The following is a 266,139-nucleotide window of genomic DNA, read 5'->3' as shown; positions in this document are numbered from 1 at the left end:
CCACATAGATAGACCTTCTCTGGGATGATCTGCACACAACCTGGCCCTTCAGATCTTCTAACAGTGGACCAATTACTGATATCTTCTATCCACTTTGCTGCTGGTCACCCTCTTTTTCTCTTTCCTTCCACCTTTCCCAGCATTATGGACCTTTCAAGGGAGCTAGGTCTTTGCATAATGTGTCCAAAATATGATAATTTGAGCCTGGTCATCTGTCTCTTGAACGAAAACTCTGGATTGATGTTCAGTGATCCATAACTGTATACCTCTGTCACTGTAGTATCTGTTAGGATCTTGGGGTTTGTTGAACTTGGTTTTCTTCTTGCACTGATGTGCAGAAGAAAGGAAATCAAGCTCAACAAACCCCAAGATCCCAACTATTCAACCCTGAGCTACATGTATTTTCCACTATTGCCACTATAATATTTGTGTATTTCTAAGCAGTCTGAAAAAGAAGGTGATGTTGGCTGGTCTCTTTGTTTCCCCAAGAAGGTGCAGGGCCTCCAAATTGTTCCAGACATGGGTCCTTTCCAGATGTGCTGAGGTTATCATGGCTGCATTTGCACAACCCGCAGAAGCCTGACCTGGCCAAGCACCTTGGAGCCCAACCCAACTGAGTTAATTGAGTCAAAGGAAGGTAAAGTCTACCTTAAGTTGAGCCCAGCTTCTGAAGTACATGTATGGATTTAATCAATATATATGGCCATCCAGTTCACAACAGCCACTCTTAATGGCATACTTCATAATGCAAAGTAAACAATAGAATACAAAACATTTACTGGCTACTGAAGACAACACCAGTCTTCAATAAATTAACATCAGCCTCACTAGCTAGGCCTGACTCTATTTAGTTTTTTCCAGATCAGCCAAGGCCAGTCAAGTGTCGACATCTCCTTTGGCAGAACTATGGTATGGTTGGTGAAATCTTCTACACTAAGGAGTCCCTCAACACAGGCTCAGCTTAGGTGATGCGGTAGCCATAGCTGTGTTATTTTATTGGCAACCAGGCAGACGGTGCCCCATTCTCAAATATTTTTCCCCTTCCTAGTCTACCCACCAGTTCTGGGATTCGTTGGTGGTCTCCCATCCATGTCCACCAGACCTGACTTTGCTTAGCTTCTCAAGCAAGCAAAGTTGGTAGGTCCTCCTTAACCATGACTAAATACATTCTACAGCCACAACTTCTATTCCTTCCTCAGATTCCTTTTACCTTATCTTCTCTTAGCTCTACTCTTCCCTTGCTTTACCCAGTTTGCAAGTCTTCCTTCCCCAAAATAAAATCTTAAACTTAACTCCCACCCTCATGTTATCTATGTACCACTTTTTCCCAAACTCATCCTCCTGGTTCTCCTGTTTCTTAATTCTCCACGGCATGGGCTGAAAGCCAGTGGCAGATCTTGATCCAGCTACAGAAAGGTGAGGTCTCCCTCTGATATTTAAATTTTTCACCATCCAGCTCCCCTTGCTGGTGGGAAATATTAAATGCAAGGGAAGGAGCAGAAACATGATGCCGGACTTTTTTGAAATGGTTTTGAGATTGTTATTAAGAGTTTATAATTATAATGAGCTGGCTTTTTGGAGGTCACTGGACACGCCCAATGAATGCTTTGGATTAACTCTCGTAAGTGAAGGACAGTTGATTTGCTTTTTTACAAAGAAAACCCATTCAATTACTGCCTGCCAACTGATCTAGGATAAGATCCTGGCTCCATTTGTCTTCTGTCCTACTTGGTATGAGGAGAGAGGCAGTTAGGAAAACATTCACATTGTTTTCCTTGCAATTATGAATAACGTTAGCAAGTAAATATCGTGTTTAATTTTAAAACTATCGTCCCTAATTGACTGCTTTCTGCATTCCACTTCTTGTGCATCTTCTAGCAGGGCAGCATTTTAGCAGTTTTAAATACTTTCAGGAGCCAGATTCTGATTTCTATTCTTCCCTGCCGTTGTCAAGATCTGCACAACCTTGCATATAACTTTCAATATTTCTTGCATCGTTTCGGCACAATTCTCAGTATCAGATATGATTTTAGGGATGACTCCTGAAAGGCACTGTGCCGGTTTTCAACCTGGTGCCTTCCAGATATTGCAGACTACAAACCCCATCAAGCACAGTAAGATCGGCTTTGACCTTTGAGAGAACTAGGCTTGCCAGCATGCGCTGTGCGCTAAAGACAAATTGCACAGTTTCAGTTTTGTATCCTGATTTCTCTTTCTGTAATTCGCCAGAAAAGAAATTGCCTTGATTTTCTGCTCTACCTAAATCAGGAAGGACAGTGATTCAGTTCCAATGTCAGTTTTATGGGTAAAATCACTTATAAAAATCAGCAATGATGAAATCACGTGAAGAGGCTGGTGGATTTTAAAGCACTCGCTGCATCGTGCTACGACCAGACGCTCGAGTGGTTTTAAAACGGAACTAACCCATTTGGCAGGAAGGAAAGCGAATTACGTGGTTTGGAGTTGGGTTGGCTCCGAATTTCAGTAAAATCTCCTGACCCTAAAATCTCCTGCTCCTCATATCTCAGAAGTGGTCTGTCTGCAAAGGGACCTCCTGGAAAACAGAGTTCAGAATGGTCCATTCTGAGGTTCAACTCATCCCTTTTAGGAATTGTCATCTCAGCTTTGCTTGTAGGTACACCTGTGTTTCTCAGCCTTGGCAACTTGAAGATGGGTGGACTTCAACTCCCAGAATTCCCCAGCCAGCATGCGCTGGCTGGGGAATTCTGGGAGTTGAAGTCCACCCATCTTCAAGTTGTCAAGGTTGAGAAACACTGCTCTAGACTTTCAACCACGTTTATCAAGGATTGAACCAGGCGCACCACCAGGGTACCCCAACTTTCCTTTCTCCATCCCTGTTCTGGCTTGATCGTTCTGGTAGGAAAATTGCACCGTGACGAGAGCTGTTTCTGATGCCTCCACGGAAGGTTTCAGCCCCAGGCATTTGGGGGAAAAGGACTTTAGTTATAACCAGCCCCAGTTTTTCCCTTCCCTCTGCAATTTCGGCTATCTGTGTTGGCTTGTGTGTGTGTGTTGCACCACCCAAGGCTCTGCCAACCAGCTGGAGATTGTACACAAATATTCCTTAATTGCACAAGAGAGCAAAAGTTGACTAGAGTCATTGTTCAGTAGTTCCACAATATAAACCGTTTTTTAAGCCTGTTGAAGAGAGATGTCTTTTAAAGAAACAACAGCCGGGTTGTCAATGGAAAGTCTTGAGTATCTCACTTGAACCCCACTGCCTTGTTATGGGTACTGTATGTGGTTTGGTGGGGCATAATGTTAAGCAGCCCTTATCTTCACCATGATTAAGCTGTCGGTCTTCTGCAGACATAACCTGGTTAGCCTGGCTGTGAACCACGATTTTGCACGTGGCAAGGGTCAATAAGTCATGGGAAATACTAAGAAATGTTTGCATTCATCTGCTCTGTGTAGCCATTCCTTCTTGCTTAATCATGGCTTATGGAATAAACCACCACTGGCTGGTATGTGCAGAACACCAAATCATGAACCGGTGCTTGAGTGACTGGGGACAGTATTTGGAGTCTTAACTTGGTCAGAACAAGGAAATCATTTTTCTTAGTTAAGCCTAGTGGTCCTGTGACAGGTACGGAGGGGGAAAATCCATCTAAAATCAAAAAGGGGAGCAGAATGACTGAGAAGGAAAAACGGTTGAGCTTGCAAACGAAGGTTTGCTATTCCCAACCTGAGCAAAAAAGGTGTATTTTTATAGAGCTGCTTATATTTGAAAGACACCTGAAATGTACCGGCCGTGTTGGAATGGAAATCTTGTAGGAAAGGTTTCACAAGAGGGCGGGGGGAGAGGTATCCTGTCCACCCTGTGCAGTCAGTCCTGCCTCTCTCTCTCTCTCTTCTTCTCACCTGCGAGAAAATCCTTGCTTTTGCATGGCTTAAGCAAAAGAAAATGTAAAAATGCAGGGCTTGAGCAAAAGAATTCATCTTTGAATGACCCCCCCCCCCCCGAGGCTGCCTTGAGAAGACATGCATGGAGGAGTGGGGGGCGGTTAATGTACCTCAGACCAGGAAGAGTAACTTGGAAATGCAAATAACAACAGGTTGGATCAGTGAGCAAATAAAAGCGCTCTAGGCCGGAAGGACTGTTACGCTGGCCCTATTATATAATGAAGCTATTTCACAATCAGCTGAAAGCGCAGCCCGAGACTTCCAGTTGCTCAATGCAGTGACTCGACAGGCTTTATCTTCAGACCTGGCTCTCCACTTGTTTATTCCCCCTTCTTGCTCGGTGACATCTCCCCGGATCAGAGTTCTGTAGAACTCGAAAACTTGCCCGTTCTTTTGTGCTCTTTACTCGTAAAAGTGATTACTTCTGATTTATGGCGTGGATTATTTTCCCCTTCAACTTCCCCTACGACCTTTTGGAGGCGTAATGATTTAACCCAACTTTCCCTAACCCGGTGGTGTGTTGGAAGGCAGCTCCTGAGTAGGGTTCGTGCCCTATGATAAACCATGGCATGTGTGACCACGGTTGATTGAATAAACCAGGGTTATCTGGGATGGGAGAACACTGAATTATACATCCAGCATGGTGTGCTGGTGAAGAAGCTGGGCCAGGAGGTGGGAGACCTAGCATCCTCGGCTGTGGGTGCTCTCTGGGTGCCTTAGGGCCAGTCGCTATCTCTCAGCCCAACCTACCTCACAGGGTTGTTGTTGAGGGGGAAAAATAGGAGGGATTGCTAGGAAGGCCAGCAACAAAAAAAATCTAAGAGACACACAAGCAATTAACACAACATGCTTTGCAAGCCAAACAAACTGGATCAGTGTTTCTCAACCTTGGCTGCTTTCAGAGGTGTGGACTTCAATTCCCAGAATTCCCCAGCCAGCCATGCTGGCTGGGGAATTCTGGGAGTTGAAGTCCACACCTCTGAAAGCGGCCAAGGTTGAGAAACACTGGACTGGATTCACACATGTGTGCCAAATCAAACCTAGACAACTTATATCGGTGTTTCTCAAACTTGGCAACTTGATTAAAAAAATAATAAACTGGATTCTATTTGTAGACTTTTGCGGCTGCCCGACTTATTTCAGTCCCGCCGAGCAAGTCCAATTTAGCAGCACCATTTCCTGCCACGTTGGGGCAAAGCAAGAACAAGAACAACCCAAAGGTACAAACGGAAGAACGAGGACAGTCTTAACCTCAAAGTGTAAAAAAATTAAAAATGCAACTCCTTTCCATTCCACTCCCCACCCCTCCCAAATACCCAGTTTTGCCCCCCTGTGCAACACAGTTTGGGCAATTTTGCATCCCTGCCCAGCAAGACGGCATCATGCCCACGGTGGAAAAGCAGAAACTGTCTAACCTTGGCAGGGTGCAAACCATGATTACATGGCCTTGTCCCCGATGTCTTTCCTTAACAGTGAAAAAAACAGCAACCCGTACTATTATTCAGTGTTAAGAGCTCTGTTGATGGAACAGTGCCTATGATTATCGCTGTTTTATTTTTTTCTCAGAGAAAAGCAAATAAACAAGCCCTTGCAGTTTTCTTGGCCAGGTTTTTAGAAATGGCCTTGCCTTCTTCGTCCTAGGGCTGAGCAAGAGGGACTGGTCCAAAGTCACCCAGTTGGATTTGTACCTAAGGCAGGACTAGAACTCATGTCTCCAAGCTTTAATCTAACCGTTTTTTTAATAGTAATTTTATTGAGCATTATAATTAGATAAGAACTAATACAAACTCAAAAAAAGAATACAAAGAAAAAATAGAAAATGGAGAAAAGGAAGGAAGGAAGGAAGGAAGGAAGGAAGGAAGGAAGGAAGGAAGGAAGGAAGGAAGGAAGGAAGGAAGGAAGGAAGGAAGGAAGGAAGGAAGGAAGGAAGGAAGGAAGGAAGGAAGGAAGGAAGGAAGGAAGGAAGGAAAAATATATAAAGAACTGACTTCCCCCTTCCTCACAAGTATGAACAATTTTAGTAACTTATCACCTTCTCTTAAAATAAACAAATGATCTCTTCTTCCCATATCCCATCTCTTATCTATAAAAAAATCCTTAAAGCCTCATCATTTCAGTCTTCATGTCAGCAAAAGTCCATTAAGGGTTCCCAGAGATAATAACATATCTATTTTAACCTTGACCAAATAAACCAACTTTATATTCCTTCTTTTTACTTTTAACAATCTTGATCTTTTTATATTCCTTCCCTTTACTTTTAACAATCTTGATCCTTAATCTCTTCAAATAGTCCTGGAACTTGATTTCTTCTCATTTTTTCTTTGTTCCTTCTCACAAAATTCTTCAAGACTTTAACAGGTCTCTTTTGTAAATCCAGTATAAGAAAGTTATCCAGGTCACTCTTTTGATTTGATAAAACATCAACCAGTTTCATTTGTCTACCCAGTGTAGCATCTCCTTCCACATCGTTCCCTTAGTCCGACATTTTTAGATCCATTTTCAAATCAGACTTACTCTTGTCCAGTAAAGCTTGCTCTTTTCCATATCATCTTCCAAACACAGTCTGTCTATGATGGCAGATACTTTTGAAATTAACTTCTGGGCCTAGAAGACATATCATTCAATATGTCCAATGTTTAAATATTTTGCTCCATTCTGTATTAGTAAGTCAAACTTAGGTGTTCTTCTCCTTTAATTGTAATCTTTAATTCCTTCTGGTTCCCTCTAGTGTCCAACCTTCAAAATCCCACCTTATCATTTTTTAAAAAAGAATTTAAAACAACATTTTCCCACAGGCAGGATTCTTATAATTAGTTTCAAAATCTTATTTCTAGTCTATCTGGACCCTTAGTCCATTTATAACTTCCCAAAATCAACACTCTAATCACCCTTTTGCTGTTTATTAAAACAAAAAAAAATTTTTTTAAACTTGTATACAACTTCTTTCTCTAAGGATTGAAGGAAACTCACCCTCTGTCAGACTTGTTGATCCAAAGGTTCTTAATAGCTGAAAAGCAGTTAACAAGCAATTTTTGAACGTGATTAGAAAAAGGAAGTATGCGAACTTAGTGTCCTTTCAAAGGTGCTGACCATGGTTTGAGCAAGATGGCTCTTCCTTCATCTCCCGGAGCTCTAAACCCACCAGAGACCACTGTCTTGCAGTCTCCTTGTGAGGAGCAGCTGTCTGGAGCACTTGTGGGTGATCTCAAGTCCTCTCCTTGTCCAGAGAGGAATTATCAAAGAGCTGGTCTACTCACTGGCTCTTCATTCCTCTGCAGAGCGGAGCCATCTTCAGTTCACCATTTCTTCCCCGGAAACTAAACCAGCAGCTTTCAACCATACACCAAACTGGGTATACTTGTTAAAAAGAATGGATCCTTTTTTTCCAGCAACAAAATCCATCTCATCAACTGACAGTTCCTAAAAAGAGCCCTGAGATCAGTGTTTCTCGACCTCAGCAACTTTAAGATATGCAGACTTCAACTCCCAGAATCCTCCAGCCAGCCTTGCTGGCTTGGGAATTCTGGGAGTTGAAGTCTGCACATCTTAAAGTTGCCGAGGTCAAGAAACACTGTCTTAGACTAACCATGTAGCTTACAGCAAGCCAAGGAGCAATTAACCTATAATGAAATGGATAAAACAGGAACAATTAGCAATAAAGGAAGTTGCTTTAATATAAAAAGAGAACAGAAGCTCAGCCAGATTTCCAAATAAAAATCCTTGTTTTGACTTTTTTTTTTTTAATCTATAGATAAATATCTCATTGCTACTGGTCTCTCTATCTCTCTGCCTATTCATCCCATCCCTGGTGGAACTCATGATGGGAATATAGTCTAAGTATTATATAATTAGAACAGATTACATAATATACATAATATAATTTATTTGAAAGAAACAAACTGAACAGCAGGGGAGGGGCAGTCACACATTCCATAAAGAATGAGAACACCTATATGGAAATTCCTGCACTAGGGATGTAAATCCTGCCAAAAACATCTGGATGATTATTACAGGAATAAGAAACAACAATGACACTCTTGTGGATGTATACTAGAGGCCACCCAAATAAGCAGAAGATACAGATGAAAGTTTTGCAGATCAGTTGGCTAAGGGACCCAGGAAACATACCCCTGTGATAATGGGGGACTTCAACTACCCAGCATCAACTGGGAATCAAACTCTACAGCAAGTGGGAGATCCAACAGGTTCTTGACATGACAAGCAGACAACTTCATGGTCCAAAAAGTGGAGGAGGGAACCAGGAGATCGACACTACTGGACTTAACGGTTACTACCAGGGAAGACATGGTTGAGGAAGTGGAAGTTGTAGGAGCCACGAGAGAGAGTGACTGTGTGAATCTAGAACTCATCATACTGTGGGCAGGGAAAACTGAAGGTAGCCAGACTAGTGTTCTAGATTTCTAGAGAACTGACTTCAACAAGTTAAGAGAAAAAGTAGAAAGGATTCCTGGAAATCCCAAAGGGAAAAACAGTTGAGGAGACTTGGAGATTTTGAAAAATTGAAATAGTTAAGGCCCCAACACAATCAATACCAAAGAGGGGAAAAAATGGGAGACACCTGATGCAACTGGCCTGGTTGCACCAGGATCTCTCCAATAAACCATGAAATGAAAAGGACAAGTTTAAAAAATGGAAAGGGGGCATATGACTAAAGCAGAATATCAAGAAATAACCTGAACCTGCAAGGATAGAGTCAGGAAGGCTAAGGCTTGGCATGAGATAAGACTTGCAATGAATGCCAAAAATATCAAAAAAGAGTTATTTGGGTATGTCTGGTACAAGGGAGAAGCCAAGTAAATGGTTAGTTTGCTGATTGGAGAAGATGAGAGGATGGTGATGTGTGTCAGAAGGCTGATCTGCTTAATTCCTACCTTGCATCTGTCTTTTTGCAAAAGGAAAAAGTAGTCCAACCTGTCAGAAGATGCATCATGGGGGGCAGGAGGGGGACAGAAGAGAAATGCCAGTCAAAATAGGTAAGGAAGTGGAGAGAGGACACCTAGTTGCTTTGCATGAATTCAAGTCTCCTGAACTGGATGGATTCCATCCCAGGATCTTAAAGGAACTGGCAGATGTGACCTCAAAACAACTGCTGCAATTTTCGAGGACCCCTGGAATCCAAAGAAAGTGCCAGAAGACTGGAGAAGAGTCAACATCCCATTCTTTAAAAAAAAGATAGAAGTGATTTTTGCTTTGGGCCCCCTATTCTTCAGCGTTTCATAAATGAGGAGATAGAAGAGATGCTCCCTGAATTTGAACACAAATCTGGTGAGGATTGGTAACCCCTCAGAAGACAGGCTCACGGTTCAAAAGGCTCTTGATGGAGTTGAACGTTGGGCCCCATCCAATGAAATGTAGTTCAGTGGCAAGCAATGTAGAATTCTGTCCTTAGGTAGGATAAAAGAGATGGACAGGTGCAAGATAGGTGGTACCTGGCTTAGCAGATGTACATAGATGAGAGAAGGATCTGGGTGTCCTGGTAGAGCACAGATGAAGCTTGAGCAAGCAGCATGCCACAGCTGCCAAAAGAGTCAGTGCAATCTTGAGCTGCATCAACAGAGCTACTGTATAATGTGGAGATCACAGGAAGTGATAGTTCTCCTCTACTCTGCCCTGGACAGACCCTAGAGCAGTGTTTCTCAACCTTGGCAACTTGAAGAGGAGTGGACTTCAACTCCCAGAATTTCCCAGCCAGTCCACTCCTCTTCAAGTTGCCAAGGTTGAGAAACACTGCCCTAGAGTTTCTTTGAGAATTATGACCATCACAGTACTGCATTTCATGTTGTGGGGACCAACCAAAACACATTTCTGTCCATTTCTACAGTGAGTTGAGTTGATTTGTCTACTGTGCGTATTTTATGGAAATTTCCTGTTCCTTTGTGAATCCTGTCTACGTCGGCAGTTTCCAAAGATTTAATTAACCACATCAATGGGGACTGACCATTTCCCCAGTTTCTAGCCTATGCTATTTTTAGGTGCTAAAGTTCCTAATCAGCAATTTGGCCATCTTTAAGATAATTGTAGATGCCAGTTTCAACTACATGAAAAGAAGAAACCTCAGCAACCTTTTGCTCCCACGTGCTGCGATCTTAGACCCACAAGGTAGCTGCCAATAATTGTGATGTAAGTGGGATGTCTGATATTGGCTCACTTGGAGTGTAATGAAGTGGGAATGTGGCATTATATTGTTGTTGTTGTTAATTTACTGGTATTTATTGCCTGCCAGATCTCCAGGAATTCAAGGAGACTTACAAGGGTTCTCTTCTCATTTTACTTCCCCAATACCAACCCTGTAGGGCAGGCTGGGCTGAGAGAGAATGGCCCGGCCCCAAGGCTTTGTGACTGAGGTTGACTTGAGTCCTAATTTTCCCAGCCCTCCTCGAACATCGTAACCACTCTGCCACATTGTCTCTGTGCCAGCCTACCCCTCCCCTGGCATCAGTTGCAAGGGGGGGGGGGTTCCACATCTTGATTGCGAGCACAACTGCCTCTTGCAACAAGTGTGGTTGTGAGACAGATCTCTAAAGGGCCCTTGCCAATCTCTCCATACTGTTTCTGCTTTGCATCAGAAATGGATGAAATCTGTGATTTAGCTGAACCTATCCTTGTGAGCCTCAGCTTACCTACTGGAAGGACTGTTTGCCACATCAATTACCTCCTGTTTCTATTTAGCTTTTTAATTAGCCTCCCTTCAGGCAATTGCTGATGTTACTATCCAACCTTTGCTACTGCTGAAATGTTCTCACATGCAACTTTTCTAGCTTGCTTTCCTAGAAAGTTGCCAGAAGTCTGGGAGGTCACCTTCATTTGGTGCCATGGAAAAGAGAAGGCTTTTGAGACTTCTCAGTGTATTTGCCAACAGTTTTAAAAACTGATAGTCCTTTACAAAATGGTCCTCCTAGAAAATTTTAGGAGGAATGCTTCAAACTGTTGAACAAGTGCACTCAAATGCATGTGGAGAAATGCATGCTTGCACAAGATGCTTAACCAGGTTGTTAAAAACCCAACAGCCGCATTCCCACATTTGAAAGTTTTAATTTGAACTTCAGCATTTGTGTGTGTGTTTGTGTGTGGCATAATGTGCTATGTGAATTCCATCTGGCTCTTTATAATTCACTGTCTTGTGCAGATCCAGAAAATGGGTTAGTTGTGATGGAGGACTTGGATGGGGTAGTTAAAGGTCATGGGAAGAAGCACCTCCTCAGCCCACAGCCTGAGCGTGTGAAAGCAAAGAGGATGAGGCTGGCACCACCCTAAGGAATTCGTAGTGTTTAGTGGCAGACTTTGGGAGTTAGAGTTAGTCTGGCGAGATTCTGTCTAGCAGGTGCAAGCTAATAAAGCAACTGAGCAATTCCAGAACCGTCCCGTGGAGATTCTTGGGCTGAACCTGACATCAGTACAGCAATCAAATCAAGGGCCTTGTGCAAATGAAGCCTGTGTAGATGTCTGCATGGATATGTAGACACTTCTTTTGCAAAGCGGGGAAAAAAGAGATGCTCGTTCATCTGTGCTGGATATTCTATGGCAGTGTTTCTCAACCTGAACAACGTTAAGATGTGTGGACTTCAACTCCCAGAATTCCCCAGCCAGCATGTAAGCTAGACACATAAAGAATAAACACTGATTTGGTGGGTGCTTCTGTGTTTACCTGTCTGGCTAAGCCAGGCTGAAAATGGGCAAGCAATGATTCTCTGCCGCTTACAAGGGTATAGAAAATATCAGGCTGAAGGTGGTTAATAAATGGAGATGGTGATAACTGTATGGAAAACACATGCATTGATTTTAAACTACTTTGGGAATATCAGACAAATGGAAAGGCTGGTGTTGTAGCACATTCTGGCTCATCAGAAGAGAAAGGTCTCCCTTGAGTAACTTCGTACATACCTCCATGCTGTTTTCTTAGCAGCAGTGCAGAATTGCCTTGACGCTACCTTCTTTTGGATTTTTTTAAAACTTCCCTGTCTGGTCAACAGGTGTGGGATTTTCTTGTGGTCTCCCTTCCATGCACCGATCAAACCAGACCTAGCTTAATGTTTTATGCTGAATCAGGATCAGCAAAGGGCACGTGTAAAAAAGCTGGAGAATGTTGCTTCCCAATACGCACACTGATTCGGAGGATTTTAAAGATTAATATACAATTGAAGCCAGAGACTTTTCTTTTGGGATTAATGGACAGACAGCTAGAAAAAAAAACATGGAAGTTTGTTCTTATATATGACCACTGCAGTGAGATTACTATATGCTGAAAAGCGGAAAAGTTAACATTAGCCACAATGGAGGAATGGGTGGGGAAGATGATGGAACTTGCAGAGATGGCCAAATTGACTCCTTTGATCAGAGAAAAGACAATATCTCTGTTTATTACTAACTGGCAACCCCTTATACACTTTTTGTGTAGAACAGAAAAAAATGGACTTATGATTTACGGTTTTGATGATTAGACAGGGCAGATTATGGAAAGAAGAAAGTTATGTTGTAACATAGAATAAGAAGTAAATTTATAATTGTACTTATAAGTGCCGTACAGAAGATCGGACGCTACTTCTTTGTATCTTTGTTCTTTCTTTTCTATTTTTCTTTTCCTTTCTTTTTTACTTTTTTGCACTTTTAGCTTCCTCTCTGATTTCTTTCTTTTTCTTACTTTATATTAGCTTTTATTAGATTTTATCTTCCATTTTAAAAATCTTTAATAAAAACATATATATATATATATATGTATACATATACACGCACACACACACAAAAATGATAAATGATTGGCAAAGCGCTGAGGTGTAGCTCCGTGGGCTGGAAATAGATGCCAAGCTGTAACCACCCCAGCTGGTCCTCGACGTATCAAGCTGTAACCCCTGGGTTTGCAAATCATAATTCTAGGTTTGGGCAACAGGCTGAGCTCAAGCCAACCTCAGGATCTACCAACCCCACCAAAGGCTTAAGAAATTATGTCTTAACAAATGTATTAGGCAGCTTTAATACCACAAGCGGGGAGAACACCCATCCTAATGGCCTGTATTGGAGAGTCATGTTTTAATTAGTAACTTTCGGCCCCGCCTGTCTTCACCTGCCCATTTCCAAAACTTAAAAAGAAAGCCCTGTTTCGTCGTGCTCTGCTGCATTTTAATGTTTTTCTCTAGTTAAACCATCATTGTGAACCTCTAGGATGGAGACACTTTGGGGAAACCATAGATACCGGGGCCTCGAAGCTGAAAACGAACATTTGCATTTGAAGGAGCTGATATGGCCTGTGTGTATTTCATTTCCAATGGCTCTGCAATTTTCTTTTTTATCTGCACTAAACTTTTCGCTCCAGCGGGGATATAGCCATCCTGATGTTGCACTCCAAATCCCATGAGCCTCGGGCAGCAGGGCCACTGCTGAAAGGAAGATGGAGCGTGTAGTCCAACCACTTCTGGAGGAACCATGCTTTTCCTGATCATTTCAGAACCCCAACTCTTTTTTTTTTCTACTCCCTTTCTACCAAAATAACTGGGGCCTGATGCTTTTTTAAAAAATCCCCAACCTTTACAAGAGAGAGGCCGAACTACTGCTTGAAAGGAACACAAAAGCAGGCTGTTCATCTGGGCATCTTTTCCTTCTGTGGTTCTAAGCGTATTTGTTGACTTTACAGATGCTGTCCAAGTAGATAATCGTTATTGCTTAGCAACCCTTTTCCAAACTTTTGCAGAGAACTATTCTCATTTTAAAAGTAATTTCCACCCATTTGCTTCCCGCGAAGGCATTTCATCCGCCGCGTGTCAGAAATGGGTCGGTTTCATCAGTGCAACTTTGCTGCGGCGAAAGAAATTGGCGGTGTTGTTTTAGGGTGTTTCGGTACTCATCCTGGGCAGATCGATACAAATCCAATCCAAGCTTGTGTTACAGGATTTGGGATATTAATTTATTCTGTTCTTTCTTTGTTCTTTCTACAGAATTAAAAAAAAATCAGCCCTCTGCCCAGTCTGTAATTTTCCTTGATACATAGAGCTTTAATGTACATGTTCTTGATATACTTTTTAAATGTAGCTTTCCCTGATATACTGGCTTTTAAAACATTGCTTTTTTCTTTTCTAAAGTCAGTTTCTCAGCAAATACAAGCAAAAAGTGTGATGATCTCAAGGTCCACTGACTTTGGTATGCAATTTTCCCCACTTGGGATCCTCTCCCCCCCCCCCCCGCCCAGTTGTTATTTCCCACAAATAGATGTGTGTGCATGTGTGTATGTAAATGTTTGACCTGAGAACCCCTAGGAGTGAAACTCACTCCCTGCTTTTTTTCACCATAGCAGAGTTTGTTTTAGCCACTGATGGGCAAGCAGCCACATGTGCCTTGCCAGTGCGCTCCCACAATTCAGCCTCAGGCAGCCTCCATCTTTTTTGAGGTCAGAAACACCTCAAAACTGCATTGCAAACTCTAAAATAGGCTTAGTGCATTTAGAACCGTGTTGTCCAAACTTGGCCACTTTAAGATGAGTGGACTTCAACTCCCAGAATTCCCCAGCCAGCCATGCTGGCTGGGGAATTCTGGGAGTTGAAGTCCACTCATCTTAAAGTGGCCAAGTTTGGACAACACTGATTTAGAACAACAGCTGGTCCAGCTGCAGTCTTTGTTTCCAATCTTTTTTCTTACCATCTAGCGAGTTTATAGAATTGCATCTGTTAGTACACATATCCCTGTACAAAGTAACATATCTGACTCTTGTTAAGCTCCCACTTTCAAGCCACTGATTGATGATGTGCCATCAAATCATTTTTGACTCCAAGCGACCACATAGATTTTCTCCATGATGATCTATCCCTAACCTGGTCTTTCAAGTCTCCCAACAGTGCCCCCCATCGCTGCTGCAACTGAGTCCCTCCACCTTGCTGCTGCTCGTCCTCTTCTTCTCTTTCCTTCCACCTCTCCCAGCATCGGAGCCTTCTCCAGAGAACTGGGTCTTCGCATCAGGTGTCCAAAGAAGGATACTCTGAGCCTGGTCATTGGTGCCTTGAGTGAGAACCAATTTGAGTGGATTTGTTCAATGACCATTTGGTTTGTTTTCTTGGCAGCCCATGACATTTTCAGGTGTCTTCTCCAACAGCAAAGTTCAAAGGCGTCAATGCTTTTCCTCTCCTGCTTCTTCAAAATCCAACTTTTGCCTCCATAGAGTGTCACAGGGAACACCATGGCATGCGTGATTCTGATCTGGGTAGGTATGGACACATCACGGCATTTGAGTATCTTTTCCAAGGCCGTCATGGCTGCTCCACCAAGTGCTATTCTGCAGCGTATTTCTTGGCTGCTAGTTCCTCTGCTGTTGATGGTTGATCCTAAAAGGCAGAAGCCATCCATCACTTGGGTATCTTCATGGTCACTTCCAAGGCTGGTGCTTCTACTGAAGGGAATCTTCTCCTTCACGACCCGTTGTCAACATTTTGGTCTTCTTTATGTTTAATTTTAGTCCCATTTTTTCACTTTCCTCCTTGACTTTATATGCTAGACCTCACAGATCCTTTGCATTTTTGGCAATCAGGGTAGTGTCATCAGTGTAGCACAGATTATTGATGCTTCTTCCTCCAGTCTTAAAACCACGCTCGTTTTTATGAGCATTTCCCACAGCTTGACGTGATTGACACAATCAAAGGCTTTCCTATAAACAATGAAGCACAGAGGGACTTCTCTGTGGTATTTGGCTTCTCCAGCGTGCATCAACAATAATGTCCTCAGCCTTTTTTAAAGCCACCTTGAACATCTGGCACCTCTTTTTCCATGTAGGGCTCTAATCTGCTTCGGATGATCCTAATTTGCATTCTATTCATAATTCACACCCTTTGTACAATGATGTCATGCTTATGATGTCACACACACACACTGCTGGGCTACAAGGTTCTTTGGGAAGGAAGAGATTTGGGAAGAAGAGCTAAACTTCACTCTACCTTTCTACTCCTGCAAATGTGTCATTTTACATATCACTATAAAAGTGAAACATCTCTAATTTCTGAAACAGGAAGAGAGAGAGAGAGAGAGAGAGGTAGGCTGGAGATCAGGGAGGTCAGCTGATGCTTTGAAAGATTTGGGGAGTGTTTCTTAAGGGGTTAAGATGTAATTCCCCTCTTCACCATCAAGGAGATATTTTTAAAGGAATAGAAAGATTCCAAGCCTCATTGGAAAATGAACCCAATCTTGGACAAGCCAAGATTTGATGCTGTGGGAATAATTCTGCATTATTAATTGCAGAGTTGGAGTGCAGCAAACCCATTTTACTTCAACTGCATGCATCTCTCCCTCCCCCCCCCCACTTTTAAATCTCTACTTCAAAACTTCTGATGGGGGAGATTTATATCAACAGCCCTAATGCTGGGTGTTAGCCATTGGTTGAGTTGTTCCTGATCATCCTGGGAACTTGTTATCGTTGAAATCAGTAAGGCTACAGTTCTTCATACGCCCATTTTAATGAATGGGGACAAGGTGTTTTTAATTGCAGTTTAGGGTGTGCTGTTGATGTCGACCACGCCTCGTTTCGGTCGTCTTTCAGCAGGGAATTGCCTTCAGGCCTCCTATTTTGACAAGTGGAGATTGTGTTTGGCTCAGCGGGTGCATTGTTTTGGTCTCAGGCGCGCAGAGTTCAGCCGTGCGCTTTGGTCTCAGCCGTGCACCGGCGTGCAGGAGATCCGAAGCAGCAGAGTTGGTCTCCTGGTCTGCTTCGTGAACGATTGTCTCTTCAAGCTGGGGATTTCTGACCAGCAGCTGGAGAATCCTGGATTGGGCTTGTGGACTTCTGCAGAGAAAGCCGCTCTTTCGTGGACCTTTGTTTAAAAACAGACAAACAAACTTTGGGTTTGACGTTTCATAGCATCTGAGAAGGGGCTTTGGAGGCCATGAAGTCCACCCTCTTCTCAGGGCAGAAATCCCAATTAACCCATCTAGAATGGCTGCTTCCAGACTGATAGATTCAGGAGACCATTATGTAAAAAGTCAGTGGCAAGCATCCTGGGATCAGCGAAGAGACCCACCTCCTTGCAGGAAGGTTGTTCGAAAAGAAATCAGAAAGTCTCCACCCTAACGTACCTAAACAGGAAGCAGTTCAGCTGCTGGAATTCTGGTAACGCCTCTCAGTCTTTGCAATAAATCTCGCTAAAGGCAACTCTGTAGAATCGTGTTGGGAAAGAATAATCTTTTGTGCTAGGCAGGTGCCAGAGATCTTGACAGCATCCTTGACCGATGGCTCTCCAGCCTACATTTGAACGCCACCAATGGTCCCCCCTCCCAATTATCTCTGGGTCATCGATACCACCGTCAGCCGGTTCTTCTTATTTGGAGGGGTTTTTGTGTGTGTGTGTAACATTCAATTGGACTGCATCTTCCTGGAATGTAAATCCATTAATCTGAGTCCTGCATTCAGAAATAAAGGAGAACAGGTTTGGACCTCCTTCTATGCGAGGTCTCTTTAGTTATTTGAAGCGTGCTTTCACGGCCATGCCCAATCATTTTTTCTCAAGGCTAAACAGGCCCAGTAGCTTCAGTCTCTTTTCACAGGGCTTAATTGCTGGTCCCTGATCATCTTTGTTTTCCTTCTCTGAACCCGTTTCAACTTCTCTAAGGCTGGGCACAGTACCTGAGGAAGGTTCTGAACAAAGCAGAAGAAAGTGGAAGAATTACATCATTCGGAAATTGTTTTTTCTGTAGATTCAGCCTATAACTGCATTTGCTTTTTTTGCAGCCGCATCACACGGCTGGCTCATGCACAATGTGCGGACAGTTCCAATATCTTTTTAACAAGGCCCGCTCTTCTTGGAAGCGGCAGCTGATGCAAAGTCTGTCTGTTTGCCGTTTCTGCCCCATTCAAAGTATGGGGCTTGATGTTTAAAGTTTTTGGTATGTGAATCTTTCCTGTGGATACCTATTTATGCTCAAGACCATCAGTCCAGTTCCCTTGCCAAGTGGGGCGGAAGGAGACCTAGGAGAGGAAGGGCTTGGTGGGTGAATATCCTCCCCATAGAGATGTTCCTGGGCCACTTTTAATTTCTTCTGGCAAGACCCATTTTATTTTTGCAGGCCTTTAGGACTTTGCTGTGATTTTAGAGTCGTCGTTTTAGCTCTGGGAATGTTTTTCTTTTGACTTTGTTCTGACTGATCATTCTGTTTCTTGATCTCTCTTTTAAAGCAATTTGCTTTCCTTTTCTAGTTACTGCAATTGAGATGTTTAATTTGTTTTAACTTTGAATATTGCCCAGAGAGCTCTTGTCAGATACTTGATAAATTAGAGAAACAAATTAGAAGGAGAGTGATTTTTGCAGCTCAGTTCCTACACTTCTCTTCTATTTTTTCATTTGGAGAGAAGAGAGTATAATGTGGCATCAGCAGAGCAGGGAAAGGCAGTATTTTAATCACATTTTCCCCTCCACCTCTTTTTCGCTTGATTAAAAACTAAACAGATTCATGAAACTTATTGGAGGATTATCCTGTCCTGTCCTGTCCTGTCCTATCCATCCATCCATTCATCTGGGTTATCTATGGAGAGGGGGGGGTCAAAAAAGTCAAAATGGCGGACACACTCCTTTGCTTTTTTTAACCCTCTCCTGTGGATATCCTTTATTTTAAAAAAAATTGTTTTCTTCAGTTTGGCATTGAAGTTTAGTAGCATGAACGTGGAATATTTAATGACTGTGTACAATCTGCAAGTCATAGGTTGGCCACCCCGAAAATTAATAATAACAATTATTATAGCTGTTGTTGTATCTTAATATGTTCTCATTGGACAACCCAAACTTATTTGATTATTCCTTTCTATTACCTTGCTCTGATAATTTGGAGGGTTTCTTTCGACCTGGGAAGTTTTCAGCCGCCTGTACCCAACATCCCATGGTATGCGTGTGTCTTAATTAAAACAGATCCAAAAAGTGGAAATTTGTGATGGGCAGATCGAGTCAACGTTATAAATTCTGATGAAAATTCTCTTGCTGCCAGAATTCAGTTTAACTCCAGATGTTTCTACTTACAGGTTGGCATCTCCGGGAACGTTTGTGCTGTTTACAACCCTTGAGCAAAGATGGTAGAAATTTACATGCTTCTCCATGTAAACGTGTCCAACACGCATGCAGAACGTGTTGCTCAGACTTCCCCTGTTTGGAGAGCGCTGTGCTGGGAAAAAGCTTAACCTGGTTACTGAATTAACCCAGTTTCTGAATTTGCACATTGGACTGAACCATACGCTTGGCAAACAGAGTAGCTGACCCATACTGTAAGCCGCAGCCCCTCCCCAAATAACTACAGTGAATGCTAGTATTGTATGAATGCATCTTCCAGGTTTTAACTGATCTGATTCAATGTTTTGTGTGAATTCAGCTGATGGATCACTCAGAACTGGAGCCAGCCTTCCTGGCCAAGGCAGAGGCAAACAGAATCGTTACTTCTCTAATTTGGAAAGCATCAGGAGGTCTCTGGGGGTCAAAAAAGTGAGAATGGTGGCCACAACCATGTGACTGAAGCCCCGCCCTTTTTTAACATATAAAAGCATATTAAAAAGGACTTTGGTCACATGCTTGTGGCTGCCATCTTGACTTTTTTGACACACACACAGAGATAGCCCTGAAAAATACACTAATTCTAAAAGCTTAAACATGCACTTCCTTATATTTTCTCCCCTATCCCTCTTGTAAAAGATGTTTTCCATTTCATCCCGTGCCGAGATTTATGTACAGTTGTCTTCCCTCCTTCAAAGTAGGATTCCCAAAATGCCTAATAAATCAAGCCTCTCCCAGCTGGAGGCCACCATACAGTGGTCTCCGCAACAATGAGAAAGTGGCTTGCCATGGCCTTCTTCCAAGATTTTTTTCCTTCCACCTCCAGCCCTGGGCTCGCTTGGTGGTCTCCCATCCGAACGTTAGCCAATACTAAGATCAAGTCCTGCTTACTTTTTGGAGTTCAGCCAAGGGCAGCTTGGAGCCAGGCTTCAAAATAAAGCCCAGGTAAAGCCACCCTGCAACTGAGCTTAACTCCTGAGAAATTGAGGAATTTCCTTGGCAACAATGCCAAAGGGGTTTGCTGTGGCCCTCTGAGATATTATTTAGACTTCCCAGTCTCCCATCCAGGGTTAGAGCCAGGTTTGACCCTGCTTAGCTTCTGAGCGCAGCCAAGGGGGACCAAAGGCTGTTCTCTGTGCTAGAGTGCGATTTTACTCAGCCCGAAGGGTGCATATTAATAAAACTTATTTTTCTGGTTATTTTTCCTTCTGAAGCTTTCTCCTACTGGCCTCCCTCCTTTGAGGGGGGGCTGTCAGGCCAAGTCTGTATTTTACAGCTATAAAAAGGGGCAGGATATTGCGACCCCTTGCATGGAAGAATGACTCCCCCCAAAGAACACTTCTGATTAACTCTTTTATTTAGTTTTCCTTAGTTCCTCTGTGGGTAGGCTTCTTAATCTCAAAGTTCTGGCCACGTCCTCAGCTTTCCTTTTTAAATGCCCTTTCCTTTTACTTCATAGGGTTATCTGTAATTCTGCCTTCATTTGGGATAAACCTGGTCCCTTTCCCGGCCATAGTTAGTTTGCCACTGGCTTGCTTGCGAAAAGGAACGTTCAACAAAACGAACATTTAGCCTCTGGGGAATTCTGGGAGTTGAAGTCCACCCATACTGGCTGGGGAATTCTGGGAGTTGAAGGCCACGCATTTTAAAATTGCCAAGGTTGAGAAACGCTGATCTAGGACATCCTGCCCCAATCTTTGGGAGCTGTTTGCGTATGCCGTATTTGGGAGTTTGGAAGTCTCCGGGTGGGTGCTTTCACAGCATGATGGCTGTGATTGGCATGGGATGCACATTTTTTAAAAAATAGGTCAGTTGCATTTCTGTGCCTCCTGTAACAGGTCCTTCCCAGCAGTTTGCAAACAGATCAGCTTGCAGGGAAAGGAATGAAACCGAACCAGTTTGGCATAGTGGTTAAGATGCTGGACTAGGAACTGGGAGATTGCGAGTTCCAGTTCTCCTCTGGGCATAAAAGCTGTCTGGGGACCTCGGGCCAGTCCTTCTCTCTCAGGCCAGCCCACCTCACAGGGTTGTTGTTGCAGGAAAAAAAGGAGGAGGGAGCGTCAGTATGCCACCTTGAGTTGCAGAAAATAGAGGCAGGATGTAAATCAAATAAATAAACAATTGCAAGAATCTGAGACTGTTAAAACCCTGAAAAGCAGCTTCCCCACAGTCAAAACATCATCCAAAGGAGCTTTTTTCCCCCTTGTTCTGAGTCAGGAACAGTCTGTTGAACCAGCAACCAGCATCCTCTTTCCTACTGACATTTTCTCCGAGGCCGAGCAAGGCACCTTCTTGTATTAGTTTAGAGGGGCGGACTTTTAACGTCCAGAATGCCCCCCTCCCCAGCACAAGCATCGCTGAGAATTTAGGGAATTGGAAGTCCGTGTGTCTGGAGAGCGCCCAGAATGAGAAAGGCTGGATTTGTTTCTCGATGAATTTTTCCTGGTTTGCAATAAAAGAGGCTCTTGGCAGACAGTTCCCCTTAAGACAGGGACTGTGGTCACACAGAATGGTGGTTAATCTTCTCAAACCCTCAAGGGCTGGCCTGCCTCTTCCTTCCTTCCTTCCTTCCTTCCTTCCTTCCTTCCTTCCTTCCTTCCTTCCTTCCTTCCTTCCTTCCATCCATCCATCCATCCATCCATCCATCCCTGAGGCAGCTGGAACCATGCAATCCTATTATGGCTTGAATGCTTGCAAGCCATGGAAGTTGATTTGCAGGGAGGTTCAAGTTGACAAACAGCTTTCCCAGACATTACATCTTTAGGTTTTGCTCCTGAGATGTTCTGGAGAGAGAGGAGCCCTCTGACGTTGCTATAGGAGGTCCTGAGGCTGGGCTCTGGGCTCAAGATCTGGAGATGATCAGAATTACAGCAGCCGTCCTCGGCTGGGCAGCGCAGATCCTCTCCCCTGAATTGTCACAGGGCAGGAGAATCATCGTGAGGTGAGTCCTTCCTTGGGGCATGAAAGCTGGCTGATGACTTGGGGCTGGCCCTTCTCTTTCAACCCAACCTCACAGGGTTGTTGTGGTGGGGAAAATAAGAGGCGGGAGCATTAGGTATGCATGCCACTTTGATTGCAGCAAAACCTGTTTCATTTTTCTTTTAATAAATTGGGTTTTAGTTGTAAGCTGCCCAGAGTTGTTTGGGAGTTTTGTGGTCTCAAAACAAGAGATAAAAATCTAATAATAAATAAATGCATAACAAATGCACTTTCTTCTCCAACTGGGTGCCTTTCGGATGTGATATTTTCCAACTCCCCACTTCTTCTCGGCTACGGGCAGTTGGAAGCTAAGAAACTGAGTGGAGTTAACATCAGCCTTCAGAGTGCAGACACCCCAAATTTACTCTGGTTTATCTATCTGCCGGATTGCTATTCCTTCCATTTTATCTTGCACCAACAGCCTTGTAAGGTAGCTTGGACTGAAAGAATGGGACGGGCCCACAATTATGCTGCAGATTTCCATTTCAGGGTGGACTGGGACTCAGCTCTTCTTGCAGTCTTAGTCCAAACTGGAATCACTCCAGCAGATGTCTCCCAGTGTAAGATTCCCAGTCAACAGACCAGGAATGATAAGAACATTCCCCCCCCCACCTTTTATTTTATTTTATTTTTTAATATTCAGTAAGGCAAGAAGAAACAAGAATACAAGATAACAGCCCAGAACAATATATCTCAACATTCAGCCACAGGTTATATATAACAATTTATCAATTGAAGAGGTGTAATTATTAGCATAACTTATATACCCTTGCCAGATCCAATAAAAAAACCCTGAAAAGTCAGCATTCGAATTTCATAGTAACCTTTTCCATCATAGGGACTGACTATACTTTTGCACGCCAATTATTCAACGGTAGGTTATCTAGAAATGTCCAGTTTTGAGCAATTCTTAATTTTGCAGCCGGGAATAAGAATATCATACGCCCCTTTTTGTTAAGTTTAGAATTATCTCCTTCAAAAATATGTTATCATCTCAACCCTGGAAGACATTTGGGAATGATGTGGGGTTGAAGTCCCAAGGTGATCTCTTTGCGACATCAGAGCGGTGATCAGAAGCAAAACTTTCAGCAGGGTGGGAAGACACAGACCTAGTGAAAATTGTATTGGGCTTTATATCAAGGGATAGAATCATAGGTGCTTCTTATCTTTTAGAAGGCTGTGTCAGAATATTTTGCCTTGAAATGCCTACTCATTTCTGAGTGGCAGCAAAGATTTCTGTAGCTTTTTATTGGGGAAAGGAAAGGAAAGGAAGAGGAAAGGAAGAGAAAAGGAAGAGAAAAGGAGGGAAGGGGGAGGAAAGGAAAGAGAGAGAGAGAAGAAGAGAAAGGGTAGGGGAAAGGGGAAGGGAAGGGAAGGGAAGGGAAGGGAAGGGAGAAGGAGGGAAGGGGGAGGAAAGGAGGGAAGGGGGAGGAAAGGAAACGGAAAGAGAGAGAAGAAGAGAAAGGGAAGGGAAGGGAAGAGAGAGAGAGAGAGAGATGATCTGTTGTGTTTTTAAAGGATTTGAGACATTTATTTATTTATTTATTTATTTATTTATTTATTTATTTATTTATTTATACATCACATTCATATAGCTGCCCATCTCACACAAAGCGACTCTGGGCGGCGTACAACAATTAAAATAAAATAACAAGTGTATAAAAACAACCGTTATAAAAAGACAAAAAGTTATTAGAATAAAAACATTATCACACATTTAAATAGATTTTAAAATATCCCAGTCCCACAGAGAGAGCAGAACATCAATCACAGTGGAGCCATCTAAGAAGGTCTCCGGTTCCCAAAGCCCCCCCGGCCTGATGGCACAACCAGGTCTTGAGGGACTTCCTAAAGGACAGCAGGGAAGGGGCGAGCCTCACTTCAGGGGCGAGAAGGTCCCACAAGGAGGGAGCCACGGCAGGGAAGGCCCGCTGCCTGGGACCCACCAAATGCAAGTCCCTGGTTAGCGTAGTGGACCTTCCTTGCCGGATCTAATGGGACGAGCTGATGTAATTGGGGAGAAGGGGTCCCTGGAATGACCCGGCCCCATGCCATGAAGGGCTTTAGAGGTCAAAACCAGCACCTGGAATTGGACCCGGATGCAAACTAGCCCCCAATGCAGCTCATGGAGCAGAGGTGTAACATGCGCTGTTCTCAGAGCGTACATGACTGCCCACACCGTGCATTCTGCACCAGTTGAAGCTTCTGGATACTCTTCAAGGGCAGCCCCGTGTAGAGTGCATTGCAGTAGTCCAGTCTGGAGGTGAGCAGGGCCTGAATGATTGTGAGCAGGGCCTCCCGATCCTGGAAGGGGCACAATTGGCGCACAACACGGAGTTGTGCAAAGGCCCTCCTAGCCACGGCTGCCACCTGCTCATCGAGCAGGAGTCGTGAGTCCAGGAGGACCCCCAAATTTGCTTTTATGCTAAAAGTGCTGTCTTGTATAAAGGCTGTAGAAAACTAGAGTTTGAACACAGATATATTAAGATGGATTTTCTTTCTTCCCTTTTGAAACGATTAAGTTTGGGGTAAGCACCATCCTTCCCTCCCTCTTTGTTCCCTTTCTTTTGAAAGGTATTTAAGACAAACTGTTGATTGACTCTCCTGACCCTCATGGGGAGGAACTTACTTTTGTATTCCTGTGATTTCCACATTTTCATGTTAAGAAGAGGGAAAGTTAGAAAGCAAGTGGTTCTGACCACATAAAACATCACCCAAGGCTGTTCTCCTTTGTAATTTTTTTTTTTTGAGGGCGGTTGTGTAGACGTCAGCTACTTGAGAATTTTGCAGTATGTTGGCGCACAATTGCATTTTATGTATAGGGGAAGAGAATCTTGTCTGATGTGTTTTTGGGTTGCCATTTGGGGCCATGCATTTTGGCCCAGACATCAGTAAAGCAGCGTTCGATGTGGTTTGGCTGCTAGTTTTCCTTGGTTAATTTGCAGAGGCCTTGTTGGGGGTGGGGGGTCGGGGGGTGGGGGGAGATAAGTTTATATCTTCTCCTTATGCAGCAAGATCCTGTTTGCCGTTGAAACCAGGGCCAATTCAGTGCCAGTTGCAAAAAGGCGACCTTCCAGATGGACAACTCGCCTTGCTCTTCTTCCAAGTGGCATTAATAAATCAGATGCCCCCCTCGCCCCAAATAGTGCTTCCTGTGGTGCTCCTTGAACTTAATCCATACCAAGCGTTAATTTTGCTTGATGCTCCTTCCAACGTGTCAGCAGCTGGAAGGGCTGCAATGGCAAGATGGAAAGAGCAGCGTTTTGAAAGATGAAGCTTTCTCAAACCACATCCTGGCCTTATCACTCTTACCAACGTTAGAAGCAAACGCGGCCGATTGGGTGAGTTTCTTTCTGCGCTCGCTGTCTCTCGGTGTGGAAAATGGTTTGGAGGATTCAGCGCATTGGTCCCGTTTGGGCCCCGTTGCTTATCGCAGCCAGTTAACACGAGAGTCAACGATGCTCTGTGATGCACGGGGGTCAACGATGCTCTGGGGTGCATGCCGTAACAGGTAAAGTTAAGCCTTTCCTGTTTTCTCGGCATTTCGGAAATGTTTTGTGCGAGCGTGTTTGTGTGTGTGTGTGCGCTGTAGGTAATGAAAGCAAGGGGGTAACAAGGTCTTGGCATTCCCTCCTTTTTCTGAGCATTAAGCAGAAACCTCCTTGTGCTGTTTCCATTTATAATCAAGGCTCTTTGGGCTTTGGGGGGGCATTGTGTAGAGAGGTGAAGCTACCACCCAACTTTAACAAAATTTGCACTTGTCAGTGTCGGACGCATCCCAGTTGCATGGATGTTTTAATAGCAGGGAACCACGGAAAAGGAGCCTCTGTGGCCTTTTTAATATTCCTTGCATCCTCTCTCCCATCTGAACTTTTAAAAATAGCTCCCCTCCTTATCTGAAGCAGGGTGCCTCCGGCAACAGCAGCACACACACATAAACATTCCTGAAGTCTGAGTCATTGCAAAAGACCATGGAAGGAGGAGGAATGGTCTGTTGACAAGAGAGAGCCTTTAACTTCAGCTGGCACAGAAGAAATGGCTGTTTGGATTCAGATTAAGGTTTTTTTTCTTCCTCCTCCAGCAAGAATTGGATGCTGAAACCTCTGTAGGCTTTGCCGCAAATGTTTTTCTCTCATTTGAAACAGGCGTTCTATTTCTCTGTTTCCCCAACCCTATGCATTGATGTGTTCAACTCTCATCCTCCCCAGCTTTGGAGGAGTTGGATGGGAGATGTTGTCCAGAGTATCCGAAAGACTCCAGGGGGGAAGGTGATGACTTTTATTTGGGACGGCAGAGACCTGAAATGTCTACTGTACATTGGGTCCGGTCCTCACTGAGGAAAAAAACAGCTAGATGATCATGTCAGCCTTGCAAGGTAGTCCAGATTAGAAGCCTACCCAGAAGTCCTAGCTCTACCTTTATTGTGAGGTTACATTGACCGAATCTTGCAAGTCTGCAAGTGCATATTTCCCCCCTCACTTTTATGGTCCAAGAAACTAGGGAGGGTCCCTTCTGAGACATTTGCCTCGCCCCATTCCTTCTGCGGGCTCAGCCAACGGTGCCTAGTCTGTGGCTCTTCCTCCTGTCTCCCAAGGTCATTCTCGCAGACCATTACATATAAAGAGGAAATATTCCTGGGCATTGGGGCAGTTAAAAAGACGAAACTATGCCCTCTCTGTCCCAAGCATAGAAAGTAGAAATCTAAACCGCCTGAACGAAAAGCTACTTTGAAAGATCTGTAAACATTTGTTGTTGTTATTCTTACTGGATGTATTATAGCCACCCACAACAAAGGCTTTTGTTGTGGTTTCAGAGAGTTGCACATTCTGGATTTAAACTTGGACTGCTGGGTTGAAAATGCAAAACCTGGTTCCTCTTTCTCTTCCCTTCTCTGGCTGATTAGCAATGGAAACCAAACCAGATGCCCTTGCAGCTGTCTTAACCAATTCCTGCACAATTGCTCCTCTTCATCTCAATCAGAGTGTTTTTCCCTGCATCTCTTCAGACCAACTTTTCAATATCTTGTACTGAACATTTGTGAGGATTAAGCCCTTGGATGTGGACCAACTCTCACTGCTAAGGCCTTGCAAGATTTTGCTCCTTGAATGCAAAACTTTAACGGAGACAGTTACATAAATATCTACTGCTCGTTTCAGTTTCATGTTTAGCAAGATCTTGCTGGCTGAGGAAGCCAAACTTCAGAACCGTGCCGCATTTTTCATTTTATGCATGATAATGTAAGGGCAAATTTATCCATTTCATTGCAGAGGAAAACTGAGATTAATACTAAAAAGTGAAGCGGGACCTTAACGCGGAACAAAAATATTACAGTTATTTGACTAGCCTCATCTTTCGATGAAAATCTTTCATCAAAGATTTTGAGAGTTTGCACATAACACTGTGCCAGGGCTGTCTGCAGGAAGGGGTCACAATAGTCAACATGGCGGCCACAACGATGCGATCAAAGCCCACCCTTTTTTGCACACGTGACTAGAACTGCATCTCTTTGGATGATAAGAGAAAGCATTGCATATTTATGGCCTGTAGCTCTTACTGAGACATGAGGCTTGCCATTTTCTGGTGAGACCCTCTTTGTTCAGTGTCCAGTTCAAAAAATGACAGTGACAAATTGGGGCAAGTTCAGAGGATGGTTACCAAGATAGTGAAGGTTCTGGAAACCCAGCCCTGACGAGGAATGATTGAAGGATCTGAGTATGGTTGGCCTACAGAAGAGATGATTGAGGGAAGGTACTGTAGCAGGCTTCAAATATTTGAAAGGTGGTCACACAGAAGCGAGAGCGGACTTATTCTCTGATGCCCTAGAAGATAGAACCAGAACCAAGGGGTAAAACTGCAAGAAAGGAGGTTCAGCCTAGACATCAAGAAGAACTTCCTGGCTGTTCAAGCTGTCAGCCAGTGGAACAGGCTGCCACTTGAAATGGCGAGTGCTCCTTCATTGGAGGTCTTCAAGTGGAGGCTGGATGGTCAGAGAAGTTCTAATGGATCTTGCCCTGTGCATTTGGACTTGATGACCCAAGGTTCCTCCCCACTCACTGATGCTATGTATTCTGCCGGAAACATGATGGGCTACTGAGGTCATGGCCTGTGAAAACATACATAGGGATCAAAGAGTCCCCCCTCCCTTCATAAAAAAAATTGCATTGATAGAAGTGCCAGATGAATCTGATCGGCTCCCTGCTTTCTCTGGACGGCATTCATTCGTTCCAAGGCTGGGTCACTCAGCCTTCTCCCCAGATTTTAGTCTGAACTGAGATGGGAGGGCTGCTTCAGTAATGGGTCAGACCTAAAGCTCCCTCAGCCTTGGGGGAAATAAGGATGAGGGATCCTCCCTGGAGAATGTTGTACATTCTGGACTGTCAGAAGAACAAGCGTGCAGGGCAATCCATTCTTGCTCTACTCAAGGAGAACTGTGTAAAAGATGCTGTTCCCACATCCCTGAAAAAAAGGTGCAGTGTGAAATGGACAGATTCTCTACTTCTGGATACGAGGAAATAACAGTTCCACGGTCCAGTCACTGTGAGTTCCTGAATCGCCTACAGCTTCGTATTTTATTCCATGTCCAAGAAATGCATTGATAAACCCTGTGGGCTCTGAGGCCCTTGGGAGGTGATCCACTGAGCAAGATGATGTTCCTCCATGCAGAGACCCTCTGTCCAGTGAATGCATCAAGGCAATAAGGAACGTCTTGTTCTGAAGGATGAAAGAAGCATTTCCTTGTATCTGGTGAACATCCAGATGTTCTGAATCATCCTGCTTCCTACCCCAGCCTGCTGTCCTCCAGCAACTCTGCAAAGTTATCTGTGCCCACCTGAGTTCAAGCTAACATTGGAAGGCTTCCTGCACTGGATAGAGACTAGGTTAGGTGATCTTAAGTCACTTTCCATTTCTAGATTCTCTGCTTCATCGAATGACAGCTTGCAAGAAACTTAACAGGGATCCTGAAAAAGACTGGCTAACACTCTCCACATGCCTTTAAACACCCTGAGTTAGGGACCTGTTCTTGGGCGAATTTTGCCCAGAAGGCATGCCACAAAACAGCTGGCATTTGCGTCAGCCAGTGCTGCATAGTTTGGGTGCCTGGTAGACATTCCCGTAACGGCTTAGCAGAAGGGATCTCAGAGGCAATTGGTATAATGCAATTGTTCTGACTGCTGTGTGTAAATGTCCTAGGCGGCTGCGTAAGCTGGAAAAGTGATTCATGTTGAGTTTGTTTTGAAAAATCAATGCCCCTTCCAGGCCCATCTTGGAGATCAAGTGGGAGATGCATAAGGGAGAGCCAGCATCCAGACTCATCCATTTCTTTTAGACCGGCCATATCTTAAATTAGATTGGGCATCACCATTTGTTCTCCACCAAATAAAGGCTACACTTTCAAAGCTCTCTGCCCCTGCCACATTGCAAAGATCCCCCAAAGGACAAGTTGAAGTCCTTCTGCTGCAGGTTGCTGAATCCTGGCCTATTCCTGTGCAAATTGGGAAGTGCCCGGGCACAGAGGGGGGTCTTGCTGTAGATTCCTGAGTCACTGTTTTCAGGGTGGGTGTTTCACTCTGTGGCTTGGAAAACCGTGGCTGAATTAAAATTGCCACTTGCCCAGCATCCTGTTTCTGAGAGTGGACAGTTTTTGGAAGTTCACAGCAGGACACGGACATGGTGGATTTTGCCCCTCACTGTCTGGACTCTGGTGCTCAGTCCTTGATCTGCAACTCAGCACAAATCCTAATTCCATCGTAACCTTCCAGGGATATGAAGTGGTTCTAGGAGGACAAGCTACCTTTATGGTTGCGGTTATTATTGGCAGCAGTCCCTCTTGCTGTAAAAATGGAGACCACCAGCTTTCCACATATGGAGTCTCTTAGAAAAGGAGCCTGCAGCCAACCCCGCTCTCAGCCTAACCCCGCCTGGCACAAAAATGCCACTTAAGAACATTTGCTTGGCATTGTTCTCTTCCCCGGCTCAAAATGTGCAGACTCTGTTCTCTTTCTGGACGGATCAAACCAGCCTGTTTCAGAATTGCAGAACTCGTTTCCCTTGAAAGCTTGGCACGAGGCTGCAAGAGGGAGATCTTTTCACCGGCCCCGATAGCAGGGGATACCAAAGATCCATGGACTGAGCCACTGGGTGGAGGATCAACAGGGTCTTCATCACATCTTCAGTGTGCAGGGATGGATTCTGTAAATGCTGGCTGGCCCCATTGTGGAAAAGAAGGCCTGGCTGGGATGGGCCATGTGGAGGCCATGTATCTTGCGATGGCCTCTGGGCAGAAGACAAATGGGCCCCCCTCTGCGTCGCTGGTGGATATCTGACTGGCTCCCGTTGGAGTGGATTTTGAGCCATGCGGATTTGAGTTCTTCTGCAGCAAAGCAATTGTTCCTTTCGATTCTTTGCGAGATGTCGTAGGAGAGCCATATTAATCGATGGTACCCAAAAAATCAGGAACGTGGTAGCATCTTTTCCGACGAACCAATTTTACGAAAAGGCAGATGCTTTTGTGAGCTGCAGCTGCAGCTCACGAAAGCATCTGCCTTTTCGTAAAATTGGTCCGTCGGAAAAGGTGCTATCAAATTCTTATTTCTTTTGGCCACCAGGCTACCCAATGCAATCGACACAATCTCATGTTTTGGGTTTTTTTGTTATTTTCTGTGCAAAACTCAGCCCTGGAGCAGCTCTAACTCCCCTCTCCGGCTGAGGTTCTTCTCCTTCTCTCTTTGTTCTGCTCACACTTCTTCTCACTCCCTTTGAAGGCTGCACACCCGTTGATTGTGCAAGGAGTAGGAGCTGTCCACACCAGCACTTCTGCTCAGAAAAGAGAAAGGCAGGAGGGAGGGGGGCTGGAAGAGAGAAAAGCTGCTGCCAAAGTTAACTGAATACCGTAGGGCACTTTGATCAGCTCTTCCAGCCCATCTGGGAAGCAGAATTTTTTCTTCTGGGTTGAGCTGTTAGCAAATCAGCTGTGCCCCTCCTGGAAAGAGAGATGGCCGCCAAGCGCTCCATCCCTGGGATACCAAGAACTGAGGGGTGGAAATGGCGCAGAGCCTTTGGGCACACACTGCAGCCCCTGCGTAGCAAAGTCGTGTTTCTGACTATTTGTGAAAGGGTGTATTTTGGGAGGCACAGGACAACTTTTAAGCATGGCGATCCATGAAGGGTATTTGTTGGAGAACAAAACGTAGATAAACTCTCGAAGCTTGTCTGCCTACCTTCCTTCCCTCCCTGCCTCCCTCCTTTCCTTTCTTCTTCCTTTTTTCTCTTGCTCTCCTTCCTTCCTTCCTTCCTTCCTTCCTTCCTTCCTTCCTTCCTTTCCTTCCTTCCTTCCTTCTTTTTTCTTTCTTCTCTCACTTCTTCTTTCTTCCTTTCTTCCTTTCTTTCTTTCTTTCTTTCTTTCTTTCTTTCTTTCTTTCTTTCTTTCTTTCTTTCTTTCTTTCTTTCTTTCCTCTCTCTCTTTCTTTCTCTGTCTCCTTCCTTCCTTCCTTTCTTCCTTCCCTGCTTTCTTCTCTCCTCCCTCTGTTTGTGTTCCCTACACAAACATACATGGGCTAAGCACATTGTCCCCCCCCCCGAAGCTAAGGAAAACCAAGGCACCATTCCTCCAGGACTCAGTGCTATGCAGAGGCCAACTGGATGCCTTGGAAGAGGCAAAGAAGGCGACCCACCCATTGTTGCTCCTGCCCTTCAGACCCCCACCAGGAGAAAGCTGCCCAGCGGCCTCCATGCCATCAGTTGAGATCACTGCAGATGCAATGAGATGCTGGAGAATTTGTCTTTTGCTGCCAGCCTTTATGTCCCTGTCCTAATTCAATTCCGTGGGATCTGGATTGAGTTTCCTCTGGTCTGTTTACCCTGCAGCTTTGAGAAGTGGGGGGTGGGGGTGGGGGTGAGGTGGAGCCTGGCGATTCTTCCCCTCCAGTTTCCAGTTCTGGTAGCCAATTGTCTCAGGTGTATTTTTTGTCAAATGGTATGTTTTGGGTGGCAAACTAGCAACGGTCAAGCAACTCTCACTGCAACCCAAGAAGGGTGTGTTTGAGAACAAAATAAACTCTCAAATCAATCTTTCTTTCTTTCTTTCTTTCTTTCTTTCTTTCTTTCTTTCTTTCTTTCTTTCTTTCTTTCTTTCTTTCTTTCTTTCTTTCTTTCTTTCTTTCCTTCCCTCCCTCCCTCCCTCCCTCCCGTTCTGTAGCTTAAAAGGCACAGCCTTTTAATATCTATCTACCTGTCCGTCTGTCTATCATCTTTTATCTATACTCAGACAAACTACAGTACATCCTTTTATTTAGATTCAGACAAACTGCACCAGGTCAGAGAAGGCAGTGAGAACGATCAGTGGCTGAGGAAAATGGGGACATTTAGATTTGAGAAGACTCAGGGAGACACAATAGCACTCTTCCAAAACCCCAAAGGATGTCACATGCAGAGAAGATGATCAGTGATCTCTCATTCCAGAGTGCAGCTATGGAAGAATTTAAATTATCAGTTGAGTGTCACTAGGAGCAAGCATAGTTTGATGCAAAACAAACTACGACAGCCTCATTTAGCAACCGTTTGCAGTTATGACGGTGATGAAAACATAACTTTGCAACCAGTCCTCACTTTTACAACCTTTGCAGGTCTGTAAAGCAAAGGAAAGCTGAAATCAGATCAGAAGCACAGTCATGGTTTCACTTAGCTTCCTTAATGACTGAGTTGCCGGTCCCAATTGTGGTCACAAAATGAGGACCCCCTGTATTGAGATGGATGCTTGAATTTGGATTGCTGCCCTGAAAAGGGTTGGACTGAATGACCTCAAGGGTACCTTCCACTTTTATAATTCTGGAAGCAATTCCTTGATGTTTTGTCAAGGAACCCCGCAGCATTCAGAAGAAGTTCTGAAAAAGTCCTGGCATTTTTAAGTTCCTTTTCTTCCAAGGCATTCGAAGCCACGGAGAATTTTAAATCAGTATCGCAGGCCAGTAACCAAAACGAAGTGCCTTCCAAGAGTTTCTGAAAAACTTCCGTGTTTGCATGGGGGCGATTCTTTGAAACTCGGTCTTAATCCTTTACGGTATTGAATACACAGCTGACGGGAATTCATTCCACACATGTTGGCTTTCAGCCTAAGCCGTAGATAATTTGTTTGCATTAAGGCAGGCCATCGGTTTTGGCCTGGTAAGCACATTTGGAACGTTGTGAGCACGCCGTGGGCACGCTCACAAAATGGCTTCCACCAAGAACCTACCCTGTCACAAAGATCATATTTGTGAGATTTCTCCCTCTGTATCGCTAGCTGACCAAGATGCTTTGTACTATCCCGGTTTATTTTGAGGTTTTGGGGGGCAGCTGGACACACTTCTAAACACGTGCTTGCTTGGAAGTGGTCCATCTGTTTTATTTTCTAAAAGGCTGCACTGGGTCTTCTTAAAAATAAAGTTGCTAGTGGGTGCTTGGGGGCCTGGCAGTTCTCTACTTATTTTGCTGCAAATTAAAATAATTTGTAAAATGTCAGAAGCCTCCGGGGCATGCCGAGGGACTGGCTGGGGTCCAAGGGAGGGGTCCACAGGTGGGTTGGCTGACGTGGCTATTTATTAATATACATAAATGGTGCCCATAGCGGAGAAAAGTTAAATACAATACAGGGTGACAGTTCTAAGACCTCATAAAAATTATACCGCATATCTGCTGCAATGAAGCATGGAATGTCTGTCCAAACGCATGCAAAGTTAAAAAAGTAATCTATTGAGTAATTTTTTAACTTTGAATGTGTTTGGACAGACATTATAATAATATATTAAGAGTAGATCAGGTGTATTATTTTATCTTTTGTCATTGGTCTAATTTGGATTTAGTTTCTTTTTTCTCCCTTTCAGTCTAGAGTGGTGTTTTTCAACCTTGGCAACTTGAAGCTGGGTGGACGTCAACTCCCAGAATTCTGGGAGTTGAAGTCCACCCAGCTTCAAGTTGCCAAGGTTGAAAAACACTGCTCTACAATGTCTCAGGTATAAAGGGAGTTTGGTAAATGGGATTTTTTTCCCCAGTGTACCATTAACTTCAGAGTTTTTCTAGCCAACCCAGGCCACACGGAACTGTGGTTTGTTTTAACCGTGCTGCAGCGAATAAACCACAATTGGATGCGTCCAGACAACACCACCTGCGATTAAGCACGTTTTACAAGCCGCAGAGGCTGGTTTCATCCAGTGCCAAGACTAACCCTGTTAAGCACAACCTCCAGGAAGAACCAGGTTTTGCTTTTGAAAGCTGGCTTCTCAGTTTCGTAAAAGCATCCGCTTGGCCATGGAGGGTTGTTTTTTTTTAAGGTCATGCTGGGGCTGTGCTTTTCCAACCCGATTCATCAGCTCAGCAAAAGACCCAACAGCTGCCTTCGTTTGTACCTTTCTTCATTTTTTCACTTTGGCTGGCATAGCACCTGGTGCCAACCCAACCTGTTAGATTGGTTTAGGGTCTGATGTCTCACCCAACCCTCCCTTAACCCTCTTGCTTGCACCCCCTTCTCTGTTTGCAGAAATCCATGCCTAATTGATCTGAGCCATGTTTCTAGCCTGCAGGTAGTCCGGAGGGCAACTCACTCATGGCATTTGGAGAGGCTCTCAGACGTTCAGTTTGGCTGAATATATTCTCAAGCTGAGCTTCTGAAGAACGACCCAACGTTTTGCAAATACGAGATTCTTCCCTTTGTCAAGCTGTAGCTTTAGCTGGGCAGGCTCTTCAATCAAGGGTGTTGGGACGCCTCTTAAATTTAAAAGAGACGGATCGGTGGGCATCAATGGGCTCTTTTATAATTCTGGTCTGGGAGCGAGTGTGGGGCTGTTGAAGAATCTTTTTTCGGCCAGAGGGCACAACTGAAAATTTGGGAATGCCAAGTAGAGGCTGGGGATATGTGAGGGTCAGTCACTTACTCACCGTGCAGCTGCCCCCTGCGGAGTCGCAAAACACACTCGGCTCCTTAGCACTCCTCAGCCTTGTCTGGGCTACGTTCAGCAGGGCTGGGCCTAGGATCGGAGACCACTAGGTAATCCCAAAGCCGAAAGCCAGGCTGCATAGTTAAAACAAAATCCTAGAAAACACCAGTATTTTGCAAGCCACCTCTAAGCTGCTGCCAAAAACAGGGATGCTGCCAAAAACAGTGTCTGTTAAGTCCCCAGGAATTGCGCCCAAATCCAAGGAGAGCTGACATTTTGCTGTCCCTCACCCCCCACTTCAGGAAGCTTAGTAAGCAGTGAGAGACATTACTAGCCAACAGTTCAGCAAGAAAAACGTGCATGTTTGAAACCTGGGTTCCTGCTTGCAACTCTTGACATATATTTCATTGGTAGCATTTTGCAATTTTCACTCCTGTCTTGCAAAACCCAGGATGAGGGGCTGCCTTTTGCGTTTTATAGATGAGGGAGCTGCGGGGGGCAGTAACTGCCCCCCAGCAACTGTTGACCCTTTGATCGGTGGTTAAGCCCTCATCTGCCTCCCAACTGGCAATGAATTTCTGCTCATGGATTTTTTCCCTGCTTGGTTGAGGCCACGGTACTTACTGAAATCTGAGAGGCCAATACTAATGTTGCAAGGAGAGCCGAATTTCTTGATGGCCGTAAGCATATTTGCTTTGGAGAGATTTATTTTGAGATTTGCCATTTGTTAACCTGGATTTAGGGCTTAGTGGATTTTAATCCAGTTAGGTTTGCCATGCCATCCACATCGGAAATAGTTTCCATTTGGAAGACATCATTCAGAACCTACGGGTCGTCTTCATTTTAAATTCTCTTTTACCCCAGACCAACATGGTGGCTGCTGGGGCTTCAGACAGCACCCCAAGTCCAAAGGGTCAGGACCAGCAGCAACTGGGGTCAGTACCCCAAGTCCAAGGGGTCAGGGAAGACAGCAACTGTGCACTCGCAAACTGGACTTTTGGGCTTCCGTTGTGTTTCTCAAACTGTGCAGCTCCCCTCATAAAATAATGAATTTGTATTTTGTTTTAGATATTTTTATCCTGCCTTTATTATTTTTATAAATAACTCACCGTCTCCTTCTTTCTAGCCTGGAGCCTTCACCACTAGACCAAATTGGCTTATTTTTTTACCCCATGAATGAAACTAATAATAGACAGAGTTGGGTAGGAGATAAACACACCACTTTTAATGACAAGGTTTAAGCCTCCAACATTGCAATGCCAGAAGTAGCCACTGCACACCTACCAAGCAAAATGAAATGCTCACAAAAGCCTTTGAATAGAATTTGTTAGGCTGAAAAGGTGCTTCCAGACGCCTTCTGACTTCTGCTACCACACACTCACGTGGCTCTCCTCCCGCAGCATCGAAAATCAAAAGTGATTCTTTCCCAATTCGATTTCACAGAGTTGTCTTTAGCGAGATTTATTGCAAAGGCTGGGAGGAGTTATCAGAACTACAGCAGCTGAACTGCTTCCCATTTAGATCCAATATGTATGTTAGGGTGCAGGTAGTCCTTGCTTAACAACCATTTAATGATGGTTCAGTTACAATGACCTCAGAAAAAGTGCTTTACAACCTGTACTTGCACTTATGACGTCAGAAACCGCAGCTATTCATCTTACGACTTTGCACCACCCCGTCACGTGATTGCAATTTTTATGAGAGTCGCAAAGTGAATCACTGCAGTTGTTGTGAATCATGTGGTCATTACGTGAATACCAGCAAAAAAGCCCATTGGGGAAGCTGTATTTGCTTAATGACCATGTGATTCACTTAACGACCATGGTGGTTCGCTTTATAACCATTGTAAAAATTGAGTAGTCACAATGGTGACTCACTTAATGACCACCCTGCTTAATGACCAATCTTCTGGTCCCCGATGTGGTCATTAAGCAAGGACTACCTGTAGAGATGTTCGGATTTCCTTTTGAACAGCCTTCCAGTGATCTGGCAAGAAGGTGGATCCCTTCACCGATCACAGGGAGGTTGCAGTTAGCCGTTTACACAGCAGCATCCTCAATCCTGACCACAGTGGGAACCAATTTTTACCCAACTCCTCTCTCAGGCCATCCCCCCTCTCAGAGGCTGGAGGGTCTCTTGCCCCCTTTGGAAGAACCTCCAGCTGAAGCAGACCCTCGGCTGGAAACCCTGCTCTGCTGCACCGCGAGCCGCGCCTCCCTAGCAGAGCCAGAGCCGGACCCGGGGGCCCCCGCCCGCTTTCACCCCACCCGGCCAGACCCGACCTGGCCAGGCGCCCCGGCTTTCGCGGCCGGCGAAGCCCCCTTCGGCCCTCCCGCCCGGGGCAGCGCGATGCCCTCGCCGAGGCGCCCGCGGCGACTCCCGCCTCGCGGGGGCAGGCCGGCCGGCCGCCCCTTCCCGCGCCCCGGGGCCGCCCGGCGCCGCGAGGAGCGCGCTAGGACCGGCGCGGGCGGCCCGCGAGGAGGTGTGTCGCTCGGGCGGCCGCCGCCGCCAGCCGCGTCTCTCCCTTCCCCGCTCGGCTCCTCACTCCGAGCTGCTCCGCGGCTTCCGACGGAGGCGCGAGCCGCTGCCCGGGCGGAGGGCGCAGCCCGGCGATGGCAGCGGCCAGGCGCGTCTTCCACCTCCAGCCATGCGGTGAGCGGGGCGGGCCGGGGCGGGAGGGCAGCTGGGCGGGACGGTGCCCGGCGGCGGGGTGGCCCCGGCTCGCGGCTCCGGGGCTGCGCGCCCTCCCCTCCCCTCCCCTCCCCTCCCCTCGCCCACGCCGCGCGCCCCTCGCCGGCTGGCGCGCCTCCTCTCCACCCTCCTCCGCGGCGCTCTCCAAGTTCGCCGGCCGGCCGGGCGCGCGCCTGGCCGGGCCGGGCCGGGCTGGAGCGGGGCTGCCCAGCCTCGCCGGAGGGGGAGCGCCGAGGGGGGCGGCGGGCCCTTCCTCCGGGCGGGAGCAGGCGAGGATGCCGCTTCCTCCAGGGCCCCGTCCGCGCGGAGCCCCTCTCGCGCCGCCGCGCGCCCCTTCCGAAGACCGGCCGGATGCGTTAAACGCCGTTCTCGGTCTGTTTTGAATCTGTCTCCGGGGCTCGAGGATGCCTGATGCTCTGGCCACATCCTGCCTCCTTCGCGCGGCTTGGCTGGTTTTGTTTTGCTCGGTTCAGGGCTTCGACTGCTCGGAAGCGCTCCTTTGGAGGCGCGCTGCCTGCACGCTGCGAGTGCGTTTGCGGCGGCGTTGCGCAACTGCTGGCGGTTTGGTCTTTTCCAGGCGGTTTATCAGCACTTCCTCAACGTGCTTGTCAGTGGCTTGTTTTGGTGGAGGCTGCTGGGTCGGGGTTGCCCCCCCTCCCCCCTCCCCCCTCTCCCCTCTCCCCCCCCTTTCCTTTCCACTTTCTTAGAAGCAGAAAAACACTGGTACGATCCGGAGGGGAAACGCCGTGCTGAGCCACTGACATGAGTAAGCGGCACTCATTCAGCCTCCTTCTGCTTCCCCTGGTCTTTTATTGGGATCTTCCTCCTTTTACGCTCCCACGAGACCCCCTGAACCTCCGAGGCGACGCACCTCGGCCGGGGGCAGAGCGCTGCTGGCAAACAGATGGGTCTGCTCCCTTTTATTCCTCGGCTTTATCCGGCTTAATAGGATTAGCCCAACTGGCCGAAGCACAGCGTTGCTGCCCTCGTGGGATAAACAGACTTCAGGCGTTATCCAGAGCAGGGTTTCTCAGCCTCAGCAACTTTAAGAGGTGTGGACTCCAACTCCCAGAATTCCCCAGCCAGCATGGGAATTCTGGGAATTGACATCCACACCTCTTAAAGTTGCAGATCCAGAGGATTGGAAGCTCTGTGGACCGCTTTGGGAATGGCGGTCTCTGACCACCAACATTTCCCTCTCGGTGATCTCCAGGTGCCTAGTGGCTGGTCAGATAAGTGGCTAATCTTGGGCTGATCCCACAAACGCCAAGCAGGTCAGACGTGGTTAGAACCTGAGTGGGAGCCACCAAGAGACGCTCGTGCTGGGGGCTAGGCTGGGAAGTTGGGGAAACGTACCCTGGAAGATGGGATATAGAAGCGGCGTCCATACAGTGCCAAGAAAACTTCACGGGTGCAATTGTTGACTTGGCTTGAGGAACATCCAGACTGGAAGTGGCAATGGGAGTGCAATGCAGTGGAAAAATATCTGCCTTGTAGCAGAAGGTCTTAATTCAGTCTGTTGAAAAGGATCTGGTAGCTGAGTTAGGCCCACTCTCCAGGAGCTCAGAAGGTGGTTCCACACTGAGCAGGCAAAACTGGATAATCCACCTGGGGAAAGAGTGTGTGTTTGAGCACCCTGGTGTGTGGGGTTGTTTGCAGAATCAGGCTCTCTTTCTGCCCGTCGTAGGGTGCCTTGCTCCTGTGTAAAAACAGCTTGGTAGCAACTGATCCTTTAGGGAATCCTGCAAAAGGGAAGTGCCCTAGAAGTAAGAGATCCACCGTCAAGGTATCCATGCCTGCTGGAAGTTCCATCATCCACAACCCATAACCAGAAATCAGGCGGGGTCTGGTAGCCCTTTTTGAAAAGCTGATGCCTTTTACAGGTGGTCCTCACTTAACAACCATTTGTTTAGTGACCATTCAAAGTTGCAGTGGTGCTAAACAAAGGGACTTATAACAGGTCCTTGGGCTTACAACTGTTGCAGCACCCCCGCGTGATCTGGGTGGTTGGCAACCAGCTCACAGTTATGACGGTTGGAGCGTCCCAGGGTCACATGATCGCCATTTGTGACCTTCCCAGCCAGCTTCCAGCAAGCAAAATCAATGGGGAATGACATGATTTGCTTAATGACTGCATGTTTCGCTTAACGGCTGTGGTGATTCACTTAATGACTGCTGCAAAAAAGGTCGTAAAATCGGGCGCAACTTGCTTAACAATGAATTTTCTGGTCCCTATTGTGGTTGTTAAGCAAGGACTACCTGTAATAAAATGTGTAGCCTGGCCAGGGGCTACCAGATTCCTTTTGATTTCTGGCTGCTGTAGACTCACATAGCTCTCTTGGGACTCATGAGGAGGGAAGAATTCTGGCAGGAAAGAAGAAGGTGGCAAAGTTTAAGCAAGGTCATTTTCTTGGGCAATGATCCATCTTGCAAGTCTGCAGTTTGCCTGTTTTTTTTGCAAGATATGAGCATCGCGTCTCCCACAACATAGCCTGTGCTTCCTGGCTGGTGGGAGAAATCCAGCAGGGTCTCTAAAGCGTGGCACTCTTCAGCAACTCTCTGGATTTCTTGGAGACTTTGGGGGAGATTTGCAGAGTTTGGCTTTTAAGAAGAGGGGAGCGTTTTTTTGCGCTGAGGGCCTTGAAAACTGCCCTGGTTTTGGGGACAACAGAAGATGAGAACTAGAGAGCAAGATTCAGCTAACAGATTAATTTGCTTGGAAGAAGAAGGGGAGTTAATGCAGTCACCTCTCCCTAGCCTGGTGCCATCTGAAGATGCTGAGATGACAGCTCCCAGAATTCTCAGCTCCTGGCTAGGAATTCTGGGAGCTGTGTCCTGACCAGTGTCCACTGGAACAGCCTGCAGATATGTGGACTTCAGTTCCCAGAAACCTTGCCAATCGGTCTTGCTAGCAGGGGAATTCTGGAACGTACCTAGGTTGGAGACCTTTTCTAGCAACCAAGGCTGGTTGAGAGAACAGGACAGAGTTCCTTGAAGTTGATACAGTTCATCAGCTTTGTATATCGCTGGAGGCAATGGCCTGTGCAAAGCTTGGGTGAAATGTCCCTCAGGAGCCACGAGAGGTTTTCCTGACTCAGGGCAGGGTTGTCAGAAACTGTTAGCGGTTGGTGTTAGAATCACTTTCCATAGATAGGAGAAAGTCATGGGCAATGAATCGCAGATGCTCAGAAGACCTCTAAAATGTGCTGTTCTGTTGGTCTTCAGACAGGCTTGGAGTCAGTATGGCTGGATGCTGCGATTGTGATCTGTGTTATGTTGGGTAAATGATATCCCAGCATATAAAGCCCAAATTGAATTTGGAACGTGAGTTAGAGGCTCGCTGTGGATGCTGAGAACTGATCTTCCTAAGCAAGTAAATGCCCTGATGTTTGTGACTGATCACAATTAGGAGTGTAGACTTTACAAGGGATTCTGTAATTGATTTAATCTAAAATAGGAGGACTATCTTTTATTTGCACGTTGCGCAGGATGATCCTTCAGTGTCTGGTTTTCATTTACTGCATTGTAGGAGGACAGCCACTCTGGTCTGTATACCATAGTTTATGGCTTAGTTTGTTGAGCAGACTTGGATAATCATGGCTTATTCAACAAACCGTGGTTGAGCTATGCCTCAAAGGGATGTATAAACCCAGCTGGGGTCCTGGACTTTACTGGGTTTTCCAGTGAAATGGGGTGTTGGTTCATGAGCAGTACAAGCTTTCATTCAGTTAGTTTCAGCTTTATTTCTGATATCATGAGAAATGCCTGTTTTTCTTCACCTGGTGTTCTCCAGATGGGTTGGACTACAGCTCCCAGAATCCTTAGCCAGCATAGCAGTTGTCCCGTAGATGTGGAGAGTGTCAGATCACAGAAGGCTGACACAGGTTCACCAACATGGCCCCATAACTGAAGGGGGCATTGTTTTTCCATTCTCCTTCAGTTCGTGCAACCTTCCTTTTTTAACTATTGCACCCATGTGTTTTCCTGGCCATATTTGGTGTATAGCTGTGTTGTGTTTTGAAGTGAAGTTTACTGAGTTCTTGTAATCATAAGGAGTCTAGTAGCAACTTTTCGGACTAACGAATTGGAATAAAAGGCATGAGTTTTTGTGAGCTCGTTTCATCCAGTGAATGGAGTGACTGGATTTCCATGCACCGAAATGCAGCTGACAAAAGCTTCTGCCTTTTAATCAAATTTGTTAGCACTTTTTCAGACGACCAGAGGGCTCCTGATTTTTGGCTAACGTAGACTAACACTGTTCTTCTCCTACAAAGCTCTTGGAGGAAAATAGAACAAGAGCTTGTAGGTGAACAATGCTTTTTTAAGGCCATGAGAAAACCAGCGGATCATTTATGCAAAGAAATTTTGGGTTGTATCATCCATTTTGCTCCTGAGAAGTTTTAGTTACTGGAGAATTGCCCAGGATGGCTAATCACACAGTAGCATCCCAGTTCTGCCAAATGGCTTAGGTCAGTAGTACAATTTTTTCTTTAAAAAGTGTTAGTTGTACGGACAGTGCGAGGCAAGGCGTTTCTGACATGTTCCTCTCCTAACAGAAGAACTGTATATAGTCAGTTTTATATAGTTTTCAGCCTTTAAACTGATGGTGCATTTTCTATCTTTTGCAAGGAAATCTTTCCCAGTCTAATGCCACCTTGTTCTGTTGGACTCCGGTTTCTATCTGGGTGGACCAGGTTGGCACTAGATTGGGGAAGGGGGCCTCAAATCGTTGTGGTGGAAGGACAGTCCCCACCTCCTATAATTACCTGTGAATTGTGTGTGTGGGTCTCTTATTACATTTGATGATCAAAAGGGAAGTTATTGAAAAGAAAGGGACAGGCAGAAGTTTCGTATGGCTGCAGATATTTCAGTTTAAAGCAGTGTTGTCCAAACTTGGCCACTTTAAGATGGGTGGACTTCAACTCCCAGAATTCCCCAGCCAGCATGTGCTGGCTGGGGAATTCTGGGAGTTGAAGTCCACTCATCTTAAAGTGGCCAAGTTTGGACAACACTGCTTTAAAGAGCATGCAAGTCTGTGAAGATTAGCTGGTACTTGGGAGCCCAAAATCAGGAGGAGTCTGGTAGCACCTTTTTCAACTAACACATTTGACTTAAAGGTATAAGCATTATTTTTGCTGGCTTTTTCTGAAAAGTTGTGTGTGTGTATGTGTGTTTCTGTAATTCTGTGCCTGGGAATGGTTTGTATGTAAAGAAGAAATCAGATGCTATACGCTGCTGGGGTTATTTGATTTTTATAAATGGGATATCTTGCAGTTGATTTTAATGGAGGTTTTAATTTTTTCTTCCTTTCTTTTTTGGTCCTGTTTTGGCTCCTTCTGGAAGGCAGCTTTTACACGTGTGTACACACATGCACACACATACGTGCTTACTGGAAGTGAGAATTTGCCAAGACTGGTCTCAGCAAGGACAAGGTCCATGTGCTTTATTAATACTGTGTGTGTGTGTGTGTGTATTTTTTTATTTACGTCTTCCTTTTGCAGGGAGGAATTCTCTTAAATTCAGGGTTGTCTTCCTTTAGGCTAAATATGGTATAAATTACAATAAATAACAATATCAGTCATTATGTCCGTTATATTGTTTGCAGTGAATGGAGATCATTAGTGGAGTTGTAATGGATAAATGTTTTCCTGTAATTATGCACAAGGAACAATGAATTCAACTTCTTTCTTTTCTCTGCCCCCCTTTTTTTTGCAAAAAAAAAAAAAGTTTTGTCTTACCTTCAAAATGAAATTGTTAGACCATGATACTGACGAAGGTTGTGATTTTCACATTGTCGCTGATAGTTCAATAACACTTTTGTCCACGCACCAGCTTATTGGCAGTTCACAGATTAAAAACACAGAGAACAATCAAATAATACAATGATAAAAAACAAACTGGGCAAACCCAGCCAAACCCACATTTTCCAGAAGGGGCTTTCAGTCACATTCGCCAAAGGTTGGTATTGTTCTGCCGTGCCCATATACAGTCCCGAAATTGCAGAAGTAGTTGCTAAATTTCTTCTCCGGAAGTCTTTTAAGAAGCCAGCCTCCAGCCTCTGGGGCAGCTAGATAAGATGCAAATCTCTTGTTAAAACCAAATCAGTTTCAACCTAAAGATGTACAAAAGATAAAGGTGCCTAGTTAAGGGAAGGATCAGAATAATCAGAATTGAGCCCAAACAAACCATCTGATATCTGGAACAAAATGTCAGATTGCTACAACTTTCGGGGATGATGAATAACAGATCTCAGAACAGGTGTCATCCAAAGTAGTTATGATTTCTTTTTCGGTACAGTATGAGAGCAATATTTTAAAAAAAACCTTGCATATCTTTGCATCTGGGAAAATGCCTCATTGCTGTCACTTGCAAGCAAAAGCCGTGCGTGAGGCCGTTCCTTCGATCTGCAGGCCTGGGGCAAAAAATTGGGGAGGAGATGCAGCATTCCAGTGAAAATCTTCTGTGACATGAAGACATATCTATACTTGTTCAGCTTCTTTTCCGTTTTTTTTCTTTCTTTCTTTTCAGAATTGCAAAATAAAGGTTGCAAATATTTGAAATCTCTCAGCAGTCAAGCAAAGCTGCTGGCGCTTATGCTGTTGTGCGAATGACCATTTTAGAACAAGCTCCTTTCTCATGCGGGGACCCCTCTGGGGTGCGGGAGAGAGAGAAGGGCTGGTCTGCTTGCAAAGAGTCCGGCTGCAAGAGGGTAAAACGGCAGTCCTCTTGCTGTTGTTTACCTTCTAATTATAGACATCGTCAAGGTGTGGCTCTAACATAGTTGAATTGGTTGCACCCGTTAAGACGCTTGTTTGCAAACACAACTTTTCTAAGGGCTTCGGTTTCCAGGCTGGGAAATGGGGCTAAGGCACGCCCGTGCACATTGTGCCAGAAAGGAAAGCTTCTTGGGCTCTACCAGACATGTGGGATGAAGGGAATTGGCTGCTGGGCGATGTCAGAGGTTAGCTCTTGGCCTGATCTTGCCTCTTCGTAGCTTTTGATGTCAACCAAGGAGATGGATGGGTGCTCAAGCTGCTCTGAGTTTAAAAAAAGTAATTTGAGACTTGGCCCACTTCTAGCTCAGCAAACGCAGGAGGCCTCCTTCCCGATGCCAGTAGGAGATGCTTGATGCAAGGGTGATGCAATTTTTGTCATGCTTGCAGAAAGTGCGTGAAGTCTTCCTGGGGATGATGGAGGATGTTTCGATGAACAGGCATAGGCAAGCTTGTGTTCTGGAAGGAGGGAATATTTTCTGCAGGAATGAAATTGGATGTTGCCCAATATAGTTGTTGGACTGCTAGGGAACCTCCTTGGAAACTGAGACGTTCATTTGGGAAATTGCCAAAGTCACTTCTGTTTGTTGGAGGGTGGCTTGTTTGTACAGGTGGCCCTTGCTTAAGGACCCTAATCAGGATCAGCAATTCTGCTGCTAAGCAAAGCGGTCGCTAAGTGGAAAATCAGGGGATCATAACTGTGCTTTCTGGCTGGAAAGAGACAACGCTACTCAGTTTCACACCGTGGGCTTTTGTTTGCCTCCTAACTACCCCCACCCACCCTTTGCAGTGCTGAAGTGCTTGCTTACTGTCTTCTACACATCCAAAGCAATGCGATTGTGCAGGCAACCCTGGGCTGGGAGCCTCAGGTACGCTGTGCAAACAGCTTACTCTCTTGAAATCCCTTTCTCTCCAACCTCTGCTGGGGGTGGGGAGAAAAAAGCAAGCAGTTTCTGTAGGCAGTCTTTCCTTTGCCTGACCCTTCCCTCCCTTGCAGAGCAGAGAGGTTGGAGAGGAGGGGATTGCAAGAGAGTAAGCTGTTTGCTGTTCTACACATCAAAAGCAGCGTGATCGTGCTGGGAGCCACAGTCACACTATGCAAACAGCTTACTCTCTTGCAATCCCTTCCTCTCCAACTTCTCTGCTCTGCAGGGGCGGAGGGGGGAGAAAAAAACACAGATTAGGCACAGGACAATGCGTACTGACTGTAATGGCAATCGTGTGACTGAAGGATGCTGCAAAGGTTGCAAATGGTTGTAAATGGGCCATAAAGTTATTTTTTCAGCACCCTTGTAACTGTGAACCGTCATTGAACAAATGGTCAGTAAGTGAAGACTACCTTTGCGACTGCCTTGTTTAGTGACTACAGTTACAACGGTGATGAAAAAGTGACTTTGCAACCAATCCTTGCATTAACAACCTTCACAGGTCTGTAAAGCAAAGGAAAGCTGAAGCCAGATCAGAAGCACAGTTGCGGTTCCACTTAGCGACCTCTTTGCTTAACGACCGAGTTATTGGTCCCGATTGTGGTTGCTCAATGAGACCTACTGTAACTTGGGTTCCCCAGATGGAACCTGATAGCCAGAATGTGCTAAGGAGCAGATCCAGGAAAGATGCTTTGCAAAAACTGGCATTGATTAATTTGCCTTATATCCCACCTTTCCTTCAAGAGATCAATATGGCATACCTAGCACTCCCTCCTCCAGTTTTTCCCCACAACAACCCTGCAAGGTAGGTTGGGCCAGAGGGAATGACCCATTCCAAGCCACTGCATGAGTGTCCAGGAGGCAAAGTGGACTTAAATCCGGGTCTCTCCGCTCCTAGTTCAGCACCATAACCACACCACCAGACAGGTTTTTCAGGGAATTTAGCCTGCCTGCCCATTTATCTAGATCAGTGTTTCTCAACCTCAGCAACATTAAGATGTGTGGGACTCCAACTCCCAGAATTCTCTAGCCAGAAAGCTGGCTGAGGAATTCTGGGAGTTGGAGTCCCACAATCTTAATGTTGCTAAGGTTGAGAAACACTGATTCTGGATATATATATTGCTTTTAGCTCAGTTTTTTCCCACAACAACCACCCTGTGATGTTGACTGGGCCGAGAGGACATCTGCCCAATGGGTCACCCTGGCCGAGGGTGGATTTGAACCTGGGTCTTCTTCTCCAACAAGTTTAGCCTGCAAGACCAACAGGCTTTCCGAGGTATTACCAAACTTTTTGCAGTTTAGATAAGCTGCATCTTTCAAGGCGAACACGGCCAAAGTCTGGATTAGATTTGACTGAAGTAACTGAATGCGGTGAATGGGATACCTCCTATGCATTTAATAATTTATTCCCTTTTTCACCTGAAACATTCTGATTCAGTAGCAAGTTTTGGAAAGATTCTGGCAAGAAAAGGAGCGGGGCAAGTTGAGGTCATGTTGTGGGGCTTTTAGGAGGGTTTAAGTAGGATCTTTGAAATGAGTAGCCAAGAGCCCCCCTTTTTTTAAAAAAAAAGTCTAAGCGGCCTATCGGCTTAATTAAAGGAAGCTAATGGGATTTAAATGGGGAAAGATCAAAGCATCTTCTTTATGGCTCTTGCTCTTTTCCCCGTAAGGGGCTGAGATTTGCTTCTCTCCTGCCGAAATCTCAGCTCGTATGCTGTAAATGACATTAGTAAGGAAACTGAGAAGATAACTTAAGCCCTAGGAGGATATTTTTAAATGTTGCAAGCTTCCCAAATTTGCAAATTACTTCGGCAGCGGGCGGTGCAGATGGAATGTTAAACTCGGATTTGTAGAACTATTGGAAATAAGCAAGCAAGCTTTCTTGGGGAATACTTTCAAAATGTGAGTGTGTGTGGTGGTGGGGGGATAAATTCCCCTTTTCTAGAAGCCAGCGTCTGCAGAAGGATTCCCGAGAAATTACCACATCGATCTGTTGCAACAGGAACAACATCTGGGGGCATCTTCAAGGAACTGCTTTGAGTCAAGCTCAACTCTTGGTGACCTCATGTATGGGACCGCATTTTTTTCTTGGCAACAGTACAGAAATATTTGGCATTTTCTTTTTCTGGATGTTGTTTTTGTCTTCCTGGCGTGGCCTAAAGTCTTGGGGTTTCCTGGTGGTGCCCTGTCCACAGTCTAACTTTGCTTAGCTGTAGTCATCTAGCTGAATGGCATCATGAGGGCCAATATGTTTGATAGAATACGGATTTCCCTGAATCCTATAATGTCTGATTTGGGTTCTTATTGGAAGAACTCGAGCATTGTGGCTTGTAAACAATGATTTATGTTAGGCGAGGTGCAGACGCAGTAATTTTGGCTTATTCCATAAACTTTGGTTGAACAAACAAGGCACTTAACCTGATGTGAGTGCAGCTGTTACTAAGCAGAGAGAAAGGAAGAGCCATTGTTTTAGCTTGCTTGAGCAAACGGAAGTCCCAGATTTTCTATCAGATAGTGGGAATGTTTCCTGGGTGGCAAATGCAGGTTGTCCTTGTTGAGTGATCACAATTGGGACCGGCAACTTGGTCGTTAAGCAAAGCGGTTGCTAAGTGGAACCACAACTGTGCTTCTGATCTGATTTCAGCTTTCCTTTGCTTTACAGACCTGCAAAGGTCATCAGTGCGAGGATTGGTTGCAAAGTTAACTTTTCATCACTGTTGTAACTGCAAATGGATGCTAAATGAGGACTACCTGTATTTTACACACAGTCAGAAGCAAAATTCAGGAGGTATAAACAGGCGTTATTGAAAGTGGTCATTCACCCTGGCATCCATTACATCTACTAACATATCACACTGATCCAGGTTTATTTTGACCCCACCCCGGTGCTGAATGCATCTCAGTTGGCTGGGGTCCTCTATGGTGCAAAGCCCAAATGGTGGAGCAAGCCACAAACCAGGTCCAGCTGGAAGCAAGGCAGATGATGGCTTGGACTGTTGTGAGAACCCACCTGTGCAAGATGAGGCCGAACGACGAGGCCGCCTTTACTCTGCTGGCTTTTAAGGTGCCGGAAGTCTTTTGGTGGCCTTTGCGGCCAGAGATAAAACAGCTGGCTTTCTGGAAGCTGAGATTAAAGAGGAATCGGTTTATCTCAGTTCAAGCCACGGAGTGGTAGAAACCCCTCTGGATGTGCTGGGTCTCATATTCCTGCCTCTCTCTGCAGGTTCTTTCTTAGAATCATAGATGGTCAGAGGTTCAGCTAGTCCACCCCCTTCCCATTGCAGGAATCCCCTTGTTCCTGGCAGATGGTCCTCCAGCCTCTGCTTAAAGGGCAGAGAGACCCTTAACCTGGAAACTGGCTAAAGTAGCTTTCAAGTCTTTGAGAGTATCTTGGGTTCTCCAGATGGAGCTCGGCAGCCCGGATGTGCTAAGGAGCAACTCTGGTAAAGTTGCTTCAAAATGGCACTGATTGATTTGTTGTTCAACTTACACCCCACTTTTCCCTCAGTTTGAAGGCTTTGTCCCCGGGGGTAAGAAGAAGGCGTTGGTTGTGCCAAGAAACATACAGTACTTTGCAGAGTGCTTTAACCCCTGGAATCGTGCAGCTATTAAAGGAAATAGAACCCTTTAATGCAAGCAAGCATTGAATTTTTGCATTTCAAGATGAGCAATGTGTGGCTTTTTGTGGGAGGAGAGACGGAGGCTGAGGTGGGACTGGGCTTCATTAAAGAACTCTGGCAGATGTCCCTTTGAAGGCTGCACCCCCCCCCCCCAATTCAATGCATATGTTTGGCTCTCCGGCCCAGTGCAAAATTTGTTGCAAGCGGTAATCTAGGATCCATTCGGGCATGTTCGGTAGCTTGTAGCCACCAGCCATCAAAACTGTCAAGTCTCTTGTTGTGTGTAGCATGGATGGAAACCCCCCCCCCCACTTGATTGTGCTTTTGCATAGCCCTTTTTTATTGCATCAGTTTCTTTACAGGAAAAAGCTGTTTTTCCCCCCCAGGCATTGGGATGGTAAGATGGGAGCCCCCGGGATGGCGTGTAAAATGGATTAAGCATCTGGATTTTCTTGCTTGTTTTGTTTTCTTGTTCCTGTTGTTTGTGATGTTATCATTGCTGTTAGCCGCCCAGAGTTGGGTGTCCCAAGATGGGCGGCAATAGAAATCTTTTAAATGAATAAATAAGACGAGAGCGTGCTTTGTGGTGTGGTGAGCACCGGCTTTCTTTTTCAGTCCACTTCAACCAAGCTGCTTCCTTGCCCTTACAGATCCTCTCCTTTTGCATCCTCTTCCTCAACCCCCCCCCCCCGCACATAAGGTTTTGTTAGGAAGCACATGCACATAGATGCGGTTAGCCTCCAGGAGCCGCAGAGGGATGGGGTGGGTCTGGCAATGTCTGAGCGGCCTTCTGCAACCTTGTGCCCTCGGGAAAGGTTGGGATTGCGAGGGCGCAAGGTTGCCGAAGGCTGCCTTGAGGGTCAGGGTTAGGAAATAGCCATTCTGGACGACCAGGTGGCAGCACAGAGCTGCAAAAATGAACAGCGGAGCAATTTAGGGCACTTGCAGTTTTCAGAAGTGGAGGCAAAGCTAATGGCCCTGGTTAGCTGCGTGCCACACCTTGTGAGAAGTGCATCTCGGCGTCTGCATGTGTCTGTATTTTTAAAAAAGCCCTCCTGAGCATGTCGCTGCCAAAAGGTAATTGCTTTCTTTTCTGGATCATTGAGGTGTAGACAGGGTTCTGAAGCTGTTGTTATGTTCTTAATCTCCCATAACAGTGTAAGACTGGATGTGACCCAGCATCCTTTCCTCACGGGGACCGACTGAAAAGCCTTAAAGCTGGTTAGGATCTGCTCCTTTTCATTTCTTGTAGTCCCCAAGGACCTGTTTTCCACAGCAGACAACTGCCCCTGATCTGGGAGCCAAGGTAGAACCATGAGGACTAGCGACCTGGCTATGGATTTAACCCTCTCCTTTAAAGCTGTCCAGGTTGGTGGTAACAAATACCTTGTTGCTCCTTTTCAGCTTTGTTATCACCTTACAATATCCCAGGTTATGTCGTGCTATTTGTTTGTAATGCGCAGTTTTATTTTCACTGCTGAACGAACCTTGATGGGAATTTTCCTTTCCTTTTCATGGCAGCTGATAGTATGACTGAGGAATTTCAGGGCCTGGTATGGATTGCTGTTGTGAAAAAACTGGGGTTCCCCACCTGGTTCCCCCCCTTTTTATTTTTGCAATTTAGTTTCCTTTTGATTTGGGGATCCCTCCTACTGCCTTTGTGCACGTCGCTGCACCAAGGTGTCTTTATCTGTGGTTTGTTTCAATAATGGTTTGATGAAAAATCATGGTTTATTGAATTAACCCAGTTGCCTAGATTCATGCAACACAGAGCCACAAACTAGCCAACCCTGTTTTATTCCAGGGTATAGTGTGAACCGTCTAAGCTGTAAACTGTGTTTATAACTCTGGTGGCTAGCTTCAAGCCTTTTAAGTACCCCCAGACTATGGTTGCAGCAAATCCTTGCTTAGCAGAATAAATGACCCAGCTGTGGAAAAGGGGGTTGTTTTGGGAATATTGCAAAAATCTTCTTTTGAACGCTGCTCATTTTCACCTGGGAAAGGATCTGCCCTTTATCACATCCTGGAAAAATCTTCCTGGTTGTGGTACATCCTTTCAGACATAAATGAGGGTCAAAAAAATGATCAGCAATTAAGGGTTCTTTTCTTCAAGGTTTGATCCGTAGTGAGCTGGGGGGAGTTTAAACATTGCCAGCTCCAGGGAATTGTCAGGGAACTGGCATCTATCCTTGAAGGGGGGGGGGTGCTTCATAGACTCCTGGTTGGGTTCCCATTTTGATATAACCCAGAGTCATTTGGGTTGGGCTTAGCATGTCTTGTGAATGCACCATTCTATTTGGGAAACTTTGGATTATCCACTTGTGCAGGGGTGCGTCTGCCTTAGCACCCCTTTGTACCCTCGACTTTTTCCCCAGAAGACCCCCCCCAAAGGCTGACTTTTTTGCCCCTGCCCTGCCAGTGATGTTGCTGAGTAGATGGCCACGCTCCTGGTCATCCCTTGGGAGGGGGGAAAGCTTTGTTAAAAAACGAATCCCTCGGTCGCAAAAACACTTGCCCATCCTTGCGTTGGTGCTGTAACATGGTTAGGTTGGGGTTTGGCTTAGGTTGATGGGGGAATTCAACCCATTGTGGCTTGTAAACTGTCACTTACGCAACTTATGGACTTGGAGCATGGCATTGATTTAAGCCAGTCTTTTCAAACTCGGCAACTTCAAGATGTGTGGACTTCAGCTCCCAGAATTCCCCAGCCAAGTCCACACATCTTAAAGTTGCCGAGTTTGAAAAACACTGGTTTAGCCAAATCAAAGCCTAGCCCTTGTATCGTCAACCCCATAATGCACGAAAAGACCAGTAGTAGAGGCAGTTTCTTGTGAGTTCTTCATAAGAACCAGCCTCTTACACCTTGTGTAAGCCAAAAGCACCAAGCAAACAACTAGCTAAACCTGTGACAACAGCTTCCAACTTTGAAGTGACCCCGGTTGCTGGACCACCATCCTCATCGTTACCATGGTTGAGTGGTTAAGGTGATGGGAGTTTCAGTCAACCAGGGTCTCTGAATGTTGGCAATCTTCGAAGGCATTGCTGCTGTAGCAAAACATCTTTGAACCTTGGCCGTAGAATCGATGCCTTCCAGATGTATTGGATTTTAACTCCTTCAATCCGATCAGGGCAGCCAATGGTTCTCTTGGCCAGGAATGATGTTTCTGGAAAGCACCAGTTTGGGGACCACTGTTGTAGAGCCCAAGAAGGCCTGCCTCAGATCAAGGTGGGCCCTGGTTGGGCCAGCATCATTGTTTGGTCAAAGGTCCAAAACACCAAGACAATGATCTCTTCACCAGTTGGCTTCATAATTGACCAGGCTGTCCTCTGAACAACTTCCTTGTCCTTCCATGCATCTGGATGATGGGCATCAGGAACTAACATCCAGGCTGTTGGGGAAGGAAAATAATTTTCTCTTGAATGCCTTCCTGAGTCTGGTTGGAGTGGGAAACTCTGCTCAAGGTATGTCTAGACATATCCGCCCACTTCAGAATTGCTTGTCTGCCTCAGCACACTAAGCTGAACTGAGCCTCAGAGAAAGACATAATGATTTTGTTCAATTAAGCCTGTGCGTTGTGATTTGCTTTTAATTTCTCGTGGAGAGTGATGCTCCAGAATGGAGCAGCCGATTTTTGAGCTTGATGTTCCATTTTGGGATTCGCTTGCAATTTCTGATGTTATGCTTTGCAAACCCGTCTTTAATTTATCTTTTGCTCCTCATTTACAGCCCTGGTTGAGCAGAGCCATGATTTAAATGTTGCCCTTTTAAGATTTGCATTCACATCTTAAGTAGCTTAATAGTGAAATGAATCTATGATTTAACTAAAGGCAGAATTGTCTGATAATTTAGCATGGAGTCATGCTTCAAGGAATATAAACTGAAATTCCTCTCTGTTTAGTATTTGTAACACAGTTATGATGCACACATGCAGAAAAATATAGATATGTATAAATGACTTCTTTTGGTAACATGTTTCATGTTGCTTTTTTCCCTTTTTTTTAAAGATTCTGCTTTGAATGCCTTTTTTGAAATAATCTGAAAGCACTCAACAACTCCTGAATACCCCCCTCCTTAGGGCTTAGCTCCCAAACCAAGTTTTGTCTTGAGTCCATGTTGCCATGTCTGTCACTTAATGATGGCTTGTCTAGGCAGATCTGGAACTTGGTGGAAAGACCTACGGGACTGTGTTCACATGTTGCACCAAGCTGAAATGTGGGTTGCTTGTTTGGGGCTGACGTGAACCCCCATTGCACTTTGCAAACTGCGGTTTATGGCTTGGTATGTGGTGCAAAGATAACCAATGGTGGTTTAGCCATTAAAAGGTGGCTAGCGAGCCATGGCATAGCACAGTGCATGACGCACGCTTGTTGTGTGTGTGAGAGAGAGACAGAAGCTTGAAACAGGTTGGAAATTGGGCACTTGGCTTGGAAAGCCAAGCTGTAGTACCTTTTCCCTTGGGTTTATTAACTCTTGGGGGTTCAAACTTTTCTGCAAAGAATTAGCGGGGGTGAGGAGCTTCCTAAAACATGCATATTGCCCTGGAGGGGGATCAGGCCCTGGAGTTCAACCTCTGGGTCCCCCAGCGGCCCTCTGGATGCATTTGGGGGGCTCCCCAGCCTAAGCTTGAGGCGAGGGCCCCCTTTCCTCTCGCTTCCCAACCATCACTGTTTAAGGCCAAATAGCCATCCGTAGCAGCAGCCCCCGGGAGCCGCAACCTCCCCGTGCCCGTCCGTCAAAGCCCCCAACGGCTGCCATGGTTACCACCACCGCCCGCCCGCCAGCGCCCCGGAGCAGCTGTGCGCCGTGTGACCGAGCCTGCCTTCCGTGCGCTCTGGCGCGCGGTTTAAGGGCGCGCGGAAAGCCTGCCCGCTCCCCGAACAGCCGGCGCCAGCAGCTCTGCTCGGGACTCGCGGGGCTGGGAGCTGCTCGAAGGCACCCCGCTGGCCCGCGGAGGACCTCCCGGAAAACATGCGGGGTCGCTTTAAGGGGCTTTCCCCTCCCCTCCCCTCCTTCTGCACCAGCGGGAGCAAAAGATGTAGGCGCGCGGTGGAGCTCAGCGGCTGAGCGCCATCCATGCGGGCAGAGAGAGAAAGAGAGCGGGGGGCAGTGGATGGATGGAAAGGCAGCGGGATCCCAGGGGGAGCGATCCAGATCCAGATCCAGCCCAGCCGCGGAACGCCTGCTCTGCTTGGATTTAGTCCGCGCCCCCCCGCTCTTCCACCTCTCGGCTCCCTCGCTTCCCCGCCCCTCCTTCCTCCACCTGGTATTGACGGCCGCCTCTCCGCGCAACCCGACCGACGGTGCCCTCTTCCCACCCATTTTTTGCTTCTCACCAATTGGAAGTGAGGAAGGGGAAAAGATGCCTTGGCTGGGCTCCTATTAAAATGGAAGGCCACAACCGGGACCATGAGCTCCGTCGCCTGCCTGGCTCGGCCACCTGAGTGGAGGGGACCCGTTTTTCGGCGCCTTGGGGGGAGCCAGCGAGCGAGCGAAGGGAGAGGACCCGCCAGCGCAGCGGCGCCTGGGTTGCATCGCGTCGCCCTCTGAAGTTGCAGCCTAGGTAAGCGCTGGGTATTTCCAAGCACTTTCCGCCTACCGCGCGGGCCCCCGCTGCGCCCGGCTTGCCAGGGGCTTGGGGCCGGCTGCTTTTTAATTATTTAATCAAAAAGTAAGCTGATAGTTGTTTTTTTCGCGTTGGCCTTTCAGCCTTAAGAATGAACATCCCGGTTGCCCCTGGAGCAAAGCGTGCATTTGGGCATGTGTTTAAGGGCAGCCGCCGAAGAGACATAAATATATTTAGCAGTTGCCCAGGGCCGTGGGTGTTGGGGTTGGGAAGGCAAAGAGACCAAGGGCTGTTCGTGCGTGTGGGTGTGTTGTGTGGGGTGGTGTGTGGCGCTGCGTACCTCCTAACAGCTGGTCGCACCATTCTTTGTCAGGGTTGGGTGGCATGGGAGGGAAAACCACCATCTAGTTGAGTGACAATTCTTGTTTTTCACCTCCAGCCCTCGGTCTGGGAGAAATCTTTAATTGGCTGACTTTTTTTTAAGCACAGCATTGAGTCCTTGTTTCCAAAGCAGATGTGATCTTTGGATTCTTACCTGCCGTTCTAGCATAATTCCAGTTTCCTTCGTAGATTTCAAGACCTGGGAACTCGCTTTCATTTGGGAGCAAAGTGTAGATATGCATGTATTTGCACGTATCTGATATCCTAGGTTAATTTTTTAAAATATTTTTCGCAACTCCCACTTGTCTGATGGGGATAAAGTTCTTGAAATAAGCAGTTCCTTCACGCCTCATCCCCAACGCCATTTGCTGTATTAGGAGACACCAATTTGGAGATCATTTATATTTTTCCCCCAAGTTAGGAAACCCAGTGAAAATAATGCCCAAATAAATTAGCCAGATACGATCTGTGGAACATTGATTTCCCCCAGATTCCCGTGAGTAAAACCATTTTATTTCTCTTTGTTGACTTGCTTCTTGCTTTATTTAACTTATTAGATTATTAATTACTGAGGGTTGCTCAGGTTTTCAGTTGGAAACATTTTTCCAGGGCAGCCCAAGTTAAAATGGGAAAAAGGTTAGACCAAGTTGCCTTTTGCCCGGCTTCAGAATTCCAAAAATGTAAATAAAGTACAATTATTGTACTTGATTTTTTTCCTTAGGTCCAAAGGTGATAAGATGTGTTTTATAAGTAAGGATGAACAAAGTGTTTTATAAGTAAGGATGAACAAAGTGAGTTAAACTGGGATCTTGGGAGAAACCAAGGATGAACATGAGTCAAGAGATACTTTTAAACAATAGTGCATTAGTCCTGATTTTGTTTTTATTGATTTAAAATGCATGTATAGCCTGCTATCGCCAAAATAGATTCTGGCAGGGCAGGGCAGCCTTGGATCAGAAGACATCTTGAGCAGGATACATCCGTTTCTGGGGCTGAGATGGCTTTCTGGGGTTTGAGCAATGCTGTTCAGGCAGTTTCCCACCATTTAAGAATGGAGGGAGCCTGATGTATTAATGCTCTACGCCTCTGTCAGAATATGTGCAAAAGGTTGTGAAAGCTGATGGTCAAATATGATTTCCATTGTGCTGAAGTTGCAGACTGCAGTAAAATCATTTATTTATTTCTCTTTGGGTGTCCCTGTTGAGTGAACTGGTTTCTTCCCATTTCAGAGAAGGAACACTGAGGCTGGGAGAAGGGCCCACCCCACCCCACCCCACCCCACCCAGCTTAGCTTGCCAGTTGCTCTGATTTTAAAGTGATTGCTTCACGCTTCCCTCTGTTGCTGACATACGGAACGCTGCAGGGGGAAACGTCTTTTAAACGTTTTAGCAATGGAATCATGAGGGCTAGAAGCATGCTTGAAAACAAGCCTCAGCTTACCGTTGCAGGGAGTTGTGCTACCTAGAATTATAATGTGACCCTGTCAAAGATATGGAGCATAGATTCCTATGCTGTACGCCGAGGGGCTATACGTGGAATTCTGAGCATTGCATAGATACATATTGCATTGCGCTAAAGATTTGAATGCGTTCCTAAGAATTTATCTAATCGAACGCTGGGTAGATTCAAGCAGTACAGCAAACTCTGGTGCTGGGAAGTTTTAGCGTGCTGAGAACAAGCTTTTTGGCTTGTACAGGGAACCCTTGGCAAGGGTGATTGAAGCCCCTTTGGCTTGTGTGCATCTGTTTTTTCCCTTCCTGCCTTGTTTCTGTCAGCTTTGCCATCTTTGACTCCTTTGTTCTTGTCTATTCTTCTTCCTTTTATTTTTATTTTTATTTTTTTTTAAACTTGTGAACTGCACAGAGCCATTGGGTGTTGGGGGGTATATAAATTTAATAAATCCTAAATCCGGTCCACAAACAATGCTGTGCTGATGCTACTGCTGTGATTCGGTGATCCTGTATTCCAGTCCTTGGCTTGTCTCCCCAACAAGGTAGGAATTGGAAGCCAAGACTAAACCCTGATTCCCAACTCCAGCTTGTCAGGGGATAACAAGTCACGATTCCTGGTTTGCTCAGTGCTGTGACCAAACGGCAGAGCAAGTTCAGGGGGTGAAAGTTAGGTGGTCAAGAACCATGCTTGATATTGGGGGGGGGGAATAAGGGTGCAAAGTGTGGGTGGGGGAAGACCAGATAAGGGGACAGGCTGGGATTCTCTCTGACCACGATTGCTAGAAGCAGACATCACTCTTTCCAGCATTAGCCATAGCTAAGTAGGCAGATCTGTATTACACTCATCTTCCATCTTTCAGAAAAGATGACCCGTGTTTCCTGTTTACTTGATCCCCATCAATACTTCAAAAATGGCCCATCTGTCCATAAAACCCGACATGCCATGGGATCCTGACTCTTATTTCCTGGCTGGGCTCCCAACCCCCCGTGTTGCTTTTTGCAAAATCCTTGCCATCGGCCGCTGTAAAAAACCTGGAAGTGTTTTGGGGGGAGGGGGCCAGGGAAGCAGTTCCTTCCCCCGGAATTTGGGGGGGGATGTTTGCCTTTCTAAGGCACCTGTATGGAAGGCTGGCCAAGACAGCCCCAGTGGGGGGGCAGAGAGGTTAAAACCTTAAAAACACCCACACACCCACACACCTGGCTGATTTTGGCATCTGACGGGTGGGTGGGATGGATGAATGGATGAATAGAGAAGCACCTTCTCCCTCCAAGAGGGAGCCTCGCACGGCCAGCCCGCTTCCCAGTAGCACCGGATTCATCCAACGTGAGTCCTGCAAAAGCCGGCGGGTTTGCTCGTTTGCTGGCTGGCCAGCCGACCAACGGCACCAGCTTTTATCAGCATCGCTGGAGCCGAGCAGCTCCCGTTAGTACCTTTCTGCGGCTGATGTCGGCACGCTGGAAATGAAAAGCAGCACAGAAGTTGTAAGGGGGGGGGGGACTCCAGACGCGGCTGATCTCCCCCCCAGCGCGTGGGTGGATGTTTGCCTTCAAAGGATCTGCCCTGAGAAGGCAGGCTTGCTCTCGCCCTCCTCCGAAGAGGAGATGATTTTTTTTTCTTTGTATCATCACCCCATTTTGGGGGGGGGGGGGTCTTCTCTGTCTTCAGCCTCTCAAGGCTCTAGGAAGCCTTTATCTTTTAAGGATGAATAACTGAGGCCCAAACAACATGTTATCCAAAGCTAGGTGCTTTGGACCAATGGCATAGGACAAATGCCATCCTCTTTCTTATGGAAAAGAGATACAAATAATTCATTTAATTCTGTTGAAGTCCCCCTGTGGGGGCTCCTAGCATCCGTATCCATTGTCTTTGCAATTAACTATCTTCTGGACCAGCTTCCCTGCTTTGTGTGTGCTTGTGTGTGTGGTGTGGGGATAATATTCCTCTTAAAGTTTTTAGGAATATTTTCCTTAAATTCTTGATTTCTCTTCGTTGGGGGTCGGTTTGCATGGGTCTCAGTACAGGAAAAGTTGAATTCCGTTTAACTCTCTCCTCCTTTGGGCAGCAGTATCCAAAAATAAATAAATCAGGAGGAGTCTAGTAGCACCTTTTCCAGCTAAGAAATTTTATTAAAAGGCAGACGTTTTCCTGAGTTACAGCTCAAAATCAGGAGTCTGGTAGCACTTTTTCCAACTAGCACATTTTAGGAAAAGGCAGAAGCCTTTGTGAGCTGCAACTGATTTTTCCTCAAACGAGTGACTCAACTGATGTAGGATTCCCATGTGTCTCATGATGGAGTCAGTCGCAGCTCATGAAAGCTTCTGCCTCTTAATAAGATTTGTTAGTTAGCTACAGATTTCTTCTGATTCTTTGGACAAGAACTCCAATTTTCCTGTATGGGGGCAGCAGAAACGTACTACAACAGAACTGTGTCTGGATATTCTGCAGTCATTACTGTAGGGCAGTGTTTCTCAACCTTGTCAATTTTAAGACGTGTGGACTTCAATTCCCAGAATTCCCCAGCCAGCCATGCTGGCTGGGGAATTCTGGGAGTTGGAGTCCACACATCTTAAAGTTGACAAGGTTGAGAAACACTGCTGTAGGGCAAGATTGCCATCTGTGTATGTATTCCAGCTCTCCAGGTTTCTTTTTTTTAATATATATATATATTCCAAATTTAGACACCACCCATCTCACGAGGAAGTGACTCTGGGCGGTTTACAATAAAAACAACAAATAAATATTAGTTAAAATGCAATAAACACAGTATAAAAATACAATAAAACCAAATACACACATAAATAATAATATCTTCCAAGGTGCTGGTGATCGAAAAAATATTAACATATGGGAGTATCTTCAAGGTTAGGCCCCTCCAGTCGACATCCTTTCATCGACAGGGTCCACAGCATAGCTTTCGATATGATTAAGCTACAGAATAGGCTTTTGTTCTTGTTCTCTGTTGGAGTGCCAATAATGTAATGCTGTGGGGGAAATTTGTGGTGGCCTCACACTTGGAGAACCTTGTGTAGATCGTCCTGGTTGCTCCTTGTGGGAGCAGATATAGTAGAGTTTGAAAAAGCTTCAGGCAAGGACCACCAGAGTCATTAGGGAACTGAAGAAGCTCTGGACAATGGATTTCGTAAGATTTGTGCCTGTTTGCAAAAAGGGGAATAACTCCAGATGCTTTTGATAGGTGTATAAACCATGTCTAGTGTAGACAAAGTGGAGGGAATCTGGAGTTAACCAATGAAGCACAGCATTGGAAAGGAAATAAATATTGTTGTTATAATTTCTCCATAATTAAACTAGGAGAATCTACAAGATTTAATGAAACACGTACTTGGATAGCATTACAAGGATATTAACACATGCGTGTGGAGATTAGGTGGCCAGTGGTTATTACACATGATTGAAGCATACTTTCCACGCAGTCAAAGGTAGCATGCCTCCACTATCGACTGTTGGAGGGACAAGCTAGAGTAGACTCTTGTCCTTGTTTGTTTTTACTAGGTTTGGTAGACACTGAGAACCAGCACAATGTAATGGTTAGGTGCTGGACTGGGATCCAAGAGATCCAGATTCAGTTTCCCACTTAAACCATGGAAACTCGCTGGATGACTTTGGGCCACTTGCTGTCTCTCAGCCCAGCCTGCCCTACAGAGATGCTGTTGTGAAGATAAAAGGAAGGAGATCAACCTTGTTTGTTATCTTGAGAGTGAAGGTTGGATATACATGTAACTAATAATATTATAATCATCTGTGGATTGCCTCTGGGAGTGTTCTTACCTTACCTTTCTTGCTGTCTTTCACAAGCTATTCTTGTTTGCTGACATAGTCCATTTATAACAGTCTAAGTTACAATTGATTTACAGTTGATGCATTTTCATTTATAGTTTCCCCAAATGGATGTTTCTGTGTCTTGCTCATCTTTACACACACACATTTCTCTTGGGTTCTTCATAATGCGCTGATGCATTATTATCTAGCTTAGTCACGAAACATCTGCAGGAAGAGAAGCAGGGTCAGAGAACATCAAGAACTCAACATTTCAACCCTGAACTATGGAGGTGACCTTGAAGAAGGCATCCAGGAGCTGTTAACAACAGGTGCAGAAGAAGCATGGGTTAAACCTAGGGAGATGGAGGCATTCAGATACTGTTTCTGAGAGTCAGACTGGTTCCACCTGACTCCCTGGAGTTTAAGATGGAGGGAAGGGAAAACACAGGCAGATTGCAAGATTTATGTTAGCCCTGCGTGGTAGATCAGATCAGGAAGCTAACTCCATGGGAAGACCCGAACTCTACTTTATTGAGATGGGCTCTAGTAACAGAATCATGGAGGGTCCATTACAAGCCAGGATAATGTCAGAATTATGAGAAGAACATCATACAAATGGCTGTCTTATGTACTTGTCTCTTGATGTCTGATTCCAAACATTTTAATGCTAAACTCAGATTGGAAGAGAATGGGATTGGATTAATTCATAGTGTCATGTAGACACAGTCCTTCCAAACACTGTCATGGTGGGCACCTTTAAGGGAGTGAGTGATTTCTTTGCACTGATCACATCTTTAGGCCTACCTGCAAGGTAGGTTTCCCAACCATGGATGACATCCCTCATGGATGCAAACTGCTGGCTAACGATGGCTGAGAAATACATCTTTGGGAAGGCCCCAGGTAGAAAAAGGCTCAGTGCTCAGTCTTTCGTACTGCTTGTTGTTTGCTTGTTGCTAAGTCACTAAATATACCTTTAGCTCATCAGCTTCCCTTGGTATAACTGCTGGATAATCTATTATCTTGACCATGTTTATCTTCTGCCAAAAGCATTGATTGTAGAGAGAGTTCTTTCCATCATCAACATTGTCGTTGCCATTTTCCTTTCATTCTCTGATTTTGATCTACTTGAACTCCTTCAGTCCAAGGGCATCCAGGCACTCCAGTGATTTCTCTGCCCTGCCCCTCATGGATTGTAATCTTCAAGGCATTTCTTTTAAATCATCTTCAGTCCCTTTTACATCAAGGACCACAAAGCCTGTAAAAAGGGAGGGGGGGTAGAGTTAGGGTTAGCTGTCCAGGGTATTCTCAGGAGTCTTCTCCAACAGCAGAGTTCAAAAGCGTCAATACTCTTCCTCTCCTGCTTCTTCAAAGTCCAACTTTTGCTTCAATAGAGTGTCAAGGGGAAAACCATGACGTGCATGATTCTGGTCTGGGTAGGTATAGACACAACACGGCATTTGAGTATCTTTTCCAAGGCCGTCATGGCTGCTCCACCAAGTGCTATTCTGCAGCGTATTTCTTGGCTGCTAGTTCCTCTGCTGTTGATGGTTGATCCTAAAAGGCAGAAGCCATCCACCACTTGGATATCTTCATTGCCAATTCTGAGGCTGGTGGTTCTACCTGTGGCCATTAGTTTGGTCTGCTTTATATTTAATTTTAGCCCCATTTTTTCACTCTCCTCCTTGACTTTATATCCTAGACCTCGCAGATCCTTTGCATTTTTGGCTATCAGGGTAGTGTCATCAGTGTAGCACAGATTATTGATGCTTCTTCCTCCGGTCTTAAAACCACGCTCATCTTCTTCCAATCCAGCTTCTCTTAATCTATATTCTGCATATCGGTTGAATACATAAGGGGAGAGGATGCAGCCTTGTCGCGCTCCTTGGCCAACCTGGGGCCGGTCTGTTTCGCCATGTTCTTTCTGGACTGTGGCTTCCTGACCTGTATATCAGTTTCTCATGAGGACAAGGAGATGTTCTGGGATTCCCATTTTTCTGAGCATTTCCCACAGCTTGACGTGATTGACACAATCAAAGGCTTTCCTATAAACAACGAAGCACAGAGGGACTTCTCTGTGGCATTCTTTAGTTTTCTCAATTGTGGCTAAAAATATTATTAGAGCAGGCTATTTTGTATTGCTGAACCTCTCAGAAATTAATATACAAGGATAACATCATATGGTGTGGTATAATATTGTTCTATGCAATTAATATAACACAGAGAAACAACTTCTCTGCTGGAAGAACAGGCAGTAGAAAAGAAATGAGAGAAGGAAACCAACTACAGAAGTAGTTTTGTTTTTATTTGCTTGCTAAGGCTTGCCTGCCGTTCTTGTTGGAAGAGGACTCTGAGTAGCTTAAGCTCCTGATTCCAGTAATAAGATTAAAATATGATTAAATAAATCAGTGGGGAAAGCACTGAAAAAAAATTGGCATTGCAATACCTCCTCAAAATGTGAAGGAGAAGAAAATGGGCAATGATTTTAAAAGGCCGGGTGAAAGATTTGTTGGCTTATTTTCAAGGTTTATCGCAGGGTTCCTCAACCTTGGCAACTTTAAGACATGTGGACTTCACCTTCCAGAATGCCCCAGCCAACATGCTGGATTGAGAAACACTGCTAGACGTTATCATCATAAAAACGGGAGTAAGATGCAAAGCATTCAAAAAATCCATCATCGGGAAACAGAAGCATCCACGTCCAGTTTTTGCCAGTTTCCTAAAAACCAGGAAGGTGGGGGGCTGATCACATACAGGTAGTTCTCGCTTAATGACCACAATAGGGACCGGAAAATTGATAATTAAGTGGGCCGTTGTTAAGCAAGTCACCATGTGACTGGACCCGATTTTACAACCATTTTTATGATGCTTGCTAAGTGAATTCAGCTTCCCCAATGGACTTTTTTGCCAGAATTTGCTCAACGATCATGTGATTCACTTAACAACCACATGATTTGCTTAATGACTGGTGATTTGCTTAATGACCGTTGTAAAAAAGATTGCAAATTGCAATCACATGACCATGGGGGTGGTGCGACAGTTTGCAACAGTCGTAAGTGCGAGTACAGGTCGTAAAGCACGTTTTCTAAAGCCTTCGTAACTTTGAACTATTGTTAAACAGTTGTTACATGAGAACTACATGTATTGTAAGGGAATACTATTCCAGAGGAGGGGGGTGGCAACTGCAAAGGAGTGCCTCTGCAACCACCTGAAGATGGCAATCTCTAATCAAGGGGGCAGATAGGGATCTCCCCTCCCTGGATTTTATCGGGGGGTAGATGCTTCTAGGAGATGGTGGTCCTGCAAATGCCCAGGCCTTGAACCATGGAAGGCTTTAAAGATGGCAACCAGGACCTTGAACTGCACCCAGAGGCCAACTGATGGTCAGCGCAGCTGTTGGAGCAGAGGTGTGATGTGGGTTGTGTTCCAGACCAGCTTTTGCATATTTTCTAAAAAGCAGTAGACTGGAAAAATGCAAGAATGACATAAGAAGGGTTCCTTTCCCATGCAATTAAGGACCTGGTTGGATGCAGAATACTTTTGTACAGAAAGAACATCTACAGCTTCCGGCAAGGGAGCGATGCAGAATTCCTGGAGCCAGTATCTTCAGAGGCAAGTCGGTAGGTCCCTTGATGGCGTTTTGCCCTATACATTAATTTTTATTTTAAAAAACCCTGTGCTTTTTTACAACAGAGGAATTTATCCTCCAACATTGCAGAGGAACAGACTCTAGGTCAGTGGTTCTCAACCTCAGCAACTTTAATATACGTGGGCTTCAATTCCCAGAATTCCTCACCAGCCGTGGGGAATTCCCCAGCCAGAATTCCCCAAATTGCCAACATTGAGAAACACTGCTCTAGGACAGTGGTTCTTAAACTGTTTGACCCAATTTTCCGGTCCCAAGTAATGTCACTACCCTCCCACACACAAAGAACCTAGACTCTGCTGTTTTACACAAGTGTATCATCGTCAGCAGTCCTAATCTGGATCCTCAGCTCATACACAAGCAATTATAAATTGCTCCATTACTTATTTATTTGTCAAATTTATATGGCCGCCCATCTCACCTGAAGTGGCTCACAGGATTGATTACCCACAGGAGATGCCCAAATTACCTGCTTGCGGGTGATTATCCCCAGTTGAAGAACCTCTGCTATAATATCATCTGTGTTTCCATCAATGCCGTTGGCTTCCTTGTTAAGGGTCCTTTGTCTTCTGATAAAGGGGCCTCTTGTGACTGGTCACCTCCACTGTTTTGTGAGAGTGCCTACAATGTTGTCTCCCAAGGTCAAATGGACTCTTGGCTTACAAGGGAAAAGGGAGTCTTTTTTTTCTGAGATGTTTTTCTGGATTATTTAGGAAGTTATGGGAGACGTGGTGTAAAGATGGGTGTGTGTGAGGTGGCGACCAAGTTCAGCAGTGGCATCAGTCCATAAATGAATGCCAGAACCAGACTGATTTTTGGAGCAAAATATATCACATGAGATTTAATTCCAAAAATTCTCTAGGAACTTAAATCTGTATGCAGGAGGTAACAGGAAAGAATCAAGGACAGGTTTGTTGCTTTTGCTGAAACCTTGTGATGGGGGTCATCAGCTCCTGCAAAACTGAGCACTGTAGTCGAGCCTTCTGTTTCTAACAACGGCACTGAAATTGTGTGTCTCCTTCTACTGCTGTTCAGTGTTTGTGAACTTTTCGCTGTGGGCTTCTTGTGTTGGGGTCTGGAGGACACTTGCCCTGTGTTTTAATCTGGGGTTGATCTGATCTCTCCAGCTTTGGCTCTCACCAACACAGTGTTGAGATTAAGTTGTAGCTGAGCTGGGTTACTGTCCTGGGAGATTATGAGGTTTTTGTAGACCAGCCCCTACAGCCCCTGCCTCCCCAAGTTGGAAAAAGGCAAGGACAGTCTTCTGCTCCTTGGGAGGATGAAAACTCTGCACAGGAAAGCTTTGCTAGTTCTTCTTGGTTTCTACTGCACGTGGTCAGGAGAGCTGATTATTTTTCATTAGTATCCCTCGTCTGCTGCTGTTGCTTTTGACGTTGAAAGAAGCGGAAATCAGTTTGGTGCCTTGACACTGGAGATGTGTTTGAGGCTGGGATGTACTTCCAGATTCAAGCTTTCAAGAGAAGCAATAATAGAATTAAGATAATGCTTTGGGGCCAACCTGGCGCCAACTTGACCACTGTAAAAGCAGCAGTGTTTGGACAAAGTTATACTTTAGATTGAGTAGTGACTGCATTGCTGTTCATTAACGTTGGGAAGGAAATCCAGGGGTTACTATGTGGAGAATAAGCAGTCATTTTTGGCTGGGTGCATGGAATCGTGAGGACAAGGAGTAGCACTTTCACAGAATGGCCGCATGGAGACGTGGCAATTTACAAAATGGCTGCCATGGAGGCATGGCTGGCTGTAAATCACCCATTTATCAGAAGGTGATCTACTTCTCCCCACATGCTCCTTATTCTCCCCAGGATTGCAAAGGCATTGTTGCAAGTAAATAAGGGATTAGAGATGATCCTTATTTAAGTTTTGTATAATTAAATAAAAAGTCATATGGGACAGGGAGCAGAGGAGCATCAGGAATGGTGTCTAAGGTCATCAAATACGGGTCAGATCTCAAATTGGGCCGATGAGATATTGAGCGCTCTGCTGGGGCTTCCTTCACTGACACGTACAATTCTGCAGATCAAAACCATTGTATGGCTTCAGCCTGGCTGATCTTGGTTAGGTCAGCTGCATTGTTACATGGGCCCATGAGTGTCAAAAGCGTTGCTTTCTGCAGTGAAGAAGTTCAGGAGAAGAGGGGTTGTTACTCGGGTTAATTTTGCTGGGCAAACGGATCCAGATTCTGTCACTGCTAACGTAGACGCTGACATCGTGGCGTCTCTAGTGTAGAGCTAAGGAAGTTCTGACTGGGGTTCTGGATAATCACAGCACAGTGCTAATTGTAAGGCAAGATGTTTTGTTTTTCTCCTTTTCACCTCAAAGAGCACCATGAAATGCTGTCATAGAGTTTAACAACTTGGTGCTTGTGATGTTGTGACCCCAATCTTCACTCCTGTCTTGTGGAGTTTGATTGGCAGTGACCCAATCTGGCTTGCGTAGTAGCAACATGGAAGCATGTGGTGATTTCAACTCCCACATACAACTTTAAGCATGTATGGGCTTCAACTCCCAGAATTCCCCAGCCAGCACTGCTGGCTGGGGAATTCTGGGAGTTGAAGTCCACCCATCTTAAAGTTGTCTAGGTTGAGAAACACTGCTGTAAGCAATGCTGAATATTTTACATATTTAATAAAAAACAAAGGATGAAAGCCTCATTGCCTTAAACCAGCGTTCCCCAACCTTGTATCCTTTACCTGCATCTCTCTCGGACTGGGGATGATGGGAGTTGTAGGGCAACACATCAGAGGGGAGCACAAGGTTGGAGAAAGGTATCTTAAAGGTTGCTTCCCCACCCCCCAGGGCAAAATATTCTCAAGTGTTTAGGGAATGCAGAGAAGTCTCCTGAAGTCAGAGAGGCTGTACAACTCAAGATTTTATTACACCTTTTTTATTTTTGAATAGCAAGGATGTTGAAGTTGGCTAGCAAAGTTCTCAAATTGCATATTTTTGGGAATATATAACAGTATATGTATGTTGCAGGTTAACATCTGAGATATGAGAGTGGTGGTGGTGTCTTTCTCTTGATCTCACACTGCTCTATTTGACATTTTCAGCTGAATGGGACTACTGTAGAGATAAAAACACTCTTTTGTAACATCCCATAATAACATCCCTTAATAACAAATATATCATGGACCACAAAGGCTCTAACGTTACTCCTGAACACCTCAGTGTCATAGTCCTGTTCCTCAACTATAGCAACATTAAGATGTATGGGCTTCAGCTTGAAGTCGAGTTGAAGGCCACATATCTTAAAGGTTGAGAAACACTGCTGTAGACCACATGTAGTAGCATGAGACATTTCCTTTGTCCTGTACAATCCAGACTGTTGAGCTGTCTCTAACATATATCTGTTTTCTGTTTAGAAATATTTCTGAGCACTGCACTGTTAGCTGTCTTCCTGACCTAGTTTTTTGAACGTTTTGTTGGGATTACGGCTGTCCTAATTCACATCTGGGGTATCGTTTTATGAAAGAGCAACCTGTAGGGTCTTTATAACATCCTCCAAGTTACTTGTCAAGCTTACTTATCCAGGGTGTGAAGACCCTTGATTTATAATTTTAATTGTTTGTTTTCTGAACAATACAATCTAGCTGGCTGGCTGGGTTTGAGCTTCAGAAACATCAGGGTAGGGTGCCTATGCAGAATCCTTGTTCTCTGTAATGACTACAGTTTCCAACCATCTGTAGAACTTTCAACAAGACTTGGCCAGTTGATCAAGGTTTAGATCTTTGGCACTTGTTTCCTTGTATTCTTTCCAATGCCTCATTCACACAGGCACTATCGCTGGATTTTGAGATTTGTCTGCTGTTGCACCTTCTTAGAGGTCTTCATCCAGGCACTCTCACACATCTTGCATAAGCTGAAATCTTCCAGAACAGGCCCTTTTGCTTTTGTAGCCTTTTCTGGTAGATCTTGTATACTCCATAAAATCACAGAATTGTGAAGTTGGAAGGAACCACAAAGATCATCTAGTCCAACTTTCTGCAGCATTCAGGAAAACCAATTAAACTATCCATGGGAGGTGGCTCCAAAGTTTCTTCTTAAAAACTTCCAGAGATGGAGAACCCACAACCTTCTCCTTTCATACTTGTCTTCTCGTACATTCACACTAGACCCAATGGGGGTGTGTGTAAATGTGAACCAAGGAGTTACAAATCAGTACTAACTGATGACAGTACAATGACATTGTGGCTTGTCTTTTGAGTGCTCAGTTGCTGTAAGTTTCTTAGCAGACCATGTCAGCCCTTTGAAGTTATCCAGATCGGGAAATTGACTCCACAGAAAGACTAGAACTCTATTTTATTGACGTAGGTTCTAGGAACTGAACCTTGCAAGTCTGCCTGTGTTTTCCCTTCCCTCCCTCGTATGTCCTAGGGAGTTGGGGGGATCGAGTTTGAGTCTCTTCCTAATAATTTCCCTGTTTCCTGAGCTCAAAGCATGTTTTGGCATCTGTTGCTGTTGTAACAGTTTCTGAACAGGTTCTCCAAGGTCATCTCCATGGCTCCCTACACCTGCAAATAGGATAACATTCCAAACAAATATGAATGTTGTGTTGCAATCTATAAATGAAGAGTAACAGGTATTGCTTTTATTCCATTACAATCCCCCAAAGCCTGAAACAGAAGCAAGATATGATTTGTGAAGCTAATGTAGGTAAAAGGTCTTAACATTTCAAAAGAGAGCTAGACCTGGCTTTGCACATACCCTGTGGCCTGTCCATTGGTGTGGCCCTTGTTCAACCCACTGAAATTCAACCAGTGTATGTTCACAAAGTAAGATCCTAAGTGAAACAACCAGGTCCTAACCATTACCTCTTTCATGCTAATTATCATCATCACCAGCATCGGGGCAATTAGGTCTTCTGCCGTTAAAAGGAGAACTAGGAGAGGGGAGGCGAGCTGTGTCTGTCCTTCCCAACTAAGGAAGAGTAGGAAGACTTTACCTGATATAACAATAAAGCCATTGTTACAGTATGGCAGATGTTGGTGAAACCCACAGAATCAGTGACCAAGGACGGGGTAGACTATGTTTCACTGGAGGTTTTCAAGGAGAGGCTGGGAATGGAGGGTGGATTTGATGGCCCACTGAAAAACCGGAAGTTGAGAATCCAGAACAGAATGCAACTCCCAGAAGAAGAGATGTGTTTGATGCATGTTGTGTAGAAGTTTATGGAAGCACCTTGCTTTAAGAGGGATGGAGAAAGCAAGAAGCCTTGGAACAAAATCATTTTCATAGGTTCTTTCATGTCCAACAAAGTGACAAGCACCAAATTTTTAATGCTGAAAGAACTAGACAAGGAGTACCTTTATAACAGGAGAACGTCTCATCTTGTTGTTTCGAAAAGACTTCTGTGATGTCTGTCATTAAATTTGGTTCCAGGGCAAAATATCAGAGGCGCCCAAGGTATGCCTCTAAGTGGAGAATTCTTGCCCTCCAAATAATTTAAAAAATTACAGGAGTTGTATGAAAGATGCCTTGTTGGGCCAGACTGTGTAAAAAGGGCAGTGTCAGCACACTTTATAATGTCAACACCATGATCAGTGTACATCAAGTTTCCTATTTCTGTACTATTAATAGCAAGCTCAAAATATTCTTAAAACGTGGCTATGTTCCATTCTTCTGAATGGAGAGGTTAAAAAACAGTATTTGCTATTGACATTCTAGAGATGCCCCCAGATTCCCCTTCCATATGGATTAAAGTGGAATGCTTTTCGATTTCTTTAAACAAGGCAGACAGTCACAGACATACAACCACAGAAATAGCTTCCCTGCCATAGCTTCACAGGAGAATGCCTTGAGACATTATCTGGCGAAGTATGACTAAAAGCAATTTATTTCTTGTCAAGCCACCTCTTTAAAAGTTGCATGATGGACAAAAACAGTAGTAGATGATAGATAGATAGATAGATAGATAGATAGATAGATAGATAGATAGATAGATAGAGTTTATTACAGTCACAGACCAGAGTGCAGTGGTAGATGTTTAAGTGTCCATTTCTGAAAAAGGAACTTGCCTAGTTTCTAACAGGATTCATCAGAAGGCCTCCCAAATTAATTTTGCAAGCAGTAGGAATTGCATGAATGTGTTAACAAGGTGGTGATTGGTCTGGACTGCCACATTATATCGACTGTGATTTGTTCAATCTTGTTTCAGTTGGTAAACAGTCAATAGGATTGGGTTCACACAAATGTTATTAAGCCATAACATTGGTTTAAAATTCACACAGCAGGTTGCCGAAGCCAACATCAAGCAGATGATATTATGACTTAGTGCAAAGCCATCATGCTTGAATTCTGATGTGCACTCAACTGATTCCCATCTCCTAGTCCAGGGGGGAACTAGGATGCAGATGTCTGCAGATGTGGAGGCTCTCCATCCTGGAATGAACATGCTTGCTAGTGCTTGACTGGTTTTGCACGCAGGTTGCCTGTTCTTGGGGGTGTTTGCTATCCTTCTCTGCTTCCCTCAGCCCTTGGATGTTCCCAGGAGATGGTGGAATTCCTTTCATTGGGGGTGTTCAAGCAGTGGCCGGATAATCGTCAGTTTGGGATGCTTTAATTTGGATCCCTGCGTTGGATAAGGAGCCCCCCCTCAGAGGAATGTCATTCTTGGTGTGCATTCTTAAGGACAAAAGCCAGCTCAACATCTGTGAAGCACAGTTCCACTAGAGATTGTGCTTAGTAGGGAGGAATGCTGGGAGATGTAGTTTAGTTATCTGGAGATCCATGTTTCCCCATCCTGATTAAAAAAAAGTTATCAACGGAGTGAAATGGCTGGACTGGCCCAGCCTATAGGCTGGCTAGTGACAATTGGTAATGGCAAATACCCGTAGTATTTATGAACAGAAGATGTCCGTGTGATGTAGTGGTGGCTGGTGATGGGCTGGGGTGGGAAAGGAAAGAACAAGTCCATCTTTTTTGGGGTGGGGGTGGATTGGAAGAGGGAGTGCTACGCAAAGTGCCTTGGGCTGGATAGAAAGATGCACTTTAAATCTAGTAAATAAAAAAGTCAGCATGGTAATTTTACTTTCACTTAATGCTTACTTTTTTAAAAGAAAAAATAGAAGTTTGAGCTACCAACTTACTTAGGTTTCTCTGTTTTCTTTCCCTCCTTAGAAAGTCCACCGGCAGTGATGTCCAGAAATGGGTACTTCTTTGAAGAAACAGGTAAGCATCCATATTTATTTATTTGTTTGTTTGTTTGTTTGTTTATTGTTTCTTTATTTGCAGGACTCACATGCCACTGCAATTAAAACCAAATTGGAGTGGCTTATGAACTTTTTTTACATAAATAAGATCAAATACATAAGATTAAATAAAATAATAAACACAAATAACAATACAAAATGCAGGGCTAGAGATCAAGGAGACTCTATGTTCATTAAACTCCAGATTCCAGAAGGGAACAGTTCACAATTTTCCCACCTCCAAGGCCTGGTACAGAAGCTAGGTTTTGCAGACCTTTTGAAAACACAGTCAGATGGGGGCTGTCTAGATCTCAATGGAATGTTGCCCCCAAGAAGGGGGGCAGAACTTGAGAAGGCCCATCATCAAGACCTTTGCGGATGGCTGTCTCTAAGTGAAGGGACCTGAAGGGAATCTTTTCTCTAAGATCTTGTTGAATAGGCAGAACCAACTGGGAGAAGATGGTCTCTTTGAAGATGCCCAAGTCCTGAGCCATAAACAGCTTTAAAGGTAGCATCCAGCCCCTTGAATTGCCCTCAGAAGCAAATTTATACCCAGTCCAGCACTTGAAATAGCATCACGTAGGCACATTGAGAGTGGCCCATTACGACCCAAGGCACTGCATTCTAGAGCAGCCGCCCTTTCTGAATGGTCTTCAAGGGCAGCCCCATGGAGATGACATGGCAATAATCTTGATGCAGTGTAGCTAAGAGTTGAGTGACTGAGAGAAGGTCCTCCTGTTCCAGGAAAGGTTGTAACAGGTGTATAATAACATAAGGGTACTTATGATGCTTATATAACCAAAATGGCACCATCTGGATGAAGGAGAGATGTTTTCTTTGGTTCAGGGGGAATACAATGTTTTGCAAAGTTTTCACATTATTTGTAAGAAAAAATATTAAGACTCCCCAGCAGAAGCCAAACAGGCTGGTTTGTGGCGGATATAAAACTTGGCTTGTATCAAAGATTGTGAAGTCCTCTTTATTTGGTTGAGACCACACCCAGAGTCCTGTGTAGATTCTGGGTATCTCATTTCCACAAGGAGTTTGACAAGTCAAAGAGGATTCCGAGAAAGTTGACCAAGATAATCCAGGGACTTGAGGACATGCCCTCCGAGGACTGGCTGAAGGAACTTAGGACATTTAGTCTGGAGGAAACTAGACTGAGAGGAGATGTGGTGGTCATGTTCAGGTCTGTACAGTGGAGCTATGGAGAAGATGGACAGGATAGGACCAGAAAACACAGGTACAAGCTATAGCGACTTAATTTTGTTTAAGTATAAGGGGGAACTTCCCGACAGTAAGATCTGTACAAGAGAGGAACAGTTTGCTGAAAAGACCACAGAGGTGAGACATGACAGTCTTCTTCAGATACATGAAGGGAAGCTACCTGGAGGATAGTCAAGAACTCTTTCCTTTGATCACAGAAACTAGAACATATATAAGTTGTAGCTACCTAGATTTTGCTTAAATATAAGGAAAAACTTCCTGATGGTAAGTTCTATACAACAGTGGAAGAATCTACCTATGGAGGTTGTGGGTCCTCCATCTCTGGAGGTTTTTAAGAAGAGGCTGGAAAGTCACTTCAAGGATGATTTAATTGGTTAAACCTCCACATTGCAGAGGACTGATGATCTTGTGATCCATCCCAACTTTACATTTTTCAGATTCTGTGAGGGGGTGGAATTAGAAAATCCAAGTGGGGCCGACATGGAGAATGGGAAATGGTTCCCTGTGGTTTTTTTTTTTTCTTCAAATTATGTCCTAATGGTGTGTTGTGTTGAGTAGAATAATATAATATGTTATTCTAGACTAATGCTATTTGTTCTCTATGTAAGGTTAATTTTTACATGTCCCTGAACTAGCTGGGCTAACAAATGACCAAGACCATTGCATTCCAGAAAGCAGCATTAATCAGCATTCTTCCCAATTATATCCAATGTCTGCAAAGAACTTAAGAAATAGGAGGTAGCAGAGAACTGCTGTGACCTCCACTGAAAATGATTTTTTGGGCGGGGGACATTCAAGATGAGCACTAAAAAATGAAAAAGAAAATTGAATTACTGATACGAATGAAAGCAGTTGAAAAAATGAAAAAAGAAAGAAGAAAACCTGACAGGGTACGTAAATGTGTTTGTAGAAACCTCAATATAACAGACCATTCTGTAGGAAAGAGCATCTGTGAAACCCAACAGCTGGTTAAATCTGAATTTACGTCATTTACATTAATTTATGTGATTTGTGTAATGATGTAATTGAATAGAGGGTGACATTTTCAGTAACACCTCTTTTTAACAGTCAAACCACTGATTTAAGGATAAACTCTCTGTTTAATGGACATTAGTCTGTTAAATGGTAATGGAGTTCAAATGAAAAATGTATTGTATCCAGAATCTGCTAAACCAAGGGCTGTCAAACAAGTCTTGACTTGACTCATGTCTTTCTCTCTCTGTGTATAAAGATTATGGGATCTACAAGAGCAATATGGCCATTTAAACGTCTATTTTCAATATTCCTCTGCAGAGCAACATTTGCACGGACAAAGGTCTTCTAAAGTAGCTAATATAGTTAATAAACTTTGACCATAGTGAAGTAAATCTATTTTTCTTTGTGGGCTTTTTTCAGCCAGATTTTCCTACTCTTGCACATACACCTCATCCAGTGTCAGATACCCTTTGCCAAGAGCAGGATCTGCTAGAGTTGCCTGAAATCAAGGCTAGGGGGATTACCTGAAGTGGGGCAAATAATGGGAAAACAGGGCCGAAAGGCCAGGAAGGCGGCCTTGGTTGCTCGGGGGAATTCAAGTCCCTAGGTTTGAGTTTCGCCTAGGAGCAGTTTCTTGTCTTTTTGATGGTTGCCCCGTCTGACACGGGCGATATAAGGTGTGGGATAAGGGAAGAGCGTGACGTCTATTTCGCGTTGAACTCAATTCCTGGTGATGTCATAAACACACCAGTGCAGGGTTTGGTTTTGCTTGGTTTTGGTAAGAGCTCAGGAGCGGTTTGCTGTGGTGTGCTTTTCAATTTCTTACTCTAGCCTCCAGCCCTAAGATTTCCTAGTGGTCCCCCATCCAGCACTAACTGACTCTTTGTAGCTTCCGAGCCCAGACGAGGTCAGCCAGAGGCTGCCCCCTGTTGAGACTTTTACTTCATTACGGAGGTGGGGTGGGGGCAAACAGGGTGGTTCAAAAGCCACATTGCGGCTTGCCTGCGGGGCCATAAAATGCAATCCCCCCTTTTTGCATTTTTCTTGCAGGGTGTCACAGTCAGTCCTTTTGCCCCTAAAACGCTCTGCACTGCCGCTCCCTGGGGTCCTGGCCCTACCTCCTCTGCAAATCTGGGTGCAGGCCTTGAACTCCTATCCTGCCCTGCCTCTATAGCTTCCCCCCCCTTTTTTTCCTAGCCTTTCTGACGGGCATCGGAAGTGCTGGAAGCAGGAGAGCTGGGCAGATGGAGAGTTGCTTTGGGGAATTCATTAACCGGTTCTGTTGGCAAGAGCCCCCCTCTCCTTTGGCGCTTGGCAGTCCCCGGGCGGTTCACCGCTGTTTTCTGTAGTTTTCTCTCTCCCCCTCCCACCCTCCACCCCCAAAAAAGCCCTAGTCATTTTCGACTTGTTTTCCTTCCCTTTTGTCATCCGCTTTGGTATTTGTATCTTGTTTATAGCTGCAAATTCTTTGCTTGACTTTGGAACAAATCCAAAGGCTTTTCTGAAATTAATCCTTTCAAGATGGACTGGGAGATTACGTTGCAGGATTGCCCGTCGATCGGTATACTGAAGGAATGCAACGGAGGGAGAGAGAATTGGAAAAGTATCGTATATGGTCAGCTCTTTTATGTCGGGGGCAAATCCACCCTGCTGGCTTTGTAAATGAAATATATTTTAAAACGTTTTAACCAGAGGGGAAGCTGTGCACCCACGTTGTTATGGAATGACGCAGAGTCAAAGTGGCCAAAATTCCAAACGCAGGGCTGGAAGTCTCCATATTTTGCTCGCTTTTCCCTTGCAATTCCTCTTCCTCCCATCGCTTTTCTCAACTGGAATCTTGGGCTCTTGCAAATGGCAGTCTGGGTCCATCACGTCATAACGGCAACCGTAGTTAGCGTTTCCTGAAACGGGTTGAGACCAGCGGAAGGTCTCTTTCAACCACTGGGAAAAGGGCTTTGCATTTCGACCAACCCAAACAGCGTAGAAGAGAGGGCAGAGTTTTGAGTTCTGCAAAACTCTTTGTCGGGGGAGACATTAGAGAAAGAAAATGGCTACAAAGCACAGACTGCAAGATGGAGACCTTGGTTGCCCCAGCCAAGAAATCTGTAATTTCAGAATCCCGTTCAAAGGGAAATCATTGCCCAAACGCATTTCTTAGCAGCAGGGTTAAATCTAATGTTTGAGAAGAAGGCATGAAAGGTGCTTCTCCAGTTTTGGAAACCCAAAGACATTCGTCTTGAAGTCTGTGGTCATATTTTAGATCAGTGTTTTCAACCTTGGCAACTTGAAGACGTGTGGACTTCAACTCCCAGAATTCCCCAGCCAGCATGGCTGGCTGGGTAATTCTGGGAGTTGAAGTCCACATCTTCACGTTGCCATGGTTGAGAAACACTGTTCTAGATGAAGCACATGGGCTCTGGGCTTCAAAGAAACCAAAGTTAAAGAAATATTTGTAGTGCTGTGCAATACTTTCTGTCTTTGAAACAGTTCAAATTCAAAGTAGCATTTAGCATTTTTATTTGGTATGCACTTATAACTGTAGTACAAGATCTTTTTTCAGAAGAAGAGAATATCTGTAGCTCAGGGTTGGACCATGGCAATCTTGGTGCTCTCTGAGCTTGGTGGTTTGCTTGCAGACGTTTCGTGACGCCTCTAGGTCATGTCATCAGTGCGATCTCTCCACCTACCTTCCAAACAGTAGATCAATCACAAACTCAGGAGATCATCTCTGGTTAGGAGAAGACTGAGATCATCAACTTCTCCTGAGATCTAGAGTGATGGAGTAAAGATTCAGCCACTGAGTGGAACTGCCTAACTCATAGAGATATTGTAATGTCTTAGAATAAAGACTCCCGTGAGTTTCACAATAACCCAGTAAGGTAGGTGGTGGTCAATCACTCCTGGTGATTTTATAGCCATGTCCTTGTTGGGAATGAAGGCAGCACTATGGAAGTGACCTGCTGTGGCTTTCTTCAGGATGTTTTTTTCAATCTCGGATTCTAGCCTACAGCCCTGGGATTTCCTTATAATCTCCCAGTGAAGTCCTGACCTGTTTAGCTTGTTTAGATCAGCCAAGGTCAGCCGGATGGTGGCTCAGGCTAGCACTGAGAAGCATTTCTTCTCTCCTCTTGGAGATGAGACCCTTTCAGCTCCAAGCTGTTTTTGAGGACGATGCTGAGAAACGAGCCAGGATGATGTTCCCTAGTTGGGTCACGAAACATCTGCAAGCAAACAACCAAGCTCAGAGAGCACCAAGGACTCCAGAAGATCTATTTTTCCCCATTGCAACAATCCTGTGGGGTAGGCTGAGGCTGAGAGAAAATGACTGGCCTAAAGTCACCCATGTGAGCTTCCCTTGCTGAAGGTGGGCTAGAATGCAAGTTTCCCCATTCCTAGTCCAACGCTGTTACACCACACTGTCACTCTCCTTTTGAGGTCCAAGCAGGTGTTTCATGTTTGAAACAGCCACATCACATTCAGTGTCCTCAAAATAGCCGTTTTGAGTTCAAAACTCAAGGCAGAGCTTTTGTAATGGCTCAGATGGCTCCCTTCGAGCTTGGAACAATGGTATCAAATTTGATGTATTTTGTGATTCTATAAATGTTTCCACCTTTATACTGGGAAAGCCCTAGAGCAGTGTTTCTCAACCTTGGCCTCTTGAAGATGGGTGGACTTCAACTCCCAGAATTTCCCAGCCAGCCATGCTGGCTGGGGAATTCTGGGAGCTGAAGTCCACCCATCTTTAAGTGGCCAAGGTTGAGAAACACTGCTCTAGAATAATGCCACCCTGGTGAAAATCAATAAAGTTTTAAGTATTTAGATAAGACAAAAGGGGTCCCAATGTGTGTATCCATTTAATAATAGCAAAGGATTAGCTAACTTGTGTAATGTACTCTACTGGCCGGCATGGTTTCGGGACTCAAAATGTGAAGTTCCCTCTTTGTGTTGTAGAAAATCAGCATTCTTCTGCGGACCCAAGTGAAATCATAGGCATGCGGATCCTTGGGGAAAAGAAATCCAACACCCATATAAGGGCTCATATTTTTATTAAGAGCAGCTCAAGTGTCACCCAAGAGCATGCAAACTTTCACCCTTAGCAAAACTCCTTATCCAGTCGGATGTTGCAAAAATCAGGGGAGGAAGCAAAGAGGCCTCAAATGTTTGGTCCAGCAAACACTCAAACTGACAAAGATCAAACCTTAGGATCAACTTCAGTTTCCCCGGATGCTATCCAAGAACTTCCACGTGCAGTTGGTCAATAAATCCAGCCACCAGATGTCCATCTCGCAGTTTTTGCAGCGGGCAGCAGTGACTTTCAACACCCCAATACTTCATTTTTTTAATCTTGAAAATAATCATTGGAGGAAGTATGGAAACTACTTGCATAATTTTAACTCTTTTTTTTTAAAAGAGGTAAAATTATTGTATCAAAATACAATCTTTCCTGCAGATAGTGAATTTCGTGCAACTTTGCAGCTTCAGAATGTATTTTCTTTCCCCTTCGTTGGCCTGTTTCTCTCCCTTCCTTCTTACCCCCTTCCTTGTCTAAACTTGCCAGTTTGTCTGGCAAGGGGAAGACAGTGCTTTAAATATAAATTATTTTTATAAAATGAAGCACTTCTAATGTCTTCTTTCTTTCGCTCTCTCTCCCCTCCAAAATCTAAATAATCCTAATTTTTGCTTGCAGGCCATCAATAAGACCTGAAAGTATGCTATCTTGCCAGCCATCGTCCTTGCCCCACAACCTTTAAAAATAAAATAATATATATATATATATATATATATATATATATAATAATAATAATAATAATGATGATGATGATGAACCAAGTAGTGGACATGCTGCAGAAGAAAAAAGGCAGCCTCTGAAATTATCCTCGTTTTGCAAAAAAACAAAAACAAAAACACTTCTGGGCTCCAGATGGGACCCGTTGCAAGGAAAGAAAAAAGAGAGAGAAGGATAGAATGATTGCAACTCAGTGCTTGGACTGGACTATCAGCTCTTGGCTGCAGAAATCCAGATGACCACTGTTTTCTATCTTCTAGTCACTGCTTGTCCAGATCTGATTGCAAAGAGAAAAGGCAACATTATGTAGTGGTGATTAGTAGAGCTAGGGTTGGAGCTAGGGTTAGTAGGGAGAGACTGGCCAGATTTTCTTGCATTAAATGGAGATTTAATGGCTGGCCACATCTACCATGGAGCTGTTTCACAGATAGGAAAGCTGTGAACATGCCTACTCTGTCCTTTCCAGATTTCAAGTGCAGTAGGCACCAAATATCCAGTTTGTGACCTCAGATTGTTTTTGTTCATCGATTCTTTTGTCCTGGTTTATTTTGGGTCAACTCAAGGTGGCATACCTAATGCTCCTTCCTCTTGAGTCCCCTGCAACCAGGACCTTGTGAGGTGGATTTTTGGGCCGAGAGAGAGGGGCTGACCCAAAGTCATCCAACTGCTTTCACCTTCCTGGTTTCTAGCCCAGCATCTCAGCCACTACACAAAACAAGTTGTCTTGTTCTTGTTAGTTGCACCTGAACAAGTTCTTAGAAATCCTACTCACATAGATGTAAGGTAGGAATTAGTCCAGGTAAGGCTATTTAGCACCATCCGAGTTGGTCTCCTCCAGATGTACTGGCATTACAACATGCAGAGTTCACAGCCAGCCTCAAGCCAGCATTAGAAGTTTAGTTCTACCACACCTGGAGGACAGAAGCTTCCGGATGTCTGATGTTGAAGGCTGCACTTCACCTGCCTACTGTAGGTCATCACTCTTTGTGTAACAGATGTTCACAGTATGCAGTCAGTAAAGAGAAAAAGGGTGGAATGATTGAGGTCTTTTATTGCTGCTGGCATCAGAGAGACCGCTAGCAGTGTGTCCAAATTGCAGAATCTATTATTAGATAAGGTCATCTTTTCCATGTTGGGGTCATCCAAATGTGTGTAGGTGACCACAATTTGATTTAATTAAAAGAATTGGTGGTGGTCTGTTGGCTGCATTGCGTAGGGGGTGTTTTAGAGCAGTGTTGCCCAACCTCAGCAACTTTGAGGTGGGTGGACTTCAGCTCCCATGCGTGGGCTGGGGAATTCTGGGAGTCGAGGTCCACCCATCTCAAACTGGTTGAGGTTGAGCTACACTGCTTTAGAGAACCAAAATGGGGGCAACTCAGGTTGGAGTTATATGAAACCCTGATTGATACTGCAGATCTGTGATGTTGATGTCCTATGAAAAGCAAACAGGTTACAGCCTCAGCGTCTCCTGTTTCTTATTTTCAATACTTAAATAAACATCTTTAAAAAATGTGTTAATGTCATTAGGCCGTAGCTGTCATTTTTGCATTATTGCAAACATGTTTTGCGTAACAGCTTTGCTAATGATCATTTCAGAAACTGTTTTGTTAAATTCCCCTTTAGAAAAGAGATTCTTTTCATCAGTGTTAATTTTCATGGGTTGTTTGAGAGCGAAAGGAATGGTTCAAAGGAGTTATTAAAAGGAGCTGGCAGAAATATTAGCAGCATTTGCGAGATGCTTAGTGTGTAGTGATGCTCAAGATGGAAGAGCCGTGTGCTGTTACTGGGTGCATTATCACAACCTGCAGAATTTTTTTTTAAATACAGGAATATATTTGATTGATTTTTTTTCTGCAGTTGGGTACAATTTTCCAAATAATACTTGAATATCATGATTAATATTATTTGCCCATTTGGTTGTAATTTGGATGCATTTTGGTTGTGGCAGACTAAGAGTGGGGAATGTACAACTTCTGTTGCCCCTCACCATTGTCCATACCAGTGTTGGGGCTGTGCAGTGTCTTTGGGTCTTTCCCCACTGCTGTTGTCCATCCACCTTGGATCAGCAGAAAACTAGACCAGGGAGATGGTTGGTTGTCCCCACTGCCAGTCCCTCTCCTGCCTCAGTTGCTTCTCTTCCCAGTTTCTGCCTGTCCCCTGACTTCCCTCCAAGATCATGGAGGATAGGACCTCTCAGATCTCATGCACCTTGAAGTTGCCCCTGGAATGTATTGGAAGAAGGGGGAAAACCCTACTTTAACCCCAGCTTAGCTGAAGATGACTTAAGCCTCTCTCACTTCTGGGCTGGGGAAAAGATGAAGGCAACATCATGGGAAGAGGACCCCTCAAAAAGATGTTATCAGAGCACACTTGTGTTGAGATTAGGTGCAAGTATGAAAAAGTCCTTTGTGTATTTATAGAGTCTTCTGGTTAGTAATTGCAATTTGGGTCTGATGTCTTTGAGGGACATCACCCGCCTCTCTCAAAGGTGCGATGGCATCAGACATGTCTATGCTATTACTGCAGTTCAGGAGAAGGAATTCTTACCTGCACCACCATCCTTTTGCTCCATCTGGTAGGTAACCCATGGTTGGGAACAGGTCCCAGAAAAGACAACAAATGAAATAGAAACACCTGTTTGCCAGTTTGGGCTGGAGACAGCTGAAGTTCATTGCAGGAGGCCATGCTTTGTGATTTGATGGCCTAAGAAACATCTGCTCTTGGGGAGGCCTGGAACTGAGGTGGGAGTGTTTTGATTCCAGGTCCAACAGCGTTTGATTCTAATGGAAGAGAATATATGTAGGTCAGGATTGAACTGTTGGGTTCTTGGTGCAACGTCAGTGCGAGAGAGAGTGGGGTTTGTGGCTATTTATAGTAGCTTGCCTGGCCATCAAACCCCACTCTCCCTTACACTGATAATGTTAGCTAGCCTGGTAATGAAATGTCTGCAAGAAAACAACCAAGTTCAGAGAGCACCAAGAACCCAACAGGTTTGATGCTTGGTGCTCCAGTCTTCTCTGCCAGCTAGCCAACCCAGTCCCCAACATGCTCTTCGTGAATCTTGCAGCCCACACTCAAATTATTGGGCTGAATTTCAGAGCAAGCAAGTCATGTTTAAGGGCCGCGTAGGTAGCACTAGTCCAATGGCCCCTTCTCTCTGCAAAGCATGCCTGGCAAATAGGGGTATTTGGGGGAAGAGGAATGGGTGGAACAGGAGGTCAGAAATCCTTCCTGATCTTCTCCAGAAATCCCCCCCCATAGCAGTTCTTAACTCCCACTAGCATTTCTGGAACCAGAGTTGTGGGCAAGTACAGATGTGGTTAATGAGATTGCCCGTGCAGCTACTTATGTTTGTGATGAGAGTTTTAGAAGTAAAGCCACTGACACGGAAAGAGGTAAGCATGCTTGTTCCCCCTCACCAACATGCCCCCAACGCCTTCCTGATAAAACTGGCCCCTCCCTCAGGGTATTTTGTCCAATTCTGGAACAAATGAATCTTCCCCTTTCATCCCATTTCCAAAAGCATTCAATGCATTTTTGCCCTCCTGCTGCGTCATGTAGATGCTTGTATGCTGGGTAGGAAATGTCACTCAGGGTTTTGGAATGGGGCCAATATTTTTAAGTGCCCTTTTGTTGTCATTGCTGAATCAAAGTCAGGAGGGGAAGCAAATATAATCTGCTTGATGGCCAGACTTATCAGAAGCCAGTAGTGGGTGATCCAGTCCAGCAGCTGACCCCTCTTGAAGTTGGGTATTGGAAAAATCAGAACCTAAGCTGTTAGCCAGACGGTTGTCTGTTTGGAAGGATACTTGCTTGATTGGTGCCTAACAAAGGGATGGTCTTAATTTTGAAAAAAATTAAATATATAGCTTTCTCAGAGCTGTCAAGGCAATTTAAAGTATAAAAATAATGCAATAATTACATTGCACTACCCTAAAACAATCACAGTAGAAAGACCAGGTTTATTTGTTTTATTCACTAGTTAGATTTCTCAACGTTTCCTATATTCCCTAGTGGTGGTTTCTCAAACTTGAGCCTCATCCAGATGTGTGAACTTCAGGTCTCAGAATCCTCAGCAAAGGCCATGCCAGTTGGGGACTTCTGGGAGTTGAAGTCTACACTTCAGATGTCCAGATGTGGAGAACTGCTGATGGTTCCTTCATATCTGCTCAAAATTCCAAAGTTGGACTTCTGAAAGCTGCAATCCCAACTTCAATGGTAGTAGAGGCCAGGCTGAGGATGATCCCTCAAGTTTATCTAGGATGCTACATTCTTCTGGACATTCTCCAAAAGTTGACCAATTCTGGTTTGTTGCACCGGTCTGATACCCATGAGGCAGACTCCCTAAGTTTTCAGCTCATCCCAAAATGAGTTTCTGTATTTGCTGTATGCAGGAAAACCATAAACATTTAGAATTAAAAAGGAATGTAGTACAATTGAAGCCCATTTGTCTCAATGGATGAGTAATTCACAACTTTGTGTCACTTGTTAGGTAATTAGACAATTGCCTTCAAGTAAGTTCAATTACTCATAAATGAGAATCTTACCCAGAATTGAATAAATGATCGTTCATTCCCTATGTCTTCCCTTGTTCAAGGACCGCTGCCCCTTTAAAATGTTTTCCTGAACTTCCTTTAAGACCTGTGCCAAATAACAATGTTAGTTATCTTAGAGTATCCCATTTATTTTTTTATTGGTTTTATTCAATTTAAATGACCGCCCTTCCTTACTGTAGTGACTCTGGGCAGCCAACAACAATTAAAAGCACAGTGTAAGAAGAACAATTAATACATACCCAGTAGCGGAGATTTTCCCCTGCAGCAGCCTGTCATTTTTTATTGTACCAAAATGAGAAAGAAAACAACATTTTCCTCCCTTAGCCAGCAGCGTCTAAGGACTTTTCCATCTAAATTTGTTCCAGTTTTCCTTTCTTCTCCAGCCAAAGAAGAAATCTTGGGCTTATTCCCTTACATTATTTTTAATCCTGCGGGAGTGAGACTCTGCTTGGCTTTTTTTGAAAATGCAGCTTGATGAGCAAGTTTGCAAACCTTGGGTTGGAGGAATGACCTGTTGCAAATTTGCTTGAACTGTTAACCTCCAGAGGCTGTTTGTGGTTGCGTGTCTCAATTCAGCTCCTAATTTCAGTTCAGGAGAGGTGGAAGTTAGGTTTTGAAGAAGTTGACTGAGTGGTTTTATGGGTGAGCCAGTTTGGCCTTGCAATCTTGAGTGGGTGTTTCAAAATTCCTGGGAGCTGATGGGAATGGTTGTTTTTCCTTAACGGTTGGGTCACCCCAAAAGGCTGTTAGATATTCCCTGATCAGCCAGGTGGACATTCACTGACCACCATCAGGGTGGGATCAGAATTTTCCTGTCCTTGAATTGCAGGAGAAGACTGTGTTGGTCTAAAGCAGTGTTTCTCAACCTTGGCAACTTGAAGATGTGTGGGCTTCAACTCCCAGAACTCCCCAGCCAGCCATGAGTTGAAGTCCACACATTAAAGTTGCCAAGGTTGAGAAACCCTGGTCCATGGTAGCAACAAAATCAGGAGTCTGGTAGCACCTTTTCCAGACTAAAAATTTATTAAAAGCCATAAGCTTTCATGAGCTGGAAAAGGTGCTACCAGATTCCTTCTGATTTTTTCTGATTTTTTTTCCCTGCCTCTGAAATGTGGTTATTTGGAACTCCCTGTCTCCAGCTAATACACCACATCGATGACTGTCTTCCACCACTGGATCAGTTTTTTATTTTTTTTTAATCCTTTCATCTGGAAGTCATCATCATCATCATGATCTCTTGGGCTATAACAAGTTCCATTAACTAAAGAAGTTGCGTGTGGCCTCTTGGCCAAGTGAGAAGGTTTTAAATGCAGCCTTGCAGCAAAGGAACATCATTGATCAAAGCAGGTTCAGAATTTGGCTGGAAGACCACAAAAATTAACCACCAGCTTATAAAGAAAGCTGGTGGTTCATCCCATTCATCCTTCCTGTGGTGGAGTATGGAAGAACTCCAGTACCCCCAAATCGAACTGCATCTCCGACTCCTGTCTGAAATTACGATGCCTACAGCTGACCAGGTTCCGTGCAAGAAGGATCATGGCACCCAGCAGAATCTCATATGCTCATATAATGAGCTCTGTTACGCCAGCCTTCTCAAAAGATGCCAGGCAAGCCACAGCATCTCTGAAATCTGTTTGATAGGTTTGGATAAGAATCTAGTTTTCAAGCCCCTTCATGGATCACTGCCTTGTCGTGGCGAAGGGGCTTGCGTAACTCAGTGAAGCCATGAGCTATACCGTGCAGGGCCACCCAAGACGGACAGGTCATGACAGAGAGTTCTGACAAAATGTGGTCCACTGGAGAAGGAAATGGCAACCCACTCCAGTATCCTTGCCAAGAAAACCCCATGGACAATGTTAGAAGGCTAAAAGATATGACGCCGGAAGATGAGCCCCTCAGGTCGGAAGGTGTCCAATATGCTACTGGGGAAGAGCGGAGGGCAATTCCAAGTAGCTCCAGAAAGAGTGAAGCGGCTGGGCTAAAGCTGAAAGGACGTTCAGCTGTGGATGTATCTGGAAGCGAAAAGAAGGTCCGATGCTGTAAACAACAATATTGTATAGGTACCTGGAATGTAAGATCTATGAACCAAGGCAAGCTGGATGTGGTCAAACATGAGATGACAAGATTGAACATCGACATCTTGGGAATCAGCGAACTGAAATGGACGGGAATGGGTGAATTTAATTCGGGTGACCATTATATCTACTACTGTGGCCAAGAAACCCTTAGAAGAAATGGAGTAGCACTCATAGTCAATAAGAGAGTGGGAAAGGCAGTAATGGGGTACAACCTCAAAAACAACAGAATGATCTCAGTGCGTATCCAAGGCAAACCATTCAATATCACAGTCATCCAAGTCTATGCCCCAACCACTGATGCCGAAGAAGCTGAAGTTGACCGCTTCTATGAAGACCTACAACACCTTCTAGAACTAGCACCAAAAAGATGTCCTTTTCATCATAGGGGATTGGAATGCTAAAGTAGGAAGTCAAGGAGTAATCGGAATAACAGGCAAGTTTGGCCTTGGAGTACAAAATGAAGCAGGGCAAAGGCTAATAGAGTTCTGTCAAGAGAACAAGCTAGTCATAGCAAACACTCTTTTCCAACAACACAAGAGACGACTCTACACATGGACATCACCAGATGGTCAATACCGAAACCAGATTGATTATATACTTTGCAGCCAAAGATGGAGAGGCTCTATACAGACAGCAAAAACAAGACCAGGAGCTGACTGTCGCTCAGATCATGAGCTTCTTACTGCAAAATTTAGGCTTAAATTGAAGAATGTAGGGAAAACCACTAGACCACTCAGGTATGACTTAGATCATATTCCTTGTGAGTACACAGTGAAGGTGATGAATAGATTTAGAGGATTAGATTTGGTAGACAGAGTGCCTGAAGAACTATGGACGGAGGTCCGTAATATTGTACAGGAGGCAGCAACTAAAACCATCCCAAAGAAAAAGAAATGCAAGAAAGCAAAATGGCTGTCTGATGAGGCTTTACAAATAGCTGTGGAAAGAAGGAATGCGAAAAGCAAGGGTGAAAGGGAAAGATATAAGCAACTGAATGCAGATTTCCAGAGAATAGCAAGGAGAGATAAGAAGGCCTTCTTAAATGAACAATGCAAAGAAATCGAGGAAAACAATAGAATGGGGAAGACTAGAGATCTCTACAAAAAAATTGGAGATATGAAAAGAACGTTTAGTGCAAAGATGGGCATGATAAAGGACAAAAAGGCAGGGACCTAACAGAAGCAGAAGAGATTAAGAAGAGGTGGCAAGAATACACAGAAGAACTATACAAGAAAGATCTTAATGTCCCTGATGTCCACGCTGGTGTGATCACTGACCTTGAGCCAGACATCCTAGAGAGTGAAGTCAAGTGGGCCTTAGGAAGCATTGCTAACAACAAAGCTAGTGGAGATGACAGTATTCCAGCTGAGTTATTTAAAATACTAAAAGATGATGGTGTTAAAGTGCTGCACTCAATATGCCAGCAAGTTTGGAAAACGCAACAGTGGCCACGGGATTGGAAAAGGTCAGTTTATGTTCCAATTCCAAAGAAGGGCAATGCCAAAGAATGCTCAGACTATCGCACAATTGCACTCATTTCACATGCTAGCAAGGTTATGCTCAAAATCCTACAAGCTAGGCTTCAGCAATACATGAACCGAGAACTACCGGATGTACAAGCTGGGTTTCGAAGAGGCAGAGGAACTAGAGATCAAATCGCCAACATTCGCTGGATCATGGAGAAAGCATGAGAGTTCCAGAAAAATATCTACTTCTGCTTCATTGACTATGCAAAAGCCTTTGATTGTGTGGATCACAGCAAACTGTGGCAAGTTCTTAAAGAGATGGGAGTACCAGACCACCTTACCTGTCTCCTGAGAAATCTGTATGCGGGCCAAGAAGCAACAGTTAGAACCGGTCATGGAACAACCGATTGGTTCAAAATAGGGAAAGGTGTACGACAAGGCTGTATACTGTCACCCTGCTTATTTAACCTATATGCAGAGTACATCATGAGAAATGCCAGGCTGGAAGAATCACAAGCCGGAATTAAGATTGCAGGGAGAATCATCAACAACCTCAGATATGCAGACGATACCACCCTAATGGCAGAAAGTGAAGAAGAACTAAAGAGCCTCTTGATGAGGGTGAAAGAGGAGAGTGCAAAAGCTGGCTTGAAACTCAACATTAAAAAAACTAAGATCATGGCATCTGGACCCATCAATTCCTGGCAAATAGAAGGGGTAGAAATGGAAGCAGTAACAGACTTCATTTATTTGGGCTCCAAGATCACCGCAGACGGAGACTGCAGCCATGAAATTAAAAGACGCTTGCTCCTTGGGAGGAAAGCTATGGCAAGCCTAGATAGCATATTAAAAAGCAGAGACGTCACCTTGCCGACAAAGATCCGCATAGTCAAAGCTATGGTTTTTCCAGTAGTAATGTATGGCTGTGAGAGCTGGACTATAAAGAAGGCCGAGCGCCGAAGAATTGATGCCTTTGAACTGTGGTGCTGGAGAAGACTCTTGAGAGTCCCCTGGACTGCTAGGAGGTCTAACCAGTCAATCTTAAAGGAAATCAACCCTGATTGTTCATTGGAAGGACTGATAATGAAGCTCAAGCTCAGATACTTTGGTCACCTAATGCGAAGAGAGGACTCTTTGGAAAAGACCCTGATGCTGGGAAAGATTGAAGGCAAAAGGAGAAGAGGACGGCAGAGGATGAGATGGTTAGATAGCATCACTGAAGCAATGAGCATGAAACTGAGCAAACTCAGGGAGGCAGTGAAGGACAGGAAGGCCTGGCGCAATGTGGTTCATGGGGTCACAAAGAGTCAGACACGACTTAACGACTGAACAACAACTAGTTTTCAAGTGGGTGTTAGAATCAGATGTCATAAGGACGGTCAAATCAGGCTGGAGCTCCCACTCTCCAAAAGATGGGGATGTCCTTGATCATGGTAGAGTTCTTCCTCTTGTAATGCCCCGTGATGAGAAGCTGTTTTATTGCAAATTTCCCTGCAGAGGCAGATGGTCACATTTGGGAATGGGTGAAGAGTTTGTCAAGATGTCCTTGGCTTCCAAGGGAAAGTGAACAGGTAGAGCTTGTGTAAATAGGGAACCGGTTCTGCTTCTTCACTCCAAGCTACCCTTGGTTTAATTGTTTTTTTATTGAATACAAGCCACCATTCCTGTAAGCCGCTGGAGTCACCGTGAGTGAGTTGGGCGGCCATATCAATCGCATAGATAGATAGATAGATAGATAGATAGATAGATAGATAGATAGATAGATAGATAGATAGATAGATAGCCGGATTTGGATATGGTGCTATAAGCAATGGATTAAACAAAAGGGTAGCTGAGTTTACACCAAGCTATATTTCAGCTTAGCATGGCACATTTGTTTTCAGGCATGCTTTTTCGCAAAGATATCTTTGAGATTTGGGGGAGGGACAAAGTGGAGGCATTTTGCAGGAGCTCCTGTAGAGCAAGAGGGAAGGATCTTCATGCCAGTGTTGCGTCAGTTTCCTTACTCATCTGTCATTGAGCTGAATTGTTTTAGAAACCCTTGAGGGAATATGCTAAAATGAGATATTTATCACCGGCAACTTATCTCTGTAGTTCTTCTTCTACTGTTTTGGAGATCGGTGCTCATCAAATGGTTTAAATCATTTTTATTTAGATTGCTTTTCTGCAGTGAAGCAGCCGTCTAAGGTAATGCTTAGGTAATGTTGGGTTCGAGTAAACGTGTTCCTAACCCCTTGAACTTGAGATACCTTTGTGTGCTCAGTTTCCACAGCCTGGCATCTTCCAGGCGTGTGAGACCATCTTCATAGCTTGCCTGGGATGACTGTGGATGATAGGATTTGTGGTCCGGTGTACAACAGCATCACTTTGCAGGCATGCTGCATGAGACCAGCACCAGATATTCTGTGCTTCAAGTCTCAGGTTAGCTCAGGGAGGTGCTCCAGGTATTTCATGGTGCCTGCTTCACCTGGCTTAATGTTTGCAATATGTATTCTTTTTAATTAAAAGAAAATTAAAGGGAAAGTTAGCAAGCTGCTGCAAAGCACTTTACGAGCAGCCAGCGTTATTTTTAATTGCAAGAATGCTTTTGGGCCCAGTGAAGGTCTGATAGGTCTTTGCAGAAAATAGAATGCTTTTTTTTTTCTTTTTGGATGTGCGCCCACCTATCCAAAGAAAAAGGCAAAATAATCCATCTTGGGGGAGGGCTGGCAATTTCCCACTTGCCTTCTGGGGAATTAGTGCTTTGTGCTGGCCATACCCACCCTGGCAAGCAGCTCAGATTTCCAGAGTATTTGCTCTGAGCACTTTTTTTTGAATTGCATCTGAAGTGAGTCATAGAATTGTAGAGTTGGAAGGGATCACAAGGATGATCTAGTCCAGCTTTTGCACTGTGTGGGAAAACCAGGGGTGAGAGGTGGCTGTCCAGCCTCTTCTTGGAAGCCTCCAGAGATAGAGGACCCACAACCTTCATAGGTAGACTCTTCCACTGTTGTAAACAACTTACCATCAGGAAACGTTTCCTTATATTTAAGTAAAATCTAGGTAGCTACAATTAATATTTGTTCTTGTTTCTGTGATCATGGAAAAGAGTTCTTGACCATCTTCTTTGTAACTTTCCTTTATGTACCTGAAGAAGACTATCGTGCCACACCTCTGAACATCCACAGCTCCTTTAGTCAGACCTAATAGGGCACATTGTCAGGTCCCTATATCATCTCTGTTGCCCTCCTCTGAAGCCTCTCCAATTGTCAATATATCCTTCTGGAAATGTGACGTGGTCCAGATGTGGTTTCACCAGGGCCAAGTAGAAAGGAATAATGACTTCAAGTATCTCTGATGTGATGTTTCATCTGATGCAGCCTAGAACTGCATTCGTCTTTCTAGAAATTTTCTTATACTGCTGACTCATGTTTAGCTTGGCAAGGCCAAGGTCCTTCTCAGATATATGGTTTTCAAGACATGAGGCCCCATCTTACATGTAATTCCAATAATTTTTATCCCAACATTCCTCCCTGTTAAAGAACATCTTGTTCATCTTAATCCAGCCTCCTGCAATTTCATTTTGTCATTCTGGGTGTTGGCCAGGTCTCCCAATTTTGTGTCATCCATGGATTGGGTAAGGAGCCTATCAGTGCCATCATGAATAAAAACAATGATTAATCTTGGCCCCAACACTGATCCTTGTGCTGCGTAGCCATATAACAGATTGTATAAGGGAGAAATTGAGAGTCCTGCATTGGTCTCTTCCATCTGTAGCGATCTCTGACTACGGGCTATGTTGGCTGGGGCAGTTAGGGAATGGTAGTCCCCCAAATCTTGGGGAAATCTGTTTGCCTTGCTCCTTTGTTATTCATTTACTTTATTTACTGCAGTTTGTAAGCTGCTCTAATCAAAGTCTTCAAGCGGCTTATAAAAGAATCCAAATTTAGAAAAAAATCAATAGTCAACACATTGCTGCTCCTTTTGATAACATGAAAGTTATATCTTTCTCTTGGTCTTTGCTCAGAACTGGAATTTTAAACAATCAAACAGACTTCATTAAAATGTCGAGTTTCTCGGCTTTTTTGTTTGTTTCTAGATTTCTTGACTTCAGGAAGAATTTTCAGAACATGCATTTTTGTGGGGTTTCAATTCCTGAAACCGTATTTCATGGGACTTTTTTGAAAAACAAAAGGTGACGTGCACAATCCCTGGATCAAAGTGTTTTTGGAACCCCTAATGCTTCTCCCCTTCCCCATTCCCTTTCCGTGAGTTAGACACTTCTTCGACTTGCTCAGAGAATATTTTGAAAACTCTCTTGTGGAAGAGCATCCCCTGCATAGAACAAAAATGCCATTTTGTTTTCCCTGTAACCATATCCTGTTAAGACTTGGCTTTGAATTCTTGAGAAGTGTGGCAGGAAATGGGCAATAACAGATATTCTCTTCTGGCAGGTTACCTTAAATGTGATACGGACGATGGCTGTGAGAGCAAAGAAGAAGTCGGAGGAGAAGAACTCTTTGACACTGTCAATTCCTCCATCGTGTCAGGAGACAGCATCAGATTCTTCGTGAACGTCAACTTGGATGTACAGCAGAATGTTACAGGTACTTTCCCATGAAGTCTTAACTGGTTGCTCAGTGGCTTTGATTGTTTGTTCCAGAGGGTGGAGCAGGTTCCATGCTAAATTAGCCAATCTGTGTTCTGATTCAGACTTAAGCCATGGTTTGTCTCACCGTGCTTGACTGAGTGTCACTCTTGGTAGGGCTCACACAATGCATTAAGTCAGCCAGGCAGATCTGTAACCTGCCTAGAGGCATTTGACTAGATGGCATATAGATAACGGTAAACAAAGACAGATAAGTGATTCCTAAATCTCACTATGTGGTAGGTGTCTGTCTTTTTGGCAAGTGATTCCTTCACAGCATGATTCTGGACGGGGTTGTCTTTAGCAAGATTTATTGCAGAGAACGGGAGGGAGTTGCAAAAATTGCAGCAGATTTCCCATTTAGAACCAATTTGTACTTGAGGGTAGAGATTTTCTGATTTCCTTTCTAACAACCTTCTTAGGATCTGGAAAGGAGGAAGTCTGCAGAATCTTGATTCCCTAGTTTGGGAATTGACTCTTATGATAGGATTACATGTGAATGTAGTTGTGATTGTCTTGGGTCACTGTCTTTGATTTTACGGTTGTGTGCACTTAATTGTGCAATTCAAACAAGCCCAGGGAAATCTAAATAATAATAATAATAATAATAATAATAATAATAATAATAATAATAATACAGAGTAGCAACAATGGTGCATAGGATACTAGAGACAGCAGAACAGAAGAGAAAGAACTGGAGAAAATTACAAAATATAAAGACCTGCAAATAGAACAACTGTGGCAAAAGAAAGCAAAGATAGTGCCAATAGTAATATAGGTAGTCCTCGCTTAACAACCGTTCCTTTAACAACAGTTCAAAGTTGTGATGGCCTTGTAAAAAGTGATTTACGACCTGTACTTGCATTTATGATCATTGCAAACCACCGCATCATCCCCCATGGTCACGTGATCGCGATTGGCAACCCTTTTTATGACAGTCGTTAAGCGAATCACCATGGTTGTGGTCATTAAGTGATTTCCAGCAAAAACTGTCCAGTGGGGAAGCTAGATTCCTTAACAATCACGTGATTCTCTTAACAACCATGGTGATTTGCTTAAAGACTGTCGTAAAAATGGTCATAAAATTGGGTCTGGTCATGTGGTGACTTGCTTAATGACTGCCCCACTTAACCAATTTTCTGGTCTCTATTGTGGTTGTTAAGCGAGGACTATTTGTAGGTGCCTTGGGTGCAATTCCAAAATATCTGGAGCACCACTTGAACACCATTGGCACTGACAAAGTCACCATCAGTCAATTACAAAAGGCAGCTTTACTTGGAATAGGTTACATCCTGCAAAGATACCGTTAATATTATTTAACAGCAGCATCTGCTTATCCCAGGTCCTTGGGAAGGACTCAATAGGTGGGCAAAAATGCCAAATTTAATCTAAACATCTGGCTGACTGTGCGACCAACAACAACAACAACAACAACAATAATAATAATAATAATAATAAAATTATGGAATAAACTGATCTCTTTTGCCCACTAATCCTTTTTGTGGTGAACTTTTGCAGTTGTTTAGAAGTGGGTAAATAAGGTTTATACCAAGACAGGTGATCACCTAAATCAAAGAGCAAAGCGCAGGCTCTACGAAGGCATAAAAACTGGTCGGCATCATTTTGGTGCTGTTTGTTTTGTTCATATCCATTGAAATAAGAACCCAGCTTTCTCATACTTGTGGGTTTCAAAACCAGTTGGGCTACTACTGACTTCTCCCTCCCCCTCCCCTCCACATTGTTGTCAAGTTCGTAGCCTACACACGTGGTTTGGGTTTGTGTTGGCTGGCACAGCACCCATGTTTCTAGTGCCAAGTCAGGCTTAATTTCTCAGGTAGATGCTTCACCTTGCCTATATACAGTCACAGACAAACACCGTTGAGTGCAAGAGCTTATTCTAAAGACCCCGAGGGCAGCTTTTGGGTTCCTCATACAAGCCCAGTGGTTATGATTCCTACATGCATGTGTCCATGTAGCAACAACGGGGAAGTAGTTTGTCCCTGTCTTCTTTGTGAATATTTATTGACCTCCCAGCCTAGCCTACAACCCTGGGAATTTCTGGTGGTCTCTTATCCAAATACTAACCGGGTCCAACCTGGCTAAGCTTCCTGAGATCCACCAAGGTTGACTGTGTGCTGCCATCTAGCTGGCAAACATGAGCAAAACTCCAGTTTTCTTGCACGTTTGCGTCCCACTCCTCATCCAGCCATTTCTCACTGCAATGTTTGGATATCAAGAGAAGCATCTAGACCAGTGTTTCTCAACTTGAAGATATGCGAACTTCAACTCCCAGAATTCCCCAGCCAGCCAAGTCCACATGTCTTCAAGTTGCCAAGGTTGAGGAACACTGATCTAGATGCTCCTGTGCAGCTCAATGCAAAATGGATCCTTGGTCTTCTCATACATTCCCAACATGGGTGGAATTTGCTTTCCCCTCCAGGAGGAAACGTAGGTTGACAATAATGTAAGATGAATGCAAGGGAAGGGGAAAGGGAGAAGGAAGGGGCTGGAATGCAAGGGTTAGCACAGCAGTAACTAAATTTAGCACATTACAATTTGGAAACCGGGCTCGGGTGGAGAAATGGATGTATACCGGCCACTTATTGTGAAGTTGCTGCTTCATTCATATGCAGGTCTCGCTTTTTTGTTTATGGGGTTGACTGTGTTGTTCTTCGCCTCCTGGCTATTTGAACATTCTTGTCCTGATGAATGCCATTGTTTGGTTTTGGAGAAAACACCCATGGAAAGAATAGAGGCTGGGTCTACTTTGCCCTGAGCGCCTTCTCCGGTAGCTTAGGGTCATTTCCCCTGTTGCTTTTAGAAGTTGCAAGCTGGGCTCCAGTGCGTCTTTAAAATCTGCAGAAAACCAGAAGTAAGACGTGTGGGTGGGAAGAGAAGGGTGTATTTTATGAAAGATGGCAAAGATCTGAAAGTGGCTTTGGGCCTGGAGCATCTTTCTACTGAAATAGATGGCCTCTTACCTGAGTATTTCTTGAAAAAAGGGGGAAAGGAAGACTGGGCAGAACTTCAGAAACAAGTTGAAAAAGGCGCTTTGTAATGCATGGAATATCCCACCCATCTGCAGCTCTTTAAAGCAGCCGCATCTCTTTCGAGAATCATGCAGTTGCTCTAGTTTGGAATCAGAACCAAAACCTTGCACTGCCAGGATGCAAAATCATTTGATACATTGGAGGCTTTTATATCTACAATATATTTTCCCAGGTGGATGCACCCAAATATCATATGGCATTGTATATCCTCTCTTTTTGTTAAATGCGCAGCAGACACTGATGCCTTTATGAACTGATGTATGTATTTAATGTGATTTAAAAAAAAAATCCTTGGGGACTATTCAATCCCCAGGAGGTAGTGTGGTCTTTATGGCATCAGAGCTGCATGTGAATTCTCCAGAGCTTTAGGTGTGACTCTCCCTTGAACCCGTATCTCTCATAATCCTGCCCATTTTTCAAGGGCAGCTCCTTCCTTATTCAAAAGTCTCATACACTGTAAGGTTGCACATCTGTTCTCTGAATCAGGGGGGCAGCTAAGGACCCTGGTGAGCTGTTGACCCCTCCCTTGGTGTCGCTTTCCCTCTGCTCCCCCTCTGTTTTTATTTTAGCAGTTGAAGCATCTTTCAGCTTAAAAAAGGTTAAACTGGAAGCCAGAGCTGGCGTTCCGTAGAGTCAAATGTCACCTCAGTTCCAAGACCGCACTGACCATCCGTGCCCTTCGTAGCACCACTATGTGACATAAGTTCAAAATTCCGAAGTGTTCACTGCCCCAAAATGTTGAGAATTCCTGCTCTGGCCTGGAGAATGCCTTATACTTCAGTTGCCTTTCACCCCCTCCGAAAATCGGAACGATGGAATTTGCAAGTTGTTATGAAAGTGTGAAAGCCTCCTGTTGCCGTTGAAGCTTTGCGTTTAACCCTCCTGGCGGAGTTGAAAGGATCTTCAAGGTCATCCTCTTCCCCATAAATGATGAGGCTTAAAGAGCTGCAAAGTAGGGAATATGGTGCCTGTGAGAGGTCCAGAAACTCACGGGAAGGGCATTTTTCAAACGTTCCCCTTTATCAGTATACGCCTCCTATTTTATTCCTTCCCACGGCTTTTGGTGAGAGAGTATTTGCTTGGAATGTTTTGCCTAGAGGCAAGCAGATTGCCGAGCTCAGTTTAGATAACCACATGCTAATATACGAAAAATAAAAAAATAGCCCCATCCTGCATAGGCAGGAGGTGACTCACGCAATCTCTGTTTCGGGGAGCCTGTTCTGGTCTGAATGGGCCCGAGGGTTAGCGGGCCCTAGGGACAAAATGACACGCTTCATTTTTAAGGGTATCCATTCCCAAAAGGGGGATGCGTGGTACTAAAGCAGATAAATATTACTGTTAGAGAGAAGCTGCGGCATGATAAATGGAAGGAGAAATTCATCTTTGAAATGTCAAAACATGGAATAAATTTGCAGCAAGAAGGAGAGGTGTCTGCAGCTTTGGGGAAAAGGAGGAAAACAGCATTGCGCCATCGCAGTGCAGGCTCCGCCCCTTTTGTGCATGCCTGCAACTTTGCCACGCCCATACAAAAGGGTCGGGATTTTTGGTGCATGGTTGCAATGCTGCATCTGTTGTCTGAAACGACGCCTTCCCGTCTAGGAACAACAACGCTGTTCCGTCCTCCATCTGGGTTTTGATTCTTCCATCCCAGATTTGATACCTGGATTCACTCAGGTTTCATGGCGCAGGGTTGTACTTCCCTCCTCATGATGGGCCACGGAACCTGAGTGAGTCCAGGTATCAAATTTTTAACCCTGGTTTGTTGAGCAAGCCACAGTGCCCTGGTTCACATGTAACGCTAAGCCATAATCTGTGATGTACAAACCATACCTCACTCACAACAGAACCAAGCAACCCCACTCGTGGCTGTTTGTGCAGCATCTGTGGCCAATCAGATTTGGAATAATAAGGATTTGGCTAAGGGTGAGGGAAGGTGATTTATTTTTTTATTCATTTAAGGAATTTGTATGGCTGTTCAACTCAGCTGTGACTCTGGGTGGCATACAGTCAACTGAAGAAGCAAGTCTCTCCACCAGATGCGCAGGATGCTTGAAAACTAAGCACCTCTTGATCGAAGCCATCGCCCGGTTGGTCTCACCAGTCTGCGCTTAATTATTTAAAGAACTTGCAGGATTTTCTCTGTTGCTGCTTGCCAGGGTGATCCCTGGCAGTTTCCATACCAGTAACCAAAACCAAAACGAGACCACCAACCCTGAATAAAATCAGTGAAAACAAGAAACTAGATCAGATCCTAATGCCCAGTGGCACCTCGAGGTGATTATGTATCGAAACCTTTATGAAAGAACCCCATTTTTACAGCTTTCCTGAAGACCATCAGAGTGGGGGCCATTGAATCTCTGAGGGGAGGTGATTCCAAAGTGAAGGCGTTACCCCAGAGAAATGCTGCCCCACCCCACCCATCTTTTGCATGGTGGTGGTGGTGAGGACCTTGAGATGGGCCAGTTTTACAAGGAGAAGATGGTCCTCAAGACCTGTAGGAGTCAAATCATGGAGGTTTTTCAACCACAGCAATGCATGGTCAAGAAAGCAAGACTCACATGGAATTTCATTAGTTGGATTTAATGTCAGGGAAAAAAGGGGTTGGGATACAGAATCTTGGAAACTGGATAAACAAAATTTGGTTTGTTAGTGAATTCACCAAGGTGTTTTTTCCTCTTTTTCCCTGATTGCTTAACTGCAGCACTAACAGCTGTTTTACCAGATCAGACTGTAACATCCATCTGCGCTTCATTTCTCATGGTTTGAGAACAGCTTTATAAGTTAAAACTAGCACTTTGAATTATACCCAGAAATCAGTCAGAAGCCAGGGCTGTTCCACCAGGTAACAGGTGGGTTGCCACATTTTGGACAAGCTGCAGGTTCTCAGCAGTCTTCAAAGGCAGCCCCATGCAAAACACATTGCAGTAGTCTAGGTGCTTGAAGGAAAGAGTCTTCCAATGCCAAGACTTCCTGCTTCAGACAGGACTACAACTGGTACGCTAGCTGAAAGGCATGCAGAATGTCTGTCTAGCATTTAGTTTTCTTGTCTGTCTCCAGTGCCTAGGATATGGTAAACATGATTGGTTTGCTATTAACTTGCTTATTGATTTATTATGTTCTATCAAGTCAATATTGACTCTTAGCCACCATAGATAGATCTTCCTCAACATGATCCGTCCCCAACCTGGTCTTTCAGGTCTTCCAAGGGTGCCTCCATCACCACTGTAACTGAGTCCATCCACCCTGCTGCTGGTCCTCCTCTTCTCATGCTTTCCACCTCTCCCAGCATCAGAGCCTCCTCCAGAGAGCTGGGTCTTCGCATAATGTGTCCAAAGTAGGATAATTTGAGCCTGGTCATTTGTGCCTTGAGTAAGAACTCAGTGCTATTAGCTTGCCTGTTTAAATTATGAAACACCAGCCAGCTTAGGAGAATTAAAGCAAAGGGATGTAAATATGAAAAACCACTTCAAAGGGGCCTCTTAGCTTTTAGAGGTGATAAGCCGTCAGGCTGATGAAGAGTCCTCCAAGGGGTGTGTGGTTTAATTCCCATGTTCTACTTAATGGGTGCTTTAAATTGGCTAATGGCTAGAGAAGTGGTACTTATTTAGGCTGATGGATATGGAAAAGATAGATCACAGCTTTTTCGCGATCCATATTAAGGGCAAGTGTTTTCAAGCACACAGACGGATGGACAACTGTTTTGGGTTCTTTCCTTGGAATTTTTTGCCCTCTCATCTTCCAAACCCAAAGCTGCGTGTATTGCTGTCAATTTATTTTATTTATGTGGTAATACATCAAGATAAACAGCACTGAATTATCTGCTTCCTCCCTAGCCAAGTTGGGTCGGGTTTGCTGAAACTTAAGGCAACTTTTCTTAACCTGGGTGCCTTAGCCTTTTTAATTCCTGTGATTCCTATGATTGCCAACCAGGATGGCCTAAGATGAATTCAAACCTTTCAGAAGTACCAGGTTAAGACTTCCTTCCTAAGTTTAAGACCACTTCTCAAGCTGTTCTTAAAGATGAATTTAGAATCATAGAATATTGGAAGGTATTTAGAATTGGAAGGTATCCCAGAGATCATCTAATCCAACTTCCTGCCAGAGCAGAAATCCACTGGTACAGAACCCTAGATAAATGGCCATTCAGTCTTTGTATAAACATCTCCGGCAAAGAAGAGGCCACCACCTCTCATGGCAGTCTGTTCTATAGTTCGTAGCGCTCTTACACCATTATGAGATGTTTCCTGATGTCCATCAAAAGTCTACTTCCTTGTGATATAGGCCCTGTTTCTTATCTTGTGGAACAGCTCTGAACAATTCTGCCTCATCTTCTGCATGCCAGCCCTTCAGATACTTGAAGACAGCTATCATGTCTACTGGCTGTCTTCTCTTCTTGTTATTCCCATGAGGTAGGCCAGATCAGGGAACTGGCTCCACAGGAAGACTAGAGCTATATTTTATTGAGAGAGATTCTAGTAACAGAATCTTATAAGTCTGCTTCTGAATTCCCTTCCCTTCCTCTTATATTCCAGGGAGTCTTCTTAATGGTTTCTGGATGGCTTCTCCAAGGTCATCTCCCTATACTTCTGCAAGCTCACCATCCCCTGTAATATTTGAGGGCCCCCCACAAAGCATTCTCTTCCAGTCAAGATGGTTTTTCCAAAGCCAAGCAAACTTCAGTCCATCCATTGCTAGTGTAGCTCTCCCCACATGGAATGATAAAGGATTATGACTTGATCCTTGAATCATAAATCTATTCAGATGTACTGTATGTGAAAGAACCGTGTCTGGCTTTGCTCAGGCAGAATCCAGTTTTGAGAAGTATAAGACCATCCTTTTCATGCCAACAATTTGGAACCCAAAGAACGGAAGGGAACTTTAGGTTGAATATCCCTGTACTAAGGACTGTTTTTCCATCTGCAAGAGCTCCCATCCTTGATTGGCAGGCTACTGACTTGCTCACTTGTAAGTTCATAACTTACAGCTAACTTAAGTTAAGCCTTCTTTAGCCACTATTTTTCAGAAGTGTGTGTTGAATTCCTGCCTAAGAAATCAAATTGGTTCTCTTTTTGGTAGATTAGATGTTGGCATTATAATCATAGTTGTGTTGCAACTTGGTCAAGCCACTAGTGAAATGTTTTAGGATTAGGATATCCTATTTGGGGTTGGAAACCCCCAGTGGGAAACACCGTTTGAATGAATTTCAGTATATCTGTGGCAGGACCGAGAACACTAAAAAGGGACTTCAAGACACTGACCATCTTGATTACTCTCAGAAGATGCTTCTTTTCTATTACTCCATCACAACATTCCTAACAAGATATCCTCCAGAGGTGTTGAACTCTGCCTCCTTTTGGCACTGCTGAGTGGGAATGATGGGAGTTGAAGCCAAGGCTGCTTTGTTGCACAGCTGATAAAAACTGTATTTTTAGCACTGCACCTTAGAAATAACTGATATTTGTTCCTGTTCAAAATGTTGGAGTTCGTTGGCCATGCATCCAGAACAAAGTGAAGCCAATGGGAAGGCCACCTGATGGGTTCCATAAACCCAAGAATGTTTGCCAGAAATGGAGAAGTGGGCCTCAGCCTTCTGGATCTGGGATTGGTCTTCTATAAGTGACTCATTACATCTCCACTGCATGCTCTAGGGTGGTCTAGTTACTACATCTAGTGTAGGAGATGTGGTGCACTAGGCTGAAGATCTAGGGCAGCCTCCCCCAACCAGTGCTCTCCCAGGACTCCTAGCTGGAAGGGGAAGGGCTGTGAGAAGCTGGTTGGGGATGATGGAAATTGTGACTAACGGTTCTAGAAGACATCTGACTGGGGAAGGCTGATCCTCGTGTTCCCTTCAGTGCATGTGGGTGTGGATCCTAAAGCAAAGTTCCCTTTCTGGATTTTTTCCAGATCTGGGTTGTACCTTCAGGGATAAGATGAGTAAACTTACGCATTGTATTCTCAATAGGGCAGCGTGGTAGATTCGTAGATGGTTCTCACAGTGATGTACTGTACTGTTTTATTTTCAGCCTCCTTGTTAATCGCCTGAGATGCTCTCAAATGTTGGCTGGACTAGGAACCCATGTCAAATCTTTCTCTTTGCCTTAAGCCAGACTTTAATGGCTTCCAGATGCACTATACATTTAAACCCCATGCTTTCCAAGGAGCGCAGCTTAATGGGGTGGGTGGTTAGTGATGATGGGGGTTGTAATCCAAAGCAATTGGAGGAGTTGGCACAAGTACAATATGCCATTTGCAATGGAAGTCCCCCCCCCCTTAAAACTATAATCTGATCATTTCCTGTCTAAGTTCTCTGGAAGCACTTAACCGTCCCCAATTGGTCGAAGTTGTCTGTGTTTGTATGTATGTGTGTGTGTTTAAAAGTTCTGTCGTTATTAATTAGGTTTAGAAATCATGCCCAGTGCCTCAAGTAAATCTTTCACTCACCTAGCGGTATTTCTGAAATGGCCAGTTTGCTAAACTAGCCTGGACAAAATCAGGAACAGCGCATGAGAATTTAGGTGCATCTTGCGTGAGAAGGAATGTGCAATTCTAGCATACTTTTGAACGTTCCCACAGAGGCAAGAGCTTGTATGTAGGAGAAGGTTATGCCAGTCATGTGCAGGGAGAGATTTCTTTGCAGGTAAGATCTGTCATGGGAGCAGATCTATTTACAGCAGGGTTTCTCAACCTCAGCTGCTTTTAAGATCCACATTGTTGGGGATTCTGGGAGTTGAAGTCCACCCATCTCAAAGTGGCCAAGGTTGGGAAACACCAAAATAGCAGACGGAGCACCAGTTTATTCAGGTCAACATCCGAGATCCCTGCTCTGGCCTCCTCCTTGGCATTAGAGATCCAGCGGGGGGTATCGGTTGACTTGGTCCCTGGGCCTGGACCCACTCATGAAACGCTCTCCTTATCTCGCCTCTCTCAGAGCGGGAGACAAACAGTTATTCCCACCCCCACTCCCCAAATACACACTTCTCAAGATTTCAGCTTTTTCGTTTTTATCATCCTTGTCGGTACACGGCCTTCAACTTGGCTTGATTGTTTTATTCACACCGTAACTGTTTGATGTAGGAGAGGAGGGCCACTTTCCCTTAGAGTTGTGTGTCTCAACCTCAGCTGCTTTGAGATGGGTGGACTTCAACTCCCAGAATCCCCCAGCCAGCATGCTGGCTGGGGAATTCTGGGAGTTGAAGTCCACCCATCTTAAAATTGCCAAGTTAAAAAAAAAAAACCATTGATTTACAATATAGCTGCCTCACCCTCGACCGTCATCAGGCCATTCATCTCACATAGAAAACACACACACACACACACACACACACACACACACATATCCAAAATGGGGCATACCCCAACCTCCTTCACTCCTCACTTCCTTTTCAAGGGGGGGCGGTCAGTGCTAAAAATGCTGCAAAAAAACCACTGTTCATTTTTTAAATCTTAAGCATGACTCTAAAGTCTAATTATTTTAACAGTTGGTTGAAAGAAGACAGTGAGAAAAGGAGGAGCTAAATTTCATGGAAAGAAAATAAAAAGGAAGGGGGTCACCACTGAGTTGAGCACCCCTCCAAAAACTGTGGACTTTGGCAATCACGCGGAAAGGTTTTGCCATTGACTCTCCTAGTGGTCTCCCATCGAAGTACTCAAGCAGGACTGACCCTGCTTAACGTTTTCAAAAACAGTCAGGTTGGGCTAAATTCTGCTCCCCCAGCCTGCTGTTGTTATGATCCAACCATGAGTTATACAAAGAGTTCATAGAAAGCAGCTGTTGCTCCATTTAATGGACTTGGCGTCAAATGTAAATCTTTGCAGTGGTATTTACAAGGGAACGTGCTGGGAGTCGTTTCAGTGCGAACATGATTTAGAATGAAGTCTTCCATGGTTTGTGTGTTCTGTTCCTTCTTTGGCTGTTCTGATCATGCATTAATCATCTCATCTCCTTATTACGTATCTTCAGGATATCTTCAGTAATTGCGGTTGTGCTGCTCTGTAATTACTCTATAGATCACGCGAGTGAGCGAAGCACTTGGTCAAAACAACACAGCGATCCCCGTGGGTCTGTGTGGGCCCAGGGACCTTCCTGGGGCTCCTGGAAGCCACGAGCTGTTTGGCTTTGAGCAAATCCAGCTGCTAGGGGCAGAACATTAACTGAAATCAAAGCCCACTGCAAAGACATTGCAAGGCCTTCAAATGCCTGATTTATTCCCCTTTGCCTCTGCTTCACCAGCCTGCGAAGAGCTGAGCTGGCGAATCTGCAGAAAATACAGCTGAGCGGATTTTCTTCCCGGTTGCAAAGCTTTCGTGTTATCTCTCTCGTTAGCAAGGCCAAAGATGGGGCAGCTTTCTGGAACGCAGGCTTTGCGTGCAAAAGGTTCTCCCTGGGTTCAGTTTCCTGGCTGTCCTGATAACGCTAGGAAAACCTCTGTGCAGACGTTGCTCATCTTTGAGCAACGATAGGTGTGCCCTGTTGGCTGGGGGTGATGGGGACTGTAGTCTCACCGCTCCACCGAGACCAGGTGGTGGGAGGCTGAATCAGCCAGTGACCAGTTCTGCAGGTTGTGCTAAGCCTTTCTTGTGTGGCTTTAGCGGTCCTATGGGCTTTCTTTGGTAAACCATAGTTTGTAAGCCAAAGTAACGGAGGCAATCCAACATCATGAGCCCAAACCAAGCAAATCACATTATAGCTTAGTGCGGTGCACGAGCTGCGCCCTCGCAAGGCAACTTCCTGCATTTCCAGTTCTTTGTACTCTAAGCCATAAATCATGGTTTATGAACCACTGTGGCCCAATCCCGATCAATCACTTTATGGCTTAGTGCGGTGGGTCAGCCTCGTGCCTATAAGCCAACGTCCTATATTTTGACTTTTGAAGTTGTCCCTCTTCCACAATCCTTTTGCTAACGATCGGCTTTCCAACAGTGTTTCTGGTTGCACCGAATTTCACAGAGGCTAAACATCTGTCTGAGTCGAAACAAGTAAAAGAAAAGAAGAGAGAAGAAAAGAAAAGAAAAGAAAGCCCCTGCCTTTTTCCAAGTTCTCCACGGTTTGATGAAAAGCTGTTTGGAAGGCAGGAAGTTGCTTTGTTAGCTATAATAATGGGGCAGAACTTACCCTTCTGCACACAGATGCCAATTTAGAGAGGTTGTCCCACCTTTGGCACAATGGACTGTTCCCAGATCCCGAGTCAACAGTTTCCTGAAGGACTCTGAAGACGCACGCAGGCACACACACAGCCCGCCCGGCGGCTCGGCCAGCAGAGCAGCGTTTCCAAATCCCAGCGGGGGGCTGGGGGGGCCGAGCGGTGGAATTCAGCTCCGATCACTTGCAGAAAGGAGGTGTGAGGCTACGAAGGGAAATCCACTCTGATGGCGCCAAGAAATTCCAGGGAGGAATCTGTCCAGACTAGTGGTCTGAGACTGAATGAACATCATTCTGCACACAATAGGTGCATTTCCTTGCATTAAGGCCGAAGGCTGTTTTATGTCGCCAGCCCCACAATCTTCATCTGATAAATGCTATTTTAGAAAGCTGATAATCAGGGCGGGATTCTGGCCACTTGGGGTTTTGTGTTCACAAGTGGAAGATGGATGCACTGAATTTTGGACCTGTCAGGCTTGGCTTTCGGTAGGAGCATCTCCTTTTTAGGGTTCTCCCCCTCCGTCCCCAGTATTGTTCAGAAACTGTGCTCCACCAGCTCAAAGCGTTCGGGTAATGGGTGCAAACTCTCTGGTGTGTGATTTAGGAGCCAGGAAGTTCTAGGGTTTATTCCATGGGTATGCTTCAGGATGACCCCAAATGGATTTGTGGTCTCCACCTCGGTTTCTCTGCACATTTGTGTTCGTGTTTGTGTGTGCTCCGTGCTGGCTAGGGATTATGGGAGTTGAAGTTCAGTGCATTGGGGAAAGGCTGGGGAAGGTGGCTTTGGAGAATTGGTGGTGGAAACAGGACTTGCTTTGGGTTGAAGGAGCTGAGAACAGAGGAGCACAACTGCCACGTGAATTAGATGAAGAATAGAGGCTGTCTAACACACTCGCATCTGCTGTGGAGTTGCTCGGTTGGGCCTTTTCTTCCTGATGAGTTGGTGCTCTCCACCCATCCTTGCATTGGCAGAAGAGTAGACTGGCGCGAGACGTGCCCCCTCTCCTGCTTGTTTTCCCTTCTGAGCTGATTCCCTCTTTGGGGTCCAGTTTTGCTGGAGCTCTTCTGGCCATTCCCAACCCCAGCTTCGTGCCCTGGGTGGGGTTGCCTGGCAGAGCGGTGTCTTCCATGCCAAAGGCCAGGAGGCTCTGTCCTTCCACCCAGCACTGGGCCGGGACATTAGCAGAGCCCAAGAGAGGTATGGTGTGGGTCGTGGGTCCGCTCCAGGGTACCCTGGCCATTGGCCCCTGTGGCCTGCCAGGGCGCTTTCTCCTGCATTGCCAACGGCACGAAGCTGGAATTGGGCTTGGCCAGGAGAGCTCCAGGCCTTTCCCTGCTGTGGGATGGAACGCGCCCTGCCCACCCCTGAATTGGCAGGAAACTCGGGTGGCATGAAATGCCCCCCCTTGCCATTTGCCCTCCACCTCTATTAACCCCGTCCCCCATCCTGCCTTCCCTGCAAGGCAGCAAAAATGAAACCGATTTTGGGCAAGAAGGACTCACGATTCCTATTTGAAGAGGAGGTGGCAGTCGTGGCCAGGAGGGCCTTTGCATGACTTCGTGTCGTGCGGCAGTTGCGCCCCTTCCTGGATCAGGGGGACCTCCGCACAGTCACTCATGCCCTGGTCACCTCTGGGTTGGACTACTGTAATTGGCTTTACATGGGGCTACCCTTGAAGAGTATCCGGAAGCTATAGCTGGTGCAGAATGCGGCGGCGCGGACAGTTCTGAATGCCCCTAGGAGGGCACATATAACACCGCCGTTACGTGAGCTGCATTGGTTGCCAGTCTGCTTCCGGGTCCAATTCAAGGTGTTGGTCATCACCTTTAAAGCCCTTCATGGCACAGGACCAGGTTATCTGAGGAGCCGTCTTGCCCCGGTTACTTCAGCCTGCCCCACTCGGTCCAGCAGAAGGGGCAGGTTGCAGACCCCACCGGTCAAGGAATTTTGACTGGTGGGGTCTAGGCAGAGGGCCTTTTCTGCTGTGGCCCCCCCGCCCCATGGAACAGTCTGCCTCCCGGGGTCCACTGTGCCCCCACTCTCATGGCCTTCAGGAAAGGGTGAAATCCTGGCTGTGCCAGAAGGCCTGGGGGCCAGAGGGGGGCCCGCACCTGTGGAGATGGCTGGTGGGGTGATTGACCTTGCACCCCCCGGTCATCTTGAATGTTTTTAGTATTTATGTACAGGGTTTGTTGTCTTTATTTGATTTTTAATGGATTAATTTATTTTAACTGTTTATGGGGGGGGGGTTAATTGTTGATGGGGTTTCTGACTTTAACTGTGAGCCACCCAGAGTTACCCGTTGGGGGGGAGATGGGTGGCATACAAATTTAATCATAAATAAAATAAATAAATAAAAGAAGCAAGGGGGGAGTTTTATCTCAGGGGTCTCCCTCCAGGGCTGGGGACGAGAAGGAGGCAATGCCCTGGGGACCTGGCAGGAAAAGGAGATGGCCAGGGCATGCTGGTGCCAAGGTTAGAGGCCCATGGGCCAAGGCCCTCGGGTGCGCTTTCCCTCTTGTCATCTCGGCCCTCCTAAAGTTGCACATCGCGGCAGATGGTATGAGGAAAGTAATTGGATCTGTTTGCTATTCCTCCCACTTCCATGCTACTGAAACTCCGGGATCAGGGCGTGAAAATGGAGCAGCCTCCCCGAACCATGTGACCTCCAGATGTGCAGTATTATCCCTCCCATCGTCCTCCGCCAGGCCACCCATTGGGCGGTGCAGCGGTTGGGGATGACGGGAGCTGGACTGCAGCGGATCTGCTGGAGGACAGCAGGTTGGAAATGTTTGGCCTCGATTTCCTTTCCTCCCACCTCCCCTGTTTAAAAACACCAACCAACCCTGAAATTAATTAATTTCAGCTCTCAAGATCACAAGTAAACAAAAATCCTTAAGGAATAATGATGAAATAATCTCAACAGCTCAGAAATAGAACAGAAAAACAACTTCAGCCTGTTTGGATTCAGGTGGGGGTTGCTTTTGCATTTTAAATTCACTTCAATTCCAGATTTGTGTTGCTATTTTTATAGATAGGAAGAGCAGATTAATTTGATCTGGGGTATACATTTGGACGAGGAATTGTTTAACGAAAAGTGCTACATTTGCAATCTATACCTGCTATTACCATTTCGGCATATCCTACCAACGACCCAAAGCATTTCTATAATGCACTTCAGGCCTATGTGATTTATGGCTCAGCTTCCCCCAGTCTGTGCCCATCTGTTCTGCTGGACTACAACTCCCATCCTCTTTCCCACAATTGGCAAAGTGTTTTGAATTGTGTTTTGGACCACAACCCAAGCCCATTGTCCTAAGGCAGCAATCTTGAGGGGGTCATGGCCGTTGCACCGAGGTTGGAGAGGTGTTGAAAAAGAAGCACAACAGCCCTGTAAAGTGGGACAGCTCCTATTCAGATTGGGGCCTCCCATCCTAGTTCCTCCATTTCAAAAATGATAGGTCGTAAAGTTGAGGAAGACCCAGGAAATCATCAAAAGGCAGAAGGAATCGGATCGTAATTAAGATACAAAGGAAGTTTAAGATAACGAGGGGCTTTTCACATCAGAAAAAAAAAAATACACAATGCGGGCGGTTGTTAAAAACTGACAGATGGCGTGGCGAACGTGAATGGATTGGTTTTTCGTATGTGTCTCTGTCTCCCACTTTCATAATTCTGAAATTCTCAAATCATGGAATGAAAACGGCTTCGCCGTGAGTGATGGGGAAGGGCTTCATCAGCCAACACAGACTTGATCTTAAAAAAAAATAAAAATCAGCCCTTCCAAGGATCTGAGCAGTAATTTGCAACTGGAGGGGACTCTCCTTCTTTTTTGCAGAAAGAATTACCCTGGGGGTAATTACTGGGGGATCTCCTTCCCTGTCTGAACAAGCCCCTTTGCACGCACTCTTGCAGAACGGAAGTGACTTCATTAGAGTGGAAAGCACCCCTTGCTCAATGGCTCCCCTCCGAGCGGGGGCGGGGGGGCAAAACATCTGGAGAGCACAGAGTGTGAAGCTCCAGGGAGGGTTTGGATCCTGCAGGGGCAGATGCAAAAATATTACATCCCCAAATCTACTGGAAGATGCTTTCTTCCCTTTGCTTTCTGGTATTCATACCATCACTTCTTTTTTCTTTTTCTAATAACGCTATTAATTTTTTTTTAAAAAGATAAAAACTAACAAGAACTAATAATCAGGAAAGAGAATAGAAAAAAGAAAAGGCATAAAAAGAAAGAAGCAGAAATACAAAAAAAAAGAATGACTTCTGACTTCTTTTACAGCAGTTGTAAGTAAAACATGCATTAAACTCTTACTGTAAGATTTCAACTTAACATCCATTCTTTCTATAAACTATTAATTTTACTAATCATCTAATCCATATATGATAACTTCATTTTCTTCTGTGTCCTGTGGAAGGTCCAAAAGGGGCTTCCGATTAGCATTAAAATTATCCAATGTCTTTTCTCTCATCAAAGCTGTCCATTTCGCCATCTCTTGGTGTTTGCACCATCATTTCGTCTGCACATAGTCATGGGGCGGGGGGGGGATTACATGCAACATTGCGTGTAGACCTGTGATCTCGCCAGAGGATGGAGAAGTGGGAAAAGTCCCTTTACTCAAGCATTTTGAGTTGTGTAGTCTTAGCCAACAGTCCTGCGGAGCAAAATCTGAGCGTGAAAAGTTCTTTTGAGTGGTGAGGCTGATCCTTTGCACACAAATCTTGCACGTTTAACCGGTGCTGCTTCCAATTTGGATAGAGAAGATCCCTACCTGAAATTCTGGAGGATGGGGGCCAGTTAGTCTGCAACAGGGATCCTGTGCCTTTTGGGGGGGGGGTGGGCATCTTGGCATGCTCACAAACTGGGCACATTTGGCTAGTCACAAAATAGCTGTGGCAGTAGGTGCGGCAAGTAACAAAACACCCATTTGTCGGGGTTAACTCCCCGCCTTCTCCTTGACCCTTCCGTGAAGACCTTTGCCATTGCAGCCTATTGTCGGTTCCTATTCTTGGTGAAATAAATCTTCAAAATCTTTTTAAAAGGCCAAGTGGGTGGCATACTTTGTGAGCACCAACTGAGATGCTGGTGAGCACCATTTGGAGGTGATGTGGGTAGATTTCAGCAAGACAAGCTTTCTAATTTGATACATCTTACTGATGAGACTCTCGTTCATTAAATTGCATAATGATCTGATTCAACTTTTATGTTCAATCCAAATGTTTTCATCAATTAGGGAATTAAGGAAACAGTTTGGCTTTGGGAATATTTAAAAGTTATAGCTCAAAAGCTGTCTTCTCAAGCCTCCTCTGAATCCCATCAAAGCAGCTTATAATTCGAATAATATAAAGGGCGTTTTTCCATTCAGGCTAAAAAGGGAGCTGTCGATTTGGTTGCAAAGGCGTCCTAGATTTCTCCTTCAGGCAATACTAATTATTTATTTACTTTTATTGAATTTCTCCACGGCACTCAAGGAAAAAAATTTTTTTCTCTGAAGGAAGAAAAGATGGGAAAGTGTAGCAGACAATTTCCCTTCTCAGCATTTTGGGTGAAAGATAAATTGATGGCTGCAGTTTTTCAGCCTTGAATACCAAACTAAATCCAGAGGAATTTATAGGCATCACCAGAGATGTTCTTGTTTCGTTTCTTCTTTTTAAATTGTTTTATGAGCACAGGAGATGACATCAACGGTCGGCTCTTTGTTGTTGTTGTTGTGAAATGACAGGCCTTTGGGGCTTTATAAAGATTTTTTATGCCCCAAGAAACGGAGAAACGGTCTGGTGCCCCACGCTCAGTGATTCACTGTTAGAGCACAAGTGTTCAGCCCAGCTCAGGAGCGTGTGGTCAAACTGTGTGAGCAACATAGTCCGTGTTTTGTTGCAAAATACCTTTTTGTAGTATTAAGACCCTTTTGGGGCAAGGCAAGACTGGGTGTTGGGGCGGGCATTGGAGCCCAGCTGGACGTCAGCTCAAGGACTTGCGATGTTCTCAGCACAACGTTTCTCCCCTTCCCTGCAAGTGGAATTGTATTTATTGCTGCAGTAAATTGTATTTATTGTATTTACTACTGCTGGTCCTGGTTCTGGCAGATTTGGGGAGGCTGGTGGTTTGCAGAAGCACTGTTGGGGAAGGGAACCCCAAAGATCTCATTAATAGCTGAAAGGGCCTAGTGAGTATGGGTTATGGGGTACCCTGGAACAAGTGGGGATATGTGGTCCAACCTTTTAAGCCAGAATGGCAAATGTTTAAGTAAGTAAACAGGCTTGAAAATTACAACAAAGTTTACGTTCTTCCCTCCAGAGTATTTATTGATAATAGTTAAAACGTTGACCTGGGACGAAAGGGGAGACCCAGACTTAAACCTCTACAATGCTTTGAACCTCACTGTGTGAGTTTAAGTTTGCTGATCTCTCTCAGCCCAGCCTACCTCGAAGGGCTGTGGTGGGATTAGATGGACCTTGTATATGGCAGTTTGAGCACAAAGCTGCCCCAAATGAAGGCAGGCCAGCAGATAGATAGATAGATAGATAGATAGATAGATAGATAGATAGATAGATAGATAGATAGATAGATAGTAACTTTTCTCTCTTTTTTTCTTTCAGCAGAAAGTGATGGCTCTGGGTGCGTTTTATTGCACACATCAAGAAAAGTAGGTACAGCTATGCTTTAATTATTGTTTTATCTCAATCATTTGACTTTGCAAAACGTAGGCATAAGCTTCACCTTTGCCCTGTTGTGGGCCTCCAGAACATCCTAGATGGGATCATATTTTGTTGTCCCCAATTATCTTTTTATTTAAACCTCTGAAATTCTGTCTTGTGGGGAGTTCTGATTTCTGCATTTTCCCCGGGATGATTACTTTTACTTTACTACGTTGTGCCCCAGTCTGGAACTGCCTGGATGAGATTAGAAAACAAGAACCATCTTTCATACCAGCCCAGACAATGGACTGCACATCTGGATGGCATCCGATTGCCTTACCGACATGGCCTCTTCCGAAAATTAATCTCACAGATCTCTGAACATGGTGGGTTTGGCTATACAGTCCTCTGCACTTTCTTGAGAGCAAATCCACATGTAAGTTGGTAAACATTCTGTGTCAAATAAAATATAATCGTTTCAACCAATATCCTGCCATAACCTTCCTGAGATCTCACCTTACATCAAACCAGGTCCCATCCAGTTGTGTATTAGGAGATCCATTCAAACTCAGCTTTTTAAGATGGTGCTGGGTGGAGATCTGATAGAATTTCCATCCTGGGTTGCGTTGGGATGTTCTTGTTCTCGGTGGCCTTGGTTTCTTTCTTAGTGACTTCTGCTATTATTTTGGATTGTAGTTTATTATTTTATTCTACTAGTTTTGCATTTTAACCCTTTTATTGTAAGAACAGGGGATAAGCTTTTCTTTCCTGCTGGCTTAGAAGGGCTAGAAATTTCCATAAATAAAACAAATAAAATAAAATAAAATAAATGTAAAGGCCTTCAGTAGGTCTTCAGTCTTTTTTATTTGCTCCAAGGTTGATGATGGAATTAACTCAATTCCATCTGTGGATTCTCTTGACATGTGGAGAGTTAAACAAACACAAACATGTCAACAGTTGTCAAAAATATAGACAACTGCAAACGCATGGAGAAGATGGAGAAGTGACTGTCCAAAGCCTCTGGATTCTGGTGGTATGGTTTTTGTAGTTTCATTGTTGTGGTAAGCCTCTAAGGGTTGTGCTCTAAGATGAGCATCCATGCAGATCTTTTAAATAAATAAATAAATAGACATGGCACCAGTTGTGATGCAATGGTGCAACTGACCCAAATTTTGCACTGCAGAATGGCCCAAGTATGTTCTTAGTGTCATTTGCTTGATTGCATCATGGCGGGTGTGAAGTCATTTTGATGCTCGTAACCGATGTTGCTGGTGGCTGCAATTCTGTAGCACAGCGTTTTCCAACCTGTAGCTCTCCAGATGTGTGGACTTAAACTCCCACAATTCTCAGCAGTGGCCGTGGCTAGTTGGGGAGTTCTGGGAATTGAAGTCCAAGGATCTGGAGGGTATCCTGATGGAGAGGTTCTGTGAGACACGAAGGTGCTCCAAAATCTGTTTCAGACGAATTATTGTTGAGTATGAGTGATAGTTGAGGTGAACTGGCTTTTCTCCTTGTGTTGACAAATCAGATCATCCCACAGTTCAAGATGGAGAAATCTGATTGAAATAAAATCAGGAAAGACACTATTACAAAGACAAAATCAGGTTGTAGATACAGGTGCAATATTTGGAACTGCCTAGTATAGTGTTCTCCAGCATGGAGGTGTGGGCTTCAGTCTGAAAATGCTCAGCAGTGGCTGTGGTTCCTATGCATTCATGGACTTCATACATCTGGAGAGTTCCTGGATTAAAGATGTTTCTGCTTAGTGCCTTTTACCAAAGTCTGCATTGCGGCCACCCCAGTTAGAAAGGACCATAATTGTTATGACAAACGATATGTGATGAACAAAGGCACGCAAGGGGAAAATAGCTCAGGGGGTGATTTTTTAGGTAGAAAACTCTCAAGATAGGAAAGATAACCTATCTCCCGCTTTTAACCTTTCCTCCCTTGAAATGTTTGCGTCTGCAGGGCACACAGACATTAAACACTAGCCCATTTAGAAGGTCCCAATGTGGGGAAGTCAGAGCAATCTGGCACAGAGACCCAGGCATGCCACTGCCAAATTAATGAATTGTAACATCAGTGTCCTTTAATCAAAGCTTTGAAGCCACATCCTGCTGGCTCATATAGATTCTCATTTATGGGTTGCTATCCTATAGCTGCCGTCACATCTGCCCTCTCTGTCGACAGTGAGTAGCGCAGAGAGTACTATAAAATGATTGTAAAGGAAAGTTAAATTTCCTGCTTTGCTAATGCTGGTGCCAGTTTTCCAGTCTGACAGATGAAAGGTGGCCTTCCTAAAGGCTTAACCTTTTTGGCCGAAACGCTTCCACCTCGGCCGTGCCCTACAGCAAAGACTTTGATGGGTTTGCTGACTGCTGACATCTTTCGGGCCCTTCCTTCCACGGCCGGTAATGGTGACGGTGCCAAAAGGATGTGCAAAATCTTGTAATTCACCTATTTTGAGGAGCTCCATCAACTGGGTGGAGAGGAAGCACTCCTGATCCTGGCTGGTGTTTTTGGTCTTGCTGTTGTTGTTCAGGGAGGAAGGCTAATCATAAAAATTATAGGCAAGAGTGAAGAGAGGTCTCCATCACACCCTGAAATATAAGGGGTTGGTGAGTCATCCTAAAGAGGAATGGATTACATGTTCTTCTAGATCAGTGTTTCTCAACCTTGGCCACTTGAAGATGTGTGGACTTCAACTCCCAGAATGTCCCAGCCAGCCTGGGAGTTGAAGTCCACACATCTTCAAGTGGCCACGGTTGAGAAACACTGTTCTAGATCTTTACTCTTTGGCTGGGTTTACAGATGTTACTAAGACACAGTTTTGTTAAACCTTGTTTAGGGAACAAGTGTAAGTAGTTGTGTTTACATATAAGTTAAAAAACTTCAGGGGCTGGATTCACTGGCTGGTTTTGGCCAGTTTCACCCCAAACCAAACAGTCTTCATTAGGTGTCTTGGCATGGGAACTCAACCATAGTGTGAGATCCATAAATGTTTTGGGATCATTACATTGTTTGACTTTAAGGTGGGGGTGGGGTTGCTCCAAAATGAATGAGAAATCTCAAACTAAAATGAATGAGAAATCTCTTTCTTCCAGCTCAAGCTTCAGAGCTGAACCTCTGGACACATGTTGACCCTTTCACCTTGCCATTGCCCAAAAGATAAATCTATCTGGTGCATTTGTTCTATTGCTAGAAAAGAGATATTTGCTCATTCCTGTTCTATATGTGAGGATCTGAAACGGAGAGCAGTGAGTGGTCTTTGGTCTCCTTCAGACAGCAGATGTCCTTGTTTTTTTAATAATCAAGCTGCTTATTGTCAGCAGCCAAGAGACACCAATGTGGAAACCAAATAGGCAGCCATACGATTTAAGCAAATAAATGGATGTTTCGGGCAGATACAGATGATAGCTTTCTTTCCCAAACTGTAGCTTTATATCAGATAGATTCTGGATGAAAATATTGGCTAGCATGCTGTTCTGGAATGCTTTAGGGTCTAGACTTCTCTGTCTTTTTTCATGACCTCGCTTTGTGGTGGCCTCCAAAAAGAATGTCTTGGTTGCACCTTGGATGAGAATCTGACATTTTCCAGTCCCTAATGGGATCAAGGCTAGATTTACTTTTCTTTGTATTGTCCAAGCTCACCAGTTAAGAAGACACAGATTTTCTAGCTATGGGCCCTGAGGTCTGGCTGCTCCTAGGTGTACCTAGGAATGTCCTTAATTTGACTTTGTTTTCTTCATTCCACTTTTTGGCTATTTTGCTATCTCATTGGCAACTTTTTCATTTAAAAGTTGATCACCCCATGTCCCTTTAATGTCCCTCTTTAGCTTCTCATATTCTGTATTAAGATGATTTATTTTGTTAACTAAGGTTTGTATACAGTGTACAGTCCATAGAACTGAAGGGATAACATGTTTGGTTGGGATATCCCTGTGTAGTAATATAATTCAAAAAGAAACTTTAGATCTATTTATTATCTGGAAGGCTGCCGGATTCCCAAATGATTTTGCAGGGCTCACATAGTTAAAAAGAGAAAAAGACAATTAGAAAAGAATATGCATTCCTGGAAGAAAGTCACATGCTGCAACAGAAAACTGCCAAGGACTCATCAAACCATCTAGCCCCAGGCTTGACAGCAAAGCAACGTTTTCAAAGACTTATGGAATCCTTACAGGGTGTAGATCTTGCAGATACAGGGAGTCCCCAGTTTAAGAAGGAGTTCCATTCCCAAGGTCTGTCCTTAAGTCAAATTTGTATGTAAGCCAGAACAGTATTATTATATAATACCATATAAGTACTCTTGTGTAATGAACTTGAACCATTGTGTATTTAACTCAAATCATTGTGTATTTAACTCAATTTTTGCTACAATAGGCTCCGTTCTTAACTATAGGTTGTCTGTAACCCCGGCATTCTTAACCCGGGGACTACCTGTATCATCAAAATGACTTTAAATTCTAGAACTGGTAATGTGGTTCCTCCTACCCAATTTATTTGCTTTATGGCAAGAAGAACATAACAATTCCCGAATCAATTTTATTGGCAAATGATCAGAAAAGTCATGGGCAGTGAGATGGCTTTGCAGTTGGCCACTCTGGATACAGATAGTGTTAAATCAAAATTTGTCTTAAATCCAGAATGTTTCAGTTCAATAATTAAAATGGAAAGAATATTATTTAGATGCCATTTTCATAATTTGGGAATCATTGCAATTCTTTAGGGTAAGTATGTATGTATGAGTTTTTATTGTATATTACTGTACTTTCCTTGTTAAATAAAGCATAGGTAACTGGCTTTGATTGTGTCTCCTGTATTCCACTTACAATTGGTTGATTGTAGCAGTCATGGAAGGGAAAACAAAGGAAGAGATGGGATAGGAAGGAAGGAAGGAAGGAAGGAAGGAAGGAAGGAAGGAAGGAAGGAAGGAAGGAAGGAAGGAAGGAAGGAAAATTTACTAAGCTTTAAAGTGTTAAACTGATATGAGATCATCTTTATATGCAGTACTAATCTAATGTTACACATTGAAAATTCTTAATTGAATTTTATGTACCTCTTAAATCCCCTTTCTGTTTATTTATTTATTTTTGTTCCTTTATTTCTTTTCTCTTTTTTCTTGATTGCACTTTCATATATCTGTCAAAATAAACATGGGAAGGAGAGAGAAGGAAAATCAATGATGAGGGAGGAAGGAAAGAAAAAGGGAAGGCGGGTTCATCAATAAAGCATTATTTAGAAAAAAAGCCAAATACTGCAGAATGTAAAATTCTGGTTGCATTGAGAATGGTGAATACGCAGGTGGTAACTGTCAGGAAAAGAGAGAACTGAATTGGAAATGCCCCTTAGAAATACCCATCAGTTGGTTGAGGGATCCCATCTGTTATGAATTCTGAGATGTGGCTAGTTTTTCTCCTGCCTTTATTTCAGCTTTGAAGTGCAGTCAGTGAGCACAGTTTCACTACTGCATGTCTATATGTTGTAATAATGTAAAGTTGCAACCATAACTAAAAACGTTCTCTTCTAGTCCTCGTAGCTGGAGAATGGGGCTCTGAAAGAATTTGTTGTTTTCGCTGGAGGAAAAAAATAGATGTTTCTCCATTGCGTTTGCAGGCTTCTGCCTACAAACTTGGGTTTTACTACATATGTTGCTGTTTTCAGTGAAGGAAACCATAGGAAGCCACTGAAGGAGTAAATAATACATGTAGATTATTTCTACAAGCACTCTGACGTTCTATTCTGTTTCAACTCATTTGTTATGAACCAGATGTTTATAAGCTGGATTTCAAGGCAACAAATATGGTCTGAAAGAGCTACTTTTTGAGAAAAAAGGCAATAGAAATTGTCATTCCCTCTTTGGAATCCTTCTTTTGTTAGTACAGTTTCAAACTTCCCCTTTCTCTACATTTGTGCATTGCAGTGATTATCATATTAAATACAGATAGCTTTGGAGGAATATGTACAGTACGGGCTAGTATTTACTCAGATCCTTTTTCAGAAATACAAATATAAGTTTTTCAACAGCTGAGCTCGGAGCAAATGCCAGACGGTTTAATTGCATTGCCACTGCTCTGATTTTGACTTGCACATCCCCATCACCAGCCATTTTTCAAACAGTGAGTGAGCAAGAACGCTAGAATGGATCTTGACCTCGGTCCAACAGAAGCCAGAGAAACAAGTTGCAGTGTTAGAATTATTGTCACTATGTTTGCACTCAATCTCAGGTGAGGAAAATGAGCTTTCCTATGTTGTGGCTCGCACAGTAGACCAACTTCCCCCCTTTTTTCTTGCAGTACCTAAAATTAAAGAATTTTGAGGAGGAGATCAGAGCCCACCGTGATCTTGATGGCTTCCTTGCCAGAGCCAGCATCATTCTGGACGAGACAGCCACTTCTCTGGACGACGTCTTGCGGGAGATGTTAAAACATTTTGCTGAAGACTCTGACAACGCCGAGCCAAGCTGCAACTTCGACAAAATTATGAGCACTTTATTCACCGATTCGGGGACCCCCAGAGAAGGGAATGGTACAGTTTGGGGCAAATCTTCTCCTCTGTCTAGGCTGGGAAGATGGGGCAAATTTTTCTAAGGACATTACCACGCTGGGGGACCACATTTCCAGTCCATGGTAGCCCCGCTGTCACTCTTATCATGTAATGTTGGAAAATCCCTACAGCTGATCCTGGGATGATTCTGCTCCTTGGCTGACAAGGAAACCTGGTTAAAAAGGCTTTCCAGAATTTTGAAGTGGGGGACATAGACACCAGAAGACGGAATTTTGTATATCCCAATTAGATGTTAGCTTTCTGGCAAACTTTGGGTGAACTAAAATGCAACTGTATATATCATAGAATCAAAATGCCTTCTTTTTTTTGTCTTTTGGACAGTCCACCTCTTGTCGGATACAATTCAGGGGGTGACAGCAACAGTCACCGGGATCCAGTATCAGCAGTCGTGGCTTTGTATCATGTAAGTGCTTTCTCTAAAAGACTCACCAGAACATCTTGGCACAAGCAGAATTGAGGCTGTACATTACAGATCTCCTATCCCAGGAGCCTCGTACCCCTTTTGGTCTTCTGCATCAGTGGAAGGTTTATAAAGGGTCATTACAGAAAAATGGAATTTACAAGATGTAAAGAGAGTGGATATTTTATTTCAAACTACTGAATAAGTAGCTATTAGGTGGGAATTTAAAAAGAAAATTAGCCACTAGGAAGCTTTACTCAGAGGCTTGGGAATGCTGGTTTGAGCTGTGCCCTTGAGTTTTGATTTCCGCTGCTGTTCCTCCAAGTGTCTGTGAGTTCCTTGAGCTTTCGAACATCCCAGTCTTCTTCCTTTGTCCTTGTTCTTGCTTTATTTATTTAAAGCAAGCAGAACAAAGACAAAAAGAGTCAAACCATAACAGAAAAGAGGGGGGGAAAGAGAAAGCAATGCAACAATACAGGAACATCATAGAAGGGCTTAATTTTCTTGTTGGCAGCTTATAATCTCACCATTGTGCGTTGGTAATAAAAATTCAAGAGTGCAAAATGTTCCTTCCTGTGATGGAGTTTATTACAGGGTAACATCACCCCAGAAGGCTGTATCTCAAAGAGAGTTTAGGTTTTGTATCTCTAAGGTCCCACATGAACAAGGACCTGGAGAACCACTTCTGGTCACCGCACCTAACTTGATGGGCTGAACGGCCAAGAATCTTCCCAAATGGATATTAGATGCTAGTGCTAGCATTCCAAAAATACTTTGTGTATTTATTCCATCACCTCCTCTTAATTAATACTATGTGGGGAGCAAAAATAAAGGGAAAACACAGATCGAAGTAACATTTCTTAATTTCCCTACAAAATCTAGGAATGATTCGGGGTGGTTGCCAAATGAAACCCTTACCTGGAAACATCCAGGAGGGTTTTCTTTGTTCGATTCTGCAACTGAGAAATTTTCCTTTCAAATTAGCTCTTGACTTATTTTATAACCAAACTATTCTTTAATGCAAAATGAAGTAATGTGATGCCACGAGCATCTGCTGAAAGGGAATCAAACAATGATGCAGAGAACAAATGTGCAACTTTTAAGTCCCTTGGAAATTGGTGAATTTTTGAAACTTTTAATTACTGTACCTGCTTTTCTTGGTACTGTCGGAGATAAAATTATGAAGGAATACGTTTCTTTCCTTTAGAAATCCAAGATACCAACTCTTTGAATGTATGTAATCAGCACGATAGTTTCAGTACATTTTATTTGCATGCCACATTTGTGTACACAAATTCTCTAGCCTTACGAATCCTTACAGCATAAGATTTCTTGCTAGGAAAAATGACCTTTTGTTAGAAATTAGGGGTGTGCAAATGCATTTTGAATTCCAAACATTCTCGGATTCAAAACACCCTGTTTTGAGCTCAGCGCAGACGCTTCAGGTGCAAAGCAGGCGTTTCACATTCTAGATAGAAGATTTCAATCAAGTGGAGATAATTTTGAGCTGGAAAGACAATTTTAGCTGTTTATGGCTTTGGGCTGGGTGAGTGAGAAGACCTCTTAGCAAGCCCCCAAGGAGGGGTTGGCAGAATTTTTGCTGGAAAGTTATAGGCGACACTTGATGCATCTATGCAAGTCATCTTCCGTCAGGAATGCTTCTGGCCCAAAATAAAGAGCTAAATCTGGCTTAAAACAAAACATCTTAGATTATTCCAGATAGCAGATAATAAAATGAGGTCAGCATGGATGGGAGAGGCAGATAGCTGGGCCTGTAATGCTTGGATAGCATCAGCTCTCTTGAGCAAGATGAATTAAGAATCAATAGAGATAGTTATGATACAAAGAAGTGCATGGAGGCCATAAAAAGCAATTGCTACAATAAATATTGGATCTTAAGGGCCTTTGCTAGGTTTTTTCTAAAAGGCCAGAGGGGTACCCTCTGAAAACCATTTGAAATTGAGAATATTCCCCCATCCCAGCCCCCAAAGAAGATCTTAGAAAAAGTGCCAGAAACAAAACACAACCAAAAAACAAACTTGATAAGACCTGATCAGTAACATAAAGAGGAAGGAAGGTTAACTCCTTATTAGCTACATTGTGAACCGAAAGCAAATTATATATTGTAGAAAAAAATGCATTCACGTTACAGAGAGTCCTGGCTGCAGGATGTGGGTGAGGAGTTAAGGAAAGGTTTGACATGCATCTGGCCAGCATTGTCAAGTTTCGTGGCGTTTTGAAGCCTCTTTTCATCTCCTTCGCACTAGGTTCTTCTGCCACGCTCAGAAAAGAGACCAGCATTTTTACCCAAGGGTAGTATTTCATTCACGGATTATTGCAGTCAATTTAACTCTCAGGATCGGGGGGGGGGGGGAATATATTACATTTGAGCCTTTGGCGACCTTTTTTTTTACCAGTTTCTCTACAGTATATGGTTCACGGTCCAAGGAGTTAACACGAGACTTGCTTTGTCTTTTAGAAAAAAGCCAGACTGTGAGAATTAAAGAAAAGAAGCAACAATCCACATATAAATTGCTCTTCCCAGAACATTTTCTGAAGAGATTCCTCACCTACCTGTTTAGCTTCTTTTTTTCTCTCTCTCTTCCCACACTTAGGCTAGGAGAGATGGTTTTTATTGTGCAAATGTTCTCTTTAATTAAGTGCACGCAACTCGTTTGCCATGAGGGTTGGGCTTCCTCATTTACTGAGTAACGCAGTAGCTGACTAATGGGGCCCAGGAAGCAAAAGTAGGTGTAGGCAGAGACATTCTCCTATATTTTGGTTTCCTACCAGTGCTCATCCAATTTAAAGGAAAAGAATTGACAACAGAAATGCTTTCAGAGTAGTGGAGGGGGGGTCTGGCACTTATTTAACAGTGAAGTTGCCCGAGGTTTGATGTGTCTTCACATCTTTTGGGACATGTGTGAATGTCTTCTTTCCTCAACAGTCTTCTCCCTAGCAGGCTCTAGCACATTTTCCCATTAAATCTGAAAGGAAGACAAAATCCCACAAAGCTTTTCCAGTAGTGGTGCTCTTTTCCTGCTGAGCTTGGCCTGGGAGAAAATATTGGAGAGTTTCTCCTTGGAGAAGTTGAGAAGAATCCATCCATGGTCCCTGCTTCTGTCCTTCCAAGGGAGAGCTTTGTCCTGGAGAAGATGTCGGAGGATTTCTCCTTGGACAAGTTGGGAGGAATCAGCCACGGAATTTCTCTGCCCATGAATTTGGTGAAGATTTTGAAAGAGCCAATTATCTGTCCTAAAATGGACAGTGGTGGTACCATAGACACTTTTCTTCACTGTTATCCACCTGTTGGGTTTTGTGTTCCTGAATTAATAGAGTAAAGGGGTGTGAAGCCATGTTGGACAGCAACAGATGAGTTAATTATGGTGATGACAGTAGCAAAGCTGTGGTGGAAAGCTTACAAGAGCTTTTAATAGCTCAGGAGAGATGTGGCATGGAAGGAGGAAAGGAAAGGAAAGGAAAGATTTGCTTTTATGTCCCACATAATGTTTATAAATATGTATGTGTATTTGTACACTAGCGCTAGATCAACTGGATTAACCTAGAAAAGCACAACATGTGCGTTTTCCAAGCCGCTGATGTTATTGAATGCATCCTCCTCTGTTCTCCGAAGGGCACTTTGAAATGAGTACTGATTTTTTAAAAAAATTGAAATCCACCAGGTAACTGTCTCTGTTGTTGACAAAGGGGGGCATAAGGATGAAGGAGGCTGCTAGTGCCATGTTTAGCAAGGAGACAGAATTAACGGATGAGAAAATAACAAGGCAGTACCTTAGACCAGCCTTTTTCAACCTTGGCAACTTTAAGCTACGTGGACTTCAACTCCAAGAATTCCCCAGCTAGCCTGGCCTTTGCTAAGAATTCTGAGAATTAAGTCCAAACATCTGAAGGGTTGTCCAGATTGGAAACACTGAATTAAGAGCTATTTTTTCCTTATATCATCTTTTTTCAGTCTTGTAGCTTTCAGAATTGTTGAGATTGTAACTGCTAAAATGATCTAGTGTTGGGACTGCAGCTCCCAGAATGCCCCACTGGTATATGGCTAGCAGCAATGTGCTGGGATCTGTACAGCTTGCAGTCTCAAAGTGAAGTCCCAGGCTGGCGAAAGCTGTATTGCTGTGCTTTGCTCTGGGCTGTAACCCTTCATGTGGACACATTCTCTTAAGTTAACTAGTTGGTCAGTTAGGTATTAGGTTGGTAAGAGCCAGTCTGGGTTAGTGATTAAAGGCACCAAACCAGGAGACTGCAAATTCTAGTCCTGCCTTAGGCATGAAGCCAGCTGGGTGACCTTGGGCCAGTCACTCTCTCTCAGCCTTGGGAAGAAGGAGGCCAAGGCAAACCATTTCCAAAAACATTGTCATGAAAACTGCAGGGACTTGTCCAAGCAGTTGCCAAGAATCAACACTGCCTTGAGGGCACACACTTGCACACAGAAGTGGCTTGGTAGCTGGCTTAAAAAAAAAAAAAACAGTAAAGGATGACGTTCTTCGTGATTCAGGAACGTTTCTTTGATCTGAGCCAAATGTTGGAGAGACAGGACGGTCTGTGTGGCTCATCTTGGAGAGATGAACATTAAGGATGAAGGTACCCCTGAAACATGAAGGCATCTGGAGAGAGTTACTAGACGTGCTTGTCCCATCATAGCCTAGATGTTGGCCTTCCTAAACATTAAGTATAAATGACAAGCTAGAATGGGATGTCTGCTTTTCTTAATATCAGAAAATCTTGCCTCCTTCTCCCACCTAAAGTCAAGAGATGTAAGGAAAGACATTTTCCTTTTGTTTCAATATGAGGTACGTGAAAAGAGAGAACCATCTTCGCTTAATTGGATAGTGCCATGGAGCTCTTGCTGTGCTCCTCTGCAGATAGAGACGTTCCACCAGGATGAACGGTAATGGAGAGACAATGGATGACTTTGGGAACCAGAGAGGGAGCCCTATGAGTCACTTTTCCGAACTGCTACGGTAGAAACTGGCAAACAGCCGCTTGGCTTTCGCTCAAGCCATTTGTCTTGGTGTGACACGTTTTCCCATCTCTGCTTTAGCCATAAATGTGCCGAGAAGCACTGAATTATTTGTGCAAGTGATTTAAAAGTAATTTTATGCCTCCTGCTTGGACACCAGGCAAATTCTACATTAGAGGGACTGAATTACGGTGAATAATTCAGGTCATTATCATACAATATTTTTAAAAGAGCAGGTTTGTTTTACTTCTAAGGAACTTAAAACACCATCGTTTAAGACAGTGTTAAGCTCTGGAATAATGCAGGTGGTGTATCTGTTTTCCATCTTTTGTTTGGTCTTATGCCGGTGGACACTCCTGAGGGCAATAAATTCCCTAACTCAGGGTTTCTCAACCTTGGCAACTTTAAGACGTGCGGATTTCAACTCCCAGAATTCCCCAGCCAGCATATGCTGGCTGGGGAATTCTGAGAGCTGAAATCCACACATCTTAAAGTTGCCAAGGCTGAGAAACCCTGTCCTAACTCAACCACAGTATGAAATGCTATGCAGTAATACCGTAAGTTTAATACACTTGGTGGGAATCTCACCTGATTTCTGAGTAAAGCTCTCCCAGGAATTCATATACTTGTTGATGTTGATTGATAGTATTTATACTCTGCATTTTGACCCAGGGTATTAACATATGTGTACGGCTGCCATGTAACCATGTTGGAAGGTGGGTGGCCGTTGTACCTGCACTCCGAAACCTTGTTTCATGGTTCCACGTAAGGTAGAAAGCTACAGAAGTACAGACAGATTTAAGAGCTTCTTTCATACATTGAGTTAGAATGTCATTTTCTTGGTTTTGTAGGGGGTGTAGGGGTTGGCCTTGAAAGACAGGAGGAAGAGCTGCTACCAAGACAACAGTTAGATAAGCGGGTCTTGAGCCCGGGCCAAGAAGGTGACTTGAGAACACATCTCAGACAGGCCCTTCCCTAATTCTCACAAAGATAAAGTGAGGGAGAGGGGAATCATATTCAGACTTGGAAGATTCTGTTACTACAGCTGTTACAATAAAAGTAATCCTGACCTACCTGGAATTGGCTTCTTAGTCTGGGCTTCCTTGTTGTGCTGACAGGTGTTTCTTAACACAGATGTGAACAAGCTGAAGCCAACTCCAGAATAGTTTGTGGCCCCTGGAAACCTTGGGTCAGAGACCTCCAAAACCTGTTCCCAAACTGTAGTTTTCAATGTCACAGCAGAAGAAAGTACTGCCTATGTGACTGAACAGTGATCGTATTAACTGAGTTTTACTTTAACTAAAATTAAATGAAATAGAATTAAATTTCAACTTCCTCATTCTCAGCGCAGCCCAGCGTAATCCTCAGATCAGGAAAAGTAGAATGCCCAACTTGGTCTGCTGGATAAACCCAAGCACTGTAGTTTGTAGATCATGGTTTATAGTTTAGTGGGTTTGGCAGGCGCAACCAGTTGTGTTTGATTCAACAAACAAGGCGTTGTTTAATAGTGGCATCTGATAATGTTGAATTCTTTCAGGGCTGGATAATCAAAACTGGGAATAGGAAATAAAGTATCTCAAATGGCTAGAATGGAACAAGTTTAGGCACATAAGAATCCAAGAACTTTGATAAGGAGTTGCATCATAAAAAAGCAAAAAAGCCATTATGAAAGAATTTCAGTGGCTCTGATGGATGCAGAGACCTATTTATAGTAAAAGCAATGTTCAAATCCTTTCACCTCTTTCTCTCACCCGAGCAATGCAACGGATTGGACATCCTTCACTTTTGGGCAGAAAGCCCAGTTTCCATCTGCTTTGTTTTGGTAATGGACAGATCTGGTATCAGGTTGTTTTCTTCTGACAAGTGTGAGAGCTAGCTCTCGCACTTCAGATCCTTCTTATTAAGCCTTGTCAAGACCTGGAGTTCCATCCTTAATGCAGTTTCCATTCCCATACCCTTTCCCCAGTCTGTTGGATTTCTCTTGTAGCAAACTGGGCTGGAACCAGTGGACCCAAAGAACAAGATTTTCAGCTCTTATTTAGTAAAATTGATTGGGGGGTCGGGGGGAAGGGTTAGAGGTACAACAGAAGAATTCCAGCAAGTGTTTTACTTTCATATGATGCCTTTATATGGAGTTCATTAAGGAGGGAGTATTCTTAAACATTTTCTTATATTTTTATGGTAGAGAGGGCTGGAAAAAGAAAGGATCCCTACTGGTTTTGTAAAAGTAGGACAGTCTGAATCTGCTTATTGTTTTGGTAATGGCCAGTTCCTTTATCAGCCTGGGAATTGGCTCTCACACAATCAATAAAAACCTTGTATTCCAACAAATCTTTGATTAATCTAAAGTGAACAGCATGTGGTTTTGGAGGTCTTCCTGAATGGCAACATCTGTGATGATTGGGGCCACTGGAGGCTGTAATTCTCCAACAATGTGAAGGCGACAAGTTCTCCATCTCTGATGTAGTCAGTTTAATTTCCTTATTGTTTAGTTTCTTAATTGGCTTGTCTTTTATTGATTCCATTGATTCTTCTGTCAGGCTTTTCTCTGTTCTTGTTTTAATATGTATGCTGTAATTTTGTTTTGTGTGGTCAAAGTTTATTACAAGGTGTCGGTTGGTGCTTCAGTGATGCTCCATCTGAGGAGTATTGCTACATAAAGATTAGGGTACTGTACAGGAAAATGTTGATTTCAGTCAGGGTCCTAGTTTCTACACAAAACTCACTGGGACTAGGGAGTTCATGTTTTCTCTCAGCTTTTCGGGAGAACTTCCAAGCAGAAAATACGTCTTGCAACACTATGGGGTCCTTCCCAGCTTTCTTGAGTCCCAACTGCATGCTTGTGAGGGTGCAAGCCTCTAGTAAAGCTATGAAGCACTCTGAAATCTCAGCTTCTGAGATAGTAAGGGATTGGATGGATCAATTAGTTGGTTTAAGGCCACTTAATACATCCAATGAGATCTGAGTATGAGACTTCCAGATTTACACTCAGCTATGGTGTCATGCCAGATCTGAATTGTTGAAATGGATATTGAAGAGAACCCATTCGCATCTTTCATTGGATAGTAGAAGACGGTGCTTTGAAGAGCGCAATGTTTCCCAAAGAATAAGAATAATTTTTTTTCTCCAAGATCCCATGAATGTTACTGCTATTGAATAAAAATTGAAAAGTTGCTTTAGTGAATGCAAAGAACAAAACACTGAATTGCAAATAGTACATTAAACGGTTCCTTCCCGCACCAGTTTGGCTGATGAATATACATGAGAGTTAAAACCATCTAGAAAGCTAGACAATTTGACAGATAACCCTAATAGTCCCAGAAATTGAAACGCCTCTTTTATCCGCTGCCTATAATTGCAATAAATGGAAGTTGGTGTAAGAAGGGGAAATGCAACAAAGTTTTTGCGTGTTGATTATGCACAGCCAAGTGGTGGTCTCTGAAGCAGATTACAATCGATGGCGATACGAATCGCTTAGCAGAAGTCCTGTCTCATTAGCCAGATCTCGTATAGATTTTTTTTCACTTGCACTGACGAATTGATGTCGTCAAGTGGGACACGCCAATGTGTGGTTTACTAAAACACGCTGGGTGTTTATGTAGTACATGTGCTTGGACAGGCCTAGCTTGCATGTTTAACGTTTCAATGAACCCGCTAGACAGGCAGCCACAAGCGAACTTTGAGAACAGAGCCACAGCGTGGAATGTTCTTTTGTGGAACCATAGTTCGTTGCTGTGCTTCCCTTGGCAGCCAACGCTGAGCAAGACCTGAGTAAAAAATAGGAAGAAGAATATCCGAGGAGGAAATGGGATTGAGAAGGACTTTGGGGATAAGGTCTGGACAGACTCAGTACCAGGAAGCAAAAAGACAAGCAGTGAAGATCCAACAGAGCTAGAATGACTTGGTTTGACAGATGGCAAACCAATTGGCGTTCTGGGCCAATTGAAAATTGGGGCATTTTATCCACAGTCCAAACCAGGGTTTCTCAACCTCCGCAACTTTAAGATGTGTGGACTTCAACTCCCAGAATTCCCCAGCCAGCACTGGGGAAATTCTGGGAGTTGAAGTCCACACATCTTAAAGTTGCGGAGGTTGAGAAACCCTGGTCCAAACCACCCACATCCTCTTGGTTCTAGAAATCTGTTTTTATCCAGATGTTTGCAAGGGATCTGCTTCTTTCATGCAGAGAGCAAGACCCCGTGACACCACAAGCATTGTCAGTGGCTGACCATCGGTAGACAAGGGGAAGATTTGGTGTTCTTTCATGGTCTTAAAGCCATTGTCTAGGATAGGTTAAAAATTTCTCTTAAAAGAAGGCACAGAGACCTCAAAGGCAAAGATAAACCTGTTGGCCTGACTCTCAATTTCTACTTTTCTTTGCGGCATAATAGAAACAGGCCTTCCAGTTGCTGCTGGATTTTGTGTCCTCTAGTAACTTAAGTCTCAGTCAGAAACAGCCCTTTCCCAGCTGAAGATTCTCATGTGGCTTTGCTTACATACCAATTGATGGCACCCGGCTGGTGGATCTCACACAATCTGGCGGCAGAAATACATGCTTTGTCCCTGGTCTCTGCCAGGCACACTCTGGGCAATCCCCCGTTCGGATGCTTAAGAGGCAGGTGGGGGGGGGTGTCATGATAAAGAAGGCAGTGCAAAAGAACGAGTGAGCTTAGGCCCAAATTTTGCAGCCCCATCCAACTTCTTTGATCAGCGCCAGCGTTTGATGGACAAATGCTTTGTATTTTTGAGACACAGGCTTGTGGATCACTGCACATACCTTGTCTGAACATGGTTTGGGGGGGGATTAAAGGGATACTTGGGAACACAAAGAGAGGAAAGAAAAATACACATTTAAGCTCCTCTATTTAATACACACAACAGGATTTTCAAACGAGAGGCGTCTTTGCACTTAATCAATGACTCATTCTTACCCCATGGTGTTTCTGCAAACCTTTGAAGGGGGGTTTGAAAACATACAGGCATTTCCTCCTTGCTTCTCAGTGGCCTGTTTTCCCTCTACTTCTGTTGGTGTTTACCAAACCTGGGACTGTTCTTAGAGGGACAATTTATTTGAACTTTCTTTGATGCTTTCAGTTCGTTAGCACAACTGTCATTTTTTCGGTTGAGTCCTTTAGAAGAGACTCCACCGTGGAGACCTCCAGATGTGATGCAACCGTTGCTCCCTTAATCCCCAGCCAGCATGGTGCAGTCCTGGGGCTTGGAACACAAACACATCTGAAAAGAGGAGGAAATTCTTGAGGTTCAGTTATCCTAACATTAAAAACCTAGAAAAAGCATCCCAAATTGAGAAAAAGGTTAACCATGTCCATGTTTGTACACAGATGTCCAGAGAGAGAGGAAAAACCAGTTGACATCTCTGTTGACTTTCTCTTAATTTTTTTCAAGGGGACTAAATGGGTGACTTCACCATTCTTGTAAGAAATAAGTGTTTGATGGAAGGGTGGTGTTTTTTTCTCTGCTAATGATGAGGCTCTCCCATGGTGGTCCTCACTAGCCCATATGCTAGTGGAAACAAGGGCTAACCCCTTTTTCCTTTAAAGCTGACTTCCTTCCTGGAAGATGATCACAACCATCCCATAGATGGCTGATCCTGCTGAAATAACCCTATCTTGTTTGACAGTTGCACTATAAAATCTCTCCAGCGCCGTCACGTTTGTATCAGCCGGCTTGAAAGACCCCAGAACTGGGGAGAGAATTCCTGTGAAGTGAGATTCGTCATTTTGGTGCTCGCACCTCCAAAAATGGTATGCTTACTTTCTTTGTGACCCATGTGAGTTGATCTTCCTTGCCCTTGTAGAACGTCCAGCTAGTCCTTATTCAAATAGGAGTGAAAGAGCTCCACATGGGTTGTCCCTGCACAGACAACTCTCACATTTGTGTATTAAGTCTGTGTGTGTCACTGTTGTACACACATCTGTGTCCTAACAGATCTAGGATGGTAGATCAAGATCCACAAATTACAAATAATGAATTGGATAGTAATCTTTGAAGCTGGAAGAAAAATGAACTGGTTTTGGAATGATATGACCACTTTGAAAGGCTCGCATCTCCCTCCCTGCATATTTAGGAAAACATTCTGCCTAATATGCTAACTTAGAACATTCAAGGAGGGTCTTGTTTTGCAGGACTTCCAATATAATCACCAAAAATTGCCATGAAGCACACAACGGCGCAAATATAGCACTTGTTGGCAATTCTCTCAAACAGCTGTGCCTTTTCCTGTGATCTCATGCCTGTCCTCTGTAGCTGCCACATAGTCTAAAGGACTGTTTCTCAAACTTGGCAACTTTAAAACATGTGGACTTCAACTCCCAGAATTCTGGCTGGAGATGATCTGAGGCATCTTTTGGAGATCTTATCTGAAATGCTGCATAGCCTTAACCGACAGTATGTGGAGGCAAAGCCCACCACGATCCTCTGAAGTGTCCACAGTTCTCAGTGCTGGCCACTTTTGATAGATTCAGGGCAAAGAGGGAAGGAGGTTGAGAGGTCATGAAACATAAAACTCAGGCCATAATGTAGATGTTCACCTTATCCATTGATATCGCTTTTGGTTTGCTTGTTCTTGCTCCCTCAGAAAAGTACCAAAACAGCCACTGAAGTGGGTCGGACATTTGCCACAATGTTTTCAGATATTACCTTCCGGCAGAAGCTTCTGGAAACAAAAACCGAAGAAGAGTTCAAAGAAGCTTTGGTCCACCAGCGTCACCTGCTGACAGTTGTCAACCAGAGGCCCTCAGCAGTGACTGATGACCACAAAACTCATAGTCCCAAGCCTCTTAAGGTATAGGGGTAGGGGGGAAGCTGATGCCTTGCTTCAGGTTAATGAAATGCAGCCATGTATCATGAGGTGCTCTTAGAAGAGTTACAGGTGTTTTCCTAAGAAGTTCAAGGAAGTGTGAACCTATACAGGAACATGCATACTTCTCCAGGTAGTTGCCCAACTATGTGTCTCTGGGTCGGCAGAGCTGTTACCCAAATTTGGAGCTTCTCTTCCTGAATGCTCAGTTTGCACTGCATTTCTTCTCAGCTGCTGCAGCTTAAATGGTGGTGGTTAACCCACACTCATATGGTGTCATGAATTGAGGCCACCAAAAAGTCATATTCAGCCTTGTCTTCCTCCTCCTCCCTCTCCCTCTCCCTCTCTCTCTCTCTCTCTCTCTCTCAAAATTAAATTAACTTTGTCTTCAGTCTGCTGAGCTTTCAGTAGTTGGGGAGCAAAAAAGTACTTGGGGTAGTCTCTGTTGATAATTACTTCCTCTGTGTCTCAAATTACATCTAAAAACTTAGGAAGCATCTATATGTTTGATTCTGAGACTGCTGCATAACCTCACCTGGAGGACCAGGTTGGTTGAAAGTTCAGTGATAGAGACCCTTGTAGACAGAGAGGCGGGAGCTGGACAACAAATAACAGAAAGCAAAATTAACTTGACCCATGCTGACGGTGGTTTTGATGGATTTGGGCAGCAAGACCAACCTTGCCTTTTGGCGCATCTTGAGATTTGATGGCTGTCTGGGGACTCCGGTCACTCACCGTCTAAGTTCTTCCAAGCATAGTGTGCTCTGCCATCGTTTCTCTGAATTCAGTCAGGCCGCTGGCTTTCCCGTCTGGCTGGAGAAGGCCTGCTCTCTCTTTCCTTCAACAATAGATGAGCATTTTTGAACTGAAATAACATTTCCTTCCTTTCTTTAGCTCCACGAGTTCTTCAATGTTGGCAAAGGAATTTTTGATGACATTGCACGAAGATTTCCAGTGTACGCTTTGGACTTCACTGACGGTAGGTGAGCTGTTGTTTATGGAAAAAGGGGTCCGACTGGAGTCCACATTGTACTGTGTCCTGTTTACAGATGTCTGACATCTCTGTCTTGTTGAAAGGAAAATTGAGCGCTGGGGCACCAGTGGGCTGGATTTAAAGAGGATTCCCAATGTCTTCAGCCAAAGGTGGTGCCCTGTGACCCATCAGGGGTTATCCACGTGTAAAAATAAGTTTATGTGCAAAGACAAAACACAATATTATCACATTAGCAGAACCACATTTTAAATATACTTTGATATCCCAATGGTCTTATAAATTTAATCTGGCTGTGTGATGCAGGCGGAGTGTCTGCTTCAACCTCTTACCAGCTGTTCTTTTTTCAAACCCAACCCAGTTCCTGCCCATCTTCTTCATCAAGTGACATCAATCAAAGGGCAGTTGTATTAGATTCCTGCACTAGGCACAGGTTACGTTGGGTGAATCAAGGTGCCTGGAGAGGGTTCAAGTCTTTCATTCTGTGATTCCAGATACTATGATTCTTCAACCTGGAATTTTGTCTCTGTCTTAGACTACAGCCCCCATTATCATTGGCTGCGCTGGCTAGGAATTGTGGTTGAGTACTTCTAGAATACACCAAGGGAGGGAAAGGTGTTGAAAGAAATATTCTGCTTGAGCAATCCTTTTCTGTTCCATTTTATCATGAGCAAGTCATTTCTCCAAGCAATGTGCCACCTTCAAAGTTAACTTTCTTGATGGGTGATCTCAAATCGGGTGAAACCAAGCCAAAAGACCTTAAGGTAGTGTTTCTCAACCTTGGCAACTTTAAGATACATGGACTTCAACTCCCAGAATTCCCCACCCAGTCTTAGAAAGAGGAGGTATCCTATGGATTTACCATGTACACCTCTAGAGTAAAAGTGCAGCTGGCTGGGTATCCATTGCCCACCTACCTTCCCGTTGGAACCCTCACTGATGAAGGTTGGAATCCATAAGTGGTGTATGCATAACCTTCCCCGTGTTCTGGGAATAGGTTATGCAGTCTGTGGCTTCCTTAGACCCACATCTTAACAGTTTAGGATTTCATATATCAGCATGTGATAGAAAGGACTATCTGTCTGATTTCTTGGCCTCAACCCTTCTTTTGGTTCTGTCTCCATGCTTCCAGTGAAAGAAGTCTTCAGGTTGCAGTCTGAGAGACCAAAATTCAGATGACCTCCTGTTTCTCAAATAACGTTGGTCTAAGTAGAGAAGTTGTCTGATCTTAGAATCATAGAATTGTAGAGTTGGAAGGATTCACAAGGATCATCTAGTTCAACCCTCTGCAATTTGTAGGAAGACCAGTGATGTCTCTCAGTGCTAGTGATGGCTTTCCAGCCAGCAGCAGCAACAGCAGAAGACTTGGACCTCTAAATGTCTTGGAGAAAGAGTACTTTGAGAAAGATTTCTGGTGTGGGGTTGCCATGTTTTGATGAGGGCTGGGTTCTGTTCCCCCCTACACATTTTTCCTTTCTCAAGGAGGGCTAAGAATAAAAGAAAACAATGGGACCTTAATGTAGAAGTTAGTTTTAAAAAATGCAATTTTTACGGATGGTTAATATCAGCTGTTCTAACCATCCATAGATATAGCATTTTTACTCACTTCCAATTATAACAAAACACGTGATACATAACACACACACACACATACACACACTGACATAATCAAATGGTGGCATAATTAAATTCTACTGATACTTATCAATGCAACCTATTTTTTTTAATTAAAAGATTCCCTGAAATACAATGAAAAGCTGAATATTATTCCCCCATTAAGAGACATACTTCTCTGTAGCGTTAGCAAACCTGCTTTTTTTCCTGCTGGGAGATATTGCTGATCTATTTACCATTTGGCCCATATTTTCACTCTAATGCTGCTTCCTAAATTCACAATAATTCTTAAATATGAGATGTTATATTCTTTCCTCCTGGGGAAACTCATTTTCAGCATGTCTAGATGGGAGGACCCAGCTGAAAAAGATTCCCCCACCCCCACAGTGTCCTCTAGAGAAGATATTTTAATTGAACTTTGATTAAAAATAATCGTAAATCCAAGCTGATAATAAAGCAGCTTTTGGGGCACGTGGCAAAATTGGCAATGAGTTGGACTGCCGCTTTGGCTTTTCTTTGAACGTGTGAGTGAGTGTGCACGTGTGTAGAAGCACACGGGTGGGTAGTCTTCCCTTCTGTAGGAAGAGGATGACTAAAAGAAGCAGGATCTGCCAATCAGTGGAATCTCCCAAGTGTTCTGGTTCTTTTTTGAGATACTGTATAGTTTTTTTCTGTCTGGCAATCTTCCCTTCCCCGTCTCAGCCCCAAATCATCATCAGCTTTTGGCAAGGAGGAAATCTTTCAGTCTGATCCTCTTCCCTCTGTTTATGTTCAGGAAAACCAGGCACAGAGTTACTTAGTCACTCAAAGTGCTTCTCCTTCCAATTTCATGTTATGGTACGAGAATAAATATCATTTATTCTCAGACGCTGCCCTCCCGTAGGGGTCTCAAAGGAAATATTGGTGGGGCTTTAAAAGGGTTTCATTTCTCATAGTCTTCGGTCTCTATTTCTGGCATGAAGTTTGGTTACCAGGAGAGGGTTGGATTGATATCCTTGTTCGACCATTCACTTTCAAGGGCACCCACTATATTAAGGCATAAGCTTTTGTGAGCTGCTGAGCAAAGTTAATGCATTAATAAAGTTGGTTTCGCATGGAGACGCTACCAGATTCCACGTCAATTTTGTTGCTGTAGACCAGTGTTTCTCAATCTCAGCAACTTTAAGAGGTGTGGACCTCAACTCCCAGAATTCCCCAGCCAAGATGTTGGCTGAGGAATTGTGGGAGTTGAAGTCCACACCTCTTAAAGTTGTTGAGGATGAAAAACACTGCTATAGACTCTCCTGGCTCTGCCCTCACCCACGCGTATTGTACCTGTCCCATGTCTGTTCCGTAACTGGTGTGGCTTTCTCCTTGCTCAGCCTCAGGCAGGGTAGGTGTAATTAACTGATTAATTAGTTAATTCAATTTATACAGCCGCCCAACTCAAATACATGACTGGGTGGCTCGCAGCAATTAAAGGTACTTACATTCTTTCTCTCTTTGGAATATGTTATTTTTATTTCATTAAACTTCAAAAATAGACAATTACTGTAACGTTTCCTTTAAAAGCCTTAGTAGTTTGTATACAGTGGAACCTCGGGTTACGAATGCCTCTGTTAATGAACTTTTCGGGTTACGACCAGCTCTGGCCGCAAAAATTTACCTTGGTTTGCGAACTCCGCCTCGGGTTACGAACCGGATCCGCGGCCATTTTCCCTGCTGCCATGCGGTCGCGGCTTCCTGTGGGCAAGATCGCAGTAGCAAGGAGACGTTCGGTGAGGCTTGTGATGTGTTTTGTGGCGTTTTGGAAGGTTTTTGGTGTGCTTGTCAGCATGGCTCCAAAGAAAATGCAGAGCAGGCTTGGCAAGAATAATTTGCTTCGGGTTGCGACCAGAGTCACGGAACGGATTAAGTTCGTAACCTGAGGTACCACTGTATTATGAGAAATGTGTAGTTTAAAAACAAAACAAAAAAGCCCCTAGCCTGTTTCTTATTGATATGCATACTATATGGTGAAAACAAAATTAATATGTAAAGAAACACCTACGCTAAATTATCTAGGGAACAACAAAACCCCCTAAAAATGGGGGGGGGAGCACGATATGTAATTGACAAAAGCTAACAAGAAAATCTAAATTAACTCTATTGCATCCATTTAATATATATGTACAGGTATTACATGTGTGTGTGTGTGTACCATTTTAATAAATATATGCACAGATATATATGTGTGCACACACGCGTGTGTGCGCGCGTGCGTATCAGACAATTAATATAAAGCTTTATTTCATTTTTACATGCTGGCTGGGGAATTCCAGGAGTTGAAGTCCATACATCTTCAAACTGCCAAGGTTGAGAACCACTGCTGTAGGCACACATCTGGGTCATTTCCATGTTTTTAATCCAGTATTTGGGCTTTATTTTAGGCATTATCGGCAACAACAAAGCGATAGGGAAATACATCACCACCATGATCTTTCTCTATTTCGCCTGCCTCCTGCCAACCATCGCTTTCGGGTCCCTAAATGATGAAAACACAGAAGGGGTCATTGGTGAGTTGGCCTTCCCTCATTTAAGTAGGGGTCACGCTAGGGGGCTGAGTCTTGGGACAATCCGTACTTGAGCATTGCGAAGGTATCTGCCCAGAAGAAGCTGCCTTCTCAGCAGAAAAGCATGGATTGCAGCCGCTTCCCCCAGCTGTCCCCCACAATGATGCCCGTCATCCAGTCAGTACCACACATGGAAGCACCCTTCCCAAGAATCTTTCACAAGTCACCATCGGGTGCTCTTCCTTGCTTAGCATTGCATTTTCATTGTGCCTAATTCAGGTGGAAGAAGGCATCTCAGTAGCTCTTATTTTATGAAGGAGAGCTTACAGCAAGGGAGAGCCATACCCACGTCAACCCCTATTTTGGTAAAAACAGCTGTAAAATTAAGGCTTGGCTAAAGGGGATGGTCTTCGTTCTGTTCCTGAAAGGGAAAGAAGAAAGCCCAGTTCTAGCATCCCCAGTAGGGAACCTGGGGGGGAGGACCACTTTTCTGAAACCAATGGGCTCCATCATTCCATCGCCTCTCTCATGTTTATGGTCAACCCCATGTGTTGATCCTGCAGAAACAGGACAAGGCTTTCTCATTAGCCTCTTCTCTTCATTTTCCTTTCCTCACACCTCTCCCCTTTCTCATCCTGCAGTTTAAGTTGGCAGTTGTTTCATGATCAGCCCTCTGCCTAGAAGCAGGTTTGCCATCCTCGTTGCCAACTTAAACATCAGCTGATGTTGGGAAAGGCTGATTTGAGAACCGGCTGCCAGCTGTCTGTCCCATCCTTTCTAAACATGGAAGCTTTTTTACTGTTTTTTTTATTGTGTTATCGTGGCAAGTTCTGGATCTGGAATGTGGCGCCCTCCAAAGTCAGATCTGCCATTCCAGGGTCAGAATCTTCAGCGGTAGAAGATTTTGCACATTTCTGGCTTATTCCCTCTTAGCTTCCTCGTGGATCAGGTTGGATTCTCCCACTGCTGCCATCCCAATGCTGGACGTTTGCTGCACAGAATGAGAGCAATCTGATCTCTTTGCTGAGGCTAATCACTTAGATTTCAGCTTTATCCCCTTAGGGTATAGGTGTTGATGTTTGTGATTTAAATGCTGTTTCATTAAATGGTCACATCTGAAAGAAAGGTGATAGAGTCACCTTCCCCTTGATGTATCTACCTCTCTGTTTCAGGTATTTTTTAATAAATGTGTCTGAACCTTTAGTCCAACAAGGTTTTTCTCATGCATTCTAAAGTTGTGTAGCAGACCTCCAAAATAGCAGCTAGTGCTCAACTCTTGTTCCTCTCAAATGTTTACTTTTTTGCCATCGCTAAATCGCCTCCATATTCTGAACTCAGAGGCATCCTGGAAGCAAGCTCTACAATTTTTTGTTAATTTAAAACAAAAAGTTTAGTTTTGTTTATACCATGTGAGATTGGGTTACCTCCAAAGGGGGAAGGGCTGATACCTTAGTCACACACCTCAATGCTAGACGACCAGGAGGTGGCATTAGAGTGATTATTATATTGTATTTTTTCACGTTCACCCAGTAATTGCAGAAAGTAACATAGGCTATGGGACTCCTATCTCTTTCACAAGCCGGGGCTAATGGAAGAAACAGATAAAGGCACCTCCCTGGAAAATAGATGGTGGCAACAAGAACTACCAAAACTCTTCTCTGAGAGACAAGAGGCAGGGCCAGGGCATAAAGTCCCAGAGGGCTTCTGGGACAGCAACTTTGAGACTTCCACCCATCTTCTAGGGGTGCTTCACCCAGTGCTCTCTCTCAGCGTGTGAGAGAGATAGGGTTCCCCCACCCTGTGTTATTTTCTGGCAGTTTAAACGAGAATAAATTAAATTCTATAGTGCCACTTCCTGGCCATGGTGTTGAGGTACATGGCCAGGGAAATTGGTCCATCTGTCTCCCACGCTTTGTGGGAAGACCCTCTGCATCAGGCATGTCCTGGTTACAGGCACTGCCACCATTAAGGCCCAACCTGAATGAGGGTCTACCCCGTAGGATACTTCAATCATCCTTCGGCCAACTGCATTACATGTATTTCAGACAGTAGAGTCGTGGGTTTTGTAATCCAACCCATATGGAGAGCACAGATGCCTGAGTCTATCTTCAGGGAAGATCCTTCTGTATAATGATCAACCTCCGATCCTTTTACGCAGTGTTTCTCAACCTTGGCAGCTTTAAGATGGTTGGACTTCAACTCCCAGAATTCCCCAGCCAGCCATGCTGTCTGGGGAATTCTGGGAGTTGAAGTCCAACCATCTTAAAGCTGCCAAGGTTGAGAAACACTGTTCTATGCTGCGCAAGATGAAGCAATCCATAATGGTGATGTTGCACCCAAACATTTCAGGTGTTTAAAGTATGAAACTACAAAAATTGAGGACACCATTTTTGCAGCATCACTGCTGTGAAATAATTTAGTTACTGGATGGTACAGCTGAGAATGTGGAAACAGCCCCCTGTAAAAAAATGTTGCTGTTGTTAAGAGTTTTATGCCCAGCTAATGCAATTTCTATGCCCAATTCTTACAATTGCTGAATATGTTGGAAAGATCAGGCAGGTTTGCATAATTGGGCTGTAGCTTTTGCATTTCTACCTTACAAAATTTGATTTGCAAATAGCCTCATCATTAGGCAGTATTTGGAACAGAACATCTATATGTTTAATTATTTGCAGAATTTATTTTGTATTAAAACCCTGATAAAACAGTGGCATGCGGAAATGAAGAGGAAAGCATTACAATGAATGATGATTAAAAAATTGTCACTGAAACCCGAGGCTGTTCTAAAAATAAATAAAAAGCAGTGGCAAGATTAAAAAAAAAAACACTTAAAAACAGTCTTCTACCAAAAGGAAAACAAAAACCTTTGTTGGAATAAGACCAGCAATTCTTAGCTTTATTTATTCTGCTTTGCTGCTTGGGCCCAAAGTACCGGAAATTCCATCTTCCTGGTTTCCGAGGTTATAAAAGACAAGACCTGCCTATCTTGCTGAGTTATAAGGACAGAATCTTGCTAAGAATCCCACCTCCCTGAAAACCTGGAGAAGTCTGAGGTTGTAGCTAAACATTATTTATTCCTGGATGCTCCTTTTTGAAGATTTTTAATGAAATGCAGTTTGCAGAGGAAGAAGAAAAATGTTCTTCTCCATCCTCTCCCAACCAGACATGGTAGATTCCAGCAACCATGATTCCCAGCAACCATAATTTCTGCACAGGAGCAATACCATTTGCATTGCTCATGGGGTCAAGGAATGACCGAAGGCCAACAATTTGGGGGGACACCATACTGGGAAATGATGAGATCGTATTTTTGGAAAGGTAGCCTGGCTATGTCACCATGTTCTACTCTAAGCCCACCTTGCCTGTGGCCTGTGAGGAAGAAATATGTATTGCATCAACCAGTGTGTGGTCAAAAAACTCAAGTTGGAGGCCACAACCGTGCGATCAAAGCTCTGTTTTTATGTGCAGTGCCATCTTGACTTTTTGACCATACCCTCTGGACCAGTGTTCTCAACCTCAGCAACTTTAAGAGGGGTGGACTTCAACTCCCAGAATTCCCCAACCAGCATGGCTGCCTGAGGAATTCTGGGAGTTGAAGTCCACCGCTCTTAAAGTTGCTGAGGTTGAGGAACACTGCTCTGGACCCTCTTGGCACCAACACACAGTGAATTATTCCCAAACCCTTCCAGGATCCTGTTGCTTAATGCAGGTTGGCTTCAGCCACCCTCTGATTTTTTCCGGTGTTGTCTTCTGCCCCCTCCCCGTTTTTATTTTCAGATGTGCAAAAATCTATCGTTGGCCAGTGCATCGGTGGCCTGCTTTATGCGCTGTTCTCTGGCCAGCCGCTTGTAGTGCTTTTAACAACAGCTCCTTTGGCGCTGTACATCAATGGTGAGTTTGACACGCCACCTTGTTCGTGTCTCTGCGTTTCGGGGTTCTCAGAAGGGGCAGCCTTTCGAGCACCACCAACACGCTCCAACCTCCCTACCACCAGCGCTTCCTACTGCACAGTCCTTGTCCCTCCTGCCCGTCCCCTTTGATCAGCATCTCTCTTTGATGTTTAAACTCATCTCATGCTCAGTTCTGAGCCATCTCTTCTGCTCTGCTTGATACGGCCTTTGCTTCCAATCTGAAGAGGCAGAGGGAAAACCCTGCGTGCAAATGTGGGCCCTCCTCCCTGGGTGTAACAGCAGGTTCAGTTTCAGAGGGCTGAGAATCAGAAGGTTGAATGCCCCTTCCTGCCTGCAACACACATGAGAAATTAGCACATCTGGGTGAAGAACTCCAAGCAAGCTTCTTCTCTGTTGGGTAGATTTTCTGCATACAGAAAAAGTAGCCATCCACGATTTGGTTCCATTGCCTGGCCAATTGATCTCCTGGGGTTCTTTGAAGGTCCAGCTCTCATAGCCGTGGCATAGTTGCAAGGCCAGATCAAGTCAGTGGCCCATCACTGGGCGCCCATCAGTTCATCTCAACGTTTTCTTACAGTTCCTACATCTTCATGTGCACCATCTCCAAACTGCTGGTATATTTATTAAGTCCTTCCCTATTAAGACTTTTTCCCCAATTTTGTGGGTAGGGGTGGTATTTCTGCAAGTTTTAAAGTTCCTGCAAATCGGCCAATAACACTTTCTCACATGGGGAGGATGTCATGTTCTCTATGGAAAGGTTATCGCTCAGTAGTCGCAATGCCTCTATGTTTATCTGGGTTGCTTTCTTTCTTCCAGTGATCCAAGGAATCTGCAACGACTACAAATTGGACTTCCGTGCGTTTTATGCTTGGGTTGGACTCTGGAACAGTTTCTTCCTCGTGCTCTACTCCCTCTTCAATTTCAGTCTTGTAATGAAACTCTTTAAAAGGTAAATACATCGCTTCTCATGTGGGAAATTATTATTGTTATTGTTACTGCCCATCTCATAGTAGCAACTCTGGGCAGCTTGGAAAATTTAAGATCAATACAAAAATATAACTTAAAACATAGCAACACACGTAGCAGTTGAGGAACAAACTAGTCTAAACAAAACAATACAGGTAGTCCTTGGTTAGCAATTGCCTTGTTTAGCGACCATTCACAGTTATGACGGTGATGGAAAAATAACTTGGTGACCAATCCTTGCATTTAGGACCTTTGCAGGCCTGTAAAGCAAAGGACAGCTGAAGTAAGATCATAAGCACATTTGCGGTTTACTTAGCGACCACTTCACTTAACAACTGAGTTGGTCCCAACTGTGGTTGCTAAATGAGGCCTACCTGTAAACACATCATAGGCTCCTACTAACACTCTGACCTCCAAACCCCGGAACTAGGACCCAGAGAAGTACATGGGTCCTGATTCTTTCAGAGCAGTTCAAAAATTTCTGCAAGTTACTGTTTTTGTCCATGAGTTAGCCTGATTTCGTTTGCCAAAAAAGTAAGCTGTAAATGGTTTGTTCAGACATCATGTGCACGTACAGTTGAGAAAGCTTAGCATGGCCGTCCACATCTTATCAAACTATGGTTTGATAAGATGCCTGACTTGACTAACCATACTTGCAGGCAGAGGCAGTTGCATCGCATGGAGAAGGGAGTGAATCTGCAAGAATTTTTTTTCAAAAAGAGAGAAGTGACTCTAATCCATGGTTTCCTTCGGATCCTTAGCACCTTTGACTGTGATTTGGGTTATGAACAATGGTTATGAACAACCCATGATTGGGTGTGACATCTGCGCTAAGTCTAAATTTGCAGCCTCAGAAGGAGGGCAGTTCTTTGATGTCCCAACAGTTCAGAATGAAGTAGGAACCATTACAATAGATGAATCCAACACACTTCCAAATATTTTGACTAAAAATCGAGCCTTCTACAAATAAAACATTGGAAATGGCTGAACTTTGCATCTGCTGAGCTGTTTATCTCCCTGGAAGAAGATGCTTCAGATGTATTGGGGTCTTTCAGACGCTCATAGAGACCTCTGGCATTTTTTGTTGCTGATCTTCTGTTGTGTGTGTGTTTTCGTAGGTCAACAGAAGAAATCATTGCCCTTTTTATCTCCATCACCTTCGTGCTTGATGCCCTTAAAGGAATCACAAAAGGTAAATCTGGCAGCAAAAGCAATCTGGCTGCATTTTTTGTTCTTATGCAGAGCAGACAGTTCTGCAGAAAACAATATAGCAGATGCTTGGATAGAAGGCTCTTAACCGTGAGTAGCATTGCCTGGCTAAAAACCAGATTTTGTTTTCAGGTTAGGGTTAATCACCAAAAGTTGCAGTCCAAAGGAAATATTAGTTCAGTGGGGAGGGGGAGCATAACTCACAGAACTGTAATACTACAAAGTTCATCTGGTACAACCCGAGGCCGTGTGCAGGAAAAGCAATTAAATCATCCTTAAGAAGTGGCCATCCAACCTCTTCTTGGGAACCTCCAGAGATGGAGAAGCCACAACCTCTATGGGTAGACTCTTCACTGTTGGGCAGGTCATACCATCAAGAAGCTTTTCTTTACATTTCAACAAAATCTAGGTAGTTGCAACTTTGTACCCCTGATTTCTGGTCTTAGTTTCTGTGACCAGGGAAAATAGTTCTTGACCATCTCTTAGATGTACCTGAAGACAGGCAGCTCCTATGTCTCCCCTCTGTCTTCCTTTCTCCAGATTGAACGTCCTTCTGCTTGTCCTCAGAGGGCATGTTTTCAGGTTCCTGGATCATCATCATTGCCCTCTTGTAGAACTTTTCTGCCTTACCAATCTCCTTTTGGATACATAGTACCCAGAGTCACAGATAGGATTCCAGGTGTGGTCTCACCAGGGCTGAATAGAGAGAAATAATGACTTCATGTGTCTTGGATAGGCTGCCTCATTGATGTAGTTGAGGTTTATCAGCATCTGGATGGCCACCTCTGGATTCTGACATTCTTTGCTCATAAACACAGGGCAGAAGCTGATGAGTTGCAGTGGAATGAACCAATAAGATAATTTATCAGTCACCGGCATGCGACTGTACTGGGGCTACAGCTGAAATCTCCCCCAATAACAGCAGTGGTCCTTCACTGGGTCCCTGTCTACAGTTGGCACCCCCAATTTTTAGAGAGGTTGATGGGGAATCATAGCAGTCCATCACTCAGCAAGGCTTCTTCCTCATGAGGTTAGATTGGCTGTCCCTTCTTTTGGCTTTTGGACGGGGTGGGATGGAGACGAGGGGAGCAAACACCGTGCAGCTCAGCTCAGCTTTTCCGGATGAAAAGGCCGCGCTTTGATTTCTGCCAAGGGGAGAATCAGTGGGCTCACCATGGTCCCTCAACGGCGGGGGCTTAGAACGTCATTAAGTTCTTCTTCAAAGGAGAGCGATGCCGCCCCGAATATAATTTCCTCTCTTTCCTTTTCGCTGTCTCTGACCATGTGCCTCCTGTTCCACAGAACAATTTCAATACTTAATTTTCATTAATCTCTGATCTTTTTTCATGGAATGGTTGCTTGGGAGCTCTTTCCATCCGTCCAGCTGCCCCATTTCCTTCTCAAAGGAAGATTAGTTGCATATTTCTTTTAATTCCTAAAGCTGCAATGCACCGGCAGGAAGGGGGGGTGGGGAGTGTTATCACATTGCGCGAGCGGGGAGAAAGAACGGGGAGTTCACGCTGCTGCCCATTCTTTTCATCCGCCTAATTATATTTTGTTTTTCAAAGTTGTGATCCAGCTACCTAAGCTGTACTCCTGTTTGATCTTGACTTTTGCACTCTACAGGAAACGGCGGTTGAAGCAAACAAGAGAAGCTAATGGGATCAGAGGGACCTTAAATAACTCCCCCCACACACACACACGCAACTAGGATAGCTTTATTAGGAAGTTGCAGCTGCTGGGGGGTATCACCTCTGTGCAGGAGGGAGACGTTCAGCTCCTGTGATGAATGGGGCTGCGGCCACAGAATATGACACACTCGGTCCTTGCTATGGGACCGCCAGCTGCCAGTGGTCTCTGGGCTAACGGGGGGGTGGTCACAACTTGTATTGCAAAAGAATCATTCAGGGGTAACTATCGCTTTGGGCTTTGGACGGAGCTGGGGAAACCAAGTTCCCTTCGTGAACTGCAAAACTTCAACCTTTTGGAGGGTTTTTATTTTAGGAGAGGGAGGTGTCTTGAATCCTAAACAAGAATAAAAAACCAATCTGGTGTTTTGCAAATGAGGCTTCAAAGGGCAGAGCGAAGAGACTTTCATTTTTTTTTTAATTAAAACTGTATTTGGCAATAAGTGCATACAGACATACAAATAGAGCTGTGTTCATTTCCCTCTTTTTAAAAATAGCAATTTATTTATTATGATTTAGTTTTTATAAATTATTAAAGTTATGTAGTAATTTTAAATAATAATAAAACAAGCACAGAGGACTGTTGATGTATTTTTTTTAAACCAACAGTGCTCTGTGCTTGTTTTATTATTACTATTATTTAGCCTTACTATAATCCTTCTATTTTATTTAAAACAAAGGTGTATTTCAAAAAGGATATTACCTATGGATAAACAAGTAATTCCTGAAGTTATACAATTGTTGATAAATATAACATTAATAAAAGATATGGAGCGGAGTGTATTAAATTGTTTTTATGATATATAAAAAAGAAATATAAATTTTTAAGTTTAATGCCAAAATCTCTAGTTTATGGGTAAATACTTAATTTCTGACTTCCCCCCTTCCTTGTGCTCTGACCAGTTTACAATACCTGTTGGTCTAAGCTTTAAAAATCATACTCGAAATGTTTGTTGACACCTGGCTGTAATATATATGGAAGCCATTCCTGCTTAAATTTAGTTGGACTTCTGTTATGCAGAAGAGACTTTAATTCTTTTGTGCTGTCCCGCATATTTGCAAAAAGCTCTGGATGACTCAGATTGCATTTGATTCAAGATGCTTGCTTCTGCAGGAGCTAATTTGTAGGATGACGGTGACAGTCTTTTCCATACAGTGAGACAATTACAGTCTGCAGAGCATTTCGAACTTGATCAATTTTAGATGTGAAGCACCCTGTCTTGAGGGGGCAGGGGAGCATCTTGATCATTTGGAAATCATCTCATGCTCAAAATGGCTTTGTTTTGAACTCGAAACCCAATGTAGAGGGCATGGGGATGGCCTTGCAGGACAGGAGGAAAAGCTGCTGCCAAGGCAATGGTCAGATAAGAGGGGCTTGAGTCCAGGCCAAGAAAGTACAGGTAGTCCTCGTTTAACAACCATTCATTCAGCAACTGTTTGAAGTTACAGTGGCACTGAATGAGGAGACTTATGGCTGGTCCTCATAATTGTGGCCATCACAGCATCTCTGTAGTCATATGGTTATGATTCGGGCACTTGGCAACCAGCTCGCAATTATGACAGTCGCAGTGTCCTGCAGTCATGTGATCGCCATTTGCGACCTTTCCTGCTGGCTTCCAATAAGCAAAGGGGAAGCCAGCAGGAAGTCACAAATGGAGATTCACATGACGCTTTGCCTAACAACAGTGCGGGATTCGCCTAACAACCACAACCAGAACTGCCGCAACTGCTATCATAAGTTGGCATGGTCACGTGATTTCACACTTTATGACCACGTCACTTAGTGGTGGAGTTGCCAGTCCCAATTACCGTTGTTAAGTGAGGACTACTTGTAATGTGAGAAAATGTCTCAGACCAGCCCTTCCTTAGTTCACAGAAAGATACAGGGAGGGAGGGAGGGAGGGAGGGGAAAGCACCTTCAAGACTTGCAAATTTATCTTACTGCAGGTAGATCTTGTTTACTGACTGCCTCGTGCAGTGACCGTTCAAAGTTATGTCAGTGCTGGAAAAAAAACCTTTGCAACCAAGCAGCACATTTACAATCTTCGTAGCATCCCTCAGTCATGTGATCACAATTACAGTCAGTACACATTGCCCTGTAGCCTGACCTGTTTTTAACTCCCCCCCTGGAGAGGAAGGGATTACAAGAGACTAAGTAGGCACACAGTGGGGAATACACATTGAAAGGAATGTGGTGGCGCTGGCAGCCATGAGCTCACTACGCAAACAGCTGGTGTATTCCCATTGTGTGCCTGCTTACTCTCTTGTAATTCCTTCCTCCCCAATGAATGTAAATGCAAATTCCCTTGCTAATTATCCCAGTGCCAGGGCGAATATTCCAAAGGGCTGGGGAGTGGGGAATAGGAAGGCACAGGCGTGGTCACGTGATTTCCCACTTAGTGACCACTTCACTTAACAACTGAGTTACCAGTCCCAATTGTGGTCACTAAAAGAAGGCAACCTATATAGCTTTACAATAAAGAGTCCTTGCCAATATGGCATTAGTTTCTTAGTCTGGTCTACCTTGTTGGGCTGACACCCTGTCAACATGATCAAAACAGCTTCAAATAGTCCAATTCTCCCTTGAGTCTGGGAATTACAAATTCAGACCAGTTTCATTTCCAAACATTTTGCACTGGAACTTGCAGTGGAAGAAACTTTGTTTGGGAATTATTGTGCAGCTATAATCTAGGACATATTTGAGCATATTTTACTCCTTTACAGTCATTAGCATCTGTGCAAGTCCAAGGAGTGTGTAATCTGGGATATGGTATAAGTCTTGGAAGAAAAAAATGTGGAAAAGAAGTGATGGCTTAGACCAGTCTTCTCATATCAGGTGATTTGCCAACATGTTGGGACTACCAAATTCTCAGCCCAGTCAGCCAAAGACTCAGTCTGGTTTCTCTCCACGTGGAAGGCAGGCATAGGCCATCATGTTTGTAGCTTCTAGAGATAATTTGTGGGGGGCTACACATCCAGAGAATGGGATAGTGCAATAAAGAAGAATCTGTTCTTGCAAGTAAGTAGATAGATAATCAGCTCTTTCGCCAGATGAAACATTGGTCTTTGGAGAAATCATTGGGTTTTTCTTTTTGGAGTACTGTGTGCCTGGTTGTGATGGACCTAAAGAAAGTTTTACTTCAAAGTTGGAATAAATTGAGTGCCTAAAACAGGTTCTAGTTTAAGTAAATGGAAGTTGACTCTGTAAATGTGGTGCTTGACACATATCCTGAAAACTACCTTCAAGTAAGCAAGAATGGAATCTTAAAGATATAGGTCAGACTCATGACAGCCATGCCATATCTTTAAGATCAAAAACAGAATATGACTCTATAATAATATACATACAATACATACAATATGACTCTGTAATTATATAATAATATCCTTGTTGAACGACCACTCGTTCAGTGACTTCAAAGTTGCGACTGGTGCTGAATGAGCGGGACTTTCGATGGGTCCTCATAGTTGCAGCCGTCGCAGTGTCCCCGCAGTCACGTGATCATGATCGGGCGTTTGTCAACCAGCTCACAATTACGATGCTCAGCAACAGAGTTGCAGGTCCCAATTACCATTGTTAAGCAAGGACTACCTGTATGTAGCAAAGGAAGTAAATTTTGATCTGCACATCTCCAAAAGTGATTCAGCATCACTGGAGTTGTGTGTGCTAAAAAGAATAAAAAGAAAGCGGGGGCTTTTTAATCAGGCATGGTGGACTTGAGAAAAGGCAAAGAAATGTTGGGTGCAAATTCATACAATAATGCGAAAGATATTGCGGACTAATATTACAATGAAACTGGAATTATTTCTATTGGGTTTTATGGACACTGAACCGGAAAAGAAATATGGGAAACTACTATTGTATATGGTAACTGCGGCAAGATTATTGTACACACAAAGATGGAAGAATAGTGAAATAGCCACAGTGGAAGATTGGATTATAAAATTGACAGGGCTTGTGGAAATGGCAAAGCTGACCAGCGTGGTCAGGGTAAAACAATAAGGACTGAAAGAAGACAAGACTGAATTGATGATTTATGGATTTGGGGATTAGAAAGGGTCAAAGAGGAAGAGGAAAAAATAAGATGGCAATTACTTAGATAGAAAGAAGGGCAGAAGTCATAATTCTATGTTTTCTTTCTTTTGTTGCTTCATTTCTTTTCATTTTTCTTTTTCTTATTTTCTATGTACTTTTTTCTTAATCTTTTAATTTTGTACACTTTTACTGTCCTGAAAAAATATATGTGTCTGTCTATCTAAAGGGAAGAAGTAAAAAAAAAAGATTTCTGACTGCCTACCAGCCCTAAAAGTGTTTGTTTTCTTTTCAGTTTTTACAAACTACTACTACGGCTCAAGACCGCACAGTCTGTCCATCAATAACACCACCTTCTTGCTGAACATATCAACAGAACGTTCAACGATGGGAAACCAGAGCGACGCTCCTTCGGCGGCTACGCACGAGGGCCGCGAAACCGCCGTTCTGAGCATCGTGCTGATGCTGGGGACGTTGTGGCTCGGTCACACTCTGTATCAATTCAAGAAAAGGTAAGCTGCTTCCTGCATACCCATAAATGCTGTGCACAGGGCCCTGTGGCTGTTTCTCTGCATCCATTTGGGGAGAATAGAGCAGAAACGGGGTCCGAGGATTCTCGGGGTCGGAGAAAGAAAAGGATAGTTCCAAAAACAGCAAAGAAAATGGAGATGGAGGTTTCAAGAAGAGGCGTTAGAGCCTCCCAGAGTCGATTTGCGAGAGAAGGGCAGCTATATAAATGTGACAAATAAGTAAATAAGTAATAGTCCTTCCGTGAAGGAATCCGGGAACAAGCGGTACGAGCAATTCACAGAGACTCTGCCAAAACGGCAAGATTAATATCAACCCTGTAGCAACGATGCATGATTCAGCCAGAGTTTCGTTAATCAAGTTTCATGCAAGGGATACAAAGGTTGGATGCAGAATCTTGGAAACTGAATCAATAAAACTCCAACCCTCCGTGATTAGTGAGTACGTGAAAGAGGGGTCTCTGTGAGTTATTTGAACCCCTTTTCCATGGATTCCTTCCCTGAAGGACTGACCCACTTTTAAGAGAACCAAAAGATTCATCTCTTCTTTCTTTGCCACGTTTGGAAATGCTGCTGTTGTTCACCGAGGGCTCCCTTACAAACGGATGGCCAGTTTCGTGCTTTGTTGCAATTCAGTTGACGTCTTCGACATTGTGCGGAAGGGCAATCCCTTGGTTGCCAAAAACCTGGGCTGCGTGGGGTTTTCAGTTGGTGAAAGGCCAAAGGAAGTCAAGGCTAGGAAGCTCTCCATGACAGGTCTCAGAAAGCAGTATGAAGTCATGGTTGGCTCAAAGCTTGGCTGGTGCAAGCAACCGTCTGACGTGTATGAACAACATGTTAAGAAAGGCACGGTACAATCCTATAGCAGTGTTTCTCAACCTTGGCAAGTTGAAGAGGGGTGGATTTCAACTCCCAGAATTCATGGCTGGCTGGGGAATTCTGGGAGTTGAAGTCCACCCCTCTTCAACTTGCCAAGGTTGAGAAACACTGCTCTGTAATGAGCCAGTTTGGTGTAGAGGTTAAGGTGCCAGACTAGGAACAGACTAGGAATGCTAGCCCTGCTAGGCCTGGAAGCCAGATAGGTGGGTTTGGACTAGTTGCTCTCTCTGAGCCCAGTCCACTTCACAGGGTTGTTATTGTGGAGGAAATAGGAAGAGGGAGTTTTAGGTGCACTGCTACAAAATAAAGGGAATATAAGAATAACAACAATAGCAACAGTCCAGGACGAGTCTTGCAGGCAACTGTCTCTACTCAGCTCTTAGCATCCTTAGTTAAAATATATATATCTTGGGTAGCAGGGCAGGAAGAAGACTTCAGATGTTGGGGAATTGGGATGATCAGCATACATTGACCTTTCCTAAGGAGGCACCCAAAGTGTCTGGTATGTTTGGGGGGATGTCTAAGGTAAATCATCATTTCTCCAAGGAAAGCCCCTACGTGCTGGACCTTGTGCCACAGAGTTCAACGGAGAAAGGAATGCAGAGCGATGCAACAGCATCTTAGCTAGGCATGGATGTTGGCTTCTCTTCCCAAACTTGACCAACATGCCTCTTGGGGGTGTTCTGATATGTTCCTGACTGTGAGCAGCTGAGGCAAGCCCGTTTCTTTCGGGTCATGAAATAGTTGCAGTTTTGTCCTGATTGTTCGAGAACCTGCCACAGGACGTTGGCCCTGATTGGTCCTGACTGGGTGTTTCTACTTCTGTTGCAGCCCTTACCTCCATCCCCGCGTCCGTGAAATCCTCTCGGATTGCGCGTTGCCTATTTCTGTCCTCACCTTCTCTGTGATCGGATCCCACTTCTTCAAGGAAATAAACAGTAGGTCAACTTTGGGGGGTTCTTGAAGGGAAGGGGGCAGAGATCTGAGTGTTGCAAGAAGGTGACTCCCTCACCCCCCAGTTTCATTCATTCATTCATTCGTTCGTTCATTCATTCATTCATTCCTTTATTATTACAGTTGGTTTACATTTATTTGTCCACTTTGGCATCTCGTGATTCAGGCTGGTTTCCGTCATAAAACTGGCAGGCATGAAATAATCAGAAACAAACACATCACTAAACTTCTCCCTGCCAAACAATCCAGCTCCCGCCCTGTATCTCAACAAGACATTTCCCAGCCTCAGATTTGGTGGGTTACTTTTAATTCAAACTGCATAATTCCTTGCTGAGTTAACCATCAGCTTTAATTCCCGCACCAAGTGTGTATTGGCCGTGTTGGTTCTGTGAATTATTCTAGTCCATAATTTAATTTCACTATTATTAAAAAGGCGCTCTTACTGTTGATGTCGGGGGGTTTTTTGCTTTATTTTTCCCCCCAATTATTCTGGCAGCGAGCAAAACGGCTGCATAATTACCAGAGGCAGGAAGAGCTGCTGACAAACGTACAGATGTAAGGGTGATGAGTTTGACCTGTCGTTTTTTCTGGGTTTGGGTTTTTTTTGCTGCTACTTTGTATTTTCCTAATTAAATGGTGCAAATGGTCCAGAACATCTGGTAGGACAATCAGATGTAGAAGGAAATCTAAAATATTACCCAAAGCCACATTGGTCAAACAGATCACCTTTTCCGCATTAGGAATGGAGAAAGGAATTCCATGTCCTCGTAATGACGTGGATGGGAAATGCGTGGACATGAATAAAGGGGAATTAAGAAGTCTCTTGCCCCCCCCCCTTCGTGTGGGTCTCATTCCACCCGTTTGGAACCAGAAACGGGCAGACCTCTGCAGATGTGTTGACTTGTTAATAACAACTGCTTGCTTGCTCCCTTGCCAGAAAGTGACTACTTCCCCGTGCTTAAAAACTCCCATTGCGTCACTTTCCCTGGAAGGACTCGCAAAAAAAAAATCTCGGCTGCTAAGACGAGAGGCCACCTCTGCATCTGGTCTTTGCCCTGCAGCTGTCAACAATTTTGCTGTGGCACAGCTCCGTCCTAGAGGGTGCCCTTACATGCCCTGAAAATAATCTCAGCGGAAAGTGTACTTGCAGAATGCAAAAAATGGGGCCTGGGAAGTCGTAACAGAAGGCATTCTTACCTACTCCTACTCTAGTACGAGAGAGGAGTTGGATGGCTTCTATCCGTGAAAAAGTGTAGGAGCTTGTGCAGATAGTTGGTTGGCTAGGGAGAAAAAGAGGGGAAGAGATGGTTGGAAATATTTCTTGGAGCCCTACTCAGACTGCCTTAAAGAAGATGGCCCTGGGTCTGCACTGGAGCAGACCCAAAGAGTGGCTTCATGCCCTGGTCATCTCACGATTGGATGACTGCAATGCGCTCTATGCGGGACTGCCCTTGGCCATCTGGAAGCTGCAGCTGGTCCAGAAGGCAGCAATGGAGGTAGTGACGTGGGCTCTGTGTTATGTATGTGTGACCCCACTGCTTTGTGAGCTGCGCTGGTTGCTGTTCAGCTCCCTGGTGCTATTCAGGATGCTGGTTATCACCTTTAAGGCCCTTCAAGGCATGGGGCTGGCTATCTGAGGGTCCACTCATTTCCAGGTGTCTCTGCCCATCTGGTCCAGTTCAGTAGGGTGGGTGCATGTCAAGCCCCATCAATTATCTTCTGGAACCTAGGAAGCACACCTATTCTGTTGCAATTCCTGCCCTTTGGAATGATCTCCCCCCAGAGATTTGTGTGGCTTTCACAGGAAGGTTTTAAAGACCTGGTTCTTCTCCCCAGTGATGGTGGGTGGAGCCTCCTTCTTGTATGGCTTTGTTTTATTTCATTCTGATCTGCTTTGTTCTGATTTTGTATTTTGCTCTTCTGGTTGGCTCTATTTCTTTTAATGTGTTGGTTTTTAGTTGCAAGCCACCCAGGATCATTTAGGAGTTGGGCGGCCTATAAATTAAATAAATGAACACACAGCTAGCTGTACCATTCCAGAAAACTACATGTCTGAATCAAAGGGTTTCAAGGGGGTGCAATTAAATTCTTTGAAGCCTGCATGGAGGTGCCTCAGCTGATTTGCACAATGTTTCTGGGGTTGAGGGTGAGCCCAGGAACAGAGGCAGCTTCTTGGAAGAGATGCCCGCAGGTATGACGTTGGCGTCCATGCCCACGCCAGGCTTCTAGGGCTTCAGATGACTACAGTAAGCCAGTCCATTGTACTATCAGATTTGCAGTCCTGAAATGAATCTCTGGGCTTCCTTGGATGATTCAACAGAAGGAGATTTGGAGCCTGTTTACGGTCTCTGTAGGGCAGTGTTTCTCAACCTTGGGAACTTTAAGATGTGTGGACTTCAACTCCCAGAATTGGTTAGAGCTGAAGTCCACACATCTTAAAGTTCCCAAGGTTGAGAAACCCTGCTGAAGGGTTTCTCCTTCCGCACCCTAATCCTTTTTCTTCTGTTGCTTTGCCTTGATCTCATTCCCAGCCAGGAGCAAGACAGCCATAAGTCATCCTTAGCTGTACCCAGGGCTATCCACAAGGGGTGGTCAAGGGTGTGAATCACCACGTGGGGCAATTGTCATAACCGTGTGATAGATAGGATCACCATGATGGTGCGAACAAAGCTCTGGAGCTTCAGTCACACCATGATCGGCATCCTCCTGACTTCTTTGACCACAACCTGCAGACACTCGTGACTATGCCGGTGTTACAGTAGCATTTTGCTCCTGACACCAGCCAAAGGCAGCCTCGATCTTTCAGGCTGGGTCACCATGTTGGAAGGAAGTCAGCAGCAGGACTGGAGATGTGAACAGGAACTTCCTTAGTTTTCTAGCACTTCAAGGATGGATAAAGAGCACCTCAGTTCACATTCCTGAACCAAATTTTAGTATGACTCTGTTCACCCTCCTGTATTTTTCAGTGCCCAAATTTAACTACAATCAGTCCGAGAGCTTGTTCGTCTTGGCTCCCCTGAAGGATTTCTACATTGGCCCCGTCATGAGTGCAATGGGGCTCGGTTTCCTGCTATCGATGCTTTTTTTCATAGAGCAAAATATTGTGGCGTCGCTCACAAATGCACCAGAGAACAGGTAATTTTTCCCACCGTTGTCTATTTTGCTGCTAATTATTCTGCCCTTTTGGGTTTCAGGTTTGGGTTCTCCAGCCAGGGCTCAGTCTTGGCTTTTGTCTTGTGACCAAAGGAGGAACCTCTGAGCATGTGCAGAGTTGCATTTGTCATCGTCATTGAGAAACTGCAGCCAGCCCTAACTCTCATGGAATTAAGGGATTCTGAAGCATTTCTGAATACCATGCTCTCTGCCCGTCTGTCTGCAGTATTATAAAGACCTCTATCTCCCTTTACTTCCTGCTCTTTAAAAATTGCAAATAGAAATTGCCTTAAATATGAAACCTGAAAACATTCCGCAGCTGAATAAACATAGGCTAAAGGAAAGGTCCTGCAGACGAGACCTTAAGTGTTCTGACTCTTGGTTGTGGATTGTTCTGACTTGGCCCATGTTCCTTCGTTGAATCTTGACTAACAAGGATTTTATTTCAGGTTGGTGAAGGGAACAGCCTATCACTGGGACCTGCTCCTCGTAGCTCTGATCAACACGGGGCTGTCCATCTTCGGATTACCCTGGATCCATGCTGCTTTTCCTCACTCACCAATGCATGTCCGGGCCCTGGCTTACGTAGAGGAAAGAGTTGAGAATGGGCACATCTATGAGACGTAAGTCCCAAGAAGAACCTGCTCTGTCTCGGTTGAGTCCAAAGGCCGGGACATCTCATGGCTTTGGAAGGCTTTGAGCTGTGCACCTGTGCTTGAAATCCACTAAAAATTGAAATGGGTGAGCTTCCTAAAATAGGGGGAGTGACCCTTAGCTACTCCTGAGAATTAGGCTCACCCTAAGAATGGTCTTGCTGGTCTGGTGCTGATTATCCTAGTCTGTGGCTGCTCCCAGGGTGGAATCCAAGATTTCTTTTAATGGGCAACCAAAATGACAGTGAGATCCAAGCACGCACACAAAGACACACACACACACACACACACACAAACACACACAAGTCAATCACGGTTGCAGTTGAGTAGCTTGGAGCAAAGGTGGACATGAAAGAAACCCAAAACATTGTCTATGTTTTCAATTGGTTTAACTTCGTATTAGTTTTTGCAAGGCACCCGGAGTCTGCTGGAGTGGGAAGCTATAATAAATTTAATGAAATAAAATAAGAAATAACAAGTTTGTGCATCAAACGAAATATGACAGAAGAGGGTTCTTCTCCTTTTTTCATGATGTTAGAACCTGAGGCCTCCCACTAAGGCCAGAGGCAGGAAGACTGAGGACCAATAAAAGAAAAGATTTAAACCAGAGTTAAACCTCTGATTTCACAGTTGTCAAATGGGGTGACGGCCGGTGATTTAGATGGCTTAAAGTGAAGGAATTCATGAGAGATAGGGTTTTAAGAGCTGTCAAAATTGTTGGCGAAATGCTTTGAGTACCATCTGTTTGGGAGTAATGGAGGATGAGAGCTTTAAGAGGCAGGCCATAGAAACTTTCCAAAATAATCTCAGACTTGCGTGTTTTCTCAACCTTCACTTTCTTCTAGACCAGTGTTTTTCAAACTTGGCAACTTTAAGGCGTGTGGACTTCAACTCCCAGAATTCCCCAGCCAGCATGCTGGCTGGGGAATTCTGGGAGTTGAAGTCCACACGTCTTAAAGTTGCCAAGTTTGGGAAACATTGCTCTAGATTCTCATTTTCAGCCCTACGAGAGACATGGGGCATCTTTCAGAGATGGAGCTGCCCATTACAAGGCTTACAACAGTTTTAAAAGGACAAAAATAAAATAAAACAAAAGCTTAGGAACCCCTAGGAAGTCAAATTATCCGCATTCTGTCATGTCTTAGCCCAGTTATAAGTTGAGAGAGATAAGTAGGCAGATAGACAGATGGACAGAGAGGGAGATGGTAAAAGATCAAAATAGAGGGGTGGGAGATGCCAGTTACAGTACAACTTCACGGATGGGGAGGGGATACAACCGAGAAGAACCTCCCTTGCCCACCAGGCACATAGGCACATAAATGGCTTCACCAGGGATGGTTGTGAAACCCAAGTGGGTTGTTTGGACGAAGATGGTCTTCAAGATGTCTTAGATCCAAACCTTGTACCAGGAGCACCAACGGGATAGGTGTACCATGATCCATTCAAGTGTTATCTACCAGCCTCACAGAGTACCGTGCGCAGGTGTCCATTAAAAGCCAAGATGGCACCCCACACGTCATGACGTTATTTTGCCAATCTCGCTATTGTGTAATCTGCAACTGACGCATCATTGGTGCAATGCCATCATGATACATCTGCCATCGCTTGTTCCACACATGGACACCTGTGGTTCTTTCTCTAATCAGCTGCTGTTTCACCCCATTTTTAAAGATAATCCTACATAAAGCATTTTGCAGGGAAACCTCATTTCAGCAGAGCAATTTGGGAGGGGTGGGCAAGTCACAACGCACCCATTTATGAGAAGGTCATTTGGTGCAGCTGATTCTCTGCCAGCCCTTCTGTCCTCCTCAGTCAATTCAGCTTACCATTTGTTGGTGTTATTGTTTTAATTCTAGGCATATTGCAAGATTTCTAAGCAAAGTTCTGGACTGCATATGATTCTCACTCATATGATTTGGTCTTGTTCAGCTGTAGCCTCAAATTGATTTCAAATTATTACATATGTTAGTACAGTTTTGGAAAGAAAAATGATACTGAATGTGATGTGGAACTATAATCCTAAAACACAAAATTTGTCATCTCAGTTGAGCCTAGGACATGGCAAAAAAGATAATTTGACATAAGTGGAAAGAAACTTCTCCTGACTTCAATGAATGGATTCAGGATATGAGTCATCTATTTGTCAGAAGTCTCTGTGTTCTAAAATGAAAAGATGCGGCAGTTTGTTTCTGTATGGTCTAGATTTAATAATACGTTGAAGCATTCGATTAATTTTATATCGTTATCTATTTATCTGGACCTTTCTCATTTGTTAATTAGCCTTTCCCCCCCTCTTTTTTTCTCACAGTTGGTTCATCTTAAACACAATATTTTTAGAGGTTTATTTCTTCACTGGAGAAGCACTTTTTTGTTGGTGGTGTTATTGTAGTTTTTTTGTATGTTAATATAGTATTTATTTATTTTTAAAAAGGGAGGATTTCAATTTGGGAAACTGACCTCTTGTGATAGTTAATACTGTGCAGGTATTGTGGGAAAATGGGGAACAGAGAGTTCACATTCCCTTTAGTGCATCCTTCGATAGAAACCCAGGAACCTTCTAATTCCCTTTGCACCCAGGGCTTCTCACTTAGCACAGGAAATTTAAGGAGCTGCAGTACCATCTTGAAGGAAAAGGATGCTGCTGTCCACCACCAGAGGGCAGCACTTGCTTGATCTGTTTGGCGGCTTGAGATACAGGCAACGCATAGGGGCCTGATGATGCAAATTGATTTTTAAAAAAAACTATGTGCCATCCAATCGATGTTAACTCTTAGAAATCCCATAGATAGGCCTTCTTCAGAAGGATCTGTCTCTAACCTGGTCCTTCAGGTCTTCCAATGGTGCCCTCATTGTCACTGTGACTGAGTCCATCCATCTTTGGTCCTCCTCTTCTTCTCTTTCCTTCTGCCTTTCCCAGCATCAGAGCCTTCTCCAGAGAGCTGGGTCTTCGCATCAGGTGTCTGAAGTGGGATAATTGGAGCCTAGTCATTTGGGCCTTGTGTGAGAACTCTGGGTTGATTTGTTCAATGATCCATTTGTTTTCTTGTCTATCCATGGTATTCTCAGGAGTCTTCTCCAACGCCAAAGTTCAGAAGCATCAATACTTTTCCTATCTTGCTTCTTCAAAGTCCAACTTTCCCTTCCATAGAGTGTCACAGGAAAAACCGTTACTTGTATGATTCTGATCTTTAAAATCAAAGCTCTGCATTCAGAGGCAGTCAAAGAGGGTTGTTGAGGGGCTTCCTGGAGGCCTCTTGCTAGCAACTCTGGGAAGAAGAGTGTTAGACTAGAGGACATCTGACCCAACACAGCACTTCCTGAAGATGCCTTTCTGCAACTCTGAGATCAGAAGGAGAATAAAGAGGAGACAAGGCCAGCCCCTCCCCACATCCTGATGACCTCCAAATTTGGAGTGTCCAGTATTCCCATGTCATGCAGAAAATGGCAGCTTTATATTGCCTGGTTAGCTCTTTATCTCATCTGCACTTCAGTGGGCTATAATCAGCCACAGCTCTAAGGGAGGCGTAGAAAAAATGATGATGATGATGAAGAGGATGGTGGTGGTGATGGAGGAGGAGAAGTGTGAGCAATCTGTTGGGCCAGGAGACAGCACTTAAAATGTGTGTGGAGTGCGTGTTTGTGGGGGGCAGACGAAGACCACAATGAACAAGGCAGTAGCTCAAATTAGACAAGGTCATATCATCTATCTGAGTACTAGACTATATTTTAATTTATTCCGATGATTTTTTGGTATCATTTTTTAGAGTTTCTTTGGTGTTTTCTTTTAACAACCAAGGCAGCTGAATCTTTATTACAATCATAGACCAGCGTAGGGGGGAAAATGTGTTAAACCAGTTTTTAGACTGAATTATATGGTTTTCATGTGTTTCCTAACTCAAAGTGGTAGGAAACTATGCTACTGGTTTTCAGCAGTTGGGCTCAGAGGGGGCTGTAGAAGTTACAAAGAGAGAGAGAGAGATTAATATAGAGGGCACAGGTATAATCCTCACTTTTAAAAATATTCCTAATAATAAATAAATCCACTAATGTACTTAAAGCTAATTTCTATTTAAATTACCAACATGGGCCTTTGGTTCCTAGAAATTGTTAGGTGTGCTTTCCATAATCTGCTAAAGATCTGAAACTCTTAGGGTTCCTTGTTATATATAATGCTAAATGTAACTTCTTTTGTTTGGATCCAACATCTGGCTTCCTTGAGCAGGGAGATTTTAAAAGAAGAGTTCCTGCCCGTGTCTTTGCTGAGCTGAGCTCCTGTTTCTTGACTTGTCCTATTTCCGCCTTTTTTCCTTTTCTTTAGATGCTGCAAAAAAGAAAGTGAAATGTGGGATTCTAAAATTGGGTAGCTGCTACTAGGGAAAGATTAAAAAGCAGAAGGGAGCTGGAGTGAAGAGATAAAAGCTTAGCAGACCGCAGAGTCTAAATTTCTTTTAAGCTCTGAAGATTGGAAGAAATTAAAGGAAAGGGTAGAATGTTAAAAGAAAATTCATTAGCTGTGTATCACAGAAATGGAAATTTCAAGAAATTTCTTCGCTTGCTGGTCAAAGGAGGAAAGGTCTGTGTTGTCCTCCCTGAACAATAGAAATCTGGTTTTATCCATACTGTTTTTAGCAGTGTTTTCAAAAATCTGTTTTGCCCTTTTAACAGCTAGAACCTTGCTTAAATAAGATCAAAGCAAAAGCAAAAAAACAGGATATCACTAGACTTCCTTCATCTGCAAGTCATCATTTGAGATCCCACCCATCCCGAGATGGGTGTACGAGGTCCTTATCAGCCTTTGCCTTGTTATCTCCAGCATGAACTCCATTGCACTTATCCAACACTGATTTGACCTTTGTCCCTGGCTAGGATTGTGAGTGTGAAGGAGACTCGTCTGACGACATTGGTGGCCAACTCTTTGGTGGGCCTCTCGCTCCTGCTGCTTCCTTTCCCACTGCAGCTGATCCCGAAGCCGGTCCTCTACGGGCTCTTCCTCTACATCGCCTTGACCTCCATCGATGGGAATCAGCTCTTCGAGAGGGTGGCCCTCTTGCTGAAAGAGCAGGTAAATTGCAAGGGCGGAGGGCTTGCCAGCTGGGCCACACAGGATAAGGAGCGATGGTCGAGCTGTTTCTAGACGCCATTTCCTGAGGAAGCTCATAATCATGAGTTGATTGCCTTGGGCTGGAAAACACGGCTGTTATATCGCCTCTGATTGCCTTTTATGATCTCGCTTCCTTGCTCACACCCTGCTGGTTGCCTTGAATGTGCTCCCAGAGGGGCTGCCAGTAGAGAGAACCCAGCCTGTGGAAGGGCCTTGGCTGTGCTCTTTGATTTTCTGCAAGGACGGGCTGGCCAAGCTCCCATGGCTTTGTGAATGAGGGGGTTTGAGAGCAAGAACACCAAGGGCTTCAGGCCATCTGAACATTTCACAGATTCATACTGTAATTAGGGTTGTGTATGTGGTAGAGAATACCCCCTGCAATGGGCGCTGTTTGCGTGAAGCCGGGAGGCAACTGGTGAGGCTTGTTCCATACCGCCATAGCTGCAGCTTGGAAGAGGTCCAGTCTAGAAATAGATCCGCACATGTCACTGTTTGGGGCCTGGGATTCTTCATGGAAAGGTGGCCAAGTTGAAATTCCCCCATTCTTTTATCACACCCCCACAACTTGTGATGATGTATCTATCGAGTTAGATATTAGAGGGAAGATGGAATGACCTTGAAGGACAGGAAGAAGAACTGCTAACCAAGGCAATGGTGAGATAAGAGGGGCCTGAGCCCAGGCCAAGAAAGTAACTTGAGAAAATGTGTCAGGCAAGCCCCTCCCTAGTTCACATGAAGATAAAGGGAGGGAGAGGGAAGCACAGTCAGACTTGCAAGATTTTGTTATTATAGCTGTTACAATAAGAGTAGTCCTGACCTACCTGGCCTTGGTTTCTTAGTCTGTTCTACGTTGTTGAATGGATGGATGGATGGATGGACGGACGGATGGACAGACAGACATTCTCAACTGTATGCAGATTGGCTAATCTGACACACATCCCCAGTTGCAAAACAAGGAGCAAAACGTTTTGTTTCCTAAAGCTTTCCTACAACACTGTTATTTATTATTTATTTGCTACCCATCTTAAAACCAAACTCTGGGCAGCTTACAACCTAATAATAAAAGCAATATATGCAGCTAAAACAAAAACAATAAAATCAAAAACAAGGAAAACAGAAAAACTGGGTTATGCTCAATCCAGTACGTTTCTCTCTTTGCCACCTGATTGCAACTTCTGTATTGGATTCTGATTGTGAATGTCTCCTGAAACTTTGGAATGGCCTAGGAGGTGACAATGGACCTGTGGCCATTGGAGAGAGAGAGAACTGAAGACCTTAATCCTGGACCTAAGCCTTAGGTTTCTGCTGTAGGATCAGACCTGTCTGATGAACTCTGATACCTCCAGACGGATAAATGCCATAAAAATCCATTTTACTTGGTAGCTTCGACCAGAAATGATTTGATTCCCTCCTTCTCCGATTGTGTTACAAAGGGCTCATATGACATGTGGGGAAAAGATTGATGTGTTTTGTTCCCCATGTGGTGTATTCACTTGAGGATCCTTGCAATACCTTCTAGATATGAGCTTTCCTTTCACATTTTATCTCCTGTGGAGTGATCACATTGCTAAATGGCAGTTGAAGCTGTATGTTTTGAGCCCAGAGATAGACCGTTGGTCAGAAAGGTTTAGAGAGAACAAAAACTTCACAATCTCAAAAAATCCGATTTTATGCTAGAGGTGATCTGGATTGCAGATAAACTTTCTTTTGGCCTTGACTGAAGTTCTAATTTTGTAATGGTTTGAAATGAGATATTTCTTGTTTTGAAGGATCTTGAGTCCTTCAGTCCAGTGACTTGGTGTCTCAGATTTCTAGCTCCCTAAGTGGGTCCAATCATATCTCCTATTCCTTTTTTAAGGGTCTCTACAGTCACATCCAGAACTTGACAGCTCAACAGACCGTCAAATTGAAGTTGCTTGTTTCAGTTTCTGACTATTCTGGGCAGATTGATTGATTGATTGATTGATTGATTGGGCCATCCAATTTACAAAAGTGACTGGCTAGCCTAGCATTGGATAGAAGCATAAAAAATAAAGGGGCTAAAAACAACAAACACCTAGAACCAAAAAAGAAACAGAATAACAGACTAAATGGAGAATAGAATAACTGAGGCTGACCATTATGTAGACCATTCCAAAGCGGTTGATTCTGGACAGGTTCATCTTATCCTCTGGACCAATACCCAGGGGACATCATCACATATCAGTAATTTCATTTTCCCTTCTGGAAACTGGGAATTTTAAGTTTGCTGGAAAAGAAATGAAGGAGTCAGAAGTGAGTTGGAATCCTCCCCGGGTAATAATTCCCAGAATTCTTAGGAAGATTTCAGGCGAAATCTAATCAAATCCATGCAAATTTGGATCCGATAGGTCAGCCACCTCTTTTTATATCATGAAAATACATCCTTGCTTATCGCCAAGAGATATTTGCTGGGTGCTGACAAGTTTGTTCCTTCCAGACTGCCTATCCTCCAACACATTATATCCGCCGAGTGCCCCAAAGGAAGATTCACTACTTCACCGGCCTGCAGGTCCTTCAGCTCCTCATCCTCTGTAGCTTTGGAATGTCTCCTCTGCCCTACATGAAAATGATTTTTCCTCTCATTATGATTGGAATGATCCCAATCAGGTAAGATCTTGGGTCCCTGCCCTCCTTTGCAGATACTGCTTTTGGCATGACAGGGTGGCTGGAGATCCACATTCTTTAAATAAAAAGAATGGGTTTCCTTTCAGAGAACCTTCCAGGCTTCATTTTCCTGCCATGTCTGGGCTCTCTGTTGAGCTACATCATCTGATACGTAGCGAGATGCAAAACGTTTCACAGTTGGAATTCGAAACTGATTCCCCCAACATCACCAGAACGGTTCTGGGACTTTTTCAATTGGCTCAGAAGCGCTCTGAATTGAGAGAAGCCATATCCGGCCCAATACTTGAGGGCACAATGACTGCTTCAAGCTCAAACAGGGTGTGGGGTGAATAATTTTGAATATAATTTTTCAAAATGTTATTTCGGTATTAGCTCTCTCTCCTAATGTTCATTCAGAACTCAAGGTGATGTAAGCTACACTCCATACTTTTTCCCCACAACCCAGTGAAACAGGTTGGGCTGAGAGAGTCACCCAAAGCCACCCTTGGACCTTCTGGACCACACCGGCCTTCCAAGGAATTTAGTCTCCTGGCCTATACATACCTACACTTATATAGATTTAGACGTCACTCCTTCCTCAAATTTCTCTCACAACAACAGACTTATGAGGTAGGATGCACTGGCCCAAAGTCACCCCATGAGCTTCCATGGTTGAAGGTGCACTAGAAGCTGGGTCTTCCCAGTGCCAATCTAACACCTCCACCACCCTTCCATATCAGCTCAGTCCTTCCTGGTACAGTTGAGAACTGATCTGTCAACTGGAAGCGCACATCTGTACCTCTCACTTGCCACATCTAGAGACCTAATAAGGTCGTTCTGTCTTCACAACGGTGGACCTTTTGGGCTGAAATTCCCATGCTTTGCAGCCAGCCTGGGCAAGATTATTTGCCCGTGGAGGGGTGGGAGAATACAGGATTGGTATTCCAGCAACTCCAGAAAATAGCGGCTTGGGAAAGCCTTGAGCAAGGAGAACAAATTCTCATGGTTATGGGAGATTTTCCTTTCCCAGAAAATTCTTCCCAGCCCAAAGACTTTGACTTGGTAGTTTAGGCTAAACTATGCAGCTGGAGATGGACTTTGGGGCCAAGGGGCATTTTGTGATGGATGATTGATAGATAGATAGATAGATAGATAGATAGATAGATAGATAGATAGATAGATAGATAGATAATTTGTGATGAAGACCATGATAGTCCTTCTCAGCTGCTGTTTCTCCCTTTTGACCATTGTTTGCTTTTGCACGTTGTTTGGAACCTCTCTCAAACTCACCTTGTGGGTCTTTAGGATTAAAAGGTGAGGAACAATGGTTGTAAATAGATCTGATCCAACCAAGCTCTCTTCTTAGAAACTTTTCAGACATGACGGGTTGTTGTATTAACAGCCCTGTAACTGAGATGAAGAAGGTGGTGGTTGTTTTAAGAAGCTCAAAACCTTATTTGTAGCTCTGGATGGGAGTGTTAGGTTACAACGCTGAAGATGTTACCTAGGCAGGTAATGAAAGGTAATGGGTCAGCCTTTCGCAGTTTGGTACCTTTCCTTGCAAATGAACTGCAAATGAAAAACCATGCTCAGAGAACTCCTACAATCCTACTTACTCAGAAGAGCTGTGTTGGATTAAGTCAACGCAGGGAAACCCACCAGCAGCTTATGGAGGCAACCATTGTCTCCTATTCTTGGCCCCTCAGAAAGTGATAGGTCTATTGCCTCAGAATATGGACGAGGTATTTGCCTGCCAGAATTATCAGCCATTCATGCATTATTTCCCATGAATTGGTTTAAGAACATGGTAAGAAATGTGCACCCTTCTGCAGGCTGTTCTGGAAACAGTTCTCATTATCCTTGGCTATTGTCCCTGCTGCATGGAGTGGAGGGGAGGGGGGAGTCCAGTAACATCTGGCTCATTGCTGACCTAGATTGAGATATTGGAAATACACATCAAAAGTTCCCAAACTCAGGTGAAAAAGGCAAGACTAACTTTTTCCATTCTTTTGCTCAGATACAATTTGCTCCCCAGCATCATCGAAGCAAAATACTTAGACGCCATGGACGCAGAACACTAACTATGATGATCTTGATTCTTGCCACAGTCCGTAGCTCTATTTCGTCTTTCGGAATGGGAAGCGAGCTGCCAACTGGCTGAGTGGCTTGTTGAATGCTGGTTTGTTTTTGAACCTCTGTGACTTTTGTACTGCACTACAACTACTACCCAAAGTTATGATGCTGTTGACCAACCAAGTGCCCAAGTTTCAGGGTGGGAAGGGGGGAAGAGGCAAGCGAGGCCCTCCCCTTTTTTTATATACACTTTGGATCCCTTCGTAGATGCCCCTTTTAATTGGACATGAATTGTATGCAATTTGGAGCTTCGTTTTCAGCCTCCTGGTGCCCTTAACGCTGGTCTTGATGAAATGCTGGGCAAGGATGTGGTGGAGACACCAAGATGACCACAGTGGGATTGTCTGCACCCCCTTCTATCAGGGGCTTCACGTCTGGCGATGTGGCACAAGGGGATTTCAGCCGAAACTGGAATCTCGCAGAAGTCCAAACCATCTTCGAGGCTGCTTTTTGCAGGCCGTCCCAACCTGGAATGGAAGTTTTCCTGAACAGCATTTCCTTCAAACCTGCATTACGACTTGAGTCTTTCCCCCTTCGCCCAGGTTATAGTACTACTTCTGTGTACATATATACATAGCTAATCTAAATTTGTGTATATATTTTGCATATAAATATCCTGGATTTAAATGCCTGTTCTTTCCAGAGACTGCAAGGATGTTTGTGCAATCAGTGTTAATTTGTACTGTAACTGCCCCTTGCCTCCATTTTATTTTTTCTTGTTTGTTTGTTTTTCCCATCTTTTATTCTCCCAGCCTGCCGTTTTGGTTTCTTCCTCGTTTACATGGATTGCGGTGGATATTTGCCATTCTTTTTTTCATTCTGCCCTTGAATTCCCATGTCTTTGGACTGCTGCTGGCGTTTAATTTTAATGTACGCCTAGTTGGAGGCTGTGGAGTTTGGGGGTCTTGCATTTGCCTGGGTCAGCCTTTCGCAGTTTGGTGCCTTTCCAATGTGGTGGGTGATCAACTCCCATCGTCCACGGTTAGCATACTGTTAGTTGGGGAGAATGGGAGCTTTAGCCCAAGACCATGCAGAGAACTCTTCGTTCCCAGAAGGGCCACCAAAGGTCTGATCTTGTTGCTTGTTGTAATTTCTATCGTGGGCTTCCCTGTTTTCCCCCACGAAACTTCACATTATATTTCTGGAATGATGTTCATGTTTGTAATTTCTCCTGATTATCACTTGTTTATGCATTGGGCTGTTTTCTCCCTCCCCCTCCCCCTTTTAAGTCCTGCAAAAACAAAAGAAAGGACCCCATATTCTATTTGAGATCCGTGTCTGTTTGTCTCTCCCTTCTAACTCTTCTTCTGTCTGGGACATTAGAAACCCCCTGCAAGGCACAGAGCCCTGAAGAAGTTCCCAAAATGTCGGAGACTGGGAGTAAAAGCAGTTGGCCTCCAGATCGAAGCTTCACACTGAGGGGAATTCAGACACCAAACTCAGAGAAGGAAGCACAGCCACCCTGGGGCGTTGGCATGATTTAATCTTCTCCCATGTATTTTTTTAAACTGCCCTTGTATAGAAAACAAGATGCCAGAGAAAAGGATTTTGCCTGACATGCTAATAATATGTGATATGGTGAATTGGGGAGCTGGGGGGGGGGGCAGCGGCGGCATTCAAATAATCCCACCCCCCTGTAGTCTGAAGTGATATGGGTCATCTCGTTGATGGTGTAGACCAGATCTACAAGCTATGGATTAACCAAGCTCAGGCTGAATAAAAACACAGAACTTAGGCCTTCAGCAAGGGTGTCCCTTCGAAAACTGACCACTGTTGAATCGTGCAAGCAGCATTCAGGTGTGTTCCCAGCAGTTTCTCAAGTCCAGCTTTACAAAGTGATCTCCATTAATTGTCCCTTTTGCCTGTATATTTTCACACCAGCCTCTTCTCTCGTTGGAGTGGTGGAGACACTCTTGTCAAAGATCTCCTTCCTAAAAATCTTCCATTCATTGTTCTGAGTGGGAACTGCTCATTCACCATTCCTTTCGTCTTATGTCAAGGCAGTGTAGGATCTACAGGATGCAGTTTGTAGATATGTCCATCTAGGGGTCTCCATGGGGGGAGTCAAAAAAGTCAAGAGTGTGGCCTCAACCAAATGATCAAAGCCACCATTTTTTGATCTCCCTCCCTCCCTGGACGCCCTTGGCTCTGTCATATCTTCTGACTCAGTTCGGACAATGGAGCTTCTGCTTCTGTAGGTGACTTGGTTTTGATTTAGGTTGGTTGGTTGGTTTTTTTTAAGGATGAAATGGGGATCAAACCTGGCATCCGAGTATCAAGATCCTCTGTAACGTACAACTTAGTGGGACTGTGTCTTAAAAATCACTCCCATGAGTTTCACCATCCCACCATCCATGGGAAAGGCAATAAAACGAGTAGCCTGTGGTCGTTATGGAAGGGGAGAGAAAGAAGAGAAGATTAAGGCCATCATTTTCATTGGCAACCCCTGGTTTATCATTGGCTACAGTTCTTCCTGGTCTTTTGCCCTCCTGTGGAGCCAAGAGGGCAGTGAATCCAGATGCCCACATGGGATGCTTTGAGGGTATGAGAAGAGAGCAACAACCTGTTTTCTTGGGGGAAAGATTAAACGTGGCAGCAAAATCTCCCATTATCTTTTTTTAATGTAATGGGAATGAACCATGATTTCTAAACCATTGCAACTGATGGAATCTCTTTGTGTTGTTGCAGGTAAAGGAAACCTTTTAAAATAGATTGGCACTTCTCTCTCTCTTTCTCTCTCTCACCCATACATGCAGCAAGTTGGTACCAAATTTTAATAGGCACAGTGGAGCAAGAAATGAACACAGATAATAGCCAACGTAAACAAAGTTGTAATTGCTGAATGAAGCATCTCATATTCCTTAGGTGTGTAATCTTAAGTTTAAAAGGACATTTGGCAGCCTGTTTGGGTTTTTTCCCCAGCATCCTTGGGTGAGATCTTGTGCACCATATACACCCGTGGAGGCTGCTGGTTATCTGTCCAAATGGAGTTTCTGAAAAAGCCCCTTTGCTAAATGAATGAGAAGAAACATGTTCATTGTTCTCCAACATGCTTAGTACCTTCCAGATGTTTGGGGCTCACCCTTCATCCCTCAGTAATCCCTAGCCATCATAGCTTGTGCAGACTAGGAATTATGGGCATCTCACCCAGCTCATTTCAAGGCGTCGCCCAGCTTGGGGAAAGCTGATGATGGCTTGGACCTCCTTTGTTGAAAATTGCCCTGCCTTCCCTGAAGGGTTACCCAAGAGGACAGATGATTCATTGGGCAAGGCGTTGTCTTCTGCCTGTGGATTTTGAGACGTGTGGGCTTCAACTCCCAGAATTCTCAACAACAGCCCTGCTAGCTGGGGAGTTCTGGGAATTCAGACCTCTGGAGAGCTGGCCCAGTTGGGAAACATCACTGTCCTTGGGGATTGCCCAAGCCCACCAAAGTCTGTGGGTATAGAGTTGTTTCCGGCTAATAAAAAAGCTAAAAAAATCTTACATACTAAACCTTTGGACCTGTGTATGAATAAAGAGGGACCAGGACAGAATGTCTCTTGGTTTAGAAAAAAGGAAGGCAATAGGATTTTCTTTTCTTTTCTCCTTTAAAGCAGCAAAATCTTTTTCTCAGCCCAGGACACCAAGATACAGATTAGCAAAGGATAGATGTCCTTAGATTGGACAAATTCTGCACTTTAATACCACAGGGAAGGTTAAGCTGGACAGAATGTAAATGCCAAATGCTTTTATTAATAGCTTTCTGTGTAGATGGGTGTGTGGTGTGTGTTTGTCTAGGGTGTAAATCGTGCCAAAGAAATGGATGCTAGAAAAAATAAGAGAAATTTTTCCAAACCTTTGCTGTTGAAAGAAGCAAGAAATTGTGTGGGCGGTCTTCTCTTCCCAGCTCCATGAACATGGCCACAGCTGACCCAAACGGGAGACTTTTAAAAGAAATGGACACCCCAAACTTACAGGTGATACCCCCTCCCTTGTTTTGAACACCCAGCAAGAGTTGAGGTGGAACATTTTCTGGAAGGAACTAAAAGCTAAGGATGGGAGACTTTTTCCCCCAAGCATTCCCCTCTGTGCCAAAGTGGAAGTCCTTTAATTTCCCACAGTGCTCTGGAATGATGCTAGGGTAGGGCATTGTGGGGATTTATATGTGGTGGCTTCCAAATCCAGCCCCATTGGGCTTACGTTCTTGCCCCCAGGTCACTGGTCTGGTCATATCTCCATGAAGTTCATGCTGTTGAGTGTCCTTCACCTCCCGGTTCAATCTTCCCAGCTACAACGTTTGGACATCAATGGTCATGCTGATCAAGAAGTGCCTTGGGGTCTTTGCTTTGTTCCCAAGAAGAGCTGGATTTATGAACAGATTGAGAGCATTCTCAAGTCCCCCGTGCAAACTGGAAACCCTATAATGTATTCATTATTTTGCCAGACAAAAGACTAGATTTCTACTCATAGTGCTCTGGTCTTCTCTTAATAGGAGGCTGTTGCAAAGAGATTCCCCCTACTGTGTGCGTGGCTATAGGCCAGTGTTTTTCAGCCTTGGGTACTTTAAGATGCATGGACTTCAACTCCTAGAATTCCCCAGCCAGCATGGCTGGCTAGGGAATTCTGGGAGTTGAAGTCCACACATCTTAAAGTTCCCAAGATTGAGAAACACTGCCATAGGCATTGGAAGAAAGCATAAAAATGAAGCATGGATAAAAACAACAATAATCAGCTTTCCCTGTAAATCTTGCCCAAAGTTGTGAGCATCGTTGTTTCCAGATTCAAGGACTTGGGAACATACATTATTCTCATCTCTGTTTTTCATCATCCTAGAGATCCAGGAATAGCATGGCTCAGCAGGCTTTTTAAAGTCCAGATTTCTTTTTTGAACAGTTTGCAAGGCTAGGCCAGGAATAGAATGCATGTTTCTAGAGGAGGAGGAGGAAGGAAGAAGAAGAAATGTTATATAATGGGAGGAATGTGACATCTGTTCTTATTCTAAACATTGGACAAGACAAAATTAAGCTCAAGCAAAAAATGGATGGAATTAATTCATTGCAACCATCCAGGGGTTACTGCCAATAGAAAACTGCACTCCTTTAAGTGTAGTTTTAAAATAGATTTATACTTTATACTTAACTTTGTTGAGGAACAAAGACTTGGTACCCTGTAGAGTTCTGTACAGAATTGTCCTGGTTGGGCAACTGAGATTCGCCCCTTTGCTGAAAGCAGGTTTTCTCTGGAAGTTTCCTGTTCAAATCCACTCTGAATTCAGCTTCCTCCTTTAGTAAGATGTTTAACGGTGTACATGTTTGTCAGTTTTACTCATCGGTGTTGGTTAGCCAATTTTCTTACATTTGTGATGGCTGTGAAGACACGGAATGTCAAGAGTATGGAAGTGTCCACAGCAAAGTTGAGGCAGAACTAACGTCTGTCTCCCCTTTGCCAGCAACATTGCCAATGCAGTTTATTGAGATTATGGAATTTCTCTCTTTCCTGGTGATAGCAATTTTAGACAAAAGTGTGTCTAACAGCCCAGAAATGGCAAATCTGTCTTCTGGTCGTCAAAGTTATTCATTGGCTTTGTTTCTCTCTCAATGGCTGATCAGTGAAATGGTTTATAGCAGTGTTGTCCAAACTTGGCCACTTTAAGATGAGTGGACTTCAACTCCCAGAATTCCCCAGCCAGCATGGCTGGCTGGGGAATTCTGGGTGTTGAAGTCCACTCATCTTAAAGTGGCCAAGTTTGGACAACACTGGTTTATAGGAACCAAGTGTGGATGGAGATTGGAGATGATCCTCCAGTTGTCTCTTAAAAGTCCTTGTGGAAATGTGGTGAGCTGTTTGTTATTTCAGAGACTCGGGTTGGGAATGAAACATCAGGCTGTAAGACGGCCATACTTAAAACTGTGATTATTAAGGAGAACATCAGAACTATAAATGAGTTCAACAAAGAATCTTCTGGATGCTGGCAGCCATCAAGTCTGAATGGCTTCAATTATTGGGGATTTCTCTTATATCTTTGTTACTAAGGTAGGTTCCTGTTCAAAAGATGGTGGAATGCCCCAAGTGATAGCTGTTCTCCTTACATGAAATGCACATATTCAAAGGCAGTGTGCCTCTGAATTAATTTGGTGAATATGCTTTCCTTCTAACACATGGAAATTCACATGCTTTTAAAGGTGTCCATCTGAGCATCATTGGGCATAGAATAAAATAAACAGCTTGGCGTCTCAGTTAAGTTTTAAGCATCCTTGTGCTTAAAAAAAAATCAGATTGATTTTGTGACCATCTTGAAAACCACTTCTTGCACTGATATTTCCTTGTTTATTATTACTATCTTGTCTGTGAGTGTACAAATTAAACACACATTTAAATGTAGCTCTTAGACTTCAATTTTGTTAGGCTGTTAAGAGCAGCTGTCAGACAGTCACCCATTCCCCATCTCGCCGTATGTCTTCCCAATCTTACACAACAGACTTTGTCTTTAAAATGTAGTTCTCATTGGATTGTATGTCTGTGGTATGGATTTTTATCCACGCTCGAGCCCCATCTCTTCACCAGTGCAATTTGACTAAAAGCCCCATGTGTTTTCCCGAACCCAGGCCGAGTAAAATCAATTTAAGACATTTCCAAAAAGAAGGTGGATCTCTTGGGTTCATCTAAAGAACGTTTCTTTCTACAGCTGGCTCCTCTCTATGGAAAAGGGGGGTATCCATCGAGGGCCATGGCAGAATGAGAGCTCTTGAAGTCTTCTTGCCATTCCAGAATCTCTGTTCCCCAAGCAGGTGGACTTCCTGCAGACAACCATGGTGCTAGCTAGAAGATGGTAGGCATAGACAGCGTAAGTCACAATGGGAAGGAGCTACAACATCCAGGGATGTTCCGGCAGTCAGCTCTGCTTGACTCTTCATTTGAGTGTCGGGTTCCTTCCCTGACTTGGAATATAATTGTTGGTGTTACTGATGCGCTTTGTGGCAAGAGGGCAAGGCAGGTTCAAAATGGCCCAACCGTAGACTTTAAACACTGATTTTTCCAAACAACTAAAAACAGGGTTTTCTTTTACCTACTCTACCAGTGGAGATGTGCCAGGATTAATTTTGCACTTGCTGTGGTGGGTAATGAAATGTCTACAAGCAAAGAATCAGACTGGGAGAGAACCAAGAATTCCACAGGACTGAAAATGCATGCCTCTTAGCTAATGTTGGCCAAAAAAAAAAAAAAAAAACTTTTTCAGTGAATGATTTTATTTTTCTTTGGGATAAAAGAATTGCTTCTTGGGGAAACAGTTAAAAATTCCTTTATTTGTATAAGGAACCTGGTTGTATTTTAATAAAGAAAATAAAGAGAGATCTCTCTGCTCTTTGTGTAAAAATTCTTTGTTTTTAGACGGGGAGAGAAATCTTCAAAGGTGGCTTCAACGGTTTATTGTCCTCCTGTTTGTACAGGGGTTTCCTGGGCATTTTCAACAAGGTTGATGCAATTAAGGAGTTTTCTTGATTTTTGCCTTGAAATAAACAAGAGAGAAAAAAAGAAAACGAGAAAAAGAAATAAAAACAACAACAAAAATATACCCAGGACATAATTCTCTGCAATGGGGAATCCTATTCAGCTCAGCATCTGGCAGATCGCTCTTTTCCAATTTGGCAGTTCCTGGGTGTCTGGAGATTGCACCGGGCGATGCCATAATATTTCTAGCAACCCTGATGCTCCCATCATTTGTTCATCTAATCTGCCCTTGAAGACTCTGCTGGTTTGTAATAAAAGGCTCTCCCGCACCCGGCACAGTATTTTCGGTGAATTTTCTTGCAGCTTCTCTCCAAAGGTAGAATGAAGCTGCCACCTACAGCTTTCAGGAAGCAAATGTCCTCGTGGCCTCCTTTGTCAAAAGTCTACAAAGTCTACCAGCGACAAAAGGGGTTGGGTTGCTCCCAAGGAGGTAGAGAGCTACGTTTAAATTCTGGAATTACTGTAATGGGTGGATGGCGACCGGCGGGTTTCCCAAGGAACAGATGAGAATGTCATTTTATCACCAACCTTGGAATCAGTTTTTGCCAGATTTTCTCTCCATGCTAATCTGGTCCTGCTCCACAAAATCCTCCAGAACTGGGTTAGGCTGAGGCCACTATGGGAAATGCCACGCAGGGCTAGGAGAGGAATCCAGCTGTCACAGATGTAATAAGCCAAAATGGACCTTAGGTCTTTCACATGCACAAGGCACGTTAAAAAGGGGGGGGGAGGGGGTTCAATTGTGGGATTTGAGCTGCCATCTTGACTTTTTTTGACACCCCCCCCAGAACCTCTTGCCATTTGCAAAACCAGCCCCTAAGCAAAAAAGACTGCTCCGTTTTTCAAACAATGGATATAGATTGAAATACAGATCTATCCCTCCACACCCATTATGCTATTCCTTTTGGGAGCAAGCAGCATCATGCAAAACATAGAAAAGGAGCAGGAAAGTGTAAAACACAGAAATTAAAGATACGGAGTAAGAAAAAGAAAGAGAAATGTAGCTAAATTTAGTTTACACGAACAGCATTCACTCTGCCTCAGCATCACTTGCTAATTGTCCTTGTTGCTACCGCATTCAAGCACTGCTCCGTGCACGGCCTTTTATTCTTCCACCTTCTCATTGGTCTCTTTTCCACAATCTCGTCAACTCTGTCCATCCATGCCTTTCCCTGCCTTCCATTTCCTCCCACCCCACTCGCTTCCTCTTTTCATATATTTCTTTTGCAAGAATATCACCCCATCACCTCAATGTACATTTTACATCCTTCTGATTTCAGTCCGCCTTCCTTCCTTACCCATTCATTTTTCTTTACAGACGTCTCTTAAGTTCTCTGTTCCCACTTAATTCAATCTATTTCTGCTGACGTGCCCAATGCTCACTTCCGTATAACAAAGTGGGGAGAAGCGAACTCTTCTACACAGCCATTTCCATTCAACAAACATTCATTCTTGGCATCTTCCCATTATTTTTCTACCAGCATTTGCCCATCTGAACACTTTTCCACTTCCCCATCTTTACAAAATTTTCTTGCAGGGTACAGAAATCCATCTGCTTGCTCCAGTTTTTCACTGTTTAGGCATAACATTGCTATTATTTATCTCAGTTTCCTCGTCAAACACAACTATCTTTGGTACATCCAGACACAGATTCCTTGAAGCCTTATTTAATCTACTTAACATTTGCTGCAAATTTTTATTCAGGTTCCTAACCTAAACTATGGCATTGTCTGCATCCAAAAGTCCTTTCATGTTCTCAACCAACATTCCTCTGATGCCACCACAGGTTTTCCTGATACATTTATTCATAACGATATTAAACAATCAAAAGGGACATAACAGAACCTCGTTTTTCTCCCCATCCAGCAAGGAACCACTTGTTAAGCAATCCATTTTTTCTCATGCCCTCTTTACTTCCATCGCTCACTCTTCTTACCAAATTCACCAACCGACATTCGACCCCATGTTGGCAGAGAACTTTCCAGAACTCAAGCCTACTCCCTTAACCTATTGTTTTTCTAAATCAACAAGCACACAGGGAACTTTCCTTCTCACATTCATCCTTGTTTTTTTCCCATCATGGTGCCATGTTGGAAGTGGTCTGAAGAAGAGTGCGTGTGGGATGGTTGTCCGAATGGGTTGGAGAATGCCGAGGAGGGTTGGCCCCTTGTGTGGGGGGACCTGAGAAGTTGCTGAGGCTGGGGAAGAGCTGGAACACTGGTCTGTACCCATCTTGAGACGAGGTGACCCCAGTGGTTCTCAACATGAAAGCAGTTGCCAAGGCCTTGATTGGCTTGTCTGGCATGGAAGGAACACAACACCGCAATTTAATTATTGGATGTGGCTGGTGCACAGAGGCCTTACTGAGGGCTCCTAAACACTGGATGATCCCAGGCCCTTGGATTCAGGATTGTTTTGTGCTGGTTGTCACCATTTTGGCAGCCTCTCAATCTATTACATCAGAGCCTAGATTCCCCAACAGTGGGAGCAAACTGAAGCTCTGAGGACAGTATGGTGTGTGTTGTAAGAAGTCCATGTAGATAGGGCCCTCTGCAGTGTGAGTTCCACCACTTCTTTGTTGGGTCCTTGGCCTTCATGGCTGGCCAAGCTCTCCTGTCAATGCTTCCTTGAACAAGTGGGTATTTCAATCTCCTTTGAAGGTAATACACCCTCTGTTCAATAACGTTTGCTTGATCTGACTGTCCTGGACAGTTAGATCATCTCCAACCTTCTGTTTCTAGGGACAATTGTGGAGAAAGTGGTGACAGCTACAGCTGGAGAGAGCCCCAGAAGAAGCATATGACTTGGATCCATAGCAGTCTGGGTTCAGACTGGGATATAGCACAGGAACCACATTGCTTACTCTTGCTGATGACCTTTGTAGAGACTAGGATCAAGGGAGTGCAAGTATTCTGATCCTCTGTCATCTCTCAGCAGCTTTCAGTACCATCAGCCATGGTATCCTTCTGGATCATCTCCAAGGAATTGGAGGAGGGGTGCTGTTTTACAGCAGTTCTCCTCCTCCCTGATGGGGTGCTTCCAGTCAGTGGTGGTGGGAAAAGAGAGATCTACTTTTGGTGTGCTCAGGGATCCCACCTCAGCCCACTTAACATCTACATGAAACCACTAGGAGAGGTCATTTGTCAGCACAGGTTTTGGTATCATCAATATGCTGATGGTCCCCAGCTATGTATCTCAGCCCAGCACTGAACAAGCAATGTGGTGGAAGTGCTTGGAGGCTGTCAAAGTTTGGATGGGGATGAATAAACCCAGACTGAATCCCTCCAAGATGGAGTGGCTGTGGGTTTATAGGCCTAAGAATTCCAGGGAAATATCATTTTGGTCTCTGAATGAGGTTGTATTCCCCTACCCAGAGGTGATCCACAATTTGGAATTCTCCTAGACTATAGTTCCTGTTTGAAGATCTTGTGTCAGCTGTGGCTAGGAGGATCTTTACACATTTATATCTGGTACTTCAACTGCAATAATTCTTGGACTGGGAGGCCCTGCTCACTATTGCTCACACCCTAGTCACCTCCCACTTGGATTACTGTAAAGGGCTATGCATGAGGCCGCCCTTCAAGAACACCTGGAATTGGAAGCTACATCTGGTACATAATAAGATGTCCTGAGTAGTGATGGGTAGTGCCCTGATATATTTAGGTGAACTCTCTGCTCTAGAAACTCCATTGGTTGCCAATGGGCTTCTTGGTGTAATTCAAGGTGTTGGTGGTCATCTTAAAGCCCTACATGGCTCTGGCTCTGGTTATCTGAGATACCTCCTCTGGCATTCATCTATCCATCCAATCAGATCCCACAGGATCAAGCATCCCTGCAAGATTGTCATATGACAGGGCCTTGGAGGTAGGCTTTTTCTATCACCACCTCTTCTATAGAACTTCCTGGTAGAACTTCAGCCCCTTTCATCCCTCCCGTGCTGTGCTATTCTTGCAAACCAGTGGCAGGTTATTTTAATGCCAGTAAAACTATCTTCTTTTTTATGTAAAATCTAGTTAGCCAAGTAGAGCAGTTTGTCTATGTACACTTCTGAGAATGTATAGTCAATATTGGTTATGATCAGCTTGCCATCAAAAATGCAATTCAAATGTTGGAAAGCTAACTCATATGGTTTGAGCTTGTCCTACTGGCACCATAATTTGGCCTGCAGTGAACAGGATTTTTTCCATGATTCAGAATAATTGTTGCTTGTCAAAGATGTTATAGATCCTTCTTGACTATATCCCCAGGATTTGAAATTTATCAAGACATGAAGAATTATGCATTCATTCTGCGTGCATGGTGATGAGTGAATAACTAAAATAACTATTAGGTAATATTGGGGAGATGAATGTATAGATGATCTGTAGCAGTGGGTCAGAGATCTATGTAAGGGGCCAAAATTTGAATTATGTATTTTTTTCACAGTCAAGGAAGAGGAATGTTGTGCTGCCTACTCAAATTTTACCAGTTTTTTTGAAATGAAATTTCATTATGGTCATTAACCAGCACAATACCGGTTTTATTGATAATACAATTTTCCCATATTTCCTTTTAATTTTAAAGTGTACATAGTGCTTGTATTATTAACATGAATTTAGTCCACATACTTTGTTAAAATCTGTACGTGAAAATATGAATTTGGTATGCATCTTGTTTTCCTTTCATTATTCTTATGTTGGCCCTGCTAATATTATTTTTATCAGTTTCTTTAATAAATAAAAATAGTGGAAAGAAAAGAACTTTGAGTTGACTTGCACTGCCAATTGCATTTCAAGTAGCTACCCAGGATTTTGGTTTTTTTGTTTAATTACATTTATTGAAAAATTAATAAAAGAATAACAAACCAAAAGAAAAAGAGAAAAGAAAAAGAAAAGAAAAGAAAAGAAAAGAAAAAGAAAAAGAAAATATTGTTAAAAGTACAAGGAAGGAATATAAAGTTGGCTTATTTGATCAAGGTGAAAACAGATATGTAGTTACCTCTGGTAACCCTTAGACTTTTGCTGACATGAAGACTGAAATGATGAGGCTTTAAGGATTTTTTAATAGATAAGAGATGAGATATGGGAAGAAGAGATCATTGGTTGTATTTTAAGAGAAGATGATAAGTTACTAGAATTGTTCATACTTGAACAATTGACAGGAGGAAGTTACTTCTTTATATATTACTTTTTTTCTTTCTATTTTTCTTTCCTGCACTTTCTAATTTTTCTTTTTCCTCTTATATCCTTTTCAGTTTGTATTACTTTTTATCTTTCCAATGGTAATTCTTAATAAAATTATTATTTAAAAAAAGGAAAACCAAAGTTAAGAAATATATAATGACTTCCGACCTTCTTTTCAACAGATAATTACATTCTTATTGACCCTCCTCCTCCTTAAGTATTTTACAAGTCCCTTCACCCCTTCACTTAGTCCTCATCTTTCTTAGTCTTCAAATCCATAAATCATCATTTATTTTCTTCTTCTTTCAGCAAAAAGTCCATATACGACTTTCAAAAGAAGTTTTTGTCGTTTGTTCTCTAACCAAGCAGGTCAGTTTTGCCATTTCTGCAAATTCTGACATTCTCACAATCCATTCCTCCATGGTGGGAATTTCCTCATTCTTCCATCGTTGTACATACAATAATCTTGTGGCACCAGATTTTGGAAAAGTCGAGGCAGTTCTCTACCCATCTTACGGCTTTGCCCATCACTGAATGTTCCTTTGTAAAGACACTGCTCTGCCTTGGAAAAATGGAGTGAAGTTTGCCCTGAAAAGTGAGAGACTTCCGCCATTAACGAATGTCCCAAACATCTGCAGAATAACAGCCTACCAGGCACATTACTTGCTCATTAAAATCCCTGCACAATATTAATGCTACTATATCTGTTGGCAAGGGGCCCGCACATTAAATTTATTGCCCAAAGAGCAAGTGGTGGATGCGAGGCGAAGCTGGGCTAGGAAATAAAAGATTCCTATCTTCCCATTGGGAAATATTCAAGGACTTTGATAGACAGTTTCTGGGAGAGAGCTGAAATAAAGAGGTCCATCCCTGCAGCAGTAGGATGGAGACAAATACATTTTAGGTTTGCAGATCCACCTCAAGGAAAAATCATCTTTCTTTCAGCATCTGCATTACAGTTTGGGATAAACAATGATCTCATTAAGTATCCATCTTGGATTTAGACCAGCCTTCCTTAATTTGGGAGCCTCCAGAATTCCCAGGCAGCCTCATTTGAGAGGGGCAGACCCCAAACAATTTAGGATCATGGAAGCATAGGTTTGGGATATCCCTGGAGACCATCTAGCCCAACCCCCTGCTTAGTGTAGGAATCCAAATTAAAGCACCAGAGGCAGAACTCTGTCTACCCTCTGCTTCAGTATATCCATTCGAGAGAAGCCCACCATCTCTGTGGGTCTTGGGTTCCCCTGAAGTCAGCCCTGCAAGGTAGACCAGACCAAGAAACAGACGCCACATAGGCCTAAAACTACTGTTATTAAAATGGTTATAGTAACAGAATCTTGCAGGTCTGAAAGTGCCTCCCCTCCTCCCTCTTTTATCTTCTTGAGAATTAGAGGGTGCCTGTCCGAGACATTCTCATAAACTACATTCTTCATGTGGGCTTAAGCCACGTTTATCTGTTTCTTGCCTTGGTAATGGATCTTCCCTCTTTCCTCAAGGCCATCCTCTATACCCTCTACACCTGTTGAACTGCTCTTATGTTAGCAAGTTTATTCTAACATTCAATCAGAATCACCTCCCAGTATCCTAAATTATGATGCCATGTCCTGTACTCTGAAAGGAGAGAAATTCTGGAATTCTTGGTTGGTTGGTTTGAACAATGTATATGTCTCCCCATCTCACACAGGTGACTCTAGGCCAGGGTTTCTCAACCTTGGCAGCTTTCAAGGTGGACTTCAACTCCCAGAATTCCCCAGCCAGGCAAGACACAGAAGAAGGCAGACACAGTGGACACTACAGCGTGATGTTGGCCTGTTTTTGATAAACCTGATAGAGGACAGCCATTTCAATATCTGCAGGCCAGATTTCCCATCCCTGAGGATCTCCCTCTAGCTAATTCTTGAATCTGGCACCCATCATCTTCTGGACAGACAGCTCATTTTAAGCCATGTTTTATCCTTTGTCTTCATGTATATTGATAAACCATTTTAATCCATGTATTGTTTATTATTTAGCACATAGTTATAATTATGATGCTTTGCACCCGTTGGTAGCACCTTGACCACTGGGTGACCTGCTTGTTAGACAGACATGAGAGCCATAGATGAAACCCAGACCATCTGCCTTTCCATCTTGGAATGCCAATTTGTTAAGGTGATGGATGGGACCCTGGTACCAAGTTACTCAGGAGTGTTTGATAAAATAAAACTTCAGTGTACCTCTTAACCCTCAGATGAACCACGTTATTGTTCTTCCTGACTGGTTAACCCTCAGTTGAACTAAACATAGGGTTTTTGATTGGTTTATAGTTAAGTACGCTGTTCAAAACTGTATAAAAGAAGGTTCACCAAGCAGAGGTGTGCTCACTTGGAACTTACTGCTGGGCAACCTTTTATTTGCAAATAAAAGCTTTATTCCGTCACACCTGTCTGGTGTGATTGATTGGGCTTGCGCGCCAGGTAACGGACCTGAGCTTTCTGGGACAACAAACCCAAACCTGGGTGACCTTCTGATTATCGATCCCTTCCTACTAGTCATATTACCTCTGAGATATGGTCAGTGAAGAGAAACAGATAGAAACAATCTGGTTTACTGGGCCGCAGATTCCTGCTTGATTTGTCCCCCTGTTGCCCCACAGGGTCAACTCAGCTTGCCGTGAATGTTTTCTTACAAGGGCACTTTCAGCAGTTCGTATGTACAGGAGGGGGGCATCTCAGAGGCTTGGTGGTGAACGCAGCTCACATGTGTTTGGAGGTGTACTTTTTACCCCCATACGTCTCTGCTTTGTTTTTGCATCTTAAGGAAAACAGACAATGGGCATCTCTCTTAGCTTTGGGGCAGCTGTCCGGAATTCACTCGAGAAAAGGAGTTTTCCTTTCCACACTCACAATATCAGTCTGCCAAAGAAGGTGATGGGTGCCAGATTCAAGAATTAGCTAGAGGGCGATCCTCAGGGATGGGAAATCTGGCCTGCAGATATTGAAATGGCTCTCCTCCAAGCAGTGAGAGCCACAACTGCAGGTGTCCCTTCTAACGCTCTGCAAGGACAGCTGTGTGATGGCGCAAGGACACCATAGGAGCTCTGCTGGAGCCCCAGGCCTTCCTTGTCCCACAGTGGGTGCTTTTGAGAAGCTCACAAACCAGGGTTGGAAGATGAGAGTACCTTCCCCCTGTTCCTTCCTCGCCAGCTCTCTGTGATTCAGGAGGCGGTAAATACAGCCGTCAATATCAGCACCCCTTGAGGGTCTCATCCTCCCCGAGTTGGTGCAGTTCCATTTCCAACAGACCCAGATTGGCTGCTGTTCCTCCAAGCGTTGTTGCCAAATCCCATGGCTTTAAGGATGCATCAAGCGAGTGACCCTTCCTGCCTCTTAGTCCTGAAATCTCCCTGCATTTAGCTTCAGCAGATGACCTCAAGGTCTAACTTTTGAGAGGGAGGGAGAAAATCTTCTCCCTCCCCAAGTTATCCCCACGCCAGGGATGGTCTTTTATGGGTGCTCCATAGATTTTCATTTCTGCCAATGTTAAGTCATCCCAGTTTGGTCTCTTCTAGAGGTGCTGGACTACAATTCTCTCGGTGACCCCTGTTGCCAGACACAGTCCAAGTGATGGTGATGGTCAACATGACTTGAGAATCAGGCTTTTAGAAACATGTCCATCTCCCAACAGGAGATGCTCTTGGATCATCTTTGGTAAGCTTACCAGAAAGGACCCAGACTTCTGAACTCTCTTTTAAGAGAAGCGCCTTCTTTTTGATGCATAAAGTGTGTGTTTTATTCATTTGTTAGCCAATATATTGATTTATTCATATATTGATTTATGCATATATTTTATTCATATATGTTAATTAGAACTCTAAGGCTCTTTGGATTTGAAGGGGGAAAGATGCTCTGGAGTGCGCAAAGGCGCCGTGTAGCATTTGCCACTCGCTGACGGAAAGGGGAGTGCCATTTAAATGATTATTCAAAGATAGAATATATTTTGCCTGTGTGACACCACCAAGCCATTGTACCAGGATGCTCCAGAGGTGGACCAGGGAGAAAAAGAGTGAAATGTATTTTTTAATTTTATATTTATTTATTTATATTTCAAATTTGTCACCACCCATCTCACTGTGGGGTGACTCTGGGCGGTTTACAGTAAAAATAGAATAAATATTGATTAAAATAGATATATATTAATGAATTAAAATATGTTGAAGACACACTTCCTTTATAATACTTCCAAGAGGCAGATGTTAATTAGGTGTTAATAAACTCAGGGCGCATCGTCAAAGTGCCAGCCATCCCCAGGTCTATTGTATCTTTCCTCGCCCCAGGCAAATTGGCAGAGTCAAGTCTTCAGTACCCTCCGAAAAATTGGGACCCGCCTCACCTCTGGGAGGAGAGTATAGCTTCTCTCAGCTTATCCTACCTCACAGGAGTGTTGTGAGCAAAACTGTCTGCAGGGTGTGGTCCAAAAAGTCAAGAGGGTGGTTGCAACGGTGTGATCAAAGCCTTGCTTGCTTTTTTGGGTGCATCTCAGAGCTTCGACTGCATCATGGCAACCACCCTCTTGATTTTTTTTGACCAGCCCCTAGTTGCGAGGGTGAAACAGTATAAACCCCCAGAGCTCCCTGATGGAAGGATGAGCTATGAATAAATATGATAAGTAATCTCTAATTTTCTGAACAGTTTGGCTGTTCTGCAGGCCATATGGGTAGATGAATCACAGTGCATATTTTAAAGAAATAACATGATGCTCAGTAATAATAAGTCAGAGTATTTCTGGGACCCACGTCGTACCTCCAGCTTCCTCCCTTCTAATTCCCCCAGGAGAAAAATGCTGGGCTAACAGCCAAGAGTTCGGAGCAGATTTTATGTATAATAGGATCTTCGAACAGGAGAAGAAAACCACTCGCAGCCTCCTTGGTGTGAAAACGCTCTCAAGAAGAGATTTGCTCGTGATCTGAGTTTTGCATCAGGCTCAACATTCCAGGTTATATTGTGACCCCTTGGCTGCTATTTGAACACACCAGAACGAAAGAAAAGCTTTGCTCTGGATCAGGCCAAGCAACCGTCATCTTCTACACCTACCTAGCCGAGACTGAAGACCACTAATTTCAGTGGGACTTACTTCTGGGAGTCTCTGGATGGTAGAAAAAAAACAGCTAACCGATAAATACAGTACCAGTGCATTTTCCAAAACGTCCTTCTGGAATCACCTGGTCCTTCCTTCCTTCCTTCCTTCCTTCCTTCCTTCCTTCCTTCCTTCCTTCCTTCCTTCCTTCCTTCCTTCCTTCCTTCCTTCCTTCCTTCTCATCCATCCATCCATCCATCCATCCATCCATCCATCTCTTCTTCTTTCTTCTTTCTTCCCCTTCCCCTCCAAATACCTTGGAGAAGGAGAGGCATACACATCCTTTTTAAACATGTAGATCAGTGTTTCTCCACCTTGGCCACTTTAAGACATGTGGACTTCAACTCCCAGAATTCCCCAGCCAGCATAGTCTTACAGTTGCCAAGGTTGAGAAACGCTGATGTACAGCAAGAGAAGAGAGAATTAGGGAGCCTTGTGGAGGAAATTAGCTTTCTTTCCTGCTAAATTTCTGATCAGTCTGTAGAGTGCAGTCTCTAAAAAAGTGGATTAAATGCTAGTTTAGGAATCTGTTGCATTTCACAAGCCAGCTGTGGATCTTGACTATGGGGAAAACACTGTGCACAGTCTCAGAGGTACCTTTCCTTTTAATATGACCTCAGATGTTCTGAAGCTCAGCTTTAATCTTGGAAATTGAACAGGGACGTGGCTCACATTTTGTCTTGGGGAAACTAGGATTGAATAGAACTCCATATGCATCACAGGCTTTACAAAAACCCCTTTCTTTATACACAGAAAAGAAATTCTGGATCGGCTTTTGCTTTGTTTCTTAACTGACTATGAACAGAGAGCTGAAAAAGTTACAGAGGGGGAGAGGCAGATCCTAAAGTCCAAGAGAGCACACCATAAAATGAAAACCAGAAAAAATAGGATTCAACCATTTCAAAAATCAAAACAAATTCTTGGAAATGCAAAAAATACTTGACATTTAAATAAGAAGCAATTTCCCCTTCTCTAAAACTTTTGTATACTTAATGCAGGTTTTTGATTTTCTGGCAAGCGTTTTCTCAATCTAAGGGGATCTTGCCACTTAATTTACTCCCATCTGAATGAGCTAATTCACTTGTTCTGAGAGCCAAAGATATTTTCCTTGCCCATGTGATCTGCACAGACGGCAGATAATCTGTAACAATTCATATGGGTAACCCAGGGAATATTTTGAGCAAAACTGAAGAGAAAGAGCAGTTTTAAGTTTCCCGGGAGGTGCGATATTTTACTGATAATTGGAGAAGATAAAAAAGATTATAAAGGAGGAACGCAGGCAAGATTTTGATTTCAATTTAAGAAGGTGTGAAGCCTCCCTCCCTCCCTCCCTCTCTTCCTTCCTTCTTGTCCATCCATCCATCCCTCTCTTCTTTCTTCTTTCATCCCCTTTCCTTCCTTTGTTCCTTCCTTCTTCCCCTGTCATTTCCTTCCTTCCTTCCTTCCTTCCTTCCCTCCCTCCCTCCCTCCCTCCCTCCCCATCCATCCTTCCATCCCTCTCTTCTTCTTTCTTCTTCTGTCTCCTTCCTTCCTTCCTTCCTTCCTTCCTTCCTTCCTTCCTTCCTTCCTTCCTTCCTTCCTTCCTTCCTTCCTTCCTTCCTTCCCCTGCCCTTTCCTCTCTCCCACCCACCCACCCATCCTTCATACCCCACTCCACCCTACCCCTCCCTAACAGCAGGGACAGGAGATCTGGAAGTGATGCTCGGGAGAGAGCCAGGCTTGGGACTGGCCAGGAATGGGAGGCGAAGTTGAAGGCAGCCAGCCCCTTTTTCCAGACTGCCGTCTCGCTGGAGCACGTCTGGGAAGGCTGGCTGCATTCAGGCAGCTTCCAGGGAGAGACCTGATGCGTCTCTCCTCACTTGCAGCGGAGCCCTTGACTGGAGGAAGCAGCGCTGGCTCTCTTTTGTCTCCCACGCAACTCCCAGGAATCAGGGGGTGAAGAAGACGACCCTGAGTGGACAGAAGATGCCAGAACCAAGAGAAGAGATTGGCTGCACTTCTCTTCCTCTTTGCCACCCTCAAGGTAATCTTTTTCCTGATGCTTTTGGAAGAAGGAGATCTCAGGTCCTCATGATAAGTTACACGGGGTGACCTAACTGAGATTTTTGTTTCCTTCGTTGGAAAACGAAGAAGTTCCTTTTTCGGCAACATTCGCTTAGCATGTGGATACTGGAGGGGTTAGGAGGAGAAAGGAGGGAGGTCTTACTTTTTTTAGAAGCAATAAAGCACATTTTTCCAAAAGGGCAAAGTGGATTAACAGCTATGAGGAGAAGAGAAATCTGTCCTCTTAGAAAGAAACCTCACCTGGAGGGATATGAATAGCAGGTGAGTAGGTGGGTATAAGGGTGATCCATCGGGAACAGCACATGTGAATGGTTTGAGGAAGCTGTAAGATATGAACTGGATCGTTTCCATGTGAAGAGGACATGAAGCCACTGTCGGTCCCTCTGTGTGTTATTCCTTATTTTCCTAAAGTAGGTTGTTTTAATCCCAACTCAGCTCTCTAAAGAACCGATCATCTTGTCTTTGTGAACCTTTCTTTTATGCGTCTCATATGATTTCCATAGTGTGTGTGTCCAGGTGGCAATTCCCATCAATTAATCTACACAGAAGTCCAGCCTTTCATTTAAAGTCATTCCACCATCTGGCCTGTTGCTTGACAGGGCAAGAAAAGAGGTGCAGAGGAACCCTGATCGGGTGGGCACCCTGCTAGCGAAGCTGATCAGTCCTTCTCCCTTTTGATATGCTCTGAAACTCAACAGCCAAGCTCATCCTTGCGTCCAACAAACCATCTGGGCCGTGCAAGTCTCTCCCCTTTGAATAACATGCTAGGAGAAACTGCAACATTGAATGGATTGGTTATCTTTTATTAATATAAAACACTTCACCCTGAAAGGGAATAGGGTGATGTATTGGCTTATCTGCTAAAAGCATTTTTCTGAGAGCAAGTTTTTCGAAAGGTAATATTTGAAAAAGAAAAAAAGAAATTGCAGAGGCATGTCCAGGTTAGTTTATTGCACCAAAATAGCAGTCTATGGCATTTTAAAGATTAGCCATGATCGGATGTGAGCGGGGTGATCTTGAAACAGGAGTTGAGGTACAGTCCTGGCTGGGTAAGGGAGAAGCAAATGACAGACAGGGAGATTAGAAGGAAAAGAAATGTAGATGATGCAGACAATGATAATTACCTTTCTGGTAGTGGCCATTTCTTTGCTGGGTGTCCGATCAGTTCTGACTCTCATAAAAACCTCCTCTTCTCTGTTTTGCACGACTCTTTTTGGGTGTAATCTGCTCAGAAATTGTGGACTGCAAGAATTCACTTTCTGCAGTATGTAGACGATTTTGATTCATTTGCAAATGTATACCATTTAATCATCCATCTGAGGATAATTCAGCTAAGATTATTTTAAGTAACGGTCCTATATTTTATTTTTATTTTTTATTTTATATTTTATTTTATTGTTTGTTAAGATATTGCACAGATAATTGGGAAACTAAAAAAAACAGATTTGGGGATGTAGGAGGGGACAAACAGAGATGGATCCTTTGAAGTTTTTTCATCTTTTTTGTAGCTATTTAAGCACAAAATAACACAGACTCAGTGCAATCTGAAACGAGATCATCCTTGCTTATAGGAGCTTGGCTATAGCATTAATTGTGAAACACCTTGGTTGGTTATAGAATTAAGACTTTGTCTGGATTTGCCTAACGCAATGCACCATAAACTACCCCAACAAACTCATTTCATACTACATGCTAAGCCCCACACATACATGCTAACAAGAGTTAATATTAACCTAGTTTAGCATGAAGTACATATGTAGCTGCTAAATTTACAAATCAATAAATTTGTAACTGACCAGGTTATCGTCTGAACCCAACCACGGATTGCAGAAATGAATTTTTCCAGTGCGTCCTATCAAAGTCGGCTGCAGTCTTTTGGGCCTTAGACTGGAAGAAAATAGGCTTATGGTTTGAAATGAGCTCTTCTGAGATGTTACAAAATGTTCATGGACATTTCTCAGTTGCTGAGAAATTTCAAGCTTCTCAGTGCAAAATCCAGAGATCTATTTTAGATGATGCTTGTGTTTTGAGGTCAGCATGTATTTGTGTGGGTCAGTGTGTCTTAGTATAATGATTACATGTGGGTTGTGTAGCTAAGGACTTTCCTGAGACATTCATGGGGGAAAGGATGAAGCACGTCTGTGACTTTGTCTTCAACATTGTTTGCTGTAGCTAATTACCCACTGTTATGAAAACCTGAAGCCATCTCATGTTTGTTCCTCTTGTCCATGCAGCAGTCAGCTTGAAGATGTTGATAAAGGCTGAATCCAACCAGCTTTGGGAGCTGCAGCCTCTCCTTGTGGGAAACACAAAGCAAGAGTGTCTCTTCCTAGAAGTCAACATTCATGACTGAAGGACTTTCCAAGCTAACTGAACCAAGCCCCCTGCTCTCCAATGCCACCAACTCTACAGATTGTGGAGAGGACATCGTGCTGTATGGGGACACAGAAAAAGTGGTCATTGGGATAGTCATCTCCATCATCACCCTGCTGACCATTGCGGGAAACAGTTTGGTGGTCATCTCTGTCTGCATCGTCAAAAAGCTTCGTCAACCATCAAATTATCTGGTGGTTTCCTTAGCTGCTGCTGACCTGTCTGTAGCCTTGGCTGTCATGCCCTTTGTGATCATCACAGATTTGGTGGGAGGCAAATGGCTGTTTGGAGAAGTCTTCTGCAATGTGTTCATTGCCATGGATGTCATGTGCTGCACAGCGTCCATCATGACTCTTTGTGTCATCAGCGTGGACAGGTAAGGGTGTGGTGGTGTTCCTCAGGGTAGATCATAGAATTACAGGCTTGGTGACCAGGGGAACTAGATCTCCCCAATCTGGGGTCTTCCAGGGGTGTTGGTCTTCAAAGACTCTGTTGACATCTAACATATTTGGAGGATCCCAAGGGGAGGTGAGCTAGTCTAGGTTGTCTACTCCAACTCTTGCATCCAAACAGATGGTTGTCATGCTTCTTTTCAAAATATTCAGTTAGGTAAAACACAACAAACTCTAGGTAACTGGTGTGATTGCTGATTTACTCCTGCCAACAACTTCCTCAAAGTTTCAGGTAAAATCTACCCCCCTGTAAATTTAAACTCACTAGAACTAATGTTGACCTTGGAGGAAATCTTTCTGTGTGATGCCAGTCAGAGAATTAAAGTGTGTGACCATGGCACCTTTGATCTTCTCTACTCCAGACTAAGTATACCCATTTCATTCTCTCTTTTCTCATATCTTCTCAATCTACTCCAGGTTATCTTCGTCTTTCTTAACATGATGCCCAGGACAGGACAGTTTTTCAGATGAGATACATGAGGTTTTTTTTCATATCAAATGAACTACATAATTACTGAATATATATTTATTGTTCAAGAAGCAGAATAGTTGGAGGCATTTATTTGTCTGTTTGTTTATTTATTTATTTATTTATTGCCACCATTGAAAACATCATGGTTTCAGGCAAATCTTTTCTAGTCATACTCCGTCTTGAAATCTGCTATGTGAACGTATCCAAAAAAGTTAATTTTGGGGAGACAGAACCCATAATTGAATTTTCCACCTTCCAGATGGCATCTCATTTCAACACGAAGGCACCATGAATGTGCCCAGCAGAGAGTCTCATAACTGTGGGCCATTCACAGTCTCTCAGTATACAATCAGCTTACCATTTTGGAACGGTTTTTAGCAATGAAAAAGTGTGATTTTTAAATAAACAAAACTATAAATAAGTAAATAAAATACATATGCCATATGCTAATATGGGGACTAAGTCATCTGGGAGAGGGTCAGAAATGTTAAAATGGGGGCTGCATCTGTGGAAAGTCATGACCCTTTTTTATATGTATCACACCCATACGACACACACAGAAAGGATCAGGGCTTTGCACGAGTAAGGCCGTCACTGTGAATTGTTTGTTTCTCTTGCAGATGCTCCTGGAGATCATACAAGCACACAACTCTTTCTCCTCATCCCTAGTCCCCTTACCCTCCCAGATACCCCTGCAGGTTGCTGGTTTAATCAGTGGATCACTCAGCTGGCTCCCAAGGCCCAGATTGCTTAATTTCCTGCTATTTACTTTCTCGCCAACAGCCCAACTCTTAGTGACCACATAGATAGATTTTCTCCATGATGATCTGTCCCTAACCTGGCCTTAAACATCCAGATGATCATCTAACCACAGCAAAGAAAAGTTTCTATTTCTCTTTTTGGTTCATCTAGTGATCAGCTGGATTGTTGAAGGCCAGAGACAGCAGTTCTATTAAGAGAGAAACTGTTTGAGAACCGTTTGGGACTTCAAGCAATGCCACCACCTAGCAGATGGACTTCCATCAGGTTTCTCAGCCTTAGTCAAGCTCCCCCAACATTTTCTCCGTAACTACTAGCACATGGACATTGGGGACTACAGCCAGCTTTAGGATGGCCCAAGACATTTTTATCACCTGAAACAAAGAATAAAATGGAACCTCCCCACTCTTGTCATCCCTCATTCTACACACTCTGCAGAATCCCAGAAGAACTTTTTTCAAAACTAGTTATGGGACAGCAAGTAACTTAGGAGATATGGGTGGGTGGGAGTTCTCCACAACTATCTCCTCCAGCAGCTCTTCAGCATCTACTGCCTGAGACATCATCCTCACTTTGTCTAACAGTTTCTCTTACAACAGTGATTCTCACAAATACAAATAGGGCTGGTCCTTCCAGACTCCAGTCCTGTAATATGGGGTCGAACTGGTGTCATCTCTGTCATCTCTTTTCTCACTCTTCTTAAAATCAACATGGTGAATGGATTCTTCTGAGCCAGGAAGAATAACCACGAGGTTTCTCCAAGCAAGCAGAATATCAGGAGGCCAAACTGTTCTCCAGACCAGTGTTTCTCGACCTCAGCAAATTCAAGGTGTATGGACTTCAACATACATATGACTGGGGAATTCTGGAAGTTGAAGTCAATACATCTTAAAGTGACTAAGGTTGAGAAACACTGCTCTAGACGCATAGAGATAAACCACATTTACACACCATTGAAAAGAGACAATAAAAAAACAAGGAAGGAAACAAAAAAAAGGAACACAACCTCTCCAGCAGCTAACACTCAGACAAGCTGAGATCAACACCAGATAACAATCAGGCAGGAAACAATACTCTAATCAAGGAACCACCAAGGAGGAAACCACTCCCCCACCAACACTGGCAGGGCAAGCTACAGTATCTAAACAGGGAGCAAACCCCACCGTCACTAGCACTGATGATGTTATCTGGTTGGGTCATGAAACGCCTGCAAGCTCTGACAGCGCCAAGGATTCCACTGTTCTCTAACTCTGTGTGTGCACAGGTGCATGCACATATCCCATAATGGCAAAGGTCATGACTGGATCTTGACAGCTTCTTCTTTGTTCTGGGACTTCAGAATCTGTTTCAGGTCCCCAGGTGTGTCCAAATCTGATAGACGCCCCTACCTGACAGGGTGGCCTAGCTGTAGTTTCTTCCTGTGTCCCAAAGGGAGATGAATCAGTAGTTTGGCTGCTGAAGTTTGGGGGGGGGGGGGGATGACATATGGAACCATCTGAAGAGGAACCCAAAAAGGGAACTGGGGACCATAGGCTGCCCACCCTTCCTTTTTTTTAAAATTTTAATTTTTATTAAAGATGTTTTTTACAAGGTAAAAACAATACAAATTTAAAGAAAAAAGGAAGTAAAGAAAAGTAAAAGAAAAGTGATCAGTCAATAGGAAGGAAATGAAAGAAAAAAGAGAAAGAAAAAGAGAAAAAGATGTAAAGAAGTGGCTTCTGATCTTCTTCACAGCAGTTATAAATGCATTTATATTCTATGCTCTCTCTCTAAGGTTACTTCATGGGTCCCTTCTTTTCAGATTCTACCCTTTCTAATCATCAGACCCAGAAATCACGTTCATTTTTTTTCAGTTTTCAGCAAAAAGTCCATAAAGGCTTTTCAGTCACTGACAAATGTAGTTATTGACTTTTCCCTAATCAAGCAAGTCGATTTTGCCATCTCTGCCAATTCCGTCATCTTCACCAACCATTCCTCCATTGTGGGTATTTTCGAGTCTTTCCATCTTTCTGCCCACCCTTCCTGTATACAAATTAGAAATATTGCAATCCCCTCCCGTGAAAATATGTCACCAGAGGTCCCCCAAATGTCTAGCTGGGGATGGAAGTTCCATCAATCCCATTTGCTTCTCAGCATTGAAGACCACCTGCTTGGGTTTTAGTCTTGACATACTATAGTTTGCGGGGTGTACAGCAGGCAAATCTCAGTTATGTTTTGCCTCCGGCCAATATCCCTTACCTTCATGTTGCACTTTTCAGGGACAAGGAAAGGGAAGGGAAGGAGAGAGAGCTCCAAAGTGAGAGAAAAAGATCCTCATGCATTTGTTGAATTGCTCTGGGGAGAATTTTGCATCTGTTTGAACAGTCTGTTGGCATTGTTCTCTGCTCCCTAAATTAAAATAACCAGGGAACTGCATGTTGCTTCTGCAACTAAGGGGTTAGAAGGAAGCCCAACCTGATCTTCTAGGTGTGATCAGCAACCGGTTTGCAATCGAAATCATGAGAGCCCCAGAGATGTGGCTAGGAGGTACTGTAGAGTTTCACCCACGAGCAGTGGACCTTTGACCCAACACTCATCAACCTCTTGATTGAATGAAATTGCCAGCATCCTTCACTGTCAACCAGTCTGCTTCTGAAATTGAGAAATTGCAAGCGGAAAGGATATGAACGGCTATGAAATTTCTCTGCCAGGAGGTGACCGGAAGAAGAATGAGATCTGTTCTCCTTGGTCATTCAACACCCCTGCCCCAGTTGGAGCATATTCTCTCCCACATCTTTCTGTTCTTGACCTTTTGGGCATTCCTTTTCTTCCCCCCAAACTCTGTTCTCTTTTGATTTCATTAATCCCAAGATACAGTAAAAAGAAGGGGGAAAAAAGGAGAAAAAGTAGAGATAAGACTTTGTAGAAAATCTGGTACAAACCCACCTGCTGTTGTCTTTTCATTCCACCTTTTCTTGCATAGCTTCTGATGTCCACTTTTTCCAATTTTCTAGCCCATTGTCACTGCCACTCCGTAAAGCAAAGGCATACAGTCTATGCCCCCCGTTGGTTATGGCTCTGAAGTTCTTCATAACATCATTGTGAAATTTGATGTTTCATGTGGCAAAAAGGGACAAGATTACAGCTATGGGGATTTAAGTTAAAGTCAAATTAAATTTTAGTCCTGGCTTTGCACAGTCCCTCATTCTTGCCCAGCCCATCTTTGGAGTGCAGTTGCCAACGTGTCAGAGACCAAGGATGGTGGCCACCCTCTTCCTCTCTGCTGCAAAGAGAGATCTGCACTTAAAATTAAAACCAGGTTTAGGCAAATCAGTTTTACTGCTGTGAATTCCAGCCAAAGGATCTTGCTTGGGTTGATGACTTCTAGACGTAGAGATTCCCAAGATTCTTAGTTCGAATGGAATGCTGTGTTCAAGAACGTTGATCTAGTAGCAGTTTGAGATCATTTTTTGACCTAACCTGCTCTGCTCTCATCCATGTGCGGAATTTGTTCCATACATGATTTAATTTTAATCTTACCTTGAAAGAACCCTCATCTAAAATAGGAAGGAAGTGCTTAATGATGCCAGCAACACTAGCATCTAAGACACTAAGGGCAACAGAGTGGAATCAAAACTCATTGCAGCTTGCTTATTCTGAATTCTTGATTGTCCCGTTAAGAGGATTGTAAAGCCTGAGATGTGGAGATTTATGCTATTTATTCATTTTTTAAAAAACATGCCCCCTGCAATACAATTTTTTTTTGAAGTCTGGAAGGAACAGCCTGTCCCATAAAAGACATCTGTTGTACAATGCATTAAATCATCACATTTATCACTGCCTTAATTTTTGTACTTTGTATCAACCTTCCCCAAGTGGGACCATCAAATATGTTGGACTCCATCATCCCTGTCTTAGGCTGAAGGCATAGTCTAGCTCATCTGGAGATCACCCAGAAGGATGATAAAATAGATTTATCAACCATGGCTGTGCACGCTTTTAAAATGTGTTGGAAGAGGAGGTTTGGATCTCATCTGAGCACAGCATCTCTCTGCTATTCCTTAAACCAGCCCTTTTCAAGCTTCTGTGCTTTAAGAATCCCAGTAACTTTAATGAGCAGACTCTTTAAAGCAGCCACATCTGTTTCTAAGGCTCAGATGGGAGGCAGAAAAACTTTAATGAACAGCAGAGAAGAGCTGCCTTTGGTAAGAAAATTATAGAATAGTAGAGTTGGAGAGGGTCCCAAGGACCGTCTAGTCCAACCCTTTGCAATGTGCAGGAAACCAAGAATACCATCCTTGTCCAGCCCCCTCTTAAAGACCTCCAGAACTGTAGAACCCACCAGTGCTCCTTAGACAGACCATTCCACTGCTGAACAGATCTGACCCGCTTCTGAAACATTTTCAAAGTGTTCAAAGTCCTAATCTCAACAGCCCTTATGCGCCAGGGGTTGAACCTGGCATTGTGCCCCCACTTTGATAAGCAGAAATCATTCAACTCTGCTCAATTTGAATAAATGTTTTCCAGATACCTGGGAATAACTCGACCTCTGACATATCCTGTGAGACAAGATGGGAAACTGATGGCCAAGATGGTCCTGGTAGTCTGGCTCCTTTCAGCCTCCATCACTCTCCCCCCCTTGTTTGGCTGGGCCAAGAACATCACAGTGGAACGGGTGTGTCTCATCAGCCAGGACTTTGGCTACACCATCTACTCCACAGGAGTTGCCTTCTACATCCCCATGACAGTCATGCTCGTCATGTACCACAGGATCTACAAAACTGCCAAAGCCAGTGCTCGGAAGCACCGATTCGTGGACTTCCCTAGACCTTACGATCAGGACAGCATCGTCTGCATTGAGGCTGGCATCCGACCTCAACGAAGCACCAAGCGCAGCCAGGCAGCCAAGGAGTGTGCGACATTGTCCAAACTTCTCCACCAGGACCGCAAGAACATTTCTATCTTCAAGAGGGAGCAGAAGGCAGCCAGGACCCTCGGCATCATTGTGGGTGCCTTCACGTTTTGCTGGCTGCCTTTCTTCTTGATGTCCACTGCGAGGCCCTTCCTCTGCGGCAGCCGATGCAGTTGTATTCCGCTGTGGCTGGAGAGGATTTTGCTGTGGTTGGGTTACACCAACTCCCTCATCAACCCCTTGATCTATGCATTCTTCAACCGGGACCTGAGGACTACTTTCTGGAATCTGCTGCGCTGTAATTATCGTAACATTAACCGGAGGCTTTCAGCTGCAAGTATGCATGAGGCCTTAAAAGCCACGGAAAAATATGAGTGTGTGTTTTAAAACAAGGAGACATTTGGCGATGTTGGAAATGTTGACTCCCTTCTCAAAACTTGCTACCCACCTAGAATTACCCAGGAGAGCAAGAGCTCATAAAATCTCATCAAGATAGGCATTTCTGGTCTACAGTTAGATCTTCCCCACCTGGAACATGTTTGCAAATCACTACTAATCCATACAAATACTATCATTGCATTTATACATCTTATGTCATGGTGGAAGATGATGTCCAAATGAAATCTGAGTTCATTTTTGACCCATTTGCAAGAGATTTTGTTTGTGATCACCTAGAGGTGATTTTCTTCTCCCCAGAGATGACCAAGGAAGTGGTTCTCAGCAGTGGCTTTGATGCCCTCTATGAATGCAGTGGGGCTTCAGGTGAAGTGCCTTGTGTCCTGCTCAGCCCTGAAGGCACGGAGAACCAAGCAAAATTAGGGAGAAGAGAGGTGACAGATTCTAGCCTGCATTAAACTCCTGCTAAAGGAAAAGAACCTAGATTGCAGGCAAGAAAAATTATTTATCACAATCAACGCAAAGTTGGACACATTAACGTGTGTATTGTATCATCATCATCATCATCACCAACATCGTATAATTTATAGTGTTTGTTCAGACTCTTCCAAGCATTTTGCAATCATGGTTTCTGTGAGCTTTACCACAACCCTGGAAAATCCATCAATGAGCTAATCCTTTGCAACTGAGAAAAAGCGATTCACCCCAATGGCCATCTAATAAGGTTACATCTTCAGTGGACGTTTGTGGGTCTTCCATGGCTGTGCAAACATGCTATCCAAGTGAGGGATTTGGTTTGAGTATAGAACTGGGTTTCATTTAAGACAAAAAGAGATATTTTTCCAGCCATTGTGGCTAGAAAAGGAACACAGTGAGGTGCAGAGGGCCGTGGCACCAGCAGCTTGCGATCATCATGATGATGATAAGAAAGGAGGGTGTTTGTTTTTTTAACTCAGTGTTTCTCAACCTTGGGAACTTTAAGATGTGTGGACTTCAACTCCCAGAATTCCCCAGCCAGCATGGCTGGCTGGGGAATTCTGGGAGTTGAAGTCCACACATCTTAAAGTTCCCAAGTGGTCTCCTTTGACCGACAACAGTTTCCATGATATCAGAAATGCTGGGAGTTGAATCTGATATGCTTAGCATGCAACACATTTGCTGCATCAGGATAGTCCCACCCTGGAAGGAAATAATGCCAAATTAATGAATATATGCAAATGCTACTGTGCCCGGATTTGCTTTTTCTCTGCCTTTTTTGACTTCCCTACAGAAACCCACCTCTCACTTGGAGACCCATCGCTGGGTCTTCGATCAATGTAGTCCAGATTGGTGTTTTCCAACCTTGGCAATTTTGGGATGGGTGGACTTCAACTCCCAGAATTCTCAGCAAAGGCTCTACCTGCCCTGTGGAATTCTGGGGGTTGAAGTCCACCCAGCTGGAACACACCAAGCTTTGAAGACACTGGTCTGGGTCAAGTCTCTTTCTCCTCCAATGGAGCTTTGCTTTGTTACAGCCTCAGACGTTTCACCGATGGTGACAGAGCTTGACAGGTAACTCTGTACCCAATGCAAGCTAAAACCGGCCAGTGACTTTCACTAGCAATCATCCTGTCAAAACTGGGAACATCCTCCATGTGTTCCACGTGAACCATGCAAATTTTGGAAAAGCACAACGCACAGAATATACCATGCAAAATTAAGGCGTCGTTGCTTCTGCTATCCAGTCGGAACCCTTAGCTCTCAAGACCCGCTGAAGTCTTCCACAGTCTTTCTCATGTTCTCTTTCCTTTATATTAAGTTCAGGGCCTAATTCAGGCCTGAAGGAACATCATATTACATCCCCCACATAACATTAATGGGATTTTGACGAGGGATGTCCATCAAGAACAACAAACAGAAACAGCATTTGTTGCTGGTGGTCGCTGACTCAGAAATAAGGCTTTGATTGATTGATTGATTGATTGATTGATTGATTGATTGATGATTTACTTATCATATTTATATAGCTGCCAATCTCACACAAAGTGACTTTGGGCAGCGTACAAAAATTAAGACGTGATGTGGTAGTAGCCATTTAGGTTCCCAACCAGAACAGAATAATGGAGAGGTTTTTAGATCAAAAATGCCTTCCCCCCTAGGTTCTGTATTCTTTCCTTTAGGAATGAAGATACGGGCTGCTTGTCTAAACATTAAGCATGAAACCTTGTGCAGTCTAAGAGTATACCTTAAATAAAAATGCGACTGATTTACTAATAAGTTGTTATTTTAATTCCAAATACTTCTGCATAGTTTTTGTAGACTATGGCTGGACCGTAATCACTATTTTACTTGCGTGGGGATGAAACAGCTAGGCGAGAGTTGGGAGGTCACAGCACTGTTGCTAGCCAGTTCTGCCCTGACCCATTTGAATGTGTGAATTGAGCCTACGCAAAGCCGAAACTTGGCTTGTTATTGTCAATCGAAGACAGAATCCACTATCACTTTTACACATCCACGTCTCCCTCCCTGTGTGCCTCGGTTCCACTTACTTGGACATCTCACAGGAGTTTGCACTCCAACCCCTTTGGTTTATGACCTGGACCCCATCCCAGTTTGCACGTTGACACCATAAGGCACAACATTCTGGATTTTTTCTAGATGAACCAGAGCAGAATTGAATTCAGGAGGGGCACTGAACTGGTTTCCCCATTCTTTTGTAGGTTTGAGCTGGAAAGGAATCAGCAAAATACCAAGATACAGTCCATGCTGTATTCCTTCCAAAACCCTTCCAAATCTGGCATTTCATAGAATCACAGCTCGCTGCAAAAATCTCGAAATGGCAAGATGTGGGCATTCTTCCCCAAGAGTTCATGAGATTTCAGTTGCAACAATGCAACAACAGTAATGACTAGCACTCGGAGTATTGGGGGGAAACCTGCAAGTGCCTTTTGGGAGTTGAAGAGGAGCTAGGGCATCAGCTGGCACACGGCATTGCAGACCTCTGCAAGAGCGAATCTTGAACAACTCAAGTGATTAATGCAGGGTTTCTCAACCTTGGCAACTTTAAGACGGGTGGACTTCAACTCCCAGAATTCCCCACCCAGCCCAAGGTTGAGAAACTCTGATAGTTTATCTAAAGGAGTTCTCCATGGTCCTACAATTTTAACCAGCAGTTCCAAATCTGTCTTCTTGTTATTTTGGCATCATGAATATTATTATCATTAATATCGATCCTTCTGTTGCTGCTGCCCCCTGTTCTTCTCCAACTTCTGCTTTAGGTTTACGTCCCAAGGGTTTACCTAGCACCCCGAGGAACCAGCCTAGCTGATGCAGGAAATCCAGGCCTAGATGTATATCTGTATCAATAATGGGTGAGCGTTGCAAAAGCCTTTCTCTTCCCAAGGTGCCATCCTGAGCAGTTCAAAAGAATCCTTACTCCTTTAGCTAAAACTCAAACAAATAGAGCTATCTCGTGGGGCAGGTTCCAAAATCAGGCTGAAAAAGGGGCAACCCTTTCTCCTAGGGATTCACGAAACAGGGGCAAATGGTGGGGTTTGGGGTTCCTTGAATGCAAAGAGAGGAAGATGCATGAAGACGCCATATCTGGGCCCATTTAGAGGCTGTTCTGATTGTCTAAAGACTACAGGAACTTTGAATATTTGGTCTGCAGCATAATTCTCATCTCTACCCATTGCCTTTCATCTATCCTGATTGATTAATGATCTGAAAAGGGGATAAGGCTTACTAAAGGTTGACCAAAGGTCTACACCAGGTGGAGTCCTTGGGGTTCTCTGAGCTTGGTTGTTTTCTTGCAAACGTTTCGTCACCCAGCTAGGGAACATCTTCAGTGCTCACTGAAGATGTTCCCTAGCTGGATAATGAAACGTTTGCAAGAAAACAGCCAAGCCCAGAGAACTCCAGGGACTCCACGGTTCAATCCTGAGCTACACATATTTGCTTCTATTGGTACTACACTAGGTCTCGGCTGCAACTATACAGACAGCTACCAGAGGGCAGCAAAGAAATCTAGAAACTAACCTCTTAGGCCCATCGCTGGTCACTCTTATTTTTTCAGCCAGATCTTACAGCCCTGTGCCCTATGAATTAATACAGGGAAAAGAGCCTTTTAGGGCTCAGTTAGTGAAGAATGCTCTTTCATGCAGGATGATGTATTATTCCACATCCTTTGGATTTCCTTTTTACCTATTGATGCAAATTGCATCTTGACTTTTCACTGAAGGCATTCTGATGTTTGGCATTCGTCTCCCCATGAATGAAGCATTTTTCTTTCTAAATTGAGCTACCTTCAGGATGGAAGACAAACATGAACAAAAGGAGGCTCCCCCACCCGCAGTCCTGTTTGCTAAAATGTCCTCTCTGCTGGGCCCAGTAAAGATGAATATGCAATATACCAGATTTTTTGTTGTTGTTGTTGCTGTGCAGAGTTTTATTGCTATGCAAATCACCCTGTCCTGGAAGGTGGGTGATTTTTTTCCCCTGATTTCCATCTGTTCCATGTAAGGAACAGCTCAGAATTTAATGGGATAACAGAATAAAACATGCATAAATGAACAGAAGTGAAACAGAGATTATGGAGAGTGGCCAGCCAGATGGTCCAGGAAGTTGTATTTGAACCCAGGATTGGATAATTTGACAAGCAAATGCAGAATGAAGATGATGTCCTAGACTTTAATTGAGGAAATATGGGCACTTAGTTGTACCTGAGTAACAGATACACCAAGGTATTCTTGTAGGTGGGTGTCCAGTGAAGTCAGATTGGGATGAAGGGCAAGAAACAAAGATTTTGTGGCCATTTAATTGAAGGGAGTGAAGCATGGTAAGTCAGGGGTTAAAAGAAAGAAATAAGTGGGGTGTATTTCGAGGGACTCGTATTACATGAGAAATTTAATGATGCAACTATTCATTTATTTACAAAAGTTATTTATTTATTTATTTTTTTGTCTGCGCTCAGTCATTGCTGACCCTGCAGTGACTGCTTGGACGAGTCCTTGCAGTTTTCAAGGCAACTGTTTTTCGGAAGTGGTTTGCCAGAGCCTCCTTCCTAGAGCAGAGCCCAGCTGGCGAGCGCAGGAGGCGGGGTTTCCGTTGCTTTGCCCCCTTTTCGGGCGAGCGCGGTTTTTCGCGCTTACCGGCAACTGCTCCCGTCTCCTTTGCAAGGCGCCGCCAGCATTTTTCCTCCCACCGGAGTGAGAGTCCCCATTTATCTACTCACGTGAGTTTTCGACCTGTTGGGTTGACAGGAACTGGGGAGGAAACAGGAGCTCACCCTGTTTAACGCGAAGGCTGGACTCGAACTGCTGAAGCGTCGACCATTTCTGGCCGGCAACTTTCAGCGTCATTAAGTCGCTGCGCCACCGCATCCCCTCAGTTATGTACCGCCTCAATCCATTTGGACAGTTTGCAATGGATTTAATCAGATGCAATAACAAGGATTCAAATCATGTCCCAAAATAGCTGTCCAGAAAAAAACCCAGGTCTTTACAGATTTCTGGGAAGCCATTAAAGTGGGGGCCACTCTTGCCTTGGGGACCAAGCTGTTCCACAGGAGGGGAGCCCCACAGAGAATGCTCTCTTTCCAGCTTCTCGGTAGGTGGGGACCTTCAACAGGCATTCTCCATTCCTTCAGGCAGAGTTGGCAGAATCTCTCTATGGGTGATCTGGTAGGTACTGAGGGCTTTGTAGGGGATAACCAGCACCATGAATTGTACCCATTGTGCCAGTAAGCAGCACAGCTCTCACAGCAATGGTGTCATGTGGCGCTATTGAGACTGAAGAGGAAGCATGCAGGACGCCGCATTTCAGACCTGCTGAAGCTTCTGGGTAGTCTTCAAAGGTAGCTCCTGTAGAACAAATTGACTGATGATGAGCCATCAGGTTGGTGTCAACTCTGTCAGGTTCAGCCCAAGAACAACAACGAGGCAATTCAGTTCTTTTATTAGCTCGCACCTAATAGACAGAATCTCGCCAGACTAAACCTATCCTAAAGCAATTGGTGGATATACCCCGTGAGCCTCTAGGGAGGGGCCAGCCTCATCCTCTTTGCCTTCCCACACTCCTACTGCAGGCTGAGAAAGCGCTTTCCCAGGAATGTACTCCCTCCCTCCTGATAACCTTGATCCTCCATTCAAATATCTTCCTTGCTCATGCCATCCATTACAACTCTGAGCAACCACACAGATAGATTTCCTCCAGGAGGATCTGCTCCAACCTGGTTGTTCACATCTCCCAAGGGTCCCCCCATCGCAGCTGTGACAGAATCCATCCCCCTGGCTGCTGGTCATCCTCTTTTTCTCATTCCTTCCACCTCTCCCAGCATCGGAGCCTTCTCCAGAGAGCTGGTCTTCGCATAAGCTGTCCAAAGTAGGATAATCTGAGCCTGCTCATTTATGCCATGAGTGAGAACTGGGTGGATTTGTTCGATGATCCATTGATTTGTTTTCTCAGCTGTCCACGGAATTCTCAGGAGTCTTCCACACCAGTTGGAGAGCCGGTTTGGTGTCATGGTTAAGGCACCTAGCTAGAAACCGGGAGACCATGAATTCTAGTCCTGCCTTGGGCACAAAGCCAGCGGAGTGACCTCGGGCCAGTCACTTTCTCTCAGCCCCAGGAAGGAGGCAATGGCAAACCACTTCTGAAATCTTGCCAAGAAAACTGCAGGGACTAGTCCAGGCAGCTGCCAGGAGTAAAAAAAAAAAAAAGCTTGGTGGTGGCTAATGAAGTCATTATGTTGATTTAGGGCTTAAGTTAAAATTGGCTAAAATGAGGAGGCTTCTTAGAAATGCAGGAGACACCAAAGGGTCTCTTCTGCTAGGAAACGTGCCGGACACATTTCTATACACCTGCAGCTTTTGTGCAAATTCTGTTTTCCTTGGCAGATGCTGCAAACACATCGTATGTATGCTACCATTTCAGTCTTCGATCTGGGAAAGCAGCCAGAAAGGTAAAGGTTTGGGCAACAAGCATTACGCAGCTTTAGCTCCCAAGTAAAATGATCTATTTTCACTTGGAAGAAAAAGAACAACATGTTTTTCCCCGTCTCAACGCACCTAAAGGCAATTCAAGGAACGTACCCTCCTTTAAGCCTGCCACCCATACGGCCCCTTAAAAACAATTACATAATTTGTTCGCCACGTTACATAAAATATCATCTGCTTCCCAGTGAGACCTCAATTTCCAGGTGAAGCGACATTTGTCTTTCTGCCTCGGTGAACCTGAACGTCAGGCTGGGACTGAGCAATGTGAAAGGAAGAAACGTTTTGAGAAATGTGCAGCTGACAATTCGAGCAAAGGGTGTCCTTTGTCTTCAGCACCAGGGAAGAAGACACCTTCTGCCCCAGATGAGCCGAAAATCGGGAAGGGGGGCAGGGGAGAGTGGCTGGGAGTCGGCTGGAAATAAACCGGGCAAGTTATATTGAGGGTGTCGGGGCAACTGGGGGCCAATTCCGGAGGGTCTCCAAAAATTTGAGTGGATTTTTGGGCATTGGCCCATCTGGCTAACCCTCCAGGAAGTGGTTTCACCACTGAGCTGACCCGGTGGAATTATTTTAGTCTCAGACAAACTTGGGTTTCTTTGGGGTTAAACCTAAGCCCTAAAACTGAATAGCCCATTCACTGAAATGAAATGGAATTCTGGGAGTTGAAGTCCACACCTCTTCAAGTGACCAAGGCTGAGAGACACTGGTTTACCTTTCCTAGGTTTGGGGGGAAGAACTCGATGCGAATGAAGGCCAACGCCAGCTAAAGAACTGGCAGCTGTGATTTCAGGTTGTTGTGTATACAATAACAACAATATGTATACCATAAAGAGAAACACAAAAGTACACACACAAAATGGAAATGGTTAGAACTGCCTTCCCCAATGTGTTGTTTTCCAGTACGGAGGCCAGAAGACCTTCCTCCGTTTCTAAATCGTGGAACAGCCTCTCCACCGAAGCCCGGCAACCCTGACTTTATGTCTTTCCGAAAGCGAGTGGAAACCAAACTCTTCTCGAGTGCTTTTTAAAGCTAATTCATTGAAGGATTGTCAGATGTGTTTTTATGTTGCTCGAGGGTTTTGCGTTAAATTTTTGAAATGGTTGTAACAGTATCTTGGGGGGCTTTTTGTGTGTATGGATTTGCAACGGTATCTTTGTGCCCCACGGAGGGTTGCTTGACTGCAGTGGTGTAGAAATGCAGTAAATAAAAGTCTGCAGGCTTTCGAGGACTGCACTGGCTGGGGATTATGGCATTTGTAATTCCCGCCCCCCCCCCCCAGGTTCCTGGTCAGGAAAAGTTGCCTGAGACCTCAGTCTGAAATTACAGGCTTCAGCGACTGGTTATTCTAGAGATTAAAGATTTCCTGTTGGTTAGCTGAGTCACACATTTTAAGTTGCGATTTGATGAGCAGAGACAGAAATAAGAAGTCATCAATTTCCAATGTTAGATTGCTGAGATTTGGCAGTTTGGGGGGTTGTTTCTATAAGTCCTGGATTTGAGACTTTTATTGTTGAACTATAAGATGCTCAGCTACATGAAGCTTTAGTCTGATCCACCAGGACTGGCCGTACATTACGGTTTGCTCACATCCTCAAATTCTCCAGGGAGTAAATCTAACAGAACAAAGGAGTCATAGTCTCCCTTGTGATGGAGGCTAATTTTAGCAGATGCAACCAATAAACGTCCATCCATGGCTGGATGGTCCATGGCAATGTAATTTCCCATTTGGAACCTTGCCAAAGGCATTTTCAGCTCCCAGAAAATGAAATATATATTCTCTGAAGATAGTTGTATGCAGCTGTGCCCTTGTAGGATTGAGAACACTTTACATAATTATCTGATAATCCTTACAATAACCCTGAAAAGTTGGCCAACATTTTAATTCTCCCACTGTTGATGGCAAAGAGGGAACTAAGGAGTCTTGAGACTTGGTGAGTCTGGAATCCAGAGCTTCCTCATTGCACCTCCTTACCTCTAGGATCAAGGTGGAAGAAGATGAACCCTCTTTTTTCAAACCTCCTTTTTCAAAAAAGGAAGGTTTTGAACAACTTCTAAAGCTTCGGCGTGGGGACAACAACCAGAATGAAGAACGACGTGGATGAAGAGAGAGATTCTGCTCTGCTTCAGCAGATATATATTGACTGTTTGATTTGCATCAGGAGCAAAGCATTAATCATTAAAGCAATAATTAGACCAAGCAACATGCATTCTGATGTAGAATTTTAATTATCTCCTTAATTAACCATGAGGTGTTTCTGTCTGTTGATTGTGCAAAGAAAGAGAGAATAGTTACAACTTTCTCCGTTCCCTGTTTTGCTTTTAAAAGGCATCCATTCACCAGATTTGAGACACAGTTACCATCATCCACTGTTGGACAGAAGATGCTGATTGTCTCCTTTTTGGGGATGAAGGTTTCTCCTAAATGTTCAGGAAGCCCATTTCCTCTCCTCGCTATATCATTCAATCATGCGCTGCTGAGTTATTGATCCAAGGCTGTTGAAAGAGATAATGGTTTCTCTTTCAAGAGATGAGAAGTAGCCTGCTGAAAAAAGGCAAGTCGGCCACCTTCTCCTTCAGACCCATTTCTTCTGGCTTCTCTTGGACTCCTTGATCAACTCTTGAAGATTTGTTTGAAGTGCATCATGGCACCATGTTGCCAGTTTTGGAAGCCTCACTCCTTTCATAAGGGAGCCTTCTGCACTCCTGGTGACCTCCAGAAGCCCTGGCCTCCAACTCCTAGCCAGGTGGCTGTGGATGATGGGAGTTGGAATCCAACCCATGTGGAGGAGGTGTGGTTTGGGATGGTGCTTTACTACAGGCAACCCTCATTGTTGCCAGGAACAGAATTTAAACCTTAGCTGACAAAATGTTGCAGATTTCCCATTCCTCCACTCCATTTTCTACTTCATCAAATCTCTTCCAGATAATGGAAATAAGTTTTTCTAAGGCTTGCAGGAGGGTCTCTTTTTAGCCAATATTCTGACATGCTGTGTTAAACCCTGGATGCTGAAACACAGTTGGAATTCACTGTCTTACCCTTTACTTTTCCAAAGACTGAGAGATTTGCATTCGTCCAAATTCTTCCAGTCAATGATAAGCAAACCAACTTTGGCATAATTCATCATTCACAAGTTCCATGTCTAGTGAGGGTTGCAACACAATGCTGCTGTCACTTCAGATGATGAGAGGATGGCATTGTGGTCTCCTTTCTCTTCCACTCCCTACGTTGTTATGTCAACCTGGTAACAAATCCTTTCCCAACTGGCTAGGAATACATGTGTTTTATTGACAGTTAGGGTAGACAGGGAAGATACCATTAGAGACACAAGGAGGGGATCCAGAATTTTAAACTCATTGGTTTCCTCTGGAGTATTGTAAAATCACCCTAGAATACTGACAACTGAAAACTCAAATCTTGCAGACACTTTCCACAAAAATCTTCCTGGGTTTGCCCTGTCTAGAAATCCCCACATTTTCCTTAAGGTTTTGCCTTAGATGACATTCACTCTAATCCATCTTGGGTTTACCAACTTTGAGACAGGCATAGAATGTTTGGGGGAGGATGGTTGCAACTGAAGCTCCAACATCTCCAGATGCAGGAAGAGGTCACTTTCACAGCTTCTAAAAGGCATTGTTGTTCAATGCGAATTCTAAGTGCTGCATTTTCCCACATAAGCCCATCTTCCAGTTCAGATCAACATCAGAGATGCTCCTCTGGATGTTTCTGGCTTCCCAGAGGTATGGCTGGGGAAAGGTACTGAGAAGGTTTTGAACCCTGGAGCCAGTCTCCATTACCAGATCTTCTGTATTAGCAGGAATGTTTCCTGTAGAAGCTTAACAGACTGAACAGCTGTGGATGAAAGGAACCATTGAAAGTCCAGTCCAGCTTTTCATGCCTGTATAGTGGCTGACCCACGTGGATCAAGCCTTATCCACTAAGCCCGATTCAGCCAGGCCTGAGAGTGAATTCCATAAACCCTTCTATCATGCAAAGATGTTTATTTCAGTTCTTGCTTTGTATTTCTGATTTGCTCCTGGATCTTAGCCTTTGCTTCGCTAGGATTTTGTTCTGGCACTCTGGACTCTCTGTTCTCACCTTTGTCCTCAACCCCTGCCCACTCTGATCCCATCACTTCTTCAAGACCACTTGGACTGTTAGTCTGCTCCCCTGGGAGGTTGATCCACACCCTGAGCATCAGGTCACACTTGAACTCAGATTCAGGGGAAGAAGGAGAAACAGATCAGTTCCGTCAATGACATCTCAGGCTTGGGCCATGCCATCAGCCAGGGATTCCAGTTTGGGACCTCTGGAGACAAAACAAGAGCCCTGAGCCTTTCAACATCAACGCCCCTAGACTTTGCTGTGAATACCTTCAGTGTAGAAAATTAAGCAAAATGTCAGAGTATGAGACTGCCAGCTGCCATTTTTAGGGCCAATTCATAAGAAAAGAGGTATCCCTGAGGATAGTTGATTTGCCCATTAATGAATACAAGACCTTAGTTCACTTCCACGTGTCCTTGGAACAAGTTGCTTCCTTAGAGTCTTCACAATTTCTCCAGGCTGCCTAGCTAGATGTCCTAATGCAATTTCATAAAAACATGGAGTTGAAAGGGACCTTAGAGGTCATCTAGTTCAATCCCCTGCTAAGGGCAGGATGCACTAGAACACCTCTGGCAGATGACCATCCAGCCTCTGTTTGAAGACCTCCAAAGAAGGAGAACTTACCACTTCATCTGACTGGTTGATCACTTGTACCAGTAAGAAGTTCCTCCTGTTGTCTCCTGTGGTCTCATCTGAATCTAGGTTGGCTTCTGATTTTCAGTCAGCTAAAGCAGAGCACAGAAGCCAAGCGATAGGGACAGCCTTTCCTAATTTGGTGCCAATCAAATACATGAGATTTGGGAAGCTGAAGTCCAATGCTTCTGGAGATTATGAGGTTGAACAAGGGTCACCTCAAATTTTTCCTAGGACTGACAATGAATGGTTGATAGAAGAGGATCTTCTTGGCGATGGCATCTTGGTTAAGAACACCTTTTCTAGCATATTCCCTCAGCGTTTGGTATCAAACAACCACCACAGACTACCATGTTCCCTTATGCATCTAATAGCTTCCAACTGAGGCTCGCACCTCACCTCCCTATTTAGTTGCCTTATTTCTTTTTTTTTTTTTATCAAAGGTTTTATTTGCTGTTTCCTACTTCTTCTTGCAACTTTTATGGGTCTATTTTGCATCTTTAGTGGACTTTTAAGTGCAAAGGAACGAATGAAAGAATTGTCCCCCAGTTCCATATTTTCCTAGTTTGTTTTTTGCTAATCTTACTGGGTTTTTCTCAAAACATTGCTTCCAAATTCTTCTTTTGAAAAAGCAAAGTCATGTCCTACCTTTCTTTCTCCCTCCCCTATTCTTCTTTCCAAATAATAATGATAATAATAGCAACAACCTCTTTCTCATTGTATATTCTTCCCTTTTCCTCGTTTTTAAAGCATCAGCTATTAGAATAATCAGCTTTCTGAGAACAATATGCTCGGGATTTTTTTATATCTTTTTTTCCTGCCTTTCTATAGCTATTCCAGAAGCTTGAAATAGCAGCAGCTAAGAATCATGTTCCATCTTTAACCCTCAGAACATTGGTGCATAAATCCAAATAATAACTTTGAAAACATCTTTCAGCTTCCAATGTACATAGGGAAAAGGTGACCCAGATTGAGAAGATTCAACACAAGCAGAGGAATAACATGTAATTTTTGAACAACTTTGACCATAAACCAGTTTTTAGGTTTTTTGCCTTCTTCCTTTATCCCACAAACTCCCTTGCTTTCTTTCCCCACCCAAAAGAGAGAAGTTTTTTAAAAATTATTTCAAAGGAAAAGGACATTTTGGAAAGTTCAGTGACAACGTGGCTGAGAGATTTAGGTAGATGTTTCACTTCGTTTCATTTCTTGATTTGATTTTAGCCCATAGCAATCAATCAGTGCTTGATAGTTAACAGTCAAGAACTGATCATAAAAATCCATGAAACCATCATCAAAAATAAGCAAAATAGATTGCCACAAAATAGTCCAATAAATGCAAAACCAAATGGTGGAGAGAAAAAAGATTATTATCGTTAATATTATTTGAATGTATTATTTCAAATCAATTTATCATTTCAATTTTGAAACATTTTTCAAATCAATTGATTGAACGTGCCGTAACTAGCTGGCATGTTCACAATTCAAAACGCCCTTTTCAGCTCTTCGGTTGTTAATCATTTATTTTATTTTTGCTTATTTATTTTATTCATTTCAACCTATAAGGCAACCGATCTCAAAAACATGATTCTTTAACTGACCACAGTTAAAAACAACCTAAGCAACAAAATAATAATAATAATAATAATAATAATAATAATAATAATAATACATAAAAAAACTGGCAGGCAAAGCAGAGAACAAGAAGACCCGGCAGTGGCTGAGAGCAGAAAGCTGAAGAAAGAGCCGGAGGGGCTCATTCTGGCTGCCCAAGACCAAGCCTTGAGAACAAAGGCATGCAGAGCCAGGATCGAGAAGGCAGCAACAAGCAGCAAATGCCGCCTCTGCAAAGAAGCTGAAGAAAAGGGGACCACCTAGTCAGCTACTGCAAGAAGGTCGCACTGACCGACTACAAACAGCGGCACGACAAAGTAGCCACAATGATGCATTGGGATATCTGCAAGAAATACCAGTTGCCTGCAAGCAAGAACTGGTGGGACCCCAAAACAGACAAAGTAATAGAAAATGAAGAAGCTAAAGTGCTCTGGGACTTTAGGATTCAAACAGACAAGTATGTGCCACACGACACCCCAGACTTAACCATGGTTGATAAGAAAGACAGAAACATCTGGATAGTGGACATTGCAATACCTGGAGACAGCAGAAGAGAAGAGAAAGAACTGGAGAAAATCACAAGATACAAAGACCTGCAAATAGAAGTCGAACGACGGTGGCAAAAGAAAGCAAAGATAGTCCCAATAGTCATAGGCGCCTTGGGTGCAATCCCAAAACATCTGGAGCAGCCCTTGAAGACCATCAGCATTGACAAAATCACCCTCAGTCTGTTGCAAAAGGCAGCTTTGCTTGGAACAGCTCCCATCCTGCGACGAGACCTTTAACGCCATCAGACAACCACATCTGCCTATCCAGGTCCTTGGGAAGGACTCGATAGTGGGATAAAAATGCCAAATCCAGTCTAAATATCTGGCTAAACCATAATAATAATAATACATATTTCTTGACTGCTGTGTATTTTAAGTTTTGTATATGCATCTGCTTTTATTTTTTACCAGTCTGCTGCCCAGAGTCATTTGTTGAGCTGGGTGGCTATATAAATTGATTAAATAAGTCAATAAATCAATAATCGGCAGGGGAGATAAAGCCTAAAACCATCAATTCAGCATCAACGTAACCATTTCATGGGCTTCGCAATGCAGGCTGACCCTCATGCCCAGAGAATTTCCTAATGCTAAAGTGAAGTTGGAGCTGCACGAATTCCAGAGGGGAAAATGTTCCAGAGTTCTGGCATTGCAGGCAAAAAACAGCTTCTTGGGCTACGCGCCCTGCCAGCATCTGGGCCCTGTTATCTACCTAGGGCAGTGTTGTCCAAACTTGGTCACTTTAAGATGAGTGGACTTCAACTCCCAGAATTCTGGGAGTTGAAGTCCACTCATCTTAAAATGGCCAAGTTTGGACAACACTGGCCTAGGGCCTCACCTGCTCCAGTACTTTGCCTGCTAGACCTTATCTGGTCTGCTTTTTCACCCTCTGGCTTAGAGGATTCAGACAAGGCTATCATACCATGCTCTGCACCCCAAGGTTGCCTTTGGTGACTTCAGCCCCCAGAATCCTCCACCGGTTGGCTATTTGCAATGAATTCTGGGAGTTGCATTTCCTGTGCATTCAGAGATGGTGAAGTAGGAAAGCCAGGTTTGAATTCTAGGCTTCCAAGGCTTCTGAGGGGTTCTTGCTAAAACTCCCAAACTTTCTGTCCCCTGCTGGATTTTTTTCCTTGGCATAACACATTCATATGCACCGAAGCATGATGTGTCATTCCAGCAAAACACAATCCATTTAGCACAGTACAAAATATTCTGCTGGAACCTTAATGGATCCTGTCGTGCTTCAGATCACGCATTTTCCTTCTCCTCAGAATTATTCATGATGTCACCAAGGTTACTGGAAAATAATCTAACTTACTTTACTAACTTAGGGTTTTTCTTTTAGTAGACTCAGGTAATTGAAATAACAGGAACCCTTTGTCGTTACTCTTCTACCAATCAATAAAAAGAATATTGCTTCTCAATACTTTCTCCTCCAACACTCTTATGAAAAGAGAGTCTGTGCTGTCTGTCAAGAAGTGCTGGACCACAGATTCAACTTCAGTTGGCTTCTTAATAGAAACCCAAACATAATCTCAGGGGTACTCCCAAATCCTCCTCATTTGTGTTAAAAATGGTTGCCATTAAAACAGGGGCATCTGGAGGGTGTGTGTGTGTGTTAAAAAAATCAGGTTGGCTGTAGCAACTATGGGATCGGAGCCCCACCCATTTTTACACATGTGTCATGCGCAAAATTTGGGTGGGGCTTTGATTGCACAGTTGCGTCTGCCCTCTTGCATTTCTTGACTGCTCCTGGAAATGCCCCTGCATTGAGAATGAGTCAACAGCTGGATTCCAGAGGATCCTTGAACAGGGCCAATAGGGGTCCAATGAATTCTTGGCAGATCTCCGCCTATAATCGGTTTCCAGAATCTGTTGGTGGAAATTCCTTTTTGGTACTCCAGAAAGAACCAGCGGGTAGAAGCTTTGCAGAGGGAGATCAAAACTTGAAATGAGAAGGAATTTCCTGACCATGAGAGCCATGAAGTGGTGGAACTGCCTGCCTCCTGGAGGTGTGGGAGGTCCATCACTGGGCTGAGGGTTGGACTAGATGTTCTCCAAGGTCCCTTCCAACCCTATGGTTTTAGCATTCTTTGAGTCTTTCTGGACCCCCCACTTTCCCTTAGATCCTGCAGAACCCCACCGAGATGTGTAGATCTGTAATGAAAGTATGGGTGCTGAGCCCCAAGCATGATCAGCCGTCACAAGCAGCAAAGTCAGCCAACTGTGGCCCTTAAGCCCTTTTCTCCACCTGGTGCCATCTGGATCTTTGGGACTGTAATTCACATCATCCTCTTTGGCCGTAGTGATGTAGTTCAAAACATCTGGAAGAAGATTCCCAAGGAGAAGGCTGGGCCATAGAATCAGACCAATGCCGGGTTAGCATTCCTTCTGACTGGATGGCTATAAACCAGTCGCCCATCTTTCAGCCCAGCCCAGCTAAAAGGGAATTAAAAATGTAGGTGGAAGAGTATCTCATGCCGCCGCTAAAATCAATGATAAATAACAATATTTTAGAAAAGCAGAAGGCAGGATAACAACAACAGACAGGATAACAACAGGAACAGCAACTTTGTGTGCTGCCCAGAGTTGCCCTCTGGGGGAGATGGACGGCATATAAATTTAATAAATTAACTAAATAAATAAACAACAACAATAACAATATCAAATAATCTGTTTACGACATAGACATCTGCTCCACTCAGAATCACATGCAAGCATGTTGAATCATTAATTAGGCAGCCTTATAAATTGAATTATTATTATTATTATTATTATTATTATTATTATTATTATTATTATTATTATTTGTCAGAAACTTTCTTGCAAGGAACTGAAACCTCTGTAAGAATGATCAGTCTCTTTTCCTACCAATTTGGGCAAAGAGAGAATGAGAGTCAAACAGAGAGATCTCACACATTAAAGCATTCCAAATAAGAGGCTTCTGTGGAATCTGGAATTTATGATTCCATAACCGCTGTTGCATCCAAGGAGGACGTTCTAGATCCTGCAGGGAAAATATTCTGAAGGGAGGGACAGTAGGAAAGAGCAGAGAACGTGAGAGAAAGCAGGAAGAAAGAGGGAGAGGAAAGGAGAAGGACGGAAACGAAATCTCTGCAATCAAATACGTGATTCATCGTACCGTGGTCCTGAATGAAACGAGGGGAAAAGATCAAAATAAAGAGTCAAATCACAAAAGAATGCAATCCTCAAGAGAAGAAAAAAACAGTTGACCAGCCTTGACAAATATGTTGCTGTTGCTGTTGTTATTGTTACCTGGCTTTATAAGGCTGCCAAACTGGAGGAGCTCAATGCAATGGGAAGAAGGAAGAGCAGGAGGAAGATCTGCAACCAAGACAACAGTCAGATAAGAGAAATCTGAGTCCAGTCCAGAACTGTAATGTAAGTAAGCGTCTCAGACAAGACCCTCCCTAGTTCTCACGAAGATAAAGGGAGGGAGGGGGAAGTGCATTCAGATTTGTAACCTGCATGACTTTGGTTTCTTAATATAGTTTACCTTGAAGGACTGACATTCAAGGAAAGAAATAAAAAGTGACATGAGTAAGCCGCTCATTCTCCCTTGAAGATGTCCTAGGCTTGAAGCAACTTTTTTGATTCAAAGATGTTCCTCTGAAGCAACAACACTGGATGCTTGCTAGATCTGAGGCAAGCAAGATTCCTTCTTTGTTAACATTTTCCAAACTCTTAGATAGTTGGCCAACTGATCTTCCATCCATTGTCATCATCTACTGCAGGTTCTTCAGACCAGCCTTCCATACCTTGCTTAGTGCTTGTTCCAGTTTTAAACATACATACACATACTTATGGAAGGAAAGAGAAGAAGAGGATGACCAGCAGCAAGACGGATGGACTCAGTTTCAGCGATGATGGGCGCACTCTTGGAAGACCTGAAGACCAGGTTAGAGACAGATCATCATGGAGAAAATCTATCTATGTGGTTGTTAAGAATCGACACCGACTTGATGGCACATGTTAATCAATCTCACATACTTAAGATTTAACAAGAAGTGCACAAGTGATGTGCTTCAAAGTTTGAGATGGGTCAGGGAAGAAGAGCAAGATGACACTGATTTAATGAATCAGTGCTCATTCCTCCGTCTCCAAATTATGTCTCAGCCAGTGCCCCCAGAACCAGAACTACCATAATTATCCTCAGGACAGTTTCTCATGCTTGCTTCTATAGTTGTATAAAATGAATTATTTTCTAAAAAATAAAGGATGTGATTATTCTTTTCTGCTGGCTGGTTGGAGAGAGAAAAACTTTCCCCAGCCAGGAAATTCCATAGGATGGAATTAATGTTGATTCCTAACCTAAGGAACATCCCTGGGATAATCTTCTGTTCAGATTTTCTGAAATGAAACAAGGATGGAAACACAAATGGGTACACGTGCCCTTTTTATGGAAAGGTCACTGTAATTTGTAGGTGGTACGCCGATCTCTCTTGAGCGTGGCAATCCCGTTGCCTTCATCTTCTCGCTGTATCTGCGGCTTGCGAGCCAATAATTGCATTTCACGTGCTGAATACATGAAATAGGAATGGGATTGTACGCTTTGTCAGCTGGCACAAATAGAGTGGGTGCTCAAATTAATTTGTCATTGTTGCGAACCAACCCTCCAGGAGCCTTTAAATCCTGTGGCTATTTTTATTTGCTAAATGCATGAGTAGGACATCTCAGCTCCTCGCCCTACAGGAAACTGATAGAAATCAGTCTGATCTCAGGGTAAAAGTGCAGCAGCCCCCTTCTTCTCAGCACACATTGCAAAGCAGCTTGATTGTAAAGGCAGGGGGGAAATCAGGTTTCCAGTCACTCAGAGTAGAAAGATCTTGCAGACTCCGAAGGGGAGGCAAGTAAGGTTTGCACGGATCAGTGGTTCTTGAAAAATAATTTCTTCTCTCTTCTTCCCTGGCAGAGTCCTTGTGCTGTTCTTGAGAAGGGGGAAAGGGAATGTCCCAACAGAGGCAAAGAGGAGACCTCTACCTCCACCCCGGCCCCGGGCCCTCATAGGTGGCTCTCAGACATCAGCTGGGCCTCCTCCTCTGGAGCTATTGGTGGGTAGGCTGGACTGCAGCTTGACTTCAGCTCCTTGGAAACAGAAAAGGGCATATGTCTTTTTTCTCCCCAGTGTCGACAGCCACCCAACGCGTGCATTTTGCTTCATAGAGCAAAAAGGAGAACTGTGTCCTACAGGTGGCAGGCCCAAAGGCTGTGTCCCTGCTCAACCTGGCGAGGCCAGGCCCATGGGAGTTTTATATTTATCATAACTCATAAAGTTTTCTTTTTTAAACCCCACACTCCGAATCAAGAAAAAGCAAACCCACAGGTTAAGAACACCTACATGTGGAAAGCGTTCTTCCGTCTCTGCCTAAAGGAGTATTCTCTTCTCCTTTTCCCACCCCATATCTTTTTCCTTTCATGCTGTTACTTTTTCAGTTGCAAGCCTGACAGCGGAGTCTCCCTCGTTTTCATTCACCTGGGAGGGTTTTTCAGCGAAAGGGCAGGACATAAATCAAGGGTGGGCCATTCAGATATTGCTGAACTACATATCCCAGCATCCTTCACTCTTGGCTTGGCTGGTGTGGGTGGCTGGGAGAGGTAGTTCAGCACAGTGCCTGAAAAGCTATGGATTGACTCTCCCTGATAAAAATCTTTGCCAAATAAATACCGTGTAATATGTAGGAGAGCTGCTAAAATCAACCTTCAGGACTCTGGACAGATCCCAGAGAGCAGACGATTTGTTCGGCCAGCCTTTGGGCAAAATACGTATTTTTTTTCCCGCTTGGCATCACATTCTGAGCTTCAAAATCTGAGCATGCGTGGTTGATGTGGGGCCAGGCTGTCCTTTGGATATTTCACGTCGTTCTGAGATATAAACCTTAGTGCTGATGCTCTAGCCAAGTATGCCTTGCGGTTTCTTAAAAGTTTCCTTTCTCTGCGTGAGAGGCTTCTGATTTTCCACTTTATGCCCAGGATGCTTGAGAATTCCTTTGAAATTTCTCTAAGGAGAGGCTTGCGTTTCACTGTAGGAGGTAGAAGAAGGGCTGTTGCTGGCGTCTTCCCATCCCTTTGCAGCCTCCCTGGCTGTCCACGTTTGCCAGGAGGAGAAAGAGGGAGGAATTCCCTTTCTTGCAAATTGCTAGCAAGAGATCAGACAAAGGAAAACAGGAAACTCTCACACTTCCCTGGCTTGACTTCCTAGGGGTCAGTTAAATCTCAGCCTTACTGCCTGATTAAAAGGAGAAAAGAAAAGTTAAAAACAACTAAGGTTGCATGAACATGGCTCTCTCACTCCTTCCCTCTCCCTTTCTCACCAACTAAAACACACCATTTTAAGTCTGAATGTAATGATCTAATTTCACACTTCTTAAACATAACAATTATCTCGGCTGGATTGTTCCCCTTGTCAGAGCGCAGACCCCGCGCTTCCCTTTCTCTGGGGGCATTTATTTAATTAACGTGACCTTTTCCTGAAATTATTAAAATGCTGATTGCAAAATACATGTGAAAAAGAGAGAGGGGTAGTTAGCCCTCTGACTAAATCCTGGCAAACTTAGCAGGTGACCCTGCTAGGAGACAAGTAGAATTAATGCTAGAAATAATAATAATAATAATAATAATAATAATAATAATAATAATAATACCATCAACGGGGGGAAATCGTGAAAACTGAAGGAATCAAGATGCCCAATGGAAATAGCATCAAGAGTCGGGATGAAGGAGATCGCTACAAATACCTGGGCACCCTTCAGGCTGACAACATCAAGCACACTGAAGTCAAGAAGAAGGTTAGCAGTGAATACATCAGAAGAGGGAAGAAGATCTTAAAATCCAAACTGTCAGAACCTGCATCCTCCAACTGTTGTTGTTATCCATTGTATTGCATTCGTTGGGAGTTGCAGTGATTTGTTTCTGCCACTTGTAACTAAGGGGGTTTGCTGTTAATGGTTGTAAGGGGAGCTGGGAAGCAGCTTAACCATATATGGGCAATTTAGACGGGCTTGATTGCCGGCCAGGCAGCTGGGGCCCAAAAAGCCAGGAAGGGGCTCGGGTAGGAGGGGGAGGAAGGAAAGAGGTCACCACCAGGTGGAGAAGAATCTAGACGCCAGGCAATAAGGGGAAGGGGGATAAATAGAGGGAAGTTTACCCAAGGCTTTAGTTTTAGCAATGTTCTGTTTACAAGCTACATGTACCACGTAATAAAGAAGTATTTTTCTGAACCAAGCCTGGTTGCGTGAGAATGCTTCAGAACTGGGAGTTGGACATCGTGGACTTGACACAAACGCAATGGAGAAAATACTGTCAAGGCAATTAACACCTGGGCAGTTCCAGCCCTTAGATACACAGCTGGAACGGTGGACTGGACTCAAGCAGAAGGAGAAGCCCTGGATAGGAAGACCAAGAAGATAATGACAATGAACCATGTCCTTCATCCACACAGCGAGGTTGACAGGCTCTATTTACCAAGGAGCATCCGTGGGCATGGAAGGTTGCAAGTACTCCAGGCAGATGAAGAAGGAAAAAGGGCACTGGAAGAATGTCTGAAGGTCAGTGAAGAAGGCGCACTGAAGCTGGTACCCCATGAGGGCTGACTGGATACCGAAGAGACCAAACTGGCCTACAAGAAAGACCAGGTGAAGAACAGAAAAGAGACAGGGCAAGGCAAAGTATCCCAGGGCCAGTGCGCAAAAGAACTGGCAGGCAAAGCAGAGAACAAGAAGACCCGGCAGTGGCTGAGAGCAGAAAGCTGAAGAAAGAGCCAGAGGGGCTCATTCTGGCTGCCCGAGACCAAGCCTTGAGAACAAAGGCATGCAGAGCCAGGATCGAGAAGGCAGCAACAAGCAGCAAATGCTGCCTCTGCAAAGAAGCTGAAGAAAAGGGGACCACCTAGTCAACTGCTGCAAGAAGGTCACACAGGCTGCCCACAAACAACGGCGTGACAAAGGAGCAACAAGGGTGCACTGGAGTATCTGCAGGAAATACCACTTGCCTGCAAGCAAGAACTGGTGGGACCCCAAAACAGACAAAGTAATAGAAACAGAAAACCTTGAAGAGGTGTAGACTTCAACTCCCAGAATTCCCCAGCCAGCCATGCTGGCTGGGGAATTCTGGGAGTTGAAGTCCACACCTCTTTAAGTGGCCTAGGTTGAGAAATACTGTTTTATGACATCCTAGGTTTTGGGGAAGACCTTGATGCAAATGAAGGCCAACACCAGCTAAAAAGAATGGCCAACTGTGATTTCACATTGATGTGAATAATAATAACAACAACAACAATAATAATTCAATGTATGTGCCACTTCAGAGTTCTTCAGAAGGTCAAGGTAGCATCCATTCCATTGTCTTCTCCAATTTTGACCAGCACCATCAACCCTGCAAGGTAGGCTGGGGTAGGAGACAGAGAAAGAGGCTGGGTTCCTAAGTCTTTCATGACTGAAGGTGGACTGAACCAGATCCCCCCACTCTTAGTCCAACACCTTCACCACTAAACCACATGGACTTTCCAAGGAATTTAGTTTCACTGCTTATTTCATCTAGGTTTATATGATTAAATGATGTATATATCACTTCTTTCTCAATTTGTCCCTACCACAACAAACCCGTGAAGTTGTTTGGGCTGAGAGACTGGCCCTGCGGGACCCAGGGAGCCTCAGTGGCTGAGATGGGACTTGAATTGACGCCTTCCAAATGTTTCTGGCCTTTTTCACTCACATCCTGTCATGGCCTGTGGGGATGACCTCAGGAGACAGGAGGAAGAGCTGCAGACTGGACAACCAGTGTGTGAAAGGAATCTCAACCCACAGAAGGAGGGAGGTTGTGGGAAACGTTTCAGGAGGGACCCTTCCTAGTTTTCCAGAGAGTAAAAGGAAAGGAGGGGAGAAATACTTTCAGCCTTGCAAGATTCTGTTCATGTAACCTTACAATAAAGACAGAGCTAGGACTCCTGGTTGTGCTTCTTGTCTGGACTACCTTGCAAGGCTAACACCTCTCTAGAGAGCTTCCTAACCATCTCCTATACCCATATTCAGTTGCTAGGGTTTTTTTTCCCCTTCCAGTTGTTTTTTTAATATACCAGTATGCAGGGATACCCAAGATACCGTCTTGCAAAAATGTGTTTTGCTGCCGTGAATGCAAAGCCTTGATCTGTTGCCCCAGGTCAAATGCAAAACATTATCTAGGAGGAAGATCCCTTGGCCATTCCCTTCCATTCAGCCCAGCAAAAATCCTGACCTTTGTCCACGTGACCTCCTTTCAGACGTACTATATTCCCGCTTGCTTCTTTTCTCAAGGCCAAACACATCTACTTCCTTGTCTTACCCTGTAATGCCTTGATTTTTCTCATGGCCTTGAACCTCTTCCAGTGATCCCTCCTTCCATTATGGTGTCCAGCATATTGTATCCACCTTGAGGGTCCAACCAATGCAGAATTCAATGGAAGTATGACTTGTTTATGTTACTGGCATGTTGTGTTTAAATTGTGTAAACCAGCTGGAAGAGGCTTTCTGTTTAGAAACATAAGAAGCCAATTAGGAAATACATTTTTTTCAATTAAATTAAACTGATTCACAACAAGGAGCCATGCTGGAGGACCCCCTTAGTTGATCTTTGAGTTTAAATAACCAGCAGAAGTTGTTTCACTTTTCTGAAATATTTTGCTCTAAGATTTGCAGTATCTTGTCCCAGAAGTTCTGAAGCAAAATGAAGATGAGTTTGTTTCTTCTCCATCACTTGCATCTTGCTTTTCTTTGAAGAAGACAGAAGGGAACCAAAAGGAAGGAAAAGGACCAATAATGAAAACAATAGAAAAGGAATGGAAACAGAGAATCCAAACATTTTATCTAAAACAAAGCAGTTGAAACCAAACTGTCTTTAAAGGACCTCCTGTAAATTCTTCCATTTAGAGATGCTTCAGTCATGTTGGCATCACATTTGGAAAAGGCTGTCTTCTCTTGCTCCCACCCACCCACCATCTGTCAAAACCTTCAGAAGCTTTATTGGAAAGAAACAGATTATTTATTGGAAGTCATCTGGTTCCAGACCGTATGGGGTAGTTTTGCCCAATACAACATCCTCCAGATTTGTCATTGTAACTCTAGCAATCCCAGCCTGGTAGCTTCATCAGCTGAGAGTTGGGAATTGGGATCCAACACAGCTAGAGGGATACCGTCTTGGAGGAAGAGAATGGATGGCCTTGAAGGTTCAAGTTGTCAACTTGGGGAATTGAACCCTCGAACAGAATGGTAGCCAGGAAAGCTGGCAAAAGTATCCAGGTTACTCGAGGCAGACAACTGACTTTCTGCCACCTCCTGAACAAATGGAGCTTTCTGGACTGTCTTCAAGGACAGCACTGGGTAGAATGCATGCAGTAATCAGTGCAGGAGATGAATTCCCCCCACTCTTTCCTGACATTTCCATTAAAGGACAATGAAGAACCTCAAGGAGGTTAGCAGAAGAGGCTGAAGGAAGTTCCCTGGGCAGGGAAGCAAAGAAAAAAGAGAGACACAAAAGGGTTAAATTCACCAGGCAGTCTCTCCCAGCAACAGCTCATCTTCAGGCTAATCTTCTGAGGTATCCACGCTCTGCAGCAAAACTATTTGTAATCATCCATACTTTTGTTTCGAGCAGCTGCTTCTAGCCTTACAAAACAATATAAAACCTTGCCCCAATTCAGGTTGGGGGGGGGGGGCGTGGAAGGAAATCTTCCTATAAGATAGATCTAGTAATATATAATACCATATAGACGGTGGACATTAAATCTATGTACAAGCCCTGCCAAAATGTAGATCCAGTTCTCCAGCTAGGCTTCTACAGTGAGGATTCATAAAACAGTTAAAATAACAATTAAACATGACCTGGTCAGTTTAAACCATCAGTGATTAACAGTGTGGGTATGTGTTTGTGTGTGCAGGAGCACTTCAGATTTTCTATCAGATTTCTATCAAATGGTGTGATTGATTGCATTCTTACCCACCTCAATTGTATCTACTCATCCCACCAGATCCAACAGGGTGGCATGCTCCAGATCCTTCCTCTGACATAGTGCCATCTAGTGGGACCCAAGAAGCATTCCTTTTCTGGTAGTGGCACCTGTCTTATGGGACAGCATCCTTCAGGGTAGACATGCTTTGTTTCAACAGTGTCACCTCTCTGGACCTTGGAAGGGTATCTTCTCTGTTGTGGTGCCTGCCCTGTGGAATAGTGTCACCCCAAGTCCTGGATGGTTCTGACATTGAGGGTCTTCTGCAAGGTGTAGAAGATCTGATTCTTCCTTCCAGCATTGGGCCAAGGTGTTAGGTGAGCCCATCTCAGAGGGGTTTATTAGGTAGGTAAGTGAGTGCCCTTCATGCAATGTCCTTTTATGTTTCTTTTTTTGTTTGTAACAAGATGTTTTCTGTCCAGAACTACACTCTGGGTTGGGTGGCCATACAAATTGAATAAATGAATGAGTTAGAGGTTCCTCCTTAATATGAGTTTAAGTGAGGACAGCATAGGGAGGATGGGGAAGAACCATTAATAGACTAAATTAGGACATTATGAAATGCCACCATCAAATTAAGGTAGAGCCCTAAACTACTCACAGTATTTCAGAGTTTTCAGATATTTGGCAACTTAAAAAGACCCTATGGCTATGTTAGAACTTCTCTGCTCCCATGTTTGGTGGCCTTTTTGAAATATCTTTGAAAATAATATTAATGTTGGCTTCTCCTACCCTCATGAGTTTATTTGGTCCAGTATTGCCATTGCTTAGCCAAATCTGATTTGATACGTAGCATCATGACATCACATTATTAATAATATGTTCCCAGTAACTTGAAGAACAAATGTGGTTGATGATGGGACATTTGGCTTCACTTCCAACAGGCTTTGATGGATCTCAGTGTTTAAATCAGTGTTTCTCAACCTTGAGAACTTTAAGATGCATGGACTTCAACTCCCAGAATTCCCCAGCCAGCCATGCTGGCTGGGGAATTCTGGGAATTGAAGTCCACGGATCTTAAATTTGTCAAGGTTGAGAAACACTGCTCTAAGTTATATAAGTCAACCAGATTGATGATTCAGATAATCATCTCATGCCATTCACCTGTTCTTTCAGAGGACCAGTGTAACTAATGCAGAAACTTTTGCCTTCACTCTGAACTGGCTTTGTTTCCTAGGCTTCCATCCCACCTTTCAACTGAGGATTCTCACAGTGGATTACCTTAGAAAGAAATCAGTACAATATTGCTGTCACCCACTTGGGGCCCTAGTTCTGGTATGATTTGGCAAGTTTTAAAGAAATGGATTTATGATGGATTTATCGAAACCACACTCCATTTCCCCCACTCTCCAAAAAGGCACTCATCGAAGCAGATGCTTTTCACTGTTCAAAGGCCGAGTGGGAAAAAAAACAGTGGGTAATTGATGAATAGGTTATTTAGAGTGAGTGTAGAAAACGGGCAGGGGAGGAATTAAACACCCTAGCAATGGAATGGGTGTTTCTTCAGCAAGCTTCAGGAGCTTCACTTCTGCTTGAGGGTTCTACATTCTCCATCCATCTTTGCCTAACAATACACTTCTAAGTCTCTTCCGGTGCTCTAAGTGGCTGGTCACTTGGATAATATTTTTCTCTGTCATCAGTCCCCTGCTGAACTGCCAAAGCCTTCATCAAAGACAATGCCCAGAGTTTATTATTCTTCTGTCCAAACCTGCCTTCCCCTTTTTCACCAGCTTGGCACCTGATAATACCGGGGAGGAAAATTACAGCCATTCTCATACTGACACCTTGGAAAATGTCAGATTTAAGTGGCGCTGTTGGCTCACCGACAGCGGGAAAGGATCAGCTTTGGTGCTGTCATGGGTGTTTATAATTAAAGACCCTTTTGCAGGCCTAAATGCACAGGGGGGCTTGAAAAGCATGTGGTTGCTATTGTCCCACATGCTCTCAGAGCAGTCTTGGGTAGGAGCTATGCATTCTGCAGAACAATGATTTTGCCCTTTTTTTTTCTGCCCCAGGGAATTTGCTTTTGAAATTTCTTTCCAAGAAGATTTTGTATGTGTGAACCTAACCAGTGTTCAGTTTGGGTTTTATGAATGTACGTTTCTTCTCTTGATATTAACTTTATGTAAGGATCAACCAGATTTTGGGCCAGCAATCTGATGACATTCGCTTGGCAGTGGTGTGACGCGTGTTGCGTTATCAATGAGCCTATGAGCTTGAGGAGGGAACTGTAGTAAAGGAGTAGTTGACTCAACTCAGGAATGTTTATACTATGTCTTAGTTGATAGGTAAATTGTGGGTGGCATGAACTTTCTTCGGAGATGCAAAAGTTCAGCCAGTTTCCCAAGGTTGAAGATCATCTACTCATGTTATCTAAGTGTTGACCTTGCATCTCTGGGTCATAAATTAATGATCCATGATACCTTGGTGACACCTTCAACCTTCTCCTCTTTCCTCTATGATATTTGTTTCTTTAAACATTTGGGGCTCTCAGATTCTTTGACGGGAGCCCAGCAAGCACTGTATTTTCTTGTAACTTCATTGCAAAATCTCCCAATGCTTTGGTTCTTCTTAAAGGTGGGCATTTTTCACACAACAGTGGAGACCAGTGTTTCTCAACCTTGGCAACTTTAAGCTATGTGGACTTCAACTCCCAGAATTCCCCAGCCAGCCATGCTGGCTGGGGAATTCTGGGAGTTGAAGTCCACATAGCTTAAAGTTGCCAAGGTTGAGAAACACTGTGGAGAAATTTAGGTAGGTGGAGTGTGGCATTCCTGAACATATTTCCTGGCAAAGCAGCCAAAGGCTGACACGAATGCCTTGCTTTTGACAGCACAGTTGTCTTTCCAGCAGGGTGAAGCATCTGCATTGTGTACACCAAAATGATGAAATATGCACTGCAGAGCCACAGCATAAGCACTGCCCTGTCACCCCTGCGGCGCAACATTGCTCACAAATATGTAACAGAAGAGTTTGCATCACAACTTTGCAGGGCCTTTCCACCCTCACTGCCCATCTGTGGATGCTTAGAAATCTCTGGTTTTCCACACTTCCATTCGAGGGAAGATCTTCAAAGGAAACCTCTACCACGGGCATTTTTCAGGGTCCTGTTAAAAGAGTTCCTGTCCTGGAGAAACGGGCGGAGTGTCTCTCTTCCCCCTGGAGAAGTTCAGAGATCTTTCATCCTGTTTTTTTTCTGCTCACAAAGGTGGCAGAAAAACGTGAAAGGGTTAATGTTTGGGTTGCAAGAAAACTCCATAACCCAGTAAAGCACGTTGCCTGAAGGCTGGATGAATATAAAATGTCTAGTTATTTATCAATTCTTTGTGGGGTGAATCAAGGATGGGAAAGGATGTGGGCCTTTCTGAAGTTGCTCTCCAGACTTGTAAGATTACCTGGGAGATTGAAAGAGCAGCAATTGCCATTAGCTCAGCCACAGCCCCCACCAGCTGCATTCTGATCTTGACCGTCTAATGGCTTTGAGTGTCCACGGCTGGAAAATTCCCAGTCTATTTAAATCATTGCCTGTATATTCAATGAGCCACAAGGGCAAAACTTGTTAAGGCTGCCTCTAGATTTTCTTTTAAAAAATATTTTATTATTGCCCTAGACTACTTGTGGACGGTTTTTCATATCTATCTCTGGGGTTCAATATTGCTCTCCCTGTAATGGGGCCTGTCCTTATTGACTTTATGGAAGCAGCCTCAGGTTGGAACTCATTCTCCTCTATGAAAATTCAATAGAATGTTTGGTTTAATCAGCCACAGAAGTATCATCAATGACCATTTTTCTCATGTCCTGTTGCCAATATTAGTAATGAATGCTGAATTCTGCTATGCATGATAAACATTTATTGTTGCACCATGTTGCTCATAGCCATAACAAGTCTTGTTCCCAAGGGTGTCTTTGCATATCAGTTTAGCTGCCTCTGATTTTATTCTATGGCTCCGCTCACGCTGAAAACTTCACATTCACTTTGCATTTACAACAGAGAATTGCTACTTCATCCTATCCCTGAAAATGTTCCACACATCTTGCATCAACTCCAAGGGCACAAAAATTGTGAGAGGAGGGGGAGGAGTCAAAAGTTGCATATTTAGAGGCCACAAATGCCTGGTCCTGTATTTTCTTTCTGCAGAGGTGATGGAGGGAAAAGAAGGGCTACGCTTATGGGCATACATAAAAACTTTATTCCCCCAACAATCAATGTAGATCAATGAATTAATCCATATGTATTCTTCCGTTATATATTGCACATTCACAGCCAACAGGCCAATCTGTAGGGCTTCATAATAGAACTAACAAATAACATCAAGATCAGGAATAGGATAAATTATGAGGACACAATGAACTTCATAAAATTGCCGAAAATCATGAATAAGTGTGAGAAAATTACAACATGACAGCAATACACCAATCAATAAATTTTATTCCAAACTGACCAGGCGGCCTCTTCTCCAATCTGGTGCCCACAAGTGTGTAGGGAAAACAACCAGAATTCAGTTCCTGAGGCCTCTTATGTGCAAACACTCCCCATTGTGACCTCTCCATAGCAGGAAGTAACTTTATTGTGACTGAGACCAGCGTAAGACCCTTCTTAATTTATAGACACAGAAGTAGGGGAGGATCCAGGAAGCTCCCTAAATTTATATAAGAATATATCAAGTAAAAAAACCAAACCAAAAGACATAATCAAGCTTTTAGTAAAGACGCTTTACTGGAAGACGCTCCCCGAGTCTAATAACTCCTAATTAACATCAGTCTCTTGGAAGTACTATATAGGAATCTTGTTGTACTGTATTTTAATTAATATTTATTCTATTTTCATTAATATTTATTTTTTACTGTAAACCGCCCAGAGTCGCTCTGCAGTGACATGGGCGGTGACAAATCTGAAATATAAATAAATAAATAAAATAAAGCCCGCCCATCTTGCATAATACTTGTTGATGCATTCTCATAGCCGCTAGGCAAAATTTGGGCACATTTTGGGGAACAATGGCCTCTCACTTTGCTAAGAGGAAGAGATATATACCAATCTCTATTTCTACCTGCGAGTTCTTTTATGAGGGGCCTAATTAATATGACTCATAAGTCCCTATAAAAAATTACAGGAAAATAGAGCATGTCATACATCCTCTACAGCAGTGTTTTTCAAACTTGGAACTTTAAGATGCATGGACTTCAACTCCCAGAATTCCCCAGCCAGCTATGCTGGCTGGGGAATTCTGGGAGTTGAAGTCCATGCATCTTAAAGTTGCCACGTTTGAGAAACACTGTTCTATAGCCTGGGAGTGACACAGGCAGAGGCGTTAATGGTAGGAAATCTTTGGTGTCTACCATCAAGCCAGGTTAGGGGACCTGCTCACAAAGTCCATAGTTTATTAAGGATTGGCAAAAGACAGCTAGCATGGCAGTGAAGTCAAGCCTCCAAGACTTATATTCCCTTGGTGCCATACTAATATCTTATTGCTATCCTGGGTCTCAGTTCGTTCCTTCCATCCATGTTCGGCTTGGTCATTTCCCATCCTTTGTAATAGCACACAAGAGAAACCATACAGGGTCCAATTTTCTCTTGCACGTATCTTCCTTAAGGATTGAAAACTGTCTTTGATTATCAGGGAAGTCAGCGCTGTTGGGATAAACACAAATTTGGGCCAGTAATTAAACATAACAATCCCGATTCGATTGCACTTCTTTGCTGCAACTAAATTAAAGTAAGGTCTGAAGTGTGCGCCATGTAACAGTTGTGCCAATCTCATTGCTTTCCCAAAGATATTCCCATCATTTTTTTGACCCCCATCTATCCAATGCTTCCATTGTTTCCTCCTATTTCTACTTCCCTCATCCTTGCCAAGCATCATTTTTTTTTCACATCACTTACCCAAAATATATGAGCTTCTATTCTCAGGAGAACAGCTAGTCTTTATTTCCTCCAGGACCATTTCACTGGTTCTTCTTGCAGTCTTTGGGGTTCTTACTAGTCATATCCAAGACCATAATTCAAGCATATTTATCTTCTTTTCTTGCTCTTTTCTCAATCTCCAGCTACCACTGCAAAGCCCACTGCTTTAATTATCGCTTTAATAATTTTGATCTTCATTGTCCTTGAAACAGGTATACCTACAGCGTTTGGTAAAAAAGTTGTATTGGGTTTTTTGATCACACCCTGAAGACACATCTGCTTTGAAATATATTTATCCATCTTGATCTTACCTAAATTTGTTATGTGGTCTTCCCTAAGGTTAATCTCTTAACTTCTTCCACACATTGTTCATCATTATTGCTCCTTGGGCTGAAGAGAAACAAAATTATCTACCCACTTCACTTCTTCACAAGGCATGATGGTGGAGACTTCTTTTGTCTTCCTAGCAGCTAATATTTAATTCAGATTTGTCATCTTCACAGTGAGCTGTTCTAAATCTTCTTCACTTTTAACTAAGAAAGTAGTATCGTCTGCAGATCTCAAGCTGTGGGTGATTGGACCTCCAGTTCATCTCTTCTTACAATGTAGTTACTGTATTAGGTAAAGAGATATGGGTACAATGACCATTCTGGTCTCACCCTTTCCATTTTATGCTGCACTGGTCAGACCATACCTGGACTCCTGTGTCCAGTTTTGGTTGCCACAATACAAGAAGGATGCTGAGGAAGTGGAAAGAGTCAGAAAAGGTCCACAAAGACAGTGAGGGCTTGGAGGCTAGATCCTAGGAAGAACAATTAAAAGAATTGGGCATGCTTGGCCTAAAGAAGAGAAGGTTGTGTGGAGACATGATAGCGGTCTTCCAAAACATGAAGGGATGTCACAGGGAAGGAGAAGATATATTCTCATTAGAATCCAAGGGTAGGACAAGTATGAATGGGGAGCAGCTTTGCAGAGGGAGAGCCAAACTGAAAATAAAGAAGAATTTCTTGACCATGGGAGCGATGAAGCAGAGGAACAGCCAGCTTCTTGGAGTTGTGGGGGCTCCATCAGTGGAGGTTTTCAACATTGGACAGCCATTTGTCTGGGATGAATTGAGGATTCTGTGGAAGAGCAGGCTGCTTAGAAAAATTGCAGGCCCCTGTGGTGACTTTGTGCCCTCCCATTTGAGCTTTCTCGCCAGCATCAGCAAGGCAGCGTTGCCAATAAAGCTGCAACCTTGACACAGGTGTTGGAGGAGACACGGAGGAGACACTTGTTTTGGAAGCTCTGCAGCCACCAGCAAACAGAGCAAAGCAGCTGAATAAAAGAAGGCATTTCTTCCTTCAAAGGGAGTGGATGGTCCAGAGGAAAAAGAACAGGCCCAGCCAAGCAAAGCACAACGTGGAAAGTTGCAAGTGCTTTACATGCTGGCCATGAACAGAGAAGAAAAAAGTAGAAGAAACCTCAGAGAGAGGAATTAAAGACAGAACAGCCTCTGTAAGAAGAAAACATTGATCTGTAATAGTAATAGTATAGAAGTAATAGTAGAAGGATATAGTGTCGAGAAAATTGTAATTGTATAGTAGCAGTAGTGATAGAAATAATGTATAGGATGAGATACAGGCAATAGGAAGCACTCACACATTGATTTTTGTAGATTCCACATTCGTATCTTGGGTTGCTTTTTTCAAAATCAAACATCTCCCCAACCTTCATAGGGAGATATAAAAAATGACCTGCCCAGAGTCCAGGGCTGTTGCAGCTCTTTTCAGTCTGGGTCAATCTAACTGGATACAGTTTAAAAAAGAACCCGGGACAGATTCATGCCCCGGGCATGAGGCTGGACTAGAAGTCCTCCCAGTGCCTTCCAACCCTATCCTTCTATGGTTCTTCTCCCTAACTTGAGCCACTCTGTTTCTCCAAACTGAATTCTTATCATAGGTTCTTGTTTATTGTAAATGGTCCTTGGAAGAATAATCTGGGGTTCTGGCACTCCAGTTACTCTATATGCCATGTACTGTGGATCAGTGTTTCTCAACCTTGGGATCTTTAAGATGCGTGGACTTCAACTCCCAGAATTCCCCAGCCAGCATGGCTGGCTGGGGAATTCTGGGAGTTGGAGTCCACGCATCTTAAAGTTCCCAAGGTTGAGAAACACTGACTAGATGAATCTGATTGAAGCAGGAGAAAGGAATTTGTAAAGGAATAAATATCTATACTATGAAAGGCCTTGTCATCAGTCAAGATAAACGTCTTCCTTAAATTCTCATGTTCTTCTCCTCTACTTTAAGTTAGTTATCTGATGTTTTATTCTCCTTTTCTAAAACCCGACAGTTCATTTGCCACTTCTCTTTCCATGGATGGCTTTAGCCTTCGGTGTAAGGCTTAAAAAAAACTGTCTATACCCATGAAGAATTGGTGTAATAGCTTTCAAATGAGCAGATTCTCCTGCAAGTCCTTTCTTAGACACTGAGTCTTTCAGTCTCTAGGCCACATTTTCTTCTTCCTCATTTGCTGTTGGCGCTTTAACTTCCTTGGCCCTACAACGTTCAACTGTTCAGTTGGCATTTCATTTGCACCTGATATTTTCCTGTTGGATAGATCATCTATTGTACCCACTTTCTAAATCTAAGACCAGGGTTCCTCAACCTTGGCAACTTTAAGAGGGGTGGACTTCAGTTGCCAGAATGCCCCAGCCAGCATGGCTGGCTGGGGAATTCTGGGAGTTGAAATCCACCCCTCTTAAAGTTGCCAAGGTTGAGGAACACTGTCCTAGACATTTGGCAGTGCTTCTATGAAAGTTGTTGTCCTACACATCTGGAAAGTGGCAAGTTAGGAAAGGCTAGTAGGGATCACCACTTGGGATCCGTACAGCTTCTTGAGTGTAGGGGAATATGATCACAGTCCTTCTGAAAGCCTCCTCTCTCCATGTACTGGACATCATCAAGAGTATCTAAGAGGTTCCTCTTGTTTTGGATAGATCTACAGCCTCCTCCTCCAATGTAGGCAGTGGTTCAGATACCTGGACTTCCCAAAGTCCCAAAATCCTGGCTGGAGAATCCTAGGAGTTAGTCCACACATCTGGGGGGAAGGCTGATCTAGACTCATGACCTGCCATAACAGAACAGGACCCTTCTTGTTTCATGTTAGAATGGCGTTCTCTGCTGCCATCTTGTGAATATCTTTATGGCTTTATTGAGCGCCATAACTGAATTCAAGATCACACCTTCACAGGTGTGATACCTTTATTAGGTTAAGCCCAGCTTCAAAATTATTTTAAGCTTTGGGGTTTCTCAGACTCCTTCCTTAAACAAAATGGTTTAAATTGTTTAGGGACAACTGACAAAGAAAAGCATATATCTTGATGCTATGCTTCCTTTCTAACACTATTATGTGGGAAGAGAATCTCTTGTAGGAGAAATAAGAAAATGGACAAAATGTTTTGCCCCTTCCTGGCTGGCTCTCCAAACATCCTGTGTAAATAATTCCATCTTAGCTTTACAGTAATTTGTTTTTCTACCACATTATAAAACTAGATCTGAGTTCAGCTGGATGATATGGATCTGGAGGTGGTGGTCTAGGTGCTGTTCTGTATTTTTTTGATCCAGAAGAAGAGAGCGATAAAACATATGCATCTACCTGGATCTTAAGATCTTACAATGAAGTCCTCCTCTAGGTCTGTCCCCCCCATAATTCTGGGAGTTGAAGTCCACAAGTCTGAAAGTTGCAAGGCTGAGAAACCCTGATCTAAAACCTAGCCATGGCCACTAGGTGGCACCAGAATCAAAGTCTGTAGGGGGCATGGGGTCCCGTGGCATTTCTTCATTCCCATGGGTCTGATTTAGGAAGTTTCAGTTAGGGCTGGTTTTAAGGTGAGTTGCTCAGTGAAATGAGGGGTGAGTTTCTCTCCTGTTATGGGATGTTGCTGTACCTGCCATCAGCTTTCCTAGCACAGCAGCAAAAATTACGTTTTTGGTTTGCTTTGACCAAAAGAGGAACGGGAGGAACTCAGTCGCAGTGTAGGGTGGTGCAGTGGTAAAAGAAGGGCTTCTTAAACTGTGGGTGAGCACCACGTTTTCCCTAAAACTTCATCAGGCATGTGCCCACTGAGCAGCCACACTGTTAAAACTCACTCCGGCAACAGTCAGATAAGCGGGGCTTGAGCCCGGGCCAAGACAGCAACGTGAGAAAACGACTCAGACAAGCCCCTCCCAGTTCGCACGAAGATAAAGGGAGGGAGGAGGAAGCACATTCAGACTTGCAAGATTCTGTCACTAGAGCTTTACAAAGAAGTAGTTTTAGACCTTTATGGCAGTGGTTTCTTGGTCTGGTCTACCTTACAGGGCGGACATGGAATAACTTTGGGCCAGTCAAAGTGTGACCCTCCGCCTGGCCCACCTCACAGGGCGGTTGTACTAGGAAAAAATGAAGGAGGGAAGCCTACGTACAGTGCCTTGCCTTCCTAGAGGGAAGGTGGGATCTAAATGAAATACCGAATAAATATATTCTACCAAGCTTTTGTTGGTTTTTTTGCTTTAACAGTGTGAAATCTTTATTTACAACACCCATTTAAGAATGTTGGAATGTTTCCCGGTTTTTATTTTTTAAGTGATCCAGATTTTTGCACCCCTATTTTCACCTCTTGGAGGGAGCATGAGAGACCACAAGCTGGCTCCATGCTCTTTCCAATTACCTGGGAAGATAATTCCAAATCAATCACAGATTTTCCACCAATTACATCCCAAATCCCCTTTTAAAGGTGCAAACCTTCTTATGAAACGTTACCCAGCTGTGTCCTGCTGAACCCCAAGGGGCTTCTTTCTGAAAAAATGGAGAAGGAAGGAAGGGATTGGAGAACGGGGCTTCTCACCAGTTGCCGGTTTTAGCAAATAGCTGACTCCTGCTATTCACTTGGCAACAATCTCCCCTTATTTTACTGTGGATTGTTTTTTTTCTGCAAAGTTTTAATGCTATTCTATGTGCTCCCATATGCTCTCATGATGCGTACTTGATTAAGAAAAATCACATTTCCCCCCTGCAGCCTGACACAAAGTAATTAACTTCGCATGACACACACAAATCTTGACAAGCTCAGGAGGGTGTGGAGGAGGCAAGTGTGTGGAGAAGCCGGACACGCAACAGGCAGAGTTTTTCCCCCCCGCACCCCGCTCTTCTTTTCAGAAGCAGTTTCTGAAACCAGACACAGCATACTGTACGGTTTTTAATTGTTTTAATTGCTTTTAACATTTGTATTGTTTGTATGGTTGCTTGCTTGCTTTATTTATTCATTTATTTTGGTACTGGTTATGCTTTACGTTGCCCAGGGTCACAGATGTGAGTTGGGCGGCTATATAAAGTGAATGAATGAATGAATGAATGAATGAATGAATGAATAAATAAATAAATAAATAAATAAATAAATAATACTTTCCAAGATAAAGCTCCTCTGGGGGGGGCAGCCATGCCCTACTCCCCCTAAAATGCCCTAAAAGCCCCTCCCTCCAAAAGTAATAATCAAAAGTGCTCCTAAAACAGATATTGTGTCTGGGCTGCAAAAACCTGAGCTGACCAGTAGGGGGCAGCAAAAGGAAACAGAAATCATTATTATGGTGGGTCTGCCAGATGTTTAGATTGGATCTGGCATTTTTGTCCACCTCTCAAGTCCTTCCCAAGGACCTGGATAGGCAGATGTGGTTGTTTGATGGTGTTAAAGGTCTCGTCACAGGATGGGGGCTGTTCCAAGCAAAGCTGCCTTTTGCGATGGGCTGATGGCCATTTTGTCACTGCCGATGGTCTTCAAGGGGTGCTCCAGATGTTTTGGGACTGCACCCAAGGTGCCTATTACCATTGGGACTATCTTTGCTTTCTTTTGCCACAGTCGTTCTACTTCTATTTGCAGGTCTTTGCATCTTGTGATTTTCTCCTATAATTACTACTACTACTGCTGCTGCTATTATATCCCGCTTTTTGCAAATGAGATCTGGTAGCTAGCTCTATAGCAAAACATTTGATGTGTAAAACCATTTTTTATTCTCATCCTCTCATCTAGGGCTGCAAAAATCCTGAGAGTGGAAATGAAGGGAAGAGTTCAAAGTGCTCTACCAGGGTTGGTCCATGAGGAGAATGGAAAAACGAGGGCATTGCCCCAATTCACTGAGCAAGGTTGAAAAAGGGATAAAACTGTTGTACACTCTTCTGACAAGGCATACTTGTAATTTATAAAGCCTGTCTGATAGGAGTGAGCTGTGGCTGGCTCACAGACAAGAAAATATGCAGGAATGAAATGCAATAATAAAAAAGTGGATTGAAATTCGCCTTCTTCGGAAGAAAGACTAGTACCAAGTGAATCTCTGGGGAGGAGCTGTAAGGTAGATGTGGAAGCAGGAGCTCTTTTAGGTAACTTGCCCTGCTTGAAATAATGATAGGAGAGAGAGAGGGAGAGAGAGAGAGAGAAAATAGAGACATGGATAGATGGATAGATTTGAGAGAGAGAGAGAGAGATGGATAGATAGATAGATAGATAGATAGATAGATAGATAGATAGATAGATAGATAGATAGATAGATAGATAGATAGATGATAGATGATAGCTAGATGACAGAAAGAGAGAGAGAGAAAGAGAGAGAAAGATGGATAAAAGATGATAGGTAGATTCATAGATAGATTTAGATGATAGATGATAGACAGACAGACAGAGAGACAGGTATAAAGTTGATGTCAACTCTTAGGGACCAATGTATTGTCGAAGGCTTTCACGGCCGGCATACGATGGCTGGTGTGGGTCTTCCGGGCTGTATGGCCGTGGTCTTGAAGTCTTGTTTCCTAACGTTTCGCCAGCACCTGTGACCGGCATCTTCAGAGTGCAGGAGCACAGACAGGAGCAGTTCTCTCTGTGCCCAGGGTGAAGTGACCCTTCTGTGGGTATTTATAGAGATCTGGGGTGTGTGTGTGTGGGGGGGGTTGGGTTACTGAGTGGCTGCTTGTTTTGGAGTCAGCATCTGTGTGTATTTTCCTGGGGATTAGGCAGGGTTTTTCTTCTACTGAATTGTTAACGAGGGGCTGCTGGGGGTGATTAGCAAGTTCATTGTGTGAACTGTTCACACGTCCTGGTGGTTGAGCTGAGTTCGTTGACCTTTTGCAGGCTGTATTTTTCAGGATTGGTAGCCAGGTTTTGTTGATTTTTAGACTCTCCTCTTTTTTATTGAAACTGTGCTGGTGTTTGTGAATCTCAATGGCTTCCCGGTATAGCCTGGTATAGTGGCTGTTGGTGTTGTCCAGTATCTCTGTGTTTTCAAATAGGATTTTGTGTCCAGTGTGCTTGAGAGCATGTTCAGCTACTGCAGATTTTTCTGGTTGCTGTAGTCTGCAGTGTCTTTCGTGTTCTTTTATCCTGGTATGGATGCTGCATTTTGTGGTCCCGATGTATACTTGCCCGCAACTGCATGGTATGCGGTATACTTCTGCAGCGGTGAGGGGATCCCTTTGTCTTTTGCTGATTTTAGCACTTCTTGTACTTTTCTGGTGGGTCTGAAGATTGTTTGGAAAACTGATGGAAAAACACAATTTCCAAACAATCTTCAGACCCACCAGAAAAGTACAAGAAGTGCTAAAATCAGCAAAAGACAAAAGGGATCCCCTCACCGCTGCAGGAGTATACCGCATACCATGCAGTTGCGGACAAGTATACATCGGGACCACAAAATGCAGCATCCATACCAGGATAAAAGAACACGAAAGACACTGCAGACTACAGCAACCAGAAAAATCTGCAGTAGCTGAACATGCTCTCAAGCACACTGGACACAAAATCCTATTTGAAAACACAGAGATACTGGACAACACCAACAGCCACTATACCAGGCTATACCGGGAAGCCATTGAGATTCACAAACACCAGCACAGTTTCAATAAAAAAGAGGAGAGTCTAAAAATCAACAAAACCTGGCTACCAATCCTGAAAAATACAGCCTGCAAAAGGTCAACGAACTCAGCTCAACCACCAGGACGTGTGAACAGTTCACACAATGAACTTGCTAATCACCCCCAGCAGCCCCTCGTTAACAATTCAGTAGAAGAAAAAACCCTGCCTAATCCCCAGGAAAATACACACAGATGCTGACTCCAAAACAAGCAGCCACTCAGTAACCCAACCCCCCACACACACACACCCCAGATCTCTATAAATACCCACAGAAGGGTCACTTCACCCTGGGCACAGAGAGAACTGCTCCTGTCTGTGCTCCTGCACTCTGAAGATGCCGGTCACAGGTGCTGGTGAAACGTTAGGAAACAAGACTTCAAGACCACGGCCACACAGCCTGGAAGACCCACACCAGCCATCTTAGGGACCACATAGATAGACCAGGAGGATCTGTCCCCAACCCAATCCTTCAGGTCAAGGGTGCCCCCATCACCACTGACTGAGTCCATCCACCATTGGTCCTCCTCTCCTTCTCTTTCCTTTCACCTTTCCCAGAATCAGAGCCTTCTCCAGAGAGCTGGGTCTTCGCATCAGGTATCCAAAGAAGGATAATTTGACCTGGTCATTTGTGCCTCGAGTGAGAACTCTAGGCGGATTCGTTCAATGATCCATTTTCTTGTTTTCTTGGCTGTCCAGGGTCTTCTCAGGAGTCTTCTCCAACAGCAAACTTCAATACTGTTCCTATCTTGCTTCTTCAAAGTCCAACCTTCACTTCCATAGAGCGTCACAGGGAATACCATGGCTTGCACACTTGAAATAGACAGGACAGGCTAATTCCAAGCATGGATAGAAATCAGGGCTATCAGATCTGGGTTGCAAACATTCAGACAACCACGGGAGAGTAACACAATGCGACGATAGTTTGCATTTCTTAGCTGTCCTCAGGAGGTCTGTATTTATGCAGGCAATTCCCGTAGTCCTAACAATTTATTGTGTGACAAACTGGAGCATAAGAAGTTGCATTATTATTGTTACTGTTATTCTGCTGTGAGCATGTCTCCTCTGTGTCCAGGGAGGAAGATGATGGGAAAATACTTCTGCAGGGTTGCTTAAAAACCTACAAAGAAATATTCTTGTAGTCACCAGCGATAGAGCTCACCCTGATGGTACCTTGGTTTTCACCCACCTGAGTCTTCACAGATCTCAGAAAAGCCTCTTTAGTCCCGGGGATGGGAGACCATTAGGAAATCTCAGAGTGGGAGGCTGGACCATGAAGATGGAAAAGAACAGAAAACAGATGTGGATTTCAGCTCTGTCCAAAGGAGATTTGACTTTACGGTCGAGTGCGGGGTGGGAAGAGTTTCTAATATATGGATTCACTGATTGCATAAAAAAAAATCAAAATGCTTTATCCAAAATTGATTCAAAGGTGAGATTGCCCCATGATGGTTTTATTTGTGGGGGGGGTGGGGGGGTGGGGGGGGAATCAACGCTTTGAATATTATGTTAAAGTCTGTGGAGTCGTAGTCTCAGTAGGTTTTCGGAAGACCCCAGGACGGAGAAGGTTGACTTTGGCGACGGGAGGAAAAGCCATTTGGATCAAACTTCCCATCTCAGTCTTCTCCCTCCCCTTCTTCACCATCCTCCCAGCTTCTGCACACTTTCAATCAGTCCTTGGCTAATCAGCTTTATTCCTGACCCTTTTCAGCACACTGAGATAACAGCTGCTTAGACAAACAGCAGAGTAATTGTGGCTCCAAGGAACTCAAGGGCTGCAAACATGCAGAGAGGAGACGAGGCTTATAAAAGAACTCGCAGATCTCATGGGCCGAAAGGGGAAAGCCCTCCTGGACGGGTGAGCCGGGAAGGAAAAATGATGCGGCTGGGCTCCGGCAATCTCTGGAGCCAAAGGAGGAGGCCCCTGTCCCTTGGATAGGGAGTGTGTGAAGGCAAAGCTGGATGGATCATCATGGCACCCAAACTCATGTTCATTATATCCACCCTGATCTCCCTCTCTTCCTTTATTGGCCTGGTCGGCAACCTCATCGTCCTTTTTGCCTTCCTCAGCCACGCCATCCGGCACAAAGCACTCCAACCTCTCGATCGCATCATCGTCAACATGGGCCTGGTGAACCTCCTCCTCTGCTGCTACAAAGCCATTCCTGGGATGCTTGTCTTCAGCAGCACCAGGGTCTTCGGGGAGGAGGGCTGCAGGGTCCTCCTCTACACGTACCACACGCTGAGGCTGATCAGCATCTGGTCAGTGGAAAACTTGAGCTTCCTCCACCTCATCAAGATCCGGAGGCCCAACCGCTGGTGGGCAAAGTTCATCCACAGGCACCAGGCACCGTACGTCAACAACACCCTTGCCGGCAGTTGGGTGGTCAGTGTCCTCTTGCAAATCCCTTATTTGCAGTATGAGAAGACAGGAGGACAAAGGAATAAGACTATTGCCTTCCTGGCCACTTCTACTTGCTTGAGATCCACAGAGAGCTTTGCCATGAAATTTACTACGTACGCATCCGTCGGCCTGGACCTGGTCCTTATCCTCCTGGTCATCATCCTCAATGGCTTCATCATAGATCTGCTCCGGAAGCACAACAGGAAGGTCAAAGCCACCTCCTCCTCCACCACAGGCAGTGGGTGGAATAAACATACCGCCCAGGCCACCAAAATCCTGCTTTCCCTGCTCTCCATTTACGTGGTTTGCTGGATCTCTAATGACATGGTCTGGCTCGCTATTGTCTTGGGGTACAACGGGAACAATATTGAGAACAGCTTTCTCAGTGCCTTGTACGGCATACTCTCTTCCATATATTATTCAGCCAGCTCATATGTGATGGTGTTTGGGTACAGAAAAGTCCGTGAATACCTTGCAGAAACCTGCTGGTGCTGGAGATGTAGAAGATCCACAATGGTTCAAAACATCTCTTTGGAGGACACATCACCCAGATGATGGGAAAGCTCTCATCAAAGAGGACAGCTAAACACTGTTGTTCAAGTTATTCTAATTTTGGTCCTTGGCTGAGAAAACTTCAGCCTAGAAGAAACAGGACCAGTTCTGAGCTGGTGTGCCCACTAAACCTCAACATTTCATCTTCTGGACCCACACTCCTGCTTGTTTGATCTGACATCCACAATGGTGACAAACTCCAGAAAGAGAATGGCAGCCAGACATGTCCCATGGAGTAACTGCTATGCTGGGCCCTGCTTTCAGCTCTTCTTCACAGCTTGCAAAAATTAGGGTATCTCAACTTCCATCTGAAGAATCATCTCAGCTTGAAAAGAACAGGCCTCCAGTCAGATAGCTGTGACAATGGATTTTATAGAGGAAGGAAGACAGCCCAACAAACAGACACAGTCACAGGGGAGAAAGGGGTTAAAAAAATTAAGATGGAGGCTGTGACCACACATTTTTTCCCCCATGGACTCCCCCCAGCATGGAGGCTTTTGATCCAAAGAAAAGGAGAAGGAAGGGAGAAGTAAGAACCAATGGCAGCTCTGAGAAACTGGGAGGAGGGGAAGAAGTGGGTGCAGTTGGTTGGTTGGGAGCTATGAGGATTTGGCAGATTTATGATAGGGTGGGGGGATCAGACCCACAGAGGAAGGAGTGGGCAAGAGCTGGAAAAAGAGCTCTAATGGTTCTGTCCCATTCTTTCCCAGTACTTATCCTCAACCCCAACTTTTTTTCTTCTACAAAATTCCATCCGAGCTGAACCCATCAATGAAGTAGATTTGCAGAAGACAGCCTGTACAGCAGCTGTAAGTTTGCCTTGGCCCTGTGGCAACCCATGGTTGTGGGACCATGCCCTGCAAGGAATGGTGTGGCTTGCAACCAACCACACCCAGACAAATCCAGACACCAGGCTAGGCAACCTGACTTGGTTGGTCTACCAACTGTTCAGAAGAAATGTTAGGTGACTTCCCCCACAATGCAGGGAGCTATCCCCACAGTTTTCTTGCTATTATTTAGAAGGGGAGAGGTTCTGCACCCATGCTTCACTGTGGAGTCCCATCTGAGGAGCAGATCAATTGAGCTGAATGGCTGATGAACACAATGGCCATGTGTGAATGGTGCAACATGAGGGTTTCAGTTTTCGGCAACAAGGAGGAAGTGGTTTGTGCTGTGTTCTTCTAGGGTGTTTTTTCAATCTTGGAATCTAGTCTGGAGCTCCAGGATTTCCTTCTGACTTCCATCCAAGGTCTAACTAGGTTCCAGCCGTGGTTAGTTTGCTGATACCAGTTGAGATCGGCTTAGGGCTACCCCTTGTTGTAGAGGTTGAACAGGGTGATTCAGGCTAAATCAACCTGAATACGGAAGTTTACCTGTATTTTTGTGGCTCTTTGGTTGGAACAGCTGGAATGATATGACTATGACTTGACTAACTACTCTGTTGCTGGAAGAAATTACTGCTAGTTGCAAAGGGAGGTTCACTGAATCCCACAAGAGCACCTCGCTTTGATAGTCATTTGTGGAAAATTATCACTGGTCACTGGCCTTAAATATGCTGACCCAAATTTTAAAGGTGGATCGCCCTTCATGTCCATGTGCCACTCCAAGTGCCCCGATTGCATGACTGAGATTGCATAGAAGGCAGCTACGGATGGCATACGCCAAGATGAGATCTAAGGTTGCATTCATGGCGGCCACGGCACCTGCTTCGTGGGCTCACCTTGCAGCCAGGATGAGGCTCCTATGGCCTGCCAGATGTTTCTGAACTCTAACTTCCTCCAGCCTCTGCCATCCTGGCCCTTGTGGAGGGACCCTGGGAGTTATGGTTCACACAGCCAGTCCAGGAAACATTGAAAGAAGAAGCGACTTGCTGTGGGGAGTGTGACGTTGTGCGATCACAAGGTAAAGTCTCTTCTGAGTTATCCTCAGCTGAGTGACTTAATGGATAACTCAATGTAGTTTCCTTGGCAGATGTATGAATTGGGTATCACCTTCTCCCAGGGTGTTCTATTTCGAGAAAGAAAGAAAGAAAGAAAGAAAGAAAGAAAGAAAGAAAGAAAGAAAGAAAGAAAGAAAGAAAGAAGAAGGGGGGAGGGAGGGAGGAAGAAAGGAAGGAAGGAAGGAAGGAAGGAAGGAAGGAAGGAAGGAAGGAAGGAAGAAAGAGAGAGAGAGAGAAACAAAGGAGGGAGGGAGGGTCTTTGCTTTGTCTCAAAGATTCCAGGAATGAGAAGACAGCACATAAATTAGTCTCTTCATCAGAATAGGGCAAGCAGGAGCGGAGAGGCTAGTTTGGACTGTAATTCTCGATACAGAAGCAGGGACTTTGCAAGTGTGAAATTTTGCAGAACGTACTTGCATTATAAAGTTTTAAAAAATAAAATAAAAAAGACGTTCAAAGGCTTTCCCCGTCTCAGTGCTAAGCTGCACTCTTCTCTCTCTCTCTCTCTCTCTTCCTTCTGCGTCTTTCTCCTACAAATGACGGTGACATGGCCAGCCAGCTGCTCTCTGTCACTGAGTGACTGTACAATGTATTCTTTGGAAATGCCGCTTCCTTTGCCAAAGCAAATTTGCCTCTCGTCAGTTAAATACAAACGAACGGCTGCCAGCATTACCTCTCTGGAGCACTGGAACAAAACCACCAGCCCTTGAGGGTTGCGACGTTCACTTTCTGTCCTCTTAACAGCCAGGGAAAGAGCAAAAGAGCAGAAGTGAAAGGCAAAGGCCAGCTAAGTGTTTCGAGGAAACTGCGTGCATTTGCCCCGGAGATGAAATGAACGACAGAGGTGAATGTCCAACATATGAGTTGGCACATATTTCTTCCCCACGCCCCTCAGAAGCTCAAAAGAGAAACGTACATGTTTGGTCTTGGTGGTATAGAAAAACCTCAGGTTGGGGCATGCACAACCAAATTTAAATGCTTCCCTTGTGAACATTGTGATTCCATTTCTAGATATGCAGACAATGCTGGCTAGGGAATTCTGGGAGTTGAAATCCACACAGCTTAAAGTTGCTATGTTTGAGAACACCGATCTACATTTTATGCTTCTATGGATGCAGCCTAGAATTGCATTTGACTTTTTCGCAGCCACATCACACCACTGGCTCATATTCAGTTTGCAGCCAAAGGCTCTTTCGAGACCCTTTTCACAAGGCCTGTTATCCAGTCAGATATCAGCTTTCCATTTAGGGTTGGTGTTCTAAGGGTCTGCTAAATGACATATCAGCCCACTTCACCAACCAATATAATTTGTATTCCTGTCTTCTAGGATATTCACTGTCCCATCCAACTTTGTAGCATCTGCAAATTCCATAAACATTCCTTTCACTTCTGAAGGAGGTGAATTTTCACTTTCAGGATTTGGAGGTAGGCCAGACATGTCCCCACCGTAGAGGCAACACCAAGTCTTCAAAACTAATAGCCCTTGATGGATAAATGCATGCATTTATCCAACTCCCCTTTAAAGCCATCTTAGTTAGCAGCCATCACCAGGTCTGAGGATCATTAATTCCACAGGTTAATTACAGCCTTTACTCTCTTCACTTTCTCCACCAAAGCAGGAGGTTCCACATCTGGACAACCTTCTTGGGTTGTCTTTTCTCCAAGCTAAAGAGTCCCAGACCTTCTTTGCAGGGAAATGTTGTGAGCCCCTTAATCATTCTGGATACCTTTTTCTGCACTTCGTCCACCTCTGTTACAACCTGTTTCAGGTGTGGATATACCATATATTTGTATAAAGGCGTTACAATACTGGTATTTTATTTTCAGTTCCTTTTCAGCTCCCAGTTCAGCATTTGCCTTCATCACAGCTGCTGCATCAAGTCAACCCACGAAGGGCCCCAAGATATTTTTCCTGGTTAGTTGCAAACAGCTCAGAATCCATTGGCCTTGTTGTTGTTTAGTCGTTAAGTCGTGTCTGACTCTTCGTGACCCCATGAACCATATTGTGCCAGGCCTTCCTGTCCTTCACTGCCTCCCTGAGTTTGCTCAGTTTCATGCTCATTGCTTCAGGGATACTATCTAACCATCTCATCCTCTGATCTTTTAATCTGCCCTTTTGCCCCAATTTGCATCCATTCACACTTTTAAAATTGAACAGCGCTGGCCATCTGGTCGACTGTCCCCCCAGTTTAAAGAACTTCTGTAGCTCCTCACAATGACTTCTGATTTTCACCCTCCTGAAGAGCTTGGCATCACTGACTGCCCATCTCACTGGTGATCCTTAAATCGAGACTGTTTATGGAGAAATTAAAAAACACCAGGGAGGGAGCCTCAGGGATTGGGTGACCCTCCGTGGCTGAGAAGGGATGGGAACCTGGGTGTCTCTAGCCCTATTCCAGCTCTCAGCTGTGCTACTGCCTTCTGGCACCTCTACTACCATCTCAAATGCAAGCTAGAGACTTCTGCTATGGGAAATAAGGAGAGCTATTCACACCAATGGGAAAAAAAAAAAAAGCCCAATTCCAGAATTGCTATGGGAAAGCAGATCCAGTGCATGTTCTCCTGGATTGCAATTACTCCAGAAATAAAATGGTTTAGCTGAGAAAGAGCAACAATATTGTGGGACCACAGAGGCCCATATCTAATCTGGAGGTGGCCCAAACCCCACAGGCACAGTTAGACTTACGCAGACAGACTTGGAATGACTTCACTGAGATCATCCCCATCGACCTTCAAACTTGCAATAATTTAATTTGGTGGGGAGCTCCCCGTGAGAAAGTTCTGTTTCTAGTGGATGACTGAAAGGTTAAATCATTCCTCTGGGCGATTCTGCTTGACCATTGAATCAAGTGATGGGAATACAGGGTGCTTGAATTCTCCCACCAGGGGTGCTTAAACCCCTCCAAAGGAGCCTGCTAAATCCCCTCCAAACCCATGAGTCAAACTGAAAACCAAACCCACCCAAGACTCATTAGTGGTTTAGACATCTGTTTAACGGCCAGCAATAGGCAGGCACCTCAGTGGGTGTGTTTTGTATAAATAAGCCATACCACAAATGTCGTGCAAACTAACGTATTAGAACTTACCGAATCTTATCTGCAAATTACATTCGCCATTTCTCTTCCTGCAGGCACTCAACGCACAGAATTTCAGGTTCCCTCATCAATCACCCTATTGTAACATCATCAGTTTTCTTGTAAAAGAATAACTGTCAGATAGTCATATATTCTCAAAAAAGGCTAATTACAGATCTGCAAACAAAGGGGTTTATTTTCTATTTCAAAACAGCGGAGACCTAAAGGCAGAATCAATATGTAAGTGTGCATGTGCGTGCGTGCGTGCATGGGTCTCTCTGTGTGTGTGTATGAAAGAGTGGGTGCGTGTTTATAGATCTCTTAGCAGACTTGCTAATGGTTTTCCTGACACTCGCAGAAGAAATCTGAAAGACATATCATTACAATGGTTATATTGGCGACTGACCACGAGGAGGCACTATACAACCTGTTTCGTTCTCGCTGAAATTAATCGGACATAGGTACCCCCCCATGCGTTGAATATAACCACTGTAATACAAAGTTATACAGCGCTCAGGGGCAGGGAGGTCTTGAGGCTTCTAATGTGATGCTCAAACAAAATTAACACCCATAACAGGTACAAGTGAGGAAAGGTCCTTAGTCAGCTTGGGGATGACCCACCAATAATTTCTACCGGATAGGAATGCATAACATTAGCCTCAAACCGCCCCCAGCCCACTTGGAAGGCAATCTTTCTCCCTGTTTTCTTGTTCAGAGTCTAAAGTAGTACTAGCTGAATTCTGCTAGTACAGGTAGTCCCCAGGTTAAGAACGCCCGGTTTAAGGATGACTCACAGTTAAGGATGGAGCCTATTGTAGCAAAATTCAAGTTAAATACACAATGGCTTGAGTTAATCACACAATACTACTTATACAATATTATACAATAATACTGTTCCAGCTTATATACCCTACCTGCATAAGGGGTGTTATGTTGTGTATTGTGGGGCTTCACTTTGCTGTAGGCAAATGTTTCTGCTCCAACTAGTCACCATGAGCTGTAGTGGAAATCCCGCCACCCCTCTGGTCACTGGTCACTGCCCTCTGTGGCTGTTTCCTCCTGGGCTGCTGAGCCACCCAACCCATTTGAGGACCCTCCCATACTGGGCCAGGGAACCTCTGTGTTTTTTGTCTTGTTTCATTGGTCCACTGGTGGAAGAGTGAAAAGCTGGAGTTTCTTTTTTCTGCAGATTCACCAGCAACCCCTGAAATGATGGAATTTGTGCTTGTTTTAACAAGAATTAGTGGTGCTTTTCTGCTTTTTTCCAAGATGGACAAAGTGCTTAGGAAGGGGTCATTGGGACTGGTTTATACAAACGTCTATCAGGGATAACATACGTCTTCAAAGACCCACATGGGCCTTCATAATAAAGAAATAGGGGAATCCCTCAATCAGGAGCCGTGGTAACTGTCCACCAGGCAGAACCCCGTCTGGTATTCTTGCCAAAACAGAATAAAGGATTGAGATCCAGAAATAAATTTCCAAATCTAGCTTCATTTCCCATGCTGGCTGGGAAATTCTGGGAGTTGAAGTCCACACGTTTTAAAGTTGCTGAGGTTGAGAAATACTGACTTAAGTTCCTTTTAGTTCATCATCTTAGGAAGCTGAGTGCCATCTGGTGGAAGGAGAAAATTTTGTAGAGGGCACAATAGAGTCAGACTTAAGCCAAGCTTGAAGACCATTTTAGGCTACATCTAATAGCACATGAATATCTTTCCTTAGTGGTCCAGGAGAGAAATAGCTGGTTCTCTCGCCTGGTCCACTGTCAGCTGTTAACTGGTCCGTCTGCCCAAAACTCTTGCACAAAGCCAAGAGTGAATTTTGATGGCTCAAAATTTTGAATTTGGAAGGGAAGGGAAGGGAAGGGAAGGGAAGGGAAGGGAAGGGAAGGGAAGGGAAGGGAAGGGAAGGGAAGGAATCCAGTAACCCCATTGCCTAACTCGCCCATCACACCATAAATGAGACCATCACCATTTGAACGCAACCCAGAACAGGGGCTGCAGAATCAGAACACGGATATGCAATGGGAGCAATAAATACTCTACTTCAGACACATTATGCGAAGACCCAACTCTCTGGAGGAGGCTCTGATGCTGGGAAAGGTGGAAGGAAAGAGGAGGAGAGGACAACTGGCAGCAAGGGGGATGGACTCAGTTACAGTGGCGATGGGGGCACCCTTGGAAGACCTGAAGGATGGGTTGGGGACAGACCCTCCTAGAAAAAACCTGTCTATGTGGTCACTAAGAGTTGACAATAACCTGATGGCACATAATCAATCAATCAATCAATCAATCAATCAATCAATCGTTTTCCACCAGATGAAGGCTGGCTGGACATCACTTTTGGCTCAGTCCAGGAGAAAACCTTGTAAAAAAGACGCACAGTGGAGTTTTGCACTCCAACTTCAACTCTACAAGAAGTTTGAGCTCTCCCTTTTGTTTTAGGTTGGACAATCAAAGCAATTTTAATGAACTTGGGTTTGGATCAGGAGGTTAGGCAAGTTCTGCAGCTGATGTGACTTTAAAAAAAAAAAAAAAATTGGCTTGCATTATTTACTTTAGGCATCATGAATTATTGTTTGTAACTGTTGTTTTAATCTCTGTACACCGGCTAGTGTCCCTGCTGTGAGATGGGCGGCCATATAAATTATTTATGTAAATAACAAATCATAATATATGTATACAATACACATATGTATTATGTAATATTATATATATAATGTAATATAATATAATATGTATATAATAAATCAACCATGTATCATCTTTGCTGTAAAATGCTAATATTTGCAGTGACCATATTTTCCTGGGAAAAAAGAAAGGACCAGCCTGAAAAAGGGGCAAATCTGAAAGAGGTTCATTGGGTTAAAAAATATATATATAATTGTTTATGTTTAGAACTTTGCTTTACAAAGGAAAACTCAAGAGCAAAACCCAGAAAATTAATTAATTAATTAAATTTAAATTAGAGTAATTAAATTAAATTAATTAAAATAAATAATTAAATTAATTAAATCTAAAGGAATAAATTAATTAAATCTAAAGGACTGCTTTCTGAAATAAAGGGCTGTCCTTTATAATAAAGGGCGTATGGTCACTGTCCTTATATTTTGTCTTTTAGAAGCTCTAGAAGTTTTATTACATCAGGGATATATTTTACTTACAGTGTTGTTTGGTGAGAAGTTCAGAGTTCATATGGGAGCTGAAAAGCAGCATATGAACATTTCTACTAATTGGTTAAATAAATGGCGAACTCCTAGAGCAGTGTTTTTCAAACTTGGCAACTTTCAGATGGGTGGACTTCAACTCCCAGAATTCCCCAGCCAGCCATGCTGGCTGGGGAATTCTGGGAGTTGAAGTCCACCCATCTGAAAATTGCCAAGTTTGAAAAACACTTTTCTAGACATCAGATCTGAGACTGCAATTAGTTTTTTTTTTCAAATGGGGATATTTTTATTAGTTTTATTTGGTTTTGAGTGGTGCATGTTGCTCAAAAGTCCTGCAGTATTTCTCACAGAAAGGCCATGCATGTCCTGGAAATAAGTAAATACATTAAAAGGAGCCCTTTTAATTTGATTCCTGCTCCAGGCACCCGGCATTCCTCCTTCCACTTTCAAAGGCATATGGCACCTGCACTCAGGCAGAAGCTTAGACAGCTTTCTGTTCATATAAGCTACCCAGAAGGCCCTTAAAAAAAAATTTAAACTTTCGATAATAAAATAGCTGGACAGCACAGCCTATCAGCGTATCCCTCCATAAACTTCCTAGCCTGTTTCCAAAGACAAAATAAAGGCAACTTTTTTTTTCCAATCAGGCACCTTGTTGGACAACTCCAAATCAGCGAGGGAAAAGCCCGATGTCAACGCCCCGCGGTTGCTAGGCGACGCCGCGGGAGGGCGAACCCCGATCGCCTTTTCCTCTTCCGCCCTCGCCGGCCAAGCAAAGAGTGGGCGTGGTCATCTCCTCCGCCCCCGGACCTCCGCTTTCCACCCTCGCTCTGGATTGGTCGGTTCCCCGAGAGGCCGACGGGGAGGAGGCGGGGCTTCGGCGGTCACGTGGCGAACATGGACCCGGTGCTTTACGTGTTGGCGGCGGTGCTGCTGGCAGCGCTCCTCGTCTTCGTCAGCCGCGTCAGGGGACAGGCGCGCGCGGGTAGGACCCTCACCCACGGGGCCGGAGGAGAGGATGGTCTGCGCCGGGGGAGGACTTCCGGGAGAGAGCGACGGCCTCCTCTAGCCGGAGGCCTCCACACGCCTAGGACTACAATTCCCATAATCCCCCGGCCAGCATCTAACCACCCGTGCTGGCTGGAGAGGATAGTAGTTGTAGTCCAGCGCTTCTGTCTGTCACCTGGGTCCTGAATCTGCCCCCTGCAAGGAATCCAGAGAGGAGGGGCCTCTGAGGATACACAGAGTGCTTTTCCTTGGGTTCTTGATTAGTTTCCGGTGTGGTTGCCCTAACCTCCCTTTTTCAGGGACCCTGGGCACTTCTTTGTCTGGCAGCATGAGTGCCTCTGACCATGTGCAAAGGGCCTGATAGGGAAAAGTTGGAATGTTGGGCACAGTCAGCTCTGGCCTTCCCCAACCTGATACCCTTTAAATGGGTTTGAGGGCACACCCGTAGTGCCCTTCTCTGGGACTTGCAGTGGGGGCATTTTCTGGACTTTCCTTGAGATGCCTCAGGTTTTTCTTGCCTTCATCCCTTTCCCTTTGCTACACTGGCGCAGTAGTGCTCACAGAACGTTTCCTTAATCCGTGCATCTCCTCTCACGATGTCAGAATAGCTGAGCGCCCTTGATCACGTGCAGAGGGCCTTTTCTGAGACTACTTGCACCCAGCACTTTGTAATGTATCACAAAGGAAGAGTAAGGCAGTGGGCAAAATTGCACGTCTTTCCAATACATGACAGAGAAAAAGCAATTCAGAGAAATCCGGTGCTGCGTCTCTTTCAGCCCAGATTAAATTAGCATCTGCTGCCATGGATACCCTGCGTGTGAAATAGTGAGAATTTGTGTTAGAATGACCTCTTCAGCCTAGTAGGCAATGCAAATAATTGCAACGAATTGACATTTGTATCTTACTTCACTTTAGCGTCGCTTGATGTGTTTGGAAAAAATAAAACAAATTTATTTCCCCCCAGAAATGCACTTCAGGTGCCCTGCAGAATTCATAGCAAAGACCATTTCACTGGGGAGTTCTGAAGGCCGCACATCTGGAGAACACCCCTATTCAGGAAGCCTAGATGATGAACATCTGTTCAGCTACCTTCTGACAAAAAGGCACTGTGAACTGCAAGGGAGGCTTTTCTTGGTAGTTCGGCAGGCTTGGTGAGCTCCAGGTCCCTTCAAACAGTGTCATCTGAATGGGACCAGGAGAAGTGTCTTCTCTGTTCTATCACAGCGCCTGCCCGCCCTGGGGAATACCTTGCCCCCTGGAATTCAGATGGCCCTGACTGTATTGACCAGGGCATTCGGTGGACCCGTCTTTAAGAGATTTACTAGGTAGATATGTGAATGGCCTTGGAGGCAATGTGCTTGTAGCTTTTTTGCTCTGATGGCTTATGTGTGTTTGTTTTAACCAAATGTTAGCTGCCCAGACTTACATTTGCAAATTGGGCAGCCATTTAAATGAATGAACGAATGAATCCTCTACTTGTCCTCCCAAGCACTCATTCTTTTTGCGCAAGGTATAGGGATAACCGCTAACCTGGATGCTTTTAAAAAGGGGCGGGACACATTCATGGAGAACAGGTCCATCAAGGACTATCAGCCTGGACCAGTTAATGTTCTCTCTGGATTGGAGACAGCATACCTCCCAGTACCAGTTAACGAGGAAAAAATGGTGGAAGAGAGCTATATCTCCATCTGCTGCTTGAGAGCCCCACGGTCCTCTGACCTTTCTGGGTGGTGTTCACAATTGGTGGCAGTTGCATCTGTTTCCAACCGTCCTGTCACACATCAGCCGTGATCTTTCACAACTCGGGTTGGCCTGATTTGGTATGTCTCAGGCCCTGTAGGCGTCCCAGGATGTGGTATTAGCAGTCCGTTAGCTTATTTTTTTAGGTGTAGTTGCACCATAGAATCTATTTTGGACACTCCTTTGCACCCCCTTCCTCAAGTGTGCAAGACTCTGTCTCAACAGAATTACACAAACTACTCTAGTTCCTATCCACACGCAGACAAAGAATATAGCTTTTCCCTTTAGGAAGAAAAAAAAAAGCCAAGATTATTTCACAGGCCTCCCTGCTCACATGAATGCTTTTTTTTTTTTTTAAATAATGTTGAACCAGAGGAAAAATTATTTATTTTCATATTGCTCCGAATTATTTTATATTATTACTCTTAGTACAGCTTGAGGCAACCTTTTGCAGTGGGTGCAAGTTACTGATCCAATCTTTTGAGCGGTGGAGTTGAAACTTAAGTGAACACCACTTAAGCCTCACACCCTATGAACAGCATCTTTCTTTTTTTTTTCTCTCCATTTTTAAAAAATTAAACTCAGTTCTGTGGAATTCTGAGCTTAACCCAGTTTTTTGTGTGTCTGGTTCTATTTTGAAATGGAGTTGCTGGTGGCATTATTATGTTTTTAGATTTCAGGAGCTGTGGTTCACTTCATTAGATGCATAGAGTGGTTAGTTTAAAAATGTGCTGCAGCTCACGAAAGCTTCTGCCTTTTAGTAAAATTTGGTAGTCGGAAAACAGGCTACCAGACTCTGATTTTCTGTGAAGAACATCTGTGGAGGAGCAATATGAGTGATGGAAATTCACTCTTGGGGCTGCATTTTTCCTGCTTTTTTAATGTCAAATTATTTTGTTACATCAGTCCATTTAATGGAGGGCCAAATGACACTACAGAATGGACTGAACAGCACATTTTAAAAATATAAAGCAGAAGAAGGAAATTATGCAAAAGAAAGTGATGTGAATATAAGTAAAATGTAACATAGAAATTAATGTGGTTACTATATATTAATAGTGACTGTAGTAACCATGATTACACTAATCTTTATTGCCTTGGCAACAATAAAAATTATTTTCAAGTCTGTATGTTAGATTCAGACTTTGCATAATGAGAAATCCATTAATAGAAATTCTTATTTAGTTGGTGACTGAGTTATTTTCTTTTAGGTGCTAGACAAGACATTGTAATGTTTTGAGACCTTTAAAGTGATTTTTTGGAAGAATCTATAATTTAAATGCAACACCTTCCACTGGGTTTCATGTTACGGTGGACTGGATAAGTGCTTTTGTTGAGTGATTATTGGAAGTATTTTAATGTCTTGAATCCCAGCTTAAAAACAAGGTCTCACATCCAGTTATCTGCAGAACATGCCATCATCATCCCACTTCCCCTGCTTTGGGCTCCTGGCTGATGCCAAGCCTGAAACCCAGATGGGTACATTTCCAAGAAGGAAATGCCCCCCTCCTCACCCCTCTACCCACAACCCCCCCCCCGCCCCACATTAGGGCAAAAGGACCAGTTAATGCATACTTACCTGCCCCCAAGGCAAAATGCCATACTGGATGAGGATGAGAGGAATTGGAGTGCCCAAAGTCCTGAGCATTGATTGGCATAATGCACCTTTGCGGGCATTATTTCTCTGGCTTTCAGGGAATTGTATTGAAGCCAGTTCTAGATATTTTTGTAAAGCCATTTTTAATTTATTTTCCATTCAGTAGAACTGCATCTGGAAGGAGAACACATAAAGTGGCTTTATTGGGCTTTGTGTGGCAGTGTCCTATATACCTACTGGGGAGCAAGCCGCGCTGAATTCAGTGGCACTCACTTCCAAACATAAACGAACCCTGAATTTACAGGAGCCCCGCTGGGCTTTCTAACATCTGCTTTGAAAGGCTCATCTTGAACTGAGGTATAGTTTGCATTGAAGCTCTTCAGACAGGGCTTAGCCAGGAGCAACCAGCCTGGTCCTGGCTAGGCTTTGCATTGGGAAGGTGGGGCAGTCTCTACCCTCGTCCAAAGCCTTCTTATCAAACTTGTAAACAACTTGCTGTTAGAAAAACGAAATATACCGAGTTTGTGGTGAATATGTGTGTGCATGTGCGTGTCTGCCTTCGAGTCAGTCTCAAATCCTGACGGCTACATGGACAAGTCCCTGCAGTTTTCTTGGCAGCATTTTTGGAAGGGGTTTGCCTTGGCCTCCTTCTTCCTAGGGCTGAGAGAGAGGGACTGGCCCAAGGTCACCCAGCTGGTTTTGTACCTAAAGCAGAAATGGAACTCACATGCTCCTGATTCCTAGCCTTGTGCCTTTAACCTCTACATCAAACTATCTCTCAGTTATGTCCAACAGATAATAACATGCGTTCCTTTTCTTATCTAGATGATGAGGAACACCGTCAGAATGTGGTGGCCGCAGCAGCAGCAGCCCGACCCCAGCCCTTCGCCGGTGAGCGGGGCGATGGGATGCCCAGGCACCGAAGGAACAGGATGCTCGCTCTGAGACGCTCGCAACAGGCCGAGGAAGCAGTGGAAGGTAGCAGCTCCCTGTTGTCCAAGTTTTGTTAGTGATGTTTGTCTGCTAATAGAATGTATAACCTGTTTGGGGGGAACTGGAGACAGCTTACAAATTAAATGGGGATAGAAATAAAATCATATGGCAATGAAATGACAAACACCGAGCAGCACAGATTGCAGACAAGAAGCAGATAGACATGTCTCCTGTGCTGGGTTATAAAGTATGATATTTTGGAGAAACATACACCAAAGGCAATCAAAACTACAGGTAGTCCTCATTTAACATCCAGTCACTCAGCAACTGAAGTTACGATGGTACTGAACAAGGGGGACTTACGACGAGTTCTTGTAGTTATGGCAATCACAGCATCCCACGATCACGTGATCACCATTTGTGACCTTCACTGCCAGTTTCTGACAACCAAAATCAATAGGGAAGCTGGCAGGAGGTCACAAAGCCATGGGACGCTGCGACCACATGGGATTCATCCAACAATGGCAACTGAGACTGCCAGAATTGCGATGTAAGTCAATGCGGTCATGTGACATCATGCCTTACAACCGCATCACTTAGCGATGGAGTTCCCAGTCCCAATTACTTTTGGTAAGCAAGGACTGCCTATATATCTTTCAATCCATAGCCTAGATTTTCACAAGAACAAGCTCATTTTTTAGCTGTCCTAGTACTGATATTACACTCTCCTCCCAGTAGCGTCTCTCTTCTGGAAATGAAAGGTTGCCATGAGGATTTCTGCATCAGCACATAGGGAATCCGATTTGGCGTACTGTTGTTTTTCTTTTCCTGACCAATTTGGGTTTGCTCAGAATTATTTTACCTTTGCAAAATGTCAAGATATAATTTATCTTCTGGCTTATGACAAGATTCCAATGGAGCTTTTGCGCTTTTGAATACATGAATACTTAAAAGGCTGGGTTTCCGCATGATCATGGATTGTTTAACATTAGCTTATTGAATATACCTGGGTGCACATAATTGCACTCTGCCATGGTTTACAAACCTCAGTGGCTTGGTTTATATGTTTGCTAGGCCGAGAGGAAACAAACCGCCTTATGATTTAATGTAAGCTATGTGCAAGGTATTCTGATTGTAGCCCAGTGCAGTGTCTTCTTCCTGAAAGCATCTCCCCCAAGAATTTTTCAGATTTGCTACTTAAAATCCCTTAACTAGGGAGATACGAATCCAGGGCATTTGCCTGCCTCAACTGGGATTCCTTATTGCGTCTTGTCCCCTTTGTACGCCTCGCGTCCATCTCCTATTGGGGAAATTTTATTACCATGAAAATTCTGCATGCTTTTTCCCTGAGAGATAGGCGGCTCGTAATTAGTATGCTGATCTTGCCCCCCCCCCCATCCCACCTCATGCCTTCCCTTTTCATGGGGAGCTGTGCTTTTCTACTTTGAACATAGCGGAACTTTCTCTTTGTTCTGCCTCAATGGTGCCGGCTGAATTTATGATGCTGCTGAGCGGTGCACAGACACTCAGTTGACAGCCCTGAACTTTTCAACTTGGGTGGATCTCTTTGAAGTGCAAAGGCATTTCAGAAAGAAAGAAATCAGAAAAATGCTTTTGATGTTTCCAGGGCAGGCTGCTTATAATTTCTGTCAAATTACCGATCTTCCTTGAAGTAATCTCAAAGGCCTGGTGGGGTTGGCTTTGAATCTTAGGGCTCAGAAAAGGATGGGTAAAGGAGTCGGCTGCTTTAGCTTAGAGACGCAAGTCAGTTGGCCAACGTTATTTGACTAGTCAACATGAGTTATTTGACTTGGCAGTAGGATACCATCTGATAGCCTGTGAAGTTCAGAGGATGCTTTAATGCTCATTGAATGACACTCCCTTTCATTCTCCAATACGCTTCCAAGAGGTAATGGAAAAATTCCTTTTCGCTGTGATGCCACAATAAACTGCTGAATGCTAACTTCAGTTTCTCTAGACAAGCCAGCTTAAAACTGTTGTTTATGAACCTGGGTAGTTTGGATAAATTATTATTAAGGCTGATAGCAGTTCCCAGCTTGGGCATAATGACAAACTTTAGTTATTTGAAAATGGAAGACTTCTGATCACTTCGCAGTCCTGCCAGAAAGGAAAGGAGAAGATAAGCTAGTTTATGCATATTGTTCTAAACTCTGTTTGTAGCTTGATGGCCAAATGAAACAATTCTGTAAGTAGCACTTTGCCTCCTTGGATATATGAGAGTTTCACACTGTTGCTCCAAGAATGGGGGCTTAGTCTGAAGCAGGTACATCAATCTAAACCTGAAAGAAATGTTATAGAGGTGAAAGTTGATTGATTGTCCTTTATTGGAGTATTTAGGCAGAGGTTGGATGGCCATCTTTGGAGGTGGGGAAGGCATTCTCTGTTATAAGTCCTGGGTTGAGTTGTACACCTTGGAATTTGGGGGGTGTAATCCCAACACTCCTGGGCGAGGGCAGGGGTCAGTTTGGATTGACTGAACGCCATGATCGATGGGGTCCTTCCCAGTGCTGTCCTTCTGTCTTCTGCTGAGAGCAAAGGCAGGAGGGATGGATTCTCAATCAGAGTCCCAGGCAAACACACCCCTCATTTTAAAGCAGGACCGTGAAGTTGAGTTGTGTTGGCCTTATTGCCCTGTTGTCCCCATAACTTCTCCAAACAAAGCTGCAAAGCGAACATTTATTTTTTAAATGTACCGGCTTCTGGGTGGTGAGCAGCAGTTCCAGAACAGAGTAAATTAAAAATAAAAACTAATCGCAGTGATAGACTACCAATGATGGCTGTTTGAACACATCTGTGGGCCAACATCCTGCTAGAATAATGCTGTTTTCATGTGCTTCTGCAAAGCAAGAAGAGTTTGAGCTGCACATGCTTGTGGGGATAAGGGGTTCCATAGAATGGAGGACACCCTGTTGTCTGGTCTATACTCCGTGTACCTTGCAAGAATGGGGAAAACTCAACAGGCCCTCTCTAAATGTCCATACCTACCTTACAAAACGTGTAGGTACTGCAGTTGAGGTGAATTTCAAAACTGGGAATTCAGATTATGACCCTCAAGTTCAGAAAACTGCATCCGATTATGAGCCAGATCCAAACCCCTTTGCATTTAGGCTGGACTCATAAGGTTGGGGTGGGAAGAATGTGTATGACCTTACTCCTGCAGTTTTCCATGCCAATCTCCCCTATTTCCTCATTGGCTCCTAAAGGAGTAGGTCAGTAGTTTCAAGGAGAGATTGCTGAAGATTGGAAGAGTCTTCATCTCAGCTGAACCTTCTGAAGGCATGCATGGGGACGTGTTACTGAGCCTTGTGGTGCTTCACCTTCTCCCCACCATCCCAGCCTGCCCGGTCTTGTTCAGTTTGTTGCCCTTGAGATTTGTTCAACTGCAGCTCCTCACGTGTCCCTGAAGGCTGTCCTGTCCTGTCCTGTCCTGTCCTGTCCTGTCCTGTCCTGTCCTGTCCTGTCCTGTCCAAACACAAGTTTGTCATTTCCTGGTATGTTGAGTTTACATCCAACCCCCCCCCCAAAGTTTTGGGGGAGCACGTTTTATATTTTCTCAAGGGAGAAATGTCCTCAACAAATGCAAAGGATTCTTGAAGCAGTTTACAATGCAAATGCCAAGTAAATTAAATCCTTAGAATAGTTTGTCACTTTTATACACAAATATCAGTGTAACATCTAACCAGGACAGCAAGCAGTTCCATTCTTAATACCCAAAGTCTTTCTGCTCTGCAAAGTTATTAAGAAGTTTTCTAGAAGAAAAAGGAGTCAACCAGATTGTTTCTCTGTGATGTGATCTCTTACAATTCTTCTCCATTTCCTTTTTTTTTTCCTTAAAAAATGATTGTCTAATAACCAAATACAGAAGAAAATGATGGAGCTGAACCTGCTGAGTTCCAGACTTCTGGAAAGGTTGGAGCAAAGAAACAGCGGAAGTTAGAGGAGAAGCAGGCAAGGAAGGCTCAGAGAGAGGTGGGTCTCCCCTGCATTTTATAAATGAGCCCTCCCCAATCTGTTCATGTTCCTAGGAATCCTGGGAGTTGTAGTCCTGGCATAGTAGGAGGGCACCAAGTTAGAGAATGCATGAAGGTGCAAAGAGAAGGGAACAGAATTCCCAGACCCAGGCAACTAGAATCAATGTCTGTGCTTTTTAAAAAAAAAAAACACACCACACATTCAAATTTGGGTGTTAGTTAACAGAATAACTTTTATTCCTACTAAGCACTGGAAATTTTGAGCATCACTAAAAAAATCCACCTCTAATATTTTCTCCTTCAAGCTGAGTGAAATGGATTCTAAACATGTGGCATGAGGATTTTTAAGCAAGGCATCTTCTTGAGATATCAATACAATGTTTATCATTGACTGTGATTTTAGTTTTACTGTCCAGTTAATCAAGGGAGGAGGAGAACTCAAAGTTGATGTTTTTGCTTTAAAAAAAGAAAAACCTTTTCCTAAATAATGTTTATTAATGTATTTATTTCATCGTATTTATATAGCCACCCATCTCACAAAACGTGACTCTGGGTGGCGTATGATAAAAAACAACCCATAAAATGAACAGTATTAAAAAAAAATCCACATTTTAGTTCATTCATTCATTCATTCATTATTTATTAAATGTATACAGCCACCCATCTCACACTTGTGACTATTTTAGTATTGGTAGTACCCCTATTCTCTCTCTTGTGCTGGGCATATTTGCAGTTTTGCTTGTACAAACTAGGGCATCTTTTGAGGCCGTACTCCTGCGTACGCTTTCCTTAGAGCAGTGTTCCTCGATCTTGGCCACTTTAAGATGGGTGGACTTCAACTCCCAGAATTCGCCAGCCAGCCACCCATCTCAAAGTGGCCAAGACTGAGAATTGCTGCCTCAGAATTTTTGACCTTTGGATAGTTCTGTGATCTCAAACCCGTGCTAAATTATTTACATTGCATTAAATCTTGGAAACAACAAACCTCGGAGAAGGTTGCATTAATTAACTATTAATAACCCCACGGTCTTTCTGCATTTTTGTACACAGCTCTCAGCCGCACCGGGATTTCCTTGCTGTAACATTGTTTGGCTTCTGCGTCAAGATGGGGAAAAGCATTTTTAAAATCCTTATCAGTTCACTTCTGATATTCTTCGGTGTTAGGGAGGTGCTCTGTGTCGCCTCCAGGAAGGAGGGATTTTTACACACACACAGACACACACCCTTGATGATCTCCCACTTCTTGTCCAAAGGCTGAAGAAGCTGAGCGGGAAGAAAGAAAGAAGCTTGAACAGAAACGAGAGGAAGAGCGCCGCTTGGAAGAGGCACGGCTGCGTCAGGAGGAGGAGAGGCAGGTGAGCTGTGGCGGGTGAGGTTGGGACAGAGGTGGCATGCCTGAAATGGCCGAAGCCAGGACGAGTTTCTCTTCCATATCTTTGCAGTCCCATTCCTTTAATTCTGTCTCTTCCACCACCCTCCAGAGATGTGGGAGCAAAATCCAAAGTGGCAGGGCTGCAGTGTTTGGCCCATTTTGGCCCTCTTCCTGCACACATTTTAGCTTTGAATTAAATTAAACATAAATTACATTGAAATTAAATTAATTTAAATCGCACAATCCCAGATTGCTGCTTTGCCTCCCCATTTTGAACGGCGCTCTGGTGAGAGGGGTCTGGGGAAGCCCCAGAAATAGGGCAGGGGACCCGGAGAACATGAAGTGCCCTACCCTGCTCGAATTGTTTCTCTTCTTCCTTAATCTGCTCATTCCTAATCCGAATCCTAATTCAAATTAGGCGTTCCTGATTCGAATCCCTCTCTTCAACACAGCATGCATCCATTGCTGAAGTGAGCAAACCCTCATGCCTGTAAAACTGTCCATGATGAGCCTTAAAAAAAGAGAAAGATGGGGGAAAGTAACATCACCTCGACCATTTGCCAGCCCTGCTTCTTGTGTTTTTAAATAAATGTTGTTTCTCTTTAAAAAAAGAGGAAAAGCAGCTTAGCAGCCCTGAAAAATACTCCCACCTGCTCTGTGGTTCTGCCTTGCAGAGCCTGGGAATTTCCCTTTCGCTGTGGACTGTTTTGCGTGAAGGAAATGGCTGCACGCAAAGACTTTGTCAGCCCCTGCAAACATCTCACGCTGCCAGGTTGCATCGCCCTGCAACGCTTAACTGCCAGAAGGATGCCTGGTTGCGTGCTAATTGCTTTGCAAGTATTCTCCCCCCTATACGAGCCCAGCATCCACGTCCGTCCTTCTGAACAAGGCTCTCAGATAAAGAGGAGAGGTTAAGATGATGCTTCCACTCATACAGCATCATCCCCCTCAAAAAGAATAGGAAAATCAATGCATTTGCCTTGAATTGCATACGGTATAAGCTACAGAAAGGCAGTGGATGGGACTGGGTAAAAAAAATGTTTCCTGTGAACTTAATAAAAGTTAAATGAAGTTAGTCCGTTTTCCCTTTTTGGTCACATTACCGATTCTATATCGGCCAGCGACTTCAGGCTCTTGGAGGCCCGATACAGTCCTGAAGCATCAGATAGTGGATTTCCATGAATAGTCTCAGATAATGTGGTTCTTGCAACTCTGGCATCAGTTTCGCTCACATTTTTTCCTGCTCTCTTGGGCCAGTTGTCTCTGCTGGTTGGGTGGCAGGTGAGCATTGCACAGCCGTCTCCATTCCCTAGAGCAGTTTCTCAGTCTTAGCAGTTTTAGGATGTGTGGACTTCAACTTTGCTGGCTGAGGAATTCTGGGAGTTGAAGTCCACACATCGTAAAGTTGCTGGGGTTGAAAAACCCTGCCCTAGAGGGAAGACATTTTTGCTCAGCCTTTTCAGACACTGGCCGGGCTGGTTAAAGATGATGGCAATTGAACCCAACACATCTGGTGGGCTCTAGTTGGGGAAGGCCAGATGACATGCACATCTGTTTCTTGGTGCTCCATCTTACAGACAAAACATGTGACTCTCTCAAGTTGTAGGTAAAAACTAGTCTCAGTGTTGGCATGGCTAATGATGCCCATCTCCGCCCCCCCTCCATGCCAGCCTTCTCTGTCAGAGAAACAATTTCAGTCCTGCAACAGATTGTGTGGCCTTCTGTGCTGAGCAAATTAGAAACTTCTCAGAATTTTAAAAACAATGCATAATTCTCATTTGCCACTGAAAGACATACTTTCCTTCCAGAAACTCTTTCGCATTCAACTTTTATGGATAAGATTCAGGTTTAGTTGTGCCTCACTAGGTTTTACACACACACACACACACACACACACACACACACATTTTTCCTGAAAGCACCTTAAAAATGTTACACAAGGTTAAGGGACTCTAATGAACAGGGTGATCCCTGAAAATCAGGAGGAAGAATATCCCATGGATCTTTGGAAAGTCAATCTTGGTTTTAACCGGATGTGTAAATATTGTCAGAAACAGCACATCCAGGCTTAGAGTAGTCTCAGTGAACTTTCACTGATCCTTGGCCTTTCTCCCTGGTGCTATTCAGATCATACCACTCTTCATATGTACACCTGCTTCCCCAACACACCTCTTTTTGATTCTCTCTCTTAATAATATCCTCCAAGAATGGGGAACGACCCTTTGAAACTTCCATGTCCACCCCTTCTTCTAACTACTTCCAAGCCAAGAAACCCTTTCCAACTGCTGGCAGGCATTTTTTCCCTTAAGAATGAAAAAAAAAAAAAGCTTTATAAATTGACTATCTGAGCAAGCATTGTCAAAGCTGCCATTTTTCTTCCCTTGCTTGTCCTCTGAAGGATCAAATTAGTGACTGGATTATGAAAGGGCATTCTTGCAGGGAAGGAAGAAAGTGGATACCTTTGGGCTAGAGATGAGAACTGTATTTTTAGCCTTTGAAGATGTTGGTGGATGGGGCTTGGGCTTGGCAGGAAAGAGACTTCCAGAGGATTTGCTGTTTCTTGGACAAGGTCACCTGTACTATTAGCTCTTCTCATTTTGTAGGAGAAAGGGGCTGTCACTTATTGATGCAAAATAACTGCATTTAACTGATTTCTGGGTAATTAGCCTCTTTCCCTTCCTTCTCTGGCCTGTCTGTCTGAGGCTATAGGCCTGAGAACAGGGGCCATCTTGCTTTTTCACTGAGCTGCTTTGGGAAACTCTTAATTACCTGGAAGCAGGTTAAAAATAAAGCAGCAAAATGAAGCAATATGGCAATAGTTTATAAACAGTGGACCTAATTGGAGGAGTCCTGCTGTGACTGGCATTAAAGATCTGGCCTTAAGCTGGCTGAATATCTTGGGAGTTGGAGGCCAACCTACTGGAGAAAATCAGGTTGGGAAAGACTACCCACAAAACCACAAAATTAAATCTCTCTGTAAAAACATGCCATGAAAACAGTGTGACAGTCGATTCCAAACCTTGATTAAGCCTAGTAAATCATAGGGCCCTCCAAGGAAAGTGGAGGTGGTCTTCTTAACTGATTTCAGGACATGACTCCTCCTGTTGCAAATCAGATAACTCAGAAAGAGCATCTGGGTTTGAAGGGGAGGGACTTCCTCTCCGCTGCAATACCTTAGAGGCAGAGGTCTGCAAATTGGCAGATTTCCTCGCTATGTAAGACTCTCAAGTTTCTCGCTGTGTACAAGTGTGCTGTGGCTTCTTTGGGGTTTGCATCTCTAGAAACAGACACTTAAACAGCAGCGCCTGAAGTGAAGAGTACAGATCACAGACTGTTCAGATTCTTCACCTTTTTTTCCACATGAATGTCAAAGGCTGTCCTATGGCAAGGTAAGCTGCAATTACCTTGGAAATCTGGTCCATGGAATGATTGAGCCTATAATCCTACTGTATCCTGAGCTACTCGTTTGGTCCACTCTGTGCAGCTCTTCTGGTTGCTAAGGACCCTCACTAGTTTTGCTCGGGGTCCTTCTCCCTTTTGAGTGGTCACCTTCTAAGATTGGAAAACAGGTGATTTGTATGCTAAGGTGGCTTTCCATATTCTGTTGTTCTCGGTTAGCTTGTTGATTTGCTCTTGCTTTATAACCAACAGTGCTCTTTCAAATGGCGTGGTAGGCATTGCAAGAAGAAAATCACCCAAGTCTCTCTCTACTCCCACAGGAAGAAGAACAGAAGAAGGCCAAGGAAGAGGAGGAACGGCGGGAATATGAGGAGTATCTCAAGCTGAAGGAGAGCTTTGTGGTGGAAGAAGAAGGAATGGATGAAGCCATGACCGAAGAGGAGGTAAGTTTGATCAGCTGGCTGCAAAGGGCATGAATGAGGTGGTAGAGTAGAAGATAAGAATATTGTGGTTGGGTTGGTTCGTTTTTAAGGGAGGCAAGGGGGTCAGCTGTTGTTCCCACATAATTACCAATTGGAACTGCCCATTCAGATAGGAGCAGAAGCATCAAGAGATGGTGCCTCCTTGGAGTGTCCAGAAGGACAGCATGGTCAGTAGTAGCAAATGCCGCCTAGAGGTCGAATAGGAACCCAGCCTAACCCGCTCCTTCAAAGAGGCATTTCCCAAATCCAGCTGGTCCAAATCCAGCTGCGTATGCCCCATGCAGCCACCTGAATGGAGCCAGGAGAGGCATGGGTGTAATACAAAGGTGGCAGAGCTCATATTACGGAAGGTTTCACCAACTTCATCAGATTCCTCGAGCTCTGAGGATTCCGAAGCTGAAATGTAAGACATCACCCTGCTCACTTTAAATGGTTCGGCCCAAGTGGCATCCAAAGCTGAACAAACACAAGTTTGTAAAATCATGAGTTTATTTTTTTCTTTTTTTACGCAAAAAGCCCATTACGGGTTTCCAGTCAAGCTGGGCGACTCCATTGTTGATACACCAGCAGCAGCCTTAGCTTGTGTTCACACCTGGGCGCTCCCAACTGGTTACCTCCGGAACAGAGCTACGGGTCACTGTGGTCATGTCTTTTCCCCACTTGGGACCTGAAACTTGAGAGAGGAGGTTTGCCACAGGGCTGTAACTCCATGGCTGCCAGCTCTGTGGTTTCCTCCACCACCACTTTGTAGATGGGTACAGTCTTACCCCACGCAGACCTGGCTTTTACCAGACAGTGGTGGAATAGTAGGCTTAGAAGCTGGGACCTACGCCAGGGAGCGGGTCTCCCTTCTTCTGAAATGCCTCCCTGGTGCTGACCGCCATAACTTCCTCTGCCTGTTAAATAATGTTGGACAGCCTAATCTCAGCTTCTCTGATCTTCTCTGGGGAAGAAAGTAATGAAGTAAATCATAAGCGCATTTAGGTAATTAGTTTTTTGAAGGTGTCAAGCTGACACCCCCCCTTTCTTTTTTTAATGTAACATTCAGCGCTGGTTTCTCTTTAGCCCCTTGGTCTGAAAAAAATATTGGGAACAAATAGACTTCATACTGTAACACCCGCATTTACTTTTGCACTGGACGCTTGTGCTGAATCACTGAATAACAGGCTGCTTTTACATCTGTCGTTTTGGACCATTAATAGTGCAGACTAAAATCTGCCCTTAAGCACAGCCCAAACGGACTAGAGCAGGAGGCAGAATACAAAATACAGGTGGAGGTGTATGAGAATCTTCTAATGTCATTTGATCCGAATTGCTGGCGAAATCTTTATTTCTGATTTACGGCCTCTTTTCGCTACCCATTTATAGATCAATTGTTGATCCATTTCTCATGGGTCGTTTATAATTTATTTGCAACATTAGTTATAAAACACAGATTAGTTGCAGTTGGAAAGTACCAATTCCAGAAGGCCAGATGACATAATTGTGTCATATCAAAAACTCCAGCATAGCGGCCGCCTGCAGCAAATTTAATTTCCCTGCCTGTAGTGCATGGAATGTACTTAGCATTGTCGATGCTTTCTGGTAATTAGCTATTATTTATCTGTATTCTGAATATGTATATAGATTCCTGTCAGGCATGAAAATGTATTATTTACGCAGTCTACTCTAACATCCCATCCGCTGATCAGTAATGCATTTTCAGCATTTGACAAGCTGCTGTAATAATTTATTCTGAAAACGCATATCTGTTTTCTTTGTTCCACCTCAAAAGGCACTTTAAGGGGGTTTACACTACATCATTAAATAAATAAAAATAAATAAATGAAATAGACTGAGCAAAGGTTTCTCTGAAAGACTTAGATTCCAGTTAATAATTGAGAATGCAGAGGGATCATTTTTCTTGTATATATTTAACACACTTGCGTACATTTATAGTATTTTAAAGAAGAGGTGTGTAATGGTAACCATTAGGTTTTACCTCTGTGTGTGTGTGTGTGAATCTGTAAATAACCAAATTCGATTTTTAATTCCTTACTAAAGAAGAATTACATCAATACATAAAACTCAAAAGTTGATGGACTGTAGTATTTCTTTTAGGATATAATAATAGGACTAAGTGTAATATATACCTGGCCATTAATATGCATGTTCTTTTGCAAAAAGGTTCCTGCCCCAAAATCTGACAATCTATACATTTCAACAAGGAGGAGATAGAGAGGAACACTGAGAAGGCATTAAACGTGTCCTTTGTTTCAGTTATGGGTTAAGCCAAATTATTCCCAGAAATGGTGCCCTGCTTGCTGTGATAGTTGGCAAGGATTAGAAAGCAACCTGTATCAGATATACACTTTTAGCCCAACTCTCTGAATGCAGAGCATTTGTGCGATGGCCGTCTCTGACTGTGTTCCAGAAACTGGGCTGATTCCAGGGCATGTGAAAGAGGAGTGCCGCAAAGTAATTCTCGGGAGCCTTGCAAAGCTTCTTAAGCTGCTTCAGAAATGTTGATAAAAACCAAAGCAGGAAGCCTCCCTCCAGCCCTGGGAAGCCCCTGCCTCCACTGCCCCACCCGTCTGGAGCTAAAACTGAGAATCTCCTGTCCTGCTGCAGCTTGTCCTTGGACAAGGTTTTTTCCCCCAACTAAGCAGGATTTGTTCTGATCTTCGTTTGTTACATAACTGCAGAATCTCGTGCTTCCTTCTCCAGTGAATTAATTACGGTTTCTCTTGTGCCCAGTCACATAGCTTCATCACAGAACTTCTCGACTACATTAAGGTAAGTTCCTCTTCCTTATCTGACGCTTTTCCTGCTTAACGAATTTTTTAACCTGCATATAATTGCTCAGATCTGCCCAGTTCTTCCTTAACACGCCATGCCCTTTGCCGTCATTCAAAGCAATGGATCACTCAGGAGCAGATACCTTCACCACCTCTGTGGTATCTCGTAACATAAATCTGATTGCTTCAGTGGCTTCAATGGAGGCATTGCCCCTCATATCGGCTTCCACTCTTATACAGCTGCAGAACTGGGTCAGTTTTTGAAGATGCCAAAGTCTGATCCAAGCTTGCAGAAGTAGAGCTACTTCTGTTACTGTACATCATACCTTTGTGGCATAAGTTGCATTAGCAGGTGCAGCGGGCGGGTGTGTTCAGGGTGCTGGGAGGAGGAAAGAAGGCAGAGAATGGAGGCTGTATGATCTCAAGACACCTGCAGGGATTCAGCTGAGAAGAATCTAGAGAGGATCCACACACACAGAGCTGGCCTGATAGGAAACCCTCTGTGGAACTGATCTCACCCCCATTCAGCCACAGCCCGGGGGAAGCCAGTTCCTGTTTGTGCCAGCAGCTAGTTCCTTGGCCTCTGTGGCAACCCCTAAACCTTCCCCTCCCGAGTAGATGAGAAAAAGCAGAAACTGGCACTGGATTTTAGATGAATTAGTTGGACCACATGAAAAGGAAAGGCCAAGTAGGCAGGGAGTGGTGGGAGGAAGTGATTGGGGCCAATGAAAAGGATTCAGAGATGGCCCATGCCAAAGACCTGAGCAAGGTCACCTCTGAGTCTTCCTAATCATCTCTTGCTCTAGACTCCAGCCTTTCCTAACCTGGGGTATTTCAGATGTGTTTAACTCTAGCTCCCATAATGCCCCCGCTGGTGTGTCCGGCGGATCACATCTAGGACATCTTACATGCAAAGCCTATGTTTCCCATAGAGGAGCAGTTCTCCAAAAGGCTCGTCCTGTGCTAGCTTGTACAGCTTGGAGAGAAGCTGGATAAATGCCATGGGTCTCCTTCCATTGGTGCCTTGCTATGCTCTCAAGTGCCCTCTCAGATTTCCACAGTCAAGATGCCCAAAACCAGACCTTGCCATCTGGAAGTCACCATGGCATCTCCCTTGAACGGGACTTGAACCTGCCTCCTTCTCACCCTGCTTTCTGCTTCTGTGTGGCCTTGTCCATGTTCCCTTGCTAATTACTGGCTGTCGCCTTGTTGTTGGTGTGTGTGGGAGAACCTTTGATCCTGCCTGCTTTCTACAAGAAGACCATAGGTTCTGGCACGAGACTCTTTTCGCATAACAGACATTGAGTTTGTGGACTGATAGATACTTAACGTTTAAACTTTAAGGGGGTTCCCACACTTGTCCAAGAAAACCCTTGGTATCAGGGATCTTCTCCAACTGTGGTAAGAGAGAGACATTTGACTTCTGCATCCCCAACGTGGCCGATCTCCCCATGCATGGATTTCAACCCCCAGAATTTTCCACAGTGACTCGGCTGCCTGGGGGAGTCATGGATAGAGTAGGGTGACTCCATTCCAGCTTGTCATCTCCTGATGGGTACCTTCGCTTTACCGATGGTGGCTGGAGGCCTGGTTGGAGTGCAACATTGTGATGGATGTAGGGCCTGGCTTCTGCAGCTGTGGTTTTCTGGGCGCACACTGGATTCAGTCTGCATTAGGCTGGCATTACTCTTGGCAAAGCAACCACCCAGTGTGGTGGAGCCATCAGATTGACCATTCCTGGAAAGAAGATGAGACTCTGGCAGTCCCAGGCTCTGAGAACTGGTTTTGATGGACTAGTTTCCTTTCAGTTTTTTCAGTCCATAATATCCAGTTCTCTAGCTTGGCTGCATCTGACTTCATAACTAAGGGACTTGCAGGTTGGGTTCAACTGCTGAGATAGTGATGAATCTATTTTCCTAGACTTTCTTCCAACGTCTTTTTTCCTTTCTGTTTTAAAAAGGAAGAGGCTGGATTTCACTCTTACATATACAAGCCAGCACAGCACATCATTTTAACCTTAGGCTCAGAATAGGTGAAATTGTTTTAATCTCCCTTCCCCCCAGTATAGAAAATTGAATTAAATTAATATAATTGGTTTCTGGAAATAAATTTGAGAAGAAATGTTTTAGGGACTGTCTTGGACAGTTTTTCTCAACCTTGGCAACTTGAAGACGTGTGGACTTCAGCTCCTAGAATTCCCCAGCCAGCCATGCTGGCTGGGGAATTCTGGGAGTTGAAGTCCACACGTCTTCAAGTTGCCAGGGTTGAGAAACACTGGTCTTGGATGACTTCAAAGTTAATAGTGTTAATGAACGTCAATTATCAGTTTATCAGCTATATTTGCTGGGTGCTTGATTTTCTGTATATCAAAAGCATTAGCTAGATCTTACCCGATTTTCTTAAGTCCCACCCCCACCCCCTGCCCTGATACCAGGATGTTTAGTTAGGTGAACTGGGGTGAACTGAGTTCAGTAAAACTCTAGAAAAATCTCCGGGCAGTGAACTTTACCCAAAATACTTTTCTCCAAACGGTTGCCCTGAGCTTCCTCATTTCTTGTTCAGCTCCTTTGACTGCCTCTTCCCATCAGGGATGTCTCCAGTTTTAGCCTCAGATGCTTCAGCCGTGGTTCCTTAAACTTGCCAAGCATAGAGGGCTTGGTCTGAGCTGCGGCACCAAGCGTTGGCACACCTAGAGGAAGGGCAAACTCATTTCTCCCCACAGGCTCTGAATGAAAAAACTAGGAGGATCCAATAAGGGGAAACATCTACCCATGTCACTTTGTCTGCTTGATCAGGTAACCCACACCTTTGCTGGGAGTCTTTGCACAAACAGAATAGGCCCGTCTTTGTTAGAGTAAGGATTTCCTTTAGCGGTCTGGTTTTCAGTCCCAGTGTGTCCCCAGTCAAAGCTGCCTGTGAGATAGGAAATACTTCATGCTTTCTCTCCAAACAGTTTTGGCCTAAGATGAACTATGTCCAAGAAAGTCCTGGAAGCTTGCAGGAGAAGGGGGCCCTCTCGAGCTCTGCCAGTTTCATGGTTCCCTTTTCTGGCCCAGCCGTTTTAGAAAGCTTTCCCCCGTTTTTCGTGGCTTTGCTGTTCAGAATCCACCAAGAAACACGGTGGGGCCATTTTGGCTAGGCTGGCTGCACAATTCACCTTGAATCGCCTGTAGAACCAGGATTTGGTCCACACCAAATGGACAGTCATCAGGGGAGAGCATTTCCTTCCCCTTCGCTTGCCAAGCTGCCCCACATCCCTGAGCTGGGGGGGAAGAGGCCCTTGCAGTTCATGAGCAAATGTGCTCAGTACTTAGAAGGCGCTTGTTCAGCATGGTAGATATCTCAGAGCCCTGCTGTTTCCTCTGCTGCACTCAGGCTAAGAGCGGGTGGAAGGGCTGGCCCGAAACCACCTGCCGTCCTTGTGGGCGAGTTGGGAATTTCCCAAGCCGTGCCCTTCAGCACGAGCCCTGGGCTGCGTCGGCTCCCGGGTGCCCAGGCATGTGATGCTCCTCCTCGGAAGTGGTCTTTTTTGTGGCTAGCGAATTCTTTTCTGAGATGTGCATCTTAAGGCGTTGAAGTGATCATTCAGGGATGTTTTGAATCAATGGTACGAATAATGCTAACTTTCAACAGGCAGATTCTTGGTAACTGTGTTGAGAGCTGTTGGGGATTGCAGGCATAATGTCAAGGGGATGGATGGATGGATGGATGGATGGATGGATGGATGGATGGATGGATGGATGGATGGATGGATGGATGGATGGTTGGTTGGTTGGCTGGCCTGTGTCCAGAATTTCCCAGGCTGAGCTCTACCACCTCCCGTTAGAAAGATGATATGAAAACACTTTTTCTGTCCAACCTCTGGGGAGCCACATTGTGTATGCCCATTATTCTAGGTGGGGCTCAAAAGTAGCCATGGGTTGGGTTGGGTTTCCTCCAATGGACCATTTTTCTTCTCCGCCCCCAAGGCTTGTATTCTGTTTTTGGTTTTAGCAGGTGACAGCATTTGCTTTTTCAGAGTTGAGGCGAGCAGCTGTTACACTTTGGCTCTGAGTAGTAGGACACCAGCGACGCCAGCCATTTGCTAAAGCCTTCGATCCGTCTTGCAACCGAGTGCAGACTCGAGCAGGATCACCGAGACTGATCGGTTGGGCTTTCTTGCTTCTCCCCAGCTTGCTTGGTAGTGCAACTCATCTGATGGAGAGTTCTGCAGAACCCCAAACCATGCAAACTCGTTTGTGCTGTTGGGGTTGGCCCTGATAACAATTGTGCGTTCACACGGGTGGTGGATTCTTTTCCATGCACAAGCATCACTGTGATTTTTTTTACAAAAAAACCAGCAGTAGCTCCTGCAGGTTGAGACTCCCAACCCTGTGCAGCCTGATCGGTGCTATTTATTCACCTTTTATCCTTCCAAAGTGATTTTAACATTGCATGCTTGTTACATTAGTAAAACAAACCCACAGATTGGTGTAATTACTGCCAGAGCTGCAGAGTGTGCCCTCTTTACCAGCTAATTTCCAAACTTGTCCCTTCCACCTAGAACGCGAAAGTGGTTCTTTTGGAAGACCTGGCTTCTCACCTGGGCCTCAGGACGCAGGTACGTCTTTGCATGCCAGACGTTGTGGGTCATCCGTGAGAGAGTCCCCAGGTGCTGTGACGTTAGTGATGTTCAAGTCCCTGCCAGTGATGTCTGATGACAAAATGCACTCTGCAGTGCCTCCAGATCCTGGGCTGAGGGTTGGGAAATGTCAGCAGGCTTTCTCACCCTCTTACCTGTTTTTATAGGTCACCTTCAATTTATTCCAGTGACTAAAAGAAATGCCAGTTTCTTTTTGAAAGTGTTCTTAAAAACATCTGCCAGCTGATTACTCTCACTACCTTCCCTTTCAAGTTAAGGGAGATGATGATGATGATGATGATGATGATGATGATGATGATGATGATGATACTCCAGCCTGGGTGTGTGACACAGTCTGTTTCCAGGCTGCCTTGAGGGCCTTTTTATTATTCTCTGGCTGCTGTGTGTTTTATTTCTTGTTTATTTTGTATTTGTATGTATTTGTATTTGTTTTAATGCTGTGAGCCACCCAGAGTCATGTATTGAGATGGGTGGCTATATAAGTCGAATATATAATAATATAATTATAATAAGTACATACCTCCATACACCCCAGGGAGGGAAAACCTGCAGAGCCTGGCTTCTGGAATTCTCTCCAACCCCTTTACCAGCAGGGGCCAAAGGTGGCCCCTGCATTTTCTTCTATTAATGAGGTAATACGGGGTGCCTCTGCATGTGTTTCTGCTTTTCCCCCCTGTTGTGTCCCTGGATGTATCTGTCTGCATTGGGAAGCACAGTGTGGCTCTGGGTCACAAGACCAGGAGGAAGGGGGCTTACAGTGATGGATCAGCAGTGTTCTGACCCAACCACTTCCCCCAGAGGGATGCATTAGGGGGGTTGGGGGGCGTCTTTTCTCCTCGGCCCCTGGCTGGATGCAGCCCCTTTCTGACTTGGACCTTTCTTTCGCTGACTTCTCCCCACCCACCACCCCCATCAAATGAGGCCCCCTTCTGTTGAGTTTTCAGAAGGCTGTCGTGCTGATGGAAATCGTCCCCCTTTATCTAACTTCCTTCCAACATTTTGCGGAGGTGTGATGAATAAAAATGGGTCTAGTTTTGGGAAACTAGGTGGTGGTGGGCGGTCTGGCAAATAGGGACCCCAGAAGGGGGAGACAGTTTTTGGAAACACAAGCAGAGACTGCACATGGGCTCCTCTTTCTTCCTTGCTCAGACCTTAAAATCAATAGACAGACGTCCAATTTGGCTCCTGTAATATGCCCTCTTGTTGTCATGGCACAGTGTCAAGAAGAAAGAAGTTGCTGGCTGCCAGGCATCTCCATGCCATATGGCAGCTGTCTTTTTGGTCCTGGTTGGGTACCCAGCTGCCCACTTTCAACTCTTTGGTTTTTCCTGGTGGAGATCCACAGTGTGAAAAGGTTGGCCCAACTGAGGGAGGCCGGGGATGGCTGGCAAATTAAAATTTGTCAGTGCTGGGAGAGAGAAGACAGAGGATGGTGCCTTTGTTGGAGAGCCACTGTTGCTCCCTGTTGACCACTTGGCCCAAATCTGGTGGCCTTCAGATGTGTTGGGTTTCTGGAAGGTGCCAGCCTTGAGAAGGTGAACGTGGACAAAATGGAGCGTGGGAGACAAGAAGTGGCTTGGCGTAACGCAGTTCTCTGTGCTCCTCTCTTAGCTGGGCTTTGTGCTTCCTGAATATCCCCAAAAGAGATCCTTGGTAGGCCTGCCTTGAAACCCAGATGGGTCGTTGGCTGCTGGGAAACAGGTGAGCCTCCCTAGAACTGTGGAGTTCCCTGCTTACCTGCTCCGTTTTCCCTTCACAGGATGCAATTAACAGAGTCCAAGACCTGATGGCAGATGGCACGCTCACAGGTAAGAGTCAAAATATTACGAGATTTCCTTGCCTTGTTTAGATCAAAGCAGATGTCTCCAGCACAACACCTGAGCCTCTGCTGTTGATATTTTTGATCACTTCTGTTTGGCTGCAGTGGCTGTTTACAGCATCATCATGGCTCAAAGTATGTTAGCTCTTCGGGTATGGATGGCTCAAAATAATACAGCAAAATGTCAAAAGTCACTGCTTGGAATTTCCCTTTGGCTGATGGCTGCTTGACAAAAATAAGCTGGTTTCCTTTCCCAAGATGAGTCCAGTTGAGACCTTTGATTTGTTTGGGGAGGGAAAAGAAGTACATCCTCCTCCTGCAAGGTTGCTTCCTTTCCTTTGCTTTTCCTATTGACTGTCTTGCACCTGGTGCAGTGTAGTGGTTAGAACTGCTTCCTCTAACCATTGAAGGCCAAACTCCACATTCTCAGCCATCAAGTTTATGGGGGGATCCTGGGTAAGGTAGTTCTTTTGTAACCCTAAGCAGGCAGGCAGGCAGGCAGAAGGCGAGAGGAAGAGGAGGGAGGGAGGGAGGGAGGGAGGGAGGGAGGGAGGAAGGAAGGAAGGAAGGAAGGAAGGAAGGAAGGAAGGAAGGAAGGAAGGAAGGAAGGAAGGAAGGAAGGAAGGAAGGACCCTCTTTGCCATCTGCTGGAATTCCACTTGCACAGTAGGAGAGCAACTGCCTTCATCTGGGCTCTGGGCTCTTGAAGTTTCTTTCTGGTGCAGCTTAAAACAGGCTTCTGAACTAAGTAAACAGTCTGATTCAGCAGCATGCTGGTGATTAGCATCTGTCTTCATTTTTCTTTTTGCGTCCCACATAGGTGTGTGCTTGGGTGGGTTTACTTTCAGCTATCTTCTCTGGCTGATTTATCATGTGCGTTTTAATTAGTCGACTGTATTTGGGGTCAGTTACCTTTTCTCTCTTTCTGTGAGCATCCTGCTCTGGCTGCCCCCCCCCCCCGGGATGTAGGTATATCTGTGAAACGAGTGCAAACAAACGTTCCCATTTAAGCAGTGAGACGCTTTAAATCATCCTCGAGTGGCATGGCTTTGAAACATTTTGAAATACTGAAAAAAATTAGGCCCAGCATTCAGCCCTTTTAATTCAGCCCAAATAGATAGTTTTGTGGATTTTAATTTCTGGTCTGGCCTTTTCTCCAGGGGTGATCGATGACCGAGGCAAATTCATCTACATCACACCAGAAGAGATGATGGCCGTGGCTGAGTTTATTCGCTGGAAGGGACGTGTCTCCATTACAGAACTGGCCCGAGAAAGCAATTCTCTGATCAATCTGCAACCGGAGGCCAGTTTTCTTAGCAAAGGAATGGCCTGAGAAGCTATTCTATTATTGGGGGAGAAATAAAATGGATAAAGTCATTTCTTGGATCAGTTGGGCTTTTGGATCACTGAGCCATATTTGTGCATTTGGAATATATTTATATAAACAACTCAATTGATATGCACTAAGAATACAGTGGGAAGAATGCTTTTAAAAGGCTTTTTCTGATGAATTATTTGCTCTCAGTGGAAGGCTGCAACATATGTTGAAAGCTGGGGACTGGAAATTTGCAGGCCTTCCACACGTATTGTCTAGCAACAGTCTTTCTGTATTATAACTCCCCTTTTCCCAGTCAGCACAGCCAGGTAGACAAGTTGTCATCCAACATACCTGACAGGTTCTGATTAAAAGAATTTTTTTTTTTAACCTCCTTATGTATCAAACTCCCAGAGATTCAAAATCAAACAACTGAAATAACTTTTTAACTACTGCAACTTTCTTCCTATTGTGCTCATTTTCAATTTATAGGGACCTTCTTTCTATACAGATTGTCTTTTTTCTGGATTTATGATTTTCAAGATTTACTGCAAATTCAGAAATTATTATTTTTCTAAAATGTAGATGATCAAAATACACTTAAAAGCAGACGAGAACCTACTGTCAGTTCTAAACAATTATGGAAGATAAATGCAACCCCAAACAGAGTTCGGTAAAAGCATTTCTGCATTATAAATGCTTTGCCAGATCTCTGCTCAGTACTTCAAAATTGTCTAGAGATGGGTGGTTTTGAGACTCAGTCTGAAAAGTAATCTTTCTCCTGTTCCATATGCCACAACCAACTTGAGCTCTTGTCATTTTAAATTGGGGGGAAGCTCCCTATTGTGAATAAGTGAAAGTCGACCTACACGTTGCAGAGACGACCGCATTTTAGCTTCGCATTTGCTGTTTGCT

The 266,139-nt window shown here is 44.1% G+C and overlaps 4 protein-coding genes and 1 pseudogene across 9 annotated transcripts; all 5 read left to right on the top strand.

The window, feature by feature from the left end:
- Nucleotides 1-25,298: 25,298 nt before the first annotated feature.
- Nucleotides 25,299-168,475, top strand: SLC4A11 (solute carrier family 4 member 11). Of its 6 annotated transcripts, none has more exons than XM_088133208.1 (20): nucleotides 25,300-25,431; nucleotides 70,796-70,846; nucleotides 90,388-90,540; nucleotides 109,375-109,418; nucleotides 115,707-115,938; nucleotides 116,299-116,380; nucleotides 127,003-127,126; nucleotides 127,960-128,166; nucleotides 129,076-129,160; nucleotides 133,195-133,320; nucleotides 137,095-137,208; nucleotides 138,045-138,177; nucleotides 139,313-139,386; nucleotides 145,420-145,636; nucleotides 147,362-147,468; nucleotides 150,451-150,619; nucleotides 151,087-151,260; nucleotides 156,157-156,352; nucleotides 158,850-159,019; nucleotides 161,034-168,475. In XM_088133208.1, the coding sequence occupies exons 1-20, from the start codon at nucleotides 25,389-25,391 to the stop codon at nucleotides 161,095-161,097; spliced, it is 2,565 nt and encodes an 854-aa protein (XP_087989334.1). In that variant the 5' UTR covers nucleotides 25,300-25,388; the 3' UTR covers nucleotides 161,098-168,475. The 6 variants fall into 6 exon arrangements, with proteins under 6 accessions (XP_087989336.1, XP_087989334.1, XP_087989337.1 ...); XM_088133205.1 differs by having other exon boundaries at nucleotides 25,301-25,431; nucleotides 109,372-109,418; XM_088133206.1 differs by lacking the exon at nucleotides 25,300-25,431 and adding an exon at nucleotides 37,179-37,480 and having other exon boundaries at nucleotides 109,372-109,418.
- Nucleotides 168,476-183,327: 14,852 nt separating this feature from the next.
- On the top strand, nucleotides 183,328-190,316 carry LOC103063607 (5-hydroxytryptamine receptor 7-like). Its single transcript, XM_007436820.2, has 2 exons — nucleotides 183,328-183,731; nucleotides 189,545-190,316. The coding sequence occupies exons 1-2, from the start codon at nucleotides 183,328-183,330 to the stop codon at nucleotides 190,314-190,316; spliced, it is 1,176 nt and encodes a 391-aa protein (XP_007436882.1).
- A 209-nt stretch (nucleotides 190,317-190,525) lies between these two features.
- On the top strand, nucleotides 190,526-204,431 carry LOC148216903 (uncharacterized; annotated as a pseudogene).
- A 26,513-nt stretch (nucleotides 204,432-230,944) lies between these two features.
- LOC103063831 (olfactory receptor class A-like protein 1) lies at nucleotides 230,945-231,972 on the top strand. The gene has a single exon (XM_007436821.3). The coding sequence runs from the start codon at nucleotides 230,986-230,988 to the stop codon at nucleotides 231,970-231,972; it is 987 nt and encodes a 328-aa protein (XP_007436883.3). The 5' UTR covers nucleotides 230,945-230,985.
- A 9,012-nt stretch (nucleotides 231,973-240,984) lies between these two features.
- Nucleotides 240,985-265,404, top strand: DDRGK1 (DDRGK domain containing 1). Its single transcript, XM_007443403.3, has 9 exons — nucleotides 240,985-241,133; nucleotides 245,319-245,471; nucleotides 249,310-249,416; nucleotides 250,672-250,773; nucleotides 254,510-254,632; nucleotides 257,408-257,446; nucleotides 261,992-262,048; nucleotides 263,850-263,898; nucleotides 265,070-265,404. The coding sequence occupies exons 1-9, from the start codon at nucleotides 241,046-241,048 to the stop codon at nucleotides 265,240-265,242; spliced, it is 891 nt and encodes a 296-aa protein (XP_007443465.1). The 5' UTR covers nucleotides 240,985-241,045; the 3' UTR covers nucleotides 265,243-265,404.
- The last annotated feature ends 735 nt before the right edge of the window (nucleotides 265,405-266,139 follow it).

This window comes from Python bivittatus, unplaced genomic scaffold (genome assembly GCF_059951505.1).
Source record: "Python bivittatus isolate LINGU-HERP-01145 unplaced genomic scaffold, Pbiv_v1 ctg000070_np1212, whole genome shotgun sequence".
Taxonomy (NCBI): domain Eukaryota; kingdom Metazoa; phylum Chordata; class Lepidosauria; order Squamata; family Pythonidae; genus Python; species Python bivittatus.
The sequence above is the reverse complement of the archived record's forward strand: the minus strand, read 5'-3'. Positions and strand labels throughout refer to the sequence as shown.

Coding starts and splice junctions, on each gene's coding strand:
- SLC4A11 (XM_088133205.1), top strand. CDS start 25,389: ATGCACGGGGGTCAACGATGCTCTGGGGTGCATGCCGTAACAG. Junction 115,939..116,298: donor GACCCCCAGAGAAGGGAATG/GTACAGTTTGGG, acceptor TCTTTTGGACAG/TCCACCTCTTGTCGGATACA. Junction 150,620..151,086: donor ACAAATGCACCAGAGAACAG/GTAATTTTTCCC, acceptor ATTTTATTTCAG/GTTGGTGAAGGGAACAGCCT.
- LOC103063607 (XM_007436820.2), top strand. CDS start 183,328: ATGACTGAAGGACTTTCCAAGCTAACTGAACCAAGCCCCCTGCTCTCC. Junction 183,732..189,544: donor TGTGTCATCAGCGTGGACAG/GTAAGGGTGTGG, acceptor AATGTTTTCCAG/ATACCTGGGAATAACTCGAC.
- LOC103063831 (XM_007436821.3), top strand. CDS start 230,986: ATGGCACCCAAACTCATGTTCATTATATCCACCCTGATCTCCCTCTCT.
- DDRGK1 (XM_007443403.3), top strand. CDS start 241,046: ATGGACCCGGTGCTTTACGTGTTGGCGGCGGTGCTGCTGGCAGCGCTC. Junction 245,472..249,309: donor GGCCGAGGAAGCAGTGGAAG/GTAGCAGCTCCC, acceptor AACCAAATACAG/AAGAAAATGATGGAGCTGAA. Junction 262,049..263,849: donor ACCTGGGCCTCAGGACGCAG/GTACGTCTTTGC, acceptor TTCCCTTCACAG/GATGCAATTAACAGAGTCCA.